Source organism: Pipistrellus hanaki (genome assembly GCF_964339955.1).
Source record: "Pipistrellus hanaki genome assembly, chromosome: 19".
NCBI classification, from domain to species: domain Eukaryota; kingdom Metazoa; phylum Chordata; class Mammalia; order Chiroptera; family Vespertilionidae; genus Pipistrellus; species Pipistrellus hanaki.
The window spans coordinates 8,164,144-8,436,490 of record NC_140521.1 but is presented as its reverse complement, the minus strand read 5'-3'; the positions used below and the strand labels follow the sequence as shown (position 1 = coordinate 8,436,490).

Here is a 272,347-nt window from a genome sequence, read left to right as displayed (position 1 = left end):
TGGGCACATGGGTGCCTCGTTATTTTCATGGCTTGCCCAGAGCCTGACTTAGAAGCTTATTAACAGAAATCTTACACATAATTCATGCTTTCCTCTGCTTAGATGTCACATTTTGGCATTAAAGTTACTCTTGTTTTATTAGCTGACTATTCATGAGTGTCATGCAAAAACCAAAACTGTATGGCCAAGTGCAAAAGATGTACAGGAGACTCAAAATCTAAAGATAATTTGTAATTCCATAAAATTATTCTAAACCAAATTTGTCTATTAAAAGGTTGAAAAATCTACTATTAAATGACAGAAAATGAAAAATCAGAAAAAGGTTCTCAAGATAGCTGTAAAATCAATGATCTCAAATGCAGACATTAAAAGAATTTTAAAAGAACTTACCTCTGTTGGTAATGAACACACTGGGGAAATGGAAAGAAAAAGATTTAAAAATGTAAATACATACACACATAGCACTCATCATAACTTTTATTTTAAATTTGGCAAAATGCCTCATTTGTATTTTCCCCTGTATTTTTTCTGTATACTTTTCAAATGCTACCATCAAGCCTTGCTTTTTTGAGGCAAAGACACATGATTAATATCACACTTATAAACTTCAGGGGCACTTTGCTACCATTTCTTTGCAATATACTTTTTCCTTTTCCTATTACTAAAAATAATAAAATAAAATCAATTTCCCTCTACAAATCACTCACTCTTTGTAAACTAGCTTTTCAAGGCAAAAATCTCACGGTCACCTTCAAATGTCACATCACTAAGTGGAACAACCTGACATTATATAGGGATGATCTTATAATTATGCTATGTCAATCTGACCATGATTTTTTTCTTAGTGGAACCTAAAATAATGGCACATCTTATAAAATATAGAACCTCAGATTTGATGAAACAAGATACAAAGAATAGCTTTTAACAGTATACTTTTCCAATAATAATAATAAGCTAGTAGTTATTGTAATGCATTCTTGTCTTAGCTGCTGTACCAGAAGCTTGATTTGAATCATCTGACTTATTTTACAGGCCTCAAGAAAGAAGCCTCTGGCCCTCAGTGAAGTCTGGTAACTTGCCCAAGGTCAGGTAGCTGGAGTCAGGATGCAAACTCTGGGCCATGACTCTAAAGTCAAACAACATAACCCCATAAAATGAGTATATAACAAAACTCAACCAACACTACAAAAAGTTCCCCTGCCTACTCTCTTTGATACTAACGTTAAATTACTATCAAAGGTATTTTTAAGATGTTTTTATTGACGTCAGAGAGAGGAAAGGAGAGGGAGACAGAGAAACATCAATGATGAGAGAGAATCACTGACTGGTTGCCTCATGCACGCCCCCCATCAGGGATCGAGCCCAAAACCCTGACTGGGAATCGAACCATGATCTCCTGGTTCATAGGTTGACGCTCAACCAGTGAGCCACACCGGCCAGGCCAGGCACTATCAACGATATTCAATCAAGGATGAGTTGATACAATGTTTTAACTCAGTAACATCGCCTCTCCTAACTCCAGGTGAGGAGGTCTCTATTCCACTCACATAAGGTAGGTCCGTGAAAACAAGGATCTTTTCCCTACGGAGTCCCAGCACCTAAAACATTGCTAGGCACATAATAGCTGGTCAAAAATACTTGGAAAAAATTAGTATTTACTTGGCCTTTTACTGTCTTGTACCTTTAAAGTTTCCTGAAACTTTCCAAGATGCTAATAAAATTAGAGCATTTCCAATTCACAAATATTTCAATATTGAAAATGAGGAAAAATATTCAAAGGGGGGGGGGGGAGATCCTGATTCAAGCGAAAGCTGATCCTCACCTGAGTCTATTTTTCTATTGATTTTTAGGGAAAGTGGGAGACAGAAAGGCAGAGAGAAACACTGATATGAGTGAAACACATCACTAGATTGCCTCCAGCTCGAGCCCCGACTGCTACCACGGTACATACCCTTAACCGGAATCGAACCCCGGGACCCTTTGTTCTGCAGGCCTACATGTTCTATCCACTGAGCCAAACTGGCCAGGTCTATTTTTTTAATCAAACCAAGAACACTGTCCCAAGACTGTCCTTCCATACACATCACTGAAACCTCACCATCTTCGGCCCCTGACACCCTCCCTCTACTACACACTATACTAGCACAAAGCGGTCCATGCCTCCAGGCGTGCACCACGCTTTTTCTTCCCCACTTCCTTGTCATTCCAAGAAGCCCCCTTTCACGGCTAGATTAGCCAGTAACATGAGATAGTCTATCTGCATGTCTCTATTCCAAAGGGACGGTTAGCTTCGCCCAAGACACGAGTCCCACAGACCCCCCTTCAAATGAAGGGTTCACCCAATGACGAAGACCAATTGAAAAAGGGTGTCTGGCCAAAACCGGTTGGGCTCAGTGGATAGAGTGTCAGCCTGTGGACTGAAGAGTTCCAGGTTCGATTCTGGTCAAGGGCATGTACCTTGCTTGTGAGCACATCTCCAGTGGGGGGTGTGCAAGAGGCAGCTGATCAATGTTTCTAACTCTCTATATCTCTCTCCCTTCCTCTCTGTAAAAAAAAAAAAAAAAAAAAAAAATCAATAAAATATATATTTTTTATGAATATATTTTTTTTAAAAGAAAGAAAAAATGGTGTCTGAAACCAAACGAGTGAAACGATGATCACAAGGCATACAAACACAGTTATCAAAAAACAAGCAAACAAAAAACAAACCCTGCCACACACTTGCCTCCACAGTAAAGGACCCGGAGTGGGTAATCTGCATCTAACTTGATATTGCTCCTGGAGTCTCCTTTGCAATCATGCCCCCCGGATTCAGAAATGTCAGCAGCCATCTCACAAACCTGTAAGCGAGGGGAAAAGAACACATCTGGACCAAGACCCCGTAGCAGCAGAGCTCGGGTGTCGTCCGGCCTCCATCTCTCCTGGGGTCCAGGGAATGAGTCAAGCAGCCATTAGGATTCACAAAATAGGAGCAATTCCGGGCACACCCTCTTTATCAGGTCTACAGGGAAGCAAGAGACTGGGAGGGGCAGAGGGCACTAATTAAAAAAGAGGAAATACTGGGCAGGATAACTTCGGTAGAGACAGGGCAAAAGGTCTGAGATCACTAGGAAGATATGCAACCCGCAGCCCTACAGGCCACACAGAGCAGGTGGAAGAAAAGAACCTACACAGAAGGGGGGGAGGTCCCCCCCAGAGGTGCCCAGAGGGCAGGGCGTGGGGGCAGCGACCCGCCGAGGGAATCCAGAGCCGGGATGGGAGTGGGAGGGGACGGGGAGACCAGAGTCCCGGGAGAGAGCATAAGGCAAGAGAACCGAGAAGAGGCAGGAAGTAAGGAAAGTGGGGTGACCAAGGCGGCCCAGGTGCGGAGCGGTGAGACCTGGAGCCGAGGGGCTCCTCCCGGGGACACCTGAGGGGCCCATGTGGGCGGGGATGCGGAGACAGGCGCCCGGCCCGGCCCCTTCCGCCGGGCAGCAGCACCTTAGCCTCTCCCCCCCACGCTCTCTCTAGACGCGGCTCTCCGAAGCGGGAACAATCGCGAGGGGTCGCTTACCCGGGCGGTCGTACCGCCGCAGACGCCTCCGCTCCCGCCACTACCGCCTGCTGAACCGACACATGCGACTCCTCTTCCCCGGCCCGGGCCACCCGAGAGCCCGTCAGCCGGCGCGGTCCCGCGAGACAATGAGCCTTTCTCGCGAGACTCAGGCCGCCGCCGCTGGGTGGCTGTCGCGAGAAGCCGGAGAGGCGTGGTTGAGGAAGTGCGGAGCATGCGCGTTGCGTTCGGGCTGGCGGGGGGCGGGGCCAAGCCGCGGAGGGCCAGATCGCCAGTAGGGGGTGCTCGCGACCCGTGAGAGAGGGCGGCCGGGCGGCCGGGCGGCCGGAGGGCGGAGGGGAGGCCGATTGGAAACGCGCGTGGACATCCGCGGTGACTCCCGGGGAAGGAGCCCGGAGGCTTTGCCCCGCAGCCTGGGATGCACCCTGGAGTCCTAGCCTCGCGCCTGGTGGATAAGTCAGCCCTCCGCCGGGAGATGGCAGCTGGGAAAAGCGTTTTTTGTTCCATTTCAACCCCGTTCCCTACAATTGGCAGAATTATTATTATTAATTTTTAAAGATGTTGTCGGCGCTGTTTTAAGTTTTTTTCTCATCGGCCACATTCTCCTTACCCTCACGATGGTTTTCATCGCCGCCTTCCTGTTTACCGGTCCTTGCTTGGGTTGTAAAACTAGAATCAACCTCATCTCGGGCGTTCTCTGGGAAGAACACTGCATCCTGGGCAAGGCTGTGAAGATAAGGGAAAGATTGGGACCAAAATGTGCTCTGTAGCCGAAACCGGTTTGGCTCAGTGGATAGGGCATCAGCCTGCGGACTGAAGGGTCCCGGGTTCGATTCCGATCAAGGGCATGTACCTTGGTTGTGGGCATATCCCCAGTGGAGGGTGTGCAAGAGGCAGCTAGTCAGTGATTCTCTCTCATCCCTGATGTTTCTCTCTCTCTTTTAATATACTGATTTCAGAGAAAAAGGAAGAGGGAGAAAGAGATAGAAACATCAGGGATGAGAGAGAATCATTAATTGGCTGCCTCCTGCATGTCCCCTCCTGAGGATTGAGCCTGCAACCTGGGCATGTGCCCTTGACTGGAATCAAACCCAGGATTCTTCAGTCCACAGGCCGATACTATCTACTGAGCCAAACCAGCTAGTGCGATGTTTCTATCTCTTGATCCCTCTCTGAAATCAATAAAAAAATATATCTATTTAAAAACAAAACAACTTAGTGTGTCCATGAAGCCACCTGGTATAATAGTTCACACCGGGGACCGTGGCCTCCACGCTGACATCTTTCTTCAATCAAAGAGGAGTTTCCCCCTCATAAAAAGAGTCTGTCCTACATGACATCAGTGAAAGAAGATCTTGTTCCCAAGCATGTTTGGTTCCGACAATAATAGCTTCCAACAATAATAACAGCTTCCATTTACTGACACCCACTTCCCACTGTGTGCCCAGAGCCTGCTCTTGGGGGCAGACAGAGTCCGGGGGGACTCATTCCACAAAACGTTCTCAGATCCCCACCGGGCCCCAGGCACCGTGCTAGGCACTGGGGATACAGGGAGCAAGGGGCCAAGTCTCTGCTCTCACCAAATGGTCTCAGGCATTTGTTGGTTGATTGAATCCTTACAAAACCCCCTTGATGCCCTGGCCTGTGTGGCGCAGTCGGTTGGAGCATCATCCCCGCGACATACTCCAAAAGATTGTGGGTTCGATTCCCGGTCAGGGTATGTACAGAAGGCAACGGATGGATGATTCTTTCACATCGATGTTTCTTTCTCTCCCTCTCCCTTTCCCCTCTTTCTAAAGTCAATAAACACATTCTTGGGTGAGGGTTACAAAAATAAATAAACAAAGCCTTGGCCTGTGTCCCTTCTTTCTTTTCTTTTCTTTCTTTTTTTTTTTTTTTTAATATATGTTATTGAATTTTTACAGAGAGGAAGAGAGAGGGATAGAAAGCTAGAAACATCGATGAGAAAGGAACATCGATCAGCTGCCTCCTGCACATTCCCCACTGGGAATGTGCCCACAACCAAGGTACATGCCCTTGAACGGAATGGAACCCGGGACCCTTGAGTCCGCAGGCTGACGCTCTATCCACTGAGCCAAACCGGTTTCGGCTGTCTCCCTTCTTTCTGACTGGGTCATGAACATAGCCAGGAGGAAGTACCACAGCCCTCCTGCAACACGAGAGGCTAGCCTGAGAACAAAGGTACATGTGCCAAGGATTAGGGACTGGGGCATATAAATAGCCTGTGTCCCCGACAAATCCTAACTGTCTGGCTTCTGGGGCTTCCTGTTGTGAAACACACACACACACACACACACACACACACACACGCCCGCTATCTGGTTAGATTAACCGCAGGAGCGTTCTCGATGATACGGCAGAATCCATCTCTAAATGACACTTCCAGAAAGTCTGCTTGTTTCCTTTAAGACAAGAGTGAACCGGGCACTCAAGCAACGTGTGCCTGAAGGAAGGAGGCCACGCGGAGGCCGGGCTGCAGGATGACGGGGAAGTCATGTTGCAAGACCAGCCCGCCATTCAGAGGAAGCGGGGAAGAAGCGGCAACTCCGACGCTTTCTGAGAAGTCCCGTCTCAGAGAAAACCAGTTTCCATGGCTCCTTGGATTAGAAGTGACTCATTACCACACGTGGCACCTTGTTATAATGTCATCTATTTTCTCAAGAATCATAGGGCGGTTTTCGCCCCCGATTTTGGGGATGGGTTGGCCCTTAGCCAGACATTTCAATCCTCTGGTTCTTTCTGGGCACCTGCAGGATGGTCACTTGAAGGCTGTGGAGTGGATAGCTGTGGACTGGCTTTGTAGTATCCACTCTCTGTAACAGGTCCATTTGGGTTTGGAAGGGTTCATCTCTCCCCCAGACTTTACCCATGTTTCCAATTGGGCCTTCCCATTGGGCCTGAACCGTGGGGCCCAGGTCTAAGGCCATCGGCACGTGGTAATAGTGATTGATTGATTGGTTGATTGATTCAAGTGTAGACCAATCAGAGTACACCCCGCACACGTTGAAGGAGCTTCCAGAGAAGAGGCTCTTTCCCATTGGATTTGAGCCTCAGGGATGCTGCCCGCCACCTGGCCACCATGCGGCCTGAGACCCAGTCCACACGGAGAGAAGAGCCGGGAGAGACTCTTGATTCCGGCACATGTGAGCTCAGCTCCACCTCTGGATCTGTCAGATATCAAAGCTGACAAATTCCACTTTTGTTTACGCCAGTTTTCATTGGAACGTCACTTTCTAATTAGTCCTGATGGACACAGGGGCAGCCCTACAGAGGTGTGTTAAGACCTGTTCTAGCCCTATTCTGGTTAACTCTCTCACTGATGTTTCTCCCTCTGTTCTCCCTTCCCTCCCCACTGCCCCTCTCAGTCTCTCTCTCTCTCTCAAAAAAAAATCAATGGGGAAAAAATGTCTCCGGGTGAGGAATAACAAAAAAAAGGACCCATTCTAGCCCAATGTTTCCCATTTTCTCCATTATGACACCCACAGCGGACATTATGCCCGCACAGAGCACAAAATCAGAAACAAATCTACAGTTTGATAAAAAAAACAAACAAACCACCAAATGACTGCAAAGATGTAAAATAACAATAATGTATCATTTCCACATTTCCACAACTAATTGCAATACATCTGTAAGTAGGTTGCTATGGACTGTGGCAGATTAAATGGGCTGTCATTTTGCCCTGGCTGGTGTGGCTCAGTTGGTGGAGCACCAGCCCATGCACTAAGAGGTCACCGGCTCAATTCCCAGCAGGGGAGTGCAGGAGGCCGGCAATGGATGTTTCCCTCTCTCTCTCTTCTTCCCTCTATAAAAAAAAAATCAATAAAAACATTTTTTTTTTTTTTTAAAGGCTGTCATTTCATTCCTCTCCCACCCAAGATCTTGGAGTTCTTAGAACAAGGCCTGGCCTGGAGAGAAACGCCAAAGGGCCAACCTTCAATCTGTCTCATTTATTTGCATAAATAACATTTTAAACTCTGGTACTTTCATATTAGCAATAAAGTACCAGACACATACCATACATAAAACGGAAATCAACATACCGTGGACGGAGACACCCATGAATGAAGATGCTAAGTAAATTGGGTTCAGTTATCCCAAGCTGTCTGAGCTACCTGCAAAACGAATACAGCCATGGGCTAGCTCTGATCTAAATTAAAACCTGTTCTTTTTCTGAGACGAGAGCTGTATCACTTTTCTCTCTGGAAGGAATAGATACACTTCAAGAATATCTTTCTCAAGAGCCAGATGACACCTTTCTCTTGGGTCTTGGATGTTCAAACTTGGTTTACAAAAAAATGTTAATGAAATTTTCACAATTCAGCAAATGTGAGAAGTACTTATACTTGGAGATTCCAGGTCCATGTACGGGTCTAACTTTTTCTTTTTTAATATATATATTTTATTGATTTTTTACAGAGAGGAAGGGAGAGAGATAGAGAGCTAGGAACATCGATGAGAGAGAAACATCGACCAGCTGCCTCTTGCACACCCCCTACCAGGGATGTGCCCGCAACCAAGGTACAGGCCCTTGCCCGGAATCGAACCTGGGACCTTTCAGTCTGCAGACCGACGCTCTACCACTGAGCCAAACCGGCTTCGGCCGGGTCTAACTTTGTACTATGCTCACAGCTTTTCTGTATGTTTGAAATTACCTCAAATTTTAAATTTGAAAGGAAACTATCTTTTTTTCAACTCGTGGCTTCTTCCCTGTGGTTTCATCATATTACAGAATATTGAGGTTATTTCCTACTTGGTTAGCCAACCCAGGAGAAAGATGAGCTTTCCAATGGTTCCAGGAAACAACTCGGGTTAGTATCTGCCATAGACTGTGTTTGTGCCCCCTCCCCCATCCCCAAAGTCTTAGGTTGAAACCCTAACCTCCAGGTGGTAGTATTAGGAGATGGGGCCTTGGGCGGTGATTAGAGGGATTACTGCCCTTAAAAAAGAGACTCCAGAAACTCCCTTCCCCTCTGTCTTGTGAGGACACATTCTCACCGGAAAATGAATTGGTTCCCACCTTGATCTTGGATTTCCCAGCCTCCAGGGCTGTGAGAAATAAATTCTGGTTGTTTAGAAGCCACACAGTCTACGGTATATTGTTAGAACAGCCAAGATGGACTAAGACAGTGAATCATTAGCCTTTCAGTCCTGTGCCCAACCCTGACCCAACCACAGTGGCCATTGGGATGGGAGACTCTGATTTGCCAGGCCAGGTCACGTGCCCATCCCTGAGCCAGTCACAGTGGCCATTGGGATGGGAGGCTCTGATTTGCCAGGCCAGGTCACATGCCCATTCCTGAGCCAGGGGATGAATCTAAAGTCTCCCAAACCTCAGACATGGTGAAAACTCAGGGATGGACGAGTCACCAGAGGAAATCAGGGTGTTGATGCCAAAAGGAGGGCACATGGATGCTGGGAAGACAAAAACAGCCTAACACCACCCCTTCATCTGAGCTCTTGCCCTCAGGGGCCCTGCTCAAAGGGAGAAGGATCAGGAACGGAGATGACAGGGAAGAGCAGGCGTGGCCCAGGCTCAAGAAGACGAACCTGTTCTGCTTCCCCAACAAGCCGATGCCTAGTAATGTCATCCCTCTTCTTGCGACGCAGGACTGGCAAGGGCCATAACCAGTTCTGCCACAAGAGGCCCATACATATGCAGTATAAAAGGGAGATTGATTCACAAAGATGATACAATTGTCTCACGAAGGGGCAGGCATTTTGTCACTTCTGCAGTGAAACCAGTCCCTGCTCAGTCACACTCCCCCAGGCACCCTTTCCCCAGTGCCTGGCGATCCCTGATCTCCTTTCTGTCTCTAGGATTTTATTCTGGGACGAGAGGCCCGGTGCACGGATTCGTGCACCTGTGGGGTCCCTCGGCCTGGCTGGCTCTCTGACATCCCCCGAGGGGTCCCGGATTGTGAGAGGGTGCAGGCCAGGCCGAGGGACCCCACCGGTGCACAATCAGGGCTGGGGAGAGACTGTGGGATGGTTCCAGGGTGTGTCCAGCCCATCTCACTCAGTCCTGATCGCTGGACCTCAGCCACAAGCTAACCTACCAGGTGGAGCGTCTGCCCCCTGGTGGTCAGCGCTTATCATAGCAACTGATGTAACCGTGGGACACTTAGCATATTAGGCTTTTATTATTTCATTCTGGGATGTTTCGTGTCAATGGAATCATACGATAGGTTACCTTGCGTGGCTGGCTTCTTTCTCTTAGAATGTTTCCGAGGCTCACAGAAGTTGTAGCATGAATCAGTACCTCATCCCTTTTCACGGCCGCATGATGGTGCCTTGCAGCTTGCTTCCCTCGTCACCTGTTGATAAAAACAGAGAAACAGATCCAAAAGAGGACTCCAGGGTTTGGCGTATGTGATCGTGAAGACTGGCATGTCCCGCATCCTCAGGGGAGGCTGGCCGCTGGAGACCCCGGGAAGAACCAGTCAAACCCCCAGGCCCGGCGCTGGCAGAATCCTCTCTCACTAGGGAGAGGGCAGCCTCCGCTCAGGCCTTCAGCAGATTGGATGAGGCTCTCTCTCCAGCATGTCGAGGGCAATCCACTCTCCCCAACGCCCACCGATTTAAATATTAACCTCACCCAGCCGAAACCGGTTTGGCTCAGTGGATAGAGCGTCGGCCTGCGGACTGAAAGGTCCCGGGTTTGATTCCGGTCAAGGGCATGTGCCTTGGTTGTGAGCACATCCCCAGTAGGGGGTATGCAAGAGGCTGCTGATCCATGATTCTCTCTCATCGATGTTTCTAACTCTCTATCCCTCTCTCTTTCTTTCTGTAAAAAAATCAATAAAGTATATTAAAAAATCTATATTAACCTCACCCAGGAGACACCCTCACAGAAATAGCCAGAATAACAGAATAACATTGGACTAAATATCTGGGCGCAGTGGCCCAGCCACGCTGACACATACAACAAACCACCACACAGCCTACCTCTCTGCTAATGTAAACAGTGCTGCAATGAGCATCCATGTACAAGTACTGTTTTGAGTCCTATGGTCGATTCTTTGGGGCCTATCCCTGCGCGTGGCATTGCTGGGTCATGTGGCAATTCCCTATAGAACTGCCACCCTGTTTTCCATGGCAGCTGAGCCAGTTTACATCCCCACCTGCACTGCAGGAGGACACGTATACTATTTTTTTTATTGATTTTTTTACAGAGAGGAAGGGAGAGAGATAGAGAGCTAGAAACTTCGATGAGAGAGAAACATCGACCAGCTGCCTCTTGCACATCCCCTACCGGGGATGTGCCCGCAACCAATGTACATGCCCTTGACCGGAATCGAACCTGGGACCTTTCAGTCCGCAGACCGATGCTCTACCACTGAGCCAAACCGGCTTCGGCACATATACTATTTTTTAACTTCCAAAAAAAGGGATTCTACAAACTTCAGCCAGCAAGCACGTGTGTGTGTGTGTGTGTGTGTGTGTGTGTGTGTTCCCTTAACAAGATATCTTAGACATCTTTCTGGGTCAGCACTGGGAACTCAGCCTCGTTCGGTGTAGATAGATGAGATGCTTAGAACAGGGCCCGGCCCACAGGAAGGATTATATAAGTGAATGCTATTATTCTTTATAATAAGCAGATAGTAATTGATTTATCTCATTCTCCACTGGTAAAGGTTTAAGTGACTTTCATAATTTTTTATTATGGGCAATTTATACAAGTAAGGAGGGTAGAGCAATGAATACCCTTGTTCCCATAATCCAGCATAACAATAATAAACAAAAAAACAATTCATCACCTCTCGCCTGGGGGGGCTTCTTCCCCCCGTACCAGGAAGTTGCTGGTTCCATTCCAGGTCGGGGCACCTGCCCATGTTGCCACCTCCATCCCCAGTAGGGGTGTGCAGGAGGCAGCGATTCTGTTATCATGGATGTTTCCAGCTCTCTCTACTGCTTTCTTCCTCTCTCTGAAATCAATAAAAACATATTTAAAAAAAAAAAAAACTCATAACCTCTCTTTTTGTATTTCTGCCCTTCTTTCCTGTTGGACTCCTTCGAATCACATACCAAATATCACTTACACATATTTCAGCACTTATTTCTGAAACATAAGGACCCTTTCTGTAAGCACAGGCGACATGTCATGATCACACTTACGATCATTAGCGACAATTCCTTAATATCCCTCCTTAGCGACCAGCGCTGGGCTTTCCCCAAATGTCAAGCGGAGTTGCTTGAGTCAGAGTACAAACAATTGGTTAATATCACTCTTCAGCCTCTTTGAATCTATAGTTCCCCCTCTCCTCTTTTTCTTTTTTTAAAATATATTTTATTGATTTTTCACAGAGAGGAAGGGAGAGAGATAGAGAGCTAGAAACATTGATGAGAGAGAGTCATCGATCAGCTGCCTCTTGCACACCGCCTACTGGGGATGTGCCCGCAACCAAGGTACATGCCCTTGACAGGAATGGAACCCGGGACCTTTCAGTCCGCAGGCCGACGCTCTATCCGTTGAGCCAAACCGGTTTCGGCTCCCTGAGATCTATGAGCTGTTCTAACGTACGGTGGGATCTGCGGAGGGAGGTCACGGGGACCTCGAACGGTAGCCCAGTGGGACCGAAGTTGTGGGTGACCTGGGGACCGCTTGGCCTCAGAAGTGGGGGGCAGTGTCCTGGGACTGCGCCCTTCCCCTGCGGGGCCTGGGCTGACACCCGTTCGTGCCAGAACCGAACTGGGGGACACCCACATGGTGTCGCAGGGAATCGCTTGGAGTGGGGAAACACCCTCCAGCTGGCATCGGAAGAGCTGTGCGTGGGCAGCGGGCGATAAGAACGGAGAAACCCACAGGAGGGTGTGTCTTTCCAACGCGCCACCGCACACAGCCGCTCCTCCTCCTCCTGCACCTGCCGGGCCCCCGCAGGAATGCCCGCTTCCTGCCCCCGCCCGGCTCATGGAAAGTGATGTTATCTGACCGGGCATCATCGGAGCAGGTGGCACGGCCAGAGCAGCCTGGCAGGCGTGGCTACGCCCATCCTGCTCGCGGTGTCTCCTCTGGGCCAGAGGTCGCTGCTGAGGCCTGCAGCCATCTGCTCACGCCTTCGCCCATGTATGCGGGGCTGTGCTCTGGGCACTAAAGCTAACTCAGGCCCCACGCTGGTCTCCCAGAGCCGGGCTGGGGCGGGGCGGGGGCTGGAGGAGGACGAGGAAGCAAGCCATGCCAGCCCTGGGCGGCGGGAATGTGCAGAGAGGAGGGTCTAACCCAGACCAGAGAGGGCGGTTCCAGAAGGCTTCCTTTACGTTGGCCACAAACCACGAGTGGCTTTTAAATTTAAAAAAAAAATTTTTTTTTAAATATATTTTATTGATTTTTTAAAGAGAGGAAGGGAGAGGGATAAAATGTTAGAAACATGGATGAGAGAGAAACATTGATCAGCTGCCTCCTGCACACCCCCTCCTGGGGATGTGCCCGCAACCAAGGTACATGCCCTTGCCCGGAATAGAACCTGGGACCCTTCAGTCCGCAGACTGATGCTCTACCACTGAGCCAAAGCGGCTTCGGCAGAAAACCCAGATATTTTCATTACAATTCATAACAGTAGCAAAAGTGCAGTTATGAAGTAGCCACAAAAATAATGTTATTGTTGGGGTCACCACAGCATGAGGAGCTGTATTAAAGGGCCGCAGCATTAGGAAGGTTGAGCACCATGGACTAAGGCATGGTATACATTTTTAAAAACTGTTTTTTGAAGAGCAGTTTCAGGCTCCCAGAAAAAAAAAAAAATTTTTGTCTAGACTTTCAGAGAAACAGAAACCAGCCTTTCCTTCCTTCGTTCTCTGCCTTCCAGCTAATTCTACTCAAAGAGAAAGGGAAGATGGCTGAGGCGGCAGGAAAGGAGGAGGGAAAGGAAGGGGGGCCTTACGCAGGAAAGGGGAAGAGCTGGTGTTTCTGAGAAGCTCGGCAGCTTTTGCTATCAGAGGATCAGGAGGGGTTTCCGCCTGCTGACCCTCTGGAGGCATTCCGGGCTACCCACCTGGCCTCCTCCGGGGCTGTGACAGCCGCCCCCTCAGTCCCCACCTTCTCCCAGGATCCCAGCCCCGGAGTGACAGTGGCTGCTGGGAGCTCCCCTGAAAAGCAGATCCTCAGCCTATGCCCTTCCTGCCGATGTCATGGATGGACTTTATCGCCAAGACCGCGTGGGTTAGCGGGGGAGCTACATGTCCATGTTTGACGGGCACACTGATTTACTACCGTGTTTCCCCGAAAATAAGACATCCTCCGAAAATAAGACCTACTTACAGGTTTCCTTCTGAGTGGAATATAAGGCATCCCCCCGAAAATAAGCCCCCCCCCCCCCCCCCACTAAGCTAAACATGAGAGATTTGGTCCACTGATTCTGAAAGAAATGGAGTCACAAGAAATTCACCAGGAAATTCAGGAATTGGCTTGTTATGATGATGTTCCAGAAGATGATGACATGACTGTCATGGAATAAATGAGTAAATTCTTGATACTGTAGGATTCACAGTTTGTCTGGTTTATGTTGACAACTGCCGTACTACCGTACCGTATACAGGTAATAAATTTCCTTTATTTTCATTTAACAATAAATGTGTGCCGTATTCTTCTTCATGGAAAGATAAGACATCCCCTGAAAATAAGACCTAGCGTATCTTTGGGAGCAAAAATTAATATAAGACACTGTCTTATTTTTGGGAAACAGGGTAGATGTGACAAGACTACCAAAGCAGGCAGGAAGGGGGCAGGAGGATGATGCTGGAAATGTACCATCGGGGAAGGGCCTGGGGTGACCTTTTATCAAGGACAAAATCCCACAGAGGCCCGGCCTGCGAGTGAATGAGGTTGACCAGGTCCTAGGGAGTGGTGGGGATTGTGGCAAAAGGGCCTGTTTATTTTTTTTTATTTTTTAATGTATTTTTTTTTTTTATTGATTTCAGAGAGGAAGGGAGAGGGAGAGAGAGATAGAAACATCAATAATGACAGAGAATCATTGATCGGCTGCCTCCTGCAGGCCCCCTATGGGGCAACCAATATTTTTATATTTAAAATATAGTTTATTGATTTTTTACAGAGAGGAAGGGAGAGGGATAGAGAGTTAGAAACATCGATGAGAGAGAAACATCAACCAGCCGCCTCCTGCACACCCCCTACTGGGGATGTGCCCACAACCAAGGCACATGCCCTTGACTGGAATCGAACCCGGGACCTTTCAGTCTGCAGGCCGATGCTCTATCCACTGAGCCAAACCGGTCAGGGCGAAAGAGCCTGGTTAAAGGGGGAAGCTCTCTCCGCTGCAGCTCCTTGTTACTCTGTGGGCTTGGTGGCCCACGGTAGCCAGATCTCACCGTTTCCAGAGAGAGGCTGGAAATACAGGCTCCGATGGGACAGCCCCGGTTTTCAGAGCACGTGGGCCACATCAAACTGGTTTCGGGACCAGCTCTGGCTCACAGGGCCGTGTAGCTGACGCCTAAGCAGATGGAAGGAACTCACACTGGCTTTTAGGTGGTGGTGGTGCTGTGTGCGTGGCGGATATGATAACATCTGCACTTCAGAAAAATCCCATTGCTGCGTGGGAGAGGAATTACAGGGGCCGGACCAGAGGAGAGGAAACCAGTTGGGAAATGCAACCCTTTCAACAGCTGGGCGGTGGCAGGGGTCCAGGCGAGGGGAGGCGAGGCAGGGGGGCGTGGAGAAGGCGCTGTGCTGCTGGGGCGTCGGGGTTCAGGGGGAAGGATTCTCTCTGCCTCTGGCACCCCGCAGGCATCCCCTCACCGGCTCCTTCTCCTTCCCCCTTCCCTACGCTGGCAGTCCAGGCTCAGGGCAGAGAGATTATCTAAAGAAACCAAAGGGACGGAAATCTCAGCAGAGACTAATTTTATCCGCGATTGTTTTAGAGATAGGCCTCTCTTGACCAACTGCCCCAGGTCTCATTCGCCCCCCACCAATGGGCTCAGCACGAAATTAAAATTAAAAAAACATATATAGAGGAAACCGGTTTGGCTCAGTGGATAGAGCGTCGGCCTGCGGACTGAAGGGTCCCAGGTTCAATTCCGGCCAAGGCCATGTACCTTGGTTGCAGGCACATCCCCAGTGGGGGGTGTGCAGGAGGCAACTGGTCGATGTTTCTCTCTCATTGATGTTTCTAACTCTCTATTCCTCTCCCTTCCTCTCTGTAAAAAGGCAATAACATATATTTAAAAAAAAAAACAAAACATCCAAAACCGGTTTGGCTCAGTGGTAGAGCGTCGGCCTGCAGACCGAAAGGTCCCAGGTTCGATTCCGGTCAAGGGCATGTGCATTGGTTGCGGGCACATCCTCGGTGTGGGGTGTGCAGGAGGCAGCTGGTCGATGTTTCTCTCTCATAGACGTTTCTAGCTCTCTATCTCTTTCCCTTCCTCTCTGTGAAAAATCAATAAAGTATATTTAAATATATATAAAAACAAACAAAGAAAGAAATACATATATATCCCGGAGTTTGGTTCTGTGGAGCAGCCAGCGGGAAGCTCGGAGCCAAATCCTCTTTTGCAAACAGCAGAGGGGCCTCCGGGGCTGGGCGCAGGCTGCGCCATGGAGACAGACCTATGAGCAGCGGCCCGGGCTCAGGTCACGGCCGGCCTCGCTGCTTGTGTAACGGGTCACTGGAGTCCAGGGAGGGAGGCCAAGGGTAGGAGGTGGCGGACGGAGGGGAGGAAGGCCCTCGCGCTTCAAAGCAAAGCGGTGGAGCGCAGCCCACAAGGGTGGCTTTGACAGCTCCTTCCCTCCGCAGAGCAGACCCTTCTGGGCGGAGAGGGCTGGCTGTGTTTTGGGTGTGGGCACAGGAAATGGCTCGGGGCCTCTCTCTGCTCTCGGGCGGGCGGGCAGCGCCCCGGCGGAGGGCCCCCTGGGACGGGGGAGCGGCCGGGGGCAGTCAGGCAAAGGTTAGGGAGGGAAGCAGCGGAGGCCCCTGCGGCCAGCCGGGCCGGGCCGGGAGGGCTCCCTCCGGGAAATGTTTGTATTCCTGCTCTGGAGGGAGGGAGAGAGGGAGGACAAACAAGCTCTTTCGGTGCCTCCGGGGCAGCCGGCGAGCTGGAGCTGTGCGCTCTGCAGCAGGAGCCCGGCTGGAGGGCAGACCGTCTCCCGTCTCCCGTCTCCCCGCTCCTCCAGCATGAGCCGCGCCGGACCTGCCGGCCGCTCCCCACGAATGGCTACGTCTCTGAGCCTCGCTCTTGGGGTTCTCGGGAACACAGGCAGCTGGTGACCCCGGCTCCCGAGCCAGCCCACCCCCCGAGGCTCTCATCTCCCCGTCTCCCCGGCTGGAGCTGCGTGCTGTTCTCCTTCCGTCCGTCCGGGCGTGCGCGGTGGCTGCGCCCACCACCTGTGCGGGCCGTGGGCACCCGTGGGCACCCGCATCCGGGGGCCAGGAAGTTAGAAAAACAGCCGCAGGGGAGCTGCGGCTTTCAGATCAGCCTCTGCGTCTCCGCGGGAACCCCCGGGGCCTCCTCCGGCGCACTCGCCAGCTCGTCCGCCCCGTCCGTCCGTCCGTCCGCCCACCGGCCTGGCCGGCAGGTCGCCATGGACAACGGGTCGTGCTGCCTCCTGCAGGGGGACCCCATGGCGCAGGTGATGCCGCCGCTGCTGATCCTGTTCTTCGTGCTGGGCGCGCTGGGCAACGGGCTGGCCCTGTGCGGCTTCTGCTTCTCCCTGAAGACCTGGAAGCCCAGCACCATCTACCTGTTCAACCTGGCGGTGGCCGACTTCCTGCTCATGGTGTGCCTGCCCTTCCGCACCGACTACTACCGGCGGGACCGGCGCTGGGCCTTCGGGGACGCGCCGTGCCGCCTGGTGCTGTTCATGCTGGCCCTGAACCGCGCGGGCAGCATCGTCTTCCTCACCGTGGTGGCCGCGGACCGCTACTTCAAGGTGGTGCACCCGCACCACGCGGCCAACGCCCTGTCCAAGCGCGGGGCGGCCGGCCTGGCCCTGGGGCTCTGGGCGGCCGTGCTGCTGGGCACGCTGCACCTGCTCACCGAGGACCACCGGTGCGCGGCGCCCGGCGGGCCGCCCGCGCCCTCCTGCGAGAGCTTCATCATGGAGGCGGCCAACGGCTGGCACGACATCATGTTCCAGCTGGAGTTCTTCCTGCCGCTGGGCGCCATCCTCTTCTGCTCGGGCCGCGTGGTGTGGAGCCTGCGGCGGCGGCGGCGGCTGGCCCGGCAGGCCCGGCTGCGCAGGGCCACGCGCCTCATCGCCGTGGTGGCCGCCGTCTTCGTCACCTGCTACCTGCCCAGCGTGGCGGCCCGGCTCTACTTCCTGTGCACCGTGCCCGCCAGCGCCTGCCACCCCGGCGTGCACGCCGCCCTGCACGTGACGCTCAGCCTCACCTACATGAACAGCGTGCTGGACCCGCTGGTCTACTACTTCTCCAGCCCGGCCTTCCCCCGCCTCTGGGCGCGGCTCAAGGGGCCCGGCCTGCGGGCGCCCCGGCGCGAGGAGGTGCCCATCGCGCGCCTCTGCCGCCAGGGCGGCGCCGCCGCGGCCAGCAACGGGCAGAGCCGGCCCTGCGGGCCCTGAGCCGGCGCCCGGGCGGACGGACGGATGGACGGGCGGACGGAAGGGCGGACGGACGAACAAAAAAAGGGTGAATTCCAGCCAAGGGGGTAAGGGGCTTTGGAAGGGCCGCATGCCCCTCGCTCCGCCGGAGACGCGGTGCACAGGCTGCTGGGTGTGTGTGTGTGTGTGTGTGTGTGTGCGCGCGCACGTGTGTGTATATGTGTGTGTGTGGGTGTTAGGTGGAGGGGTGTGTGTGTGTGTGTGTGTGTGCTAGGTGGAGGGTGTGTGTGTGTGTATGTGTGTGTGTGGGTGTTAGGTGGAGGGGTGTGTGTGTGTGTGTGTGTGCTAGGTGGAGGGTGTGTGTGTGTGTATGTGTGTGTGTGGGTGTTAGGTGGAGGGGTGTGTGTGTGTGTGTGCGCGCGCACGTGTGTGTATATGTGTGTGTGTGTGTGTTAGGTGGAGGGGTGTGTGTGTGTGTGTGTGTGTGTGTGTGCTAGGTGGAGGGGGTGTGTGTGTGCACGTGTGTGTATATGTGTGTGTGGGTGTTAGGTGGAGGGTGTGTGTGTGTGTGTGTGTGCTAGGTGGAGGGGGTGTGTGTGCTAGGTGGAGGGGGTGTGTGTGTGCACGTGTGTGTATATGTGTGTGTGGGTGTTAGGTGGAGGGGTGTGTGTGTGTGTGTGTGTGCTAGGTGGAGGGGTGTGTGTGTGTGTGTGTGTTCTAGGTGGAGGGTGTGTGTGTGTGTGTGTGTGCTAGGTGGAGGATGTGTGTCTGTATGTGCTAGGTGTGTGTGTGTGTGTGTGTGCTAGGTGGAGGGGGTGTGTGTGTATGTGCTAGGTGTGTGTGTGTGTGTGTGTGTGTGTGTGTTAGGTGGAGGGGGTGTGTGTGCTAGGTGGAGGATGTGTGTGTGTATGTGCTAGGTGTGTGTGTGTGTGTGTGTGCTAGGTGGAGGGGGTGTGTGTGCTAGGTGGAGGGTGTGTGTGTGTGTGTGTGTGTGCTAGGTGTGTGTGTATGTGTGTGTGTGTGTGCTAGGTGGAGGGGGGTGTGTGTATGTGCTAGGTGTGTGTGTGTGTGTGTGTGTGTGTGCTAGGTGTGTGTGTGTGTGTGTGTGTGTGTGCTAGGTGGAGGGGGGGTGTGTGCTAGGTGGAGGGGTGTGTGTGTGTGTGTGTGTGGTTGGGGGAGGTTAGGAAGAGCTTGGCTCCCATTCATTTTAATCGGCCAGGAAACAGGCACAGTGTTTGAACCTGCCCCGCTCTCTCTCCCCCGGGAGGTGGTGAACTTGGTGACTCGTCAGTATTTCCTCTCCTTTGCCCTGAAACCCTCCCTCGCCTTGGAGAGGGAAGCTGGGCTGAGGCAGTGCCTCTCCGTGGGGCTGGGCGGGCTCTGCAGCCTAAATGTCTGTTTGGGGCAGTTCATCTTCCCCGGGGGAGGGGAGGGGAGGGGGAGGGGAGGAGGAGGGGAGAGGGGAGGGGAGGGAGGAGGGGAGAGGGGAGGGGAGAGGGGAGGGGAGAGGGGGAGCAGGGACCCTCGTTCATTTCTCAGAAGCCCGAGAGGAACTGCCAGCCACCCGCTCGGGCCTCCTGGGAGCCCCCATGTTTTCTGCAGCCTTTGCCTTTCCAAGGACAGGCTGTGGGGTCCGTCTCCCCGCCCTGGATTTTCGGGGGGCAGGGCTGGGGGGAGCTCGGTGCCTGAAGGAAAGCCCATTGGGTGTGCAGGAGGCAGCGGATGGATGTTTCTCTCTCATCGGTGTTTCTAACGCTCTCTCCCTCTCCCTTCCTCTCTGTAAAAAAACAATAAAAATATATTTTAAAAAAGGAGAAAAGCCCATTGGCTTTCGGGGTGCCAGGTGCCGTGTGAGTGAGAGTTGAAGTTATTCGTTCGCTCTCCGGGATTTGCTGAATTCACACTCTGTGCCAGGCGCCCAGCCGTGTCCCTTTTCCCTGGAGGGCCGTTAGTCCCCTCCAACGGGACAGCAAGGGTTTGGGGGGCGGTCGGGGGAGGCGGGGCGGTTAACGGCCCTCAGCCTGCCGGTGCCGTCTGCAGCGGTGCTGTGAGCAGCAGGGCTCTCCCCTCAGGGGGGCCTGCACAGACACCGGGCGGGGCGGGGTTCAGGGTCCCCCATACACACTGACCCCCACATCCAGGCGATTCTACGACACGACGGCTGCTCCGCCCGGGACCGACCCCCAGCCAACCTCAGCGCCTCCTCACACTCCGGCATCTTCGCCTCCGGTCCTCACACTCCCGGCTCCTCCCCGCCCGGAGGGACCTTCCCCACCAGCGTTCTGTTCTCCGGCCTCCAGCCAGCCCTGCGAGGAGGCGGCGGAATGAATCAAAGCATGAATCCCAACTCAACCACTTGCGAGAGGTGTGACGTGGGGGCAGATTTTACTTAACCACTTTCTGCTTTCATTTACCCCCCACCCCCGCCCCCCGGGGGTGACGATGGTATGATACTGGGTTCAAAGGTCGTTGGGCAGATTCAACAAACCTAAGACCCAGAGCCGGTCTCAGCCCGATCCCCCTGGGGCCTTAGCTCTCCGTTAGAGTCCGGGCGCTTAGCTCCGTGGCCGCACATAGTAGCTGGTCAGTAAATATCTGGGTGAATAAGGTGCTTGGAAAACAGGAAGCCCAGTGGGGGGCAGTCAGGATTCAATACTACGGCTTTTTATGTTAACGCTGGAGGCCCTCGGCCTGGCCTGCGCGCTCTCGCAATCCGGGGCCCCTGGGAGGACATTGGAGAGCCGGTGTCAGCCTGATCCCCGCAGGCCAGGCCGAGGGGCCCCACAGGGACACGGGGAGGAGGGGCTGCTGTGCAACAGGCCTCTCGTGTGCATGTAAGGTCTTTGGTTAACCTCTTCCTGCCCTCCCCTCTCCCCGCTGCCCTCTGAGATCCATCAGACTGTTCCATGTTTCCATGCCTGTGCGTGGAGCATCCGCCCCCTGGTGGTCACTGTGTGTCATAGCTACCGGTCAAACTGTTGAACTGTCGGCTGGTTGCTTAGGCTTTTATATACATAGATACTTTACACGTAAAGAGAGGGAGGCATGTAAGTCATTTCCTTCGGGGTTCAGAGCCCCCCTAAGTAGCTGCTGCACAGCCACCTGGGGAGGAGTGAAGGCCAGGGGTCCTATCAGCATCAAAGAACCATACACCCCGCCTGATAGGGATTTGTGAAAACCCACACTTCTGCTTTTTTTTTTTTTTTTTAATACATTTTATTGATTTTGAACAGAGAGGAAGAGAAAGGGGTAGAGAGCTAGAAACATCAATGAGAGAGAATCATCGATCAGCTGCCTCCTGCACACCCCCCACTGGGGATATGCCCGCAACCAAGGTACATGCTCTTGACCGGAATCGAACCTGGGACCTTTCAGTCCCCAGGCCGACGCTCTATCCACTGAGCCAGACCGGTTTCGGCCACACTTCTGCTTTTAAGTCTATTCTTAGTTCCCATCCTCTCCCGGGCTGCTCCATGATTGCTTCGCGTCAATAAAAATAGGTTCCTGGAGCACGCTCCATGTGCCTGACGCTATGTTCAATGGCTCATGCGATTTTACCCTCCGCAGGGAAAAAAGTCTAAACAATTCAACAGCTCACCGCGGGCAGGGGTTCTCACTGCACCACAGCGAGAGCAAATAGAAGGACAATCAAACAAAAGCCCAAAGGCAGACTCGACCCCAACTTTGCTCTCCTTTTTAAGTCGAGAGAATGTGACAAAAACCAAATCTCATCAGGAGACGTTCTTCAGCCCTCCATGGTTTGGCTCAGCGGATAGAGCGTCGGCCTGTGATTCAAGGGTCCCCAGTTCGATTCCCGTCAAGGGCATGTACCTTGGTTGCGGGCACATCCCCAGTAGGGGGTGTGCAGGAGGCAGCTTGATTGATGTTTCTCTCTCATCAATGTTTCTAACTATCCCTCTCCCTTCCTCTCTGTACTAGTAAAAAAATCAATAAAATGTATTTTTATTTTTTTTTAAAAAAGCAGCCAGGTAAAAAGCAGGGGAAAGAGTGTTCAAAAGAGAGCCGGCCTAAATAGCATCGTCCTGATATATTAAAGTTGTGGTTTCAATCTTTAGTTGGGACACACACAAGAATCAACCAATGAGCCGAAAGGGCATGTACCTTGGTTGCAGGCACATCCCCAATGGGGGGTGTGCAGGAGGCAGCTGATCGATGATTCTCTCTCATCGATGTTTCTAGCTCTCTATCCCTCTCCCTTCCTCTCTGTAAAAAATCAATAAAATATATATTTAAAAAAAAGAAAAAAAAGAAAAGAAACCTTCTTCAGGCCCTGGCTCAGCTGGTTAGAGTGTTGTCCTGATTCCCCAAGGTTGTGGGTTCGATACCAGGTCAGGGTACATACATGAATCAACCAATGAATGCAGAGGTATGTCTATCAATCTCTTCTCTTTTCTTCTCTCTCTCTCTCTCTCTCTCTCTCTCTCTCTCTCTCTCTCTCTCTCATAAAAAATAAAAAAGGTCTTCAGAAATCGAAAGGAAGCAGAGGAAACTTTACTGACAGACGGTTTACACTACCTGGAATAGGGAAATGTGATCGACTTAGAAGAAACTCTGTTCCTCTTTCTTGGGGTCTTTCAGGAAGTCCCACAAACGCTAGAATGAATGTTGGATCATATGTTCTACGGAAATTGTGTGGAAACAATAAAAGGTGCCTTTTACTGGTGCCGACAGTGCAAAAAACAGCCACTTCTGGTCTGTTCTCAGAACGGCCTTCCTTACCCTTCAGTAAAAGCGAAAGGATTAAAAATAGACTTTAACACAGAGGTTATCACAAGAGACAAAGGACACAGCCATTCCACTTTCTGGGCTTTTATCAAAGAAACCTAAAACCTTGAAAAGACAGATGCATCCCAGCGTGATTGACAATAGCCAAGTTAGGGAAGCAGCCTAAGTATCCGTCAGCAGATGAACGGATGGGTAGAGAAGTGGGCACACAGACCGTGGACTAGGAAGAACAGCCATAACAAAGAATGAAACCCCGCCATCTGCAGCCACATGGGTGGACCGGGAGGCCATTGTGCCCAGCGAACTAAGTCAGACAGAGACAGATGCCCGACGATCTCACGTACGTGTGGAATCTAAAAACCCAAACAAACACGCAGGACAGAAACAGACTCGTAGATACAGAGGACATTTTAACGGTTGCCAAGTGGGAGGGGGGATGGAGGAATGGGTGGAAAAGGTGAAAGAATTGAGAAGTACAAATTGGAGCCCTGGCTGGTGGCTCAGTGGTTAGGGCATCAGCCTGAGGACTGAAGGGTCTCGGGTTTGATTCCCAGCTCAGGGCACGTACCTCGGTTGTAGGCTCGATCCCTGGCCCGGATCAGGGCGCATGCAGGAGGCAACCGTTAATCAATGTGTCTCTCTCACATCCACGTCTCTCTCTCTCACCCTCCTCCCTCCCCCCTTCCACTCTTTCTAAAAATCAGTGGAAAATGGCTTCAGGTGCAGATTTATTCATTTATTTTTAAAAGCACAAATTGGTGGTTACAGAATAGTCATGGGGATGTGAAGTACAGCACAGGAATATCGTCAGTAATACAAGAACGGGTACTGCATTCATCGGGTGGTTACTTCATTAAGTTACCTATATAAATGTCTAATCACAAGGTTGTACTAATATAATATTGTATGTCAACTGTAATTTTAAAATAAAAAAATAAAAAATATATTTAAAGGGTTAATGAGGTCTAAAGTCATGAGAGGGCAGGGGCTGCTGGGAGAGGATTAGAACGAGGGGTCAAAGCCGACTGGTAACGGTTCTAGACCAGCGGTTCTCTGCCTTCCTAATGCCACGGCCCGTTAATACAGCTCCTCGTGTGGTGGTGACCCCCAGCCATAACATCATTTTCATTGCTACTTCATCACTGTGATTTTGCTATCGTAATGTAAATATCTGTGTGTCGTGGCCCACAGGTTGAGAACAACTAGCAGGGTCTCCTAAGACCATTGGAAAACACAGATATTTACATTACGATTCATAACAGAAGCAACATCACAGTGATTAAGCAGCAGTGAATATAATCTTATGGCTGGGGTCCCCACCACACGAGGAGCTGTATTAAAGGGCCGAGGCGTTAGGAAGGCGGAGAGCCACCGGTCTAGAACAGGGTGGGCACGTGGCCACGCCTGGACTCGGCCTGCCTGCCTCCCAGGCCTTCTGCTCCACGGAGGTTCCCGACCAATCAGGACCCCTTCAGGCGGTGACGGTGGCAATGGCTGTGGGACCAGCTCCAGGATGCACCGGGCGGGCCCCAGGCAAAACGAAAACGCGAGGCCCCTTGTTCAAAGCACTACTAAGAATTTTTGCCAAAACCGGTTTGGCTCAGTGGATAGAGCGTCGGCCTGTGGACAGAAAGGTCCCGGGTTCGATTCCGGTCAAGGGCATGTACCTTGGTTGCGGGCACATCTCCAGTGGGGGGTGTGCAGGAGGCAGCTGGTGGATGATTCTCTCTCATCGACGTTTCTAACTCTCTATTCCTCTTCCTTCCTCTCTGTAAAAACTCAATAAAATATGTGTGTGTTCTTTTTTAATAATAATTTTAAGGTGGTGACAGCAGAGCATTAAACTAAACAAGGGACCCTTCTGAGCTCATCCATGAAACTGGGGCCCTAAATTTCAGATGGATGGATAAGTGGGTAGAAAGATAGAAGATAGATAGATGATAGATGATAGATAGATGATAGATGATAGATGATAGATGATAGATGGTAGATAGATGATAGATGATAGATAGATGATAGATGATAGATAGATGATAGATAGATGATAAATGATAGATGATAGGTAGATGATAGATGATAGGTAGATGATAGATGATAGATGGTAGATGGTACATGATAGATGATAGATGTTGAGGTGGAATAAACAGATGGCCTCACCTATGGGCCTAATCCATATTGAGCATCCAGTGAAGAGACAGTAGGCGTGGGAAGGGGTCAATGCTTTACTTCTTGTGAAGATTCCTTCCTTCCTTCCTTCCTTCTTTCCTTCCTTCCTTCCTTCCTTCCTTCCTTCCTTCCTTCCTTCCTTCCTTCCCTCTTTCAGGGAACACGTTAGGCACAGCTCAGCACCAGGCACGGCAGAAGCACAATGGAAAACGTGGCTCCGGACCCCATGGGTTCTGCCGCAGAATCCAAGGGGGGAGTAAGGTTCCCTCTGGGGTAACTGAGATGGGGGGGGGGGGGGGCCTGGGCTCCACGGGAGAACCCGGCCCTTCATCCTGGTTTAGGGGTGGGGGGGACTCCTCGGAGGAAGTGACTCAGGAGCTGGGGGGGGGGTGGGGATGGGAGGAGGGGGCCGGCGATGACTCGAGGGAAAGGTGAGGCAGCGAGAGCGAGAGGCAGGGAGGTGGGAAGCAGAGCGGGAACGGCAGGAAATCCGCAGGCCCCGGGGCAGAAGGCCCGGGCTGGACCGCAGCAACGCGAGTGCCATGGAGGAGAGGAGGGACAGGAGATTCGTGAAGAGCCTTTCAGATTTCATTCTTTTTAAAAAATATATCTTTTTTTTTTTTTTTTTTTTTTTTTTGATTTCAGAGAGGAAGGGAGAGGGAGGGAGAGAAGCATCAGCGATGAGAGTCATTCATCGGCTGACTCCTGCACGCCCCCTACTGGGGATGGAGCTCACACCTGGGCGTGTGCCCTGTCTGGAAATCGGATTCCGACCTCCTGGTTCATAGGTCGGTGCTCAACGACTGAGCCACACTGGTCGGGCCAGATTTCATTCTTTAAAAAAATAATATTAATAATAATTCAATGTATTTGATTACAGAAGGCATATATATATGCTTTTGGTTCAAAAGTCTCACCCTGGCCAGTGTGGCTTGGTTAACAGAGTGTCGGCCTGCGCGCCACAGGGACTTGGTGCATTTTGTGTTGATTTCGGGGTACAGGGCAGGGAAGGGGCCCCACTTCGCTCTTTTTGCATGTGGCTATCCGACGGTCCCAGCATCAGTCATTCATCTGAGAGAGAGAGAGAGAGAGAGAAAGAAAGAGAGAGAGAGAGAGAGAGAGAGAGAGAGAGAGAGAGAGAGAGAGAGAGAGAGAGGGAAACCCAGGTATGTGCCCTTGGCCAGGAATCAAACCCTCAGGCTGTCGCTCTAACCATTGAGCACACCAGCCAGGGCCCTATTATTTTCAATTAAAAAAAAAATTAGTTCCACCGGCTCGTTGGCACACATTCAAGCTGGACTACGAGCAGTAGGCATGGAGACTCGAGTTCATGGAGCGAGTCACGGGCGGTAAGTGAACTTGCCTCAAACCCCGGCGGCGTCCCTGCCGGGGCTGTCGACGTGACTCATCGGCACCAGTTTCCGTACAGCTCACCGCCGGCGAGGAGAGGGATAGACACACGGAGGAGGACGCACACAAGACAAAGCACGCCCACGGCCAGGGGAGGCGGCCCTGCCGCAGGTCCCCGATCCGGACCCGGGGGCGGGCTGGCGTTCTGCCCACGGCCCGGAGCATCAAACAGCGATTTCCAACCCTTTTCCTCTCCCGCCCACATCAACGGACGACCGAGACTCTGCAGCACACCAGAAAGCGTGCTTTCTGCTGATCTGACAAAAATTAGAAAAAGAAAAAAGAAAAGAAAAAAAGGTGTAATTTTGTCTCGTTCACACCAGTCAGCTATGGCTGTGTTGGCTGCTGCCATGTTTAATCAGACCACCTAAGGCCGTGGTCGGCAAACTGCGGCTCGCGAGCCACGTGCGGCTCTCAGGCCCCTTGAGGGTGGCTCTTCCACAGAACACCACGGCCTGGGCGAGCCTAGGTTGAAGAAGTGGCGTTAGGAGAAGTTTACGTTTAAAAAATGTGGCTCTCCACAGAAATGCCAATCGCTGACCCGTTGATGTTTGGCTCTGTGGACTAAGGAGTTTGCCTACCACAGACTGAAGGGTGACAAACCCCGGGCTCGGAACCCCAGGCCAGGAGATCTTGGGGGGAAGCTTGGGGCGGTCCCGTCACTCACTCGCCGGGAAGCAGAGGGGCTCCGAGCTGGTTCAGGACGAGGCCAGAGCCGCCAGCCTCTCCAGCCTTCTCTTTTCCCCACGCCTAACAATATCTGTTATTCTTGTCTAACTTTGTCCACGACCACGAATTGATGGTGTGTTTCCCCCCACCCCCCACCCCTCTCTTTCCCTTCCTCTCTTTCCGTCTCTCAAATCAATCCGTCAAAAGCAAAAACCTGCACACACATGATAAAACTGTAACATGTAGAAAGGGAGGGTCCCTTGCGAACTTTTGCTCCCAGAGATAACTTCCTTGCGGGCTTTTCTGATCTGTGCTTAGTCAAGATCCTGAGGATGACTGTGCGAGCAGCACTGACCAGCCCACGTCTGTCCGAGGAGAACCGGGATGGCCACAGGCAGCGAGGCCGGGACACAAACACCACACATCACGGGGGAGACCGAGCTGCCCTCGACCTCAATCCAGGCAGCGTGTGCTACGGTCAGCGATATATATATATATATATATATATTGATTTCAGAGAGGAAGGGAGAGGGAGAGAGAGGTGGAAACATCAATGATGAGAGAGAATCATGGATCTGCTGCCTCATGCACGCCCCCCCCCCCCCTACTGGGGATCGAGCCCACAACCTGGGCATGTGCCCTTGACTGGAATAGAACCCAGGACCCCTCAGTCCGACCCTGTATCCACTGAGCCAAACCAGCCAGGGCCCACGCTTATTGGCTGGGCATACTTGAATATACCAACCTCTCTGAGCCTCGCTTCCCTCATGTTGAAGCCTGAATCAGTAATAGTCCCTACCTTACGGCCCGCAGGCGAGGTAAGACACGAGAGTGTGTCTCAGGCCCCGAGCTCGGGGTCTGACACGTGGGAAGCTCCCAGGAATGTGGGTGCAAACATCACCTTTGTCATCCTCTTCCTCACCAAGTGCGTCTGGTTCCTGAGAGTCTAGTATTAGATCGCTCTGACTAATCTATTGGGTCGGCAGCTAAGTAATTGCGGGTTTCACACATATATGGTTTCAGTTGAATTTTTAGTTTGCAGACGTAGTACAAATGTAAAACACATTTTGTTATTTGATAGTTGGCTATTCAGCTGTTAATCAGTAAAAAAAGTTTTTTGATCTGTTTTGTAGTTTTCGTTTGGCGTTCGTTGAAAAATGGAAAATCAAAAGGAACATTTTCGTCATATTTTGCTTTTTTATTTCCGCAAAGGGAAAACGCATCGCAAGCTCATAAAAAGTTATGTGCTGTTTATGGTGACGAAGCCTTAAAAGAACGGCAGTGTCAAAATTGGTTTGCCAAATTTCGTTCTGGTGATTTTTCACTCAAAGATGAAAAACGCTCTGGTCGTCCAGTTGAAGTTGATGACGCCCTAATCAAAGCAATAATCAATTCAGACTGTCACAGTACAACACGTGAGATTGCAGAGAAGCTTCATGTATCACATACATGCATTGAAAATCACTTAAAACAACTTAGCTATGTTCAAAAACTCGATACATGGGTTCCTCACGAACTGAAAGAATCACAGTTAACGCAACGCATTAGCAGCTGCAATTTGCTAAAGAAACGTAATGAAAATGATCCATTTTTAAAACGACTGATAACTGGCGATGAAAAATGGGTTGTTTACAACAATATCAAGCGGAAAAGATCGTGGAGCAGGCCAGGTGAACCAACTCAAACAACATCAAAAGCTGATATTCATCAAAAGAAGGTTTTGTTATCAGTTTGGTGGGATTACAAAGGAATTGTCTACTTTGAACTCTTACCACCCAACCAAACGATCAATTCTGATGTCTACATTGAACAACTAACGAAATTAAACAATGCAGTTGAAGAAAAGCGGCCCGAATTGACAAATCGAAAAGGTGTTGTATTCCATCATGACAATGCAAGGCCACACACATCTTTGGTCACTCGGCAAAAATTAATGGAGCTTGGTTGGGATGTTTTGCCACATCCACCATATAGTCCTGACCTTGCACCATCTGATTACTTTTTGTTTCGATCTTTACAAAACTCCTTGAATGGTAAAAATTTCAAAAATGATGATGATGTCAAATCGTACCTGATTCAGTTTTTTGCTAATAAAAACCAGAAGTTTTTTGAACGTGGGATTATGATGCTGCCTGAAAGATGGCAAAAGGTCATTGATCAAAATAGGCAATACATTACAGAATAAAGTTATTTAGTTCCATGAAAAAATTGTCTTTGATTTTCTTTAAAAAATCCGCAATTACTTAGTTGCCGACCCAATACCACTGAGAGTCTACCAACCTCTACTGCTGAACGTGGGCATACAACTGAAGGAACAACTCTCCTATTTTTTTTTTAATTTCAGAGAGAGAGAGAGAATCATTGATCGGCCGCCTCCTGCACGCCCCACACCGGGGATCGAGCCTGCACCCCGGGCTTGTGTTCTGACTGGAAATCGAACCGTGACCTCCTGGTTCACAGGTCAAGGCTTAACCCCTGAGCCACCGCCAGCTGGGCAACTTTCCTATTTCCAACTCCAAGGAGAAGCAACTTAGAAACTTGGCGCCAAGCGAGACGCGGACAGACCCAAACGTCACGGGGCAGGAGTGTTCCGTGGCCTTACACCCAGTTATGCCGAAGAGCAAAGAGACGGTGCGTGAAACGGAGACCGGCTTCGGACCAAGAGTGCAAAGTCCCCTTAGGTCCTGTCACTCCGAGTGCAATTATCAAAAATAAAAGGCGGGGGCTTTTAAAATATCACGCGCTAAGCGGGGGAGGCCGGGTGGGGACGGGGGTACACAGGAACCCTCTGCACCTTCTGCTCGATTTGGCTGAGACGCTCAGCCTGCTCTCGCCCGCAAAGCTCGGGCATGTTTTTCAAAAGATCACGTACCCAGACATAAATCACCGGGGCAGGGAAGCGTATCAAAATCTGACAGGAGCCAAAGCCTCGCCTGGTTGGTCCACACGCCTGGCGCGGCTCCCGCCGTCTTAGAAAACTCTGTGCTGCTCCCAAGTTGCTTCTTCTTCTTCTTCTTCCTTTTTTTTTTTTTTTCTTTCTTTTGCAAAAGTAGAAATTCACCGCGGCGTTCTGGAGAAGCCAGCCCACGCCTGGACCGAGAAGACAGCACAGGGACCCAACGCCCACTCCTGTGTCCTCATACACAGGTGATGCCCCCTCACTCAGGTGCACATCGCAACCTGCTGCCCCTCCCTCAGGGGCAGGCGGGGGTTTCGTCCCCTGCTGACAGCGTCTGGCAAACCAGGCTGCTGGGCACCGTCGGTCAATCCCTGGGCGCTGTGAGCCAACGCCACGGTTGGTGTTAGGGTTGGGGTTGGGGTTGGGGTTGGGGTTGGGGTTGGGGTTAGGGTTGGGGTTGGGGTTGCGGTGAGTCACCCTCCCGCCGGCAGCAGGCGGCCGCCGGGCTTGCAAAGGGATGCCCGTCCGCAGCCCCGTCACTGCCCACACGACAGGTGGCCTGCCCAAACCTATCCTGTACGTGGAGAACCTTTTGTGGGTTCCTGTCTGCCCGGGGGATTTTCATTGCTTATTTATTTATGCAAACGGCGGCGGGTTGCCTAACAGCCTTGCCGGCTTTTTTTTTTTTTTTTTTTTTTTTAGCGTTTGCGATTTCGTAGTTTCCTGGTAACCATTCAGTCATCTATTTCAACATCCCGACGTGACATAAAGGCGGCCGGCGAGGCGCCGTCCTGCACACACGGCACACACCTCCGTCCCCAGCCAGGTGAGCGCTCCCCGCGGCCGCCGCCCGCCCGCCCGCCCGCCCGCCGCCCCGCATGCATCCGCACCCCCACTCGGAGGCGAACTTTCTGCCGATCCACGGCAAGAACTGCTGTGTGTTCCGGGATGACTTCATCGCCAACGTCCTGCCGCCCGTGCTGGGGCTGGAGTTCGTGTTCGGGCTCCTGGGCAACGGGCTGGCCCTGTGGATCTTCTGCTTCCACCTCAAGCCCTGGAAGTCCAGCCGGGTGTTCCTCTTCAACCTGGCCGTGGCCGACTTCCTGCTCATCATCTGCCTGCCCTTCCTCATGGACAACTACATGCGCAAGTGGGACTGGAAGTTCGGGGACGTGCCCTGCCGGCTGATGCTCTTCATGCTGGCCATGAACCGCCAGGGCAGCATCATCTTCCTCACCGTGGTGGCCGTGGACCGCTACTTCCGGGTGGTCCACCCGCACCACGCCCTCAACAAGATCTCCAACCGCACCGCGGCCGTGGTCTCCTGCCTCCTGTGGGCCCTCACCATCGGCCTCACGGTGCACCTGCTCTACCGGGACATGCTGGTCAAGAACGACGAGGCCTACCTGTGCAGCAGCTTCAGCATCTGCTACACCTTCCGCTGGCACGACGCCATGTTCCTGCTGGAGTTCCTCGTGCCCCTGGGCATCATCCTCTTCTGCACGGCCCGCATCGTGTGGAGCCTGCGGCGGCGGCAGATGGACCGGCACGCCAAGATCAAGCGGGCCATCACCTTCATCCTGGTGGTGGCCGTGGTCTTCGTGCTCTGCTTCCTGCCCAGCGTGGCCGTGCGCGTCCGCATCTTCTGGCTGCTGTACACCACGGGCCTCGCGGGCGAGGGCGACTGCGGGGCCTACGCCTCCGTGGACCTGGCCTTCTTCATCACCCTCAGCTTCACCTACATGAACAGCATGCTGGACCCGCTCGTGTACTACTTCTCCAGCCCGTCCTTCCCCGGCTTCTTCTCCGCCCTCCTCCGCCGCTGCCTCCGCGGGAAGAAGCCGGAGGGGCCGCCGCTGCCGGACACCAACCGGAGCACCAGCGTGGAGCTCACGGGGGACCTGGGCGCGTCCAGGAGCGTGCCCGGCGCCCTGATGGCCGAGGCCGGGGAGCCCTGGAGCCCCCCCTCGTATCCGACGGCCGCGGCCTCTCGCTAAGGAGCTGAGAGGAGAGAGAACCCAGCTCCCCGGAGGAGCCCGGGCGTGGCCGGTGCCCGGAGGAACGGCAGGAGGCCCGGCGGGCTGGCTGGCGGCCTCCTGGCCCGGCCCGGCCGGGAGAACTGGCTGAGAGGAACCGTGTAGGCGCAGGGGCGGCAGCGATCTCGGAGGAATGGAGAGTGACAGGTCCGCTGCCTCCCGGACACCTGCAGGACTGAGGACGCCAAAACCGCCCGGGGTTCCTGCCCAGAGAAGTGGGGGCCACAGAGACGCCCACCTACCGGCACCTGGGATTCCTGAGCGTCTGCCCTTCGCCTGCCCGGGACGCGGATGGTTCTGAGCCCCCGGGGCCCGGCCTGTTCCCGGGACGCGGATGGTTCTGAGCCCCCGGGGCCCGGCCTGTTCCCGGGACGGGGATGGTTCCCAGCCCCCGGGGCCCGGCCTGCTCCCGGCTCTGGCTGGGAGAAGGAGAAGGAAGGGACCGGAGAGGAGCTGCGTTCCGGCGGGAGCCGGGCACCGTTTCTCAAGGCCTCGGGCACCTGGGGTCCCGGCACCGATGCCTCCTCCGGCCGAGCTCCGGGACACGGCAGAGAGACGGGAACTTTGGTCACCACCGAGCTCCCGCGGCGGTAAGAGGGGGCCGGCCCCGGAGAGCCGGCGTGACCGAGGGGAAGGAAATGGCACGTGGTCCCCGCCCGCAAGGACTCCTTCCCCTCCTGTTTGCACTCGTTAAACCGGCATCAGGGAAGAGCGGCTTCCCGCCTGTTTGCTTCTGTCATTAGAAGGCAGAGGCCGGCCGCGGGGGCCCATTTGCTCGTGTCTCCGTCCTGGTGAGAGAGCCGCCTCGCCAGGAAGCTTGGACACGGGACGCGGTCCGGGCTGCATGTGTCTGGGTGACAGTTCACAGAGACCGGGCCGCCCGCTTGCTCAAGCGGGGACCTTTGTGGGCCGTGAACTGTGTCCCGGTAGAAAAAAAAAATACCGAATCCTGTAACGGGAGAGGGCCCAGGACGCTGAGACAGAATTCCATGGGCATCGGGGCCGGGCGGGCGGGCGGGCCAGGGCACAAGTGACAAACACTCCGTCCGGGAGGACGGTTACAGACGGGAGTGGTCAGAGCAGTCCGCCCTTGCGTTAAGATTTGGGTGAATGTCGCTCTTGGTATGTGTGTGTTTCAAAAAGGGATCGGCACCCCAAACCTATATAATTGTATTAACCAATGTCTCCCCCCTCCCTCTTTCCCAACAAAGTCAATAAAAAACTCAATAAAATTTAAAAAAAAGGCGCCGGCCAGCCTGGGGTTTGTGCAGAAGCGGGCAGACAGGGCTTCCCGTGGGCTGGTTTCGGTTCCACCGCGGCCACGGAAGGTAGCCGTCCGGTCTGAGCCTGCGATCCGGCCAAGTTTCACTTCCAGCTTCGGTCCCTCCTCGGTTCTGTAGCAAGACAGACGGGTTCCCTCTCACGCCCTGACCTGGATGCAGATAAGAAACGTAGACGTGCCGGCTCCCAGCCGAACGGCCTCCCTCTCCCGCGGTCTGCGTGCTTTCAGAGCGCTTTGCCGATCTGGTTCTCCCACCCGCTCCCGGGGGGAAAGTCTCAGGCAGAGGCGCCTGCAGAGGAAGCCGCAGAGAGGAGAGGAGAGGAGCCGGGAGAGAGGAGCCAGGGAGAGGAGGGCTCCCTCTCCTCCCGCGGGTGAGTCAGCGGGGAGAGCCGTTCCAACCTGCTCCCAGCAGCTCACATCGGTGCATTTGCTCATTCATTCTGCTCACTTAAAAAAATAAATATATATATATATATATATATTTCTTACAACGAGGAAGGGAGAGGGATAGAGAGTTTGAAACATCAATGAGAGAGAAACATGGATCAGCTGCCTGCTGCACACCCCCTATTGGGGACGTGCCCGCAACCAAGGTACATGCCCTTGACCGGAATTGAACCTGGGATTTTTCAGTTCGCAGGCGGACACTCTATCCACTGAGCCAAACCAATTAGGGCCATTCCATTCACTTTTTAAAAAACATTTGTTCTGCCGAAACTTGTTCGGCCTGCAGACTGAAAGGTCCCGAGTTCGATTCCGGTCAAGGGCATGTACGTTGGTTGTGGGCATGTCCCCAGTGGGGTGTGTGCAAGAGACAGTTTATCGATGATTCTCTCTCATCAATGTTTCTAGCTTGCTATCCCTCTCTCTTCCTCTCTGTAAAAGTCAATAAAATATATTAAAAACAAAACATTTGTTCTCATATATTTTCAGAGAGGGAGGGAGAGACAGACACGTCAGTGATGACAGAGAATCACGGATGGGCTGCCTCTGGCAGGACCCCCATCGGGGATGGAGCCCGTGATCCAGGCATGTGCCCTTGACCGGAACGGAACGGGGACCTCCTGGTTCACGGGTTGACGTTCAACCACTGAGCAACCCTGGCCTGGCGGAAGATGCCTTTTTATCATTGTTTAACTCGAGGCCCATAAGGATGCAAATAACGGAAACCAAGTTCGCGCAGGGGAGAGATGGTGGCGCTCCTCACAGAGCAGAGGGAGAGGGAAGCCAGGCCGGGCGGCTGCAGGAGACCAGCTCCCGGCCCTCCTACCCGGCTCTTCCCGGGGACGGGACTCCGCCCTCCGTCCCGGTTCTCCCAGGCCAGATTCCCAGAGGAGAGAATCTGAGGGAACTCAAACCACTCTCCAGGAAAAAGGTCAAGCCGAGACCGGCTTGGCTCAGTGGATAGAGCATCGGCCTGCGGACAGAAAGGTCCTGGGTTCGGTTCCGGTCAAGGGCATGTACCTTGGTTGCGGGCATATCCCCAGTAGGGGGTGTGCAAGAGGCAGCTGATCGATGAGTCTCTCTCATCCATGTGTCTAACTCTCTATCCCTCTCCCTTCCTCTCTGTAAAAATCAATTATATATATATATATATATATATATATATATATATATATATATATTTTTTTTTTTTTTTTTTTTTTTTAAGAAGCCACAGTCTCTCAAGGGGTTTTCATTGCAACGTTTTTGCAGCAGTGAAAACCAGAAAACAACCTGCGTGCCCGCCAGCAGGGGATTAGGCACACAGTAATACCGGCACTCAGTGCAATCCTGAAGCCATGGGGAACGTCAGCTTGTGTCGATAGGACTGAGTCTGGAGCCTAACACCCAGAGCAAAGAGCAAGGTGCGGAAAGACACATGCAACATGGCAGCCTTTATGTGAGTGACTCAGACGTGCTCATCCAGATGCCATGGTGATTTTGGAGGCATCAATACGCAATAGAACAGAAGTCATGGCTGAGAAGGAGGCACAGCAACTACAGGATACAGATCATTTCTGGAGGAGGGAGGGGAAGGGGATGGAAGGCGGGGCTTCAGCTCTGTCTGCAACACTTTAAAAAATATATGCACTGAGAGGCCAGATTATTGTGATCTCTGAACGCATAATAATCTGCCCACTCAGTATTTATGTGTGTGTGTGTGTGTGTGTGTGTGTGTGTGTATTAGAGGCCCGGTGCATGAATTCATGCATGGGTGGGATTCGGCCAGCCTAGCCAGGGGGAGGGGACATGGGCTGTTGGCCGGCCTGCCTGCTGGTCGAACTCCTGGTTGAGGGGACAATTTGCATATTAGCCTTTTATTATATAGGATATACACTGAGTGGGCAGATTATTTTGCATTCAGAGATCACAATAATCTGGCCACTCAGTGTGTGTGTTTATATATATATATTTTTTAAATCTTTTTTATTTTTTGCCGAAACCGGTTTGGCTCAATGGATAGAGCATCGGCTTGGGGGCTGAAAGGTCCCAGGTTCGATTCCGGTCAAGGGCATGTACCTTAGTTGCGGGCATATCCCCAGTTGGGGGTATACAAGAGGCGGCTGATCGATGACTCTCTCTCATCGATGTTTCTAACTCTCTATCTCTCTCCCTTCCTCTCTGTAAAAAATCAATAAAATATATATATTTAAAAAAAATCTTTTTTATTTTTTATTATTGATCTCTCTCTAAAGATCAATGGAAAAAATATCATTGGGTGAGGATTACTTACAAGTAAAAAAAAAAGTTTTGTTTTTTTAAAAAGAAGACTAATAGTATCTGATCATCTTCCTTATAAAGGGTGGGACAAAAGTAAGTTTCCTGCCCTGGCCAGTTTGGCTCAGTGGAGCGTCTGCCTGTGGCCTGAAGGGTCCTGGGTTCGATTCTGGCCAAGGGCACGTACCTCGGTGGCAGGCTCCTCCCCAGCCCGGGCCCTGGTCAGGGTTTGTGCAGGAGGCGACCCATCGATGTGTTTGTTTCTCTCACGTCGAAGTTTCTCTCTGTCTTTCCCTCTCCCTTCCACTCTCTCTAAAAATCAGTGGGAAAATGTCGTTGGGTGAGGATTTTTTAAAAAGTACGTTTACCATTGTTCCTATGGGAAACAATCCAATCACTAATTAATAATAGCCCAACAACGCACCGCTGTGACCCTGCCTGCGCCCCGCCCTGCCCACCTCGGCCAGCCAGCGGCCGGAGAGCTCGGCGGAGAGCTGTGTGTGTTTAGTTACAGCCACGTTTCGCCTGTAAATCCGGACGGGATTGCGCAGGCGGCCCGCGGTGCTGCACAGCAGAGAAATGCGGCTTCAGGGCGAGGAGGAGAGCGGCAAGCGGGGCGGGCTGGCTTTCCATCGGCAAACATTGCCCAACTGCTCCCTCTCTGCCCGTCTCCCCGGGCTCGGGGTGAAGCCAGCTAACGTGCCTTTAAAAAAATGTATGTGTGTATGTGTGTATGTAAACTGTGATTAAAGGGTAAAATTAAATAAATAGCATTCTGAGTGGGGATGGAAATGGCGGTGTCTGGGAAGCAGGAAACGAGAGGCGTGCGGGTGTCTCGCTGGTGGGACTGAGTTCGTCGGGGCAGGGCCTGTGGGGCTTGAGGAGCCGTTACCGAGGGAGGTCAGCCATCTCCCCCGAACCCACTGCCTATCGATAGGCTGGAGGAGGAGTTCAAAGCAGAGGTGAGGCAAACGCTTCCTCTAACATGTCGTCCTCTCGATAAAGCCGCCCTTGCTCTAATAAGAAACCACGTGAGAAAGTAAGGACCAATATTAAACTGAATTTTTTTTTAACTCCTCACCCGAGGATATCTTTCCATTGATTTTTAGAGAGAGGGGAAGGGATGGGGAGAGACAGAGAGAGAGAGAGAGAAACATTGCACTAATGTGCCTATTTTTTTAAAAATGGAATGAGCCGAAACCGGTTTGGCTCAGCGGTAGAGCGTCTGTCTGCGGACTGAAAGGTCCAGGGTTCGATTCCGGTCAAGGGCATGTACATTGGTTGCGGCACATACCCAGTAGGGGGTGTGCGGGAGGCAGCTGGTTGATGTTTCTCTCTCATCGACGTTTCTAGCTCTCTATCTCTCTCCCTGCCTCTCTGTAAAAAATCAATAAAATATATTTTTAAAAAATGGAATGACATTCAGTCATCACATATGTATATATGTATATACATGTGTGTGTGTGTGTGTGTGTGTGTGTATTTAAATTTGTTTTTAGAAAGAGAAGAAGGGAGAGGGGGAGAGAGAGAAACATCAAAGTGAGAGTGCAGCATAGATCGGCTGCCTCCTGCACGCCCCCTCCTGGGGAAAACGCCTGCCACCCGAGCACATGCCCTGATGGGGAATTGAACCGGCACCTTTCAGTGCATGGGACGGGGCCCAGCCAGCTGAGCCACACCAGCCAGGGCTCAAGAAAACAGTTTAACAAAACTACTAAAATTAGTATAGTCAACCCAGAAAAAAAACCAAAAAACTTCCTCAATATTTTCATCGGCTGTTACTACTTCTAACGGAGATTGTTCACGTAAAGCTCCTAAGAACTGTCTTCCTAAAACAAAAATTGAATTGTGTCTCCGTTCTCACCTCAAAAACCTTTAATTATCAACAGAATAAAGTCGCAGCCCGGCGACAGGAGACCAGAGTGGAGGCAGAGGTGGGAGCATGACCTTTGGAATCAGACATTCCGGGGGTGGAACATGAGCTCTGCCACACCTCCCGCCAGGCGCCAGGGACACAGAGCGGGAGAAAGAGGCTTAGGGACCTGGGACCCTGCTAGCTTTTAAAAATGTATATTTTTTTTATTGATTTCAGAGAGGAAGGGAGAGGGAGAGAGGGTTAGAAACGTCAATGGTGAGAGAGAAACATTGACCGGCTGCCTCCTGCACACCCTTCCCTGGGAACGAGCCCACAACCATGCCCTTGACCGGAATCGAACCCAGGACCCTTTAGTCCGCAGGCCGATGCTCTATCCACCAAGGCAAACCAGCTAGGGCCCGTCTAGCCTTTGAAGCTCCGGGAATATATTTGAGGTATAATTCACACACTCTAAAATTCACTTCTTTTTTTTTTGCCACTTATTTTATTGGCTATCTTGTGACAGACACATTGCAGCATTATTTATAAAGAGCTAAGATCTGAAAACAGCCCAACTGCCCATCAGTATCAGGGAGTGGATAAAAAAACAACAAAAACTATGGTATAGCCGAAACTGGTTTGGCTCGGTGGATAGAGTGTCGGCCTGCGGACTGAAGGGTCCCAGGTTCAGTTCCAGTCAAGGGCACGTACTTTGGTTGTGGGCACATCCCGGTAGGGGGTGTGCAGGAGGCAACTGGTCGATGTTTGTTTCTTTCTCATCGATGTTTCTGGCTCTCTGTCCCCCTCCTTTACTCTCTGTAAAAAATCAATAAAATATATATTTTTAAAAATTTTTTTAAATAAAAAAGTGTCCTAAAGTTCTCATCGTACTGGGTGGGGAGAAGAAGTGGACCGAGCAGTTGGGACTACCGAGCGCTTAGGGGCAGGACTGTGCCTCTGGCGATCGGAGGAAGGACATTCATCACGTAACCCAGCCTGGGAACCCGGGAGCTGGGGAGGAAAAGACGGACATATTTGACTCTGTCGACATTAAACGTTTAGGGTGACAAACGATGCCATAAATCAGGCCGGCTCCCATGGCGGAGCTGGGAAAAGATCTGCTGCATAAATAAGAGCCACAGCCGCTGCGGAGAGACGGGCCCCGCGGTCTGTGCTCTCCGGGCACCGAGTCAGGTGTGTCCCGAGCACACACTGCGCAGCAGGGGTGACAGGAGGAGGGTGACGGTGACGACCCACAGGGGAGCCCACGGAGGCAGAACCGGTGAACGGACCAGCCGAGGCCACACCGCGGGGCCGGGGCCGAGCTCTGAGCGACCCTTGGCCGCCGTCCCGGAGCCAGTGCTCTCCATCACTGTCCGAGCGGCTCCACCGACAACCAGCGGACTCCATATAAAGAGCTTTGGCGGACTGACCTGAGCAAGACAAACGAGCCCTGCGGAAACGGACTCGGCCTATAATTAGACCATCGATAGGCGGCCACGACCCAGCGGCCAGCAGACACACAACAGGACCCCCCTCTTCGGCAGAGGCCAGAGAGGCCGGGGGGGAGGCTGGGGGACCTCCCTCCCCCGCGGCCCTGAGACGGGCGCCCGCAGAGGCAGGTGCTGCCGGGTGTGGAGGAGAGAGCGCGCTCCGACACGTGAAGGCTGGCAGCCACTTCGGGAGGCGATCTGGCAGCATCTGTCCCCATTGAAACTAAACAAGCCCTTGGACTCTTTAATCCCACTTCTGGGATCTGTCCCAAAGAAATAAAAGGCCACTCGTTAAGGATAAGGATGTTTATGGGAGCCCGTGTGTGTGTGTGTGCAACAAAGCAAATGCCCATCTAGCGAAAACTGGTTTGGCTCAGTGGATAGAGCGTCGGCCTGCAGACTAAAGGGTCCCGGGTTCGATTCCGGTCAAGGGCATGTACCTTGGTTGCAGGCACATCCCCAGTAGGGGGTGTGCAGGAGGCAGCTGATCAATGTTTCTCTCTCATCGATGTTTCTAGCTCTCTATCTCTTTTCCTTCCTCTCTGTGAAAAATCAATAAAGTATATTTAAATATATATAAAAACAAACAAAGAAAATGCCATCTTTTCTTTTCTTTTTAAAAGCATATTTTATTGATTTTTTTACAGAGAGGAAGAGAGAGGTACAGAGAGTTAGAAACATCGATGAGAGAGAAACATCGATCAGCTGCCTCCTGCACACTCCCCACAGGGGATGTGCCCGCAACCAAGGTACATGCCCTTGACCGAACCGAACCTGGGACCCTTCAGTCTACAGACCGATGGCCTATCCACTGAGCCACACCGGTTAGGGCTGCCTTCTTTTCTCACAACCTCTGCCAGTGGGGGTTTCTGTTACTTGGATCCGTACTTCAAGGCTCTGGAAAAGGAAGGCAAGGCTTTTCGGTTCATAAACAGCTGAGAGTGAAGAAGTCTCCATCGCAGTTGGTTCTCAGGGTGAGGCCTGGAGTGTGAGTGAGAGGGAGAGGGAGGGAGATACCCCGAGGCAGCCGGCCGCAGCCGCCCTGCGGTGCCCCCGGTGGTAGCATTGCAAACGCAGGGAGGACCTGCTGCAGGCCAATGCTGACACAACCACGGGCTGAGAGCTCCAGGCAAGGGGCCCACTGGCCTCGCCATGAGGCGTGTGGCTCCTCGGGGGCTGCGAGAGCTTTCCGTGGCCCCTGAGAGGCCGCCACCTGTCCCTGTGCGGGTGTCTGTCCGTCCTCCGTGGCGGAGGCGAGCGCCTCCCTTTTCAAAGTCGGGGTGACCTCCCTGCGCCCCTGGCTGTGACGGGGAGGACGCAGAGAACGGGGCCTCCCTCTCCACCCCTCCCGTCCCTCCCTTCTTTGTGGCTCCAGCCCTGCCAGGCGGCCTCTGCGGCTCCTGCCGGGCCCACGCAGGAAGGCCCTGGGGGGGACGGGGCGCTGGCTGGGGGGGCTCTTAGGGACACGTAGAGGTTAACGTGGGGGTTCGCCCTCGAAGGGCTGGATTGGGTCTTGCCCTCCCTGTGTTTCTTGGCAGTTAAGTCGTAAGTCGTTGTGTCATGTGTCAACTATGAAAATAAACGGCTTCAGCCGCCTCGGTAAGAACCTGTTCCAGGGCGGGCGGAGGGAGGGAGATGGATCCTGTATCTCTGCTCGCGGAGGCAGGTGCTGGCAGGGAGCCTCCCGGTGACAGTGACCGGAGCCGGGTCCGCAGGGACTCCCCGGGGCCGGGGGAGGGGGCTCCTCTCTCTGGCCTCCGTCTGGCGGCGGTGTTTTTCCACTCCGCTGGGAACTGCTAACCGTCCCTGGTCCTGTCTAGAAAGAGGTGAGCTGTTGTTCCAGAAGACTTGACTCGCCTGGAATGTGAGGTATTTCCAAAACAAGGAGCAAATGGGCTGAAATAAAAGAAGAAACCAAAACACAGACTCCTGCTGACTTTCCGAGGGCCGCGGGGAGAGGACACGGAGCAGAGACTGAAGGACGCCTCCCTCCTGGCGGGGGGCGGGGGCTGCTGGGGGCCCACTGCCAGGAAAGGAGGAGGAAAGAGGAATAGAACCTTGTTCTCTGAGGTGTGTCCCTCCCGTTACTCTTATGCACTTTGAAATCTGTTACTGCGTTAGCTTTTCTATAGACTCAAGGGGATAATTAAAATGCACCAAAGATTGGGCCCTAGCTGGTTTGGCTCAGTGGATAGAGTGACGGCCTGTGGACTGAGGGTCCCAGGTTCGATTCCAGTCAAGGGCATGTACCCCAGCCTCCAATTGGGGCAGATTTGGCAACCAGTCAATATGTCTCTCTCACATAGATGTTTCTCTCTCACTCCCTCTCTCCCTCCCTTCAAAACAAAGGCAACCAATGAATGCAAAAATAAGTGGAGCAACAAACCGATGTTTCTCTCTTCACTCCCCTCTCTAAAGTCAATCGCCGAAACCGGTTTGGCTCAGTGGATAGAGCATCGGGTTGCGGACTGAAAGGTCCCGGGTTCAATTCCAGTCAAGTGCATGTACATTGGTTGTGGGCACATGGGGATGTGCAAGAGGCAGCTGATCGATGATTCTCTAATCATCGATAATTTCTAATTCTCTATCCCTCTCTCTTCCTCTCTCTGAAAAATCAATAAAATATATATTTTTAAAAAAGTCAATCAATCAATAAAAAAGGGAGAAGCACCAGTATATGCTTTTATATCATTTGATGAGAAACGTTTTCCTAGATATTCTGGCTCCATGTGACCAAAAACATCAACTCCAGGACTTGTGACATTACGAGCTGAGGAGGAGGAAAAGAAATTGTATAAACGTCTACTTCTCCTTTTGAGGTATGAAATATAGTATGGGTTATGAGTAATACATCCTTTTGAGACTTAAACAGAAACCAAGTCTATAAAAAACGTTGGGGGAAAATGAGTTGACAGCTGTGGTTTTGTGATAATGCAATTCCTGCTGGTTCATCGCATCTCTTTTGATACAAGGAATATCCTAATGCTTCATACGCATACGCACAGCCAGACAAAGGAGAGATTCTCTTAAGCAGTTTAAGGAATTTGGATACTGAGTAAATATTGTATAAAGAATGAATGGGCTGGAACCGGTTTGGCTCAGTGGTAGAGCGTCGGTCTGCGGACTGAAAGATCCCGGGTTCGATTCCGGTCAAGGGCATGTACATTGGTTGCGGGCACATCCTCAGTACGGGGTGTGCAGGAGGCAGCTGGCTGATGATTCTCTCTCATCGATGTTTCTAGCTCTCTATCCCTCTTCCTTCCTCTCTTTAAAAAAATCAAAATATATATATATTTTTAAAATGAACTGCTGCTACACAGAATAGCATAGATGAATCTTTTATTAAGTATTTATATTCAGATTTTTAATGTTATGTAATCTGACCACGTTTATGTTGTTTCCAAAATTTGTGTTTGATTTAAATGGAAAAAAAAATCTCATTATTCATTTAATCGCTTTTTAAATGATGACCAGTTGAGTAGTCATAGATGAACCTTTTAATGTCGAATAGTGAATTCAGACTCTAGATCGGCCCATTTATAGAACATTAAAACCGTGGAAATGTAATAATCTATGATGATAAAGGTCACAAAAGGGGTGACCTTTGGAGAGAGTAGGCTCCGGAGAAGGGGCACGAGCTAAGCCTTCTGGGGTCCTAGAAGGTTCTAGATTTTGAGAAGGATTATTATTATACCGCAGCATAAGCCTGTAAAGGTAACCACTGGCCTGTGGTCCCTATGACACCATCATTCACCAAAAAGGAACCTGTTGGTTACCCCAAGCTCCTCTGTAGGCTTAGTTGGCTTCTCCCAATAGACATGATCACCAAAATGAGTCTTTCTCTCTTCCTCAAAGATGTGTCAAGCCGAAACCGGTTTGGCTCAGTGGATAGAGCGTCGGCCTGCAGACTGAAGGGTCCCAGGTTCGATTCCGGTCAAGGGCATGTACCTTGGTTGCGGGCACAGCCCCAGTGTGGGGTGTGCAGGAGGCAGCTGATCGATGATTTTCTCTCATCCATGTTTCTAACTCTCTATCCCTCTCTCTTCCTCTCTGTAAAAAAATCAATAAAATATATATTTTTAAAAAGACGTGTCAAAACTGCCCGAAGGAGGGATCCAATGTGTTTACAAATAAACATAGCTTCCAAATCTCTGCCCCCCGCCCCCAATCCCCCCCGCCTCCCCCCCACACACACACACCAGAAGCCGTGCAAAAAAGACTGCATATGCTACTAACACAATTCTCTCCTCCAAGTAGTCAAAGGCATGGAACTCTAGCCACCTCATTCACAACAAGAGATGATGAAATGCGTATGAGTCATGAGAATTAAATATAGTGCCTTTCCTTATGTCGGTGTTGCTCACTTCCCCTTTTGTCTGTGTGTCAGGAGGTGCCGTCACTGGTTCATGGGATCGTGACACATTCAAGGAAAAAACTGTCACCCTGATAGCACATGGTCAAAATTCCCCTTGCTCCGTGGTCGGCAAACCGCGGCTCGCGAGCCACACGTGGCTCTTTGGCCCCTCGAGTGCGGCTCTTCCACAAAACACCACGGCCTGGGCGACTCTATGTTGAAGAAGTGGCGTTAGAAGAAGTTTAAGTTTTAAAAAAAATTGGTTCTCAAAAGAAATGTCAACCGCTGTCCTGTTGCTATTTGGCTCGGTTGACTAATGAGTTTGCTGACCACTGGCCTAGCTCATACATATTTGTTAAGAGCCCACTATGTGAGATGCTGATCCAGGAACTGGGGACAAAATGAGTAGTGAGGTAATCAACAAACAGGTCAACAAAGATAACTTTGGGTGGTATTGCAAAGGAAGTGAGTGTCAAAGTCATAGCAAGTCACGGGGATGGAGGGTGGCGGTGAAGGGGTGGGAGAGGCGATGGTGGTTGGGCTGGTTGGGAAGGCTGGGCAGGGGCAGGGGGAGCCGGTAGGCACTGAGGTCAGAGACGGGTGGGGCTGGCTCATGCAAAGAGTTGTAACAGATCCAGCTTTTAAACACAGTACTTTTTAAAAAACGGGACCCTCCATAGGGAATACCTTTATGGAGATCCACCGAGAGAAGGGCCTTTTTTAATAATTCATCTTCTTAGAATGCATCCTGTTTCTAATTTGAACAAAGGGGCCCGTGGGACTCAGCCGACAGCTTGGGTTTTTTTATGCCAAGTGAAACGGGGAGCCAGTGAAAAGTGTGAGGTCAGGCATTGAGGATATTTGGCTTATCTTTTTATATCTATAATAATAAAAGGGTAATATGCTAATTAGACTGGACATCCTTCTGGACAAAGCCCCGGTCCCAGGCGCTAGAGGGAAGCTGGTGCCAGCAGCCGGGGGAAGGAAGGCCACTCTTATATGAATTTTGTGCATCAGGCCTCTAGTATGTATATTGATTTCAGAGAGGAAGAAAGATGGAGAGAGAAACCTCAATGATGAGAGAGACACATTGATTGGTTGCCTCCTGACCAGGGCTGGGGTTGAGCCCGCAACCAAGGTACATGCCCTTGACCGGAATCAAACCTGGGACCCTTCAGTCCACAGGCCGATGCTCTATCCACTGAGCAAAAAAGCTAGGGCTGGCTTATGTCTTAAAAACGTTATTTTGGCAATAGCATGGAGACAAGAGTGGAATAATTTTGAAAAATGATCAAATCTAATAAAGAATGGTATAATAAATGTAACAACAATAGATCTGGCTAATTGTACATTTGAACTTCAAGTGACCTTATCTTAAAATAAATTCAAATATATTATTTTTCAAAAAATTACTTCCCGCCCGGCCAGTGTAGCTCAGTGGTTGAGTGTTGACCTAGAACCTGGAGATCATGGATTCCTGGTGAAGGCACATGCCCGGGTTGTGGGACCGATCCCCGGTGTGGGGGGCGGTGCAAGGAGGCAGCTGATTGACGATTCTCATCATTGATGTTTTTCTCTCTTCCTCTCCCTTTCTTTCTGAAATCAATTTTAAAATTTACCCTTTACCTCTGACGAGGGTGGGAAACATCGGCCCGCAGATCATATAAGGCCATGAAATCGTTTGGTCTGGTCCTGCCAAAGCCTTAGCTTGAGTTAAATGTTTGACCGAATATAGCCGGCTCATTTATTTATTTTTGTTAGCTGTAATTATTTTTTATTTTTTTAAATATATTTTATTGATTTTTTTAGAGAGAGAAAGGGTGAGGGATAGAGTTAGAAACATTGAAGAGAGAGAAACATCGACCAACTGCCTCCTGCATACTCCCCACCGGATGTGGCCACAACTAAGGTACATACCCTTCAGTCCGCAGGCCGACGCTCTATCCACTGAGCCAAACCAGTCAGGGCAAGTTATAATTATTTTTAAATAATTCTTTACTGTTGGAAGTATTACATGTCTCCTTTGTCCCCTCCATTGACCCCTTCCAGCCCACCCGCCCCCCACCCCAGGTCCTCACTGCCCCATTGTCTGTGCCCATGGGCCATGCATAGATGCATATGAGGCCTTGGTTGACGAGCAGGCTAATTTTTAAGCTGATAATTTTGTATGGCCCCCAAAGGATGTTATATCCAAGTGGCCCTTGGCAGAAGGCTCCCCACCCCTGACCTGAGCTCTGTGTTCTGAGCAAGCACGCGGCTGTGAGGACTGGGGAAGAGCCGTCTGAGCTGAGCCTGAGCCGGTTGGCAGGCCGGCTCATTTCCATCTGTGATGTCCTAGCGCCACCCCTTGGCCCTTCTATTCCTTGCACGTTGATGCCCAAGGATCCAATTATGAGCTCTGCTTGCCATGTCAGCCTTTTACTATTCTTAAGGTTCTATCACGTAAACATCAAAGAAACACAAGCCTAAATAGTGAGATGCCATTGACACCTAGCGAATCAACAAAAAGATTTAAAAAATTTTTTTTTAAAATTTAATTTCAGAGAGGAAGAGAAAGGAGAGAGAAGTAGAAACATCAATGATGAGAGAGAAGTCATTGATTTCCCTGTACAAGGAGGATTGAGACCACAGCCTGGGCATTGTGCCCTGACCAAGAATTGAACCGTGACCTTCTGGTTCATAGGTCAATACTCAATGAGTGAGCCAAACTGGCTGGGCAGCAAAAGTTTTTAAAAATAAGATTGCTGGCCAAAACTGGTTTGGATCAGTGGTAGAGCATCAGCCTGCGGACTGAAAGGTCCCGGGTTCGATTCCGGTCAAGGGCATGTACCTTGGTTGCGGGCACATTCCCAGTGGCTCAGTGGTTGAGTGTCTACCTATGAACCAGGCTTGCCCTGAGTAGGGGACCTACAGGAAGCAACTGATAGATGATTCTCCCTCATCATTGATGTTTTTCTCTCTCCTCCCTTCCTCTCTGGAAAACAAAAATATATTTAAAAAAAAAACAAAAAAGGACATTCTTATTTTTATATGTGGAAGAAATAGAGTATAAATGCTCGCTTTTCTTCTGCGGGGAGCAAAATATCTTTGCATTTTGTTTCCTTCATATATGGCATGAAAAATTAATTGTCTAAGTTATACAAGTAACTTTGCAAATAAAAGATTTATTAACTCAGGATATAACTTTTTTATGGGACAAACTACCAAGTGTCTTAGCATCACTTGTCAGATAACATTTGACAGCAGCTATAATACAGAGATTGCACAATTTTAAGAACCGTAATAAATATGGTCAGTTAATAGCGGGCTCCAAACTTCCTCTTGCTGTTCCCGAGAAAGGTTTGATGACTATGATCCATTAAGAAACATCTAAATGGGAAGAAACACAGAAGTATTTTTATGAGTGTCATTTAGGTATGTGTTTTTTTAAGTAGAAAACGCTCAGATAAACCAAAGAACTTAAGATTTAACTGTATTGCTAAAAATCTGCACATAATTCTTGAGCAGTTCAGAAGAATAGGACTGCGGAAAAAACTAATTTTAAGGGTCACAAATTCATCTCCTAAATCAATATTCTCCCTTTTTGAAAAAAGCAACTTTATGCCACTGAGCAAAACAGACTGGAAGTGAACATTGGAAGTTATTCATGAAAGTTAACAACACGTAGGCTTATTTTAATACGTCTATTTTGGACCAACGGAGAGAAAACCCCCCACAATATTTAGGTTTACTAAAACTACTAATCCATGATCAAAATAAAAATATTTACCTTATATTTAAATTCAAAATAGAAAAAGTAATTTATATGCATATTTTATATATAAAAACATTTGGGCAGAGAAACCAAGATGGCGGCATAGGTAAACACCTGAACTGCTGCCTCGCACAATCTCAAAACTACAACTAAAAGACAAAATGAACATTATCCAGAACCACAGGAAGGCTGTCTGAATAGAAATTCTATAACTAGAAGGGAAGAGAAAAGCACACTGAGACTCAGAGGAGCTGCGAAGTAAATACAGAGATCCAACAGCAGACGTAGGGGTGTCGAACTCAATCAGAGAAGGGGCCAAAATCTAAAATCCAGCCTAAATCGCGGGCCGAATGGTTTACTGAACAGTCATAAACTGACAATGTCATAAACTGACAGCGGAGTGCAGTGATGACAGCGCGGTGCGGGCCACATTGCAAGGCCTGGCGGGTTGGATTTGGCCCGCGGGCCTTGTGTTTGACACATGTGGTAGAGGATCGCAAGAATCAAGTCAAAGATATAAAATATGAAGAAGCAAAAAACACCCAACCAGAAAAGCAAAAAGGGAAAAAAAAAATCCAAAAATATGAAGACAGTATAAGGAGCCTCTGGGACAACTTCAAGCTTTTGAATTATGGGGGTGCCAGAAGAAAATACAGAGCAAGATACTGAAAACCTATTTGAAGAAATAATGACCAAAAACTTCCCCCACCTGGTGAAAAAAATAGACTTACAAGTACAGTAAGCACACAGAACCCCAAACAAAAGGAATCCAAAGAAGACCACACCAAGATACATCATAATTAAAATGCCAAGAGCAAAAGACAAAGAGAGAATATTAAAAGCAGCAAGAGAAAAACAGTTTATTACCTACAAGGGAGCACCCATATAATTGTCAGCTGATTTCTTAAAAGGAACTATGCAGGCCAGAAGGGATTGGCAAGAAATATTCAAAGTGATGAATAGAAAGAACCTACAACTGAGATTACTCTACCCAGCAAAGCTATCATTCAGAATTGAAGGTCAGATAAAGAGCTTCACAAATAAAAAAAAAGCTAAAGGAGTTCATCACCTCCAAACCAGTTATTATATGAAATGCTGAAAGGTATTCTTTAAGAAGAGGAAGAAGAAGAAAAAGGTAAAGATAAAAATTATGAACAACAACTACATATCTATCAACAAGTGAATCTAAAAATCAAGTGAATTAAAAATCTAATGAACAGAATAAACTGGTGAATATAATAGAATCAGGGGCATAGAATTGGAGTGGACTGCCAATTCTGGGGGGGGGGGGCGTGGGGGGTGCAGGAAGAGATTGGGCAAAAATCATACACCTATGGATGAGGACAGTGGGGGCGTGGGTAAGGGCAGAGGCTGGGGAGGGAACCGGGTGGAGGGGAGCTATGGGGGGAAAAAAGAGGAGCAACTGTAATAATCTGAACAATAAAGATTAAAATAATTTTTGGGAAGAATATATACCAAAATGTTAACAGTGATACTCTCTCTTAGTAGTGAGATTTCAAGAGATTAAGAACTTTTTTTTTTTTTTTACCCTTGCAAATTTCTCTTTTTCTCCTTAGTGAACATTTCTGTCTTAGGTAACTAAAAAAGAAGTAAGAGCAATTGATCCTCAAGCACCACATGAACCAAAGCCTTTGGAAATGCAGTGTTTCACTTGCTTCCGTTTGAAAAGCAAGACTTGAGGAGGAATCAGGAAGCTGGGAAGCAGGTGGCCCAGGTGTAAAAGCAGAGCTGGCCCAGGTCAGTGACTGGCCTGAGGCCACGCGGCTGCTTGGTGCAGAGCTGAGAGGGCACCCGTGGCCTCCTTACTGGTGGCCTGGGACTCATATAAAAAGTGGAATATAAAAAAACATATGCAGTCACATGTGAAAACACACCGCTCTCCGGAACAAGCCTGGCTCCACGTGAAGACCCTGGAGACAGAAATGGCGTCAGGCTGGCGAGGGTCCAGGGGACCGCAGACAGCTTTACCTTCAGGATCTCACAGGGCGCGGCGTCCGCGGGCACGGGGCTCCCCCGGTGCTTCGAGTACTCGGCTACCAAGACGGAAGCCTCCTCTACACTGCAGCACCAGGAAGAAAGAGGAGGGCGTGAGGGAGCTTTCGGGGGCGGTATAGACATGCCAAAACTCATCAGATTGCAAGTCTGAAATACGTGCGGCCGGTTTTACGTAGATTTTGCGTTAAAAAACAACAACACTCGTTCCCAAATGACAGCAAGGGATCATGGCTGGACCCAGTGAGGCCGCAGCAGAGAGACCTGGGCTGTGGTCAGAGGGAGGCACGCCTCCCCTCGGGTCCGCGCAGTGAGGTGACCGGAGGGACAGACCCAAGAGGCATTGGAGCCCCTTCCCTTTCCTCAGCGCCACCCCTTTTCTCCTTCCCCCGTTTCACTTTACAGATCTGTCCCCAACCCTATGCCGAGAGAAGCTTGTTGTTTCCGAACTTGTGGATGCTGGAAAATTAGGTAACCAAGCGTGGCCACCATTACGATTCAGGAAGCCATCGCTTCTCTGAGCCAACGCTAAGAACGGAAGCTGCCGTTTAGGGTTCCAGAGCGGAGCCGAGTAACACCTACTTTGGGGGCCCAGGCAGCTACTCTGTCTGATTCCCGGTGCATGTTCCACGGGACTGGCTACCCGACAACTAACTGGCCTCTGGGCACCGCTGGGAACGCTCCAAGGGAACCTGTGGTTACCTTGAGTTACAACCAAACAGCTCGGTAACTGTCTGATATTTTCCTCCAAAACAAAGATACAATTTAAGGACATCCTATGGTAGTTGTTTTGTTTTGTTTTTTAATTGACTTACCTTACTTCATTTGCCAAATAGTTTACCAGGCCAGTGATGCTATTGGTGTTTATCATGTGCAGTTTCAACACTTGAAAGTATTTTGTCTTTGCCAAAATCCCAAACTCCTTCTTGTCTCTGATATTATTCAGAACCAGATTTTGAATCTGAAGAATGACAGGTATCGTCACGTTAACAATGCGTTAAATGCCAAGTCCTAGTTCATTCCGAAACATTTCTGACAATCGGGAGTGAGATTGTCATTGTGATGTGATAACTCACTCTTCTGTGAGGGGGTGGGCAGGGGGGACGGGGACCGCGCTGGCCCATTGCAGTTCGGTGTACGGTAAGTAAGTAAACTGTGATTGTGGTTAAGCACTTTGGGACTTTTTATAAAGCACAGCAACAAACAAGACAGCCAGGGTCCCCGCCGTTACAAAAATGCATAGGTTTCAATAAAAGCTAATGAATTGTATGTATTAAACAAACAGACTGAGAGAGTAATTTTCCGCTTCATCCAGGTTTCGGGGAAAACAATTACCTTCTAATACCTAATTTTTCATAGCAAAAAGGCGGTGAAATTTTCTCTTACTTGATGTGAAAACCCTGCCAGCTGGCCGGTACTCATATGCTCCTCCAATTGCTGTAAAATGACCTGAGGGCTGCAGGAGTTCAGAAAGTTCTAGAGAAACAAATCAAAACATAGTTGACGGAAAAGCATTAATTACTACTCATGTCTGTCAAATCTGTAAAGTATTCATTTTCTAAATTGGAAATATCCTAAGGGATTTCTATTATAGGAAAAAAATGCCTCTGTCAACCAAAAATTACTGAAATAAGGTAAGAAGCACTTTACAAAAATGCCCATTCCAACATAAGAGCTGTTTAATAATAAGCATGCTTTCATTCTAAGTGCCAAAAGGAATCTATTTAAATACTCGCACTCTGAAGAGCAGCAACAGATGAGGTTATGAATAGTCAGAACAAATCAAAGATAAGCACAGGCGGCTTTGAAAAAAATAAAACCAACAGAACAAATGACAAATGAAACATTTCCAGGTGCTTTGTTCTACTTGTTCTGTGTTACAATAGGAATGAGAGCTTGTTTCATTTTGTTTGTCCTCGCCTGAGGATATTTTTCCACGGATTTTTAAAAAAACAGATTTTTATTGATTTCAGAGAGGAAGGGAGAAAGAGATAGAAGCATCAATGACGAGAGAGAATCATGGATCGGCTGCCTCCTACATGCCCCCACCGGGGATCGAGTCCACAACCAGGGCGTGTGCCCTGACTGGGAATCGAACCCGGGACCCCTCAGTCCACAGGCCGAGGCTCTGTCCACTGAACCACACCGGCTAGAGCTTTCCACTGATTTTTAGAGAGAGTGGAAGGGAAGGGGAGAGACAGAGAAACATTGATGTGAGAGAGACACACTGACTGGTTGTCTGCCGCCCACTCCCTGAATCGGGCCAGAGATCGAGTCTGCAACCGAAGTACATGCCCTTGAGTGGAATCGAACCTGGGACCCTTCAGTCTGAGGGTCGGTGCTCTAACCACTGAACCAAACGGCAACTTGTTGTTTTTTTAAGTTTTGTCCTTAGAACGCTTAAGGCTCCCGCTGTGGCACCCACACACAGACCTGACTCTCCGCTCTGCTCTCCTCTCACCTCCAACCAGAAGTCAGCTGCCCCCTCCCAGTCTTCTCTCTCCCTCTCGCTCACTTTCATTCATTGCTTCCACCTGCTCTGGGCACTGAGCCCTCAGCTTTCCTGGCCTCTCCACAGCTTGCTGCACATGGATTTAGTGAGATCAGAGCGTCCCCAGTTTCGTTTCTTCACACCTCTTTCCTCCGGTCCAGCTGACCTGGATTATTCCTTCTGAAATATTTCCGAATATTTCACTGGACTCTTCTGGGAAAACTGTTCCCTACTGACAAAGATGCACTCTTAAGGCATCCCTCAGACTAGCCTCCGTCTCTCTTCCAGTCTTACCTTCCACGTAAGTTTTACACCCCTGCCCCCCTCGCCCAATCCTGCCCTGTCCATACTGATGCACCCCTGCTTCGCTGGTTTGGTGAAAAGAAAAACGCCACTTCTCTCAGGGGACATGCAATTCTAAGACCTTCCATTTCTCTGGCAGCCCCAGCGGCATAATTCCCAAGATACCTTAATCTGCTGGTGTCTTTTTTCTGAGTGGGGCAGGAGCATGAGACAGGCTAATGCAAAAGCTGGCAGCTCCAGCTGGACGTACTGCCTGGCGACTCCGATCATGTCGAGATCGTCCGAAACGGGACACCTTTGGGAGAGCACACGGTTAGTCACAAGAGGACGCTGTCCGAACCCCTCGCGTCTAGGGTCCCACACTTGTCGCTTGCGCAAGCTTTCCGTAATCTTAGCCACTGAAGTGCTGGTGCATAACGCCTGCATAGCAGTGAGCAACCCAAGTCTGCTGTGGCGTTCTTCCCGCGGTGAAAGGATCCACCCCGGGAATGCGGGCCGCTGGCTGCTGCTATGATTGTGTCTGAAAGCCCCCACGTAAAGACAGAGTTTCTGTGAGACAACACTGTGGCCGTCGGGGCGGTCACCAACAGTCCTCTGTCCTCACAGCACACGTGGGGACCAATGGAATATCCGTTTACCGGTGGTGCCACACGCGGAAAGCCGCCATTATAAAACTAAGAGATATTTAATTTAAAAACAAGTGGTATGTTTACCTTCCCAAGAAAAAAGACACTACCCACACCAGATACCTACTAAGAAGGAATTTTACCAGTGGTCATGGAAGATAGGGGGGATGGGGGCATACGTGGGGAAGGGTTCGGGATGGGAATGGGGGATGAGGACAATTATGTGATACAGAAATTTAAAATAAAATAAAAAAAGGAATTTTACAAGCAAAAAATTGTGGGTTTTTTTGGTAGGAAAACAAATATTTCACTTACTCGAGGATAGCAATGAGACTCTCACAACAGTCTGATAACTGGCTGGGGCTTAAAGGACAAGAGGCTGAAAATGAAGCAAACAAAAAGAATGTGTACACATGCACAGCCACAGAACGCTACCCTCGCGGCCCAGGGGCGGGGACATACCTGAGAGCAGCGGGACCTGGACCACGCGCTGCCAGGCCTTGCTGAAGTAGGGCACCTGCGGGGACACGGCGGTCAGAACGCACGCCCGGGTCAGCAGAAGCGACCTCACGGGCACCGCACGCACGCCCGGGGCCGACGTGCTGGATGCTCCACCCAAGCCCTCCGCTGAGACTGTGTTTGAGGTTATTAGGCTGTAGGATAACTTTTCAGCAGCCCTGGCTGGGTAGCTCGGTTACCAAATGGACACTTCTCTCTCAATAAAAAAACAAACACCCAAACCCCACTTAATTGTATACATTAAAAGGGTGAGTTTTACATGTGAGTTATACATTGTTCTGATTGTGAATCCTCACTCGAAGATATTTTTCCATTGCTCTTTAGAGAGAGCAGGGAGGGAGGCGGAGAGACAGCGATGAGAGAGACACATGGATTGGGTGCCTCCCGCATGTGCCCTGACCAGGGCCAGGGATCAAGCCTGCAACCGAGGTACGTGCCCTTGACTGGAATCGAACCCCGCACCCTTCAGCCCGTGAATTGAGGCTCTATCCACTAAGCCAAACTGGCTAGGGTGTGTGTGTGTGTGTGTGTGTGTGTGTGTGTGTATACGTCTTAATTAAAAAAAAAATGAGACCTATGTGTGTTGATATGTAACAATCTGGACAACACCAATACATTATATATTTCTATGTAATAATGATGATGCGGGTGCACAACTTAGGAAATTTAAAAGCAGATGATGCTGTCTCTGAGTTTAAAAATCTTCCAAGACTGTGAGGGGCGGTCAAACATGCAATTAAGGTAAACTGAGCTCTGCCAAGCATCACGGATGAGCCAGCGCTCGGAGGGGTGAGGCACGGAGCCTGGGGAACCGGGGACAGTGAGGCCCGGGAGGAGGTGGCACCGGGGCTGAGTGTTCTGAATATGAGCACCGCTGTCAGGAACGTCACCCCACCGCAGGTCAGATCTGTTCTTTACTAAGAGACAATCACCAACTCAGATTGTCCCGCAGTCACAAGGCCAGAGCGTGTAGAGATTAAATGCTATAAAAACTACTTAAAAGAAAAAATTACATACCTGCCACAAAGGATGGATGCTAGAAATGGCTGTTAAAACTTTCCTCAGATATGGAATCTGTGGGAAAGTAAACAAACACTGAAATGTTTGGAAGATCGCCAAAACAGAAAACCTCCACATGACAGCCGGATCCTTTCACAGGGAGTATCAGATTTGTCTTCTGTGAGAACCCCCGGAGCGGCCGGCTTACACGTCCCCAAACACCAGCCGAGGCCAGGGAGCCCCCCCCCCTCTGTTTGCTGGGATCGGATTCGTTTCCTGCCCTTCCTCCGGCCTCACGCGAAGCCCGGAGCCGGGAGGGCGGCGCTGGCAGTGTCCACCTGCTCAGTGCCGAGCATCGCCGGCCGCGGGGCCAGAGCGGGACACGGCGCTGCGGGGCAGGGTACCACGTCTTACCATGTTGAAGCCGAGAAGCTTTTGCAAGAGTCCGTTCCACAGCGGCAGGTCATAGATTCTGTATTCTAAACAGAGCTCGGTCACCAGCCTCACGGCCTGGAGGAGGAAGGAAAACCGTCCTGCAATTCGGCACCAGACAGGCAAACCGCCCCCGCAGAGGGCACCCAGCCCAGCCGGCTCCCCCGGCCTCGGAGGCTAACGCCCCACCAACAAGCTCTGCCTCCTCCTGCCCGGGGACAGCTCTCCTCTCGCCCAGACGAGGAGAGGCAGGCCTCGGGAGGGATTATTTCTTCCTGACAGGGATGGCCTGGGCCTGCAGGAAGAGAGGAGGGGACTCCCAGGTGGCCCCGTCCCCCGCCAGGACAGGACGGAAGAAAGCTCTCCCGCAGCAGACTCGCCCGGGAAGTTTCTCTGGGTTTTGTCTCTCGGGAAGCCGAGGTGGCGGGCGACGCGAGGTACATACCATGGGTTCGTGGCTGTGGTTTTTCCATAGGCCCTTAATCATGCCTTCCTTAGGGCTGTTGCAGAACAATTCGTAGGTGATGGGGATATTCAGCATCTCGAAAGACGCCAGGAAAGTTATGCATTTCAAGTAAGATCTGGAAGACAGAGGCGTTCACGGTAAACACTCTCCTGGGCCACGTTTACACTGAAAATAAAAGCCACCATCTGGATAAAGTAGGCCTGTTTGTTTTTTAATGCCTATTTTTGGTTTCTGAGAAGATTCACTGAATCTCTTATTAGGAAGAAATCGATTGGAGCAAGAGGAAGGAAACACGCAGCGTCTAAAGGTCTCGCAGGAGCCGGAACCGGTGTGGCTCAGTGGATAGAGCGTCGGTCTGCGGACCGAGGGGTCCCGGGTTCGATTCCAGTCAAGGGCATGTGCCTTGGTTGCGGGCACACCCCCAGTGCGGGGTGTGCAGGAGGCAGCTGGTCGATGTCTCTCTCTCTCTCATCAATGTTTCTGGCTCTCTATCCCTCTCCCTTCCTCTTTGTAAAAAAAAATCAATAAAATCTATTTTTAAAAATAAATAAATAAAAATAAATAAATAAAGGTCTCGCAGGAGCGAGGGGAAGGAGAGCTTCTCACAGGCCTGTTTCCCCGCTGCCAACACGTCAAGGTCATCCAAGGCCCGTTTCCGGGCCTCGTTGATGCCCTCGTCCGAACTTTGTGTTCTCACCTGTTTCCTGACGCTGTTTTTAAAAGGCTACTTACTTGACTTCTTCGATGGGCTTTTTGAAGAGAGATTCTATGGTTTCCTTGTCAGCCAAGTGCAGGAGACACTGCAGGGCCCGCGCTCGGTGGGCGAAGGTTAACTGGGGCATGTCTAACGTCTGTAAAAGCAACACGGTTTGGGGAGCTGCACGTTTGCGTGCTGTGCTTGAGTCAAAACTCAGGTAATAGAAGCAACATCATTTAAAAAAAAAAAAAATGAAAGTCCATCTCTGCTCTGAGGGAGTCGGTAGTTGGCAAAGGGTGGTCCATGGAACCCCGAGGAGTGTTCCTCAAACTCATGCAAGAGGGGGACCTTCAAGACTGTTCTCCTGATAAACCTGCTGGCTCGAGCCAAGGAAGGGCCACCCCCGGGGCAGCGCTGCTGTGTTCACCCTTCCCGGCCCCGCCCTGGCAGCACTGAAAATGAGTGACGACCGCCACTCAAGAAGGCTCTCGATGCAGCAATCAACATTAATTGTGTTAAACCTCAACTCTTGAATGGATGAATAAGAGAGCAATGTTTGAATATTAATGAACTAAAACATATTCATGAATGTTCCGTCTCACAAAATGGGAAGTGTGCAGAGGCGTGGTGGGGAAGAGAGCTTGTACCTGGAGCTGACCGAGTCCCTTTTCCTGGAAAGCCATTTTTTTTTTTTAAATATATTTTATTAATTTTACACAGAGAGGAATTGAGAGGAACTGAGAGTTAGAAACGTCGATGAGAGAGAAACATCGACCAGCTGCCTCTTGCACACCCCCCACTGGGGATGTGCCCGCAACCAAGGTACATGCCCTTGACCAGAATCGAACCCGGGACCTTTCAGTCCGCAAGCCGACGCTCTATCCACTGAGCCAAACCGGTCCCAGCTGGAAAGCCATTTTTACCTGAAATAATAACTGGGGCGGAAAGGGGTATTTCCTTGCCCTAACTGGTTTGGCTCAGTGGATAGAATCCCAGATTCGATTCCAGTCAAGGGCATGTTCCTTGGTTGGAGGCACATCCCCAGCAGGAGGTGTGCAGGAGGCAGCTGATCGTTGTTTCTTTCTCATCATTGTTTCTGCCTCTCTATCCCTCTCCCTTCCTCTCTAAAAAAAATCAGTAAGATATTATTTTTAAAAAGGGGTTATTTCCCCCTTGCTGTCCAGGACACACCCTTAGCTTCTCACACTTTCCCCCTCTCCTTCCAGCTACACCTTTGTCTCCCTGGGTTCCAGTGGCCTCCACACATTTCTACAGGCACAAGCCTGGCAGCAGAGAGGCCGTGCTGCCTTTGGGGGAAGCGAGAGGGACAGTTGGTCCAGCTCAGAGTCAGGGCGTGGCTGGAGGGGACGCCGGGTTGCGCAGGGCCCCTCGGCCAGGGCGGAGTTTTCGCTGGCTGGGCCCTTGCTGTCAGGAATGCTGACCAACCAGGGAGTTAGCAACCGTGAGGGTAGATAAGCTGTGGGAACTGGCACACCGTTCGGTTTGCTAAGCAGTCTGTTACAGAAGCCAGCACTAAATGGAGTGTGGCAGATATTACAAAGTAAGGCATACTTTGAATAAGTACACAAGTGAGCATTATCTTAATCATCTGTTAATGATATTGAGAGTGGCAAATATACAGAGAAAAATACTAAGCTGAGTTTTGACTAAGTTCCTAGGACTTACAGTTGTAGCTGATGTTGCAAGTATAAACAGCATTCTTGAACTATAGTCAATCGGACGAGACTGGAGGAGATACAGGACTCTGGAAAAAGTTTTTAGAAGTTATATTTGGATACACAGAGAAAGTCATTAGGCATCCCAAACAGAGCTCTGAAGGGTTTTGGGTCAAGGACATTTTTGCTTTCCCTTTTACCTAGATGGTAACGCAATAAACAGTTTTCTCATCTATAAAATGGCTAGTTGATCTCTGGTTATTGAAATTCTATTTAAGAAATCTACACGAACCGTAGCTGCAAAACACACTGACTACTATGCACGGACGATTCTGTCTTCATTCACAGGGATGGGATCAGAGGGACTGGGCGTACTGGGCGGGGGTGGAGCTTTCCGTGGGAAAAGGCCGGAAGTTATGAAATTGGCACGAAGGAAAAAAAAATCCCTTTGGCGATTCCTTTCTTGGGATTCTCTCACTCTCTTGAGTTGTTTCCCCAACTTCCCTGCGGCTAATTTAGTCAGACAACCCAGGCCCTTCCTCGAGCTTAGCCAAAGGTGCCTCTGGCCCCAACACCACGCAAGCACGCGGTGAAGTCCAGAGGAAAGGGGGCCGTGGGCGGGGGGAGGCCAGCTCTGTCCAAACCAGGAGATTCTTTCCTTGGGTTTGTCCTTCCACGTCCCCGCTCAGATCTCCAGGGCTGATACACGGCTTCCGGGCTGACCTGACCTACTTCTGGCCTGGACCAGGACCGGCAGAGAGCTGGCGTGGGTGTCACCGCGCCCTCTCCCTCGCCTGGGCCAGGCATCACTGATGGATTACCACATTCTTTCTGATCCCGGCCCAGATAGCCTTCTCCGGAGAGCAAGTCGTGACCAATCAGACTGAGCACGCTGGACGACACCGATGGACGACACCTTTTCTGGTCTCCGTCTCAGGTTGGAAGGGGAAGAAATCCTGGTGGCCCACGTCTGAGCCAACCCAGCTCAGCAGAGGGACAAGACATAAAGGGGCCTTGGGCCACGGCCTCAGCTAATGGGAAGTTTTCCTTTGCCTGAGGTGCAGTCTCTGCCAAAGGTGTGCTAAGAGGCCTCGGATTAGTAGGAACTCGTTGAAGGCTCAGGAATTCTGAATCTTGGCTGCTGCTTATTTATGGTGCTGGAGATACTTAGACCTGCTCACAGCCGTCTATCAAAGAATCGATTCTTCTCAGACACTGACCCAAGCTCTATCAGGAAAGGACTTTCAAAACTGACCCCTGACAGATTTACTAGTAAGACTCCGATTGGGCAACAGGATTTAGATAAATATAAGCAAAGAAAGAATACCTTCGTAGTGCTTCATCTTCTTGAAGTTCAAATATTTCTGATGGGTTCTTTGAGAAAGTGAAAAAGAAGAGAAAAAAAAAGTCAAAACTTAATAAAGTTTATTGAGCTAGATAGAATTATGAAAAATCTATTAGATGAAAAACTCAATATAAAAATTATGTCTAGCCTTGGCCGGTTTGGCTCAGTGGATAGAGCGTCGGCCTGTGGACTGAAAGGTCCCAGGTTCGATTCCGGTCAAGGGCATGTACACTGGTTGCGGGCACATCCCCAGTAGGGCATGTGCAGGAGGCAACTGATCAATGATTCTCTCTCATCGATGTTTCTAACTCTCTGTCCCTCTCTCTTCCTCTTCCGCTCTGTAAAAAATCAATAAAATATATTTAAAAATAAAAACTTAAAAAAAAAAAAATCCGACATGGGCAAACCCACAATGAGACTTTTTACAAACCAAACTGGCCTGCACCCTTCCAAAACAGTGTCCATCAGAGTTAATACAGGTTCAAGTGAGAAGTCATGGACACAGACAACAGTGCGATAAAGACCTGGGGAAGGGATTGATGCTCAACTGAGCCAAACCAGCTAGGGCTAAGGTATCTAAATTAACCTCACCTATTAGGGCAAACAGAAACCTGGACCTCCAAATGTCAGACCCTGAGAAGGACATAATATCGTTTAGGTAGTACTCTGGCAAAAACGCATAATCAAATCTTATAATGAGAAAACATGATGCAAATCCAAATTGAGGGGCAGCTTAGAAATTAAGTGGATTCTACTCTTCAAAAATGTCAGTGTCACTAACGACAAGGAAAAGTCATGGAACTGTTCTAGATTAAAAGAGGTTACAAATGTAACAAATAAATGTTGCACATAACCATGAACTTGATCCTGGTCCCGGGGAGGGGTGGAAGGGGAGAATTGCTACAAAGAACATTATTGGGACAATTGGTTAAATTGTAACATTGACTATAGATTCAAGTCTGTTTGTATTTTATCAATATTATGTCAATATTAAGTTATCTGATTTTGATAATTATACTGTGGTTAAGTAAGAGAAAAGCCTTGTTCTTAGGAAATATGCTGGTAACTATTAAAGGGTAGAGAGGCATGACGTATGCAATTTACTCTCAAACGGTTCAGAAAAATATTATGAATATATATTATAGGGAGAGTAATGAAGCAAATATGGCAGAATGTTGAACTCGGGTGGAACTGGGTGAAGGATAGACAGGAATTGTGTTATACTACTGCAACTTTCCTGTGTGATTGAAATGACTTCAGAATCAAGTAAATCCCATGAATCTGAGTGTAAGAACAGGCCATTTCTTTTATACCTATATCCACCTGGAATCACCAACTGTAAGACAAAATAGTTACCAAACAATATTTAAGCTAAAAGAAAAAGTGACCCAGCCAGTGTGGTCTAGTGGTTGAGCATCCACCTATGAACCAGGATGCAGCTGATCAATGATTCTCATCAATGATTTTTTTATTTTATTGATTTTCTTACAGAGAGGAAGGGAGAGAGATAGAGAGCTAGAAATATCGATGAGAGAGAAACATCAACCAGCTGCCTCTTGCACACCCCCTACCGGGGATATGCCTGCAACCAATGTACATGCCCTTGACCGGAATCGAACCTGGGACCTTTCAGTCCGCAGACCAAAGCTCTACCGCTGAGCCAAACCAGTTTAGGCAATGATTTTTTTTTTTTTTTTTAAATCTCTCTCCCTTCCTCTCGGAAATCATTAAAAATACACACATTTTTTTTAAAAAAGTAAACAATGTCAAAACTCATCAGATAATAGGAGGTACTGAAGTGAACAAAAGTTTCCTCTTTTGAGATTCCGTGCTCCCAATGAGGAGGTTCTCCCAGGGCGAGACAACAGACGGGAAAGATGCTCCAGGACAAACTCACTTCGCCAGGCTTTGTGGTTTGGCACAGCCACTTTTTCAGCAGCATGTCCCACACTTTTTCTAAGTTGATTTCATTGACTTCGGCTATTTCTTTAGCTGCGGCGTGAATATCTGAAACATTCAAGGTGAAGAATTAAAAAAAAGGAAAAGCCCACATTCTCAAGGCAAGAGAACTGAGAATCAAAACGATAGCTCGGAGCTGTCCTCACCGGGATAGTCTTTGCCGGACGCGTTCTGAATTCTGAGGTTGATGCTGGGATGCTCGTACAGACTGACGATGAGATGCGCGGGCTTTCCGATCACTCTCAGGTGCTCTGCCGTGTTCAGCTTGTGGGCTATGAGCACGGCCTCCGTGCCTGACCGCCGGTGCTGGATGTGGAGCTTCTTCAACAAAGCCTCGGCCTTTTCCCGCGTTTCGTCCTTTAAAAAAAATGCCCACGCGCAGAGAAACGCTTAATTTCTAAACCTCAAGGGAGACACCGAATACCCTTTCTTTATCCATCATGGGAGGGAGGGCCCTGCCCGAGTCACGTCCTTAAGGCAGCATTTTTCAACCGCTGTTCCGCGGCAGAGATGTTGCCTGGTGTGCCGTAGATGCAGACAAGAATTTTATAATTTTTCACTATTTTGTTTACTTAATATTTCATAATAAAGTAATTATAAAATACTTTCTTTGTGTTTATTTGATTCCTATTCAAGAGAATTACTTTATATATAGTCAATATAGGCACAGAGTTAAATTTTTTAACATTTTCTAATGGTGGTGTGCCTCGTGATTTTTTTCATGAAACAAGTGTGCCTTTGCCCAAAAAAGGTTGAAAAACACTGCCTTAAGGATCCAATACAAGGGCCTCATTTCCTTTTTCCATTTTAGGCATCCAGCCCTGGAAAGCCCTGGAAAAAGTGCACCAGGGCGGGATGAGGAGGGACGCTAGGGGAGCACAACTTAGATAAAAAAGAAAGAGGAGCCTTCGCTTTTAGAGCGCAGACACACCTGCGGTGGGATATTCTGGAGCCATCTCTCCGTTAAATACAGGCAGAATTTCAGAGAGGACACCTTGAAGGAACCTGGAAAGATAAAGACGAGAGCAGGTCCAAATCTTTTCAAAACAATGTATTTTAGTCAAATTAGCAAGTTTTGTGGGGTTTTTTTTTAGTTATAAAAATGCATGTTCATGCCAAAACCGGTTTGGCTCAGTGGATAGAGTACATCCGTCTGTGGGACTGAAAGGTCCCAGGTTCGATTCCGGTCAAGGGCATGTACCTTGGTTGTGGGCACATCCCCAGTAGGGAGTGTGTAAGAGGCAGCTGATTGATAATTGTCTCTCATAGATGTTTCTAACTCTCTATTCCTCTCTTCCTCTCTGTAAAAAATCAATAAAATATATATATTTTAAAATGCATGCTCATAGTAAAGAACAACCTAAACGGGACAGAAAAACACAAACTAGGAAGTAAACCCAGAGGCCCCTTCCTTAGCTTCTATTTATTTCTGAGTCGTATATTCCTCCAAAGTTTTCCGTGTGTGCACACACACGTGTTAAGCCAAATGGTACCACTTGCTGATCTCACTTAATATACATCTTGGCCCTTTGGGACAACATGGATGGAGAGCACTATGCTAAGTGAAATAAGCCAGCCAGAGAAAGACAAGTGCCACATGATCTCACTCATTTCTGGAATCTAATGAACAAAAGAAACTAACATGCAAAATAAGAGACAGACTCACTGATAAGAGAACAGGCTGACAACTGCTGGGAAAGGAGTGGGGTGTGGGGTTGGGGGATGGAGGGATTGAGTAAAAAAAGTTTAAAAAAAGAGGAGGAGCCGAAACCGGTTTGGCTCAGTGGATAGAGCGTCAGCCTGCGGGCTGAAAGGTTTGTGTACCTGCTTGATTAGGTGAGACTGGCTAAGGACTCGTTATTGGAAGTATGACTGGATATTAAGCATCAATTTATATACCCCCCGTCGAGGGGGAGCCCACATCCACACGCCCTGAGCAAGCAGCAAGGAGCCTTCCTTACTTGACTGGGGCCATTTTATTTTTTATTTATTTAAATATACTTTATTGGTTTTTTACAGTGAGGAAGGGAAAGGGGTAGAGTCAGAAAGATCGATGAGAAACATCGATTAGCTGCCTCCTGCACACCTCCCACTGGGGATGTGCCTGCAACCAAGGTACATGCCCTTGACCGGAATCGAACCTGGGACCCCTCGGTCCGCAGGCCAATGCTCTGTCCACTGAGCCAAACTGGTTAGGGCTTGCCTGGGGCCATTTTAACATTCAGCAGTAAAACAAGCAAAGAGAGAGGGCACATACTTTTCTGAACCATCACACTGCTTCTCTTCAAACTATGAATGTAGGTGTGTTGTTGTTGTTGTTGTTTTTTAACTAACATTTCCCAAAGCCACACAGCTGCCCATCCTTAGGGCAGTGACAGGAAGAACCCCTACCTTCCGGGATATCCTGGGCAAGGCTGAAGGCAATAGCCACGGCCCACTCCGGGTTGACTATCGACAGCAAGTAGGACTCGATGGTCTGAGCGATCTTAGTTATTTCCTTGTTAATCAGTGTTGAGGACTTCGCTTGCGGTGACTTCACTAGTTTTGGCTTCAGTTTTTTTTCAAAGACATGCTTGGCGACAGACACGTACAGAGTGTCCAAAGAAAACTTCAGAAAAGAAAAAAAAAGGAAAGCTGAAGCTGATGGGTGGAAGAAAGCAGCCTACAACCCTCCCCCCAGGACCCGATGAGCGAAAGGAGAAGGAGGCGTCCTGCAGAGCTGGCGCCCGGTACCTTCATTAACTTGGAAATGAGCAGCAGCGTGGGGAAGGACTCTTCACTGAGCTCCAGGGCTGGAAGGGAAGCAAGGGCGGTGTGATTTGCTTACGAAGAAAACGTTGGCTACTCAGTAAAAGTCGTAAGAAGTGAAAGAACGTACAGAGAATTTTCCAGAAGTTCTGAGCCGTGCCAAAGAATATCAGGTGGAAAGGCAGTCTGGTTTGGGCGGCTGATGGCAGCGATATCACATGCTCCAACATATACTGGTACTCGAGGTCCACCGGCGGGGAGATCCTTCTGTAGGACTTGAGATGCTTTAGGAGACTCAATGCCTGTGTCACAGAAACATTTTCCTTCGAGATTAAAATAACCCCAAGTGTCTTAAAATCATCTACCTCCTGACTGGCCGGTGTAGCTCAGTGGTTGAGTGTCAACCTATGTATGAACTAGGACAGTGGTCGGCAAACTCGTTAGTCAACAGAGCGGCGAGCCGCATGTGGCTTGCGAGCCGCAGTTTGCCGACCCCTGAATTAGGAGGTTCTGGTTTCATTGTGGGCCTGATCCCAGTGAGGGGCATGCAGGAGGCAGCTGATCAATGATTATCTCTCATCATTGATGTTTCTATCTCTCTCTCTCCCTTTTTCTTACTCTTTTAAGTTTAAAAAAAAAAAAATCACCTAACTCTATATCATCATAGATTTGTTTCTTTTTTTCTTTTTCTTTTTTTAATATATTTTATTGATTTTGTACAGAGAGGAAGGGAGAGAGATAGAGAGCCAGAAACATCGATGAGAGAGAGTCATCGATCAGCCGCCTCTTGTACACCTCCCACTGGGGATATGCCCGCAACCAAGGTACATGCCCCCGACTGGAATCGAACCCAGGACCCTTCAGTCCCCAAGCTGACGCTCTATCCATTGAGCCAAACCGGTTTCGGCTTAGATTTCTGTTTCTGAGATGGTATTGTTTTCATCCAGATGATGGAAATCTTTTATAGTTTTACCTTTAATGTTTTTCTTCTAAACCATAATCAATATGGTCATGAAAGACATTACACCATGTAAATCCAATGGGACCCTGCTGCTGGTGGGATTTTGGTAAAGGAGAGTGTGGCGGTTCCCTATGCTCTCTTCAGATAGTTTGAGAGCTCTCTCCAAAGCACTTGATTTCATTTTAAGTATAGAGGCAGTAGGTCTAACATTAATCCTCCATATCCTTTACTTCTCTTTGGTTTATATCTCATGTTTCTCAGGCTTATATAAATTACCTTTTGAATCAACTCGTTTTAATTTTTTAAAACCCAATTTAAAAGGAAGATATAAAAGCTAATATGACCAAAATTCAGAAAAAATACTAAGAAGTTACTGAAAGTACAGAAATAGAATGAGAGAATGGAGTCCTAGACCTACCTACTACCAGAGAAAAGCTGACTCAAACATGGGCACCACCTGCCTGGCATACCCTTCGCCATAGCAAATAGTTTTGCCTTAATATTTCCAAATCAGTCTGTTACTGACCTCGTTCTTAGATTTAAATCGCCTCGCTGCAGCAATAACTGAATTAAGGTAAGTGATAAAAATATGGGAAGCACAAAAAAACTGTTTACTTCAGTAACCCTTTTAAAGAAAAGGAGCTAGAATGAAACGTGGACTTCTCAGGAATCTCAAAGGACCGTCCAGAAAGACATGGGATAACTAATTTGTTCAGGATCGAAACAAAAATAAAAAGATAATTAAAAAATATATTTGTTATACCTGGTTAATATTAATGTTGGTTATTTTTTCATCGGCTTTTTCAATAACCTTCAGGACAACCTCCACCATTTCATAGTCATAGGGATCCAGCTATAGAAAAACAAAAATATATCAAAGCCTGAGAAGATGGTACCTGGCTGGTAGGTTTTATTCAGTTATGTTCATTTAGTACAGAGACTACAAATACAAAAATCTCAGTGCACAGCAATGGTAAATTAGATTATTCTTCAAAAAACAAACATTTTCTCACTTCTAAAATTAGTTGTTAGTATAAACATACATGCTTTAAAATGTCTCAAAATGCTTTTTTTTAAAAAGCTGGATAAAGCAATGTTGTTTTAATAAAGAAAGAGGTTCTCACAGTCCTAAACCCTAAAAAGATAAACATATTAAAATTTTATAATTTTGGAAGATTGTAAAATTAAAATTCTATTTCTCCCATGTATGATGGGAAAATCAGAATAGGAGGAAACTGACCTTTTCTTGGAAATGACATAACTAAGAGTGTGGCCTCTAAGCAAAATTCTCCAAGGTTTTCATTCCAGCTCTAATCATACACAGACATGAATAATTATCTGGGTGGCATCTATATGTTTATAAAAAGGAAGTATTCTCTTTGTTCTCTGTTTCTACTTACACATCATTAGGTGTTTTTTTTTCTTCATTTTTAAAATGCCAACCCAAAGCACATGAATAACACTGAACAAAGTGGGAAGATGATCTCTATGGTACTTAAAAATTTTGAGCAAGTTATATATAATTTTTGGCCGAAGTGCAGGCAAAATATAAAACTGAAGTATTTCTTATAATCTTATTTCTCCTTCCATCTAACTTCATCCCACCACCAAACTACCTCTTGACTTAAAAATTCCAACTCTCAGATCTCCTAACAAAAAATAACAAAAAGAATTAAACAAGAAGGCAAACATGTATGCGTGAAGATATTCATTGTAACAATTTATAGTAAAAAAAAGAAAATTTACAAATAATTTAAACATTCATCTATAAAGGCCTGATAAAACACAGAGTTCATCCATATTGAGGAATAACAAATCTGTATTTGTCAAAAATGAGATACATGGATATTTTCTGACTTGTAATAACAATATAGTAAGTGAAAAAAGAGGAACGGGATAATATATTTAGTGCAAGATAGCCACCAAGCTATTAACATCTTTATCTATGGGAGTGGGGTTAAAATTTTTCACTTTTTAGGTTTAAACCTTTCTCTCTAGTTTTTCAAAGAATATGTGCTATTTACTAAAATCTGGAGGGGGGGGAGGCTGTATCTACTTTTTTAAAAAAAAGAAAAACTGCTGCATTAAGCTATATTAAAAAATCTAAAATTACTCCAAAAGTAAAAGTTTATAAAATAACGCAGGGCTTACATTTCCAATTTATTCCCATATAGCTAATTAATAAAGTGGAGAGGGACATTTAGAATGACCGATGTGCCCATCCCACCACCCCTGCACCTCCCAGAGGACGCACGAAGGCGGTGGTTCGCGTCGCCCTGCCCACCTTATGGAGAATCCCGCTGAGACTGATGACCAGGTCTTTGGTGCTCGTCAGTAAGGGCACCATCTCCAGGGCTTTGGCCAGGAGCCGGGCGTGCTGCTGCGTGGCGGAGGCCGAGCTCGCGTCCCCCTGGCTGTGGCTGGCGTTCGTGTTGTGGAGCAGCGTCTCGATGAACAGCTGAAGGGCCGCATCGCAGTTCAGCTGGAAGGTGCTAAGAGAAGCATTCGGTCACACACCCATCCCCGCAAATGCATGCGCTTCCGCACAAATTTCTCGGAAAACTCAAGTCCCTGCTCCTAGCGCTGAAATAATCAGCTAATCTGTCACCGGAGTTAACTACTGCCTTAAAAATAAATAAATAAATAAATAGATAGATAGATAGATAGATAGATATCAAAGGTTATTCTTGCTCTTTCGCCATCTTGGAGCCTGTGGCGGCCTGTTGGCACCAGGACCCCTAAAACGACCAATACGTCTGGAAGGCTGTGGTCCAAGGTCATCTCTGTGGCTATCAGCAGGGTCTCTGGAACCAGAGAGAGCACACAGCTCTTCTTAAAATTGAAGATACTTACGCTCCAGATGAGACTTAAGCCTATCTAGCCAAGAGATATGTAAGTTGACGACAATATGCAATAAAAACTGTAAAAATGAAATGAGATGTGTGTGAAACTAATGATGTGCCAGGAAATAGGTCATTCTATTAGAAACATCTACGATATAAATTACCAATCATCTATTCCTACTCATCACAGTAAATTGTATCTGTAAAGTAACATTTAACATTTAATTTTTTTTATTCACTTATTAAACTATTTTTTAAAAATTCTCCCTAAACCCTCCTTTTCACTGATTTAATTGCTCAAAAAAATACTCCCAAACTTCCCTGACTGTGGGAGTCATCTGCAGCTCCTATTGAGGATCAGACTCCTGGGCCTTTGCCCAGACCTGCCGGAGAAACACCGGGGGGGGCCTCGGGAATCTGTATTTTTATTTTATTTATTTTTAAAATATATTCTATTGATTTTTTTAGAGAGAGGAAGGGAGAGGGATAGAGAGCCAGAAACATCGATGAGAGAGAGACATCCATCAGCTGCCTCCTGAACACCCCACACCGGGGATGTGCCCGCAGCCAATGTACATGCCCTTGACCGGAATCGAACCTGGGACCTTTCAGTCCGCAGACCGACGCTCTATCCACTGAGCCAAACCGGTTTCGGCGGGAATCTGTATTTTTAATCATGAGTCCTAGGCGATGCTTATCGTGAGGGGAGTTTGGGAAAACACTTAAGAAGGTGCTATCTTAAGAGAATTTAATCCTGGATTTATTCAGTTTGAGGATGAGCAAAAAGAAAACACCTTGCCTAGCCGATGTGGCTCAGTGGTTGAGTGTTAACCTATGAACCAGGAAGTCACGGTTTGATTCCCTGTAAGGGTACATGCCCAGGTTTTGGGCTAGATCCCCAGTAGGGGAGCATGCAGGAGACAGCTGATTAATGATTCTCTCCTATCACTGATGTGTCTATCCATCTCTCCCTCTCCTTTCCTCTGTGAAATCAATTGGGGCGGGGGAGGGGGGGGGGGAAGAAACATCAGAGATCTAGGGACCACAGTAATAATCAGTAATAATCATCCCTACTACGGTGTTCTCAAGGGAAGGATTGCCACAGTTTGTATGGCTAACAGCCCAAATACCATTCAAGTTTTAAGAGTTACCTGCAATATTCCAGAATGAGGTTTGTGTCCACATCTGTATTCTCCACAAGAGCTTTAATGAGGTCTTTCTTGGTGAGAAAATGTTGCCTGAAAACCGGCTGAAAAGAAATCTAGAAATAAAAAGAGCAAAACAAAAAACTCATTAATTGAAATGCATTAGAATAAGGGCACCATCGTGTTGTGCCTTTTTACTATCCTTTTTTTTTTTTTTTAATATATATTTTATTGATTCTTTACAGGGAGGAAGGAAGAGGGATAGATAGCTAGAAACATCGATGAGAGAGAAACATCGACCAGCTGCCTCCTGCACACCCTCCACCAGGGATGTGCCCAATGTACATGGCCTTGACCAGAATCGAACCCGGGACCCTTCAGTCTGCAGACCAACGCTCTATCCACTGAGCCAAACCGGCTTCAGCTATCCTTTTTATTTTTTTTATTTATTTTTTATTTTTATAGAAAAGCATTTTTCTGAGACTCCCCCAACTTGTTTTTTTTAGCACACTGCCCAACTTGACCACCATTCGGAGACTTCAAGTATATTTTGCGGTGGGTCCAAAATCCCTCTCAGTCACACTAACCCTCGCCTCTTCATCGCTAAGTTTGGTTGTTAATATACTACAATCTGTCTTATGACTGCATAGGAATTATACCCCAAAACACATACCATTTCTGTAGTGGTTACATTCTTGGTAGGTCAACTATTTGCAAATAAAATAAAACATTTTACATTTATAGTCCAGAAGACAGGATTTTGTTTGTGTTTGCAAAGTAAAAATAAGGACCACTTGCTTTTCCCTAGTTGGAGTTCTTAAAGCTTAGTGCACCTGTACATACATTTTAATATTATCTTAAACCAAGAAAGAGCAGCACAAAAGTATGAGGCTAATGGCTAGGCCTGAAATAGTATAAATGTCAATTAATGCTAGACCTATTCCTATAAATGAGAAAGGTGAACAGATGAAAATGGTGTCAAGTCTCTTTTCATTTCCTTAAAGATATAAAGAAAATGAGACAAAAGGCCTCTGTTTCTTTGAAAGCACCAATGAGTGTACTTAATACATACATACACACACATATAAAACATCCATATACATATATATATTACTCTCCCCAAAGTAAAGACTGAGATCTTTGAAGTTTTCTAAGTGGGTAGACATTAGAATGGATGGAATTTTCGGTGCCACAGAGAACACTTACACCAAGTTTGCCAAGGCGAATACCCCACTGGGCATCAGTACTGAGTTCACGGAATCTGAGCTCCATTTCTCTTTTGTGATAGAGACTGGCCAGCTGAGAGCCGACCAGAGATATTGCCTAAGAAATGAAAACAATTAAAATTCAACTGCACACAGAGTATGTTCCAACACCGTTTAGATGAAAACCAACAATAAAAAAATCAAAACCTTTCTTTGAGCTAATAATGTGACATGCTATATATTGCTCTGTACACAGTCATTGCTTATACAACATTCAGGTCATTCAGCGTTTGGCAGGATGCCATAAATTTAGCCTGGCTTTCCTTCATAAGAAAAGACCAAATTTTAGTTATCCTGCAAAAGCAACTTCCCCTCCCCCAAGGGCAAAATTTAAAACACAAACATCAGAAAGGAATTTTGCATCAATTAAACTTTGTCCTACAAAAAAGAACAAGGTCATAGCTCAAAGGATTCAAATACACTCTAGAGCAAGCATAAGAAATGAGGTCCGTGGCTGAGTACAGATTTTAAGAAATAAAACATTGTAATTATTTTGGTTGAGCAATGTTTAGGACCTGTATACATTCACCAAAGTGCCACTAGTCATGCAAAAGCTGGCAGAAACCAAGTGAGTTAGTGTGACATTCCTTCTGTGAAATCTGAAGATCTGAAAAACTTCCTTTTCCCCGCTAAATCTTCAAAATTTTTTTAAAGTATATTTTTATTGATTTCAGAGAGGAAGAGAGAGGGAGAGAGAGAAGCATCAGTGAAGAGAGAGAATCGATTGGCTGCCTCCTGCATGCCCACACTGGGGATTGAGCCCACAAACCAGGCATGTGCCCTAATTGGGAATCGAATCATGACCTTCTGGTTCATAGACTGATGCCCAACCACTGAGCTATGTCGGCTGGGCTAAATCTTCAATATTTTAAGTATTAATGCTGTGCGCTCCCAGGTCATACCAAAATTTTGTCGTAATTCTGCCATGCTTTATCGATGAGCTTCCAGAGGTTTTCAAACACTTCTTTTTGGGGTAAGAGAGTGCAGTAACTCAATGCCAAGTCAAGATCCACCAGGCGACAATTGAATACCTATGGGAAGAAAGCACCCAGAGACACAAATTCTTTACAATCAAAACAGAAAATGGGCTCTAAAAGCTTGTCACTAAATTTAATCACAGACCCTATTAAACAAGTGTTTCACACAAGGTTAGTTATTGTAACACAGTTCCAACTTGTTTGTTTAGTTGTAATGTCCTTTATCAATATTATAAGTTTAAGGAAAGTAACTAAAAGAATTGTGGTCCAGCACTGGCCAGTTTTGGCTCAGGGGATAGAGCATTGGCCTGCGGACTGAAGGGTTCAGGGTTTGATTCTGGTCAAGGGCATGAACCTCTGTTGCAGGCTCAATCCCTGGCCCTGATCACATGAGGCAACCAAATTGATGTGTCTCTCTCCCATCGATGTTTCTCTGTCTCTCTCCCTCCCTTCCACTCTTTTTAAAAATCAATAGAAAAATATCCTTGGGTGAGGATTAACAAACAAAAGACAAAGAAGATTGTGTTCTTTATGGCACAATAACCTTATCTTTTCTATTGAATTACGATCTCATCACTTTCTTCAAATCCCTTTCCCCTATTCACTCTTTTTAAAAAACATACATTTTCATTGATTTCAGAGGAGGAGAATGGGAGAGAGAGAGAAAAACATCAATGATGAGAGAGAATCATTGATCAGCTGCCTGCTGCACGCCCCACATTGGCATTGAGCTTGCAACATGGGCATGTGCCCTGACCGGGAATCAAACTGTGACCTCAACTACTGAGCCATGTGGGCTGGCTTCCCTCTTCACTCCTTTTTTTTTTCTTTTTTTAAAATATATTTTTATTGATTTTACACAGAGAGGAAGAGAGAGGGATAGAGAGTTAGAAACATCGATGAGAGAGAAACATCGACCAGCTGCCTCTTGCACACCCCCCACTGGGGATGTGCCCACAACCAAGGTACATGCCCCTGACCGGAATCGAACCTGGGACCCTTCAGTCCACAGTCCGACGCTCTATCCACTGAGCCAAACCGGTTTCGGCTCCCTCTTCACTCTTAACCTGAGACATCAGAAGCAATCAGAAGAGAGGGGGGACAAAACAAAACAAAACACATCCAATACCAAACAGCTCACCAAGAACAGATACTCACTTTGTGCAGCAGCGTTGTCGCATTCCCCCTGACAAACGTAACGGCCTTCTCCTTCAGTGCCACCATAACCTTCCTCGAGTTAACTAACATGGCCTCTCCAAACAGCTTTTAGAAAAGAACAAGAAACTTGTTAGGTTCACTTCTATGCATCATTGTGAAAACTTTCATCAATATATGCATAAAAGCATGGGCAATTAATCTATAACAGGGGTCTTCAAACTTTTTAAAGTGGGGGCCAGATCACGGTCCCTCAGAGAGCTGGACTATATGAACTACTAATTCCTACTGTAACACCTCGGCTGCGCTCACTGCTCAAAAAACCTGGCAGGCCGGATCAGACTCCTCTGCGGGCCACATGTGGCCCACGGGCCGTAGTTTGAAGACCCCTGATCTATAATGACAGAAAGCTGGGGCCGGGGAGAACTGACTGGGGAAGAGCAAAAAGGAACCTTTTCAAATATCTAGATTTTCATCATTTGTTTGTTTATTTAAAATATATTTTATTGATTTCAGAGCAGAAGGGAGTGGGGAGAAAGAAATATCAGTGATGAGAGAGGATCATTCATGGGCTGCCTCCTACACCACCCCCACAGGGGAAAGTTGGGCATGTGCCCTGACAGAGAATTGAACTGTGACCTCCTGGTTCATAGGTCAACACTCCACCACTGACCCACACAGGCTGACCTCAAATACCTAGATTTTTAAATCAGCCTATACCTTTGAGTCTATATCTTGATTGTGGTGTTGTTGACAAGGTGAATAAATTGATTGACAAACTTCAAACATGTGCATTTTCATTTTGAAAGCTAGACTTCATTGAAGTTCATTTTTTAAAAATTGTTACTTAATAAATAGTAACAGGGAAGTGTTGATCTCGTGGGGCAGCAATGATCCCAATCCTGAGATGAAAGGCAAGTTACGAACAGGCAGTTTGTCTTCCAGAATCTGCTCACGGATGCTGCAGGGTAGTAAGTATAATTTGGGCCACAGCAGAACAAGCAGCTGACAGAGAGTTTTGGCCTCATGTGACCCCTGGCCTCAGAGGTTCCTCATTTGGAAAAACGGAGAGTCTTGGGTTGTTGCAAAGATTGAATATGAAATACGTGGGAGGAAATGAACACCACCTGAATCTTAGGGACACTCAACAGATGTTTCTTAAATAGGACGAACTATTGATTTCCTTGTTATAGAGCCAAATAGGAAAATGTGGAGCCCACACGCCTCTGTTTGGCAGGGTTTCTGTGTCAGTATTCACCCAGTGTTTGTTCTCGAACTGTACCTTTTCGCTCAAACTGGCATCCATGAAGTTTGACACAGAGTACTGAAGACAGGTGCCAAATGAAAGCACGACGAATCTCAGGGCCAGCTCCCACTGGCTCGACTCCTGCAGGCTCTGAAGCAGGGCGGAGATGGAGTTTATGCAAGGTAGAAAAGTCAGGCTGAATCCTGTGAAATGACAAACGCATTTTAATATTTAGGTATTTCTGAACAAACTAGACCATATTATTAGCAATTGTTTTGAGGGACAGAATTACTTCTTCATTGCAGATAATGGTCTTCAAGTTAGTAAATGAGTCAACAATGCGGGTTGATTTAAGCCAGAAAATCCTGATGTCGGCTAGATAATGAGGTATGGTGATTGTGACCTGCCTATTTTGAGATGCTTAAATCATTCCCTGAGGAAACCATTTCTCCACTTGGAAGACCAAATTTTATGAACAGCCTCAAAAGTCAAGGCTATAAAACCTAGTCACATAGTTTCCTGACCCTTTCAAAGAATAACAACGTAACAATAATCCTATATAACAAAAAGGAAATATGCAAATTGACCCTGATGGCGGAACTGTTCGACCAATCATTGAGATGCACTGACCGCCTCTTGGGCCCTTTCCCCGGCCAGCAGGCTCCCGTCACCCGATGGCAAACAAGGAACCAGGAGTGGGTGGCAGAGGAAGCAGGCGGTGCCATGCCAAGGCCCCAGCCCCGCCAGTCGCCCCACACACAGAGGGCGACCCACTACAGAGTCCAGAGTCGGGGCCAGCGAGCAGGTGGGAACGACCAACCTCTGGGTCTCTCCCCTGGCCAGCAGGCTCCAATCGCCCAATGGCGGACCGGGAACTAGGGGTGGGTGGCAGCAGGGGGCAGGGCCAGCTGCTGGGCAAGGTGGCCCTGAGTCAGGCCAGGCCTAGGAACTGTACCCTTGCATGCATTTCGTGCGCTGGGCCTCTAGTAAATAAATAACTATATCAAGAACATTAAGTCAGAGTCATATTCAGGATTTTAAGGAATTTCTACATTGGCATAGTTACAAAACCACCATACGAAGGCCGTGCATTTCTGATGTCAAATACCTTCACTAACGGAGCAGTATGGTAAACTCGTGGAATCCAGGGGATGTCTCTTGCTTTCTACAAAAGAGAATAAATTACACTCAATAACTCTCTCGTGGGGCACATATGCGCATCACAGAGACATCCTTTTGTGTCTGGCTTCTTTTGCTCTGCATGATGCCAATGAGGTTCGTCTACGTTCCTATGTTGTAGTTCTGATTCCAAACCTCTATAGTTTACACTCCTGTCAATAAAGCAGAGACACACTGACGATAAGGCCACAAGGAGGATTTACCAGCTGGAGGGACCAGTGATGAAATCAGCTCGTAAATCACAGGGAGCACCATCTGCGACTCCAGAACGATTCCATCCTCACTGAAGAAGTCGCCGTAGGACCACTCTTCGTAGGGGTCTTTGTGTGTTCCAAAGGAAGTCTGAAGACCAAATCGCAGAGAAAGACTCTCGTAAGGAAACTCTAAAACACACAACACTATCCTCACCGAGCAGAATCCAGAATCAGGGGTATTAAGAGTCAAATGCAGTTTGATGGTCAAATACAACTCCATAGTCTGTGCTTTCTGGTCGATGGCTTATAACAGTGCCATTTTATTTTACTATCTATTTAAAACATATTTTTTTTTACTGATTTCAGAGAGAAAGGGAGGAGAGAAATGGGAACATCAATGATGAGAATCACTGATCAGCTGCTTCCTGCATGCCCCACACTGGGGATCTGACCTGCAACCCGAGCACATGCCCTGACTGGGAATTGAACGGTGACCTCCTGGTTCATAGGTTGATGCTCAACCACTAAGCCACACTGGTCAGGCTAACAATGCCATTTTATGTTATGTTATTTATTTTATTTTAAAATCCTCACCTGAGGATATTTTCCCATTGATTTTCAGAGAGAGTAGAAAAGAGAAGGAAAGACAGAGAGAAATATCGGTGTGAGAGAAACACATCGATCGGTTAGTACTTTCTGCACATGCCTGACCAGGGCCCAGGCCAGAGAGAAGCCTGCAACTGAGGTATGTGCCCTTGACCTGGTATTGAACCGAGGACCTTTTGGTCTGCAGGCTGACGCGCTATCCACTGAGCCAAACCGGCTAGGGCAACAATGCCATTTTAAATTAAACTGTTAGCCTAGGATAAGGACAATGCTCAGAGGTGCCTTGCTCGAGGCCCAATATTTCCTAAGACTGTGCAAATTAGAGGCAATAAATGTGACTGGAAAAGAAGTGGCTTCATGCCCACTGGTGCAGAATAAGAAAGTACAGGAGGTAAGTCGGTATTTGTGTAGACTCTGCATGTGACTTAAAAGTGGTGCGTATGGAGTGGCAGAGCTTTTGCTTAAGGAAAAAAATTCAAAAGCAATTCACTTTCATTAGGACTCCCCCGTCGTCCATCTGGCACTGTCTGGAAAGCTCTACTGCCATGAGAGTATATTTACATAGTTCCAGAGCATCCAGGAGGAAATCTGAAAGACAATCAATAAGCATCATTCAGCTAACAGTTAACTTATTTAGAATCCTGACCACCTTTCAATAATCACGATTCAACATTCTGAGGAGGGCCACAAGGCAGAGATGTTTCCACACAGTAACCCTGAGCAATGCAAGTCCAAGGCTTTGTTGAGCTTGGCTGGAAGGAAAGACCAGGTATGGGGGTGGGGCCAGGAATCTCACAGTCCTACAAAAGTGAACATCATCATGGTCCGAAATGACATCGTTGCTATTTGATAACGTTTTAATATATTTTTGTTGATTTTTCACAGAGAGGAAGAGAGAGGGATAGAGAGTTAGAAACATCGATGCGGGAGAATCATCGATCAGCTGCCTCTTGCACACCCCCTACTGGGGATGTACCCGCAACCAAGGTACATGCCCTTGACCGGAATCGAACCCGAGACCTTTCAGTCTACAGGCCGACGCTCTATCCACTGAGCCAAACCGGTCCCGGCCTACTTGGTAACGTTTTAATAATCCCCGCAGAGAGTGGGTCATGCTCATCCCTTTGTAAAATGGAGATACGACCGACCTCCTCTCTCGTGATGACAATGTCCCCTGGTAAAGGGGCGGCATCCGGGAGCTAAGTGTGACGGGAACCACAGAGGACCAAACTCTGTGCAGGACAAATCTTGTCACCTGGGCTGCAGGTGGTGGCAGCTTGGCACGCGAGGTCATGGATTTCGGAAGGAAGGCTCAGCCCCGCGGGTGCCGTCATCGGAACGTCGTTCGCCAACATCTGGCAGAGCCTCTGGCACGTCAGGAACAGCAGTGTCCCGGTGTCCGCGTTGCAGTGATACCGAAACAAGTCCCTTCGGAAGGAAGGAAAGAGTTGGAAGTTAGAACGCTCTCATGAAAGGTAGATGCCCTTGCCTTTCTTGGATCAATATACAACCACCCCCAACTTTTAAAATGACTTCATGGTCTCTAGTTCGTTTTGTTTTTCAACTTGTTTAGGATGCTGTGAACGGTCGGGTGCAAGGTGATCTACACACAATGGTTAGGTTACCTAACTATGCAGTACTAGTCAGTTGTCTTCTGTGTTACCACCTTCGGACCCAGAAGCCCAGAATAGGCCCGCAGGGTGAGAAACCGGTTTGGCTCAGGGGATAGAGCTTCCGCCTGCGGACTGAAAGGTCCCGGGTTCGATTCCGGTCAGGGGCATGTACCTTGGTTGTGAGCACATCCCCAGCGAGGGGAGTGCAGGAGGCAGCTGGTTGACGATTCTCTCTCATCGATGTTTCTAACTCTCTATCCCTCTCTCTTCCTCTCTGTAAAAAATCAATAAGATTTTTTTTTTTTTTTAAGGAATCACGGTGGTGGAAACGGGAAGTATCACTGGCCCTACCCTGACCGCCAAAGCAGTAAACAAAGCAAATGCTCCCCCGGAGGGGCTGTGGGGAGCAGAGAGCCGGACGTACCTGCACTTGTCCAGCGCCGTTCCCACCTTCCCATCGCTCAGGGCCCGCAGGACCAGCTCCGCCTCCAGCTCTGGTTCGGACACCCGCAGGGCCAGCGCCTGTCGGTGCAGCTTGGACTCGGTGCTCAGGCTCCTCTTGGCGGCCGCCGGCTCCGCGGCGCCCCTGGGTTTGTGCTGCGCCTGCGCCACTTCCTGAGCTCTGATGTACTGGTCACGGAGCTCGGCTACCAGGGCATGATTGCTGTAATCTTCAAAAGCAAGAAAGACCTCAAAGTTCTCCTGCCGCAAGGAAAGCAAGACAGAGCCCCGAGGCTGTTTAGTTCGTCCGCTGTGACAAGCACCGAGATGTCTCCAACCTCCCTTTCTTCCCTCTCCCTCAGAGACTACTCTGCAAACGCAGGATTTAAGACCGCATAGACTGTCTAAGCGCTAGTAGGCTGTACACCTGAAACGAGTACAATACTGAATGTCAACTGCAATAAAAACCTTTTAAAGGTAAAACAAAACACACTCATAGTTCAAGTTATGAAAGTAACAACGTCATGACAAGTTCAGAAAATAGGGGAACATCACTTGATCCCAGGTGTTCTCCTCTCGTCCTCAGCACTACGGATAGACATTTGGGCCAGAACCGCGGGGAGCCCTGAGAGAGGAGGGAGGGAGAGGTACTGGATTTGGGTGATTCTAGTCTGGAGGCTGGAAGAACCCAGCTTTGCTCTTTTCTATCGTGACTCCTGGCTGGCTGCTGGCTTCAGACCAAGAACGGGTTTTTCTGACCCAGTACATCTATCCTGCGGAAGACACCACCGGTTTGGCTCAGCACATGGAGCGTCGGCCTGCGGACTGAAAGGTCCCAGGTTCGATTCTGGTCAAGGGCATGTACCTTGGTTGCAGGCACATCCCCAGTGGGAGGTGTGCAGGAGGCAGCTGATCAATGTTTCTAACTCTCTATCCTTCTCCCTTCCTCTGTAAAAAGTCAATAAAATACATTTTTTTTTTTTTTTAAGTTTAAGAACACAAAGAAGTTAATTTCTGCTGATTCCCAGGTGCTTTTCACGGAGACACCTGTTGTCTAATACAGTAGGTCTCAAACTTCCTGGTGCAGTACCCCTGGACACTCTGAGGACCCCCAAGAAGTTTGCTTATGGGATATCTATCAATATTTACCATATTAGAAGTTAAACAGAAATTTTTAAAACAAAAGGGGCTATAAAAGCGCCTTCAGAGTGATGACGTTATCACTTCATAAAGTCTGTGAGCAAAAAAACCCTAAACAATTCCTTATTATCGCTGTCAATGCAGTTTTTATCTCATGGCCCCCCCCGGAGAGGGCTTTAGGGTCCCTAGGGTTTCATGGGCTGTACCTTTGAGAGTTAAATCTGCCAGCATTAGTTTAAAGTTTTCACAAAGAGATCCCCTTTTGATAAAACTTTTTTTCTATTTGGTAAAACTTATCCCTTAACTTTGAAGGTCCTTTTATTTATACAATCTTTTATATTAGGAAGGCCCTGGAGCCAAAATAACATTAATTATTTTCAAATCTCAAGACAGTTAATTAATTCAAAGATAACAAATATTAATTTTTAAGAAAAGTTGTCTAAAATAAAAATATATAGAAAAAATATTTAAGGCCGAAGCCGGTTTGGCTCAGTGGATAGAGCATCGGCCTGCGGACTAAAAGGTCCCAGGTTCGATTCTGGTCAAGGGCATGTACCTTGGTTGCGGGCGCAACCCCAGTAGGGGGTGTGCAAGAGGCAGCTGATGGATGATTCTCTATCATCAATGTTTCTAACTCTCTATCTCTCCTCCTGTCTGTAAAAAATCAATAAAATATATTTTAAAAATATTTAAGACACTATGAAAGAGTAAATAGTATTCCAGTCTCTGAAGGCCTGTGCAGAAAACCTTAAGGACAGTTTCAAAGGCATTGATTAGTCCAGTAATAATGTTCAATACAGCTTAATACCTTTACCTGTAAGCTGGCAACAGTTTTAAATAGATTCAACATGTCTTCACACTCATCCTTCTTCTGCGGATTGTCTGTAATTAAAATTTTTAGTTATAGCAGACATCCAAATTCCCACATTATCAGAACTTATAAAAGCCCAAATTTTAATTAGCTAGGTCGATTGAGATGCTGATTTAAGACAACTGAAGTTCAAAAAGAAATCTAATTCTTCTTTCGGAAGGTACAAAAGAGAAATTTATAGGTTACAAGAGAACTGGCAATTTTTCTGAAATAAATTGTAGCTCTTTTTTCTGCCCAAGAGAGTTACTTTGTTAATCATTTTATTTAAGTTCAAAGTTAAATAGGTCCCCCCCCCATCATAACCAAATTATAAGAAATATGAATAAAAAGTGCAAGGCACCGAAGAAATCTAATCTAGCGTGAAATAGCTAACTGAAGTATAAACAAATGAAAAGTTGACTTTAGATGCATCTATTCTTACGCTACAAGTCAATAGAATAAGGCGAGGAAGACTTTTCACGAAGAAAAGTGGTCAGCGAAAACCATTGGAGCCAGGATAAGATCGACGCTGAGGCTCCCTTCTGAAAAGGATAAACTTTAGAACAAGGCCAAGGTGAGGGGACAGAGGTAGATGTTACCTTTCTGAATGTCACACAGTATTTTAAGAATGTCTACTGATGTCTTCACTACAGACATTCTCCAGGCCTTGTCCTGAAAAGAAAGATGCAAAATGAAATCTACTTCCTTATTTGCCACTTTGGTGGTACACACATAACATACACATGGAAACTATGGGATCAGAAAAAACAGTAGCCAAGACCGGTTTGGCTCAATGGTAGAGCGTCGGCTTGGGGACTGAAAGGTCCCGGGTTCGATTCCGGTCAAGGGCATGTACCTTGGTTGCGGGCACATCCCCAGTAGGGGGTGTGCAAGAGGCAGCTGATCGATGTCTATCTCTCATCAATGTTTCTAACTCTCTATCTCTCTCCCTTCCTCTCTGTACAAAACCAATAAAATATATTTAAAAAAAAAAAAAAAAAAGAAAGAAAAAACAGTAAAAAACTTGCTGGAAAGTCCTCTCGGGAGCACTCCCAGTGCATTTCCAAATTTCAGGTCTCGCTCCCCTACCCTCTGTCTCCCCCCCCCCAGCCACACACCCGCTCCGTGAATTACCTCTGCCGATCCCTCTCCTAAACTCCAAAGGCTTCTCTGATGTGTTTCCTGAGCCTACGCAGTCCAACTGGCTTATTTCTACTACCTTTGTAACTTTCTAAATAAACTTTCTCTTATAATTTGGGGGGAAAAAACACATTTTGCTGAAAAACTGAGAGTTCTGTTACTGGGAGCTGGGGAACCAAGAAATATCACCCCCCCCTCCCCCAAAAAACCCACACCTCATTTCCCTAAAAGTAAAAAAATTACGTGAACTGCTGAGACAGGTTAGGAGGTTCAATCTCTAAAGGTTTAAAAAACGCAGCTACCCTGGGTAAATTAGGAATTTGGTTCCTTATCTCTATAAAGAAGTGAACTGGCTCTCTTGAAACGGTTTCTAAGTTTCAATCTTCTAAGGTAATTTATATTTATGCTGTTTCTGTGGCTGACATTTGATAGTACTGACTATGTCCCACACAATGAGGAAAATTGTTTATACTGCAAGGCACGATGGGAAACTCCCATGTACAACAAAGACTTCAATTAATCCTAATTCATCTAGTGTGGGCTCAAGCCAAAGCTCCAAAGCAGCCCTATGTGGCTTTCCTCTTTGTTTTTTTTTTAATTTTTAATGTTTTTGAATTTATACCAACTTAACTTTTTATTATTGAAATGGCTTATTTTTTAAATTTTTATTTATTTTGAGAGAGAAACATCGATCGCTGCCTCCTGCACGCCCTCTACTGGGGATTGAGCCCACAACCTGGGAATATGCCCTGATCTGGAATCCAACTGGTGACCTCTGGGTTCATGGGTTGATGCTCACCCACTGAGCAACGCCGGCCAGCTGGCTTTTTTTCTATATAGTGCATTGACACAGGAATTTTTATATTAGGCCATTCTAGCAGCGGGAAGAGCAGATACTCACATGTGTACTTATACCCTATTGCTTCCTCTCCATAAATATTGGATTTATCTACATTTTATTCAGTGAAAACCTCACCTCTTTAGAACCATCTGGTTCTTCTTGCATTGCCAGTCGTGCCCATATAATGACTCTTTCTGCAGTCTTCTTAGCTTCCTCTGGAGGCAGAGACCTCAGCAACAGGACACAGTCCTCACCCTGTAAGAAGTGTTTGAAGGAAGAAAAAACAGCTGACACCTTTGTGCAAAAAAAAAAACACAGTTGGGAGTTCTCATTTTCTATTTAAAGATAAAAAGATATTTTGAATACTAGATTATAAGATAAAAATATGAACATTCTGTTGATGATAGCAAATGAAGAAATTAAATTAAAACACCACTCTTTGTACTTTGTAATTCTATGCTTATTATAGAAAAATAACGACACTTCTGAATAAAAATAAAAAGCCCATATCCTATTCTGGCATCAAAGGGTACCACAGAAAATGTTAAGACATGAATCTGAGTTTTGTTAATTAGTAAAAAGTGTGAAAACCCATTAGCTATTCACACACTTTACAGGACCTACAGATATGAAAAACCTGGTCAACCTAACAGTCAATGTTTTTTTAATCTTGGTATAACTTTATCTTGTGCTAATCTATGTAGATAATTCGGTTGTTCTGACTTTTTCATGGTTTCGCTCACAAAGTAACCATAGGAAAGAAAGGACACTGTAAGCCTTCCGCACCTGGTCCCTATCGATCAGGTCTATCGTCCTCAGGCTGTAGATCTCGTCAGGAGGCAGCATGTATGCCTGGGCCACCTTCAGAGCATCTTCTAAGGAGGTCGGGACATCTTGTTTGAGAATGTATCTGACCACCCTCTGAAATAGACACAATGTGTACATTCATTTCTTTGTTATAAAATCTCCCAGAGAACCCAAAACTCATCCGTTCAAAAGGTAAAGTATTCATTAAAATAAGGCCGCGCCCTAACCGGTTTGGTTCAGTGGACAGAACATCCACCCGCGGACTAAAGGGTCCCGGGTTTGATTCTGGACAAGGGCATGGTTGAGGGCTCATCCCCACTGGGGGGACGTGCGGGAGGCAGCTGATCGGTTTCTCTTTCATTAATGTTTCTAGCTCTCTATCCCTCTCCCTTCTTCTCTGTAAAATCAATATATTTAAATAATAAAAATTCAGAAAATAAATTAAAATAAGGCAGCAAGCCGAAACTGGTTTGGCTCTGTGGATAGAGCGTCGGTCTGCAGACTGAAAGGTGCCAGGTTCGATTCCGGTCAAGGGCATGTACCTTGGTTGCGGGCACATCCCCAGTAGGGGGTGTGCAAGAGGCAGCTGATCGATGATTCTCTCTCATGGATGTTTCTAACTCTCTCTGGCTCTCTCTTCCTCTCTATAAAAAAATCAATAAATATATTAAAAAAAATAAAATAAGGCAGGAAAAAACTAAGCTGTATGAAACATTAAAAAATAATTTACATTCTGACTTTTATGACAGTCCTGCCCAACACCCTCTCCCCTAGCTTTATTGGGCTATAAATGAAAAATCAAACATAGTATATATTTAAGGTGTACAATGTGATGATTTGATATATTAGTGTTTTTTTAAAATATATCTCGAACCTGGGACCTTTCAGTTTGCAGTCCGACGCTCTATCCACTGAGCCAAACAGGTTTTGGCCATTTAGTTTCTTAATTTACCATCCATTGTCCTTTCTACTCTAATAAACAATTAAGTGCCCTATCAACGTTCTGACAAAAGGAAGTTAGTGGAGAACTTAACTCTATTACCTTGAAGAACCTGAAATTCTCATTCAATTTCCCAGATTGCCCAAGAAATGGGGCCCAAAGACTCTTCGTTGCACTTACCATTATTTCCTTGTTTAAGAGGTTCACCTCCCTTATTCCGTAGCCTCGCAGAAGCTTTTTCATTTCCATTAGTTTGTAACTCTCCTGTAACAACTTGACCCTAAATGTAAATGTATCGGTGTTAACGTGGATTATCTTCTTTTATGAAATGCCGGGGGACACGGGAAGGGGCAGAACACCAGAAACGACTGTCAGCTCAACACACGAGGCTTATCCAACACCAACGAAGCGGTCGGGGCTCTGGTCTTACTTGGGGTGGTCCATCTCCAAGTGCCTCTTCACCAGCTGCTCCACCGCCGCATTCCAGGGAACCACGGCCGCGTACATCATCTTCAGCACCGCATCGAATATGAGCTACAGAGATGCACACGGGCCAGTGAGCAGCCTGGGAGGTCATGCAAATGCATGACATTGCCTAACATACCACAGAGGTCCCACGTCTACTGCGCGACCGCAACAGTAAACCTCTCTTCTGATTTACACACCTATTTTTAAAAAATATTCTCTCTGCTGGAAACTAAGTCATATAACTCTATTACTTTCTACAGACTGTGTTCAAGACTTTTTTTTCATAAGTTTTTTTTAATTCACATTTTATAATGATGCTTAATAACAGTGAAGTAGAAATAAAGGCATGTTGTCATGTTATTTTTCAAATGTCTCTATGTTTGAGAAACCGAATGCATCCAATGGCCTATGGTGGTTCTTCTTGGGTGGGGAAAAAGAAAATGTTCACTTCTTATTTTCAGAATTAAAGAAAATAGAACTATGGGTGGTTTATTAAATTATTTCTATTCCTTTTCCGTGCTACACAAATTCTTTTGTGACGAGAAAGTAAGTGTGAAGAAAAGGCGCAACGCTGAGAAGGGAACTGCATGGTGGCCAGTACTCACGTCCTTGTCAGATAAGCATCCTATGACTGCCATGGCTTTGGCTTCCCATGCTGTCTCAAAGAGGGACATGGACTTGGAGCTACATCTCTTCAATAAATCCTAACGAGGGATAAGCACATACAGTTTTAGTTTTATTTTTAAATATATTTTATTGATTTTTTTACAGAGAAGAAGGGAGTGGGATAGAGTTAGAAACATCGATGAGAGAGAAACATCCATCAGCTGCCTCCTGCACGCCCACTACTGGGGATGTGCCCACAACCAAGGTACATGCCCTTGACCGGAATCGAATCTGGGACCTTTCAGTCCTCAGGCCGATGCTCTATCCACTGAGCCAAACAGGTTAGGGCAGCACATATATTTTTAAATTTAAAACTCTGACGGAAACAACAACAAAAAAGTAAAACACACATATAGATACAAATAACTTTTATGGATGTGTGAAAAACACAAAAACTTCTACTTAGCAATGGCAAAACAATACAACAGTATTGCTAAAACCTGGGCCTTCAGTTTTACATGGTACAGAAAACTTACGAAGGAAACATTCTTGAAGCATCTATAAATAAGATTACTGCACCTTACTAATGGCTACAAAAAGTAATATATAGAGAGCTCATGCTCCTATTATCTCACAATAACCATTTGTAGCAAGCCCTAATATTATCCTGTTTTGTTCAAGATTACCAGTCAATCCATAACAGAGTTAAAAAACACATTCTTAATCAATAATCTGCACAAGCCGAAATCGGTTTGGGCTCAGTGGATAGAGCGTCGGCCTGCAGACTGAAAGGTCCCGGGTTCGATTCCGGTCAAGGGCATGTACATTGGTTGCGGGCACATCCCCGGTGTAGGGAGCGTGCAGGATGCAGCTGGTCGATGATTCTCTCTCATCGATGTTTCTAACTCTCTATCCCTCTCTCTTCCTCTCTGTAAAAATTCAATAAAAAATATTTTTTAAAAATAAATAAATAATCTGCACACATCCTAACGGTACAGCATTCAATGTTTAACTCAAAGGACTTAATACATCGTATTAAAACTCAATGCGGTCACACAGTGCGCAGAGGCAGGAACGCAGACGAGGCGGAAGGGAACCTACCTCTATGTACAGGAGAAGGAGCTCCTCCTCCTGCAGGTCATGCTCCCGCATGTACACGCTTATGAACTTCTCCAAGGCGGAAGGGACAAGCTCTGGCGCCAGCACCTTGTCGAACATCCGGAACACAATGGTGGTGGTGGTCTCCTGGAGGCCAAAGGGGACGGTGCTAAATGCAGGCTGCGCTCACCTGGCTGCAGAGCCACGCTGGCAAACCCAGACCTTCACCTTCTCAAACTCGGAGAGGGCCAAGCTGCAGCTGTATTTCCTGTGCAACGTGATCAGCTCCCGCAGGTTGTTCACCAGGGTCCTCAGCTGACACACCTCCTCCGTGTTCTCATAATCCTTCTGCGATAAAGCGGGAGGGGAGCATGCAGAAAGGTCAGAATTATTTTGTGCAAAATGTGAAATGGCCATGATGATGTACATAAGAGGAAATTATGCCTTTATTGTAGGATTTTAACTAATTAACTAGTACAAATTAACAGATGGGAATCTGACAGGAATCTGAAATTTCCTTTCTTAAAAAATACAGAAAATCATTATTAGTGTAATACATTTAGGTACATAAACATCATTTAGATGGCACTCAGTGGCCTCTCTGTATTGATCATGACCAAACTTTTTTTTTTTTTTAATATACATTTTTTATTGATTTCAGAGAAGGAAGGGAGAGGGAGAGAAAGATAGAAACATCAATAATGAGAGCCATTGATCGGCTGCCTCCTGCACCACCCCTACTGGGGATTGAGCCCACAACCGAGATGTGTCCCAGACCAGAATCGGACCCAGGATCTTTTAGTCTGCACTATCCATTATTCACTATCCATTGAGCCAAACCAACAGGGAAAAGATAAAATAAGCCAAAACCGGTTTGGCTCAGTGGATAGAGCATCGGCCTGCGGACTGAAGGATCCCAGGTTCGATTCCGGTCAAGGGCGTGTACCTTGGTTGCGGGCACATCCCCAGTCGGGGGTGTGCAGGAGGCAGCTGATCGGTGATTCTCTCTCATCGATGTTTTTAACTCTCTATCCCTCTCTCTTCCTCTCTGTAAAAAAATCAATAAAATTTTTTTTTTTTAAAGAAAAGATAAACTGGTGTTTTATAGCAAAACAAAAATGCTCTTCTGCAGAAAAATATATTATAATGACAACTATATATATACTAGTAATATATACTGATTATATACATTAATACACTGCTTGAAACTTATATAAAAAATTCCCATTTTATTTTTAACAGTATATAATCAATAAGTACAATTAATAAGAACTTATTAGAAAGTAGGACATTTACTATTTTTTGGCCTCCAGAAATTTAAAGAATAAATTCAATTTCATAACTTACATTTTAACCTCAATTAAGGTCATACCTCTGATACTTAAGTACTTAATACTTCGGAGTTGAAATTAAGCTGAGATGTCGCATATGTTTATAAACCAAATTATGGCATACCAACACATTTTTAAAAGATAAGAATGTACCCCGCCTCCCAATATAATGTATGCTTTCTAGATTTTAGACCTGAAGGGGAAAAGAAATGAACTTAAGAAATTTAGAAGCCAAACAATAAATTCATTCATTAACTTCAAATTAACATCAGATTTCCTGATACTAGCTCCCTTTCAGCATTGCTTTATTTTTAGACAGCTGGAAAGTCCCAGGTTTTTTTCAATTTTGATTTTAAAAATTCATTGGTACTTAAGCCATATGGCTGCTGAAATGTCTAAGAGAAGCATCCAGAACTGGGAGTAGCTCAGTTAAGAAGTCTGACTGACACAGCCTTTGAAAACAAATCCTAGTGCATTAGTGAGGTTTGTTTTATAGAGCAATGTGAAATGCTTCCAACGAAGGAAATCCCCAGGATACTACTTAGGAGTGTGTTTATATATTGTTTCCGGCCCTGGCCAGGTAGTTCAATTGGTTAGAGCAATGGTTGGCAAACTCAATAGTCAACAGAGCAGCCAGCCGAGGCTGATTTGCTGACCACTGGGCTGATACACTAAGGTTGTGGGTTCGATTCTCCTATCAGGGTACATACAGGAATCAACCAATGAGTGCATTAGTAAGTGGAACAACAAATCCATGTTTTTCTCTCTCTCTCCCTTCCTCTCCTCTCTAAAATAAATTAAGAAGTAAAATATATATTGTTTCCCTGTGGGTTAGTTCAATAGGAAAAAAGAGTGCATTAAGATAAGTTGAAGTTATAACAGAAAAAGCAGGAAGAAAAAGAAAAATTTTCCTTTGTATGGATTTTAAAAGTACCCATCCAAAGAAAAGAAAACAGCCGAAACCGGTTTGGCTCAGTGGTAGAGCATCGGTCTGCGGACTGAAAGGTCCCAGGTTCGATTCCGGTCAAGGGCATGTACATTGGTTGCGGGCACATCCCCGGTAGGGGGTGTGCAAGAGGCAGCTGGTCGATGTTTCTCTCTCATCGACGTTTCTAGCTCTCTATCCCTCTCTCCTCCTTTCTGTAAAAAAAAAAAAAAAAAAAAAAAAAAAAAAAAAAAAAAAAAGAAAGAAAAGAAAACAGAAAATTGCAGAAATGGGTGTATTTCTAGTACAGATAGATAAACCCTTTAACATGAATGAATGTTTTATCGCCAAGTCTGTTTTCCATGTCATACCAAGGAAATCCAATGCCAGGAGGACACCAATCCCATCTCATCCGGTTTTTCTGCTGTAAAAAATACCTCTGCCAGTTGAAGTCCATTTTCTGGCCAGTTTGCCTTTAAAAAATGATACAAACCATTAAAAATAATGAGTTATGCCATTGGAAGAGTCTTAAATGTATTTTTAATGCTAATTGTACAAATTACCTTGTCAGTTAATTCAAGGTTCCTGGCTGCTTGCTCCAACCATTTTGCAAGGATTTTCTGGAATAGATATATCATTTGTAAATATAATACTCAATTACTTATCCACCGAAATAACTTAAAACATCCATGATAATCTTTCAAAAGAGACAGTAAAATGAACCAACTGGTGTTATGTGAAGTAATGTTCAATAATATGATGTAAAAAATAAAACTGAGTCACCAAAAGTGGAAATACTAAAGGCAACTCACCTGTCCATCCGGTACAATCCTTCTTACAAACGGGATCACGTCATTCTTAAGCCAGGGACAGAGCTTTTGCAAAGAGACTGGTGTAGAAATGGAGTTGAGCAAGCTCTCAAGCATTTTCACGTCAAACCTGCTTTCGAAGTTTGCCTAAATCATACGGAGTGTGAGAAATTAAGGTTTATCTTCCAAATTGAAACTGACATCATCCCAAAAAGGAAAGACCTCTTAGGAAGTCATTTCAAGAATTATTTTTACTATTTTGGTGAGCATCAAAGGTGATTTACTATAGACAAATGATTTGAGCCGGGAGCCACAAATCCACAAATCTCATGACAGAAAACTCCAAAGAACAAATTAAGTGGCAGAGGAATTGGTATGGGTGACCTTCCAATGGAAACATAATTGGACGCGACAATACAGATCCTAGCAAATGTGTCCACACCAGATAACTCCTTTTTGGACCTAACGTTATATGCCAACATTTTCGTTTACCACAATCTGGACTGCAATAGGAATACCTTCTCCACCAGTGCCACATAAGGAAGCCCATCATCGGGGGACAGTGGAGGAAAAAGGGGAAATCTGTAATACCTTCAACAATAAAGATAAATTTTTTTTAAAGCCCATCAATAAATCACTTAATAAAATGTTGCTTTTGAGCTAAGTTTAGGAGTTCATTAGACTTTGACCGATGAGATAAAGTAAGCTCCAATCATCTATCTATATATATAAAAGCCTATGCGACCATTACGACCGGTTGACCAGTCACTATGATGTGCCCTGACCACCAGCGGCAGACACTCAATGCAGGAGCTGCCCCCTCACAGTCATGGCGCTCCCACAGCCAATCTCCTGTGGCCAGCCAACTACTCGCAATCTCTCCCCACAGCTGGCCGGCCCTGATGGGCAGCAATCGCCGGCCAGACCGAGGGATCCCACCTGTGCATGAATTCATGTACTGGGCCTCTAGGTATCTTTATAATATTTCCTCTGAGTTAATATCATCACAGGATAGTTACTCTGGGACAGGTCATAATTTATCATTGTGAAAACACCCCACTGCCAAGTCTCATTTGCCAGCACTGATTTAATCCCCCATCTTAGAGGTTATGAAGCCATTAAGGGGGGAAAAAAAATGTATTACTCGATGTCTAAGCCAAAGGTACTGTGCACAAACAAGGTTTCCTTCTCTTAGCTGCAAAAAAATGTCCTTGAGGTCATCTTCATTATTCAGAAATTCGATCCAAGAACTACCACTGCAAAGTCAGAGAGGAAAAAAGTTACTAGTTAAAAATATATATTAAGGTTACTCGTACAAGTGGATATCACTATGCATTTTAACTAGTTCCCCCAAAAAAAGTTATTAAAAAGTTCCAAAGACTACACAGTGAAAAGTAAATTTCCTTCCTATCTCTGACCTATGAGCCTCCTGTATCGTCCCTGGAAGTCATGCCTCTCCTTGCAGGTCCTTCCTGAGAAAATGACTAAATACACAAGCCACCATTTTTAATTTTTAAATGAATGAGAGGGTTCTTTATGTACTATCTATACTTAAAAAAAATTCATAATGTCAGGAACAAGAGCAGGATACCTATTAACCACCATTATTCATTACTTTATAAGTACCAGTCAATCAATTTAGGCAAGGAGGAAAAATGAGGCAAAATTATCATTATTCAAATATATAATTATATACTTGGAAAGAACAGAGCAATTGGAATATTGCCATGAATAATAAATTCAATAAGGCAGTTGGGTAAAAATTAATTTTAATGCTTTTACATGTTCTTTTTAAAATATGTGGGGGAAAAGTCCCATTTGTAACAGTAGAGAAAAAAAGATAAAATAAAATTTAAACAAAAAATGTACAAAACTTATATAAAGATGAGTGAATTGATACCACTAAGGATCATAAAAAAACAACACAGAAGACAATGAGTAGAAAGACACATACTGTCCGTAACTAGGAAGATTAAATATCGTAAAGATGCCAGTTCTCTGTAAATTGATGTTACGTTCAGCACATTCCCAATTAAAACAAAAATAAAATTTCTGTAAACTGCATAAGCTGATTCTGATTTCAAATGTCATACTGAAGAAAAAATAAAACACAGCCATGAGAAAATAGCCTTCCAAATCCTGAAAAATAAAAACTGCCTACATTAAAACTATTGAATACTGGTGAGTGAATAGCGAGATGAGATAAACTGAATCCAAATAAAGTCCAGAGATAGACTTTAATACATGTGAGATTCTTAGCACAGGATTAAGGGAGTGAAAAGGTACATCATTTAATGAGTACTGGAATAAATGACTAGCCACAAGTAAAAAAATAAATCTTCCCTCATCTTCATTTATCCTGATAAACAAACTTGTGTGATCTTTAAGGTAGTTATATTTGTAAATAACAGTATTCTTGGTGCATATGTTAGTATATCTAATAAAATCTATTTCCAGATGTAAAATTGCTAAGGCAAAAGCTATATGCATTTAAATTTGCCTTTCTGATATAACAATTCCCATACACGATTAGGAAGTGCCTAAAGCTTAGCAGGGACACATATTTTCCATCCTCAGAAACATAATTCATTCATGGCAATATTCTATCTCTTAGGACATTCCAAATTTAAATCTAATTCACAATCTAAACATTAAAAAGGAGGAATGCACACACCTGAATTTCTCTGGTCCAAATGCTCCATAAAAAGTAGTCAACTTTTCATGCGCCCTGAGAACCTAAAAAGGAATAACCCGATCAGCTGCGTGTTGTGTGCAGTAATATTAAAATTAGACCTTCTGTGGGAGAAGGCTTACGCAAAGTCTCATCTTGTCAATTCCCATAAACATGACTGCCTTATTTAACACAAAACAAAAAAGAGTTGGAATAAAGGAAACATTTCCAATCACATTCAATACAATAAAACTGCAAAATCGGAAGCCATTTGCACATTAATTGTGGGGGCCTTCAAAATCAACTAGTTTTCTACTAATTTATAAATGCCCTCAGAATAAAACCTAGATTAAACCAAAAATTTACTTTGAGAGTTAAAAAAATATATATGCAACATGTACACAGACACATATACTTTTTGTACCATAACACTCATCATCACTTACTGACTCATCCAGAACAACCTCCAATCCTGCAAGCTCCACCCACGGAAAGTGCCCTTTAGAGGTACTGGTTTTTATCTTTTATACAGTTACAGTTTGTCACTGCACATTCTGTGTTTATATACGCAGACACTCACTGCTGCTGTTAAAATGGCCTCCAGTATTCAGAACAGTAACATGCTGCACAGGTGGTACTACGGGATACAGTAGACAGTACCGCATGTGGGGTTTTGTGGTGAGTGTTTAATTTTTTAAGAATTCATTTGAGCCAAACTGATGACATATGCCAGGGAGCAAGATTTCAAATGCTCCTGTGGAAGTGCACTCTGTGGGGTTTGCACAATGACCACATCGCCTAAGGACACATTGCTCAGGACCGTTAAGTGGTGCCTGACTGTACTGTAAAGGCATATTCACTCGAAAATTAATCCATGAATATAAGGTAATTACCTCTTTTAAGCCATAAGAATAGACAAGAACAGTTCTGTCTTCTTTTTTCAAAAGCTAAGATGAACAAGAAACACAGTTAGAACATCCACTGTTAGGTTTTTCATGAAAGATGAATATTTTTGTGAATTAAAGGAAAAATCCTCTCTGAAAATAAAATTGCATTAAACTTGGAAATAAACAGTGAACAATGAAGAAATGACATATCTTAAAAAACAATGCATTCTATGAAAAAAGCTCACAACACTTTGTCCATCTCTTACTCCTGGATTTTAAGGAATATAGCTAGCAGTGACATTCAAAGGTCACCGAGCGGAACAATCAACAGCAAAAATACACTTTTTAAAAAGGCCTATGATAGAAAAAAAAATTCATTATTTTTGAAATTATTTGTTTTGCATAAGACAATTGAATGTGTTGTAAATGTTATGAAAACTTACCCTGGTTTTGGCATAATTTAGCATTTCCTGGGTCATTTCATAGGTTATCCACTGAGCCTCCAAGCAGTAATTCACCACAAATTCGTCGTCCTGATGCATAAATAGGAAGGTGACGGAACATTGACCAATCTGTCAACCCAAACCCCCTGGCGCATGGCAGGGAAAACACACCTGGATTTTATGTAGCGTCTCCTTAGCCTCCTCTACAAGTTTCTGCCATTCCGTCTGCTCACTGGTGTCCACAGAACTCACCGCCAGTTTCTCCAATATATCATTTGATTTCACCTTGTAAACAAGCTGCAATAGAAATTCGCCACATCAAGTACCTGGAAGCCAAAAATGCTGTCTCTCTAGCATCTGGTATGTGAAAAAAAATGTGTTTCAATGAACAAATTCATGCGTGATTACCTCAACATCCAGCCCAAACTGAATGGCAAAGCTCTCGGCTTCAGCAAATTTGTGTTTGTGAAGTAACCGGCTCAATCTGTTAAGTGGGGAGAAAAATGTTGGTAAAATGTTTATCAGTCATGAGATTTACGTTTTTCATTAAGGGATAAGGCTTAAGAGAAAATGAGAAGTTACCTGTTTTCTGGTAAAGCTTCCGTAAGACATCTGAGTACTAAAACAGAGGCTGAGCCTTCAGAGAGCCTGGAAAAAAGTTTTCACTCTGAGTGCATTTGTCATTTCATATTAATAAGTAAAATTTAGCTAAGCTGCCATTTAACAACTTAAAAGATGAGACAAAGCATGACCTACTCTGGATCATCTTTGCAAATTCCCTCCAGAAGGTATATGGTATCCTACAACAATAACAAAAACATATTTAAAATTAATGTACAGAATTAATTCCTTTTTTAAAATAGTAACGAGAGTCTTCGCATTCTCTTTTTCTTTTTTAACTTTTATTACTATATATTTTTTTAGTTCACACCCGAGGATACTTTTCCATTGATTTTTAGAGAGAGTAGAAAAGAGAGGGAAAGACAGAAATATCGATGTGAGAGAACACATCGATAGGTGGCCTCTTGCACTGCTCTAACCAAGGCTGGGAAAGATCCTGCAACCGAGGTAAGTGCCCTTGACTAGACTCGAACCCAGGACCATTCGGTCCACAGGCCTATGCTCTACCCACTTAGCCAAACCCGGTAGGGTCAGAATTAATTCATTTTATAGTTACTAGAGTAACAACTAGTTTAGGCAAAAGTTATCGATGAAATTCTAAAATCACTGGGAAAACTGTTGGAGAAAAGAATATTCCCATAGTCTCAAAAGAACACCACAGAAACAACTTACTGCATACAAAGGGCGAAAGGTACCTTTTCAATGAAGTCTGGCATAGCTGTCTTAACTACGTCATCAAATGTAACATCATCAAAGCAGGACATGAGCCCCTTAATGTAATGCAGCTAGAACACAATGTTATCTATGCAGTGTTCTTGCCAAAAAAGATTAGCATGAACCTAATCATGATGGAACGAACAAATCCAAATAGAGCGATATTCTATAACCCAGCAACCTAGGACTCAAAAAATGTCAATGTCATAGGAGACAAAAAAAGACCAGGGAAGGGATCAGATTTAAGTAGGCTGGCATGTGACCATGACAACGAAATTCGATACGTGATGCTTGGTTGGATCCCGGCTCAGAAAAAAATATATAGCTTAAAAAATAATAGCTTTGCCACAATTGGTAAAAATTTGAATGTGGATGGTATAATTCATAATAGTTAAATTTTGTAAGTGTGATAACTGTGTTGAAGAAGAATGTCCTTATTGTTAGGAGATACCTGCTGAAGTTCTTTGGGGTGATAGGTCATGGTGTGGGCAATTAAAAATGTTTGTAAAGATCACAGTTAAAAATTAAGTAAATAAAAACAACATCTCCCTGCCTCCAGTTATCATCTACATTTCTTGTGAAGACACAAGAAAATGAAATGTGCAGCTGACTGATATTTTATTTGATTTTCTTTCTTTTTTTTTTTTAAATGAAGACTGACCTTGGGCAAGTGTATTTGAGGATATTGGATAACAATAGTTATAAACCTGTGATCTATTCAGGTATTCCATTAATTCCACTCAGGCTTAGCTTAGTGTTCCTTAATTTTTAAAATATAAAGTAGTTCAAAATGTACATCAACGTACTGTGCTAATTCCTGTTTGGACCAGAGAAGAAACACCGGATACTTCCAAAGAGTACAGTATTTCCATCATAGGTAATGAATAGACCATGAAATTTTTCATCTGGGGAAAAAAAAAAAAGTAGAGCAATTAATTTAGTAGGTCAATATAACCTCCGAGCACAAGTCAGCACTTCACAATCAAGGACACAGATTAAAGCACTTGGTACAGAGCAACTTTCGAAAACTAATTTTATAAGTAAGTCTGTTACTGTATTACGTAAATGTTACATATAAAATTATGTTCTATCCCACCTTCCAAATCTGAAGAATGAAGATCCACATAGCTCAAGTCCATTCTACAATTTGTATTTAAGGTGAATGTAATTCTTCGTTGTCAGAAATATGTAAGAGTCACCTTATTTATTTTTAAATATATTTTTATTGATTTCAGAGAGGAAGAGAAAGATAGAAACACCAATGATGAGAAAATCATGGATTGGTTGCCTCCTGCAGGCTCCCTACTGGGGATCGAGTCTGTAACCACAGAATGTGCCTTGACCAGCAGAAATTGAACTGTGACCTCCTGGCTCACAGGTCGATGCTCAACCACAGAGCTACATTGGCTGGGCAGGAGTCACTTTATTCATTTATTTATTTAAAATATATTTTTATTGATTTTTTTTTACAGAGAGGAATGGAGAGGGATAGAGAGTTAGAAACATTGATGAGAGCGAGACATCGACCAGCTGCCTCCTGCACACCCCCTACTGGGGATGTGCCCGCAACCAAGGTACATGCCCTTGACCGGAATCGAACTCGGGACCCTTCAGTCTGCAGGCTGATGCTCTATCCACTGAGCCAAACTGGCTTTGGCAGGAGTCACTTTAATAAACATTCTCTTGTGGACATTTTATTCCTAAAATGCCCCAACTAAAATGTAGAACCGGAGGGAGGGATGGAAATCTGGTGGAGGGGAGCAATGGAGGGGGGGGAAAAAATGAGGAACTTTTGTAATAATATGAACAATAAAGATTTGTTTAAAAAAATAAAATGTAGAACCAGGATTTATATTCATATTTTTTAAATAGGAGAAAAAAACTCTTTCAGGGTTACTTCTGATTTTTGAGGGGTCTGCATGAACTAAGAGCTAATGCGTTGTGAGCATTACCTAACAACTTTGTATTAATGCTATTTCTAACACATAATATGGAAACACAATGTGAAACAAATTTTCTAGTACCTTCTTATTAGTAGATGTCAGAGCTATTAATTTGAGATTTGTAATCCCTTGCCTAAAAGAGAAAAGAAGGGTTAAGTGAATCATATAAGATTTGTAAGCTAAGTCGAAGTGACATACTTGCATAAAATTCATACACAGATGACATTGAACTTGATTTCTGCACAATTATGGTTCAGAAGACTGACACTTGATACTCTTTCTTTGTTATGACTCATTTTTAATCTGATGCATAATTCAGGCAAGATGCGGACTTCCTTTGCTTGCCTGTTGGCTTATTTCTTTTGGACAGACACTGTAACACAATCACTTGAAGGTTCGTTATTTCCTGTTCTGAATACGTTAGGCCAACAATGACATGGTCTTTACCCTGTTGGTCTGTTCAGTGGTACTTAGAATGCGATATATAATGAACAATGAGCTCGGAACTGGGTAAGAAACCTGGTCCTAGCAGAAGGGCAAGCACTAGCCGCATCACACCGTACCGCGTGACTGAAGAAGGCGAGTCTGCTTCGGTGGTAAGAAGGAAGTCTTCCACGTGAAGGGAGGGCCAGTTCCATACGGGAATTAGAGTGTGAATGTCCCATAAGCTCAGCACATGCTGCAAGAGAGACATTTCATTGGCATGTCTTCTTAATGACTTCCATCTCAGGGGCTTTCTTTTGAGATATATACATGTACGTACGTGTGTGTGTGTGCGTGTGTGTGTGTGTGTGTGTGTGTATCTCGAAATAAAGCATAATACACAAGACAGTATTTCATCCACCCGGGTTAAGGTCAGGGTCTTTGTAAGTTTGACAACATTTTTGGTGTTAAACACAATACCAAGGGGAAACATGAAAGGAGAAATGTCAAAAAAAACATACATCGGCATCAAGAACAAAAAGCAGATTATCTATCAGCTGGAACTTCTTTGCACCTACAACAGAGAAAGCAAGGTGTATAACGATTACATTTCTGCATTACATATAGCCATAATTAAAGAGTAAACTAATATTATGGACAAAAAGTTCCCATTCTCATTTATTCCTGTTTCTATATTTTTTAAATGATCACCAAAATGTAAAACCTCCAAAAAAAAAGAAGTTGCATTGGTGGTATACTGGTGAGCATAGCTGCCTTCCGAAAAAAAAAAAAAAAAAAAAAAAAGAGTGACAAAGGCAACATATCAAGAAAAAGTCATGTACTGTATGTGGAAAATTATCAATTTAATCTGCCTTGTTTCACTGAGAGGTCTGGTCAATGACTCCAATGCCAGACTCAGAATATTGACATGAACATTAGAACTCGCTAATAATTACCAAAAGTAGTTTAATTAGCTTACTTTACCTTTAATAATCTCTGCATCAATAACATTCTTAATTGCCATTTCTTTCTTGAGAGGATCTGGCTCCCATATCGAGATTGCACAGTTCCCGGTTCCCTGCGGAAGTGACAACGGTGCATCAGTTGCAAATTTCATTCTCAGAGCTGCATTCTCAAGGTGGAAACACCTAAGTGGTACACATTACTAACTTCAAAATATATACTTAATATAGTCAAACCCAACTTGCTTTCATCTTGTAGTTCCCCTCTTTGTTTTCAACAGAACAGAACGAAAAGGACAGTGAGCTATGGATACCTGTTGTGGTCGCATGAATATTTATTAAGGAGGTGTATGCTCCGGCAACTCTCTCTAAAGACATGGGCTAAACTTTATTTTATGTTTTTAATATATTTTTATTGGTTTCAGAGAGGAAGGAAGGGGGAGAGAGAGAGAGAGCAATATCAATGATGAGAGAGAATCGTTGATCGGCTGCCTCCTGCATGCCCCCCACTGGGGATGGAGTCTGCAACTCATCCCCTGACCAGGAATCGACCTGTGAACTTCTTTTTTTTTTTTTTTTTAAATCAATCTTTATTGTTCATATTATTACAAAGGTTCCTCATTTCTTCCCCCCTCCACCAGGTTCCCACCCCACCCTCTGCCCCCTCCCCATCCCCCATTGTCCTCATCCATAGGTGCACAGTTTATGTTCAGTCTCTTCCTCCCTCCCTTTCCCCGATAGTAAATCCCTTTTCAGATAGTAAATCTGTTACTTAGCATTTTCTCATATCAATAATACCTCCACATGCCCAATGATACACTTCACACAAAAGACATTTTCAAATAGTCGACCTGTGAACTTCTAATTCCTAGGTGGATGCTTAACCACTGAGCCACACTGGTTGGCCATGGGGTAAACTTTAACTTCACATGTAAATTTGGCAAGTAAAAGTGTTGTTAAATGCTGTAATTACTCTGAATCTTTGCCTACTCCTTCAATCTAACAGTAGAGGTTTTATTTGTTGTTTTTGCCTACACTCCTAATTGAAAGAAATCATATTTTTCAGGTACAGATTTATGAAAATAAAGATGCAGTATTTTTCCAATATAGAAACTTAGGTTTACTTAGTCATTTTGTGAGCTTAATTTTATAGTTCCTATTTCTGTTACACATCACAAATTAATCTGTAACTTAACCAAAACAATGTTTTAATGAAAAAATATTTTGGACACAAAAAACAGACATTTTATAAAAAGAAATTATTACCCCAACGATGGCAGGGATTTTGCTCGCTAAATCTCCAGCCACAAGACTCAGACAACCAAGGGTATGATACTTTTCGGTAGAAATGAAGCTGGACTTGATCTGTCCTTGTAACTGCAAAATTTAAAAAATAACAATGTTATACATATACTCCGCAGTCCAAATGCCTTGAAAAGAAACCAATGACTTATATTTTTATAAAAATGAAAATGTTATTAATGTTACATCATGCTAATTCCCAAAAGTTTAACCAGTAAGACAATTATATCCAGAAACCCTCTCCTCCATTTTCATGAAATGTAAGTTTTAAGAAGATAAAGCAATTTTATTTTCTTACCTTTTTTGCTTTATTGAAGTCTACATTTTCAATCGCTGTATGAAGAAGAGAAAGCACGCTAAACTTACAGTATTAACCTATACAGCACAGACAAGTTGCCCCTCCGGGGTCAAAGTGAAGTTACACGCAGTCTAGTGAGAAAAACTCTGGTCAGAAATTCATACGACAGTGGTGGCTTTTCAGCTTTGCCCTTGGCCGATGATATAAACTGTGACCTGTTCTCAGAGCACCCACCAGACTGCCTTACGGTTCCTACACATTCCCTTCCTTTCCGTTCCTATTAAAAGGGTCTTCTATTAAAATAGGCTCCAGCCGAAACCGGTTTGGCTCAGTGGATAGAGCGTCGGCCTGCGGACTGAAAGGTCGCAGGTTCGATTCCGGTCAAGGGCATGTACCTTGGTTGCGGGCACATCCTCAATAGGATGTGCAGGAGGCAGCTGATCAATGATTCTCTCTCATCGATGTTTCTAACTCTCTATCCCTCTCTCTTCCTCTCTGTAAAAAAATCAATAGAGTATATTTAAAATAGGCTCCAAAATAAGTAAATAAAATGAAATAAAATAGGCTCCAACTCTCCTATTCAAGCTCCGAAGTCCTACCTGTGAAGTCATCACTTTGCATGCCTTTCTGGAAGAACTCCTTTGACTCCTCTTTCGTGGAACTGGAGAGCTATGTATCTTAAACCTTACTATATTCCCAGACCTTACATGCTTTTGGCACAAAGTAGATTTAAAAATATATATTTGTTGAATACATGCCCCAAAACAGTTCTTCAATCTCTCTTAGCTCAGAGGGATGTATGGTCCACGCCACTCGATCAGCATATACTAAGTTACTATTAAGTTAGTTTGTTAACTATATTGTTAATATTTATTTAGTCATTTCTGTTTCTGGATTCATTCATTCCATCAAAAAAAAGCATTTATCGCTGAAACCGGTTTGGCTCAGTGGTAGAGCATTGGTCTGCGGACTGAAGGGTCCTGGGTTCGATTCCTGTCAAGGGCATGTTCATTGGTTGCGGACACATCCCCAGTGGGGGGTGTGCAGGAGGCAGCTGGTCGATGTTTCTCTCTCATCGACGTTTCTAGCTCTCTATCTCTCTCCCTTCCTCTCTGTAAAAAATCAATAAAATATATATTTTTTTTAATTATTAAAAAAAAAAAAAAGGCATTTATCGCTCCCTCCTGCATCTCAGCCACCAACGTGCTGTCCAGACTGAGGAAGACCTGGAAACCTCGGGGCCACGTGAGCCACAGCGAAGGCCCCTTCGGCAAGCACCAGGAGCCCCCGGGAGGTCGAGCTTATGCTGCTGGCTTGCATCATCATCACAGGATCAACTTCAACAAATATCACCCAAGTCACTCTGGGAAATTGGCATGAGGCATTGTGACTTAGAGAGGACCCCGAGCTTGGTAAACTGTGGACCTGGGTCAGTGAGCACCATTAGATGCTGCCAAAAACGAGGCCGGACTGCTCCTATCGGTGAAGTGATGCGATCAGCTACCACAGAGCCGGCGGCGGGAAGGCTCCCACAGCAGCCTGTCACGGTCAAGGCCACGTTCCTCCGCAGATGAGCTGAGGAAGTTTTTAAGTTGGTGGGGCCCATGTCCTGGCAGTTTGAAGCCACATGGAGGGAAGTTCATTTAAATGCTTATAAGTAATAAAAAAATTAAAAAAGCATTTATCACGATGCTAATGTATGTCTTGTCTAACTAAGCTGTGCATTCCTTCGATCTACAAACAAATTATATTTCTTCAGATTCTGTTGCAGCCCTAACACTGCAGCGTAAGTGTATTACAAATACTTTATAGGTATATTCAGTATCATAGAATGTAATTGAACTAAAATAATATTCTTAAAGAGAATATTTAAAAATTTACCTGGAGGACTAGTTAAGAAATATTGCCGCAAATCAATAATAAGAAAATAAGACATTACTTACCTTGCTGAATTTTTACAAGCTGAATGTTTGTAATATAAAAAAATCCATTGTTTGTAAGCAACAGCATACAATAGGTACCTATTAAAATAAAACCAATCCAGTTTCTCTATAAGCACGGTGACAAAGTTTAAGCCAGGATCTGAACCTAGCTTAAAAATATGTCAATTTGCTCATTTAAATTCTAATCATCAAATAATAATAATACAGATAAAACTTAATTACAAAGAACTGCAAAAACAATGTTACCTCCTGTGAAACTTTTATAAACCAAAATTCACTTCCCAGAAAGAAAAAACAAAAAACCTCAGATATATAAAAATAAATTAAGGTTCAGTTAACATTTGTTGAAATGGAAATAAGACAAATATGCTGGGACCCACCAAAAAAAATTTCTTTTTAAATATAATGCTTCTTAGTGATCTATAGAACTCTTAAAATAGTAAAAATTAGTTTAGATTATATTTAGGAAAAGTACATTTAAGTTTCTGAAAAGTACAGTAAAAACTTGTTTCTTACAATATTGATCACATCACTAGAAAATTTAACACTGAGTAGGTAGAATAATGAATTTACATAATTCATTTACTATAAATCTGATTTTTTGATTGGGTATTAGTCAGAAGACATAAAAAAATTTCAAGAAAACTTACCTTCACTTGAACCATCTTTCTCAATAACAAGAGTTTGGTAGGTACGCTGACCATCATTAGCTTTCTGAACAAAAGCCTATTTGCAAATAAATTTCATATAAGATTAAGCCCAAATATAATCAAGAATTCTTTAAAATAACAGAGCTATCAATTATCATTAGCAATAACTCTGCCAAACATTTTAGTTTTAAAATGAAAAACCATTTTGAACAAGTATACTATAAATATTTGCAAAGCTTAGTTTTACAATTTGGCATTTACTTCATGTTTCTAAGGTACAATTTTTAAATTTAATATAGAGCAACATTATTCTTTTAATTTAAAACACAAATTAAGTCGTGCTTTGCTCAAGTTTTTAGTTGTCTAAGAGATCATTTAGAATTTAGATAAAAGAAATTAAAAACATACTAGGGTCTTACGTTAGTGAGCAATGTCTGCTTGGATGTCACGTGGATAAAATGTAAGTTGCCACTCCTCTCCCCAACCAATAGGAACTGTCCTTCTTGACATAAGCCAACTACATCCACTTCCGTATCTGAAAATTTGAAATTGAAGTTACTAGCTTCCTTTGAAAATGTTTACTTTAAAAACAAAAAATTATACATGCTGTCATTACAAGTCAACTATTCAAGCTTTGTTTAAATACTTTTTTTAAAATTTGTGATTAAAGTAAAAAAAGAATGCTACTGACTTCATCAGTCAACAAATATTTACTGAACTGCTTCTGTGCTAAGCACAGTTCTAGGCCTTCTGCACATAGCTGAGAATGTGAGTCTCATCTTTATGGAGCTCAAATTTTAAGGCAATAATAAGATCATAAACAATGAGCATAATAAAATTATGTGACATGTAAGATGGTAATAAATTCTCTGGGGATGGAGTAGGGCAGTAAAGAGCTCAGAGGAGTCATGCACAGCGCGGTATTAATTAGTGTTCAGGTGAGATATGAACAAAGACTTGAAGGAGGTGAAGTTATTGTTTGTGCAACAGCAAGAGGCCTAGGAGATACATATTTTTAATGATTTCAGAGAGGAAGGGAGAGATATAAAAACATCAATGAATCATTGATAGGCTGCCTCCTGCTCGTCCTCCCTCCCCCTTCCCCACCCCACCAGGGGATCAAGCCCAACAGCCCAGCCTAGGAATTGAACCATGACCTCCTGGTTTATAGATCGACCCTCAGCCACTGAGGGACACCAGCCAGGCTCAGTAGCAGTACCTTCTACAAATGTATCAGACATTAACACAGCCCATGACTTCATTGGTAAAACTGTGAATTCTGTGGACACATCAGGGTAGAAATGGTGAGATCCCACAAAATAGGAGCGTCATGCCTCCATAGTGTGATTAAGATTGCGTTCTCACAAGTGTACCTGGATTTTTTTCAGTCGTCTCAGTTCTCATGCAAAGACTTCAACAATCATCTTCCTCTAATAATTTCAGAAAAAGCTTTCACAATATTTTCACCTGTTTTCCAGCACAATCACTTGTCTCTTAATTTACTCTTAAGTCCATATTTGCATACATTTTTTAAAATATATTTTATTGATTTTTTACAGAGAGGAAGGGAGAGAGATAGAGAGCTAGAAACGTCGATGAGAGAGAAACATGGACCAGATGCCTCCTGCACACCCCGCACTGGGGATGTGCCCGCAACCAACGCACATGCCCCTGACCGGAATCGAACCCGGTACCCCCCAGTCCGCAGACCGATGCTCTACCCCTGAGCCAAACCGGTTTCGGCCATAATTGCATACATTTAAAACTCTTCAACTCAAAAAGCTTTTTGTAGTGCTACACATTCTAAAAATATTCAAATATCTGTTGATGATAGTGAAATTATGTCCAAGATTCAGGGACCTGAACACACTGGGCTCAACGGTTTCCTACTGTATTCTAATACAAAAGCCATGCCAGTAAAGCAAACTGTAGCTTTACCTCTGTTTCCCCTCAGACCTACAGAGAAGGGCACAGCCCAATATCTTTTGAGTCTAATAAAGGCGCAAAAAAGGCACTCAAGATTAATTTCTTGAAATTATTCCAATGTCGAGTCTTGGGGTAATAAAGAAAAGCCAGTGCAGTAGAAATCGGTAGCAAATACGTGACTTCCAATTTATCTGACTGCTTTACGGTGCGTTAAACTTACCAAATATAAGGTGCAACTGAAGCGATCTACAAATGCTGTCCAGCAGGATCACCGACTGGTCGGCCACAATGACAAACCCGTCACTTAAGCTGCACGCTTGTATCTTTGGATTTAATGAGGCCTGTGGGAGGGAAAGACGTGAGTAAATTAAGATATTTTTATACCCGTTTAACAGCACTGACCAGCAGTAGCATCATAGTCCCAAGTACCTGAGTTTAAAACCTGACAGGCTGATTTCTTTTAGCCCATGTGTCTAATTGGCCAAGTGTTTTCTTTGCACAGTGTATCTGGAACCCACTCAGATTACAAAATAGGGAAACAGTCCAGGATTGCTAGGAAAGGGCAAAGGTTTCCGAAATACAAGTGCTGGTTCCCTACGAATTGACCTCGTGCCCACAGGAGCCAGCAGGCATCAACACAAACAAACCAGAATTAGCATAAAGTGTCACTGTCTGGGAAATGACAATATCTGTGACGCATTGTGAACCGGAGAGTACATGCCCACATAAACTTAGAAAGAGCAAAGTCAGTGCTTGCTTTGGCAGCACACATACTAAAACTGGAACGATACAGGGATGAACATGGCCCCTGCGCAAGGATGACAAGCAAATTTGTGAAGCGTTCCATTAATAAAAAAAATCTTTTAATATGTTTTATTGATTTTTTACAGAGAGAAAGGGAGAGAGATAGAAAGCTAGAAATGTCGATGAGAGAGAAACATCGACCAGCTGTCTCTTGCACACCCCCTACCGGGGATGTGCCCGCCAACAACGTACATGCCCTTGCCCGGAATCGAACCCGGGACCTTTCAGTCCGCAGACCGACGCTTTACCACTGAGCCAAAGCGGCTTCGGCAATAAAAATAAAAAAATTTTTAAAAGAGCAAAATCAACCAGATTAAAGCCCCTTGGGATGCCTGGCATGGCCACATCCTCCAATTTATGAAGAAAAGCTGCATCGTTGTGTGAAATGTTCTGATTTTTAAACACGGGCGGCTAAGTCAACATTTTAAAAAGCACCATTATGCAAGCCAAATACGAGTCTCCTGTTTTCAGCTTCTGTTGATTAAAGCTTCCCACACATAGCTACCCGGAAGCAGTCGGACAGTTTGGTGACTGAAAAAGCTGAGTACTCTGGACAAATGTCTCAACTGACTCTCCTGTGAAATAGGGATAATAATAATAATAATAATAATATCTACAACACTGGCTTGTTTGGAGATGAAATGAACTCATGTAAAGGGCTTAGAAGACAGCCTTGCATAGAGCATATGCTTCATAAACATTAACGATGGTCTTCTTCCACAGCTAAAGTTTTAGGCTAATCGGTTCATTTTATGCCCACTTCATTGGTCACCTTCTCCAGTTGTCATTCTTGAAAATTACAGTAATTCTGACCACCTTATGCTCTTTTACTTGCTTCTTCGACTAGTGAAAAGTTACATCAAGGCATTGCAAACATGAACTGTGCTTTTTCCTTCTAGGGATGAATCCACGCTGTTCTCTCTGCTTGAACTGTTGAACTCTTTTTTAAGACTATTTTTTCCGGAGCAATTTTAGGTTCACTGCAAAATTGAGGATTCCCCATATACCCCCAGCTGCCACACATCCGTACATAGTCGGCATTTCTCACCAGAATGGTACATGTGTTACAAAGGATGAACCTACTACACTGACACATCGTAATCACCCACAAGTACAGGGTTTACCTTATACGTAGTTCACTCTTGGTGTTGTACATTCTGTGTGTCTGGACAAATGACAGGCAGCGATCCTTATGGCACCATACAGAGTATTTTCACTGCCCTAAAAATCTTGTTCTTTGCCTACTCATCCCTCCTTCCCAACCCCCATACCTGGCAAACCACTGATCTTTTTCCTGTCTTCTCCTTACTCAGTATGTCACAGTCTAGATAGAATCATGTAGTATGTAGCCTTTTCAGATTGGCTTCTTTCATTTAATAATATACATTTACCTCTTTTTCCATTGCTTGTGCTTATAACATCTAAAATGGCTTTGCCTAATCCAAGATCACAGATTTCATTTAACTGTATTTTTAAAAATATATATTTTATTGATTTTTCTCAGAGAGGAAGAGAGAGGGACAGAGAGCTAGAAACATCGATGAGAGAGAATCATCGATCAGCTGCCTCTTGCACACCCCCTACTGGGGATGTGCCCGCAATCAATGTAGATGCCCTTGACCGGAATCGAACCTGGGACCCTTCGGTCGGAAGGCCGACACTCTACCCACTGAGCCAAAACGGTTTCGGCTGACTGTATTTTTAATGTCAAATTCCACTTGTTCATTGCTGGTATCTAGGAGAGCTGCTGACTTTTGCATATTAACCTTATATCCTGCAACCATGATATATTCCCTTATTATTACAGTTTTCTTTGTCAATTCTTTCAGATTTTCAACATGGACAATCATGTCATGTGAGAACAAAGACAATCTTATTTCTTCCTTCCTGACCTAGGAAAAGTTCTGTTTGAAAATACAAATCTTAAAATATAAGGGGAATTCAGATGGAAATTTCCAATAATTTGAAAGTGAACCTTGATTACCTGAGAGGGTGCTATATTCATTCACAAAATATTTACCAGGTAGCTACTGGCCTATCAAACACTCAGTAAAAATTCCGTGAATAATAACAGCATCAGAATCATTACCTTTTCAGAGGAGATCTTGGCTAGCAAATCTACTTGATATAAAGCAGTTCCATGTTCTTTTCTTGATCCAACACCTAGGTACCCGCTTCCTGTATCATCACTTGTTAGCAGCTCAATCTCACTCCACATGTTTCAGAGACTGTTTTTGATTGAGATCCACTGCCTGCCCTATGACAATAGGCAAAATTAGACACCCATTTATATTGTTTAACAGATTCAGTTTGCTGGGGAATGAAAAGGCTATGATTATCACCAGATAAGCACATATTGGTTTAGGAACCATAACAATTCTAATCTTATCAATGTCAACCTAGAGTTTCTGGCATTTTGTGTGCCTGGCTTGAAATTACAACAAGGTTTCATTTAAAATAAACCTTTAAGCAGTATAGCAAAAGAACAACAAGAGCTCTGAATTCAGATTGAATGGGATAGCTTAGGATGGTAAGGTTCCAGATGAACTTTTAAAAAATGTCCATTATCCCAGCCAGTGTGGCACAATGATTGAGCGTCAACTTATGAATCAGGTCAGGGTTCAATTCCCGGTCAGGGCACATGCCTGGATTGCCAGCTCGATCCCCAGTGGGGGGCATGCAGGAGGCAGCTGATCAATGATTCTGTCCCATCATTGCCATTTCTATCTCTTTCTCTCCCTTCCTCTCTGAAATCAATAAAAATGTATTTTTAAAAATAGGGCAACCTATATCATAGAAGACAGATGAGATTTAAAAATAGTAATAAATAAACATCCATTTGTTTCCAGAATTGTACAAAAATGAACAATACTGGGAAAGAAGAAAAACCTGGATTAGGTTTCTGGCTGGATCAAAGAATATACCTGTAACCTTAGTCACTTAACTATCTCAACAAAGATTTATCTAACTCATTTTATGTGGGGTCTGAGTCAGAGCAGAATACTAAAATGAAAAATGAAAAACAATCCCTGGATTAAGACTTTAAGACTGCTGGGGAACAATAACCAAATAACAATTGTTGTTTAAATATATATATATATATATATATATTATTGATTTCAGAGAGGGAGAGGGAGAAACATCAATGATAAAAGATAATCATTGTTTGGCTGTCTCCTGCACACCCCCTACTGGGGATCAAGCTGGCAACCTGGGCATGTGCTCTGACAGAGAACCAAACCGTGACCTCCTGGTTCATGGGCTGATGCTTACCCACTGAGCCATGCCAGTGAGGCTAATTACATTAGTTTTGCTACACATTAACAGAATATGTTTTAAAATCTATGTGAAGTACAGCACAGGGAAGAAAACTTTTTATTTAAACTATGTGCTCTTTCACATTTACCTGTCCTTTAGCAAGCAACTTAATCTTTGTTTCTCAATTTGCTAACCTATAGAATAAGTACCTACCTGAAAGATTGCTATGAGTTTTAAATGTTCACACAATTTTTGGTTCATGGCAAGCACTTCATTTTAAGGGTTAGGAAATTTATTAATGCTATTGGTAGAAGCAGTAATATTTGGCCTGGTAATTTAAAGACATAGTTTTTATTTTTATTTTTTTTAATATATTTTTATTGATTTCAGAGAAGAAGGAAAAGGGATAGATAGAAACATCAATGATGAAAGAGAATTGATTGGCTGTCTCCTGCATGCCCCAGGAGATCAAGCCAGCAACCCCGGCATGCGCTCCTGACCAGAATTGAACCCAGGACCCTTCAGTCTGCAGGCTGACCCTCTATCCACTGAGCAAAACCAGCTAGGGCTATTTTTCAGATAGAGTTAACAAACAAAGTCATATTAGTTTCAGGTGGACAACAGGGAGCTTTTGTTAGAGAAGCTTTTCTCCTTGTGTGTTCTTACAAAGTGTTCTTACTAAGAGAGTGAGCAAGGGCACAGAAAGAAAGCTTGTCAGAACAGACCATAGTTTTAGTGGCTGGGGTTCTGGTGGGAAATTAATAAAACGGGAATGGTGGGATGGAGTGAATACTTTTATGGCTCTCAGTGTCCCACATCTGTAAAAACAGTGATGGCAGAAAAGGGTTTATCACTATGAAGTGTATATTCTTTTATTTTTAATATGTTCTTATTGATTATAGAGAGGAAGGGAGGTGGAGGGAGAGAGAGGGAAAGATACATCATTGATGAGAATCATTGATCAGCTGTCTCCTGCACGCTCCCTACTGGGGACCGAGCCCACAACCTGGGCATGGGCCCTGACCAGGAATCCAAGGGTGACCTGGTTGATGCTCAACCACTGAGCCACGCCGGCCAGGCATGAAGTGTATATTCATGTAGGAAGGTCATAAATAAAATAGTTAACACGTATTGAGTATTCAAGATAGTTTAGAATGCTTTATTCATTTAGTCAACACAACAGCCCATTTTACAGATGAGATTAAATAAAGCGAGTAAGTGATGTAGCGAGACAAAAAAAACACGCCAATCTCTGCCTGCTATGACCTGTTATACTCCCTCTCTACGAAAAAAATAAACGCACAAACAGGAGAAGTGTATCAAGTAAACAAAACGGTGCTAAGAGATGGGGAGGGTCTCTTAAGGAGGACCTGTTTGGAAAGGGAAGGACATGATATCTAAGCTGAGACCAGAACAGCAAGAAGCCCATTATGCAAAGTCTCAAAGGCTGGAACGAGTTTTGGGCGAGAATGTAGTAACAGATGCGGGAGCTAAATGAATCCTCCACTTGGAGGTTGGGTTTATTTATCCTCAGGACATGGGAGAAGACGCTAAGCAGAGTGATACGATTTAACTAATGTAATGACTTGGGAGCACTTCGGCTGCTGGCTGAAGAACAGACTGGCGAATTAAGCGAAATGAAACTATCAATTAGACCACCGTGCATCGACATCAGCTGGACGGTGGGTCCAGCAAGAACCGACTCCAACCTCTCCCACCAGAGTCTGGAAGGGAATACACCCCAACCTGTGCTGAGGGCGCTGCTACTGCGATCTGGATCCACTCCCAGTCCCCTGCAGCAGCGCGACAATCTCCCACCCCCCTCACCTGCAATTGGAGAAACTAAAGCGGAACACTCAGGTTCTCAGGCTCAGCTCCGCTCTTTCGGACACCAACCGGCCTGAAAGTCTTCTGGTTCTAGCCCGACTTTGAATTGGCGGGAGAAGACCAAGCCCAACCCCTCTTACGGCGGCCGGACAAGGCCAAAATTGCTGTAGAATCGAAATAGGAAGTCGCCCCACCCTAAACCCCGCCCCTTCCGGTAGCCAGGCTGAGCGTCCTCGCCTAGTGTAATCCTGGCTCCGCCCTCCTCCCAGGCTTTCCACGCCCCCTTTCAAAGAGCAACCAATCACTGCCCCGATCACCGCGTTGCTATAGAGAAGTCTTATCATCACCCTCTTTCCTCCCAGCAAGCAGTGCGGAACGCCGGGCCTCTTCCCCCTTTGTGCCATCCGGGTCTTCTTGCCCAAGTTGTTCAGTCTGTGGCGAAGCGTCAGGGCGACTATTACTGTTGAGAGCGGCCAGTAGAGGAGCCGCTCTAGCGGCCAGGACTCTGACTATGGAGGTAGGTGCCGAATCTGAGTTGGAAGCCGGGGGTATTTTTCGGCTCCTCTCGAAGAGTGCGCGAACGGCCGCCGGGGCTGTTGTCCGCGCGTGTGTGGACAAAATGGCGCCGCGGCCTTCTTCTGCGCCCGCCATCATGGCTGCTGGCCTCAGGGAGGGGGACCAACGCGGTGTCTGGGGGTGGGGAGCTGCTAGGAGTGTCTTTTTTTTCCCAGAACTTTCCGTTTTCTTTTTTCGACCCGCAGGACTGCTTTCAGTTAAGCTTAATTTCTCAGGTCATTTACATGGAGTTTCATTAAGGTCTTGGGAATACGTTCGCGATGGGGCAGAGAGCAAAGTGATCGGGGTCGTCTGAAAAATACTGGGTCAAGTAACGGTCTGAAAGGGATAGAAAGGTGAAAAGAGCAGTTTGTAGCGATTTTTCTTTTTTTCTTTTTTTTTGCTAAACGTTCAATAACATGATTCTAGTTGCATAATTTCAATGAGCCTTTCGTCTGTGTAAACCTTCGTTTATTCCTCTCTAGAGAAGGTGTTGGTGGAAGGGAGTAAAAATTCTCCTTCAATAGAAAATGCTTTGGAACGACCAATTCTGATTGATGCTCCGTTTCCGGAGCGCCTCGCTATAGCATCAGTTTGAAGTCTTGTTGAAGTGTTATAATCAAGCCCTATTTTTTGGATCGTTTCTTTAAATTGAACACTTTTAGGTGCCCTGTTTAACTTTAAATTTTAAAAAATAAAGCTCTTAAGTGATCTCTTTTGAACATTATTAAGCCTGCTTTGGGCTTAAGATGCCCGAACCAGATGGATCTCGTTACAGTAATGCGTAATTACTTCATTTTTTACTTAATCCCATTAAAAGAAAAATTCAGGCATTTTGCATTCCTTTCCAGTGACTAAGAAGATTTTCTCATTTTCGGAAATAGTACTGGTAAGCGTAATGAAAAATACATGGGATATCAGTAGTTAGTAAGGATGCTTACACACACACACACACACACACACACACACACTGAATTGGTTGAATTTTCAAATTTTTTTTAAATAAAATAAGGTTTCATACAGATGGCAGGCTATTCCGTATTGATGCAAGTAATCAATTTAATGTTTTCCTTTATTTTGTGTTTTGAGCCTCTATTGATGGCCTCAAATGTTTTTAAAAATGAAATAACTCAAACGTGTTTCTGCAATTCCTTCTTCAATAAAAGGCTTAATCCTGGAGAAGTGGCCCCCTATTAAATCCAACTATCTTCTTTGCACTGGAAAAATATGTGTGTGCTAGGTCTTGAGTGTTACTAGGGTTTTAAACCAAATGTAAATTTTTTAAACAATGGTCTTCCACTAGAGCAAATGCTGGAGTACAGGGCAGTTTTGCAGTTACGAGTTTTAAGGTGTTGATGTAGAAGTCCCTACAAAATTAAAAGCTCAGAAATTTAAAGTTTTATTTTTTATTTTTATTTCTTTCCATTCTCTTCGAGGAGACTTTTCCCTTGAACATTAGAGATAGTGGAAGGGAGGGTTAGAGACCGAGAGAAACGTCGATGTGAGAGAGAGACATCAATTGCCTCCCTAGGCACCCCACCCAAGGCCAGGGATTGAGCCTGCATGGAATGAGGTATGTGCTCTTGGTTGGAATCAAACGTGGGTCCCAGTCCGCAGGCTGAAGCTCCATCCACTGAACCAAACTGAGTAGGACAAAAGCTTAGACATTTTTAGAGAAATTTTAATATTCAATTGGTTTGGGGGGTTATAGTTTCATTATGATCGTTTAAAATATGCTTGTGTAAACAAAAGTTTTGCATGAGCTAACCCGATGCCTATCGTTCCTGTCTGTTTAGTGATGGGGTGGATTTGTTGACCTATGGTGTGTTTACAGATGAAAATGGCTATTGAGTGTAATTAGGCAGCCTGCAAGGCCAGGTGCCTTTCCTTAAGCTAAAGGCATTGGACTTCCTTTCGGCCAGTCTTTTGTGATGTTAAGCATGTGTTGCTAAATAAACCAAGAAAACTTGCATTGCCTGACCAGATGTTGACTTTTCGGTAGGAAGGTGGTTTTCAGTTCTAGTCACTGTAAAAGTGAGCTGTGCCAGTGGTTCTGGAATGTGCTGTTGATGTGTCAGCACAGTGAGAAGTGACAGCGATGCTCCTAACAGAGTCCTTGAGGATGATAACCAGGAGAACAAGAATTTTTTTTAAAAGGGTCAATGTTGTGAAAATCATAATCCTTAATTGTTTGATACAGCGCCATTTATTAATAGTAGACAGTGAAGAGTATCATCTTTAGATGAGTCAGCTAATGCTGCTGGATCTCATTTTTCAAATGAGAGAGTTGAACTCGATTCTAAGGGATGGAAGCCTTTCAGCACAAAATTTTCTAATTTTATCGATTGATTTTTAGAGAGAAACATCGATTTATTGTTCCACTTACTTATTTACGCATTCATTGGTTGTGCCCTGACCAGCGCTGGAACCTGCACCCTTGGCATATCACAATGACGCTCTTAACCAACCAAGCTACCTGATCAGGGTCCTGTTTCTTGCTGGGGTTTTTTGGGTACCATTGTTAGAGGCTTCACACATAATTTATGTGTTCAATCCCAACTAGCCTGTAAATCCTTCCCTTTTAACTTATAATTTTATTCCTGGAGTCTATCTAGCATGGAGTTTGGTGCATTTTTACACTCAGTAAACAATTGTTGAAATTAACGCAACCTCTCACACCTCATTTATTAAAATATCCCTTTAGATTTACTTCGAGTTTGTTTTCTGAACTAATCTTTCTAAGGGGAGAATTTTATTATGTGATTATTCTTACTGAAAATTTATAATGATTCTCCATTTATCCAATTCGTTTTCTTCTGTAAAGGGCAAGATCATAAATATTTTAGGCATTGTGGACCACATTGAATCCCTGTCATATTCTTTGCTGGCTGACTTGCTTGTTCACTCCTTTTGACAACACTTTTAAAAATGTGAAAACCGCACTAGCAGGTTTGGCTCAGTGGATAGAGCGTCTGCCTGCAGACTGAAGGATCCTGGGTTCAATTCCCGTCAAGGGCATTCGGCGGCCGGATTGTGGCTTGATCCCCAGTAGGGACTTGTGAGAGGCAGCCGATCAATGATTCTCTTTCATTATTGATGTTTCTAGCATTCTCTCTGAAATCAATAAAAACATTTTTTTAAAATATACAAATCATTCTTAGCTCAAGTCCTATTTTGCCAGCCCCTGTCCAAAGTAATCAACTCCCCAGGCATATTAATCTGAATCATTTATATCAATTTCTTCCTTTGTGGTACTCAGGTTATTGTAATTTGGACCACACTATTCAGCAGAGCCCCTGAAATGTTTTGTAACGGAAAACTAATAACTAGAATTCATTTCTTCCCCAAACATTTAATTTCTTTCTTTGCTGAGTACTATGTAGTTATGTGCAAAGCAGGTGATAGTGCCTTCTGTAAGCTGGAAAGCAAAGTGAAAACAAAACCGAAATCTAGTTTGGGGCATATGGGGTCTCTAGGAAAGAGTAAGTACAATTAGCTTTACTACTGTTGTAAATTTTTTTATATTGTGGTAACTTAAAAACTGCTTTAAAGCAGAAAAAAATTTAATGTTTCCATAGCGTATGTGAGGAGAGGCAGACCATATTTTGCAGCAGCACTGTGCCAAGCGGCTGTTTTCATTAAAGAGGGTTAATGAAATTAAGATTGGGTTCTCAGATAGGTAAGTTAATTTTCTGTTACTCTTTTTGGGAGTATTCTCTCTGCTATTTTAAGATTTTACAGTATGGGTATGGAGTCTCTTGAACAGCTCATTTAAAGCTATTGTTAAAGTTGGCTAATTGAGTTCACAAATTTTAAATGACTAAGTTTTCTCTATTTGAATGTTCGTTGGAAATAGTTGGAGCCCTTCCCTTCCCCCTTAGTTTGAAAGTTATAAAAATAATGGTTAAAAATACATCAGTCTAATTGCATATGTCTTTGGTATTGGGTTAGTCATTTCGATTTATTCATGCCTATTTATCTTCCCTTCCCTCCCCACCCCTCTTTTTTTTTTTTTTCTTTTTCTTTTTTTTCTTTTTATCTCAGAATAAGGGAGAGGGAAAGAGATAGAAACATCAATAATAGAATTGTTGATTGGCTGCCTCCTGCATGTCCCACAATGGGGATTGAGCCTGCAACCTGGGCCTGTGCCCTGACCAGGAATCAAACTATGACCTCTTGGTCATAGGTCAACGCTCAACCACTGAGACATGCCAACTGGGCTTCTCACCCTCTTTTAAGAAATTGGTAATATTTTAAATGTGATTAAGAACTTACAATCATTTTCCTTTTAGGCTAGTGATGCAGAGCGAGATGGACTAGCCCCAGAAAAGACGACATCCCCAGATAGCGATAAGAAAAAAGAGCAGTCAGATGTATCTGTTTCTCCTAGAGCCTCAAAGCATCATTATTCAAGATCACGATCAAGGTCAAGAGACAGAAAACGAAAGTCAGGTACGAATTGTTGAAAATGGTAATAAACACTACTGGGATTTTATTATAATATGTAAACATGTATAAGACAAACTGTTGATATAATTAATACGTTCTCCCAGTTTAGAGATGGAGAATGAAAACCCATTGGTAATTTTCTGGAGACCTTTTCAGTTATGAACAATACAAATGTTCTAATGTAGAAATTTTCTTACTTGGTCAAGGGCTACAGTGTATGTTTAAATTTGTGTCATAGTGACTACTTGTTAACTATGATGTTTAAGTTTCATTCTTTCAACAATGACAAAATATGTTGAAAGACATAGTGTAGACAGAGGTATATTTTTCTAAATTTTCTTTAATATCCTTTGTTGTAAGTTACAAGAACATTTTTAGCCTTGGGCTTTGTTTTTTGGTGTGTGTTTATTTTCTTTAATTGATTTTTTTTGAGAGAGAAACATCAGTTTGTTGTTCCACCCATTTGTGCATTCATTGGCTTGATTCTTCTATGTGCCCTGACTGGGGATTGAACCCACAACCTTGGCAAATCAGGATGCTTTAACCAACTGAGCTACCTGGCCAGGACTTCACCTTTTTTTTCTTTTTTTTCTTTTTTTATTTTAGTAGAGTTTCTGAAGCAAGAAGTTTCACGTTTAGAAATGCACCTTATTCATTTATTTTAAAAAACTAGACTGATGCATTATACATAGCATGATGTTTGGCTATTTTTAAAAAGTACTATTATATTTAATAAAGACGTTAAGTGAGAAGTAGAATAATTATGAGTTACAAGTTTTAAGACTTGGACTCTAGTTCTTTATTCTTTGTGTCCATATTATAAATGATTTTGATTGGAAGTTTTTCTAACCTATAATATCTGTTTGACCACTTATACCAAACATAAAATATAATTTTACCAGTTTTCCTCTTGCTTTATTTGTTTTTGTTCTTAATTGTTTGCCTCTAACTTTGCTATGGACCAGGAAACATCACGGGTAGGCTAGTAAGATTGTTTTGTAAAACATTAAAAGTATAAAAGACAATGTCTTTTTGACTTGTCATGGGACTTTTTCTTTTTTTCTTTTTTTTAATATATTGATTTTTTATAGAGAGGAAGACAGAGGGATAGAGAATTAAAAACATCGATGAGAGAGAATAATCGATCAGCTGCCTCTTGCACACCTCCTACTGGGGATGTGCTCGCAACCAAGGTACATGCCCTTGACTGGAATCGAACCCGGGACCTTTCAGTCCGCAGGCCGACGCTCTATCCACTGAGCCAAACCGGTTTCGGCTGGCTTCTGTCTCTTGATTATATTTTGATTTGTTCATATTGCTTGATATGTCCTAAATATGTATAGTATTAATGTAGTAGCATAATCCTACTCTGCTATAAAAAATACTTTCTGGAAGAGACTAGTTAAATGGTCTGGAAATTGTTCTTTATATGAGTATTGAAATTTGTGTTTGAGATGTTTATGTTGAATATTTGTGTGTCTTCACAGATAATGAAGGAAGAAAACACAGGAGCCGGAGCAGAAGCAAAGAGGTAATTAACACTTTGTAGTGAATAGGCAGTTAAAAGTACTTGTAAAGTATCTGGTAGAAATGTTTGTGTGTGAATATGTGATATTGTCAAGGTAAGTACCAAAACTTGACATTTGAAAGGTTTAATTGAATTATAAAATAAGCATGATTTGGATTCATCGTTTTTCAAGAAGATACTTGTTTATATGAAAAGTTCATTCAAAAACTATTAATTTTATTATGTTGTGAAAGTATTCACAATAAAAATTTCATATGAAGAATATAATTGGATTTTTAGGCCTGTCACACAGAGCTTCCATTAATCTGAGGTCCCGAGTCTCCTTATGCCTGATAACCATTCAGGATTTTTAAAAGCAATACACTTGATATCTGTGGGCTACTTTTTCTTTATGGAAGATAACAAGAGTCCTCTTTTCATTAGTTGACTATAGTTCTATTTCTCTAATAGTGGTATTGAATTTTGAAATAAAAGTATCAGTGAGGGACAGCTAGAAAAGTGGCAGTGACAGCAAAACTTGAGGAAAAAGAAAGGAGTTCACCCACCTGAGAAGACAGAGCGAGCCAACAGGGTTAGCAGCCAAAAAGTGCAGAGTCTTATGGGGGCTGGGCAAGGGTCCTAAAACAAACCTGGGCAGGGACTTCACCTCTTCCCCTAATGGAAGCTCTGTTACATTCTTAATTTAGGAGAGTTTTTGTGAAAATGACTATTTTGTTTAGCTCACATGATAACATTTCTATAATAAATCATACTCAGCGTGCTAATGCGCGAAGAGACTGAACTGAAGACGCTGCAGACTCAGATAGCAAAATAATAAGCCTACTTCATGATAAGGTAACTATTAGTCATTCAAACTCCTATTTCCCTTAAGTATATCTTAAATCAGTTAAGGGTTTTAATGGTTTTTTTTTAAAAAAAAAAATTAATAGTATTGTTACAAGTGAAAAACTGGTTTGAAATAAACTCTAAAACCTTTGGAAGTTTAACTACTTAACACCTTTACACTTTGCTGTTGTATGGTAAAAATCAAGGGAATATTTTTTATAAGCTCATTATAGAGAACTGGCAATGAAAATAAAATTTAGCTGTGTCTCCAGGTCTCTTATTTTTCTGCAAAATAATAAATACTGTCATCATTTTCAGATATATCATCATGCATGTTCTAAAATGTTTGGCCAAGTTTTTGTTTTCAAATTAATCTTGAGTGTAAGGAAATAACTCATATCCTATTTTGGGAGACATGGAATAAGTATCCTATTGTAGAAAAGCAGTGGGCTGAGCATCTGAACATGGGCCTGGCTTCAGCTTTGCTGCTGTGTAGCTTTGTGACTAGCCTTTAGTTTTGTTACACACAAAATAAAAGGAATTAGAGGGTCTGAGTTTCCTTCCAGCTTTAAAATTGTGATTCTGAGATGTCCAGGATTTTAAACTTGAGCCACAAGGTGGATTTGACAAATATTAATGTGGGGAAATTTAATGTTTTACACTTCTGATTAAGTATGTGAGTGTAGGATGGAGACTTGATCATACTATTTTAGCTCAGTCTCTGAATGCATATGTTGTGAAAACAAAAGCCTTGGTTTTTAATCTTTCAGAATATGGGAGAAGTATATATTGTGTTATGGTATGGGGATTGTTATACCTAGTTTGATTGCATAAAAATTAAAATAGATATGGTTGCCATTTTCTATCCTAGGTACATGAAATGTAATAGAACTCCAAGCCTGTTGGGATATTGCAAGATGAAAAGTGATTGCCTCACAGTTTAGACATTGGGAGAAACATCAAGAGACATCTTTTTAGAAAGAATGTTGCAGTGTAGCTATAAAAAGGACACTTCCGCTCTGCGTCAAGTAATTTGAAATTGCAGGAAATATTAATACTTAGTAAGATTAATTTTACTTAGCTACCTAATTTGAAATGCACTTTCTGGTGCATTTCTTTGTGTCCTTATTATCTTTATTATTAATATTTAAATGTCAAATGATATTACGTATTCTGGATTTAGAACTTGATGTATATATTTGGTCTGTTCATTTAAAAGGTTTGTTGGAAATTTTTCAAAAATTTTTATGCACATGTACTTCCCTTATTTTAGGGGGGGAAAAAATTAGGGGTTCATATTTTCAGCTTTGAAAATTGTTTTAATTGTGGTATTGAAAATATTTGGGGGAGGAAACTGCCTTTGGGGGGTTTATAAAGAAAGGGTAAAATTAATATACATCTGCAACATGTGACTGATTTGAAACTAGATTGTTTTTAAAATTTGCCACATACTCCTAAGGTTACTAATGTTGCATCACAACATTTTTGTCTACTGATACCCATACTAACTTTCTTTGTTGCACTATTTTCCTGAAAGAACCAACTTCTTCTTAAACAGGCAAGAAGACATGAATCCAAAGATAAATCCTCTAAGAAACACAAGTCTGACGAACATAATGACAAAGAACACTCTTCTGATAAAGGAAGAGAGCGACTAAATTCATCTGAAAATGGTGAGGACAGACACAAACGCAAAGAAAGAAAGTCATCAAGAGGCAGAAGTCACTCAAGATCCAGGTCTCGTGAAAGGTGACTGGTGTTTTAAGTACCTTCTAAAAGCTCCCGAAATTGGGTAAAGCTGCTCATTACCCAGTACTACCCCAAAAAATCTTAATTAGAACATGGATTTTCCCCCCCTAACTTGAATATTCCTGTGCTCACTAGTATCCACTAAAAAATCTTTTGCAGTAAAAAAAATTCTATTGCTAAACTGTTTATATAATTTAAACAATATAACAATCTTTTTACATTGATGATAAGGAGTTAATTGCTCCTAAATTCTAATCTAGATGTTTCTCTCATGGTATAGATGAAAATGCAAAGATTTTTGAGATACTAAGTCATGGCTCCAATTTGTGGAATTTTTATTTTTTGCTTTAAGAAGCGAGTATTTAACCTGTTTGGAGATTTCTGTGGGGAATATGTCGAATATGTAGTCAAAATTTTTCAGTAGTAGATTTAACATGATTATGTTCTTAAATTTTATAAATACTTTAGTAAGGCAATAGGTTTTAAACTTTTTAAATCTTAAATTGGGGTAGGATGCTTTGCTTTTTTTGACATGTTATAGTTTTACTGTGTTGGCTAAGAGATATGAAGAACAAAGGTTAATTTTATATTATAGCTCCTTTCTTTGAAAACCTCAAACTATCTTTTCTGTACAGTGTAGTTTATTGTATCTTGACTGTATACACTACAGATAACTAATTTGTAACATCTATAAATTGAAAAGACACTTCTAACTACAAGTTTCTGTGCTTTAATTTCAGGCGTCATCGCAGTAGAAGCAGGGAGCGGAAGAAGTCTCGATCCCGGAGCAGGGAGCGGAAGAAGTCAAGATCCAGAAGCAGAGAGAGGAAGAAATCACGATCCAGAAGCAGGGAAAGAAAACGCCGAATCCGATCTCGTTCCCGCTCAAGATCAAGACACAGGCATAGGACTAGAAGCAGGAGTAGGACAAGGAGTAGAAGTCGGTGGGTATTCACCATCTTGTGAATTCAAATAGGCCCCTCGCAGGCTGTTTGTCTTCCTGCAACCTGAGAATATTTAAGTTGTGGATCAAAATTTATTTACAGAATTATCACATCCTAACTGAGAAAGAACAGACCTAAATATTTATGAGGCCTTCTTTCATAGTCTAATTTGATCAGGTTTCTGTGAAGTGCAGGTGTGAATAAAATTATTTTAGTTGTTTGATACACTGAATTCGTTGTGCTTGTGTTATAATCACAATAGCTTATTGCATCCCTACTTTGTGGTATATATTATGGCATAGTTCTTTCTGTGTATTAGCTCATCTGATTCTCAAAACAACTGTTTTGTGGGCGGGGGTCATCAGACTTAAAGAGGTTGAATAACTTGCCCAGAAGCCCAAAATCAAACAGTTATTAAATGATAAAGCCCAGACCCATTCCCCAATATGTCTGAATGCAAAGTCGGTGTATTTGCTTAACCCACCGTACTATATATACTATCTCAGATACCCAAAAAGATGAGTGTAGATTATGCTTTATAGACTTATAAACCTAAAATTATGAAACGCTATTAACCAGTGTAACCCCAATAAATTAATTTTTTTTTTTTTTTTTAAGTTTCACTTAATTCAAACCTGTCTTGATTGATAGGAGGCTTTAATTTGCTGAGATAGGACAATAAGGAGCATGGGGGGAATACTTAACCTACATAAGAATATTAAGTGTACTATATATGCACAGGTGCTGCTACTAAAATGAAAAGGCTTTGTTAATTTTTTATTGTCTAAATCCATCTAATAGGTGGAAATATAGATAAAAGTGGACTTGAGCTTATTATAATAACTTGGTTTATTGTTTGATCAGTTTATCCATTTATAAACAGTAGTTTTAGTTTATAGTAGGTTATTCATTTGAGCTTTAACAATTGTAAGATTTAGTGAATGTAAGGTACGTGGTAATTTGGTCATGAATTTTTTAAATTGCCACATGGGGAATTCAGATCACTACTTATGGTATTTCTAGTTTTGACTATTTATACTTTTTATTCTGATCAGTGCCTGTCTTTTAAATGTCTAATTCTTTGTTTTAGTGATTCATGCTTTGTATTTTTTTTAATATATTTTATTGATTTTTACAGAGAGGAAGGGAGAGAGAGAGTTAGAAACATCGATGAGAGAGAGTCATCGATCAGCTGCCTCTTGCACACCCCCTACTGGGGATATGCCCGCAACCAAGGTACATGCCCTTGACCGGAATCTAACCCGGGACCTTTCAGTCCCCAAGCCGACGCTCTATCCATTGAGCCAAACCGGTTTCAGCCATGCTTTGTATTTTTTAAAACATCTGTAAATTCATTCATTTGTAGGTTAAAAGGCTAGGAACATTTAACCTATCCATCTTACTATTACGCATTCTATATAGTGACCTACTCTAGTATAAGATGACTACTGTACATGGCTAGTCTTTACAACAGCAGCAAGATTGGAATTAAGCTAAATGTCCATCTATAACAAGGCTGGTTAAGTGAACCTAAAAAACTAACCATACACACAAGGAACTTAGGATATCTGTGGAAGATATAGGACGGGCAGCAAGGAAAGGTTAAAAGTATATTTCCTGTGCAGTTTTATTTTTGTTAAACCATGTAAATATAATTGATTTTAATTCAAAATTCTTACTGGGCCATACTGAGACATGTAAAATATGATTTATTATAGAGATAGAAAGAAGAGAATTGAAAAACCAAGAAGATTTAGCAGAAGTTTAAGTGGAACTCCTAGTCCACCTCCCTTCAGAGGCAGAAACACAGCCATGGACGCACAGGAAGCTTTAGCTCGGAGGTGTGTATATGATCCTTTTATTTGATCCATTTTCCCCCTTTTCAACTTGAAGTAGATGCTCAGTTGTGTGGACAAAATGAATGCTTTTCGTCAGAGAATAATGGAAATTGTTAAATATAGCCATGAATGCTGTTGCACCTCTGTGACCTAGAACTAAGTAAGTAGGTTACTTCTTACTCTAAACATTTACTTACTGCTCAACTGTGGAAAGAGTCTACAAGGCTCCGCTTTCTCCCTTCATGTTAACTAATTTTTCTCAACTCTAGACTCCTAAATATTTTTAGTTTGGAATTGAAATTTTAAAAAAAATCTTAGATAGGATTTCAGAACTTGGTTGAGTTTGCCTCAAACTGTTTCATAGGGGTTTGTTTGTTTGTTTGTTTGTTTGTTTTTCTTCTTCAAGAAAAGAATCTCTGAAACAATACGTAGAATTTTGTCAATGGTTTCCTTACTTTAAACCAATTAACTTGACATAAATTTTACTCCAGAGAGCATAGGGAGACCACTGTATTTTTCCATTTTGTAATGGTTCAAAGGTGTGATTGGGACCACACACAGCAGGACTGTCTGACTGAAATCTGCAAAACCATCTATAGAGACACCACCTAAAGTAAAATCCAAGTCCTTGTTTGCAGGTTTTCCTATATTCTGAAAACTATACTCTTTTGATTTTGACTTTTTTTCTTTATGAAATTGAGTTTGTATTTTTTTTCCATTACAAAAATACAGTTATCAAATGTAACCTGATGGGCTGCTGCCCTGTGAACCCAGCCTGGCAGAAACTCCAGCTGAGCAGCAGCAGCAGCAAAGGTGTGAGCTCACCCCTTCTTCACTCCATTCACCTTAGTGAATGGTCTTCATTCCAGACTTGCAGTGGCCATTTTAAATGTGCAACCAATAGTCAAGCATATTTTCATTCAAAACTAAGATCAACAGAATTAGGAACTAATTTACAACAATATTTGTACTAATTTATAAAGAATGGTCCATGAACTCTGACCGGTTTTTGGTGTTTTTATTTTTATTTTTTTAAGTCATAAAATTTATTTACTACACGTTTATTTAATTTTTGTATTTTATTAAAATTGAAACTTAATACCTTCTAAAAGGTGGGGGTATTTGGTTTTTACTTTAAAAATAATCTGCAACTTAACAAACACTGTTTTTACTACTTGGTAATACCGCATTCCTTGCCCATTAATAATAACGCATTCAAAGGGAAAGGGGGTGGCATTTAACTTGTAATTGTTAAATCAAGGAATTCTTCAAAGAAAAGGGTTTCTTTTTCAGGAACTCATTATGAAGATAATATTACTTAGGATTTTTCATAAAGGGCATAGATACTGACTTGGCAACACATTTAGTGTGTGTTGTATTCATTAGGGAATTTAATGTGAGCTAGAAATAATGTTTTTATTTGGGGGGATGAATTTGCATTTCATGTTTCCAGTTCCTTTGCTAATGATAAATTCTTTTAGTTGCTAAAAGTCATTTCCTAATACTGAGGTTTCCCCCGCCCCCTTTATTAGATTATAGAGAATAGCAGTTTGGATTTATTGCCTGTATTGGGAGGAGGTTGGGTTGTTTTGTTATTAATTTGAAGGCTATATAATAAAGTCTATTTAAGTGCAAAAATCATTGTCTGCATGTAGATTGTCCTTATTTTATCAGCCTCCCCCAAGAAGCATTTGGTAAATCTGTAAGCCTTATTTACTTACTACTTAATAGAGTCTAAGACTTCTCAGCTCTCAACGTTATTTGTAAGATATCATTTTGTCCTTATTTCTGAAACCAGCACTGAAAAAAATTGAATATTTTTTATTTTTAAACCATACTCTGTGGGAACTGTGTGTAAAAATTAATTCCAGTTTTGGGGCTATTTAATGAAATTAAAAATGTTTAAAACCAGTTCTAAAATATTAAGCTGTGACTGATAGCATCTTAACAGTGATTGCCTGGTTGTCCTTTTTTCCCATGTGCAGATATCAATTTGGTAAAGTGTTAGAGTTAAAATTCTAGAAGTGTTTTGTGTCTACTTGTGCACATTCAGGGAAGTACAAAGATAAACATTGGTTTTATATCATTATTTTAAATTTCTTTACATGGTCTTTGACAGGTTGGAAAGGGCAAAGAAGTTACAAGAACAACGAGAAAAGGAAATGGTTGAGAAACAGAAACAACAAGAAATAGCTGCAGGTAATTTTTTAACTGCCATTGTGGGAATAATGCTAGTAATTTAGAGAACATTTTAAACTTGTATTCTGGACTGACTGAAAAAAGTAATTAGAAGTCTTTCTATTTAGTATCTGTTAAGTGTGCATAATAGTTTTAATATTTTTTAAATGTCTGGAATGATTTTGTAAACTAAAGAACCATACAAATAAAGGTTTTTATAGTGTATAAGTTTGGATACAAGCATTGAAGTTCATTTCCTTGAAACGAACTTCTTACTACTTGCAGAATTCTCTTCATTTTCAAAAACTAAATGAAGTTATAGTATATATAGAAGATTATATAGAAATATATGTATACAGCAATAAATACACTTCATGAATGTTTCCGCTTTGTAACCTAATGCCCAGTCATACTACTTTCATCTCCCAGCAGCTGCAGCTACGGGGGGTTCTGTTCTCAACGTGGCTGCCCTGTTGGCCTCGGGAACACAGGTAACTCCTCAGATAGCAATGGCAGCTCAGATGGCAGCCCTGCAGGCTAAAGCTTTGGCAGAAACCGGAATAGCGGTGCCTAGCTATTACAACCCAGCAGCTGTGAACCCAATGAAATTTGCTGAACAAGAGAAAAAAAGGAAAATGCTTTGGCAAGGCAAGAAAGAAGGGGTAAGTTCTTCTGTTCCCCTCTTTTGTCATTTATTCCTAATTAGCAATTGCTTAGGAAAACAAGTTTTCTTCTGAGAACCTGATTAGAATAGTTTAATTTGCCACATTTATTATTGGGGGGGAAATGCATGATTTAGGTCAGGCTTTCAAAGCAAGCCAATAATATATATATTTCCTAGAGGCCCAGTACACAAAATTTATGCATGGGAGGGGGGTCCTTCATCTCAGTCTGTACCGTTTCCATTCCAGGACATCCCTCTCGTAACATGGGACCACTGGCTCCTAACTGCTCACCTGTCTGCCCACCTGGTTGCCCCTAACTGCCCTCCCCTGCCAGCCTGGTCGTCCCTAACCATCTCTGCCTCAGGCCCCCGCCACTGTGACTTTTTCTGGAAGGATATCTGGAAGATGTCCAGTCTAATTAGCATATTACCCTTTTATTAGTATAGATAAGTATTTGTCATATTATTCTCTACTTTTCTATATGTATTTAAAATACTCTAGAATATTTTAAGCGAATAAAAAATGATCAAGTTGCAGAAAAGTAAAAGTTTTGAAATACAACCTGGTAGGCTTGAAAGCAACAACATTTGTGAAAAGGGGCATAAGCTACAGTTGGCAATAAAACTTGTTAGGATTGCTTGGTTAATATTCTTTTGTTGGAAAGATGTGGTTTGGGCAAAGGAGAAAAGGAAACCAGCCCTATAAAGGAATGTCTGATTGGGCCGTTGACAGAGCAGAGAGGGGCAGGTCTGGCTGTCCCTCAGGCAAGGAGTCTGTGGGAGTGGGACACCAAAGGACACCTGTCACATCTGAGACACAGTTTGCTAACACAATTGCAGAGCTCAGGAAGAATCACTATTTAAAACTATTATTTCCCTGGCATATAAAATATACATACCCTCTTCTGAGCTGCCTCTGCCCTCCACTTAATATTTGGCTATGGCTTTCTTTTCGTGTCAATGAATTGGACGAACAGATATAATTTTTAATGGCTATAGTGTTATTCCTGACTGTTTGACATTACTGTGGTTTACTTCACTGGCCCTTTTCCGGTTTCCCCTGGTATCAACAACTACAGTAAACATAATTGCTTATTTGACTGTTTACTTAGGACACAAAGACATGGAATTCCTGGCCCAAAGCTAATTCACTTGAATTTGCTCCACATTTCCAAATTGACTTTCTAGAAAGTGCTTCTGTTTGTAGTCCATTGTTTTAAATCAGATTACAAATGGAGTAAGAGAACTGTTCAATACGCCTTTGGCAAATCGCAAACTCTTGCTGAACTTGAGTGACCCCTTCCCAGCATAGCTGTCTGCATTCTTTTCGGGCCACTTTTGAAGGAAGGAAAGGGATCAGGCGCCCCTACGGTTCCCCCAGGGGACAGAGCTGGAAAAGTGGTTTCCCAAGGAGTTGGAAGCGCAGCGGGGGGAGGGGTGCGCCCAAACACTCCCTGTGCTCCAGGGCTGGGGTGGGGTGGAGCAGCTGGCCCATGCCCCCTCTGGCCGCATCCCTGCCAGCCCTGAGCAGTAAGAGCCCTGCGACCTTCCCTGTCCCCTTCCCCGAGGAGGCGGGGACAGCTCCCAGTCCTGACTCCTGAATCCCACATGCTGTGTTACTGAGAAACCTCAGGTGGGGACAGGCTACTGGGACAGGGCCAGGAGGATCCAGGCTGGAGGTGAAGTCCAGGGAGGCACGGTGGCACAGCCAAGGGTCCGGTGTTGGGTATATCGCTCAGGTCCATGCTCATGCACACACCCACATGCCCGCAATCTGCCTCTGCACCCTTGGCCACCAGGAACCTCTGTGGAGCCTGCTATGAATTCGGATGCATCCAGTCTCAACACCAAGCAAGTCTGAGAAAGTTTACCCAGACTGACACCCCACCTCCCTCCTCCAGCTTCCTGACTCCTGCCTCCCACCACATGCATGAGGCGCCCCAACTCCATGCACCTCCTGGTGACCATTTCATCATTTTGGATGTGAACCCGCAGCCCCCTCCTGCTGCCAGTCTGGTTGTTTAGGTCGTGATGGCCCCTAGCTTTTTATATATGAGGATTCAGGAAAAAAGCTCCATAGCTTAGGTGTGTGTTTGTTTGTTTTTTCTATAAGATATTAGTACGTTATGGTGTACTTTTTTTTCTTTGCTTCATTCTGTAATAAAAATCTTAATCCTATACAATAAAAGCCTAATATGCTAAGTGGTCAACCAATCAAAGCTTAATATGCTAATGATATGCTAAGGCCCTCAACTGCTCGCTATGATCCAGCTGATCTGGACTGAGCAAAACTGGCCAGACACACCGAGGAGCCTTCCCACGGTCCTTCCCCAGCCCCAGTCGTGGACTGGTGGGGTCCCTCAGCCTGGCCTGTACCCTCACACAATCCGGGACCCCTCAGGAGATTTCGGAGAGCCAGTTTGACCAAATCTCACAGGCCAGGCCAAGGGGCCCCACTGGTACACAAATTTGTGCACCGCGCCTCTAGTATAATTATAAACTCCATTGATAGAATGTCATAAATGTTATTGTTTCTTTTCATACTATATTATGGAAAGATTTAATACCCTAGTAAAAGTTACTTAAATTATGCATATTCTAAAAGTTCACTGTTTCTTAATAGGACAAATCCCAGTCTGCTGAAATATGGGAAAAGTTGAATTTTGGAAACAAGGACCAAAATGTCAAATTTAGGAAACTAATGGGTATTAAGGTGAGTATATATACTTTCTGTTAAAATCATACATATTTTTAGGGTAACATTGATTCTCAACTTCAAAGTTATTTTTGTGATGTATCAACTCTGGGTACATTTTTATTTATGTTCTCCACAATAATTTCACAGAATTAACTAAAATATTGTTATCACTGGTTGGCAACATGAATTATTTTACTTAAATTACTGGTTTATTGATTATTACTGTGTACCTTAGGTAAACATTGAGATTATAAACTTCTGTTTGTGGAAAGGAATTAATGGATTTGCTTAAAAGAAAAAAACAGGCCCTAACCAGTTTGGCTCAGTGGATAGAGCGTCAGCCTGCGGACTGAAGGGTCCCAGGTTCGATTCTGGTCAAGGGCATATATCTTGGTTGCGAGCACATCCCCAGCGGGGAGTGTGCAAGAGGCAGCTGATTGATGTTTCTACAGTGTTACACTTCATGGAAAGTTTCCCAATGTTCAGACATTGGTCATTATTAAGGAAATTCGTTTTTTCATTAAAGGGATATTAAGCTGCACTGAGCTGGCTGTTTACATACTGTCTGGCATGTGCTGCACGTTCTTCATCATGCCCATCCACTAAAAGTTGATTTTGTTACATCCCAGTACCTAGAAGGAATACATGTGCCAAATGCATGAATGGAACTAAGTAATTGAAGTCAAATTATATCCCAAAAATGTAATTCTCCTGTGAAAGAAGCACTTTCATTCCTATCGAATTCATTTTTAATAATACTTTTCTTTCTGTTTAGAGTGAAGATGAAGCTGGATGTAGCTCAGTTGATGAAGAAAGTTACAAGACTTTGAAGCAACAGGAAGAAGTATTTAGAAATCTAGATGCTCAGTATGAAATGGCAAGGTCACAGACCCATACACAAAGAGGAATGGGATTGGGTTTTACATCATCAATGCGAGGAATGGATGCAGTTTGAAAAAGATCACTTAATGTTTGGAACTTTCTAAACTTCTGGTTCTGATGTCAGGTCCTTGTTCACCAAACAGCTAGCATTCTAGCTTGCATGGGTGTTGCATTGACTTTAATTTATTGAAAAATAACGATTTTTTGTAAATATCAGATCAGTGATACTGGTGTTAGTGTTGTAATTAGGTTAAACCGACTTCCATTAAACTTGACAGGACTATAGGAGGACAATATTTTTTAGTTCATGAATTCTACTTTCAAAATATATATAAAAACTGCAGGTGGGATAAAAATCTCATACATGGATTTTTTCGTGTCCGCTGTCTTGTGTACTTTTGTACTTAACCTTGTACAGTTATTTTCATCTCTTGAAACATGGAAGAAATGTTATGTAGATGTTCTTTAGAAGATCTGGCCATTTGGAACATACCAGCACAAATAAGCTGGGTGGTGATGAAAATAAAAATGGTTTTCTCAAAACTGGTGGTAATTTAAGTTACCTGGCATTATTTGAATTTATTTTATGGTTTCTGTAACATTTTGCAATTGCTATTACAAAACACTGGCTAAAAAAATTTTTTTTATTTTAATGCTTTTGGAAGTACCATAGTGAGCAAAAATGTAAAAGGAAGTTGGGAGTAAGTAAACTTATTAAAATACTGTTTTCCTACTATTATAAGGAACAGAATTGGTGTACAGTATTTGTTAAATATTCCATATGTTATTCAGGAAATAGATTAATACTTTAAAGGGATGTAAGCACTTTTATTTTAATAAAGTGCCTTATAACAAGTTCTTTGTATTCCCTTTGCTCATTATCCATTAGAAAGTAAAGTACTAAATATTTGGTGATGGGAGGGGACTACAGAACTTGTAATTCATTAGCTTTCCCTAGAAGAATCCTCTGAGGAGGATTGCCACAATGTAGTAGCACAATACTGGGTAGTGATAAAATTTAAACCTTTATTATTTTCTAAAATATATTTTTATTGATTTCGGGGGGGAGAAGTATGTATCAATAAGAATCATTGATTGCCTGCCTCCTGCATGTCCTCTACTGGGGATTAAGCTGCTATCTAGGCATGTGCCCTTGATGAGAATTGAACCCGGGACTCTTCAGACTACACGTTGGCACTATCCACTGAGCAAAACCAGCCTTTTTTAAAAAAACTTTTTTCAGGGGCGGGGGCGGGGGAGTAACATCAATGATGAGAGAGAATCATTGATTGGCTGCCTCCTGCATGCCCCCTTACTGGGGATCAAACTGACAACCCAGGTATGTGCCCTTGACGGTAATTGAACCTAGGACTCTTCAGTCTGCAGGCCGACACTATCCATTAAGCCAAACTGGCTAGGGCTAGGGACAACTTTTATGTTTAAAATCTAGAGTTACTAAGTGATCAACTTGCTTGTTAGGCATGTTTTTGTGATACAGGAAAATCAGGTGGTTATAAGATTTTTAATGGATTTTGGTAAATGTTTAAATTAGTGTTCCCAGGGTATAACAATTCTGGAGAAATGGTTCTATGTTTCAGTGACAATGATTTTTCATTTTGGCATCACAGATAAACATTTTTCAGTTTTATGTATACCTTCTCTAATCAATTTTCACTTAAAATTGCCATGTGCCCAGACCGATTTGGCTCAGTTAATGGAGCATTGGCCTGCAGACTGTACAGTCCCAAGTTCGATTCCATTCAAGGGAATGGACCTTGGTTGCAGACACATCCCCAGAAGAGAGTGTGCAGGAAGCAGCTGATCCATGTTTCTAACTATCCCTCTCCCTCTCTCCAAAAAGTAAGATTAAAAAACATATATAAAGTATATGTGTGTGTTTGTGTGTTTTAATTCCATGAGCTTGTAAGGCATAATGGATATACACTGAGTGGCCAGATTATGATCTCTGAACATATAATAATCTGGCCACTCATTGTATAACCTATATAAAGTCCTATATAGTAAAAGGCTAATATACAAACTGTCTCCTTGACCAGTTGTTTGACCAGCAGGCAGGCCAGCCAACTGGCCATGTCCCCTCCCCCTGGCCAGTTGGCTGCCCAGACCTCACCCATACACACATTCATGCACTGGACCTTATGTGTGTGTGTGTGTGTGTGTGTGTGTGTGTGTGTGTGTATACACTGAGTGGCCACATTATTATGCGTTCAGAGATGATAATCTGGCCACACAGTAACTGCTTCCTGTATCTCTACAGCACCTGTTGCCAACTGGTGGTCCATGGATCACTGGTGGTCTGAGGTCTGAAAGGTTAGTGACCCCCTGCTCTACAGTATTTTAGGAGCTTGCCCTTTAATGAATGACATGGTCCGTCTTGCACTCACCTAGTGCAGTGTTTTAAAAATTGGTAGCCAAGTTTAAACAAATGAAACTATTATATCTAAAATAGCCAATAGATAATATTTTTTAATTAAGATTTTACATATTTATTTTCATACTTAAGTGTTTTAAATCCAGTGGATATTTTCTTAACATCCTAATTGAGACCACCCATATGTAGCCATGGGCAACCATATTCAACTGCAGATCTAGAGGGAGGTAGATTGGTAATTGTAACTTGTATAATTAAATTTTAAGAAGCAATTATTGAAACCGGTTTGGCTCAGTGGTAGAGCGTCAGTCTGCGGACTGAAAGGTCCCAGGTTCGATTCCGGTCAAGGGCATGTACATTGGTTGCGGGCACATCCCCGGTAGGGGGTGTGCAAGAGGCAGCTGGTCGAAGTTTCTCTCATCAACATTTCTAGCTCTCTGTCCCTCTCTCCTCTCTCTCTAAAAAATCAATAAATTTTTTTAAAATATATTTTTATTGATTTTGTACAGAGAGGAAGGGAGAGAGTGAGTTAGAAACATCGATGAGAGAGTCATCGATCAGCTGCCTCTTGCACATCCCCTACTGGGGATATGCCCACAACCAAGGTACATGCCCTTGACCGGAATCGAACCTAGGACCTTTCACTCCCCAAGCTGACGCTCTATCCATTGAGCCAAACCGATTTTGGCTAAAATATATATATATTTTTAAAGCAATTATTGAAGTCCAGGGTTGGGAGACCAGATAACTGCTTCACACAGTTGGAAATATTTATATGGGAGGCATACTCCATAGATTTGATTTTATTAAACCTTTTGCTACCCCTTTTTTTCTGTATGTTACTGAGCTTTAACATCTCAAGGCCTGTGCTCCATGATGGCTTTACCCTTGTAAGCAACAGGATATTGTTGCTGTCCAAGAGATACTTGATAGGAAACCAGAGCAGTAAAACAGCCACACTGAGGCACAATATATGATGAGCAGTGTGAGAGCAGTTGGGTATGAGGCTAACTTGGAAAGTAGGGTTGGATTTCATAGCTGTGCATAGGTGTTGAAGAAAACAGCAAATTCAAATTAGGTTTTATTGGGTGGGTTTTAAGTTTAGAAAAATACCATTAAGAAGTAATTAGTGGCCGAAACCGGTTTGGCTCAGTGGATAGAGCATCGGCCTGCAGACTGAAAGAACCCAGGTTCGATTCCAGTCAAGGGTATGTATCTTGGTTGCGGAACCCCAGTAGGGGATGTGCAGGAGGCCTGATTGGTGTTTCTCTCTCATCAAAGTTTCCAACTCTCTATATCTATCCCTCTCCCTTCCTCTCTGTAAAAAATCAATAAAATATATATTTTTTAAAAGTGGTAGTTAATGGGAGGAAATGAAAATAAGTTGTTTTCTGTATCATCCCTGGTTAATCAAGAGTTTCATAGGCCAAAAGATTTAATTATATATTTTTAATTATAATTTTTAAAGTTATTTTAGAGGAAGAAGAGGGATAGAGAGAGAGAGAGATGGATGGGAGGAACAGTGATTGGCTGCCCCATACTGAGATGGAGCCAGAAACCCAGTATGTGCCCTCACCCATGTTCTAATTGGGAATCCAACCTACAATTTCTTGGTTCATGGCTTGATGCTCAACTGCTGAGCCACACCTGCTAGGACAAAACTTATTACTGAATTTTAGAGAGCAAAAAGAGAAACATTGATTTCCACTTATTTATGCATTCATTGATTGCAGCTAATATATACCTTGACTATAGGTCTTAAATGAGACATTTTTTGCTTTAAGTGTGTGTAATTAACAACAATAACAATGAGGACTCTGTGGTCTCCTGGGAGATGTTGCTGTGAGGGATTTGGAAAAAATAAGTTATCCTGACATTCCAAAGGCACATTATCCAAAAAGACTAGACAGGCTCTGTAAAAGATTAATCTTTGTCAAGATATGATACCAGCCCAGGACATGACTACTTGCCATGAATTCCCTTTGGGAAGTTTTCATTTCAGCCGCGGCTGGTTTGCTTCAGGAGACCACTGAGCCCCTGGCAAGGGCACATACCTCAGTTATACAATAGATTCAATCCCAGCCCTGGATCAATGGATGTCTAATACATTGATGTTTCTCTCTTCCTACCCCTCACTCCCAACCCCAATTCTGCATCCATTCCACTCTAAAAATCAATGGGAAAAATATCCTCACTCCCTGGATGAGTCTTTTTAGTTTTATTTTTTTTATTTTTAAATTTTTAATTTCAGCCGAAGCCGTTTTAGCTCAGTAGATGGAGCGTCGGCCTGCGGACTGAGAGGTCCCAGGTTCAATTCCGGTCAGGGGCATGTACCTTGGTTGTGGGCACATCCCCAATAGGGGATGTGCAGGAGGCAGCTGATCGATGTTTCTAGCTCTCTCTCTCTCTCTCTCTCTCTCTCTCTCTCTCTCTCTCTCTCTCTCTCTCTGCCTTCCTCTGTAAAAAAAATATATTTTTTTTTAATTTTTTTTTTTTTAATTTCAGATCATCCTATGTAGTTTAGTCTGTCTCACAAGCCTCCCCTGAGCTTATCAGGTTTAGTATGTGATCTCCTTTTGAGCACAAGACATCTAAAATATTTAGCTAGTTTATCCTCACCAGAGGGTATGTTTGATTTTAGAGAGGAAGGTAGACAGAAAGACAGTTGTGAGAAATACCGATCAGTTGCTTCCCATCCACACCCTGACCAGAGATAGACCCACAATTTAGCTATGTGCCCTGAACCAGGCTCCAACCAACTTAACCAACTGGCCAGGACTACCTAGCTAGTTTTTCATGAAAAAGTAAAACCCAATAAGCTGAAGTAAACTAAGATTAAAAGGTACTCCGTGACAAAAAGTTCCATACTTGTCTGGCATGCACCGCAGAATGTGTTCCGACTTTTCAGCCTTAGACGCATAACAAGGACAACCCATATAGTTTCAACACATTCCGATTGAGTACTCTAGCTTTGTTAACGTTTATTAGGGCGTAATCCCAGTATGCAATGCAAACAGTGCGTCAACAGTTAGAAACTACATGTCCCAGCATGCCATGCTCTCCAGCAACCTCGGAAGTGGGTATGAGGGACGCCATTGCATTGTGGTAGTTGTAGTCTCTCGGGACTGGCCCGCCTCTTGTGCAGCTTCCGGGGCCTAGGTTTAAAGAAAACGCTGCTGGGTGGCTTAGCGCCCTTAGAGAGAGGTGCCGCCCTACGACCTTTGCCCCCGGCCCGGGTGACCAGCTCCTCGAATCTTTCCCACAGCCCAACATGGCGGCAGAGGTGGATTTTGGGGATTTAGAGCTATTCGAGGCGTTTGACCACCCAGAGGAATCGCTCCCAAAGCCCGTCCACACGCGCTTCAAGGACGGCGACGGCGACGAGGAGGACGAGGACGGGGTTGGCGACGCGGGGCCGCGGGAGAGGCTCCGGCAGTGCGAGGAGACCATCGAGCGGCTCCGCGCCGAGAATATCCTTCCTTCCCGCCGCCGGGCCGCGGCGCCCGGGCGTGCGGTGCCCTGGACGCGGGCAGCAACCCCGCGGGGCCGGAACTCGGGGTACATTTGTCTCGCCCCCGACGGCGGGCTGCGGAGCGGGGGGTCGGGCTGCAGAAGCCGCCCCGGGGCCTCGGCGCCCACCTCTCGGCGACCCGCTTCCGGACTCGTTTCCCCGTCACCACCCGGCCCGGGGCCGGCGTTTAGGATCGTTTCAGACTCTTGCGACTGTTCGTTTGTGGGCTTTTTGGAGTGATCCGCTTTCGGGTTTTTTGTGGGGGTTTTTTTGCAGCCCAGTTAAAGTTACTGCGGTCCTGTTACAGTTGTGTATTGGGAGATACCGGGGAATTAGACTTTGGCGTAGACTTGATTTATTTATTTTTTACGTGTGTGTGTGTGTGTGTGTGTGTGTGTGTGTGTGTTGTGTGTGTACGCGCGCGCGCGCGCCCGTGCGGAGCTAGTGGTCCCAAGATGTAGAGTTTGGGGGCCTTGCGGAGTCGAGAGGTGCAAAGCGACATGGTTAATGGCTTGAGTAAGATTGGGGCTTCATTGCCAAGTTCTTCCACTTTGAAATAGCTTCCGAAGGGAAGGTGCCTTGCAAACCTTTAGGGAAAACGCGCCAAATGTTTTCATTTTGGCTTTATTTACCATGATGACAGCCTTTCTAGCAAGATTTATTAGTGTTTATTTACGATCTTAGGGTTTTTGTGTTTTGTGTTTTTTTTTTAAGAAACTATATATATATATATACACACACACTGTAAATAGATAATTTTGGTTTGCTTGCTTTTTTTTTTTTTTTTTTTTTTTTTTTTTTTTTTGCTTTTTTCCTTTTAGAATTTAAAGATCCCTAAAAGCGGTTGGTAAATTACCTGCTACGGCTTCGAAGTCTGATTTTTTTCCTTCATGATGTCTTTTCCGTAAATATGTTACTATGGAAAATTTCAAAATACAGAAGTCGTTAACAGTTTGTTATGCCGCATCTCAGGATGCTTTTGCCTTGGAACATTTTAAATGAGTGAGTGTTCAGCTTTGGAGGGGACACTCGTTTGAAGAACGTTTTTGGTCCAGCCAGCCAGTCTCTCCTGAGCTACAGGGCCTGCTGTCTTTGAAATGTCTCTGTTGGAAGGAATGAAAACTGTGTGTGAATGTTTAGGTACAAATGCCTAACCCTGCTCAGAAAGTGTGTCATCTTCAAAATAGTTGCGTGTCTTTTAACCGTATAACGTTCTGTCACCAAAAGTGAGAGTTAGTAGTTGGATTTTATGACCCTTATAAATGTTTAATGAGGGCTTATACTCCTTAACACGTAATAACATCAAGAACTTAAAAGAAAATTGAACATTCTGACTCGACCAAGGTATGAGATTTTGAAATTACACCATAGTAGTTTTGTTTTTTTTTTATCCTGATGTTAATATCGAATTATAGTTTCTTTATAAAAAGAGTATTTAGGATTTTTGTATCATTTTTTACTTGTTCAGCCTACTCAAAAGAAATCAGAGTAATAGTAATTATCCTTTTTTTTTTTAACTTACGGGGATAACACTTGCAATTCTCATAATTGCATTAAACTGACTTACTGGATGAAAATATTTGTGAAACAATTCAGAAAATTTTGACTTAATGTTCAGAACAGGCTCATTGTCAATCCAGCTGTCTATTCAACAAATATTTCTGGGAAAATAGAATTAAAATTCAGTGTTAATCTAAAATATTAGTTAAAATACAAATATTTTTCAAGCTTTCAGAATTTGGGGCTGGCTGATGGGTGGTACCTGATGGAGTAACTAACTGGCTTCCCTGGTGACTAGAAGTTTAAAATTTTAGAATTTAGATCCCTTTCAGAATTTTAGAATTTAGGTGCCCTACCTTTATTCATCTATGCGAGCGCACTTTATGGATTTAAACTAATTTTGGTTAGTTATTAACTATTGACTATAACTACGATTCCTTAAAAATCATACATTTTTATATATTGAAATATACTTTAGATAAGCACGTTTCCCAATAGAGTTGATTATTTAAACATTAAGCATTTTGAAGTGGATTATAATCACCCGTGTTCAAATAACTATGGTGTCATGAGTTTTGCCAATTTATAAAAAGTAAGCATTAGAATAATGGAAAAGGAATTTATTTTTAGAATTGGTGCCCTTCATAGTGTCTGATAAAGCATTCTACAGAAAACCAAGGAAGAAAAAGAAATAAAATGATTTAGGGAAAATTTGTACCCCAAATCTCTTGATTTGGAACCATTGTGATCAGAAGTTTCTCTATTTATCCAATTAACATTGCATTTGTTTATTTTTTACTTCATATTATGAGAAATTTAAAGAACGTGAAAAGAATAATATCCATTTTTGATCACTTACATTCCCAGTGACTATTTTGCCATAATTTTTCTAATCCTATGCACACATTTCACCCCAAATATTATAGCATGTATCTTTTTTTTTTTTTTTTAATGTATTTTATTGATATTTTACAGAGAGGAAGGGAAAGAGATAGAAAGCTAGAAACATCGACTAGCTGCCTCCTGCACACCCTCTACTGGGGATGTGTCCGCAACCAAGGTACATGCCCTTGACTGGAATCGAACCTGCGACCTTCCAATCCACTGAACCAAACTGGTTTCGGCTAACATGTATCTTTTTAAAAAAAAAAATACTTTTTCGAGCATTACCACACCACCATTATCATACCTCATAATTGTCATGACTTCCTTGATAACGTTCTCATCCCAGTACTTACTCACATTTCCCCAACTGAATGTCTTTATAGCTGATTGTTCAAGCTGGGCTCCCACCGAAGACCATGCAGTAACATGGGGTTTTGTATCTTTTATAAACTGAAGTTTGCTCATGTTGCAACAACTTTATATTATCAATTTATTTCTCTACTTGATGAGAACAATTCCAAATACAGATGATGTATTTCATATGCCGTCCAGGTAGAGAAATATGAGGCAAGTGAGGAATCGGAGATTCAGCTGGTCCCAGGTTCACGATGGGATATACTGCAGTTTTCCAGGTTGCTTTTTTTGTTTTGTTTTGTTTTGTTTTCCAGTATTTGAGAGTGAAATCCAGAACCGTATGCTTTTTACATCTCGACTTTAGAATCTTGGATTTGAGATGTTTAGTGCAATGTGCTCTCCCCTCCGAAAATAACCTATCTATTTATTTATAAAGTGTGTATTTTTCCTATATATATAGTTCTAAGGCAAATTCACTCTGATTCTTTTAGAAATATATTCTGTAACCTCCTGGTTTACCCATACCTTCCCTCCTCTCCTCCCCTCCCCAATTTACAAAGAAACAGCCATCAGGTAAAGAAACTTTTTCGCTGAAAACTGAAAGGTTAACTATGGTTTTAATTTTTTGTGACATGTTATGTAAGGGATACCTCCATGTAAAATCGTTAAAGTAGGTAAAGTGGTGAAACAGATTTTTCCTGAGAAAACTGTGTTCCTGGTCTTACACGCATTATCTTTGGTACTTTGAGAATTATATAGATCATGTGTTTATATGTACATATAAAACATATATGAATGTTTTGCTTTAACTCCTCTAAGAATATGTTTTAACTTCTGTTTTAGTGGAATATTGGTGAACAACACTAAATTAGATGGACCTTTATTACAGATTCTATTTATGAACAATGTTATTTCAAAGTAAGTCATTTTTCCCTTTTCTAAATATAATGAATTCATGTGCTTATGAAACAATGTCTTCTGTAAGAATGCTGCTTTCATTTGTACTTCCTTATTCTTTTACTTAAATTTATGAAATCCTGATGAAGAGCAAGGACATTAGAGTCACGTAAACATGAATTTGAATCTGGTTTCTTTCTTTCTACATATCTGAACCTGGGCAGATCACTGGCCCTCTCTGCATGCCAGTTTCCTCACTGGAAAAGAGGAGATCAATAGTGACCACCCCTAGGTAGCTAAGTGAGTTCCTGTAAGAATCCAGTAGCCTCTAATTAAAAAAAACAACTACCACCGCAACAATAATGTTAGCCATTTATCTTTCCATGTCAGGTAACAGTCTTCCCTGTTGGCTATCTTCAAAGCTTCCCCACATTATATACATATTTATAATATATTTTTGTTGATTTCAGAAGGGAAGGGGGAGAGAGAAGAGACATCAATGATGAGAGAGAATCACTGACCGGCTGGTTCATAGATCGATGCTCAGCTACTGAACCACACCGACCAGGCATGATATATTTTTTAATATCAAAACTAGCTTTGGGCAGGAGGTCTAAAGCATGCTTGAGTCTGGATGACTGCATTCCTGCAGTGCGTGCTGGCGCTCCGAGATGGTTTGAGGCCCTTCCTCACAGATTGGTTCTAGTCTTTTCAGACAGAAGCTTAATCACATGGTCACTTAACCACATTCTCGTGTGTGCTGGGGAAAGTGAAGAAGGTAAAGGGAACCGTCCATGCAGTCGTCCTCTGGGGCAGGTCTGTTACCTTCTCTGTCTCCGCAGAAGAGGAGCCTGAGGGTCTGAGGGGAGGGGAAGCTGGATGGTGAGCGTAGCAGCAGCCAGGTGCCGGGCACAGCTGGGCTCTGTCACCTTCAGATTATTCAGATTAGAGTCAGCATCTGCTCTAGCTTGCGGCAGTCTGACTTCCGCAGCGCCCACCTGCACAAATCTTAGGATGTCAGAGCTGAAGAGACTTGGCAGATCCTGGAATCTGAAGAGGAAGTTGGCTCCTTCAGGACCTCCCGCAGGAGACTGAGAAGTTTGATGAATGTGGTTCTTGAGCTGGAGAAAGTAGACCTCAGGAGTTTTTCTAACATTGCATTTTGGTTTTGTTTTTCACGTTTAATATTTATGCATTGTTGTTGTTTTTTAAATATATTTTATTGGTTTTTTACAGAGAGGAAGGGAGAGGGATAGAAAGTTAGAAGCATCGATGAGAGAGGAACATTGATCAGCTGCCTCCTGCACACCCCCTACTGGGGAAGTGCCCACAACCAAGGTACATGCCCTTGACCGGAATTGAACCCGGGACTCTTGAGTCCCTCTATCCACTGAGCCAAACCAGTTTTGGCGATATATTTATGCATTGTATTTCCTTATTTGTGCCTAGAGAATCTCTGGGAGGAGGATGTGGAAGAACCGAATGCACAGGTTGCCTTTGTGAGGCAGGAACAGGTGGCTAACAGACAGGGTGGGAAGGAGGCTTTTCATTGTGAAACCCTTTTACTTGTGGATATGGAACTACTTGCATGTTTTATGTATGTAGAAGTTAAATACATGAAACTTATTTAAAAGTCCATTTATTCTTAGCGCAGATATGCCAAGCACTGTGTTGGGTTATCATAATTGTTTTGTTAACTTGGCACCAAATAGATCCTGAGTGTTAGCAAGTCAGTGGTTTGATAAACCTGAAACACAAAGTTATAAAAATGACACATGGCATAATCTTTGACTTAGTCTGTTCCTGTTTTATTCTGTCTGAGTTCTGACCATTTTGTGCTCTTATGCAGGCAATATCATCAAGAAATAGAGGAATTTGTATCAAATTTAGTAAAAAGATTTGAGGAACAGCAGAAAAATGATGTGGAAAAGACTTCCTTTAATCTTTTGCCCCAGGTATTTCAAACTTAAGAGACTTTAAGATGAGTAGGTTATGCTTTTCCCTGCTATTTATTCTGCCACCAGGATGCTCTTAAATCAAAGCCAAAATGGTTAAGATTGTCTGTTCCCCTCCGTTCTTCCACCTGGCTGCTTTCTCTGTGGTCTGCCCAGCAGCCATGGGCTTTCTTTTGGATCCTGGCTCCTTTTCTTCCCTTTTCTAACTTAGACATGGGGATTTGTGTGGAAAACTAAGCTCCAAAGTCTGTATTTCTTAGGTTTATAAAATACAGATTCTTTTTCCCTCAAGCCAATATGTGTTGTCTTTCTCTTCCCCCCCGCCCACACACACCCCTGTTAAGAAAATAAATAGCATGCCCAAATAAAATTGAGACATTTTACTATGTGTGAATATTAGAGCATGAATTTATGTTTAAAAGATCAGAATTATGTTTACTAGGCCTTTTTAAAATTAGAAATTAAGGTAAGTAGTCTTTCAAATAAGGATCTTTAGCTGTCTATCCTGTGAAGTTAAAGAACAGAGTATTCTGATTAATTAAATTTTAAAATCACCTTTAGTTTTCACCTATATACAATTTTAAAAATATACATTTTTATTGTTTCAGAGAAAGGAGAGTGAGATAGAAACATCAGTGATAAGAGAATCATTGACCAGCTGCCTCCTTCACCCCTGCTACTGGGGATCGAGCCCACAGTCTAGGCATGTGCCCTGACCGGGAATTGAACCGTGACCTCCTGGTTCACTCAACCACTGAGCCACACCAGCCGGACTATAATAGTTTTTGAAGATTCAAGAAATGGGAAATACAGTTAACAATAAGAATACGCTAAATAAAATTAATGTTTTGATTCAAGATACACTTTAGAATTTTTTGGTGGCTTGAGGTCAGTGAAGGTGACAGTAGTATTGACTAGTAATATAAAATATTTTAATCTTTCTGGTTATCTGCTTTCAAGATAAACGAAAGTCTGCCTTATCAGTTCAAATGTTGAAAGTTCCATAATATTTATTAACATGAGAGTCATAGTGTATGCTAATGCTTCCGAAGACAGTTTGTATAACTTTTTAAACTTTCCTACTTGTGAAATTTCTTTCATGAGCATTCCTACCTAGCTTCACTTAAGTCACCCTAATTATGACAACAGTGAATTTAAATTTTTATATACCTAATGGTATGTATTAGAAAATAAAGTGGGTGTGTCCAAATTGCTAATATTTGAGTTTTGAAGTTGAAACTTGGTTACCGTTTGTAATGTAATGTGTGTTTTTCTTTGTATCAGCCATCCAGTGTTACGCTAGAAGAGGACCATAAAGTAGAAGAATCCTGTTCCATTAAAAACAACACAGAAGCTTTTAGTGTAAGTTTGGACATTTTAGCTTTATAATTCTGCAGATACATGTTTTCTGTCCTGTGTCATTATTATCGTTTAATAATGTGGATAGTTACATGTCATCACATGATCATGAATTCTTTCTTTAAATTTGTTATAAACAACCATGTGGACTTCAACCTTTTAAACACTATAGTTTGCTTTTTAATGGCTATTTTATTGTGACCTGGGGGCACAGTAAACGTTGCCTGGGACCTTTCAGTCCACAGGCCGATGCTCTATCCACTGAGCCAAACCGATTAGAACTAACTTGAATTTGTAAAAGAACTGGCTCTCCGTGGAAAGTCTGTAGCTGGTTGCATATGGAAGCTGGAAACCAGTTAGGGTGTTAATGCACTCATCGTGGGTGAGATGAAATGACAGCTCAGACCAAGTGATGGTGGTGGCGATGAGAAGGGGTTTCTAACCTGGAGATGCTTTGAAAGCAGAACTGATCAAATACTTTGATGAACTGGATGTAGAATATGAGAATGAGGGGAGTCCTAATGACTCCAGCTTTTGTCCTCAGCAACCGGAAGAACATTGCTGCCTTTTCTGTGATGGGAAAGGCTGGAGGGAGGAGCAGGGTTCTAGTGCGGTTTTAAATAGGTGAGTTTGAGAAGCCTCTCACAGTAAGAGCTGTCAGGTTGGCACTGGCACATACAAGGTTGGAGCCTGGGAGCAGTCGGACGACATTGGGGGTTGCCAGCATTTAAATTATATTTCATACCACGGGTCTGGAGTCACATAGAGGGGGACTAAGGGCTGAGCCTTACAGAATGTGGAGAGAAGGTTTATAGGACAATGTTCTTATTCTTAGAAGGCCCGTACTGAATTATGTAGGGTGAAGTCTGAATGTTGGAAACTAGGAAGTAACTGTACTCATCTCAGGCGAGATAAAATAATGGCTTACACTGTGATGGTAGAGGCGGTGACTTTGTTTAAACGGCTCAGTAAAAATTAAATCTGGGGGGGAAAAGTGTGTGTGTGTGAGTGTGAGTGTGTGTGTGTGAGAGAGAGAGAGAGAGAGAGAGAGAGAGAGAGAGGGTGTGCGTACTAAAATGTCAATTAGCAATTGCTAAATCTAGATGGAGGGGACATAGGTGTCCATTATACTGTTTCTTCAGCTTTTCTGTCTGAGATTTTTCCCAGAAAATGGAGGGAAAAGAAAAGACTGGGAGGAAAGGAAATGGAACTTTTCTGAGGGTCTTGTTGTAAAGGAAACAGGAATGGGGAATTGGGAGGAAAAGTGAGAGTTGTGGGCAAGTTTTTATTTTTTTAAGTCTGGAGAGGGTACAGCTGATAGTAGTGAGGAAATGCTCCATAATCATGGAGGCATAGGGAAATGTAAACACGTAGCTTTTACTCACACATCCAAAGCTGGCTCCTTTAGTTATTTCTAAAACTTCACCCAAGATAAATTCTTAGAACAATTCATCATAGTTTTACATTATTCATTGTCTTCTTTTTCCTGCTTCAACGGCAGTATTTTTTGACTTGTTTTCTGCAGGTTGTAGGAAGTGTCCTGTATTTTACTAATTTTTGCCTCGATAAGTTGGGGCAGCCGCTCCTAAATGAGAACCCTCAGCTCACCGAAGGATGGGAAATACCCAAGTATCCTACACAGTGAATGGAGACCTTTTCCTCGGCTTGCCATTAAGTTCACCTTTTAAAAGTTTGACCCAATTTTGCAGACAATGCTAACCATTCCTTAATAAAACCCACCCAAGGTACCAGCAAGTCTTCAGCCACATTGTCTCTCTGGAAGGGCAAGAGATACAAGTGAAGGCCAAAAGGTTCGTGTGGGGAGTGGTTTATATTTTGCTTACTGCTTTTTATAAAACAAAAATCCTAAGCTCCTTTAGCTTGAAACGTTAATATTCTTTATTGCTGGCTTTCTGAAAATAAATTACACATTAAACTATAATTTTAATATAGAGACCTGTATTAAATGTTTAAATTGATCTTTTATTGATTGGAATGCATTGGTTTGTGCCTAGAGTGTCTGGGTGGGTGGGAAGGTTTACATTGTTGCTGTCGCTGTCTTTGCTGCCTTAAAACCCTCTGCCCCTTTCCATGCGGCCTAAAGGAATACGATGTTTGCCTCGGTGTTTTTGGTACAAACCACTGGCAAAACTCTGAGGTAGCAGGTCAGTCGGGAGCATCCGGTTCCTGGTTAAAGTGCTGCTGTTTAAATCACCAAGGACGGGAGCCGAAAGAGTTCCCATTGCAGATTTTAGTGATCTGTGACCAGTGCACTTTAATCTTTGGCACACTTCGCTGTCATCTAGGATTTTATTGATTTGCTTTTATAGTTTCACTTACACTGTGAAAATCTTTGTTTTTTGACCAAATAGGCCAAGGCCTCACTGTTTCAATTGTGGTTCCGAAGAACATCAAATGAAAGATTGCTCAATGGTAAAGTTTTCTTTCAATGAAAAAAATATCTTTGAACCAGCACTTTCTAGTGTTTTCAACCTATTTATGGCATTGTGTGATATGAGGGAACTTCCTGTTAATTTCCTGGGGTCTTTGAATTTGAAAAATTTACGTACTTAAATTGTAAGGCATTGGATTGTTTTAAAACTTGATTACAGTGTTCTGTATTGAAACGAATGGAAGACTATGAGTTAATTTTTAGACAATATATTTTTAAAACTTGATTTTATGTTTTGGTAATACTGAGGTAAATAAAACATTAAAGTGATGCTTTCTTTCTGGCTTATTTTTCTAAAATATCCAGCCTCTCTCATACTTATTCCTTATACATTAAAAAAACTGAAATAATTTGCTTGACCTTAGCAAAGTGCTCATATTTATTTAATTTCTGAAATATTTCTAACGTGCTTGATACCGTTCTTTTCAAATGCATTGTGATTCAGCCCCGGAATGCTGCGCGGATAAGCGAGAAGAGGAAAGAGTACCTGGACGCCTGTGGTGAAGCCAACAGCCAGAGCTTCCAGCAGCGGTACCACGCCGACGAGGTCGAAGAACGGTTTGGGAGATTCAAACCAGGAGTTATTAGGTACCTGTTGTCAGTTTCCCACAGAATGCCATTCTGTTCTCCCGGTATTTGAGACATTGTATATTTAGGATAACGATCATGATGTAAGTCTTCTCTAGCAAGGCTCTAGATAACGTACATCAGGTCATTTGAAAATGTTCATTGAAATCTTAACTACAGGTGTCTCCCCAAAATGTATACCTACACTTTGAATAATTAGAAAGGTGGTGTTTATTAAAATACATTTCATTTTCAAAATGTAATTGAATCTATAGACGTTATGTGTATACATATTTTGGGGACACCTTGTATATATTTGATAGGCACCATGCCACATGCTGTATAATATAAGAATTATCTTTAAAACGTTGGAATAGTGTGTGTATTTCGTCTTCCTTTGTTTCTCAGTGAGGAGCTTCAGGATGCACTTGGTGTGTCGGATAAGAGCCTGCCGCCTTTTATATACCGAATGCGCCAGCTCGGATACCCCCCCGGGTGGCTCAAAGAGGCGGAGCTGGAGAATTCAGGGCTTGCGCTCTATGACGGAAAAGGTAATGTCAGCTTAGATAAGTCAACTTCAGTGTCAGCTTTTTTTTTTAATTAAGGAATCGATAAAATGTGATGGGAATTGCTCTTTCCTCACATACATACACACAATTTATCACAATAAAATGTGATAGGAATTGTGTGCTGAGTTAACAACAAAAAATAACATGATGGCATTTTCTTTGTTTTGCAAAGAAGGAACGAAAACCTCACTGAGAATTATCAGATGGTTATCTAGACCTGGTCAATGACTGCCTAGGCCAGAGTACCAACTCTCCAGCTATTGCCCCTAAGTTCTTGCCTTTCTCAGTAATGGTAACAGATCTACCCACCAATGCCAGGGGATCTATAAAAGTTAGTCTATATAAGGCCTCTTATAACCTAGAATTCCTCTCTTAGGATATCTACTCTAAAAATATTCACACTTGTGCATAGAGGACATGGGAGTCTATATATTTTTGCATTTATCATGATAGTAAAAAATTAAAAACAACATGAAGGTCCTACAGGAGAATAGCTAAATTAACTCGGGTAGATTGGGCAGTGGAATCCCTACACTGTTTAGAGTGGAATAAACCTGTGTGAGCTGACACGGCAAACTCTGTGCAATGCCAAGTGGAAAGCAAGTTTCTAGATTACTTACACACTGTGACAGCATTGATCTCATGTTGCGAAAAGAAAGAAACCCACGTGGAAGAAACAGCCCTGTTTTCTCTAAGGACTTGCTTATATAAAATATTTTAAAAGATCTAGACCAAGAACCTTCTAGATTTTAGGGTTTAGCCCCATAGATGCCTTCTCTGACCACCTCATTCACCACTGTCTTCCATGCCCTGTGTGTGTTCTTCAGACCCTGTCACTGTTTATATTTATTTCTGTCTTACTTGAGTGGTACATATTTTCCCAACTAGATGGTAAGGTTTACAATTGCTAAAACCATATCTATTGTGTTCAGTATATCCCCAACATGTGGCACAGTGCCTGCCTGGCACATGGTAGCTGGTAAATAAATCTTTTTTTATAAAATCCAAATGTTTGTCTATACAGCAAACATAACAGTGCTTATCCATAACTGAGACAGGAAAAAGGATGGGATACAGATTTTAGTTTTATCTCTAATGCTCTAAATATTTTTAAATGAAAATGTTTCTATATATTACTTAGGCAATTCAAAATAAAAATATTTTTAGAAAATTTACCATGCCTCCCTCTTCTCAAATAATACCAAAGAGGTATTTAGCACAGACCTTTTAATAAATCTTCAGGTCGTGCTAATATTTAAACTCTCTTCTTTTTTAGTTTATTTGTTTGGGTAGGGATTCTTTGGACAAACGGTTGTGGATAATTCAATCTCTTAAATCTCTTTATTTTTAAAATATATATATTATTGCCAAAACCAGTTTGGCTCAGTGGATAGAGCGTTGGCCTGTGGACTGAAAGGTCCCAGGTTCGATTCCGGTCACGGGCATGTACCTTGGTTGCGGGCACATCCCCAGTAGGGGGTGTGCAGGAGGTAGCTGATGGATGTTTCTCTCTCATTGATGTTTCTAACTCTCTTTCCCTCTCCCTTCCTCTCTGTAAAAAGTCAATAAAATATATTTTAAAATATATATTTATATATTATTGACTTTTAGAGAGAGGGGAAGGGAGAGAGATAGAGAAATAGAAACATCGATGACTGAGAACATCATCGATCAGCTGCCTCCTGCATGCCCCACACAAGGGATCAAGCCCACAACCTGGGCATGTGCCTGCACCAGGAATCGAACCAGTGGCCTCTTGGTTCCACGCTCAGCCGCTGAGCTACACTAGCCAGGCTACTTTCTATTTTTTTTAAAATCCTTACCCGAGGATATTTTTTTATTGATATTAGAGAGAGGGGAAAGGAAATGGAAGGGAAAATAGAGAGAAATATCAAGAGGCCAGACCAGACCAGGAATCAACCCTGAAACCCAAGCGTGTGCCCTGACGAGGAGAATTGAACCAGCAACCTCTTGGTACCCAGGACGACACTTCAGCCAGGTGCAAAATAGCCAGGTGCCAGACTTTTAAGCAACCCATAGAAGAACCTGATTTGCCAAGATATTAACTATTTTATCAAAGTAACGTGCACATGGTTGAATAGTTCTGACCGAGTTGTTCGGACAAAACAGTGATTGAAGTCCTTCTCAGAATAATGCTCTTGCCATGAAGGTAAGCGCCCTCCAGGTCTGCTTTTGGTCTGGAGAGAGTTTTTTATTGGCATCTAGCAACATTAACCCTTCCGATGGCCTCTGATAGATGCTGCTGATGGGGAAACAGAATCTGGAGAAGTACAACACAATCAAAATGTCACTTACGATCTCTCGAAATTGGTAACCTACCCAGGTTTTAATATATCTACTCCCAAAGGAATTCCAGATGTAAGTATGTTGTTTCTTTATTCTTGTGAGCTATGTGATTGTTCAAAACGTTAGCTTTGTTTAGCAGTTACTGCTACTTAAAGAAGTAAATGTGTTTAACTTTTTAATTTTCTTTTTGTTGACTAGAATCTTGAGTGAAATCTTATATACCTTAAAAAACAGACGAGTGATTGTTTCTCAAAGTAAAATTTTTATTTTATATGAGAATAATTTCTTCACTTACTCTTTTCCAACTCTTACGTTTCACAATTCAACAATGCACTCTTGTGATGGTGATGGTAGCAGCAGTATTTTAATTTTTAAAAAATGCTATTTTAATTTAAAACGGCATGGGCTAACTTAAGGGCTGAATTGCCTGGCACAAGCCATCAGAGCCTCTGAAAGTGGATCTAAGACCCAGCCCACATGGGAATCCCCTGGGGATCTCATAGGAAATGCACATTCTGAGTCCCTCAGACTTAAGGACTCAGTCCCTGGAATCTACAGGTTTGACAAGAGCCCTGAATGATTCTTAGTAACAGTCACTGTTGAATGTGCTATTGGTGATGAGAGAGAAACATGGGACCATAAAGATGAGTAATCAGTTTTGAAAGGGAAAGAACCGAAGACAGAAAACAACACAAGTAGCCGAAACCGGTTTGGCTCAGTGGGTAGAGCGTCTGCCTGCAGTCTGGAAGGTCCCAGGTTCGATTCCGGTCAAGGGCATGTACCTTGGTTGCAGGCACATCCCCGGTGGGGGGGTGTGCAGGAGGCAGCTGGTCGATGTTTCTCTCTCATTGACATTTCTTTTCTTTTTTTTTTTTAATATATTTTATTGATTTTTCACAGAGAGGAGGAGAGAGGGATAGAGAGTTAGAAACATCAATGAGAGAGAATCATCGATCAGCTGCCTCTTGCACACCCCGTACTGGGGATGTGCCCGCAACCACGGTACATGCCCTTGACCGGAATCGAACCCGGGACCTTTCAGTCCGCAGGCCGACGCTCTACCACTGAGCCAAACCGGTCCCGGCTCATTGACATTTCTAACTCTCTCTCCCTCTCCCTTCCTCTCTGTAAAAAATCAATAAAATATATATTGGTTGCGGGGATGTGCCCGCAACCAATGTACATGCCCTTGACCGGAATCGAACCTGGGACCTTTCAGTCCCCAAGCCGACGCTCTACCACTGAGCAAAACCGATTTCTGCAATAAAATATATTTTTTTAAAAAAGAACTAAAAAAGAAGACAGCACAAGTAAATGTGTCAGGAGGAATGAGCCATGAGCAGTCGGGAGAGGGTGCAGCCAGCCAGGCGGATATGAGCCCTGGTTGATACTGCTTATAACTTCTGCCTGCAGGAAGCAGGACATTCGGGGGCCAAGTGATTTTTGTCAAGTAGCTCTTAGTAGTCAGTCCTGACTGTTCTGTAGGCTGAGTTGAGGTTGTTTTTCCTTCAATGCCATTATTTTAATTAATTCCCAAAAAAAGGAAAAGTCACCTGTGAAGCAGAACTGTAATTGGGTACCTCCACTTTGCCTCCTTGAACAGAAATCTCAAAGCATGGCGTTTTCTGAGTGCACGCTTGTTTCTTCCTTCTCTTCGTCCTTAGGAATGGAGGATGTTTGGTTCCATCCCAATGCAGGCCTGCCAGCAGAAGGACGTGTTTGCCAATTTCCTTACTTCCAACTTCCAGGCGGTAAAGAGACTTTCGGATTCTTCTGTAAAAACGTATTGCATGTGTCTGTGGAATTCTATAATGCATTAGCATCTTGCTGCCTTGCTTGCTTTGATTAAAAGCTCTCGCTGTCTTCTGGTGAACCCGAAGGAAAAGGTTTACACGGACGTGGTTCAGATTGGTTTCTGCGCCATGTTTGAGTGGGGGTGGGTGAGGTTTCCTCTTTGTCTGCCGCTGTAACTGTGGTTCGGTTCCTCCGACAGCCGAGTGTGCGGCCCGGCTCCAAGAGGGCTTCGTCCCGGTCCAGCCCTTGTAGTCCGAAGAGGCAGAAGGGGAGCAGCTCGGCCTCCCCCGCGGACATGGAGCTCGATTCGGGTAGGTCTCCCCTCACCTTGTGATTTCATTGAGAAGGTAGAACAAGTTCGTATACTCCTGAGTTCCGAAAGAAAGAAGAAGCTCTTTATGAGCACCAACTAAATAGTAAATCTTCTATTCTGTTCTTGGAGATCCGAGCATCACCACTGTCAGTGGTAAAAGCTGGGTTGGAACACATTCTTGGTCTGAGGGATGCATGGGCCAGCGTGCGAAGTGACCAGCAGGAATGGCCTGAAATAACATAGTGACTGGGACCGTCTGCGGGAGAGGGCGGCCCCGGGAGCCACGGGCCTGGGTGTGGCAGAAGGAAAGGAGGACTCTCAGATGACCGGCAGGGTTCCGTTTTGGAGTCTTCAACTTGTGCTGCCATTAGCGAGAGTAGCAAATAGGAGAAGAGTCCAGATTTTAGAAAAATGTCCTTTGTTGTGCTCAGGTTGGATCTGCTGTGGGGGGGGACAGCCAGCTGGTGATGCCCAGCGACCAATTAGCTATACGAACCCACCCACCAGGCAGATAGAGACACAGAATTAGGAATAAGCTCAACCTGCCTTGTCTGCCCACCTTTGTCTCCTCCTGCCTTCCACACGCTCAGCAGTCCAGTCCGCTTATATTTCCAGCCAAGCATTCCGCGAATTCCATCTTCAGCTACAGGAGACAACCTAGAAATTCTTCTGTATCTCCATGCTGTTCACAGTGTCTGGCTCTAAGAGATGGAACAGCATGAAAACATTTGCCGAGGGGTCGGTTCATGTTCCTGCACTGGAAGGTCCCGTAGCTTCCCCTGCAGGGGGCCCTGTTTTCGGGCAGCTTGAGGATGTATGAAGGGGTATCCACAGGGTCATGTATGGGTATCCACAGGGTTTTCCCCTCAAGCCCATTATTTTTGGCCATTGAACCTCTGACTACCCCCGAGTGTAAGTACAGCCCAGTGCTCTGACAGCTGGACGTTTCTCACCTTTCTCATTGCAGATGCGGAGGCCCGGCCTGGACCTCCGAGCGGGAATGCTGCCCAGTTTCAGCCCCCGTTGCCCCCTGGCACTCCTCCACCCCCGCGGGGAACTTCGCCCGCCTTCATCCCTCCGCTCCCCAAGGGCGCCCAGCCGCTGACGCCCAGTGACTCGCCACAGACCAGGACAGCACCCACGCCCACGGAGGAGGACACGCTGACCCTGGAAGAACTCGAAGAGCAGCAGAGGCAGATCTGGGCGGCCCTGGAGCAGGCGGAGAGCCTCAACAGCGATTCTGACATTCCTGCGGACACGCCTTTAACTGGAAACTCAGTTGCCTCTTCCCCTTGTCCAAACGAGCTAGAGCTTCCTGTCCCAGAGGGAAAACCATCTGCAAAGCAGGTGCCAGACGAGCCTGAGCTCGAGGCACAGGACGCTTGTGCAAAGAAATCGGAAGTTGAGCATCCAGAGAGTCCAGGGTCCGAGGCGACATTGCTCTGTGGGCAGGACAAGGAAGAGTCTGCCCAGGGAGGCTCCGGAGGCGCCCCTCTCGATGGCGGCAGTGTGGTCTCGAACTGTGACATCAGCAACGGAGGCAGCCAGAAGCTCCTGGCCCCGGACACCAATCCTTCCACAGCCACCAAAACGCACAGTCCTATCCCTGACATGAGCAAGTTCGCGACTGGAATAACGCCATTCGAATTTGAGAATATGGCCGAATCGACTGGAATGTACCTCAGGATAAGAAGCTTGTTAAAGAACTCACCCCGAAACCAGCAGAAAAACAAGAAGACTTCCGAGTAACTGCTTGACACAGCACCAAGGCCTAGTCAGTGATCCACACTTCGTGTCCTGTCACCAGTACCAAGTGGACAGATGAACCGTCTTCCTATTTGTCCCTCCCACGTTTAAAAATATGTCCGAGGCTTATTTGTGGCTTAAAGTCAGGCCTGTTTTAATGAATGGAAAGATCAGGTTCATTGGTTTACTGTATTTTATTCTCGCTACTGAAAACGCAGGGGGAAATGGAAGGATAGGGTTTAGAGGTAGTTTGTTAAGGTTTATACTATTTTTGGGTTGTGAGTGTCTGTCCAGAGTGATGGTTTTTATCGTCTTTTGTACATTGTTTTCCCTTTCTACATTTTGCTAATTATCTTGTATATAAGTTTAATAGGTCACTTTTTTAAAGAAAAAATTCTAACCATTTTAAATTCACATTTCAACTTCGAGAACCAAATGAGAAAAATCAGGGATGAGCAGCTTGGGGTATTTTTGTAAGTGATTTACATACGTCAATTTTAATGACCCTTTTAATTTTTTGTACCTTCATTCTTCATATTAGCTTGCGATACAGGTCTGATCGATTGTCTTTGAGTACAAAGGTTTAATAAATATACATAACCTAAGACTTTGAATACAAAAAAAAAAGTGATTCACAGTTAAAATAGTAAATAAAACCCTGTAAATTTGTAAGTAAATTATGTGGTTGTAAAAATTAGTGGAACTATAAGTGGAAGAAAAAGCAAAGGAAATATAAGAAATTGGCAAATTTGGGTGTTTTCAGTGGATTTTAGCCTTAAATATAGAGGCAGCAGAATCTTAATCATTTTGAAAATAATGTATCAAAAAATTAAAAAAAGAAAATCCTGGACTTAAACCCCAGGAAAATTAATAGTTAAAAATAGAAAGTAGACATAAAAAATTGCTGTTAATTATCAGCTGAAACAATGGGTTCCCCCCCTTTTTTTAATTTATTGATTTTAGAGATTATATCAAAGTAAAGCAAATATCAAATTGTTTCACTTACTTACACAGTCATTGGTTGTGTCTTGTATGTCCCCTAACCGGGAACCAAACTTGCGACCTTAGCATATGGAGACGATACTCTAATCAACTGCGCCAGGGTCTGAATCTGGTTCTTGTGGGGTGTTTTCTGTCTTTATGTGCAATGCTATTACATCTTTATAGTCAAGTTCATGAAAATAAACATTTAAGTAATCTTGAACGATTAGTCTCAGGTAGTACAGGCTAGGGCAAAAGTAGATTTACAGTTTGTATGAAAAATAGCCCAATAATTAATAAATAATAATACAAGAATAAATTCATATAACGTAAACCTACTTTTGCCTCACCTGGTGTTATCCTGCTCTTAGGCCAGCAGAGGGCGCAAAATAGAACCATTCTGGATTTAGTTTTCATTTTGAGAACTTCAGTCATCCAATTGTTCTATAAATAGTTAAAGGAAGGAAAATTATATATGAAAGGGGAAAATGTATTTTCAAGGCCCTCACAGAATGTGCTAGAAATTGAATAAAATGTTAAATATTTTGGGCTTTTTTCTCTGAGTTGAAGTACATAAAAGTAACCTCTTTTATGATCTTTCTTACTCAGTATTTCCATCTGGTAAGTATATTGTCACCACATTATGCACATCATGTATGTAACATACAGGAACTTCAGGGGCACAGAGGTTAAAGGACTCATTAACACCCAAGCAGCAGTGACTGAGAGGGAAAAAAAAGAAAAAAGTTTTACCTAGCCATCATGGCTCTGCTTGAGTGTCAACCTGTGAACCAGGAGGTCATGGTTCGATTCCCAGTCAGGATGTATACCCAGGTTATGGGTTCTGTCCCCACTAGGGGGCATGCAGGAGGCAGCCGATCAATGATTCTCATCATTGATGTTTCTAGCTCGCTTTCCTGCTCTCTTTCTCTGTGAAATTAATAAAAATATTTTTAAAGTTTTGACTTTAGAAGGGAGAGAGAAACATCAATCAGCTGCCTCCCACACCCCTCCACCAAGGATCAAACCAGGGTATGTGTCCTGACTGGCAACTGAGCTACACCAACCAGGGCTAAATATCCCTTTAAGTATTGCATTAGCAGAATCTTTTTTTTTTTTAACCCCCTCCCCCCAGCAGAATCTTCTTTGAACACCAGAGATGTCTGTTATCTTCTTAGCATACGCCACAGATGAAATATTAAGGTACACTTATGATTTACCCAATCACTGTATTAGGTGTGTTTTGTTAACTTCGTTTTTTTAGAGGAAATGCCTAAGGCACGCAGCAGGTAAATAACTAAATATCTAAGTCTAGATCGCTCTGGTCCCCATGCTCTTACAACCATTGCCCTGCCTCCTTGTCAAAAGCCCTGGTTTCTCAAAATTCTTGATTTACTCAATTACGTATTGAGACAGTGATAGAATCTGCTTTTTTCCCAAAATATTCCTCTTGATTTTAAGGAAGAAGGGGGAGAGAGAGAGAAACATCAATGATGAGAATCACTGATCAGCTGCCTCCTGTACGCCCTCTACTGGGGATCACGCCCGAAACCCGGGCATGTGCCCTCGGCTGGAATCGAACCTTCAGTCCACAGGCCGACACTCTATCCACTGAGCCAAACGAGCCAGGGCTAGAATCTGCTTTAAGGAGCTTATACACTAGTGGGAGAAAGTGATGAATGGTTCCTTCTTAGTTCTGAGGTTCACTAAGGGGCCATGTGAGGAGGGAAGGTACTGGGTTATTTTGTGGTGGGAGAAGCACTGGCTTCAAATTCTCCCGGCCAGGGGTTTAAGTTCCTGTGGGAGGTATTGGAAGACTCCTGGAGAGAGCCTTTGAGCTAATCCTTAAAGGGTAGGTAGGAGGATTTCCATGGATAATGAGCATCAAAATGAACGGGAAATCACCTGATTTAAACAAGCAGATACTTGCTGGGCCTGGAGTGGCTTGGTTGAGTGTCATACTGTGCACGGAAAGGTTGCCGGTCGACTCCTGATCAGGCCATATACCTGGGTTTCGAGTTTAGTCCCATATGGAAATGTTTCTCTCACATAGATGGTTCTTTCACTCTCCCTCCCTCTCTGTAAAATCAATTTTTAAAAATCATTAAAAACAAAAATAAGCAGACACTCAAGAATTGTAGGATGGTAGAAAGAAAGAAAAAAGACTTTGCCAAAACCGGTTTGGCTCAGTGGATAGAGCACCAGCCTGTGGACTGAGGGGTCCCAGGTTCGATTCCGGTCAAGGGCAAGTACCTTGGTTGCGGGCACATCCCCAGTAGGGGTTGTGCAGGAGGCAGCTGATCCGATGATTCTCTCTCCTTGATGTTTCTAATTCTAGCCCTCTCTCTTCCTCTCTGTAAAAAAATCAATAAAATATATATATTTTAAAAAAGTTTATTCACTGATGTAAGAACTCTTGATGCTTTACTATGGGGTTTGCATTTTATTAGGGAAAATGGTCTAAAGATTTATCAGTGCAGTGACCTAATTGAAAGCATCCAAGGGGCGTTTTCGGAAGAGAAATCCTGAAGCAGAATTCCGAATAAATGGGAGAGAGGAGACATTGTATAGAAGGGGACCCAGGAAAATGGGAAGCAGGTGCCTTCCGAAGGTGCCCCATTTTCAAATCGCATTCTCTTGGCCGTGTCTGAGCATATGAAGAATGTCGGATGGAGGCACAAGGCCTTGCTGGGACTTGTCCATGCTGTGACAGGGCCCCGGGTGCGGTAGGTGAGGTCATAGCCAAACACTTGTACTTCAGGATGGACTTGGCTGAGGGGTGGGGACCGGTTCCTAATCTTTGCCTGAAAGGAATGTGAGCTGTAATACACAGGTTGCTAAAACAAAGCCAACTCTTTGTCACCTCCTTCCGTGCACAGGTAAAATACCAAATGACGGATTTCTCTTTTCGGAAGATTGCATTTCTTTAAGTGGTCAAAGGTTCAGTCTACCTTCTACCAACAAGAAGTTTCCTCCCAGTTGGTTCTGTTCTTCAAGTTCTCTGCCGGGATCCTTGTTCCCTTCTGTGTGGATTATCACTAGAAGGTGAAACAAACAAGGGTGTGGTAACAATGGTGGACACCCACGTAGCTTGTAAGGATGACTCTTCCCAAGAACCCATGTCCACACAAGCTGTGTTTAGAATTCCTTTTTCCTTCAGTATTTGTTTGAAATAGTGGTATAAGTTCACTTTTAAATGTTTAGGATTAAATTATTTTGTTAAAGTATTTGTAGTTTTCAATTACAGAACCATGACTATATTCTTAATAAATCAGAAGTCTATGAACAAGCATGCTTTGTAAGTCTTCAGCAATCTAGCTGGATATATTGGGATATCAAAAGTGACAGCTGTCCGAAATATATAATCACAAATTTCAGTTCCATTGCTCGTTGTTCACAGTTTGGTATATCTCTTTCTGAGCAAATACTAAGAATTTTTTTTTAATATTTTGTATAAGTCTTTTGTGTTTTAATAAAAGTGAGATCATGCTACACTTTCCTTGTCAGTATTTGAAACCTATTATTCTTTTTTAAAATATATTTTGTATTGATTTTAGAGAGGAAGAGACAGAAACAGTAATGATAAGAGAGAATCATTTGGTCAGCTACCTCCTGCAGGCCCCCGACTGGGGACTGAGCATGCAACCTGGACATGTGCCCTGACTGGGAATCGAACCATAACCTGCTGGTTCATAGGTTGATGTTCAACCACAGCCAGACTAGGTGGGCTGAAATCTTTTTATTTTTATTTTTATATTTTTATTTGATTTCAGAGAGGAAGGGAGAGAGATAGAAATATCAATGATGAGAGAGAATCATTGATCGGCCCCCACCCCTACTGGGGATGAAGCCCACAACCTGAGCATGTGCCCTGACCAGGAATCAAACCATAACCTCCTAGTTCATAGATGCTCAACCCTGAGCCATGTTGGCTGGACAAATCTATTGTATTATTTTTTTTAAATATATTTTTATTGATTTTTTACAGAGAAGAAGAGAGAGGGATAGAGACTTGAAAACATTGATGAGAGAGAAACATTGATCAGCTGCCTTCTGCACACACACACACACACACACACACACCCACTGAGGATGTGCCTGCAACCAAGGTACATGCCCTTGACCAGAATTGAACCTGGGACCCTTCAGTCTGCAGGCTGACGCTCTATCCACTGAGCCAAACCAGCCAGGGCATAGAAGTGCATTTTCTAAACAAAATTAACTATTAACAATCTGACTCCATGTGGCGTGTTTGTAATACAAGGATTCACTGAAAATGCAACTGGCAGATCCTGACTCGGCTTTCTATGGTTCTAGACAGGCAAGATTGTTTTCTGGAGGGGTGCCATCATACCAGGGTGAGCTGTCCATGTTTTCACTCGTGGCGGCCAGTTTGTTAGTCATAATTGGGGAATGACATGTGAAACTGGACTAGGATAGGTTGTGGGATTGGACCCAGGGCAAATTTCTCATGGGCTTCAAACAAATGTCCTTGTGTTCTCACCACACTCTCTCCATGCCTGTCCTGACTTTGACTCTCTGAACCAATCCCAGTTCTGCTTTTCGTATTGGTCCAATTTAAAGGTTTTATAGACTAGTATACAGAAGAATATAGAGGCCCTTCTCTATGAAGGTTGTTCAGAGCTAATACGGTTGCATGATTCAGGGAATCAAAGATCAGGACAGGACCTGTCAGCGTAGTTCAGTGGTTGAGCATACACCTATGAACCAGAAGGTTCAGGGCACATGCCCGGGTTGTGGGCTCAATCCCCAGTGTGGGGTGTGCAGGAGGCAGCCAATCAATGACTCTCATCACTGATGTTTCTCTCTCTCTCTCTCTCTCTCTCTCTCTTCATCTCTAAAATGAATAAAAATGTATATATTTTTTTAAAAGATCAGGACAGAGATAGCAGGCCAATGCTCTAGAACCACTGAGCCAAACCGGTTTCGGCTCTCATCGATGTTTCTAACTCTCTGTTCCTCTCTTTTCCTCTCTGTAAAAAAAAAAAAAAAAAAAAAAAAAAAAAAAATCAATAAAATCAATAAAATATATATTAAAAAAAAGAATCTTATATTACAAAAACAAGACAAAACACACACACACAAAAACAAAACAAAACAAAACAAAAAAAACCAGAAAATGAAAACACACACACAAACACAAAAAGAATCTCACATTACAGGTTCCTCTGATGGTCCTCTGATTAGAGCAGCCAGAGCAGAGATAGCTCAGGCCGGCCTTGGGGCATTTGCTCTGTCTGTTTTCTTGCTTGAACCACTTTCCCCTTGAACTCCATTTACCCTCACCTCCCTCAGATCTGTGCTTAAATTTCAGCTTCTCAGAGACACTACCCTGACCACATGATTTAAAAGTCTACACACACACACACACACACACACACACACACACACACACACGCCATCCAATCACTCCCAGTCTCCCTTGATCTGCACTTTTCCATAGTACTTTCTACTATTACAGGTAATTACTTTATTGTTTATTGTCTGCCTTCCCCCACTAGAATTTAAGTTCCACAAGAGCAGCGATCACTATCCATTGATAATATTACAAGTCAGGAAGACAGCTCAGATTCAACAGCGGGAAAAGGAACTCCTCCTCTTTGGATGAGCGACAACATATGGTGGCTTTTTGTCTTTTAAGTCTGTTATGCATGTTTCCATGTATTGTTAAGTCTCCGGTTCTTTAACTGAGCATATTCATGCACCAATCACTTACTGCAATCTGTGTAGCTAGCAAGTATGATTTAAAATTGGTTTGGCTCTTTCCGCCATCGGTCTGTGCCGCCATCAGTCTGTGCCGCCACAATGGTGAGCATGAATGTCCTGGCTGATGCTCTGAAGAGCATCAACAACGCCGAAAAGTGAGGCCACCACCAGGTTCTCATCAGGCCGTGCTCCAAAGCCGCCGGCCGGTGTCTGACTGTGATGGTGAAGCACAGTTACGTTGGCGAATTTGAAACGATAGATGACCACAGAGCTGGGAAAATAGTTGTGACCCTCTCAGGCAGGTTGAACGAGTGCGGCGTAACCTGCCCCAGGTGTGATGTGCCACTCAAAGGTCTGGAAAAAGGCCAGAACCACTTGCTTCCGTCCCTCAGCTTGGTTTCATTGTGCTGACAACCTCAGCGGGCATCATGGATCCTGAGAAAGCAAGACGAACACACACACAGGAGGGGAAATCCTGGGATTCTTTTTCTTGGGATGTAATACATATGTGGAAATAAAATGCCTCACAGGAAAAAAAAAATTAAATTAAAATAAAATTGGTTTGAAACTCACCTATTTTGGAAATATTTGAGATAAAACATAGGTAACTTCCAGAATAGGAAAAAAAAAAAAAAGTGGAATAAACGAGTGTTTAGAATCAGAAACTGCTGGGATAACTATGTCAAACAGTAATGTTAACAAACCAACCTAATTTTAGTGCACTAAATTTTTAAAACACTCTACGCTTATCCATCTGGCCTATAATAACAGATTGCTCTCCCAAGAAATTGTTTGTCTTATGATTGGCCCAAAGTACAACATTCAAGTTCAAAGTTTTTGTCTCACATGATTGTTGATACCTATTAGACATCAATTTGATAAAATTCAAAGTTGAGCCCTGGCCAGTTTTGCTCAGTGGATAGAGTGTCGGCCCTCAGACTGAAGGGTCCAGGGTTCGATTCCAGTCAAGGGCATGTACCTCAGTTGCAGGCTCAATCCCCGGCCCTAGTCAGGGTACCTTTGGGAGGCAATCAATGATGTGTTTCTCTCACATTGATGCTTCTCTCTGTGTTTCCCCCTCCAGCCCATTCTCTCTCTTTAAAAAAAAAAAAAAAAAATCAATGGAAAAATAGCCCTAGGTGAGGATTAACACACACAAAAATTAAACGTTGACACAAATTGAATCTTATTCATATGAATACAGCGATAGACACAGCCGACCTCGTCTACCTTGGAGCAGGACTCAGAACAATGTGGTATCTCCCAAAAGCAAATTCAAGTTCACAAAGAGCATTACCAGTAAGGTTCATTTTCTGAGGAATCGGGAGTAAACCAGGCAATCTATAGTAAAACATACGAATGCTCAGTAGCCGTTTCTATTTTATTTTTAAAATATATTTTTATTGATTTCATAGAGGAAGGGAAGAAGGAGAGAGAGATGGAAACATCAATGATGAGAAAGATCAAGCCCGCAACCCTGGCATGTGCCCTTGACCGGAATGGAACCTGGCTGACATTATCCACTGAGCCAAACCAGCTAGGGCCGTTTCTATTATCTTCATAGGGTTCCTTTTTTAACCAGTCTGTTAGCCCTCGAATATTTATTTTATTGTTCTAAGTAGTTCTGTTTTGCTTCTTATCAAATATTTGCCCCCAGAAAAATAGCTCTCTTCCCAGGAGAGGAATCCTGTTCTTCCAATTGTCCCGTTCTGCCACCTTGGCCGGCTGTCTTCTGTCTTTATGCTCATGGCCTCCGGTTAACAACATGGCTGCTTCCCTCCAGCTCCTATTATCCGTGTCTGTGTCTGTTCAGCAGGGAGTACCTCTAAGCCAGCCTTCCCGGGGAAGGTCTGAGTACGTGAGCAGAAGTGATTGGCACGTTGCTGTGTCAGGTATAATTCTGTTTAAGTAAAAAGGGGGTCAAGGATCTTGAGCAGACAATGAGCAGTGTCAGGCACAGCTGAGCTCTCTGTGGGCGGATGTCCTGGTTCTGGGGCCCAGCGATTGTTCGCTTGGCGTCTGCTCCTAACATGTGCTCTGTCTTGGTTCAGTCAGGGCTCAGTGCTTCCTCCTGCTGACTCAGCCTTTCCTCCGCTCACTGACACAGCAGGCACCCCTGAGCCTCTGCCACGTGCTGCTACTGTGGGGCCCAGAGCAGCCACACCAAGCTCCCAACTGCCTTTCGTGACTCCCAGTGTCCAAGGCCTAGAAACGCAAACTGGATCTTCCTTGTGATAACCTGCCCCACCCCTCACCCCTGTTCACCCCTGTTGTCTTCTCAGCACTGTTGGCATGGAGCCCTCATCCTGCCTAAGGGTTGTCTTCCAGACTCTTGAATGTGGAAAGGTTCTTGTTCTGGGAACCACCCTCTTTCCTGCCCCAGATCCCAACCTGTGGCTCTGCCTTTCTTATTTGTCTCTCTCCCTTTTATCCCATCAAGTCCCAGGCCTGGAAGCATAACTCTTATAACTCTTATTTCTGCTATGCCATATCCTCTTTTTCCCCATCTCCAATCTCCTGGTTAAGTTCTTTATATTTTTATCTATCTATCTATCTATCTATCTATCTATCTATCTTACTGATTTCAGAGAAAGGAAAGGAGAGGGAGAGAGAGATAGAAACATTAGTGATGAGAGAGAATCATCAATAGGCTGCCTCCTGCATGCCCTACACTGGAGATCAAGCCCACAACCCAGGCATGTGCCTTGACCAGGAATTGAACCATGACCTCCCGGTTCATAGGTCAACCCTCAACCACTGAGCCACACCAGTTGGGTGAGTCTTAATGTTAGACAGGAGGCTCTTCTGTACATCATAGCAAAAACTATGGGAACTAAAGGAACTTTCTTCTTTTATTTTATTTTATTTTTTTTAAATGTATTTTATTGATTTTTTACAGAGAGGGAGAGAGACAGAGAGTTAGAAACATTGATGAGAGAGAGTCATCGATCAGCTGCCTCTTGCACACCCCCTACTGGGGATATGCCCGCAACCAAGGTACATGCCCTTGACTGGAATCGAACCCGGGACCTTTCAGTCTGCAGACCAACGCTCTATCCACTGAGCCAAACCGGCTTCAGTAATGATGAGAGAATCTTTGATTGGCTGCCTCCTGCACACCCGCACACCCCCACACTGGAGATCAAGCCTGCCTGCAACCTGGGCATGTGCCCTGGTGGGGATTGAACTGTGACCTCCTGGTTCATAAGTCAACGTTCAACCACTGAGCCATGCTGGCTGGGCCCATCCTGCCTCTCTTACCCTCAGAACCCCCCTTCCCCTGGCCTGGCCTGGGCTGCCTCTGGAAGATGGTTATTCCGGGGGGTAAGGGGTTGTCTGGGGGGATGTATGTGGGTCTGGGGGTGCGGTCCAGGGGGTAGTCACCCACTCCTTCTTCAGGTTCTGAGGCTCAGATTTCATCTGCCCAGCTCTGCAGGCACCTGTTCCGCAGAATGAGCAGAGCAGCCGAAACCGGTTTGGCTCAGTGGATAGAGCATCGGCCTGCGGACTGAAGGGTCCTGGGTTCGAGTCAGGACATGGGCATGTACCTTGGTTGCGGGCATATCCCCAGTGGGGGTGGGGGTGTGCAAGAGGCAGTGATCGATGACTCCCTCTCATCGATGTTTCTACCGGTAGCTCTCTATCTCTCTCCCTTCCTCTCTGTACAAAATCAATAAAATATATTAAAAAAAAAATGAGCAGAGCAGAAGAGAAATAAACAGAAGTGGTTATAGCTGCACTCACTGCCATAGGTAGCAGTGGTCCTTGCCTTACTCTGTGGCATCTTCGGTTATTACACGGGTTGCCTGTTAGAGCTGGAAAGTGTTTAGATGGGGGGAGGTGTGCCTTTCAGATGAGGACTGTGGATGCTGGATTTCAGGGGTTGCCATCACCACTTGGACCTCGGAGCTTTGCCAACCAGGGTGGTGTTGAATCAGGAAACAGCGGGGTTTTTTTGGGGGGGATTTACAAGGTGAATGGCGAGGAGGGGCCCCCGGTCGCGCCTTTGCCCTGTAGTTCCCTCCCCCTGCTCCGTGCAGCAGCACCGCGCTTTGAATAAAGATCAGCAGAAGGGTCACCCTCCCGATTCTTCTCTCCCACGCGGCAGGAGAAGGAAGCCGGGCTCCCTCATCCGCTGCTGAGCCGCTGCACAATCCTGACAGCTGCCATTCCCTCCCGGGGGCTGCAAAGCTTCTGGGGTTGCCATGGTCCATGGGAGTGAAATGCCGGCCGCCCTCTGCTGCACCAGCCCGGAGCGGGCTGTCGCTGTCACCCCTCCGATCTCTCTCCAAAGCTTTTCAAAAGAGATCCCTGGGAGGAGGAGAAGGGTTGGGGGGAGGAGGAGGGGACAGAACATGAACCAGGGCTCCAGGCCAAGCGGCAGGGGCGAATCAAAGAGGCCTTTCTCAGACGCGCGGAGGAAGTGCTGGGCTCCTTTCAGCCCTCGGTCTTTTCGGGGCGCTTCGCAGGCTTCCCTTTCAGCCTTTCCCCCGGGGAGTCCTCACCCCGATCTTCCCCGGAGGGACATAGGATGCTCCCCACTCGGAGCAAGCGGAGCCTCCACACCTCCTCCTCGATTCTTTCAAAGAATCTCTCGCCCGGGGAGGCTGGGGGATGGGGTGGCGGGGGGAGAATAAGGAGGGGGAGGCCGAGCCGCGCTGGAACCGATTAACGGGCCGGGGTCCAGGCTGGACGGGGCGTGGGGTGTGACTCGCACATTCTGGGGCTGAAATGCGGAACTGCAATGCCGAGCAGCCGGGACGCAGGCCCCTCGGGGTCCTTCGCGCCTTCCTCCTGACCCAGGGCCGCGGGCGCGGGGTCCCGGGGTCCGGGCTCGGGTCCGCGGGTGGCGGCGGGTGCAGACAAAGCCGCGGGGTACGCGGGGCCGGAGCGCGGGGCGGCCGAGGGCGGGGCGCGCGCGGGAGGAGCCGCCCCGGCGTCTGGTGCCCGCGGCGCGCGCCCGGCCTCGCCCGGCGGCGTTGCGTCACGCTGGCCCCGCCCTCAACCAGTCAGGTCCCGCCCAGCGGCGTTGCGTCACGCTGATCCCGCCCCGCCAGGCCCCGCCCTGCGGCGACGCGTCATGCCTGCCCCGCCCCGGCCCGCCCCGCCCGCCCCGCCCCGCGCCTACAAGCCGGGAGGCGGGAGGCGGCGGCGGCTGCTGCTGCTGCGGCTGCGGCGGCTGCTGAGGTGCAGGTGGCGGCGACTGGCGGTGAGTGGGGCCCTGTCCGTTCCCCGCCCTCCTCCCCGCGCCCCGCCGGCCGTGCGGGGCCCACGCCGGGCCGGCCGGAGTCTGCGAGGGGCCCGGTCCGCGCGCCGGGCCGCCCCCAAGGGGGCCCGGGAGCTCCGAGGGTGGGGACGGCCCTGGAGGCCCGCGGTCCCCGGGGTGCTTCCCCGGGTGAGCCGGGACCGAGGCCGGCCCTGCGGCGGCGCCTCGCCCGCCCTCCTTCCTCCGCCGCCGCCTCAAGATGGAGCTGGGACTCCGTGCCCTGCGCCGCCCCGGACGACCCTCTCCCCCCTGCGCTCGGCCCCGGGGGGTCAGGGCCGGGGCCGGACCTGTTGCCCCCACCCCACCCCAGGGCGCCGCCGCCGGGTCCCCGAGCCTTCCTCAGCCCTTGGCCCGGGTGCCCGCGAGCCGGGACGGCGGGCGCCGTGGCCCCGGCCTCCGGGGCGGGCGCCGGCCGGCGGGAGAGCCCGGCCTGGCTGGCGGCGGCCTTTGCCCCCGTCACCCCGCCACCCCCGCCACCCCGCCACCCCCGCCACCCCGCCACCCCCGCCACCCCGCCACCCCCGCCACCCCGTCCCCCCGCCCCCAAGGGGGACTGTGATTCCGGGGGAAGGTGGAGGGGCAGAGGGGACAAGGGCTTCTGGAATCGCACCCGGACCTTCTGCCTGGGCAGCGGATTGGCCCGGAAGACAGATGACACTTGTTTAGAGGTTATTTCAAAAGCGGAGCCTTCCATTCCCCCTCCCGGGCTGCTGGCCTCGGATTTGGATTTGGGGGTCAATCCTGACCTCGGCTGTTTTCTCCACTTGGTGTGGCTTTTCCATCTGGCAGGGGGTGGGGGGCCGAGCGCCACCCCCTCATCCCTTCCCGGCGGCCCCACCTCTGGGGCATGGAGAAATTACACGTTAAATCTGCAGTCCTTGGAGATGTCTGTTTTTAGCAAAACTTGGGCACCAATGATGGTATTTAAAAAAAAAAGGAGGGTGGAAAACATTCTGCAGTTTTATTTTTATTTTTTTGGGTTCAGCAGCCTTGCCTTCCTGTTTTAGGTTAGGACAGCGTCTGGGCAATGAGAGGTCAGTAAGGGGTCCTGTGACAGGTTATGATTCTGGTTGGTGTTATTATTATTATTATTTATTTATTTATTTATTTATAGTGTCCACAAATCCAGACACCAAAGTCTTTGACTTTGGCTTTTTAAGAAAAAATTTTTTTTTCAATTACAATTGACATTCAGGATCATAGTGTTTGACTTTGGTTTTAATGATAACCTATTGCAGGAATCCTCAGGTATAGTGCTCCCAGCCTTGGGGCAGTCTTACCCTCTGAAAATAATAATTACGTTTATTGAGGGCTTCTTGGGGTTAGGCTCTGGGCAAGTCTTTTGTATGTTTTATCTCAATCAATCTAACCCAATGAGGGTTCTCTGTATCACTATCTCCATTTTAAAGAGGAGGCTTTGACAGGTTAATTACCTTGACCTGGTGCACACAGCTAATAAGTAGCTAATAAGTGGTGGTGTTGGGATTGGAGCTCAGGTGTTCCGACTCCAGGTGCTTAATAATTAAATTAGTATAGTGAATCTCGAGCAAGGTGCCAATCTTTTAAGTAACTCAAAGAAGTGGGTGATTGCTTGGCTAAGGGCTGGTGCTGAAGTTTTAAGGTTCAGAGAAAAAAGTGCATCTTAGGTTTCCCACTAGACCTGGTTCAAAGGCGTAAAAACAAACAAACAAACAAACAAAAAAACTTACACAAAACAAACAAACAAACAAAAAAACCACCCACAAGACTAAAACTGGGTGGAAACCTGCAGGTATTCTGTCTGACGATAAAGATCACAACCTCCTCTGCTTTTTTTAAAATATACTTTTATTGATTTTTTACAGACAGGAAGGGGGAGAGAGAGAGAGAGAGAGAGAGAGAGAGTTAGAAACATCTGTGAGAGAGAGTCATCGATCAGCTGCCTCTTGCACACCCCCCACTGGAGATGTGCCCGCAACCAAGGTACATGCCCTTGACCGGAATCGAACCTGGGACCCTTCAGTCCGCAGGTCAATGCTCTATCCACTGAGCCAAACCGGTTTCGGCCTTCTCTGCTTTTTTTTTTTTTTTTTTTTTTCTTCTCTGCTTTTTTAACAATTGCTTAAGCTCCTACCTGTGCCTAAGCACAACATAAGCCGATCTGGTTTCTGTTCTTCATAAGTTTAAAATTTGGTGCCTTATTTATAGTTAAATTTTTTTTTTTTTTTTTTTTTTTTACACAGTGTCTGATGCTGAGTGACCCATAATTGCATGTGAACTTAACTTGTCATGTTTAACTCTTGCTTTTTAAGTGTTGTCTCTGTCGGTATTCTAAGCTTAATGGGTGGAGTGTAAGAGATGAATTGGTCTCTTATACTCCATACAAAGATAAAAGATAGACATCTTTGAATTCATCACATGTTGGCTGCCTGAAGTTCTTCATTTGCAGATATAGTTCTGGTCTGTGTGTGTTTGTGTGTGTGTGTGTGTGTGTGTGTGTGTGTTCTTTGCCCTGTATAAAGTCCTTGCCTCCATATATATTTCACTTCATAGTATCCTCTGCAGGATTCTGAAGAGTCACAAGTGTTCAGTAAATCCCATGTGTTCAGTAAATAGTTGTTATTTAGTTAATTGAAAATATGAAATCCATAAGTTTCAAGACTGGTTTTATAGAAGTCAAAGCTAAAGGAAAGAAAACATACCCAGAAGGTGGTGGTGTAAAAGCATAGAAAAATGGTTCAATATCTATTCACATTCAAAGATAATCTTACCTGTGCAGTGTTAGCTCAAGTTAACTTTATAACTTCACTGCATATAGCATCCCATTTTATCCAAGTTACCAGCTTCTTTAATCCCTTCCTTGTACAAGAGAGATGGGAGGTAGAGTATCTTTTTCTCTATGAAAAAAGAATGGACAGTATTATTCCTTGAAACCTGTTGTTCTCCTTTACAGTATTTTTTAAAAAAATGTTTTGTTTTTAAATATATTTTTTTACAGAGAGGAAGGGAGATGGATAGAGAATTAGAAACATCTATGAGAGAGAAACATATGTGCCGGCAACCAAGGTACATGCCCTTGACCGGAATCGAACCTGAGACCCTTGAGTCCGCAGGCCAATGCTCTCTCCACTGAGCCAAACCGGTTAGGGCACCTTTACCTTATTTTTGAAGTGTGATATTCTCCCCAAAGGCAGCTTGAGGGGCTAAGGTTTACCTGTCGGTGTGCTGTAATTCTCTTCCTCAACATATTTTTATTGAGCACCTACTGTGTGCCAGATGCTGGGGACTGGTGAAACCACAGTGAATAAAACAGACAGAAATCCCTATTCTCTCTGAACTCCCCCTTCAAATAGGGGAGACAGACAATACCCATATTAGTATTGTAAAATTTACAGTGGTGACACATGGTAAGAAAAAAACAGGGAGGGGGAATATTAAGTTTTGGGGAGAAAAATTAGGGTAATAGAAGTTTTAGATAGGGTGGTCAGAGGAGACTTGTGGAGAATGTGACTTGTGAGTGGAAATCTGTGGGAAGAGAGGAATGTAGATCCAAGAGGGAAGAGCATCCTAAGAAGAGGGAACAGCAAGTGCAGAGGTCCTGAGGTGGAGGCTTGGAGGGGGCAGATAACTTAACATCATATTGGTTATAGGTCTAAGTATGCATTTATTAATATAGTGAAAGGTACAGAATCATGCCTTGATTGTGATGAAGAAAGAGTTAAAGATAGGAAAACTGAGGCTCAAAGAATTTTACTAACTTACTAAAAGGCCATATAGCCAGTGGATTCAGAGCTAGAAGTCAAACTCGAGTATATGTTATGCTAAGCAATGCACCGAATATGTTGGCAGTGGAATCTTCAGATCTTCAGTACTCGATGTTCAGACTTGTTTTGGGTGTATACTTTCTCTAATTTTGTGCAGGATCTTTGCTCAATCCTGGGAGAGGCCTTGTGACTGATATTTGCACATATAGCTTTTTTTCTGGAATTGTGCTCCTGGCTACCAAGTCTTCCCTTTTCAGTCTCAAAAGTTTCTTGGTTCAAAATTTATGTTTAATGTAAACCTTCATGTTGGTCTCCTAAATATTTTTTTAAAACATATTTTTATTGATTTCAGAGAGGAAGAAGAAGGAGAGATAGAAACAACAATGATGAGAGAGAACCATTGATTGGCTGTCTCCTGCATGCCCTACTCTGGGGATCAAGTCTGCAACCCGGGCCTGTACCCTTGACCAGAAATGAACCCAGGACCCTTCAGTCCACAGGCCAACACTGTCCACTGAGCCAGACTGGCTAGGGAGGTCTCCTAAATCTTAATTGGAAAGCAGTGGCAGGATCACCACAGATATGAATCTTTTAAAAATATTTTTATTTAGGGAGGCTTTAAGTTATTATAGCATCTTATATATTTTTAATATGTGTGTGTTTCCCATGTAGATAGAACTCAAAGAATCCATATGCTTTAAATCAGCATTTGAGCTACAATGCACTTTTAAGGGAAACCATATTGACTGATGGTACTATACAAGAATTTCAAGGGTGACCTCTTCAGATTCCAATCAGGGCAACAGAAGAGGCCCTTCTTTTCTTTTGATAGGTTTGGCAGACTTAACCAACCTTGAATTTGGCTAGGACATCTGGGTTAATATCCTGGCCCTGGCACTAAGTACCAAGGAATCTTGGCCATAATTAGTAAAGAACTTTTTTTTTTTTTCCAATCTCCATCTGGCAGTTCCAGAAGGACAGATTCCACTCACACTAACTAAATGGGTGGGTCCGTCTTTTGACTCTGTTATTGTGGTTCAGCAACAAAATCTTGCAAGTATTCTCTGCAGAATATTAGGAAAGAGGAAGTGGTCCTGTTACAGGATCCATGCTGAGCGCCTTCTCCGGTATGTCTTTCCCTTGGGAAACAAGCGCATTCTCACTCACCTCTTCTCAGGAATTCGAATGAGATTACAGAGAGACATTTTTTTGGCCCCAGTGTTTTATGGAAGCAGAAGGTCTCATCTACTTTCGACTTGAATTAAGGAGTTTTGGTATTTGTATTCTCCTTCGCTTACTTACGTCTAAGTATAGCTTGGATTTGATCCCGGTTTTAACTCTGCCCATTTTTCACACTTAAAATTGCCAAGCCCTTGATTTACTGTGTCTCCTCAGAAGTTAAGGGCCCAAGAACCAGATGTTCAGGGTGCATACACCCAGAATCCGGGGTTTGGTGTATAAAGGACATATAAAAGGAAGGCAACTTTAATGTTTGTTTTCTGATTCTACAAATCCCTAATCAAGTAGTGCACTGAAATATTTGGCATATCTTTTTTCTCTTTCAGAAATGATAAGAGGTATTAGGGATCTTTTCCAAAATATCTTGTAATCAAATCTTTTGACCTCCTGCATTCTCTCTTTAACTGATTTCCTCTATAGAATGAGTGATTTCTTGTTTTGTTGTTGTTAATTGTTCTCCAAAGTTATTTTCCCCCATTGATTTCTATGAGAAAGAGGGTAAGGGAGGGAGGGAGGGGGGTTGCTCGCGGAAGGGGAGGAGAGAGAGACAGAGAGACTTTAGGGCTGGGACCTGAACCTGCAACTTACATATGTGCCCTTGACTGAGAATCAAACTCTCAACCTTTTGATGCTTGGGCTGACACTCTAACCACTTAGCAACACTGTCCAGGGCACCTCTTCAGAATAATTTCTTATTAGAGCTATTATGTCCTAATACCTGAGGCAGTAAGGAACCTATTTTGATTTTTAAAAAATATATTTTATTGATTTTTTTTTTTTTAATACAGAGAGGAAGAGAGAGGGACAGAGAGTTAGAAACATCGATGAGAGAGAATCATCGATCAGCTGCCTCTTGCACACCTCCTATTGAGGATGTGCCCGCGACCAAGGTACATGCCCTTGACCGGAATTGAACCCGGGAACCCTCAGTCCACAGGCCGATGCTCTATCCACTGAGCCAAACTGGTTTCAGCCCTATTTTGATTTTTTTCCAGACTATAAAATTAATAAATTTTGCAGGCAAGGTAATTTTTTTAAGTCTCATACCTGGGTGTATCACATGAAACCATATTGATAATTTTTGTTGTAAAGCACATGTGGCTTGCTTAGGTTATTCCATTGAGACTCTAGTATTAGAATCAAATTTAGATTTTAGTTTTCTAGTGAAGTTATTATTTTTCTTTGAGGTTCTCAGGTTTATTTTTTTCCTTATGTTTTATAATTCAAGTGACCCTTACATTTTCATAACATATATAAGTTATATTATGTGGGTTCAATGCATAAGGCATAAAACACACCACAAAAAACACCCACAGAAAAAAGCAAATTATAATTCTACTATCTAGAGAAAATAATTTTATTTTTTATTTTAAAATATGTTTTATTGATTTTTTTTACAGAGAGTAAGAGGGATAGAGAGTTAGAAACATCAACGAGAGAGAAACATCGATCAGCTGCCTCCTGCACACCTCCCACTGGGGATGTGCCCACAACCACAGTACAAGCCCTTGACCAGAATTGAACCTGGGTCCCTACAGTCTGCAGGCCGATGCTCTATCCACTGAGCCAAACCGGTTAGGGCAAGAAAATCATTTTAATATTTTAGAATATATATAAATGTAAGATTTTGTTATTTTTTATTAACTAGTAGTATTCCATTGCAGAATTTCTTTCCTTTTTAAGGCTGAATAATAATACTCCATTGTGTGCATATACCATATTTTGCTAATCCATTCATCCATCAGTGCTTCCATGTTTTAGCTACTATTGTGAATAATGTTATTATGAACATGGGTGTACAAATATCACTTTGAGAGACTGCTTTCAGTTCTTTTGGGCATATACCCAGAAGTGGAATTGTTGGATTGTATGGTAATTCTTTTTAATTTTTTGAGAAACTGCCATGCAGTTTTCCACAGTGACTATCATTTTATATTTCCACCAACAGTGTACAAGGGTTCTACTTTCTCAGTATCTCCTGCCAACACTTATTTTCTTTCTTCTTTTTTATTTTATTTTTTAATTTCAGTTATCCTAATGGTTGTGAACTAGTATTCTTAGTGTAGTTTTTACTTACATTAAAAAAAAAAGATTAATGATGTTGAGCATCTTTTCATGTGCTTATTGGGCATTTATATAGCTTTGGAAAAAATGCCCATTTAAGTCTTTTGTCCAATTTTAATCTGGTTGTTTGTTTTGTTGTTGAGTTTATCCATTCTCTTTTATTTTGTAAAATATATTTTTATTGATTTCATAGTGAAAGGGAGAGGTGAGAGGGATAGAAACAATCAATAATGAGTGAGAATCATTGATTGGCTGCCTCCTGCATGCCCCCTGCTGGGGATTGAGCCCTGCAACCTGGGCCATATGCCCTTGACCAGAGTTGAAACCAGGACCCTTCAGTCCACAGGCTGACTCTCTATCCACTGAGCCAAACCGGCTAGGGCTAGGGCATATTTTAAATGAACAGTTGTCACTGAAGAACTTGTAATTTATGAGAAGTTAAATAATCAGCATGGAAAAACAACTCATGCTCCTCATGTCAGAACTTGTGCCTTGCCAGATTTCAGGCCCTTTAGTATGTTTGTCAATTTTATTTTCCACAGCTTAATGACAGAGGTGTGGGTGTGGGGTGTCTTTCTAAGGTAGAACCTGCTGTGTGTCTGTGCAGATTACCAAACAGCTAAAAAAATAAAAAATAACCAACAATGAAGTTGGGTGTTAAGATCCAAATGAAAACAATTTTTCTTTTCTTTTTTCTTTCTTTTTTTTTGTTTGTTAATCCTTACCTGAGGATATTTTTTCCATCGATTTTTAGAGAGAGTGGAAGGAAGGGGGAGAGACAGAGAAAAAAACATCGATGTGCGAGAGACACATTGCCTTCTGCATGTGCCCAACTGGGGTCTGGGATCAGGCCTGCAACCAAGGGACCTGCCCTTGGCTGGGATCGAGCCCAGGATCCTTCAGTTCCAGGGCTGACACTCTATCCACTGAGCCAAACTGGCCGGGGCCAAACGAAACCAATTTCTAGTTTCCATTTACAGTGTGTAGGGTGGTTGTGTAGAAAACTATCGTAGGGACTTGTGAGTAAATTTAGTAGAGTGTTATCTTCTCTTGAAATAGCCACGTATCCTTCAGTAGGTGTTGTGAAAGTAGAGATGTGGATATTTTTTTCTGTTGGCTCTAAAGACCAGTAATCCTCGGTGCAGGGGCCTCAATAAATGTACATCACTCAGCGGGGGTGGGGCCGGGGCCTGTAGCAACTCTTAAGTTTGCTCATTTGCAAAGTGAAAATAAGGATGCTTTTATAAAGAGAAAAGAACCAACACGGAAGTAATTGATTCTTGTGTGAGTTTTCTTTGTGCCCTTTCTTGCTCAGAACGAACAGTTGGTATGTGTTTACTTTTAGTGTGGGTAGATCAGAAACTTTTACTCATCAGCATACTTTATGTAGCTCAGGAGTCTTTCATTTGGAGGTTGGAGTTTAAGTCCTAGGCTGTTTTGAGTAACTGCAATCCTAACAAGTGATGTCACTGTACATCTCTATTTAACCGAACCTCCGACCCTTCAGCACGTGGACTGACTAGGGAATGATTTCACTTGTTTGTTCCTCAGTGGCAAAATGAGGAAGTTGAACTAGATTGCCAAGGTCTCTTCTGAGTCTAAAATTCCATGATGCTATATTAAGCACATTTGCTCCTTTTTATATATTAGTATAGTTGACTGCTATTGACCTATTAAGTTCTTCTGGGAGATACTAACCAGGCTTAGTCACTTCAGTCCCTTGTAAGATCCATCTTAAGCTGGTGGTAGTAGAGTTACAAAGCCAACTAGGTTTTTTAGAAACTTGTGTAAAAGAGCAAAATAGCTCCAATTATTCAGCTTTTCATGGCTCCTCCCTATCCCTTTTTCAGTTCTTTTGCAGATGGAAGAACTTTAGGAGGATGCTTATATAATTAAAAATATATATTTTTTATTAATTTCAGAGAGGAAGGGAGAGGGAAAGAGAGATAGAAATATAAATAATGAGAATCACTGATTGGCCACCTCCTGCATGCCCCTCACTGGGGATCGAGCCTGCAACTCACGCACGTGCCCCTGACCAGGAATCGAACCTGGGACCCTATCCACTGAGCCAAACCAGTTTGCTTGTTTGTTTGTTTGTTTGTTTGTTTGTTTTTGCATAGATCTAAGTAGCAGGAATAGAAAATAACTCTCCACTCAGGTGGGCTGTGTGAAGATGCTCTGGTTGCAGGCAGTTTGCACCATGGCACAGAGTTCCAAACACTTGTCTAATGCACCAGCTTGCTTTGCCTCGATTGGGTTTCTGCCCCCTCCTCCTCCTTTTTAAAAGTGCTGTGGACTTTGAAACTCGGGGTACAGCTTGCATTCTATATCATGTCATACACACTCTAAATTTTAAAAATGTAATTTTCAAGCACCAAAGTAATTTTTCAAAGAGTTAGGTCTCATCTATTTATACCCTGTTCTGACCTCATTCAACAAACACCCTAAACTTGAGTCTTTATTTACTTACAATTTTTATTACCGAGCCTGGGCAGCATGGCTCAGTGGTTGAATGTCAATCTGTGAACCAGGAGGTCATAGTTCAATTCCTGGTCAGGGCACATGCCCAGGTTGTGGGCTCAATCCCCAGTGTGGAGTGTGCAGGAGGCAGCCAATCAATGATTCTCTCTTATCATTGATATCTCCCTCCCTCCCTCCCTCCCTCCCTCCCTCCCTCCCTCCCTCCCTTTCCTTTCTCTCTTATCATTGATCTCCCTCCCTCCCTCCCTCTCTCCCTTTCCTTTCTCTCTTATCATTGATCTCCCTCCCTCCCTCCCTCTCTCCCTTTCCTTTTCTCTCGGAAATAAAAAATACATACACTTAAAAATTTTTAACTTCTGACTTTGATAGATGTGATAAAGCTTTCTCAGTATCTTATTGTATGTTATTCTCAAATCAGCCCTTAAGGTTGGTAGGTCGATTTCATAAATTGCTTTGTAAGTTAGAAGTTGGAAATACCACTTCTTGTAAGCACCATTTGAATTTAAGGAGCCAATTAATTTTCTGCCCTTACTGGCTTGTGTCAGTCCTTTAGTGTCTAAAATGGGCTTTTATAGCTTTAGCTGGTTTGGCTCAGTGGATAGAACGTTGGGCTGGGGCCTGAAGGGTCCCAGGTTCGGTTCTGGTCAAGGGCATGTACCTTGGTTGCGGGCACATCCCCAGTGGGGGGGTGGGGGGGAGTGGTGGTGGTGCAGGAGGCGGCTGACCAGTGTTTCTCTCTCATCGATGTTTCTGGCTTTCTATCCCTCTCCCTTCCTGTCTGTAAAAATCAATAAAATATATTTTAAAAAAATAATAAAATAAAATGGGCTTTTACATTGTTCTTTGTAAACAATGACTGCACTCTGCTTATCTTTCATCTTTTGTACTTTATCCTTGCTGGAGAATACAGTTTATGTTTTTTAATTGTTCAGTTGATTTTAAAGCTGTTTGAATCTGGCCTACTTAAGAACTTGCATCCTCTATTGTGGATGCAATAAATACTTACATATGTAGATAAATATCGGTGGAAATAGATCTTAGTGGTGCTTTAGAACAATGAGGTGACAGAAGGCTACGGAAGAGCCAGGGTTCTGCTTCCTGGAGTCTCCCTGACATTTTTTGGAGGGCGTTTCGGTGAGTGCTTTTCTTATGAGGCCAGAGTGATGACAGCCAGGGCCTGGATAGATGTAAGCGAACGCTTGGCAGGCTCCCAGGGGTGGATACCTTTGAGGAAATATCGGTGTTTATGAATATTCTTGACAGTGGAGTTAAAAAAGGATAGTTTGCACGGCTTTAATATTCAATAAACCCTGGTCCAGTAATGCTCCATTTGAAAGGCACACAGATCTGAAATTAATAAGGGATGGCCCCTTGTAAGAGAGGACGGTGAGGGCCATGTTTTTAAAGAATAGACACATGGCTTTTTGGAGTTCGTGTAAGTAAATCCTGTAAAACAAGGGAATAAACTTGATGGAGAGATGTGGAACTGAATGGAAGTACTGACGAGTGGTGCCATAGTTCAGTTGGTCTGGTGTCTTTTTACATTTTACCTGCTTCTCTCAGGTCTTCTTTTCCCTTCCTTCAACTGATTTTATTATTTTGTGTCATGCTTTATAATGGCTGGTGAAATGTGTCCATTTAGCAGTACAACAATATAAATTATTACCAAGCTTGTGGATTACCTGAAGTTTATCAAAGGCCGTGCTGGATAACTTGAAAGAACAGTGAGAAAGGCCTCAGGCAACTTTCACTCCTTGGAGGTTCTGTTTCTTTAGCCAGGTTGTCCTTGGAGAATGCTGGTGCTTTTCAAGCTGCACTCAAGATGCTGCCTTGCCCGAGCCGGTTTAGCCCAGTGGATAGAGCGTTGGCCTGAGAACTGAAGGGTCCGGATTTGATTCCTTGTCAAAGGCACATGCCTGGGTTGTGGGATTGGTCAGACGTGCAGGAGGCAGCCAATCAATGATTCCCTCTCCTCACTGATGTTTCTATCTCTCACTTTCCTTTTCCTTTCTTCTCTGAAATTTAAAACAAAACAAAACAAAACACCGTGAACAACAAAAGCCTCCCACTATTTCCAGATGCTCTGGCCTCCTGAACATATTTGCTCCACCCTTTTAGGCATACCCCTTGGAAGGACAGTCAGCCCTCTGGAAGACGGACTCTCTGTCTGTCTCTCTGCACTTGGAAAATTGCTCTCTTTCACTTTCTATGTACTAGTATGTTTATTTCTGATAGGACCAGACCTTTATCCCTGGCTCATCTTTTCAGTATTCCGCAGTCTTGGAATGCAGAATTGGAGATGGTGGGATAAAGACATTTGGAATTTGTCCTTCTATCATCATAATCACCAGCCTTAGTAGACTCACCTCCCCTGTGTATGTTGATTGATTTCAGAGAGGAAGGGAGAGGGAGAGAGAAACATCAATGATGAGTGAGAATCATTGATCAGTTGCCTCCTGCATGCTCTCCACTGGGGATGGAGCCCACAACCAGGGCAGTGCCCTGAACCTTCTGGTTCATAGGTCAATGCTCAGCAACCACAGAGCCATGCCGGCCAAGCCCATGTGTAAGATTTTAATGTTACCCTCTAAACCAGGGATAGGGAATGTCTAGCCCATCTGGCATATAAGGCCTTCAAAATTATTTGGCCTGGCCCTGCCAAGGCATTAGGGGTGAGTTAACTATATGTTTGGGCAAATATAGCAGGCTAATTTAAAAATATATATTTTATTGATTTTTTACAGAGAGGAAGGGAGAGGGATAGAGAGCTAGAAACATCGACGAAAGAGAAACATCAATCAGCTGCCTCCTGCAATCTAGGTACATGCCCTTGATCTGAATCGAACCCGGGACCTTTCAGTCCGCAGGCAGATACTCTATCCACTGAGCCAAACCGGTTTTGGCAGCACGCTAATTTTTAAGTTGATAATTTTATATGCCCTTCGAATGATGTTATAAATACCCAAATGGCCCTTGGCAGAAAAAAGGTTCCCCACCCGCTTTAAACCAGCCACTTAACTTGCTGCTGAAAACAAATGGCTCCAGTCCCCGTACTCTCCCCCTCCTCCATCTTGCTCTTCTCTCTACTTTATCTCACTCGTTACAACACTCATTTGGAGCAATGGTCCTTCTGTGGCCCATGCCCTAAACTGTGCTTGGTGACATCACACACATTTTGCCTATGTTCAGGGGCAAGCTTCTGAGGGCAGAACGATGATGAATGATGACCTTAGGTGGCTGCATGTCGCTCTTGTCACCACTCATGTGCTTGACAGATACTCTGTCCCTCTCTGTCCCCCATGGAGTATTCTGTGTCTTTATTCAGACTAACTGGTTTCCCAGATGTTAAAATGTTGGGACAGTGTTCTTTCTTCCCTGGTCTTACATTTTATAGTCAAAGGCAATTCACCAAAGGTTTGGGTGGTGGTGGTGGTGGTGGTGGTATCTGATTAGTAAGAAATGAATAACTTAAAAAAAATCTAAACAAAAACACACAAACAGCTGATACCAACGTCATATCCTTCCCCTCTCTCTCCTGCAGTTTTCCCTTCAGTCCCCAAGCCTGTCTTTCCACATGCTCTTATCACATGGGATTGGTTTCCTGCGATTGGAAAGACAGCAAAAGCTCCGCTGCTTCAGTAGAACTGAGCTCGCCCTCCCTTCTTCGTGCTTGAAGTGCTGCCGCCTGCCCTATTGGCCTCCCGTCTGCCAGTCTCTCTCAAGTTCCTTTCTTGTATCTTGAGACACACTTATTAAATTTTCATCTGTAACTCAATCTCCGCACTTTGCTTTGAGTTTTGTGTGGGCGTATTTTCAAACTCCTGGCGGTGAGCTGTCAGTTTGCCTGGGCCTTGTGCTGTATAAGCAGGCTTCTTCAGACGGATCCCGTCACATAGCCCTCTGGCTGTAAATGCTGTCTTTCCCTTTCTCCTCTTTCGAGCAGTGAGATTATCCACAGCTTTATATGCAAGGGTTCTTGTGCTCTTTTCCTCACTTATGTGTTGTAACGGTGTAGGGAAGACAAATGTTGCTACCCAGGGGGGCTTTGGGGTATCTCATTGGTAAGTTTATCATCAAATGCCAGCCCGAGAGCTACTTTCTACGCTGCCTTAAACATGTATTCTAGACCTGCATTGCCCATTGCAGTAGCCGCCAGCCAGCCACATGTGGCTGTGGAGCATGTGAAATGTGGCAGGTCCATGTTGAGATGTGCTCCAAGTATAAAGCATACAAGGGATTTCAGTGACCTGGTATGAGGAAAGAATGTGAAGTAGCTCATTAATAATTTTCATATTGATTACATTTTGAAGTGATATTTTGGATATATTGGATTAAATAAAATGTTATTCACCTCAGCTGTTTCTAATGTTTTAAAGCATGGTTAGTTGCAAATTCAAAATTACACATTTGCCTTGCATTATATTTCCGTTGGACCACGCTCTTCTATGAGTATAAGTAGTGTCAGGAAAGGTAATGATGTATTTGCGACGTACAGCTCTTGGAGGTAGTAATTGAGCAGTTTGCCTATAGCTGCACTGGCCTACTTTCAAAAGGAGACTCCAGGGTCTGGAAACCCTCTAATGCTGTCACGTTCATCACATGCTTAGAGGGTGAATTCCAGTTACTTGATGCTCTCATTTGAAATAGCAGCGGTGCGTCATTTGACAGGTTCTCATTCTGATACTGAGTCAGTTCAGAACTTTTTAGAACTCTTGGTGTGTACCAGATACTCTTCTAGCTCCTTTGGATGCAAAGAGAAATCTCATCCCTGACCACGAGGGACTTAGTCACAGCGTGGTATGCAAACAGGACGGGAGTGAGTATGATTCATTGTTCAATAATAGAAGGCTGCACAGTGGCTCAGGGAGTCCAGAGGAGGAGGCGATGGGGCAGGAAGTGTAGTCAGGAAAGACCCTGTGAGGAGCTGCCGCTACTTGTGTTCCTTTAGAGTCCGTTCCTGAGAAAATAAATAAAGTTTTGGGTATAGAAATAGTCCATTTGCCGAACTGGCATAATGGTGCACTTCCCATCTCTGCACAGTAAAGTCAGTTCAGCTAGGATATGAGATGTGTTCAAATTGGTCCCCCTGCAGGCCTATCAGCTATCAATTAGGTTTTGATAGTCTTCTGTGAAGTTAAAACCTTTCGTGTTGTACTGTACAATTGAAGAAAGCATGTAAATGCCCTTCAGGTTTGTTTCCTCCAGTCTTCTCTGTGTATGCAGAAATGTGCATGTGAATGAAACTGAAAGGAGGGGAAAATCGAATCACTTTGCCTTTTTCTGGTGGAAACGCAAGTCAGCTTGGAAAGCTACCAGAATGTTGTGTAATGTTTTCAGTGGCTGAAGCAGCCGTGCTCAGGTTTCATTGCTGCGTCTCCGTCTGTTGGGGGTGGGGGACAGCAAGTGACACAGCATACAACAGACACTTACATAACTGTGACTTCAGGGGAAGGAGCAGGCTGTGAATGAGCCTCCCAAACTCAGGAATATGATATCAGAACACCGCCTTTGAATTTCTCTCTCGCTTGGCTTGAAAATCAGCTTCAGAAACCTCTTTCTCTCAAACTAGACTTCCGCTACTCTCAGAACTTCTTTCCCTTTCCCCGCGGCTATCGAGCTCGTGGACATATAGCACGTTAGCGTTAGAAGGGGGTGCAGAGCCTCAGAGTGCGGTTGTTTACAGGTAAGTCTCAGCCTGCCTGCTGCTGGAGTTCCTCAGGTCCCTCCCCTGTAGCAGCAGCCTGTTCCTGGAGGCCAGTGTGAAGCTCCTTCCTGGCGGGACAAGTGCATTGCCCATTCTCCCGCTCCCTGCCTCCCAGCAGAATTTCCGGATGTGGTCAATAAAGGAGTGTTTGTTGTGCTGACGGGACAGCGGACTCGGAGGGGACTGAGGGAGTGTGGGATGTGATTTGCCTCGGATCCTGCAGTGGAGAGTGCCAGGCGATGTGGAAGCTGATCTTATCAGATTCTGTTCGTTCTGCACGGATGGCAGGGGATTCTGCTTACCGGCTGCCGCCTCTATCGCCTCCCTTTCACTTTTGAATCCTTGCCCTTCCACTTGAGTTTTGATTTGAAATCCAAAACAGTGGAACCACAAAAGGATGGAGTTAGAAATGGATCTTATCTGATCGATATCCTCAGGTTGTAGATGAGAATATGGAGGTCCGGGAAGGGGTTGTGCATTTGTTTGAGGTCATCCAGCTGGTATAGAATCCTTGTGTTCATTTCCTAGTCTAACTTGCTCTCTTTTTACATTTGTGTGTTTTAAGCCACACATTTTAAAATGGTTAGAGTAAAAAACAAAACCTTAATAATTATGGGGAATACTATTTTTTTTTTTACCATAATTTACATGATGCTTGTTTTGGGGAACTGCTTGTTTTGAGGAACCTCTTATTTCTGTAAATTGCTTAAGTGTTTTTTAGGTTATGAGAGGTTCAGAAGGTAGCATGGTTTGGATTTTACCTAATTACCTTTTACAATAAAATTTTTGTGTGAAAGATGTTAACATAGACAAAAGTAGAGGGAACAGTGCCATCACCTAATTTGAATAGTGATCTCTCATCATTAGTCTTCTTATGTAAGTTTAATTGGCTGTGGTACTTTTACTTATTGCTCATGTAATTATGTTTTTGTTTTTTTTTTGCTGTGAAGCATTTCTAGCTCAGGTGCTTATCCCAATAGTTTCTTTGAGCACTTTACTTAGCCAAGATGATTGCAAAACTCTGAGCAAAGTTTTTCTTATCTTTAAAAATATATATATATAAGTACATATATTTACATACATATATATACATACACATATATTTATTACATATATACACACATATGTATATAAAATTGACTTTTTACGGAGAGGAAGGGAGAGGGATAGAGAGTTAGAAACATCGATGAGAGAGAAACATTAGCTGCCTTCTGCACATCCCCCACTGGGGATGTGCCCACAACCAACTACATGCCCTTGACCGGAATCCAACCTGGGACCCTTTCAGTCCGCAGGCTGACGCTCTATCCACTGAGCCAAACCAGTCAGGTATTTTTTTTTTAATTTTAATTTTTTATATTTTATTGATTTTTTTTTTTTTACAGAGAGGAAGAGAGAGGGATAAGAGTCAGAAACGTCGATGAGAGAGAAACACCGACCAGCCGCCTCTTGCCCATCCCCTACTGGGGATGTGCCCGCAACCAACGTACATGCCCCTGACCGGAATCAAACCTGGGACCTTTCAGTCCGCAGACCGACGCTCTACACTGAGCCAAACTGGTTTCGGCAAATTTCACTAATTCTTATTTTATGCTGGCTTGCAAACGCCACAACTAGGGAGGAGGGAAAAACAACAATAATAACATCTGGCGATTTTGCCTTTTCTCAGTAAAGATGGATTATTGCAGATCCATGGTGAGGTTTTCACTTTTGGCATTTTTGAATTGAACTTCTTGCTTACACATCATAATCCTCACCCTTAGCAAACAGTAAACACTGAGGCTGGTAAAATTTGTGGTATATTAGAATGGCAAGGCAGGGATAATCTTTTAACGTTCTGACTACTTCCTACTCAGTTTTCAGACCTCTTAAATATAGCTTAATTTTCAAGGAGAGAATGCTAAGAAAGGTGTTTAAAACTGAATCCAAATGAAAACTTGCAAACGTGGAAAATATGAAAACACATTCCTGGCAGCGAGCTGAGTTCTTAGGTGGATGTGCTTTTCTCTGCTTACCTGCATTGCTTTCCAGGCCAGCAGCGAGAAAAATGCTGCTGATCTGAGATGGGAGGATCATTTTTTTGGGAGAGAAAGTACATTTCTTGAGATATCAGCTCTCGATTCAGGGATACAGGGCCTTCTTGATTTTCCTTAAAGTGCTGTGATTGCAGCCTAGACCAGCATCAGAATTCCTGTTTGTGAGGTCAGCACCATGACCTCACAGCCAGGGTTGCTCAAAATGTTTGCCCTGCTTCTGGCAGGATATGAGCTGAGGCCTGGCCTGATTCTCCAGACACCATGAGGTACCGCTTTGTCCCATATGCCAGACTTGTGTTGACTTTTCTGTGACTTCCTATAGATAAAAAGCAAAGACATTGATGTTAGGCCCTCCATAGTTTACTGAAAAAGATTATATAATGAAAATCACTGTTTTAAAACGTCCTCTGAGAGGACATTTAAAAACAGAAAACTCACCAGTAGCGCTGAGGTATTTTACTGTGTGAATGAGTATGTGGTTAACCATTTGCTGTGGCAGTGGCATTGCTATTGCCAATGACCATGGCTCTATTTGCTATGAAACTTGCTGTCAGTTTTCCTGTACCCTGCAAATAAACATAACATTTTTTGTTCAGTGCAAACACATCTATAGCACCAGGCAAGTAAACATGTGAAATGATGAGACTTGGCTATCAGTGGTACCAATTATTTGTGACTCAGATACCTAAATTCACAAGCATCACAATTGAGAGTTACACCCTTTTGCTTTTAATATATATTGCTTTGCTCTTTGTACCAGTTTTAGTTGGAGTTTGAAGAAAAGGTGTTGGTTTATACAAATAACCAGAAACCTAGTCTCTGAGGGTTAATAAATATAATTTTCTTAAGGATTGTACAAGAACTTGATCAATTATCTACTCCTACCCTTTAAGTAGATCTTGGACCCCAGGGTGCTTGGATACTTCCAAATTGATTCTGTGAGTTTAAGTTGGGAGATTATGTGCCCCCACCCCCAATTTTTTTTGTTTTATTACATCTTTTTCTCCCTGCATATAGCATGTCAATATTAGACTCAACTTCCCACTTTAAAAAAATATATATATATTTTATTGATTTTTCACAGAGAAGAAGAGAGAGGAATAGAGAGTTAGAAACATTGATGAGAGAAAAACATCGATCAGCTGCCTCTTGTACACCCCCTACTGGGGACGTGCCTGCAACCAAGGTACATGTCCTTGACCGGAATCGAACCCGGGACCTTTTAGTCCGCAGGCCGACGCTCTATCCACTGAGCCAAACCTGTTTCAGCAGCATTCCACTTTTTTTTTTTAAAAAAATATATTTTATTGATTTTGTACAGAGAAGAAGAGAGAGGGATAGAGAGTTAGAAACATCGATGAGAGAGAGTCATCAATCAGCTGCCTCTTGCACACCCCCTACTGAGATATGCCCGCAACCAAGGTACATGCCCTTGACTGGAATCGAACCCGGGACCTTTCAGTCCCCAAGCCGACGCTCTGTCCGTTGAGCCAAACCGGTTTTGGCAGCATTCCACTTTTTGAGCATCGTCCTCTTTGTTCCTATCCCGCTCCCCCGCTGTAACAGTCACATGTCCCAGTTTTCTTAAACCTATAAGACCTATAGTCTTAAAATATTTACTCTCTTTGAGACGAGAAGCCCTTTATGGATTCACTAGGTGTGTTCCCTTTCCAATGCATCTGAAACTAAGCTCTTTCGAAATGAGCCATCCTGTCTACAGAGGCTGTAGAAACGAAATTGCTGCTTTAATAGTCACGCCTAGTTACAAGGACAGTATGTGACTGCTTTAGATCAGTTTTCATTATCAAAAACAATTCTGTGCTTTTAGCATTTATTCTTTTACAGGAAGAATGGAGCTGAAACTTTAACTTTTGAATTTCTATTCCCTTTGCAAGATCTCTTTCATGGAAATTTCATAAGCAGGAAAAAAATTTAATGATTTTTTAAGCCACAATAAAATGGCTTATTGATGGTGTGTGAACGGTAGTGAGTGGTGCAAAGGGGGCTGATCCCAGAGGCATCTTGAACGGACACCGTTTGTCTCCTGGGTCAGCTGGAACGGAACCTCTGTGTGCCTTGCCTCAAGTGCTAGGTCGCCCCAGCCTCACCTCCAAACTTGGGATTCATTCCTCAAATCATGGGATTTTCCCCTCCCCTTCCTTCAGGGTCTTGGTAACTAACCCATTGTGTTTTTGTTCTGTTTTCTTTCACTACAAGTGAATTTATTCTTTATTTGGATATTATTAGTATTCTTACCTTTATGAGGCATATTTGAAGTGGTTGCTTATTAAAAGGAGTAAGTGCAGTAAGCATATGTATCATGTCTTGAGAAGGCTGTGGTCTTGAACTATATCCCCAACCTCTGAAAATTTGTTTAGAACAGAAGACAGACTTTATGTGCTTTCCTGTTCAAATGTGTAGTGAGAGAGGCTGTATCTGAGAGGAAAGCGGGGTGCTTGGATTCTTGGAAACAATAATAGCTAACATTCGTGTTGTTTACTATGTTCTAGCGTTGTTATGATCACTTGAAATCTCCCCAGATACTAGTATTTTCTTTTAAAAAAAATATTTCATTGCTTTTTTACAGAGAGGAAGAGAGAGGGATAGAGAGTTAGAAACATCGATGTGAGAGAAACATCAATCAGCTGCCTCCTGTATACCTCCTATCGGGAATGTACCTGCAACCAAGGTACATTCCCTTGACAGGGATAGAACCTGGGACCTTTCAGTCCTCAGGCCGATGCTCTATCCACTGAGCCAAACTGGTTTCAGCCAGATGCTAGTGTTTTCTAACCTCTAACATGCTAGACACACGTGTACCAAACTTTGACTTCCTAGAGGGTAGGACACTTTTTTTTGGGTGGGGGTGGGGGAGCATGGGAGGAGAACAGTCCTGCTCTCTGGAATCTTAAGTTTGAGTAAAGTACATTCTCAAGACATATAAAAATTATTATTATTATTTTATTTTATTTTTTTTGGAACTACCAAAGAGGATAGGTCTTCTGAGGTTATTTGGTTCCCTGAAATAAATTATCTTGCCCTTTTAAATTTGTTATTTAGATCAGATCTCAGAGTTAAATCACAAACCAGGATATTATATCTAGTTCAAGATTTTTGCTTATTGCAGGCCTGGCTTTTTTTTGTATCTTAAAATAAACCTGTACATTACACAGAAAAAAACAACACCGTTCGCCTAGTGTTGATGTTTAGCAACAAAGCTTCCCTGTTTTTAGATGGAACTGGAAACCTTTTCACAGGCTAAGCCACCTGTGTCCTGAATCCCTTTCCAGTGCTTGGAAGTAGATTGCTCTTCCTGCTTCTCCCTTTTGAGAATAGCAAGCAAAATAGTAGCTGTTTTTGACTGTTTAAAAGTGAGTCAAGTTCTAGAGATAAGCATTTTTTTTTATAAGTGGTTCTTAGCTTGAAAGAAATATTAGAACTGTGGCATCAGAGGTGTAAATGCAGGATTCTGGGGTGGTGTGTGTATTATACTAGAGGCCCGGTGCACAGTTTTGTGCACCAGTGGAATCCCTTGGCCTCGCCTGTGGGGATCGGGCCGAAACTGGTCTCTGGGTCCAGGGTACGGGTGAAGCAGATTTGGGGCCAACAGTGCCCCAGCAACAGCCTAACCCACTGCCGATTCTGCAAGGAATTGGATTCCCTCCTCTACTGGTCGGAGCATCTGACCCCTGGTGGTCATTGGGTGTCATAGTTACCAGGCAAATGGACAGTTGGATGGTTGCTTAGGTTTTTATATATATAGACTAGAGGCCCCGTGTATGAATTTGTGCACTGGTGGGGTCCCTCGGCCTGGCCTGTGCCCTCTTGCAATTCAGGACCCCTCAAAGGATGTCAGACTGCTGGTTTCAGCCCAATTCCCCCAGGCCATGCCAATGGACCTCCGTACATTAGACCTCTAGTATGCATATAAGATTTTTGGTTAATCTTTTTTTTTTAAAATTTTATATTTTATTGATTTTTTTACAGAGAGAGAGAGAGAGAGAGAGAGAGAGAGAGAGAGAGATAGTCAGAAACATTGATGAGAGAGAATCATCGATCAGCTGAAACTTGCACATCTCCAACTGGGGATGTGCCTGCAACCAAGGTACATGCCCTTGACCGGAATCGAACCTGGGACCTTTCAGTCCACAGGCTGACTCTCTATCCACTGAGCCAAACCGGTTTTGGCTTTGGTTAATCTTTCCCCGCCCTCTCCCTTCCGCCCTTCCCTCTGAGATTCATTAGCTGTTCCATGTTTCAATGCCTGTGCATTGAATGTCTGCCCCCTGGTGGTCAGTGCACATCATAGTTACCGGTTGAATGGTCGTTTAGGCCTTTATATATAGATATTACCATCTTATAGTTTGGAAAGCAAGATTATAATATAATGTAACTGACTTACATGTGTGCTTTGTGAATTCTTGGTGCTTTACACATGTAGATGGTTTTAATAATGCTGGTACTTGTATTTTTAATTGTGTATGGTCTCTTGTAAGGACTAAAAATCACACTCAAGTTCACATCTGTTTTTTAGCCAAATGAAAGAAAAATAGCATGTGTTAATCTGAGGTGCTCCTACATTTAAGAAAGGATTAGAATAGTAGTCAATCCACAATGTCATAAGGCTCAAATGGGATAATACATGTAAAAAATATTTCTAAATTATATTCTATGTGTTATGGAATAATAATACACGTAAAAATTATTTCTAAATTATAATGTTCTGTGTGTTACGGTCCTTACATGTTTAGAAAGGTAGGGAAGAGGATATTTGTCTTATTTTAGGTCCAAAACTCTTGATTCAGTGAGCATAGGTATCAAATATTAAATTATGTTCAGTTTGTTAGTGGGGCAGGAACACCTTTTTTTAAAAAATCCTCACCTGAGGATATTTTTTATTGATTTTTTTTTTAGAGATAGTGGAAACAAGAGGATAAGATAGAGAGAAATATTGATGTGAGAGAAACACATCAATTGGTTGCCTCCTGCATGAGCCCTGACCAGTGCTTAGGCCAAGGAGAAGCCCACAACCAAGGTACGTGCCCTTCAGTCTGCAGGCTGATACTCTATCCACTGAGCCAAACGACCACCTTTTTTCTTTTCCCTTTTGCATGTGTAATATATTGCTACCATTAGCTACTTACCTTCAGTATAGTAAATTGCTTTAAATTCATCTCATTAGCATTTGTGTTTTTAGTATCTAGAATTTTCTAGCTTCCTAGGTTCAGTGAAGCGATGGTTTATTATCATAGATAAGAAAAAGTTGAGGCTGCGAAAGCTGCTTTAATAATAACTGTTGTACAGAGGCCAGGCCCGGAGCAGCCAGGCCCGAAACAGCTCGCTCCTCGCCTGTACCTGCCCACGGCTGCCTCTCAGACATGGCTGGAAACTTTTGCGGGAACTTGAGGGTCTGCTGAATCAAGTGATGAAGGCTTAGATCTGGATGTGTTGAGTTAGTATAGCACTGGGGTGTTGATCTGTGAGTGCCTTGGGTGGGGCCTGGATGAGGCTGGTTGACCTATTTGAAAATGTCTTTTGTGTGAAGTGTATCATTGGGCATGTGGAGGTATTATTGATATGAGAAAATGCTAAGTAACAGATTTACTATCTGAAAAGGGATTTACTATCGGGGAAAGGGAGGGAGGAAGAGACTGAATATAAACTGTGCACCTATGGATGAGGACAATGGGGGATGGGGAGGGGGCAGAGGGTGGGGTGGGAACCTGGTGGAGGGGGGAAGAAATGAGGAACCTTTGTAATAATATGAACAATAAAGATTGATTTAAAAAAAAAAAATAATAACTGTTGTATCTACCTTTTTTTCTCCTATCGATTCTAAGTTCTTTTTGTGTTTTTCTCTTTGCAGATTTAACACAGAAACTGACTTCCCTCTAGAAGCACCCGCAGCTATTTCCATGGTCGGGGAAAGGTAGTGCAGCAGGCACGGGACGCACAGCTCTGCTGTACTGGGGACAATGAGTGCGCTCAAACCAAGCGGGCTCAAGGTCCCCACCAAGATCCTTAAGCCTGGCAGCACAGCCTTGAAGACACGCACTGCTGGTAATGCCTTATGTTTTCCTCCAGAGCAAACAAATTATAGCCCCGCATAAAGGCTTTGGTGTGAAGATTTTAAAAAGACAATCTTATAAAACTTCACATTCTTCTTTTTTTTTTTTTTTTTTAAATATATTTTATTGATATTTTACAGAGAGGAGGGGGAGAGAGAGAGAGAGAGAGAGAGAGAGAGAGCGCGAGAGCGCGCGCGTGGATGAGAGAGAAACATCGACCAGCTGCCTCTTGCACGACCCCTATTGGGGATGTGCCCGCAACTAATGTACATGCCCTTGACCGGAATCGAACCTTGGACCTTTCAGTCCGCAGACCGACGCTCTATCCACTGAGCTAAACCGGTTTCGGCAAAACTTCACATTCTTAAAAAAATATTTGAAAATGTTTTGATGAACAGAATAGCATCTTATGGCTAAGAGTCCGGATCAGTGAAGAGTTTCCCTTGTTGTAGGTTATCTTTACTTGATTTAGTGTCAGGTGATAAAAGAGTGGTCAAATTAAGTACCTTGAGTGTTTGATCCTTACAAATCGAAATTCTGTGGACTCCCTTAGTACAGTGTAAAGAGGTGTTTGGCATCTGCTCTAGGCCGGCCAGGCCCCTCTCGTCCCCAGTCTTTGCACAATTGACTCCTATTCATCAAGTCTTGGGCCAGATGTCACCTTCTCCAGGAGGCGTTTCCTGACTGCTCTGCCCCAGGTTGCTGTCTCCTCCACAGCCCCTATTACCTGAAACGAGCTGTTGTGTCCTTTATTTACTGCCTGTCCCCTCATCTCCAGACTGAGCCCTAGGAGGCATAGATTGTGTTGTCTTGCTCTGTCCCCCCGTGAAGAACCTTGCCTAGGACTTTGGAAAAGGACTACTTAAAAATTTTTTTTTTCCCCTAGCTGGTTTGGCTCAATGGATAGAGCATTGGCCTGCAGACTGACGGGTCCCGGGTTTGGTTCCAGTCAAGGAAACATGCCCAGGTTGCGGGCTGGATCCCCAGTGGTAGACGTGCAAGAGGCAGCCAATCAATGATTCCCTATCGTCATTGATGTTTCTATTTCTGTCTCCCTCTCCCTTCCTCTCTGAAATAAATAAAAATATATATTAAAAAATTTTTAAAAAATATGTTATTGATTTTACATAGAGAGGAATTGAGAGGGACAGAGAGTTAGAAACACTGATGAGAGAGAAACATTGACCAGCTGCCTCTTGCACACCCCGCACTGGGGATGTGCCCGCAACCAAAGTATATACCCTTGACCGGAATCGAACCCGGGACCTTTCAGTCCGCAGGCCGACGCTCTATCCACTGAGCCAAACGGGTCCCGGCTAAAAAAAATTTTTTTTAAATTGACTTCAGAGAGGAAGGAAGAGGGAGAGAGAGAAGACATCAATGATGACAGAGTACTATTGATCAGTTGCCTCTTGCACTCGCCCTACTGGGGATCGAGCCCAAAACCCAGGCATGCGCCTTGACCGGAAATCAAACCATGGCCTCCTTTTCATAGGTCGATGCTCAACTATTATGCCACACCGGCTGGGCAAGGATTACATTTTTTTTTCTTTCTGGTTTTAACATCATCCGATCTTAATTGCAAGTAAGGATTAAATCTCATCAGCTCACTGAGTTTCAACAGCATTGAACATGGTAGTGATGGAGCCAGTAATTATTGCCTCCTTGCTAAAAAAGAAAGAAGGAAAGGAAGAAAAACAGGGCACTTTGACTTTCGCTAGTGTATTTCTCTTTAGGTCTGCTTGAGTGTGGAACCGAATCTCTTCTGATCCTTTCATGTGTTTTCAGTTGCAGCTCCAGCAGAAAAAGCAACATCCAGTGAAAAAGCGTCAGGCGCCTCTTCCCCTGAGGCACAAGAGGAATTTGTGGACGACTTCCGAGTCGGGGAGCGAGTTTGGGTGAATGGAAATAAGCCTGGATTTATACAGTTTCTGGGTGAAACTCAGTTCGCACCAGGCCAGTGGGCCGGAATTGTTCTAGATGAACCCATAGGCAAGAATGATGGCTCCGTGGCAGGAGTCCGGTATTTCCAGTGCGAACCTTTAAAGGGCATATTCACCCGGCCTTCCAAGTTGACGAGGACGGTACAGGCTGAAGATGAAGCCAGTGGCCCGCAGACGACTCAGGCTTCCAGAACAACCTCGCCTCTGTCCACTTCTGCAGCCAGCATGACAGCCTCCTCCCCAGCCACCCCCTCACATATTCCTCAGAAGTCGTCCCAGCCAACAGCAAAGGAACCTTCTGCTACGATCAGCAACCTCACAAGAACTGCCAGTGAATCCATCTCCAACCTTTCCGAGGCTGGCTCGGTCAAGAAAGGAGAGAGAGAACTCAAAATTGGAGACAGAGTACTGGTGAGTCCAGAACCTTCCAAAGTGGTCGTGTTGAACTAAGATGTAATCACTGATGAGTGGTTAGAAATACAGGCTCAGTGTGTGTTCTGGAGGAATGACTACTCACTAACAGTTAAATGAATCAACTTTTCTAGTGGTTCAGTTTATGTGTAAACATGCTGCAAATTAGAACCTTGCCATGTAGTTTGAAAAGAGTTGTGAATATAAGTTTGCAGTAATTAATTCTAGTTTATCTCCCAATTTAGCCAAAAGAATGAGTTTATAACTTATAAATAACTAGAGGCCCAATGCATGAAATTTGTGCCTAGGAAGGGGGGGGTCCCTCAGCCTGGCCTGCACACTCTCCAATCTGGGACCCCTCAGGGATGTCTGACTGCCGGTTTAGGCTAACTGTCTCTGCCTGCCAGCCTGATGGCCCCTAACTTGCCCCCCTGCCGGCCTGATTGACCCTAACTTGCTCCCCTGCCAGTCTGATCAACCCCTAACTGCCTGTGCCCCGGCCTAAGCTGCAGTCTGGCCTCCCTCTGAGGGAAGCGACCTGGCAGATCAGGGGAAGGTGCTGCCCCCATTACTCTGCTGCTGTTGCCACTACTGGCCTGAGCGTGGGCCCTTCGCAGCTGTTGCGGCTTTGTCTGGAAGGTCATCCAGAAAACATCTGCTCTAATTAGCATATTCCCTTTTATCAGTATAGATAAGGTAATTTTATTTGACAAAATAGGCTCAGAAGTGGACTTAGATGTCTTTATAAGTTTTAAAAACATTTTTTCTTGCTTTAATGATGCATAAGAAGCTCTTATTTCTCCACCAACTAAAGTAAAAAAAAGAAAAATAATTCAAGTACTAGTCAAATAGAGTTCTTAAGCGAATATCTGCTGTACATCATCGGCTCTCGTCACATTACTTTTTTAAGGGGGCTTACTTAACATCAGATGTTATAGATGGGAGGCTCAAAAAGATGTCATCAAGATGCCACCTTACAAACTCTTGTTGCTCACAAAATTCCTGTGAAACAAGCCCTATTGCCACTCATTGGACCCGGAACCACCGCCTCTAGGGATGGACGGTCAGACTCTGCGAAAGGCTGAGAGAAGCCGGTCCTGCTCTTGGGAGAACAAGGAGGAGAGAGAGATCTACATAACCACTCATTGGACTTTTTTTTATAGCTTTATAAACCCAGGCCAGTGAGATTAAATGGCTTGTTTGGGACTTGATAATGAATAGATTGGAGAGTTCAAAAAGAATTCACTGTTTCCTATTTCCTGTTTGCAGACCCACTCATTAGCCATGCAGAATTGATCTCTGCTCTTCTCACAAGATTTTATGAGAAGGGTGTTTGCTTCCTGGTCAAGGCACACGCCTGGGTTATGGATTTGATCCCCAGTAAGGGGTGTGCATGAGACAGCTGGTCAATGATTATCTCATCAGTGATATTTCTCTCTCTCTCCCTTCTCTCTGAAATCAATAATAATAATAATAATAATAAAACCACCACACACATATAAAAAAAGGAATTTTAGGATTGGTGGGGGAAAAAGTATAAGAAAACTGCCAATTCTAGGAAGTTATCAAACATATTGGCATGGCATTTCCGCCCCCAGGGTAAGTGTATATGATACTACTGCATCTAGAGAAGTGTTGCCAGTCTGTTTTGGGGTGATTTTTATAGAGCTTCAGATTTGAATGAAGCCCATGGTTTGCTTGGAGATTTTATTGCCCACAAGCCTGTTAGATGCCTCTTGGAAAAACAGTCGTCACGACAGTGATTTAGACTCACCCCCAAAGAATTCAGCAGATTAGCTGGGGAGATGCATCATCTTTAGCTAATGTGCTGAGTTTATGATGTTGGTTCGACCTGCTCTGGATGCTGTGGTGTAGGAGTGGGAAAGAAACTGAGGTCAGTTTTACAGAGGTGATTGCTTGTAGACTCCACGAATGCCTTAAGAGTGTTAGAAGGTCAGATGTGCCAAATCTAGTGCTGGAGTCTTATTGGCAAGAGAAGCTAGCTGCTAACATATAGTAGACTCCTACGCTATCTGTTAAAACAGTTTTTTAAATACATGTTTGTATTGATTTTTAAATATATAGAATTGATTTTTTTACAGAGAGGAAGAGAGAGGGATAGAGAGTTAGAAACATCAATGAGAGAGAAACATTAATCAGCTGCCTCCTGCACACCCCCTACAGGGGATGTGCCTGCAACCAAGGTACATGCCCTTGATTGGAATTAAACCTGGGACCCTTGAGTCTGCAGGCCAACGCTCTATCCACTGAGCCAAATTGGCCAGGGCTGATTATTTTTTTTTTTAAGAGAGAATGAGAGAGGGATAGAGAGAAATGTCGATGAGAGAAAAACATCCAGCAGCTGTCTCCTGCATACCCCCTACTGGGGATCAGGTCTGCAACCCAGGCATGTGACTTTACCGGGAATTAAACTGATCTCTTGGTGGTTCATATGTTAATGCTCAACCACTGAGCCACACCAGCCGGCAAAATGTTTCTAAACTTTTATTAAAAAAGGATTAAACAGAGTTGGGAGAAAATATGTGTCATCCCAAACTCATAAAAAAGTTATATTCACAGAAAAAAGTAGAAATAAATGCCTTTAGTATTAAAAAGCAAGACAAAAAATAAACAGTATATGTCTTAAAAAATTAGGAAGGAGCCCTGTCCATTGTTTCTCAGTGGTTAAGAGCATCGGCCCGTGCACTGAAGGGTCAAGGATTTGATTCCTGGGTAAGGGCACATGCCTGGGGTGTGTGTGGGAGGCATCCAATTGATGTGTCTCTCTCACATCCATGTTTCTCTCTCTCTCCTTCCCTTTTACTCTCTTTAAAATCAATGGGAAAATATCCTTGGGTAAGAATTAACAAAAAAAGAAGAAGAAATTAGGAAGAAAAGAACAATAAACCAAAGGAAGTAGAGAAGGGAAGGAAGCCTGCTGATAGAAATAAGGGTGCGCAGTGCGCCGTGATTGGTGGGAACTGCAGAAGATGAATGAAGTCTTGGTATGATGCTCATCTCCTCATTTTAACTCTCTCTACTTCCAGGTCGGTGGCACCAAAGCTGGTGTCGTCCGGTTTCTCGGGGAGACGGACTTTGCCAAGGGCGAGTGGTGTGGTGTGGAGTTAGATGAGCCTCTCGGGAAGAATGACGGGGCTGTTGCTGGCACAAGGTTTGTTTGGAATTGGGCACCATCTTGCCCGAAAAGGTGCCCGAGCAGATCTCACCCATTGAGTATAATAACATGGAAATGGATGTCTTGAAGAGCTGCCAGCGTTAGACACTTGTTGGGTTTCCTTCTCCCTTCGTCTGGCAAGGTTTTATGAATCGGATTACTATATGCTGAACTCCTCTCTGTATGTTTACCTGATGGTAGAAATATTCATTCCCTTTATTACTTTAGTACCAATGAGCAATTCTGCCTCTTGCATCACATTATTATTTAGGAGTGTGTTTTCTGAAACATGGCTGAGGTTATTGAGCAGCTTTCATCCATGTGAACGCTGCCTGCTGTGCACGCCCCTGTCCATCCACCTCTCCCCCAGCTGATGGGTAGAATTGACAGCAAACCAGTTACGACTTAGGAGTTAGGAGCGCTTTCTCCTTACAGTTTCTCTTAATGAAGTTTTTTGTTTACTGTCCTTGTTATTGTTCTCTCAAGGTATTTTCAGTGCCAACCCAAATATGGCCTGTTTGCTCCCGTCCACAAAGTGACCAAGATCGGCTTCCCGTCCACCACGCCAGCCAAAGCCAAGGCCGCCGCCGTGAGGCGAGTGTTGACCTCCACGCCCGCCAGCCTGAAGCGCAGCCCATCCGCGTCCTCTCTCAGCTCCCTGAGCTCGGTGGCCTCCTCCGTGAGCAGCAAGCCCAGTCGCACAGGATTAGTAAGCCTCCCTCTCCTCACCGCATGTGTCTGCCTCCCAGCGCTCGCAGCCAGTGCATCCGCTCTGCTTCTAGAAATACTAAGTTGCCCCTCACCCTGTGCTAAACATTAGCTATAGCTCATGAATGTCCTTGCCAGAGTCACAGAATAAAACTCTAGCAAGAATACACGTTTTAAAATCATTTTTAACAACCCCTTTCCGATTCCTAAGGCTTCATGATGGAGCAGTTCTGGGTGAATCTAGCCACTACCGATGAGATGACTGCTTTTCTCAGAAATTATTTTGGGCACAAGAAAGACTGGAAAACTGGGGTAGGAGGGTATCCTTTTCCTTAAGGACGTAGCTTTCTTTCTTATTTCAAATAGTTTTAGGAACTAAAGTATTTTGAGCAAAGCCATGTTCTTGGAATTTTGACATGAATACAGTCTAACCCTCTGAGAGCAGATAATGTGTGGAGTGTTGCCGACCTGGGCCAGAGGACACAGAAGGGAACTTGTAGAACTTGAAAGGATGCTCGGAAGAGCTATATTTCGTTTTGTCTACTCTCTCTCTCTGTCCTCCTCTCACCTCCTCCCCTCTCCCTCCTTTCCCCATTTAGATCACTAAACATAGAGTCATCAGAATTAAAATAAAACAACGGCGTCTCATTCTGGTCGATAACGCGCGCGCTTCATCAGGGTCAAAACAATGCCTTTTTGGCGTCAACCCTGCCATTACACTTATCTACTTGAAGAGAGGCAAATACCGTTGAAGTTTGCGACGGCAGTGTTGTCCTCCATGATGAGTTGGGATCTCTGCATAATGATGGTGAACTACGGACAGGAGTTAGGATGCTGAGCAGTGTGATTTCGGTTTGCCTTCTTTCAGGCGATGTCAGGCAGGGAAAGGCAAGGCAGAGGCATTTGCCCTTAAGAGGGGGGCTGTGCTGCTCTGCCCGCCAGCCCAGGTGCACTTCTTCCTCATCAGTTCAGGAAAAACCTGCTTGGACTATTTCGTTTTGCATTTGAAGGGTTACAAATGGACTTTATGAAAAAAGTTGCCAGGAGCAATGAAGTGGAGGTTAAAAACCTCAGTGCCCACAACACCTTGTTCCAGAGATCCGAAAACTCCAACGTGGATGTCTCGTCTGCTTTGTCAATCCTGGACGATTCCACAGAGGTGTCAGGTCTGGGTTAGGAATTCTTTCTTGACGTTGTACTCATGAGTCCATTTCCTTGGAAAATAGCCAACCTCTCCTCGCCCCCCCTCCCACCAGCCTCCCCTCTCAGACCAATTCTGACAACTCATTCAGGGAAGGATTCCAACAGAAGAAAAAGGAGTCTTCTCGCCTTGCAAAACAGCTTATTTAAAAAAAATTTTTATATAGGGTAGCTATGGTTTCTAAGTCAAAAATCACGATAGGAGAATATTTCCAAGAATATAGAAAATTTGAAATGTGACTTCCTAGAAATGTATCTCAGCAACATAATCCTACTCACGTATATAAAAAAGCCTAAAGACTTTCCTGCAAAATGATCTGGAAGCGTTGGGCACAGAGATTCCCAGGCTTCCTGGGGTCTCAGCCCCTTTAGTGTCTCAATTATTTTTTCATGGTGGACCTAGGTCAAGAGAAGTAGCTGACAGTTCTGTTTATTAAGTAATTAGGTTTAAATAACTTAATATTTATGTCTCAGGAGTTGGTGGCTGTTTAAAAAAAAAAGATACCTACTAATTAAAAGGACAACCATTTTAAATTCATTCTTAAATAACCATAAGTCATCACTACCAGGTTGTATGCTGCTGTTGGGCACCTGTCAAATCTTGGAATCACCCTCAGCACCATTGCCCTCATTTTCGGTGCCACAGGTTTTTGTTGGCATAGTCCTTGCTTTCTGTCATGGCAGGAGCCCAAACCCAGCTTCGGAAAGACATCATCTAAAGGAATATGTATGACCCCCTGAGGCATGAAGAAATAAAATGGAGTCACCGTGGTCAAGCAGCTAAACTACTAAGATCGCATCGGCCGAGGCACGAGTAAACAATTCATTAATTAGCCTAGGAACTTAAACTTCTTAGGAAAGAACATGCACGTGTCCAGACCACCTGATGCCCATTAGCCAGACCGCGGAACGTCCGGAAGATGACCACCTCAGACCCATCCAGAGGCTAAGGATGCAAAACGGATCCTTCTCAAGAATGGGCACTATGAGAACTCTTAGATTTTTATTTCGTCTTCAGAGGCACACCCTGGGTATTTTCTACCTGTGTTTCCAGTTTGTAAACCTTAAAACCCTTGGATAAATCTTTAGTGTTTATTTCTAGCCACAGCCTATTGAAACGCAATTGCCTCAAGCTATCGTTTGCATGGTGTCCAACAGGTGTCGCTGTTGTCCTTGAAATTCACTGCCCTTTGCTGCAGTCCCCTGGGTATCTCTGTGCAGGAACCTCAGATTTAGTGTCTCCAGGAAGAAATGTTGGTATGGGAACGTATAATTTAGCCACATATGCAATGAAACTAGAAAGTCAAGGTCAAATGGTAAAAAAAGAGAACAGGGAACCCCCCTTCCCCAGTATGTGTAATTCAAGCAATTTCACTAAATAGAAGCCACAAAGGACTACTCGGGTTTGATTGGATCCTTGCCTCTCCCCTACCAGGAGGGGATGGCAGATCCCCGTCCTCAGACTAAGACAAGAGCATTCAAGCCTCAGGTGAGGCCCCAACTGCAGAAGGTGAAGTCAGGGCTGTGGTGGCCTGCAACCCAGCGGTCGCTGAAGGAACAGCCCTGCACACAATTGCCAAGCGCCAGGCAGTGAGGCCCTTTCTCGACCACCGGCCTCTAAAACTGGGTTTGGAAGAATAGTACTCGACTTGCCCAGTTATCTGTTAACATCTAGTAGGAGGTTCTTTGCTCTGTGCTTTTATGTGACGTTAGCCTCAAGATGGAGGATTTGGGCATGTGAAACAGGTGACCGAGCTGATCCATTCCTTTCCTAGTCACTCTCCCCACTTCTCATTGTCCCCCTGTTCCCTCTCCATGCCCCCTTTTTTCTCACCCACCTTCCCTCCCCTACTTTTCTTTGCCCATAAATCTCTTTCTCCTCCTTTTCGTCTCGTGTTTTTTTTCTTTCTACCTCTTATGTGTGTCCTTGCCCAGACATATGCATGCACGCTCACCCACTCCCATGCGCCTGAAGGCAGATAGTGGTCCTCTTCACCTTGTCCTTGTAAATCTCTCTGGGGTTGGGCATTCAGCTCCTCAAGGGCTACGTTGCTGGGTGAGATCGCCTCTGCCTTTCACTCGGAAACAAAGACAAAGTCCTGGCAACGGTCCAACTATTAAACCCATTGAAGGAAGGTTCGTGATGCAGAGGGGGATCTATTGGTCTCAACTTCAAGTCTAAAGATCAAAAGATCGCCCAAAATGTCGTAACAAGAAGACAGCTATATGTGAAGCTTAGGTCGGAATAGAGCGGAGAGAAACGTGTTAAATGGGTTCTGTGCAATTTTTCTAGATTCCTGTAAGGTCCTGCCGGCTGAGCTCAGAGTACCTTTGACTTGAGCCACTCATTCTTCTAGACACCTTCCTGATTGGTCCACAGCCTCTTCGCATGAATGTGTCCTTTGTGGGATTTACAGACAGGAGGCCTCGCATGCTGTCTTGTTTTCTTGATGAAGAGCCTTTCCGAGTCATTGGCAAGCCTGAGAGCTGGGGCAGCGCTTTTGCTTTGCTGAGGAGGCGCCCGCCTGCATGCATCGCTCCCTGCCCGCGTCCCTCGTAGCGTCATCACCCTTCACTTCTTTCACTTTCCTTTGCAGTTGACCGAAACCTCCTCCCGGTACGCCAGGAAGATCTCCGGCACCACCGCCCTCCAGGAGGCCCTGAAAGAGAAGCAGCAGCACATTGAGCAGCTGCTGGCCGAACGGGATCTAGAGAGGGCGGAGGTGGCCAAGGCCACGAGCCACGTGGGGGAAATAGAGCAGGAGCTAGCCCTGGCCCGGGATGGACACGACCAGGTGAAGTCTGGTGCTGGCTTGTGGTGATGGTGACAGGTCCTAAGCTGATTGCGTGGCAGAGATGGTGCCTGGAGCTAGTTTTGGGTGTAGTCCTGGGAGCACTAGGAATGTCTCTGATGGGCTTGTTTGAAAGCTATGAACCGGAGTCCCAGTTTGCATCATCATAAAAATGGAGTTTTGTTCTTCTTGAGTGCACCTTAGCCTCTTGGTCTGTACGTCCAGGTCTTTTGGCCTCTCTGTGCTAGTTGAGCTGGCTTAATTGGACTTCACCTGTGATTGCAACTTCTGTTTTGTAGATGATCCTCTGCATGAGTTTTAGTTTCCATAGGTGGGAATTGTTGTAACGTTGCCCTCTGCTGCCATCATGGTGTGGTTTCCATCCTCGTCCTCCGGGAATGAGGCTGACAATAACCTATTAAAAATTATAGAATGCATTCTAACGTTAAAGGTTTTGGAGGAACGCCAGCCCACAGTGGTGCCACTTAGCCGTAGCTCTTTGGAGGTGTCCCTGGGCCTGTCTGGGTCAGAGAGAGGCCCCTCACTGACACCCTTGCCTCCCCAGCATGTCCTGGAGCTGGAGGCCAAGATGGACCAGCTGCGAGCCATGGTGGAAGCTGCCGACAGGGAGAAAGTGGAACTGCTCAACCAACTGGAAGAGGAAAAAAGGTGATCCTAAACTGCCCCCTGGGGCACGTGTGTCCTTTTCCTTTTAAACTTCCTTCCCATTGGCAACCATGTTGGTGTCCACCCGTAGAACCAAAGGAATGGTCCTGTTCAGCGGAAATAGAAGTCCTCATTCTATTGGAGGACTTCTGGGGGTCGTTTGTAGTCACCTTTGACTTCCTGGGGGTCGTTTGTAGTCACCCGGACATGGCCTGATTAAATGAACAATCATTCGAGGAGCATGCACTGTGTGCCGAGCATCCTCTTGAGGGCAGCCTTAGTTGTGTGGTGGCGTTCACTCAGACCCAGCCCCCTGTGGAGTCATTCCTGGGGAGGGGTGCTGGACCCAGGTAGCTGATGAAATCCTATTATGTCTGACTGGCCATACAAGGTCCCTGTCCTCGAGAAACTCAGTACCTAATTAGGAAAACAAGGCTCTCACGTGAGGCATTTAGGGAATTTTCCAGTTCGGGACAAAATCAGGTGCTAAACTGAGAGAAAACAAGCTTGGGTGTGATAGAAGGGTTTTGAGGCCGTTAAAAAAAATATCTCTACAAAAAACATCTTCATGGAAACCATGTGAACATCTCTGGTTATGGGGTGGTAGTCCTCAGCTGTTGTACTTAATGCCACCTTCTGCCGTTTCTGACAGCGACTTCCTAGTCGCTAGTGATCAGGATGGTCATAGGCACTGTGGTGAGGGGACAACCAGTGGAGGTGGACTGCAGCCTCTGACCAGGGAAACTGCTTTCTCATTGGACAGAGAAGCACTGTACAGAGGACATTCTCCTCGCCTCCTGAGTGCTGGTGCGTGAGGCAGACCTCGTCTTGATCACATCCATTCTGGTGCTTGTGACCAAGGGAACTGGTTGATTTTTCTCAGCTCTTACTCCTGCCTCTGGAACGCGTGCCTGGATAAAACTCGGGAGCTTCCCAAAGAAGAGGAGAGCTCTCTGGTGCATACACCAGAGGCCTAAAGATGCATTGATTTCCTATGTTTCTGAGGCATTTCTTCCCACGGCCATGTGCTAAGTTCACCAGGATGTGATTGGAGAGACACAGGCGCACATTTGTTCCTTAGTTATTTTCTAAGTGCTTTGTTTCCATCTCGTTCGCAGGAAGGTGGAGGATCTTCAGTTCCGGGTGGAGGAAGAATCAATTACTAAAGGCGACCTTGAGGTAAAACCCCTCCAGCTGTCTAAAGCGTTTATGGGTCCCCATGTTCAGAAATGTGGACAAAATCATTCTGCCAGCTGATGTGGCCAGAACAGGCAGCAGAGGGATGGCAGGAGCCCAGCCTCTGGCCAGCTGGGCTGTGGGTGTGGCTCCCGGAGGTGATGAGGTGGCCTCTGAGCCTGGAACTGAGCCATCCCACCTCCTGTGGCCCAGTCAAGTTTTACTACTCTTTCCTTGTGATTTGAAATTAAAAACCTCGAATTGGAGTTAATCGAGTCATACACCTGGCAGTGTGTCCCGAGTGAGACTCTCCATGTCTCTCTGATGACCAGAAATGGCATTCCTTGGGAGGAGCATTTTTTGCTTCCTCATAATAGTCCAAAACAGAGCCTTGCTTCTTCAACTGAGCAGGACGAATCTTTTATAACCCCGTAAAAGGGATAAATATATGTTTTAGTAGTTGAACTTTTTACAAAAGTAATTACTAGAAAAAAACAAGAGCAATTTATATTTTAGTTTCTTTTACTTCCATGGCATAATTTAAATTAATAGGAATTTTCCTTTACAATTAAGTTTCTAATCTTGTGACAATTATTCACATTATTTTTTTTCAAATGTGGACATCAGAGATCAATGGTCTTGTTGCTTTTCAAACCACTGCTAGATATATGACAGGTATAAATTAAAATTTTCAAATTCTGCAGATTTTTGGTACTTTAATCTGTAATATTTTAGTAAAAACTGCACATTTTTGTGCAGCTCTCAAAATATACATGTATGCTACCATTACAGTGTTAGGGTCTGTTGACTGCCCACACCATGCTTACATTTCAAGGGACTTCCAAATAGGAATTCTGATTTCTTTGGAAATAAATGTATCCTTATAGTTAACAAAAGGAAAGGGAAACATTTTCTGAGTTTTAGTTTTATAAAGCCCAGGATTTAATGGATTATTAGTAATAAGTCTTCATTCATTTCATATATTGTACAATTACATTTCTTTAGTTTACGTCTGTGTTATTAACATCCACTTAAAAACACCCTAAAGTTTCATTAGAAGTTTCATATCATCATCCAATTCATTTGAAATGTAGCCTATGGTGTTTGGGAAAAGGACAAATGAAAATATTTACATCAGCACTAGGCTAGTATATAGTCTGTCTGATAAACTTACTTGAAATTAATCAAAGTTATTTTGAAACCCTAACATTGAAACTTTAGTCGAATCTCTCTTTTGTTGTTGTTTAATTTTTTATTTTTTTACTGATAGCAAAAGAGCCAGATTTCTGAAGATCCTGAGAATGTAAGAGGGCCCTTAACTGTGTGGATATTTTCCATGTTAACACAGATTGATTACAGATTAAAATGCTTATTGATATACTCAAATACTAACTGCATAATCTGACCTTGAGACATTGACCTTAATATTTCTGTGCATGTGGCTTTCAAAGCAGTTACATTTGTATGTAATGACTGAAGAAATTGTATGTAATGACTAAGTTTTATAAACCCATTTTTTTTAGTGCAGAGGCATGCGTTTATAAGAAATTTTGTCAAAAATGAGCAAAATTAATTTTGTCTGGGGGCCTGGCCTTCACTTAATTCATAATGGCTTCTAATTTTAATAGAATTATTCCAAAAGAGAAGAAGCATAAGACATATTAGGTGAAGGAGTTATAGAAATTCTGGGGGAAGTTTTCCCAAATGGTCTAATTTTATTCCCAGGAGAGGTAAAAGGGAATTGTGAATCCCAGACTGATTGCCTTGTGTGTGTTCACCCCCTGCTGGCCAGTGCCTGTCATTGCAGCTGACTAGAAATATTATATAAACTTGGTATTTGCCACTTTATTTTCCCTAGTGTTTGAGCCTAGAGGCTAGAATTCTTCAGAGAAGAGACTGAGTGTTTTAAAGTTATTATTTTTGAAGCAAGGTTTTTAGGGTAGCAGTGCTTCTAGGCATGTAGGTGTTTTTCTTTTCCTTCCTTCTTCTGCTTAAGATTAAACACCCAATTCAAATCTTACCAAAGTGACCTCGAAAGCCTGGCTTCCTGGTGCCCCTTGCCAGCTCTAATGCCAACTGCAAGAAACCTAAAAACTTCTCACGGTGATTTACCGCCACAAGAGAACAAAATGAAGGCAAAGACTGTTCCCACCGCCTCCTGGCAGGTAGAATATACAAGTCAAGACTGAACTTTTCCGACAGCCTCCGTTCTGAAGGTTCTCTTTTTGTGAAGCTACTTCAGTGATCTGGGTCTCCTCTCTCCTTCCCACACGGGCTCCCGCTGCGCCCAGTGTCCGTCTGCATGGGGTCTCCCTCCCGCCTCTCTGTGCGCTTCTTGCAGAGCCGCTGCTTGCCCTCTCCGCCTGCCCCAGGACTGCCCTCTGGGACACGTGTCTTCTTCTGAGAAAGGAGTCAGTTAACAAGGACGGTTGTCCTGTTGGGTGTAGCGTTTTGACTGCATACCATGGCGTGGGCGTGGATCACTAGTCCCCATGCTGATGGCTGGTCAGAGACTGGGGTGCAGTTCCGGTCATTGGTGTGCACCCCGCCAGCAGGGAAGTCTGGCTGCAGTCACCCGGAAGGGGGAGAGGAGCACACTCAGTGGATAGGGGCTTTTTATCTTGAGGTGGTGACCTTTCAACCCCAGGACACTGAACTCGGTGTCCAGAGGAGAAAAAAGGTTTTGTTGCCTTTTGCTATTTGGATTTCAGTGCTTGAGGCTGCGAACACAGTTATATAGTCCTGGATCAGATTCTTTTCTTGTGGAAGCAGTAAGTAGAACAACTTCTGACTGAGGCACTCCGGAGGAAGGGGACTATCCAGACAATTATCCAGTGTTGTTATTTTTATTGAGTGTAAGAGCTGAAGGAGGTGAAGAAGACTTTGTTTTGTTTTTAATTTTTGTGTTCACGGTTTAAGCATTCCATGGTGATTTATACCTGGTTTGCAAGCGAAGGGAGCTCTTGAATGCATTGGCCTCCCCAGAGTTCTGCTGGAGGTAGTAAAGACTTGTACAGTGTAAAACATCCCTCCCTCTATTAAGCTCTGCACTACTTTTTGTTTCTTTATTTACAGTTGTCATTTTTTCATTTCCCGTAATGGTTCACACTGATAGATCTGATTGGTTGGAACCACAAAATAGTTAAGTTACTACAGTAACTATAACCAGAAGCTTCTGGGAACAGCTCTGTCAGTGGGTTATGCTGGACCTAGCAGGTAGAGATGTGAGCGGGATAGAGAAGCATTCAGACTGACATTTGATGAAGATTCTGTTGTACTTAAATCTGCTAGAAAGAGGTCACCTCTGGCTTCTTCATGAGTGAGGGAGGATGGAGAAGCTCAAAGATTTTGAAACTTGGTAGGATCTCACCAGCTCTTTCATGGAGTTCAAACTCACACTTTTGTGTTGAGTCACCATTTCTTTTTTTCTTTTTTCTTCTTTTTTTTATATATATATATTATTGATTTTGTATAGAGAGGAAGGGAGAGAGATAGTTAGAAACATCGATGAGAGAGAGTCATCGATCAGCTGCCTCTTGCACACCCCCTACTGGGGATGTGCCCGCAACCAAGGTACATGCCCTTGACCGGAATCGAACCCAGGACCTTTCAGTCTCCAAGCCGACTCTCTATTGAGCCAAACCGGTTTCAGCGAGTCACCATTTCTTACCTCTGAGATAAGAACTACATCTAGGGATCAAAATAAAGAGTCCAATTTTTGCCAAACTTTTCAACTTTTCTCCTGCTCTGAGCTTCAGGGATGGAAGCTATGGAGCATAACTGCTATTGGAATTTTCTTTTTGTAAATCTGATTTCCGCCCCCCCTGGTGACAGCCCTGGTGACAGCCCTCAGAAAAGCCAGTGCTGGAGAGAAATTAGAGCTTTAATGGCTCTTTCCTGTCAGATGTGAGAATGTTGGCCGAGAATCTCACCAGAGGCCACTGGTGTGATTTCCTTAGCTTTCGTTTCTAGATTTCCTCTGTGAGGTGTCATGCTTGACCCTTGTTCACATCAAATTTGTGCCAAAGTGCAAGGTTCTACTCTATGGGTTTACTGACCGTAAGGCCCACTACATTACCTTCTCCGTATTTAGTCATAGTGGTCATCGTGAGGGTCAGTCTGCTTTTTAAGGTCACCAAGTCAGTTACATATTCGTTAATGCCAAATAGCCGTCGTGGGGAGGCGGGAAGAATGGTAGTTTAGAGGAATATTAACTGTTCTAATTTGTGCTGATAAACCTCACTTATCAATATAACTTGTATTTGGCTGCATGCATCTGACATTTTTCATCCTGCCTCATATGTTTTCCATTTTTCCTTTCTCAGTAGCCTCGCCCATGTCCCCACCCACCTCATCCTTCTGTTGGTAGTTTTCATCCTCACCCCCAGCCTCCTCATCTCACTTCCACCCTCTTCCCGCCTCCATCTCCCGTCTTGTTCATCCTCTGGCGGAGGTACTAGTGGCTCAGCCTGCATGCCGCTGTCGCCTCTTGTGCTGGCATGTCATGGTGGCACTGTTGTGTTCTCTTCCTCTTCCTTTTTACTAACAGACGCAGACCAAACTGGAGCATGCCCGCATTAAGGAGCTTGAACAGAGCCTGCTCTTTGAAAAGACCAAAGCTGACAAACTTCAGAGGGAGTTAGAAGACACTAGGGTAATGGTTTTCACTATTTAATGAAGCAGACCCGTGTATGTGAATGCTGGACACCTCGGGTGACACACCTTGCACATGGCCTAAGCCTTGACCCAGTGGTTCAACCTGAGTTTGGTCTTGATACTGTTCATGAGCTCAGATGGATGGGTAGGCACAGGAGTCTTATGTCAAATCTTTGGTCAGAGGTAAAAAGACTCATTCCTTTGTTTCACTCAAGCCAAAACCAAGATCAGAAACTCGACAACTGTATACATTTGTATACATGGCTGCATTTGCGGTTCTATGTATTCCCACCTCGAAATTCATTTCTCCAGTTCGCTATAAGCAGTCAATTATCCTCTTATTGTCCTATTTCTAGTCACTGGGTTTTCTAGATACTTTTTGTTATTATTATTATTATTTTTTTTACTTTAGCTCTCTTTTTCTACCTCCTTCCCTGGCCTCTTGGGGGAAGGGAACAGAAGCATTGATTCTTTTAAGTGAGATTAAGGACTTTTACCCCACTTATCTTCTAGGTTTTTTCCCCTTCCTATTTCTCTTTGCATTTCCCTCCTTTCTGTCACCTCGGTGGTTAAAAATTCCAGCTGCCAGGAAGAAAAGGTGTGTTGGGAAACAGAATGGCTTCTTACCACTCAGAGCCCCCTTGGAGCCATTGCGCTTGTCATATGTTTGCTTATATATTTATTAACGCACCTATACGGTGCTTACTTCACGCCAGGCACTGTGCTGAGTACTTTACAAGTACTAACTCAGTTTCACCACAACCCCAGGTAATATTGTCCCCATTTTACAGATGAGACACTGAGGCACAGAGAGATTAAGCAATTTGCCTAAGGTCACACAGCTAGTAATAGTAAGGCCGAGCCAAGATTTGTATCTAAGCCATTTGGCCCCAGAGTCTGTGCCCTTAACCACAGAGTCTTGACTATTATGGAAATAGTTTTGTGATGTAACATTTAAGAAATAATATGAGTTATTTATATAGAAGAAAATGTGTGTGTGTGTGTGCACGAGTATCATGAATTTGTCAATAGCTAAATTGCCCAAATCTTTAATTTTAAAATTTCAAAAATTACTCTATCTCTGATCAAACCTGATTTTTTTTCTTTTGAATCATTAGTATTTTTAGAAATGTCTCTTGTTGACAAATCATTGACTGATCTAAAAAATCTACATAATTGAGTGATTTTTCTCCTCTAAGTCATGTTTTTACTATTTTAAGAAGAAAGAAAATGTTCTCAGTCAGCCTCAACACTAAAGCCACCTCCTGTGTATGAGGTGAGAGAAATACCCTGGTAGTTCTCCATTGCTCACAAGCCAAAGACTTGGCCTGGGAAGTAGAAGAGACTAATGATAAGGCTGAGCTCCTTGGTGGGGCTGGCTGTCAAAGGAAGGATAGTTTTTTACTCCCAACTCCTCTCCCAAACTGCTTTGTCAGCAAACACCGGCACACACCTTTGATGCTTTGGCTGTGGATAAGAAGACTTTCATTCACCGCATGGATATTCACACATTTCCGATTCAAGCTATCATTTCTCTTTTTATCTAAGTTTAAAAAAAAAATTTTTTTTAATTGACTTGAGTGAAAGAGTCAGAGTCAGAGACGGAGAGAGAAAGGAAGAAGAATGAGAAACATCAATTTGTTGTTTCACTTATTAATGCATTCATTGGTTGATTCTTTTATGTGCCCTGACCCGGGGATCGAACCCGCAACTTGATGTATCGGGATGTTGCTCTAATCAACTGAGCTACTTGGTCAGGACTTAAGCTGTCATTTTTCTGTAACAAGTCGTGTCTTCTGTTGACCCTCACTTTTGGTTTGTCAAGTGTGAAATCAACCAGTGCCCCGTATATATGTTTCATGTCACCTCAACTCCTTTTAGGAAGCGCTTTGTAATTCCTAAAAGCCAATAAGCCCAGCTCATAACCAGCGTGCTTGGAGCTGTAGAGATCTTAGCAAGAGTAAGAAATGACACCTGACTTTTCTGGCCTCAATTTAACAGGCGAGGCAGACCCATAGGTAGTTTTGCCTGAGGGCAGACTTTGGAATATTAACAAGAAAAAAAATAGACGTGCTATGAAAATACTATGTAAAGTGCAACCACACTATTTATTATTGTCACTTATTTTCTTCACTTGGCATTTCCTCAGTGTGACTGTTTTGTTCTGCCTAATGAAGAACTATTGCCCCGTTGGATTTATTTGTCATAGACCTTGTAGCAGTGGGCCTGTCAATACTTTGTACCTTACTTTGTGAAAGCAAACTCTGGAACCACCCTACTGCACACCCCAGAAAAGATGTTATTGAATTAACATCTTGAATCTGAATGGGCTATGGCCCCGAAACACAACAAGTATAGATAGCTCTGAAGTATTTAATGACTCAATTATGCAGTTTTGGACACCCGAGTACTTTCTTTTCCTGTCTTTCCATGGGCATCTTAGCCTTTATTGACATCACAGCCTGTATATGGGCAGAGGAGAGAGAGAGTCAGCACAGCCATTCCTTTCTGTCCCTGTCCACGCAGTGAGGGGGAGGAGTTTGACCCGGGAAGCTTGGGACTCGCTGGTGTGTTTAATCATTCGCTCCCTCCTATCTCTCAGGTTAGCCAAATACCTTTTATTCGTGAGGCTACCACTTCCCACACATTTTGTAGACTAATCTGACTGCCTAACAGGTGGCAGAGGGAAATAATTTCCTAAGAAAGAAAGGCCACAGGTGTTGGAAGTGTTTTTCTTAGTCCTGGGGTGTGTATTTAAAAGAAGCAGGTACCTGGGTCTCTCCCAGAGCCAAAATAGAATCAAAATATGTGGGAGTGACTGGGCACCTGCACTGTAGACACGTGTCCAGGTGGCTGACGTGCACACTGGAGTCCGAGAACCACTGGGTTAAGGGAACGAGGTATGCGCCTCAGAGTGCGACAGAATTAAACAGTCCAGGAGGGGTTCTATCTAGGATTCTTTTATGTGATTGCAGGTAAGTTGTCATTCTTTATCATTTTTTAAAAAAAAGGTTAGTAAATTAATTTATCATCCAGTTGAGGCTTTTATTCTACAGTTTCTGTGCTATTAGTTGAAACATTAGATAGGTAATTTTACACCTATGATACTGTGCTGTTCAATAGGAGTATATATGAGCCACATATGTGTGTATGTGTATGTTGGTTTGTGTGTGTGTGTGTATACGCACACACACACGTATAATTTAATTTTTTTGGTACTCACATTATCATACTTTTAAAAAAAGATAACAGGCGAAATTAATATATTTTATTTAAACGAATATATCCAAAATATCATTTTATCATGCAGTCAATATAAAATCATTAATAAGATACTTTATGTTCTTTTTTCTCCAAGTCTTCAAAATCTGATGCATATTTTATGCTGACAGCCATGTCACCTCAGACGAGCCATTTCAAATGCTCTGTAGCCATAGGTGGCTCATGGCTGCTCTACTGGACAGCAATATCCTTTAAAATCATTTCCTTCAGATCAATAAGCATTGATATATCCTGAGTGAAACGGAGAGAAAAAACAGGCAAAATAAGGAGGATTCTGTCTACCAGCCTGCAGATATATTCGAGAACTTTGAAAGTTACTATTTCTGTTAACTTCTTATTAATTTCATGCTTGTCATCATGTACTTCCTTACTTTAAGCTTCTTTGGAGGAAAAGGAAGTATTTTTGGAGTTAAACTCAATATAAATTTTAGATTCCTTTAGCGTGTCAGGATGGTGGAAGTTTGACAAAGATGATAGTTTTGAATTAGAGCTACCAGAACTGGGCTTAAACCACAATCATAGTTCGAGACAGACTATCATGTAGGCATTGGGGGGGCGGTAGTTTGCTGCCTTGAGATGGGATAGGTTTATTTAAGATCTTCCAACTTAAAGAAAATCGTCAATGATTTGCTATTTAAATGATCTCTTTTTCTTTGGACTGCTGTTACTAGGTGGCTACAGTGTCAGAAAAGTCTCGTATAATGGAGCTAGAGAAAGACCTAGCGTTGAGAGTACAGGAAGTAGCTGAGCTGCGAAGAAGGCTCGAGTCCAATAAACCTGCCGGGGATGTTGACTCGTCACTCTCCCTTTTGCAAGAGATAAGCTCTTTGCAGGAGAAGCTAGAAGCTGCCCGTACTGACCACCAAAAAGAAATCGCCTCCCTGAAGGAGCGTTTTGGAGCCCAGGAGGAAACCCACCAGAAGGAGGTGAAGGCTCTGCAGGCTGCCGCAGAGAAGCTCTCCAAGGAGAACGAGTCGCTGAAAAGCAAGCTTGACCACGCCAACAAGGAGAACTCGGACGTGATCGCCCTGTGGAAGTCCAAGCTGGAGACCGCCATCGCGTCCCACCAGCAGGCCATGGAGGAGCTGAAGGCTTCCTTCAGCAAGGGGGTGGGGACAGAGACGGCGGAGGTGGCCACATTGAAAACGCAGATAGAGAAAATGAGACTAGATTACCAGCACGAAATAGAAAGCTTGCAGAATCAACAAGACTCCGATCGGTCTGCTCATACTCAAGAGATAGAAGCCGTCAGGGCAAAGCTGATGGAGGTCATTAAGGAGAAAGAGAACAGCCTGGAAGCCATCCAGTCAAAACTGGACAAGGCCGAAGACCAGCATCTGGTAGAAATGGAAGATGCCCTGAGAAAGCTGCAGGAAGCCGAGATAAAGGTAAAGGAGCTAGAGGTGCTGAAGGCCCAATGCAGTGAGCAAACCAAGGTTATCGATAGTTTTACATCACAGCTCAAGGCTGCCGAGGAAAAGCTTCTGGATCTGGACACCCTTCGGAAAGCCAGTTCCGAAGGTAAATTGGAGATTGAGAAACTTAGACAGCAGTTTGAGGCAGCTGAACAACAGATTAAGCACTTAGAGATTGAAAGGAATGCTGCAAGTGACAAGGTTTGCATTGATATCCTTCATCTTTTTCTTTTCCATTTGCTTTACTTTTTCATTGTATGGTTTTGTTGGCTTTATGTGTTGAAGTTAACTCATCTTCCAAATTCTTGATTTAAGTAAGACAAATTGCTTGGTGCTAACCAATTTCCCGGTTTGAATGTAGACTGTTTTGATAGTCTTGAGTATGGTTTCATCTGAGGAAATTGGGGAAAATAATGGCTCCCTTATGTGAACTTGTTCTGGTTTCCAGGGTGATCCTTTACCTCCATGCTTTTCTGTGACCTACAAGTTTAGTTTCAATCTAGAATCTCTTCAAAATAGAGAACTCCCTAATTTGATGGCACTAAAGTAAATGAATGAATAAATTCGATAGAAACTCACATGATCACCTCCTTTCCTAGCGCCATAGTTGCCTTGTCTGTGAGGTCATATATGAAAACAAAATGTGAGCTCCGAGTGGATACTTGGCTGTCATACATGGACATGCCGTGATGAGTAACGCTCACGGCAGAATTCGGGTTGAGAGCCTGGAGCCCTTCGCGATGCCTCTTAGGTCTCATTGGAGAGTTTCTGTGCCACAAGCAGAGCACTGCCTATTCCTCCTTTGGGGGGAGAGACTGGATGAGGGTGCTTTTGGTCAAAGCACAGGAAGTTAGGTTAAACATCTGCCAGCTTCCTTTCCTACAGCCAGCCTTGTTCAACAATGTCGTCTTCATTTCATGGCTTGTTCCAGGAGCTAATGCTCTTCCCAGTCCTCCTGCCACTCAGTGAGGCGCCGGCATTGATGCTGAATGTCCTGAGCTTTTCGCAGGAGAAGCAGCTCTATCGGCAAAGAAGGAAGGGCTGTGAGGGTTAAGTGGAGAGTGGAGGACAAAAGGCAAAAATTGCTAAGCAACCTTTGTTGAAGACTATTTATAGAAAATTTTTCTCAAATCTCACTCAACCCCAAAATTCCAGTCAAAATACAAACGTCAGTTAGTGGGGAATATTCAGCTAATGGTTGGTGCACTTTAAAAAAAAAAAAAAAAAATCAGGATTTAATGAAAACCCATTTCTGATGACTGTGGTCTAGTGCATTTAAAAAATATATATATATTTTATTGATTTTTTTACAGAGAGGAAGGGAGAGGGACAGAGAGTTAGAAACATCGATGAGAGAGAAACATCAATCAGCTGCCTCCTGCACACCCCCGACTGGGGATGTGCCCACAACCAAGGTACATGCCCTTGACCAGAATCGAACCTGGGACCCTTCAGTCCACAGGCTGACGCTCTATCCACTGAGCCAAACTGGTTTTGGCTAGTGCATTTTTATAACTTCATTTTTAAAAACATATATATTTTATTGATTTTTTACAAAGAGGAGGAGAGAGGGATAGAGAGCTAGAAACGTCGATGAGAGAGAAACATTGACCAGCTGCCTCTTGCACACCCCCTTCCGGGGATGTGCCCGCAACCAGTGTACATGCCCTTGACTGGAATCGAACCTGGGACCTTTCAGTCCGCAGACTAATGCTCTACCACTGAGCCAAACCGGTTTCGGCTATAATTTCATTTTTTATGTTAGATATTGGAATACTTAAGCATATTAAAAAATATAGAAAATGATAACCCAGACCACATGTACCCATCTTTTCTATCTTAAGGCTTTTAAGAAATGAAATTGCTCAACTAACTCAGAAAATAAGCATCCGTACTTTCTGCTTTAAATTATGTTGATATTCCAAATATACGCATAAAAAACCCCACTCTATTTTGATTACCTTAAAATAGACATTAGATATTCATATCTAGGACTGATTGTGAAAAATCATTTGTTTTTTTATAGTAAAAACAAAACAAAACAAAAGGGTTTCTTACCCCCACCCTTATCCCTTTCAGTTGTGTTTGGCTGTGTTTGTTTCTCATAAATTTTTTGTGTTTGTTTTATTTACTTTTTTGTTTCTCATTATTATTTCGTTTTTGTTCATTTGCTTCTGCACCACATAACTGTGTCTGGTAGGCTAGTAGCATTTCCAAAGAGCTGCAGGGGAAAGAGCTCACACTCAGCAAACTTGAGGAGCGAGTGAGTGAAGTCAGTCACGTGAAAGAGGCTTTGGAGAAAGAGCTTCAGATGTTGGTAAGTACCTGCCAGGAGTCTGAGTCTCTGACCAGTCAAATTGTTCCTGTTTACAAACAAAACTCTCCACAAAGAGAAAGCATTGTACCTAGTTCTTTCTCTTTCAAAGTATTGACTTAAGTTGAGTGTATTAGTGATTGGCTGCTAAATACCTTGCGGGGAATCTGATCACACCCAAGCTAGCAATAAAGGTAGGTATTGCAGTTGGTCGTCTGCCCTTATCCTGGAGAGATACATTCCAAGACCGCTGTGGATGCCTGAAATTGCGAGGGTACCGAACCTTGTATGTACTATGCTTTCTCCTATGCCGTTCAGATCTTTGATAAAGTTTAATTTATCAGTTAGGCACAGTAAGGGATTAACAACAATAACTACTAATAAAACAGAACAGTGATAACAATATACTGTAATAAACGTCATGTGGTCACTCGTTTCAAGGGGCCCCTTGCTGATGTCCTTGTACAGGCTCAGTGCTTTCTGGCTCAAAACGTTGCCATTAATTGAGACATGTTTTCTGCTTGTCCACCCACAAATTAAAAAATATATATTTTTATTGATTTCAGAGAGGAAGGGAGAGGGAGAGAGAGAGAGAGAGAGAGATAGGAACATCAGTGATGAGAATCATTGATCAGCTGCCTTTTGCATGCCCCCTACTGGGAATCAAGCCCACAACCTGGGCATCTGCCCTGACCAAGAATTGAACTGTGACTTCCTGGTTCATAAGTTTACATTCCAGCACTGAGCCAAGTCAGCTGGGCCACCCACAAATTTAATGCCTTTTCCATCAAGCCCTTACCACGCACCGTGGCCCTCACTTTTGGAATTTGAGGTGCAACAGCAAGACTAACAGGAATTTCTTTTCCTTCACAACTTCACAGATAGAAGATTCTCACCTCAGCATCCATGTTTTTCTGTTTTCCTTAATAAGTTGAGGACTTTCCCCTTTTCACTTGCAGGGGTGGGGAATGTCCATATATGGCCTGAGAAACCATTTGGTCTGGCCCTGCCAGGACATCAGGGATGAGTTAATTAAAGGTTTGACCAAATACCACAAGCTAGTTTTTAAGGTGATGATTTTGTATGGCGCATGAATAATGTTATAAATAACCCTATGGGCCTGGGCAGAAATAAGGTTCCCCACCATGAAAAGGAAGCACTTGATGCTGATCTTTGCCTGTCTGAGTTGCCAGGACCACTGCTCAAAAGGCTGCTATCCAGTAAAATATGGTGACTGGCAACAAACATTGCAATAACTCGACATTTGATTCAATAACCAGGATGGCTACCCAGGGACTAAGGGGCAGCTGGAGTATCCAGCATGGAGATGCCAGACAAAGCGATGAGGCACATCTGGACAGGATAGGGTGGGATGGCACAAGACTTCATCACGCTACTCAGAACAGCACAGGATTTAAAACGTTTGAACTATTTATCAAATAGTTTATTTCTGGATTCCACATTTAATATGTTCAGACCTTGGTTGGCGGTGGAACTGAAACCACAGAAAGTGAAATCTTGAATAAGGGAACCTTCTGTTCCTTCAAAATTAATCTGTCCTTTGCTCTGGTGATGTGTTGCTTTGGCGTGCAATTGAGTGCGTAGTTTTATTAGATACAGGGACGTTCCTAGCTATGCACCGAGCACGTTTGGTTTCATGTATGATGAGGCCATGCACTGTGCCTTCTCCATTTCCCTGGTGACAGCCAGCCAAACTGGAAACCTCTGTTAGCAAGGCAGGTCCTAATTCCGCAGATTCATATAACTCTCTCTCACAACTCAGCTTATTCACATCAGGAAATTCCTTTTTCTTTCCTATATCCCCCTTGGTCCCTAATCCCAAGTGGTATGATGTTTTTTTTCTTAGCTTTTCTCAACTGTTCTTCCTACTTTGCCTCTTGCATAAAAAACATGAGCTTAACCAAGGTTGGTCACCATATAAGCAGTGCCAGTGATACCCACACGGTGGGAAAGGAGAGTCATAGACTTATGGAAGGACTAGGTAAGGGAAGCATGTACCACAATGTGCACACACATGCATATACTTAAATATGTGTGCACACTCACACATATATCCAGATGCATGTGTATGCCCAAGCATGCACACATGCACATGAAAACCTCATTCACTCGTGCTTATACATGCATAGTATGCATACTATAGTAATTGATTCCTCCATGTTTTAAGTGTAAGTTTTAATGAAACAAAACTAGCCACAAAAATTAGGTAGCGTAGTTATAACTGAAACATTTAGTCTTCATAACTTGAAATCTCTATTCTGAATACGCTTTTTTTTTTTTTAATTTAGAAAGAAAAGTTTGCTGGTGCTTCAGAGGAGGCAGTCTCTGTCCAGAGGAGTATGCAAGGTATGTGTTTCTTTTTTCTTTATTAAATATATATATATATTATTGATTTTTTACAGAGAGGAAGAGAGAGGGATAGAGAGTTAGAAACATTGATAAGAGATAATCATCCATCAGTTGCCTCCTGCACACTCCCTACTGGGGATGTGCCCGCAACCAAGGTACATGCCCTTGACTGGAATCGAACCCGGGACCTTTCAGTCTGCAGGCCAACGCTCTATCCACTGAGCCAAACTGGTTTTGGCTATTAAATATATTTTTGTTGCTTTCGGAGAGGAAGGAAGAGGGAGAGAAAGATAGAGACATCAATAATGAAAGAGAATCATTGATTGGTTGCCTCCTGTACACCCCACACTGGGAATCGAGCCCACAACCTGGAATTGAATCATGACCTGGTTCATTGGTCAATACTCAACCACTGAGCCATGCTGGCTGGGCTACAAAGTCTGTGTTTCTAGCGTATGAGGAGATTGGGTTAGAGAGTAGTTGCATTAGAGAATGTCCTGTTCTTACAGTGGAGCTGGTTCCTACAGTGCACAAAGCCCATGCTGCCCATAGTCCGACTGTACCATCCTCTAGGCCCCTGCAGTGCCCAGTAATACTGTTTCCATTGGCTCCCAAAAGCCTCAAATGCCCAGTAATTTTCTTCTTTTATTTTTATTGATTTTAGAGAGAGGAAGGAAAGAAGGGAGGGAGGGAGGAAGAGAGAGAGAGAGAAAAAGAGAGAGAGAGAGAAACTCCTATGGGTTGCCTCCCGCACACCCCCGGCCGGGGTTCATAAAACCCACAGCCTGAGCTTGTGCCCTGACCAAGAATTAAACCCTCCACCTTTTGGTGTACGGGATGATGTTCCAACCAATTGAGCCACACCAGCGAGGGCATTATTTTCTTTTGACTTAAAGTTTGTTTCATATTAAAATGTAAGTGTACTTATAGAAAGTATTATTTTGCCTAAGCTTTAGTCCACGATAGCTCTGTTGAGTTTTAAGTAGAAGGATGCCTTGTGCCTGCCTAATCTACAGCTTATATTCTTGAGGTCATTATACAGTGTTTGATTTGCAATGGGACTTTTTAGTATTCCTGTGACTTCAAATCTCACACATAAGATTTGCCAAGCTCTCGATGGCTTGTTAAATATGAAACATATTAAATTTTTCATTTTATCCTAAATAGAAACTGTAAATAAGTTACATCAAAAAGAGGAGCAGTTTAATGCGCTATCTTCTGAATTGGAGAAGTTGAGAGAAAATCTAACAGGTAAGAAGATGTCTCTGTTACTAAACATTTAGTATGCTTCCTAGGATTTGAGATAATTGCAGTATGTTAGAATAACATATCTATTGAGGTTTAATGTCTTCACTCATTTTGGCGATATAATGGGACAAAATACTTTGAGATCCGTAACCTTCAGCAAACTCTCTCGGCCCTGTTTTCAAACAAGCCAGTGTCCAACCACATCGCTCCGCTCCCACTGCCGCCCTTGACCCAGGCCAGCCACCTTGCATCTGAGCTACTCGCCTGCTTCTGCCCTTGTTCCTTCTGTCTGTCCTCAGCACAGCAGCCAGAGCGACCCTTCAGCATCAAGTCAGGCCCCAGGTCCTGCCACTCTTCTGCTCAGGATCGCCCATTGGCTCCCATCTCACTCAGCACCAAAGGCTGTGGTCCTTACCACCACAGGCTCCGCTTTCTCTCTGCTTCACCTTGTACTAGTTTTCTCTTTGTCCTTTCCACTCCAGCCACAGTGGTGACACCTGCATGTCAAGCATGTTCTTGCCTCAGGGCCTTTGCACTCACCCTCCCCTCTGCCTGCAGCCCCTTGCTTCACTTCCTTCCTTGACTGAACTGTCACCGTCTCAGAGAGGCCCTATCAGAGATTTAACCCCCCCCACCCCAAATTCTTTCTTACTCCTTTCTCTGTTTGCATTTTCTTCTTCTTAGCACTTAGCACTATCTATTATAGTATTTCCTTTCTTTATTGGTCTTGTTTATTGCTTGTCTTCTTTGCTAGAATATAATTTTTACAGGGATTGCTACATGCAAATATCCTTAGAGCCAGACTTGGTGTACAGGATACAGGCAGTCAATTTTTGTCCATTATAACAGCAGTGCTATTTTTTTCTATGTCTATTCAGGCATGGAGGCAAAATTTAGAGAGAGAGATGAAAGAGAAGGGCAGTTGATAAAGGCAAAAGAAAAACTGGAAAACGACATTGCAGAAATAATGAAAATGTCAGGAGATAATTCTTCCCAGTTGACAAAAATGAATGACGAGTTACGTCAGAAAGAAAGGTATGTATGAATGCTAATAAGAGTGCCTGCTTAGGTTAGGCTCTGAGGCAGGGCCTCGGTGGGAGGTAGCCCAGATCTTCAGGGTTGTTATGTTTTCTTTCCATCTCTTTGTTCTCTTATCACCTCAGTGTATACTTGAGTCTACTGCTTAACCTTTAAGGAATACAGTATTGTAGACCTTCCGTTGACTTGTTAGGAAAAGGTAGTAGTTTATCAACATCAGTAACATTTTTTTTAAATATACATTTTTATATATATTTTATTGAATTTTTGCAGAGAGGAAGGGAGAGGGATAGAGAGGTAGGAACATCAATGAGAGAGAAACATCGACCAGGTGCCTCCTGCATACCCCCTACCAGGATGTGCCCGCAACCACGGTACATGCCCTTGACCAGAATCGAACCTGGGACCTTTCAGTCCGCAGACCAACACTTTATCCACTGAGCCTAACCAGTTTTGGTGGCAGTAACATCTTTTTTCCCCCCTCATATTTAAAAAAAATTTTTTTTTATAAACAAAAATTAGTTAAAAAAGAAAAAAAGAAAAAAAAAGAATATAAATACCCCCTTTCTCCCCCCCAAAAAAACAAAAACCTGGTTATGAGAAACTCTACACTTCATGCTGGCAAAACAACGTGCAAACAAATTAAAGTATAAACTGTTACTTACACAGCTCTTCCACCAAAGACATCAAGTTCAAGGGCAGCAAAAGGGCTACAAAGTGAGTAGTTTGCGCCTTTTTTGACACCACATTCACTAGTTTCCAAAAAGTAACATCTTTTATAGTCAGTTAAAAAATATGTTTTAGATATGTTTTTATTGATTTGAGAGACAGAGAGCTAGGAAGAGGGAGAGAGAGACAGACACATCAATATGAGAGAGAATCATTAATTGGCAGCCTCCTACACCCACCCCTCCTCCCCCCGTGGATGGAATCTGCAATCTGGGCCTGTGCCCTGACCAGGAATCGAACTATGACCTCCTGGTTCAAGGTCAATGCTCAACCACTGAGTCACACCAGCTGGTTATTTATTGTCATTTTTATGTTTTAAGTTCTCAAGCATCACTAGAATGAGTTTCTAAAAATCTAGTTTGCTAAAATTTTGACACTTTGTAAATGCTCAATATGTTTACTTTTCACTCATTTTTCCCTGTAGGTATATGGACATAAAATAATCCTAACAATTATAGTAGATGCTACTCTAAATAATGTATTTATAGCTATGAGAGTTGTTAAAATTAGCCTTCAGGACAAATCAAGTTTTTTGGTTGTTGCTTATTTCAGATGTTATTAATTACTCATATTTATATTCGTTGATACAATTATGATTAATAGTATCTTTCTAGTGAACTCTAAATCTGAAAGCATTCTTTTGAAAAATCTGACATGATGATGTATTGAAACTTCTAGAAATGTGGAAGAATTACAGCTAAAACTTACAAAGGCCAATGAAAATGTGAGCTGTCTGCAGAAAAGTATTGGGGATGTGACTCTCAAAGCTGAACAGAGCCAGAAAGAAGCAACTCAAAAGCATGAGGAAGAAAAGAAAGACTTGCTGAAAAAACTGCTGGACCTGGTAAGGAGGGCGCACATGGGACTGTTTGCTGGCGAGGAAGGTGAGGGCAGCTCAGTTGTGGTGAGGTGACTCGTCCCTTCTCTCGGGGCTCCCGCAGGAAAAGAAGATGGAAGCAAGCCACAACCAGTGTCAAGATCTGAAAGCCAGGTATGAGGAAGCCAGTTCTGAGACCAAGGCGAAGCATGAGGAGGCCCTGCAGAAGCTGCAGTCGCTGCTGCGGGGCACAGAGGAGAGGCTGGCGGCCACCCAGGAGCAGAACAAGGACTTGATGCAGGAAGTGGTGGAACTGAAAAAACAAGCCGAGGATGCTAGAGTAAGTGGCAGAGGGAATTTTGTTGCATTTGTTTGTTTGGAAGGGCACTTAGCAAGTGGCAGCTAAGGAACTGAGCTTGACAAATGTTTGCCTTGCCAGTGCATGGCCTGATGATGAATCACATTTCCTGCTAGCCACTGTCCTTGTCCGGGGTAGGCCATAGCTGCAGGTCCCTCCCTGAACATACCATGTGGCCATTGCTCCTTCTGCTGTCACAAAGCGTTCGATGTGGCCTGGGATCGGTCTGCCTTCTTGGAATAGGCTCTTTGTTGTGAGAAAGCTTTTTCCTTTAACCTCGGCCATCTTGCAGCCACCTTGTGCTCGGGGCTAGGAGAGACCTGTTGCAGAAAAGCCAGAGGTAGAGGCCAGGTGCGGAGGTGAGCAGGGAATGGAGCCTGGTTGGAGGAACAGCTCCCAGAGGAGAACTTAGAACTTTTGCCTGCTTCCCAGGAAGGCACAATGGGCTTATTAACAAGGAAGCTGGATTCAGGGCCCACAAGGAAACGTCTGTTATGAAATAGAGTAGAATTTGATGTATTGCATTTCGTTTTGTGGTCAGGATTATATCTGTGCCCTAGTAGACTTTTTGACTCTAGTAACTTAATGCTCAACCTTTCTACTAGTTTTTTTAAAAATATTATTTTTATTGATTTTAGAGAAGGGAGAGGAAGAGAGTGATAGAAACATCAGTGATGAGAGAGGATCATTGATCAGCTGCTTCCTGCATGCCCCCTTCTGGGGATCAAGCCTGCAATCCAGGCATATGTCCTTGACCAAAATCGAACCTGGGACCCTCCAGTCCACAGGCTGATGCTCAATCCACTGAGCCAAACCAGCTAGGGCTTTCTACTAGTTTTTAACCTTTTTCCTACTGCTATTTAACTTACCGAAGAAAAAAAAGTAAATACTTGTCTTTATTTTTAATGTTCCAGAGAAATGTTTATAGAGGAGGAGTTTGCTAGAAAGAAAATCTACAAAGAACATCTGTAGGTCTTAAAATGGATCCCATTTAAAACTTGTAAATTAAGTGGATCGTGACACAATATATGCCGTGTATAAGATGTCTACGTTTTCTCCCTCCTGCATGCTGGCCACCAGGGCTTTTTCTTCTCCCTGTAAAATACCTAAAGTTTTATGAGCTGTTCACTTAACACTGGGTGTAAGTTCTGTCTTTGTGATTCCTTGATCTGAACAAATTCCAGTTTTTTCGTGGTTCCCTTAAAAATGTTGCAGCCTGACCTGGCCACAGCATTCTAATAGTTTGTGTGAAAGTCTCATTAATCTTGTTTGCTGGCTGGGTGTTTGTTTGTTTGTTTGTTTACAATGGTCATTTGGTTCACATGCCCGGATTGCTCCCCCTCCAAAGTGTCTGGATATTTGGTGTCTGTGGCTTTCGGTGTTTGTCAACAACACTGGCTCACAGGCTCTTTTTGAGAATCTGATGGAATCTTAAGATGTTTTTCCTGGGAAAAAATATATACACCCAGCAAGTTTTGTGTGACCTTCCAGGAGGTTCATGGAGCCCAAGAGACCTCTGCTTCCCAAATTGTAAGAGCCCTGGATCTATAGCTGTGCTGTCCAGGACAGTAGCCACTAGCCACATGTGGCCATTCAAATGTAAATTAGTCATATATGTCAACCCAATACATTATAAAATTGCATTTATTGGGTTGACATTCGTTCATAAGATTATATAGGTTTCAAATGCACATTCTATGATAATTGATCTGTACATTGCACTGTGTGCCCTCCACCCGAAATCTCATCATCTTCTGCCACCATACATTTGGCCCCTTTACCCTTTCCTATTCCTTGCCCCTCTTCCTTCCGAGGCCACCGTACTGTTGTTTGTGTCAGTTTATATCCCACATACCACTGACATCACATGGTTCATAGCTTTTTCTTTCTGACTCATTTTGCTTTGCATGGTAAGTCAGATTTTAATAAGATCGCCTTGCTCAAGGGTTCACACATGTGGCCAGTGGCTAGCGTACAGGACAGTGCAGGTTGCAGGTGGAGAACATTTACACCATTGCTGAAAGTTCTGGACAGCACTGATAGAATACTGTGGTCAATTTATGTGTTCTGTAAACCGATGCATTTGTTTAAAAACCCACTTATTTTCATTGCCGGAGCTTAGCGAATTATTCTGTATTTTTAATGTTGTATGTAATATTGGGACTAGATCCGTGTCAGGCCAGTGACTCTCCTTAGTAAGTGAGGGCCTCACATGAGTTTGAAAGCAACAGATTTTTTCCCCCTTGCCCTCACCCCCCCACTGTTAGTTTTTGAAAACATGCTCACTTTTTATAGTTTGTTGGATTGTATTTTTAAAGATTCTTTTGTGCATCTTTTCTACATAGACATTGTTGGATAATTAGAATGGCAGGGAAGAAATCTTATGCCCCAATGTCAAAAACCACACTACGGTTTTTTCTTTTTAATTTATATATTTTTATTTATTTCAGAGAGGAAGGGAGAGGGAGAGAGAGAAACATCAATGATGAGAGAGAGTCATTGATTGGCTGCCTCCTGCATGCTTCACACTGGGGACTGAGCCCGCAACCTGGGCTTGACCCCTGACCGGGAATCAAACTGTGACCTCCTGGTTCATAGATTGACATCCAGCCACGGAGCCATGCCGGCTGTGCCACACTACTGTTTTTACCCTTAAGAAGCTGTCAAGAATAATCTCAAAAATTCTCTGAAAGATAAAAGAAACTAATAGCTGTCTCAGCCCTTTGTGGAGCTAATCCCACTCTGCGGTATCTTATTATGGGCTCTGTTCTTTGGGACTCTTTCCCTCATTATTCAGATAGTTTTTGTGACATTTATTTAAAATTTTTTTAATGTTTATGATTTAGGCTACATTAACCTGTTAACCGGGGAGTTTCCTTTTTAATTACGCAACGTACAACGGGCGCGTACTCTTTCACTAGGACGTGTCAGTACGTCATGCCCGGTGGACGTAAGTTTATATTATTATTTTATTTATTTATACTTAATTAAAATAAATGAAATATATATTTTTTATTTATATATAAAGCACAAAGGAAAATACAAAATTACAAACAAATAGAAAAGAATACCAACAAAAAAATGGAAACATCGAATTAAAAAATTATAAATTTTACAAACAATTATAAAGATTACAAAAAACATATACCGTCCCTCTCAGGGCGCAACATATATCTCAAGGACGTATTCATATGTCCTGCCCGTTCCCGATAGTGTTTATGTTTGACGTATTTATAGGTCCCGCTCGGTTAACAGGTTAAGTTATCTGGGCTTGCATGTGTCTGCTTGATTTCACCTTATTTCCATTCTTCCCACCTTTTGTTTCTGTAGTCGCTAACTTGTTTGTTAACATCATCCCAAAGAGAAACTGAGCTAATGTCAGAAGAGCTGAGGGGTCTGAGGTCAGAGAAGCAGCTTCTGGCGCAGGAGGGCAATGCTTTAAAGTCAGAGAAAGGTGCGCTCTTGTCCACGCTTTTAGAGGCAGAGGCCAGAGTGACGTTCCTCCAGGAAGACCAGTGGAAGCTATGGTCGATAAACGAAGCCCTTACTTTAGAAAAGGAGAAACTCTTGGAAGAAAAGCTGCATCAGCAGGAGCTGCTCCAGAGTGACGCTCTGGCTGTCGAGAGAGAGAAGCTGCTTCGAGAAGTCAGTGCCGCCCAGGAAGAGCTCTCGAAGCTGCGCACGGAAAACGACTCTCTGCAGGCTTCCCGAGCCACCTTGCAGGCTCTCGTGGAGGAGCTCCAGTTCAGCAAAGAGAGTCTGGCGGCCGAGTGCCAGAAGGATCGGGAAGAAAAAGACCACCTGGAGAACCGCGTCAAGAAGCTCGTGAGCGAGAACCTTGCTGTGGCCAAAGATAAAGATGAGATCATTCAGAAGCTGCAGAGCTCTTACGAGGAGCTGGTCAGAGACCACAAGGCCTTGGTGCAGGAGATGGAAGACCTCACGGCAGAGAAGCAGGCGGAGAAGCAGTCAGCGTTAGAGAAGCAGTCCGGCCTTGAAAACATATGCGTCGCCCTGAAGGTGGAAATGGACGAGCTCCTGCAGAGCAGCAGGGCCCTGCAGCTGGAGAAGAGCGCGCTGCTGCAGGACCAGGACGAGCTGAGCTCCAGCCTGGCCGCCGCGCTCCAGGTCAAGCAGCTGCTCAGCGCCGAGGCCAGCGGGCTCCGGGCGCAGCTGGACGCCGCCGGCAAAGGGCTGAGGAAGGCCGAGCTGGAGACCATGCAGCTTCAGGCCACAAACGCCAGCCTCACAAAGCTCCTGGAGGAGATCAAGACCAGCCGGGAGATCACCGACTCCGAGTGCATCCAGCTCCTGCACGAGAAGGAGATCCTGGCTATGTCCGAGAGGAGGCTCCTGGCCGAGAACGAAGAGCTCCTGCACGAAAACAGGCTCGTCGCTGAGAAACTCAGCCAGTGCTCAGGGGAGGCCGTCCGCGTTGAGGCGAGCCTGAACGAGAAGATCGCGTACCTGACTTCAGAGAAGGAGATGGTTTGTCAGAAAGCATCTAAGATCAAAAAGCAGCTGGACAGCCTCCTGAAGGAAAAGTCCGTGCTGGAAACGCAGAATGGAGATTTACTTGCAGAAAGAGAGAATTCCCTCAACAGCATAGGAGAGCTTAAAAGGAAGTACGAGCAAGAGTCTGCAAACAGGAGGCTCGTCACGCAAGAGAAGATGAAGCTCCTGGGTAACCTCGATGCTCTGAAGAAAGAGCTCCAGGAGAGAAAAAAGGAAAACCAAGAACTGGCCGCCGCCAAGTGCGAGCTCTTGGTGATGCTGAAAGAGGCCCAGAGCGCCAAAGAGCACCTGGACAAAGAGCTCACCCGCATCCAGCAGGCCAAGGAGAGCCTGAATGCCGAGCTGGAAACGCGCTGCTCCGAGAAGGACCTCCTGCTGAGGGACAGGCTGAGCCTGCAGGAGGAGTGCCAGAAGCTGAAGGAGGAGGCGTGCGCGGGGCAGCAGTCCTTGCTCCTGGAGCAGGAGGCCCGGGCCAAGGAGAGCGAGTCGGCCTCCTACGAGAACAGCAAGCTCCTTGGGAGGGCAGCGCTCCTGGAGCAGGAGCTGGAAGAGCTGAGAGCATCCACCAAGGAGCTCCTTGCCGAAAACGAGGGGCTCGTCCAAGAGAAGAGCACCTCCGAGCAGAAAGTGGCGGAGATCCTCAAGGAAAAGGAGCTCCTGACGGCAGAGACGGCGCGGCTCGCCGCCAACATCGAGACACTGCGGAGCGACTTCGCCTCCTTGTCCAAGTCCAAGCTGGAGCTGCAGGAGCTGCACAGCTGCCTCACCAAGATCCTGGACGACCTGCGGCTGAGCCACGATGCGGCCCTGGCCGATCGGGCCCAGGCGCTGCAGGACAACAGCAGCCTGCTGGCCGAGAAGAGGGAAGAGGCGCTGAAGCGGGACGAGCTCCTGAAGGAGAAGGAGACGCTGGCCGAAAGCTACTTCATCCTCCAGAAGGAGATCAGCCAGCTGGCCAAAACCAACAGCCACATTTCCGCCAACCTCCTAGAATCTCAGAACGAAAATCGTATCTTGAGGAAGGACAAGAGCAAGCTCACCCTTAAAATTAGAGAGCTCGAGACTCTTCACTCGTTCACGGTAACATGGGAGGTCCCAGCTGAGAGCCTGGACTACTAACCCCGCACTAACTCCTTAGAGGCCGGGCGTTTGTGTCCGCTTCCCTGCAGGGCAGTCCACCCCATTTCCCCCAGTGTTTGTATGTCTCCATCTATTTGCTGCCACCAAAAGGGCCCGTTTTTACTAAATGTCTAATTGCAGTAGTCTCTCTCCGTTTAGAAATAATTGTAAACTGTGAATATCAAGGATATATTTTTAAACTTGAGGGGAAAATTTTTATGAAAAAGTCAAATGGGTTTTTTTTTTTTAAAAAAAAATAAGTTTTTATTGATTTCAGAGAAGGGAAAGGAGGGATAGAAATATCAATGAGAGAGAATCATTGATTTGCTGCCTCCTGCGTACCTCACACTGGGGATCGAGCCCACAACCCAGGCATGTGCCCTGACAGGGAGTCCAACCATGAACAACTGGTTCATAGGTCAATGCTCACCCACTGAGCCACATCAGTTGGGCTCAAATATGGTGAAGCGGGACGAGCTCCTGAAGGAGAAGGAGACGCTGGCCGAAAGCTACTTCATCCTCCAGAAAGAGATCAGCCAGCTGGCCAAAACCAACAGATCACATATTGAAATAAATAATATCTTCTATTTGGCTTTTTACTGTTTCATTGTGACCATCCATTTGGAGTTGGAAGGCCCCAGTGGAACCTCCATGGCTGGTAACACTGAATTCCCCTCCGTGTCATTGGACCACTTATAGTTGCAAGCAACTGCCTAAGAAAGTTTTCATTTATTTTATGATTTTTTAAAAACAGATTGCCACCTAAGGGTTTATTTCCCTATTCATCTTATCTTTTTTATTCACAGCCATGTTTATATTATTTACCCACCACTTCTTCTAGACGTTCCCATTCAGTGCTACTTCTTAAGCACTTGACCCTTACATTCTTTTTTAATATATTTTATTGATTTTACACAGAAATTGAGAGGGATAGAGAGTTAGAAACATCGATGAGAGAGAAACATCGACCAGCTGCCTCTTGCACCCTCCCCACTGGGGATGTGCCCGCAACCAAGGTACGTGCCCTTGACCAGAATCGAACCCGGGACCTTTCAGTCCACAGGCCAACGCTGAGCCAAACTGTTTCGGCGAATCTTACATTCTAATTACGCAAATAATTTTTATTTTTACTTGAAAAATTCCCCACCTCAATTCTGAGTGGTTTCCAAAGCCCCCCAATTTGAACTAGCAAGGATAGTATTTTAAGCTTTGAACGGGTACATGTGATTAAGAGAAAAATGCAGCCACGTAAGGGTATCTGTCGCTCTTGATCGTCACTGCACGTTTCTCTCAAGCCTAAGCCAGGATGGCGAGTGTGACTGTCAGTGTCGCTCGGAAGGCGCAGGCTCAGAGGGACCTGGGAAGGGAGCAAAGCCTCTCATGTCTGGGTCAGCGTGTGCTGACCTCAGGCTGGCAGTCCCTGTGTGGCCCCGTACTCACAGTGCTTTCTTGTATTTAGGCTGCTCAAACAGCAGAGGACGCCATGCAGATCATGGAACAGATGACCAAAGAGAAGACGGAAACTCTGGCCTCCTTGGAGGATACCAAGCAAACCAATGAAAAACTGCAGAATGAAGTAATCAGATTTAAATGGCTTTTTGTACAAAGGACAGCTTATCGACTTCATGGGATGTTTGATCACTAACTCAGGATTTTTTTTTTTTTTTTTTTTTGAATTGTGGCTTCATGCAGGTTTGATCTTCGTTAGAGGAGTCGAATGTACACCAGAACCATGATAATATTAAATAAAGTGTATTACTTCATTGCTTACCTAGTAGGATCCACCTTTTAAAAACAAGGGGGAAACTCTAACAGCGTGGCTTTCTTTTTTTTTTTTTTTATAATATATTTTATTGATTTTGTACAAAGAGGAAGGGAGAGAGATAGAGAGCCAGAAACATCGATGAGAGAGAGTCATCGATCAGCTGCCTCTTGCACACCCCCTACTGGGGACATGCCCACAACCAAGGTACATGCCCTTGACCGAAATCGTACCCGGGACCCTTCAGTCCCCAAGCCGACGCTCTATCCATTGAGCCAAACCGGTCTCGGCAGCGTGGCTTCTGTGGTAATTGTTTGGTAGAACCACTGAGAGGAGGCACTGATAACATGCTCTAGTTTTTGTATCTTTTCTCTTAGATCACATACACTTTTTTTTTTTCCCAACTTTCTCCCAACTTTGAGCCACTAAATTTCATTCCTCAGCTTTGAGTTTGACATAGGCCTTTTCTTGGCATAATTCAGTACTGGTTCCCAATTGTGTCATCTCGAATTAGTCACTTCTGGGTCTTGGATGCATTTGTGGTGTCGAGATCATTTTGATTCTGTCCAAAAGTAGCATTCTCATTCTTATACCCTCCTCTGATTTCCTTCCTCCACCCTCCCAACTCATATCAATTCTTTCTGTCTTTGGAAAGATGTTACCTAAATCCTAAACAGGGTGATTCGCCGGCATAGTTTACATAAAGTTCTATAGAATTTTGGGTGCTTTTATTTTTTTATTATATTTTAAAATATATTTTTATTGATTTCAGAGAGGAAGAGAGAGTTAGAAACATCAATGGTAAGAGAGAAGCATTGACTGGCTGCCTCCTTCATATCCCCTACTGGGGATCGAGCCTGCAACCCAGACATGTGCCCTTGACTGGAATCGAACCCAGGACTCTCCAGTCCACAGGCTGACGCTCTATGCACTGAGCCAAACCAGCTAGAGCCTTTGGGTGGTTTTAAATGTAACAAGCAGATAAGGCATTAAGTAAAGCACAATAAAGACTAAACCTTCTCATTATGGAAGATCCAGGATGTGAATCTGAAAGACATGAGCATTTTGAGGTAATTATAGGGTCAATAAAACTCAACACGGTAGGGAGTATATAGAATTGACAGTCTTCAGAGAAGACTTTAAGCTAAAAATATAATATTTAAAATATCATAGATGATCATCAACATTAAAAGCTAAAGTAAATGAGTTTAGTTACTGGCCCTCACCTCTGAGGCTGGAATCAGGTGCCTCAATAGCCTACGCCCAGGTGTCTTGGTTGCAACCAGAATACAAAGCTGTACAACTCATTTTCTGACATTTGGTTTTTCTTGTTCTGTGAGGGCATGAACAGGAAGGTGGTGTGTAAAAATTAGCAAGACCCTTTCTAGGACTCCTGACCGGTGTGACATGTGGCATAGCAAAAGTCTCTCTGGCCACGGGAGATAAGTGTACAAATCCCAGAAAGCAGCCGGCGCCCGGAGCACACCCTATGTGATGGGTGATCCCCTAGAGGGCTCCCCACCTAGAGCTGCAGCCCCTGCCAGAGCCTGTGGCCGGTCACATCTCCCCTCATCCCTGTCCCACGTCTGGGTTCCCGCCAGGGGCCAGGCAGCCCCTACTCATTCCCCAGCGGGCAGGTGGCGGGCTGAGGGTGTGTGAGGGCCTTTCAGTATCACTACATGGCTTTGTTCCAGTGGATAACTCTTTCATCCCCCGTCTACACATGTTTTGTTTTAAGTAACTTTCAAATTAGGACTATGTAAAATTGGTGTTGAAAAATATCATAGCCTACATCACTAATCTTAAGGAGAGAGGTTTGTTTTCATTACAAAGAAGAACACTTACTGAGGTCAAGCCTTTCGATTCCTTCCTTCCTTCCTTCCTTCCTTCCTTCCTTCCTTCCTTCCTTTCTAAGGATGGTTCATACTTGAATAGCAAGTCCAATGATAAATGTCAGGAATTGTACACAAGGTGTTATGAAACTTTGGTTTTACTTTTGAAGCAGTTTAGTCTGACATTTTGGCCAGGTGTATAGGAATCAAACTAGGTATAAAGAGGGGGTTTTACAGTTTACAACACTTGGTCATATGCAATCTCTTCACCAGAGTGATTTTTTTTTTTATAAGTGACTGAGTTCGCTATTTTTTTAATGCCCATTTTTGTGAATAATTTGTCATTATTCAGTCATGTCGTTGGAAAAGGAGATAATTTCACCGAGCTTTTTTTCTCTTGGTATTTAAGTTGGATACACTTAAAGAAAACAACTTGAAAAATGTGGAAGAGCTGAACAAGTCGAAAGAACTTCTGACTGTTGAGAATCAGAAAATGGAAGAATTCAGGAAAGAAATGTAAGTTTATCTCCTGGGAGAGATGTTGTGGAACTCACTAAAATCACAAACGTGAAGAAACAATGCTAATTATTTAAAAAAAAACAACAACTTGACAAGTACATGTAGTAAAAATAGTCAACCTCCTGCCCTCTAGGTGTTATTGCACCTGAGAAGTAGCCCCTCTTACACACTGTCGTAAGTCAGAAACACAGGTGTGGTAAAGATCAAAATGAAATGTGTGCTGGCTGGTGGCCCGAACCCCAACCCAGCCCCCCATGTTCAGCATCCACCTCTGAGCTCTCTGGGCCATCCTAGGAAACGGAGGGGCAGGGCCAGAGTTTGGCCTCGCCAAGAGATCCAATATGATCCCTCCTCCCAGCTAGACGACTTCGAGTCTCTGGTCACGGCCACTCTGCTGGTTGGGATCAAGGTCCTCGCTCCATCATTCTGTCCTGCCCCCTCCCCCGCAGTGTGGGGTGGTTTCACCTCTCGTAAGAGGCAAATTGTTTTTGCGCCCCCTTCCTTGAATGAGCCCCTCAAGCACTGCCAGCTTAGCCTCATGCCTGTGGAAGCAAGGACCAGGAGCAGAAGATGGTGCTGCTGCCCCTCTAACCTCGGCCCGTCTTCCTTCCTGGAGCCACACTCCCCTGATCCCTGATGGCCGTGGGCCAGGCAAGGGGCCAGGCCACAAGGCGGACAGAGCCTAGGTTGCCTTTTTTTTTTTTTTTTTTTAATCTTCAACCAACAGTAAGTTTTCATTGATCTTTTTAAAGAGGAAGGGAGAGAGAGAGACAAAACATTGATTTTTTGCCTCCTACAATTGCCCCAGCGGGGGCTGGAACCTGCAATGCAGGAATCAAACCCGAAACCTTTTGGTATTGCTCTAACCAACTGAGCCATTAGGCCAGGGCTAGGCTGCTTTGATTCTTAACTTTTTCCTGGCCAACCTCTATGAAGTGCATGTACCCACTGCACTCAAAAGAAGAAAGGTGTTTCTATTTTCAAATCAGGTCATGTCACCAGTTTTTAATATATATATATATATATATATATATATATATATATATATATATATTATATATATATTATTGATTTCAGAGAGGAAGGGAGAAGGAGAGAGAGAGAGAAGCATAAGTGATGAGAGAGAATCATTGATCGGCTGCCTCCTGCACATCCCCAACTGGGGATTGAATCTGCAACCCAGGAATGTGCCCTGACCAGGGATCGAACCATGTCTTCCTGGTTCATAGGTTGATGCTCAACCACTGATCTATGCTGGCCGAGCCACCAGTTTTAAGTCCAGTTTTCTCAATTCTACAACTTACTGCTGCCTTTACGATTTGGGGCAAATCTTTTCAGTTTTCTGAGCCTCTGCTTTCTCATCTTTAAAATACAAAGAATACCATGAGTCTCCTTAAGGGTTTGAGGATTCAATGAGAAAATGTGTGAAAAAAGCATTTTTGTTGATTTTAAAACATTGAACAAAGACTTTTGATATTTCTTAGACCCTTATTTATTTATTTATTTATTTATTTTTTAAAATATATTTTATTGATATTTTACAGAGAGGAAAGAGAGGAATAGAGGGTTAGAAACATCGATGAGAGAGAACCATCGATCAGCTGCCTCTTGCACAACCCCTACCAGGGATGCGCCCGCAACCAAGGTACATGCCCTTGACCGGAATCGAACCTGGGACCCTTCAGCCCGCAGGCCGACGCTCTATCCACTGAGCCAAACCGGTCTTGGCTTAGACCCTTTTTTAAATTTTCCTTCCTCTGGGCTCCTAAAAGACACCAAGGATTGAAAAACCTTTAAAAGATGGAGATCTTTCCTAGGGAAAGAGTAGGATCACAAATATCTCTCCCAGGCCAAACATCCCCTGAGGAGGGCATTGCTCACCTAGAAGTGAAAGGCTGGCTTATGATGATTTCATCATGAGTAAAACCTTCTATTTGGTCAGGGATTCCTTAGAAGATGGACTTCAGCTATCCTATGTGCGCGTATGTTTTAATCCATGGCTAACATCAAGCCTCCCAGGTTTTGATGTATCTTCGTTTCTTAATATATTTTTATAAATTTTGGAGAGTAAGGGAGAGAGAGAGATAGAAACATCAACGATGAGAAAGAATCATTGATTGGCTGCCTCTTACACGCCCCCTACTGAGGATTGAGCCCTCAACCCAAGGCATGTGCCCTCCTTGACTAGAATCGAACCCAGGACTCCTTCAGTCCACAGGCTGACACTATCCACTGAGCCAAATCGGCTAGGGCAAGCCTCCCAGGTTTTGAATGACTAATTATCTGAGGCTAAAATTTCCTCTGTCTCAGTTTTTTTTCACTTGCTAAATAAATATCTCCATAAAAACACCAAATTTAATGTGCTAATAAGAGAATTGCTTTGCAGATTTATTACCTTAAGTCTTCACAAGGCTAGCCCAGCATGCATGTTATAGGTGGATGGAGAACTAAAAATCTAGAAAACGGAGATGCCAAGCACCGCCGCCCATTAGACAATTGAAGTTAAAAATAGATGTGTTCATGCGTCAGCAGATGGATTCATACCCAGATGACTAGACTCAGAATTCAGCCGTGTATGGCAGCTTGCTAAAGGGAGGGTAGCCAAGTACAGACTCAAGATGCATAATTGTATCAAAACCTGTGATGGCATAAAACTACAACGTAGTGAGCAAATAAAATATTTGGAATGTCCATGTATGGAGGTTAACAACTTGCGAGATATTTTGGATTAATTTTAATCTTGGAAAGATGCTTAGTAAATAGACTAAGCCAGCTCAAGTTTTTTTTTGTGTGTTGTTTTTTTTAAATAGATTTTTACTGATTTTAGAGAGGAAGGGAAAGGGAAAGAGAGACAGAAACATTAATGATGAGAGAGAATCATTGATCAACTGCCTCCTGCAAGCCCCCTATTGGGGGTTGAGCTTGCAACTGGCCATGTGCCCTGACCGGGAATTGAACCCTGACTTCCTGGTTCATAGGTCGATGCTCAACCAATGAGTCAGGCCCTACTCATGTTTTATATGCTGATATTCACAAGATAGGTTAGCAGGCTATTTTTAAAAATTTATTTCCTTTGATTACAGATTAGCATTAGGGAAAGAATATAGTCCAAATAAAAACACCTGCTATGTAACTAGAAAACTACATTTCCTTTGGGGTTACACCTCTAGTTGGCCAAAAGAATATACTGAGATTCAGGCCAGCACTTGATTCTGACAGAAACGGACAAATGAGACCATTAGATTTTTATTTCTGCCAGCAAAAAAAAACACACAAAAAAACCAACAATAAAAAAAAATGATTACAGACTTAATGTAGTTAGGACAGAGTACCTTGGCGGTAGAATAAATCCTTGTCAACATAAGTAGGCTTTAGTGTGATTTTCTAATGGATATACCTAGTCCTGAAGACAAGAGGGGAACTGACCACTTGTCATTTATTTGATAGTGACATTGTGTTTTGTGTGGGGAGTGTTTAGAAGTAAGGTGAATGTGGGTGGTGAAAGGCTGGATGTAGATTTTATTAGGTTTTATAAAAAAATATAATGCCCGTGGGTGGCAATCCTCCCCTGAGAGGTCAGAGCCATTTAGCCCCTCCTGTGTGGAGATAACACTGCCTCCTGTTATTATAGATCCTATCGGGCACGTGACCCAGATACATTTTCCTCCGTGCTGTGAAGCTGGTCGGCTCCCACAGTTTCCGTGCCTGTCTTGTTTCTATGGTAACCCTGCACCCACTGTCCTTGCAGAGAAGCCCTGAAGCAGGCAGCCGCTCAGAAGTCACAGCAGCTTTCAGCACTGGAAGCGGAGAACGTGAAACTTGCCGAGGAGCTGGGGAGAAGCAGGAACGAAGTCACGAGTCACCAGAAGGTCAGTGGGCCTCGGGTGGGCGTCCCTGCCTCGGCCACGCCGACGCCTGCTGCTGCCGACGCCTGCTGCTGCCGGCAGCGCGCTGCTTAGCGGCAACCCCAGAGGCGGTCCATGTGGCTGGGTCCTTCCCGCCGGGATGTCACGCTGCCTGTGTTCGTGTCTCCTCGTTTCCAAGTGTGCTGTGCTGTGGGGCTTAGGGTCGGAGTCACTGACAGGTCCTTAAACAAACACACCACCACTGGGAACTCGCCAGCAACTATAAATTAAGATCATTATTAGCTGATCTTACTGCCGTGCATTTACACGGACAGGATGGCATCTTCTTCCTACTGCACTTTTAAAATGGTTTTCTCTAAGATTTTTTTTTTCTTTGATCAAAATTGGTTTTAAGGGAACAGATTCCAAGAATACAGTTTTGCTGTGAGGCTTGGCAGATGTTTCTAAATAGAACTCTGCTTCACTTTAAATTCTAAGACATTGAACAGACATTTCCTACTGGAACCACGTGTACGTGTGCACTCCCGTGCATGGTGTGCAGGGTGTGCGTTACACCCAGAATGAACTCTAGCCACAGCCCGTTTGCTCCTGTGTTTAAAGCCCACAGTTTCTGGCAAGTTTATTAGACACTGAAACCAACCCGGCTTTAAAGAACATCATCTTCTGCTCTTTATTCTCTAGCAGCCAGATCCAAGTGCTTGGTGGTTAGCCACACCTCATGTCAGAGCCAAAGCTCAAAGTGGCATCGTGGAGGGAACGTCACTGTGTAGTAATTCTGGCTCTGCCCGCCAAGGGGGACATTTTTCCCAGCATGCTTTTCAAACATTCATTCTCACGGGGTGGAGTAGTTTGGGGTAAGTGTGTAGTGCATCCGGAGACATGGTGCAGTCTGTCGAAAGCACTTTTTGGAGAGAGGAGCTCAGACTTTTAAAGACTCCATGATAGCTTTCCACAAAAGGGATGCCACATCTCTCATCTGCACAGTGATTCTAGGAGGCATTGTCATGAACCCATTCGTAAAAGGAGAAACAGGAACCCAGGGAAGATGGTAACTTGCTCAGCCTTGTCCAGCTAATGGTATCAGGCCAACTGTCGTCTTCTGTTTTGGGCCAGGCCAGGATCGGAGTGGGCTGCCTTCATAGAGTGGTGCATGCTCCTTCGATCAGTGCACGAGCAGCTGGAGTTCATAGAAGTAGAAACCCAGGAGAGGTTTTCTTCCCTCTGCAGCCCCAGCGTCAGAAGCTCGGGGCAGCTCAGAGGTCTGTGTGTCTGTGCAGATTGGCCAGGGAAGGCCCTCAGCTCAGTGCTGCGTCTGTTCCCATCTCCTTCATCTTGTTCTGTTGAACTTGTCTGGGGGTGGGGGTGGGCGTGGGGGTGATAAACGGCTTCCGTAAGTGGAAGGAACACCCAGAGGTCATCCTCTCATCTCCTGTCCTGACCTTACCTGGACCATTGATTACATTTCTGTTTCTGTCACCCAGACGCAGAGAGGGCTCTGTAGGGGCTGCCATGGTGCCTGGGGAGGTTTTCAGGGCTCCTCTCCACCTCCCAGCTCTTCCTCTTCCGCATGTTGGGGCCTGAACTACCTTCCTTTTGAAAAGGATTTGGTTCAGTGGATAGAGCATCAGCCTGCGGACTGAAGGGTCCCAGGTTCGATTCCGGTCAAGGGCATGTACTTTGGTTGCGGGCACATCCCCAGTGGGGGGTGTGCAGGAGGCAGCTGATCGATGTTTCTCTCTCATCGACGTTTCTAACTCTCTATTCCTCTCCCTTCCTCTCTGTAAAAAATCAATAAAATATATTTTTTTAAAAAAGAAAAGAAAAGGTATTATGACTAAACATTTGAAAGTAAGTGACGTTAAAGGGTGTTAGAAAATAGTACCTGCAAAGGAATAGCTAAGAAAATGACTTCCCTGTGAGGACTGAGGTTGCTATGTGCTTTGCCGTTTTCTAGGTTTTCCTAAGCAGAGACCAGGGGTGTGAATAAAGCGTCATAGGTTTCCATGCTCAAGGTTGTTAACAACATTGATTACCAAGAAGGAGTACAGATATTCTTCCCTTGATAGAGATCTACAGTTTTACATAGAGACGTGTGTGTGTGTGTGTGTGTGTGTGTGTGTGTGTATACATATTTCAGAAGAGTGGCCAAATACCTATTTTTAAAATACCTTCAAAGAAAACTTAGTCTAAAGAAGGCTGGTGCATTGGCGGGCTTATTGCTCTGATTGTATGACTTCTGGGAACCCAGAGCACTTTTACATATGTGAAGTTACAAATTTTCACTCTTACATTTCCAAACTATTGACCAACTATGTTCAGAAATATACTACAAAGCCAGTGTTTGGCAGAAACCCTATTTAAAAGAAAAGAAAAAAACTTTTCATTGTAGCACTAATAACAATATTTAGTGTTTCCTTTTAAAAATTAATACAGTGAAGACTAGACTGACACGGGGTAGGATCTGAATTGTCCTGGCTCCCTTACTTAGCGGCCCCAAAACTCCCTGCACATCACGTGAGCGGACTTCTGTGCACGTTTCACAGAATCGTCACAGCACACCTCTGCAACAGTGGGTTACTTTGTAGTCGAGGAAGCGGAGGCTCAAAAGTGAGGTCTCTTGCAAAGGAGGTAAATTTACTGCTGTAACCGTTCTGTAGTGTGCACTGCAGGGGCATGTAGCCCATTCACAGTGTGGTGCTGGCCCAGGAGGACACCCTGCCCCCATTTAAGCAGTCCCTCCCCATTCCTCTTCCAGCCCCTGGCAACACCAATCTCTTCTCCCGCCCCACTTGGTGACTTTTTTTCTCTATAGATTTAATGATGCCGGTAATGATGATGATTTTTAATCCTCAAGCAAGGATATTTTTTCCATTGATTTCCAGATCTAATGGAAGGGGGAGAGAAGGGGAGAGAGAGAGAAACATCAATTGGTTGCCTGCCACTTATGCCCTGACCGGGCCCGGGGAACCTGCAACCAAGTTCTGTGCCCTTGACCAGCCCTTCCGTCTGAGGGCCGGCGCCCTAACTACTGAGCAAACTCGGCCAGGGCTTATTGTTCTTGTTGTTTCCTATAAATGGCATCATACAGCATGTGTCTGTCTGTGTCTGGCTTCTCAGCATCGTGCTTTTCAAGGTTCATGCAGGGTGTAGCAGGTGTCAGTGCTTTGTCCCTTTTCATGGCTCAATAGTCTTATTGGGTGGACGTACCTCATTTTGTCTGTCCATTTGCTTCAGGTGTTTTATGTCTTCTTTCTCCATTCAGCTTGTCATCTGTCCTCCCGATGTCTGCATTCTCCCTATAGTTGGCTACCACTAGTTTTCCATTAAGATCCCCCGTGGATTGAGAAATCTCTTTTTTCCTTAAAAGCAGTTCTAAATCTTGCTGTGCGTTTTCACACTTACAACTCCAATTCTTCCTTCTTTTCAAACTTTAAAAAAGAGTGTTCTGTTTTCTGCCTCTGTCTCCCACCTCCCACCTCCCTCCCAGCCTGATCTTTAACTGAGTGGGGCGCTTGCTATGTGTGGACAGTGAAGGCACATGTTGTGGATTCCGGCGGCTAACGTGGTCTCAGGAGGAATGGAGAGATTTCAAAGCATTCTTTCTTTTCATGGGGAATACTAAAAATAACCATCTTACTGTGAGTTCTGTTCCAATAGTCATCTTAGGCAGTCACTTCTGAAATGTCTGCTTTATCATTCCCAACCCTCATACACCTTCTCCTTTGTAAGGATTGCAGATGCACTCGGCTGTCACCATGGGAACCGTGCTGATCTCCTCAGTTATTTGCAGAATGAGGTTACAGTTTGCCTGTGACTATTTGATAGGATTAGAGACTCAATACCAGTATTTCATCCACAGTTCTTGATTATAGAGCGTGGTACATACAAAAAACATTACACAGGGTTATCATCTAAACTTGAGTCATGAATGGGCTCTAGCCAGGCAGCTCAGTTGGTTAGAGCGTCATCCCAATATGCCGAGGTTGCAGTTCAAACCCCAGTCAGGGCACATACAAGAATCAACCAATGAATGCATCAATAAGATTGATGTTTCTATCTCCCTCTTCCCTTTCCTTCCTCCCCCCCCCCTCTGAAATTAATAAGTAAGAATTTAAAAATAAGTAAATAAGTTGATGCATTAGTGATTGCCTGCCTCTTAAATAAACCTGAATTACCAAACATGAGTGCTTGGGAAGGGATGCTATTTTTAGCTTGCCATGTTTTATTTTGGAGAAATGGGGCTCATCAACCATCACAATTTTCATTTGGGTTCAGGGACTTCCGGGCAAGTGGGGCTGAGTGAAGCTGGACCACAGAATCTCTGTCTCTCTTTTTTTGTAAAATATAATTTTTAAATGAATTTTTATTGATTTCAGAGAGGAAGGGAGAAGGAGAGCTAGAAATATCAATGATGAGAGAGAATCATTGACTGGCTGCTTCCTGCATACCTCCTACTGGGGATTGAACTTGAAACCCACTGAGCTCGAAAACCATTCCCTGACCAGGAATGGAACCCTGACCTGGTTCATGGGTCAACCACTGAGCTCAACCACTGAGCAACACTGGCCGGATCTTCACTCTTCTTTACACCAAAGGGTTCCCCCTGTCTTTCTTCCTCTTTTATGACTTGACTCTTTGGAAACCTTTGTATTTTATAGGTGAGATACGAAGGCTTGAGATAGAGCAAGCATAAAACTAGGCCCACATAATAAATGACCTGTTCCTAGCCCTCCCTGAGTTGGTGATATTCAAACTCTGTTGTTTCAGGAAAGGAACCAGAATGTTCATAATGACGTTTTCTCTCATCTGTTAACATTTATTGAATGTCTAAGGTTTATGCCCCTTTACTGTTCAGATGTTGTTTAATACTTTTGTTTTGTTAATCCTCACCCGAGGATATTTTTTTTTCCCATCAATTTTCTTTGAGTGAGTGGAAGGGAAAGAGGGAGGGAGGGAAGGAGAGAGAAACATTGATGAGAGAGAGACACTCAATCTTTGCCTGTCGCATGCACTCCAACCCAGGCAGGGATCCTGTAACCCACGTTTGTGCCCTTGACCAGGAATCGAACCCTCGAACCCTTGGTCTGTGGGCGGCCGACATTCTAACCACCGAGCAAAACCAGCTGTTGATTAATAGTTTCAATTCTCAAGTCTGTGAGGAAAGGGGGTCAGTCATGTCAGACATGGTTTGTAAACAAATAGCTGTACATCCTGTGATGTGGTGCCAACTGCTCTCACTGCCCTGGGCCTGGGAATGTAACCCGGGGCTTGAGAACTCGGCCTCTCTGCGGGCTCGCTGGGAACTGACCTTCCATGTACGTGCTTTTTTCTAGGTGGAAGAGGAGAGATCTGTGCTCAATAATCAGTTGTTAGAAATGAAAAAGAGGTAAGTCTTCTTTTTCTGTCTATCGTTGGCATGTGTGTCAGTGTGCGAGTTTAATAAGGAAAATGTTAGAAGTTGATGTGTACGGTGACCTACAGAAAGTGTGCGACCTTTTCATTCAGAAAATTGCATCGTGATAGCTCAGTACTCACCATTGACAAATGATGAAAACTCACTGGCCGAAGTCTCGGTCTTCATTGCTAAAACAAAGAACAGCTGCATTTTAAGTCACATTCAGTTGCATTTATTTGGAAGTGCTCTAAAAGCAGATTGTCTCGCGTGATACTGCTGTTCCCTCCTAGTTTCAGTAACTAAAAATGCTATCATTTTACAAGGAGTGATTGATCTGCCTATAAACACTGATTTCCATGATATAAAATTTTTAATTTTTCACTGATAACTGGTAACACAATTGTAAATGTTTATTTTCAGAAAAAAAGAGCTTTGTCATTTTTTTCATGATAATTAAATAGTATTAAGTGAAAGCCTTCCAGTCCTTTTGAATAAGGATACACAGGCCCACAAACACAGTCATTTAGAAGCTTAGTGCCTTTATACATCCTGACAGTCTGTCTGCTCTTTTAAAATGTGCAGTTTGTGTCTAGAGAAATTTAGAAATACAGTAGAAAAACAAGAATTACCCACGCTCTTGCACAGTATTCTCCCACTTGTCAGGGCCGAGGGGCTCTCCTGCCGGGCAGCTCACACGTGTGTTACTTACACCGCAGTGCCCCTCCTGCCCGCCGAGGAACTGAGGGCTGCACTTCACCCACAAGACATCGGGGTTCCAAAAGCTACAGCCCAAAGGATAGTAGGCCTTGGTCCAGGGGTGCCGCCCCTCCTTTCCCTCTCTAATTAGATTCATTCTTTGTTAAAGTCTCACACCAGAATGCATGTGTTTCGGCACTGCCATGCCCCTGGCCCAGCGTTCTCCAGGTGACCATGCGTGAGCGTGGTGACCAGGCTGTCCTCCCTTAACCCAGAAATCTGAAAGCAAGTATATGTTTGAGCTAATAATTTGGGCCCCTAAACACCTTCTAAAGTCAGTTTGATAAAGAATTTGTATATGGGTCTATGTGTAACATACTAGTTAAATAAATTTAGCATGGAATACTAAAAAGAATTTGATCTGTTCTTATCTGCTCTTACTTTAAAAGTCTGGAAAGTACTTAAATCGTAAAGTTATTTGAGATGTAGTTGTTGAAATAAGAATTGAGATCTTAGTTGACAGTTTAATTTGGAAGTGACCGTTGAATAGACGTAATAAGAAAGCATAGACTTGCCTTCATTACACTGAAGTCATTGTATTGAAGTGCAGTTACTTACTCCTGACTGTGGGATGACGCTCCTCTTCATGAAGAAATTAGTAACAAACATCCGTAATACTTTCAATAATAAAGATAAATTAAAAAAGAAAGAAAGTAGTAACATCCTTCTCTATTGCTACAGTTTATTAGTATCTAAACATTGAATTGCAAGCAATATGTAGTCAAGATTTTCCTCTTAAGAATGTAATTGCCGAAACCGGTTTGGCTCAGTGGATAGAGCGTTGGCCTGTGGACTGAAAGATCCCAGGTTCGATTCTGATCAAGGGCATGTACCTTGGTTGCGGGCACATCCCTAGTGGGGGGTGTGCAGGAGGCAGCTGATCAATGTTTCTAACTCTCTATCCCTCTCCCTTCCTCTCTGTAAAAAATCAGTAAAATATATTTTAAAAAAAAAGAAAACAAAGAATGTAATCATTGCCCAGCCAGCATGGCTCACTGGATGAGTGTCAAGCTATAAACCAGGAGGTCATGGTTCAATTCTCAGTCAGGGAACATGCCCAGGCTGTGGGCTTGATCCCTAGTCAGGGGTGGGAGGTGTAGGAGGAAGCTGATCAATGATTCTCATCATTGATGTTTCTTTCTCTCTGAAATTAATAAAAAATATATATAAATATTTTTTAAATGTAATCATTTCTTTGGAAAACTGGTTTCCATGTTAGGCAGACCTCCTTCAAAACAGGTTCCAAGATGTCTGAGAGAGAACGGCAGAGCCGACCTTGACTTGTTAAAACTGACCAAGGGGAGAGGTGGGTCTTCTGGCCCTGAGGTCTGCAAGCAGATTAGAGAACCTGTTTGGCTTCCCTCCCTCCCTCTGGGCTTTTCCATGTCAAAGGAGGACTTGAGAGCCAAAATCCTAGACATGGATTTGTTGGAGTCAGAATCAGTTCTGTCAGTGTAAATGCCAGATTGCCGTCAGGGCTGGAAACTGGTAGATAGTTCCTTCGACAAATTCTGCAGAGTCCCGTGCTGCTCACTGTGGGTGGCTGACTGTCTGACTGTCTCCGAGCTTTCGCTGCTTACCAATGCTCACTTCACTCCTCTCTTTTCCCTTCCTACTCTTGCTTCCTTTGCTATATCTGTGTGTCTTTCATGGTAAGACTAAAGAAAGTCTATCCACATTATAATAAATAAATTTCATATATTTTTAGTAAACCAAATTGTTGTATATATATATTTTTGGCTGCCTTTGTTCCTCTGTGTCTTGCTTTTGTTTTGTAAGATATTCTCAGCAGTATACGCACACACTCACACACACACACACATTATCTTTTTTTTTTTTTTTTAAAGCAAAGAATTGCAGTGCAAACTTCTCCCGACTGATTTGCATTTCTCTTCATGTTTCTAATATTTGGTTCTTGTTATCTTGCATTTTTAAAGCTTGCCCAGTTACACTTTAAGGTATTCGCTTTACTGCTAGAACTTATTTCTTGTGCAAGTAGTAAGGAAAGAATCTAGCTAGTATGTTCCCTTGGAGGAAGGATTTCCGGCCCCTCTGGCCCTTCCTTCCTATTCTGCTTATCTTCCCTATTTGACATTTTGAGTAACACCAAGTCAGGCCAGTCAGCATGGCTTCGGGGAACACGGGCCCGCCTGCCCCGTCTGCCGGTGTGATTTGTGACGCAGAGGTCCGTGATGTTGGCTAAATGGTTTAACTCAGCCTCTCTCGTCTACACAGTGGGATTGGGGCTTAGAAATAGTGAAGGAAGCCAGCAGTGAGGACCTGCCCCAAAGGGGAGCTGCTAACAGCTGTTTGTCCTGCCATTTGTCACGAGTTAGGTCCCTTCCTCAACCATGCATCTTTTGATAACTGTACAAGGAAGGAGCGTTCTGCTTGCCCTCTCCTTCTGAAGCGGCCTTGCTCAGAGGCTGTGTGATGTGAGGATGAGCAGATAAAGATGCTGTGCCTTCCTCCTCCCGCCGGCTGGTGGTCCCCAAGACCAAGAATCGGTGACATCTTTGCCAACGAGAGTTCCTATGATGGAAGAATCCAAATCTGTTCAGTAACCCCAAATCCTCACTTTTCTCCCCAGTAAAATATTTCAAATAATGTTCAGATTTGAGTTGGTTTTCTAACAAGTGATGCTCTAGAAATAGATGTTACTATAGAGCAAACCACCAAGTCATTTTGCTAGAGGCTTAAGGAGCTTGAGCTTTATTGAATCTTTGAATTGCATCAGATACTTTTCAGCAGGAAGAAGGATCCGTACGTTCCTTCCGTTAAAATCGCTGTTTTGTTTTAACCCGAGCAAGATCCTATTTCCTAGCAAGGTACCACTCAGTATTTCAGCGTCACTGCTGCTCACCCCATTTCAGTGTACAGATAGTGCTCGGATATTGAATTCCAGGAATGTTTGTAAGTCTCAAATTCTTTTCTTACTACTTACCATTCCGGAGTATGAGTGTCAGCCACACAATGAGATAAATCCACAGTATTTTTATCTTTGTGTAGAATCTACCATAAATCATGAGAATTCTGTAATTCGTGTGCCGGATATCTTGGGTCTCACTAACCAGACATGTACATTCTTCCATTGCTAACCTGGGCCTCAGTTTTCGATCCTTCCTGTTGGCTCTGCAACAGACCGAACCATGACATGCTCCATGCTCACCCCAGCCAGGACTAACTTGGCTTGTTGCCTAAGTTACTATGAGTTCTCACTGAGGATTAGCTCCATGAGTGACATGTCCAGGTTGTATGGCCTGAGGGCTAGCTAGGAAAAATTCTCTTCAGTTTTGTCTTTTTTCCAAACTATTATTGTGATACAAGGTCTTTTTCCTCTTGTTTCACACTGCATACAATTATTTTATTTTTTTACTTTTTAAAATTAGAGATTCACAGAAGAGTTGTCAGGGTAGTTCCGAGTGCTCCCACGTGTGTCTCCAATCCCCCTCCCCGGTTCCATCATCCATCCCCTGGTACATTGACCAAAACCTGGAACGTGACACTGCACACACTCTCAGCTAGACTGCTGACCTTACTCAGATCCCCCCAGATTTCCACACACGTCCTTTTTCTCCTCCCGGGTCCAGCCTACAAATCACACTGCATTCACTTGTCACTGAGGAGTTAGTTTCTCCCAGTCTGTGACCGTGCTCAGTGTGACCTCCTCCCTCATGACTATGACCGTGGCACTCTCAAAAATCTAAACGTGCACACACACAAACACCTAGTAGCCGGCCCTTCCGGGCTGTGTCTATTGTGTCTCGCCCCCTCCTTCCTGGTCTTCCCTTCATCTTTCCCTTTCCTTTCCCACACCCTCCACGACAGGTGTTTCCCTTTCATCCCGGGCCTGACCCCCCCTCCGCTGACCACAGCCATGCTGGGCTGAGGACAGAAACCTTCCTCCCAACGTCTCCACGCGTGCATTCCATCCCCGTAGCTCCGTTTTAACATGTCTGTTCTGGCCTTTATGTAATTGCCTGTCATTTCCACGAGCAATTTAATGTCCTCCTCAGGTTTCATGGAGGAAGAGTGAGACTCCTTCAGCCTGAATAGCAGTGGTACTATTTGCTACTATTTGGCCCATTAGATCCCAAAAACTCATTCCTGGAACTTGCTAAAAGTTACTGAAATTAGTGAGAACCAATTGATACTTCCAGCATAAAACTGCTCTGCATGACATTGTATAATCGCTTTGCATGTGTGTATTTTAGTTGTTGGTATTGCTTGGTAGTAGTTTATTCAAGAAGTAATAGAATTCAGCTGGGGTTCAATATTTAGAAGAATTTTTTTTGGGTGCAACAGTCTTATTATTATTATTATTATTATTATTATTTATAATCATAAGTCTTCCAAAGTTACTGTTTCTTTAAATTCAAATGGCTACAATGATAGGCAGATTCAAGCATGTCTGTGCATAGTGAACTTTTGCTCCCCTCACAGTAAGTAAAATTGGGAAGCATAAAAGCCTTCTCCCTCTAAAAGCCCCCTGTGATGCACTTTTTTCTTTACATTAACTCGGGTTAATTGTGTGCTGCTTGCAGGACAGTCATACACTGATCACTCGGTTGATTTCTGGAATTTTTAACTCTTTGGTCTTTTAGAGAATCCCAGCTAATAAAAGACGCAGATGAAGAAAAAGCCTCCTTACAGAAGTCCATCAGCATTACCAGTGCCTTACTCACAGAAAAGGATGCCGAGCTGGAGAAGCTGAGGAACGAGGTAGAGTGCCTGCCAGGGCGAACGTTCTCGCCGCCCCGTCCTGTTCCCACGCCTAAGCTGCGCCGCTGTGTTGCAGGTCACGGTGCTCAGGGGAGAAAACGCCTCTGCCAAGTCCCTGCATTCAGTTGTCCAGTCTCTTGAGTCTGATAAGGTGAAGCTTGAGCTCAAGGTGAAGAACTTGGAGCTTCAACTCAAAGAAAACAAGAGGCAGCTCAGCAGCTCCTCAGGTGACATGATGACTGTGTCCTCCCCTCCCCCCTCCCACTCCCGCAAAGGAGCCGTTTCTGGTCAAGATGCGCTGCCCCCTACATTCCCTCTCATCCTTGGCTCTCCCACCCTTTAATCAGACGAGGGCTCGGCACCACCCAGATCCCACGGGAGGAGCGTGCCTGGTACCCCCACTGCCGGGCCTTCCCCCTGGACTTGAGTGTGGGTTTGGCAGATGCTGGCTGCCGTCCAGGACAGCCGTGGGTTCTGAAGGTACACGGTGAGGGTGCAGAGGTGGCCCCTCGCTCCTCTGAATTCAGGTGGACGTGACGGCCATTCTTGCCAGCAGTGAGCCAGCCCAAGAGAGAACACCGGAGGGGTGGGGCCAGCGCCGGGGCAGGTCCCTCAGGGGCCCGGCCGTGGGACAGGAACTCGTGAGCGTGTACTGAGAGGCACATCTGGGAATTCCACAGAGAATGATTTTCAATGCAATCACAAGGAAAAAAGATTGTGGCTTTTTAAACATCCCCTCCATTTTTCTTCCCCATATAAGGTCACACTGATACTCAGGCAGAAGAGGACGAAAGGGCCCAGGAGAGTCAGGTAATACTCCTTCCTTTGGTTTGCTTACTGGTGATTTTAAAAAGTCATTTAATCTCTTGAACAGGTAGTGCATTCATATGATCTAAACATTAAGCAATATTAAAAATATGTTCAGCAACTCATTTCCCTCCAATCCTTTCTCTTTGGTCAGTTCCCAGCTCTCCAGTCAGGTAACCACACTTATTGGCATCTTTTTAAAAAGTCTTTTTCAGAGATTTAAAAAAAGTAACTATGAGCCAAGACTAATACAGTCTTTTTCCTTTCCCTTTTAACGTACATGGTGGCATATTACATAAACTGATCTGTACTTCCATTTTTGGCAGAACCTTGCCCCAAAAAGCCAAGCCTAGCCCCTAAGCAATACCTGTTCTTCCAGCTGGCCAGCCTCAGTGTGTCACAGTGATTTTCACAGGCACCTCCCCCTGGAGAGTCAGCAGCCCTTTCCACCTCTGTACTTCCCTTTTATAGCTGGATAGTGTTCCGTTATTGGATATAACTTAATGGAATTGGTTCTCTGCCCATTGACATGCCTTTTGGGAGGTTTCTGATCTTCTAAGTGTATTGTAAACAATGCTGAAATTGTCTTGGACATCTGTCATTTTGTAGACATACTAGCATTTCTTTGGGGTACACTTCTAGAAGTAGAATTGCTCTGCCAAAAAGTTCCTTGCTTATCTCTACCTTACAAAGACAGGGTTCTCGGAAAATGTCTCCTAAATCCAAAATTAACAAAACAGCCATAATTTTAAATGTGGGATTATATGGAAACAACGTATCCTCTATTTGGAAATATAATGGGACAGACAATAAGCATCCATCTTCAGTTTTAATAATATATCTTGTGGTATATTTATCCTGCTCACAAATCACAGGTACACAGCCATCTGTCATTTTTAAATAAAAGCTCTGGAAGTTTTGATTTGTCTGACATCTCCTTTTTAAGAGACGTGAAAGGATTCAGCAAACTACTAACTTACCCAGTTAGCACTGTCTGCTTAGTGTCTATGCGTAAAAAGCATCCACTTAATTAACAGTGTTTTCTCTTTCTCTCCCTTTCCTTTCTGCTTCCGTTTGTTTCACCTGCTGCTGCCAACACTTTCTTCCAACCAGCAAATGGTTTGTTCTATGTTTCCTAATTTGCGAGCACGTGTGTGTGTGTGTGTGTGTGTGTGTGTGTATGTGTGTTTTCCCACTGTACTAAATCCATGTTGTGCTGTTTTCTTCTTCACAAAACTGAGCTCCTAATATGATAAAGTCTTAGGAAATGCAGTTTCAGAAGTGAGAATAGATTCAGGGGTTCTGCCTCCAGTGTTGGCAGGGATGTTCTGCAGAGAACCACAAAGCTACTGATTGCTAGCTTCTTTCATATCATGCCCCAGAAAGAGAAAGAGGACAACTGCTTCTTTAAAGATTGAATTGCTTGTGTATGTGTATACACTCATACACATTTTTTAAATTATAAAGTGAGATTTTTTTCATCAGCTATTTAGAAATATGAGATCTTTTTATTATTTGTAAGAGAGGAAAGAAACTTTTTGTTTTTCAAGAAAAGTGCCCTTGGTTTGAAAGCAAATGTTAGGACAAGGGTGTTTCCTCCTGCTGGTCATCTCGTTATTCCACTGCCCAGTGAATCCTGGCACAGTTGCTCTTCCCAGTTGGGGTACCTGAGCTCCACTCTGTACCTGAGCATATGCCTGAGGGTCTCCTCGGTGGACATGGAGCTTGAGCCTTCTCATTAAAACTGCTCCATTTTCCTCTGAAGCCTCGTTTACCATCCCATCACAACCCCTCAGTGAGTGTGTGAGGAGAATGTCCCTGTACGTTTTCAAAAGACGATAAGTTGTGGATTGGTTCTGCAGTGTCATGAGACAACTCTCTTGTTGTGCTTTTGTAAAGTGTTGTATGTGTATGTTTGTGTATCAGTATACAAGGTTTAGGTTCAGTAACAGCACCACTGGCCCCCCCTGTGACGTCCAGCACACTCGCAGCCATAGCATGAGTCTATGTCTGTGACTTCTTGATGGACACATTTCAGACACTTTATACATGTTTCTTCTTTTAGATTGACTTCCTAAATTCAGTCATAGTGGACCTTCAGAGGAAGAACCAAGACCTCAAACTGAAGGTGGAAATGATGTCAGAAGCGGCCCTTAATGGGAATGGTGACGACCTAAACAATTACGACAGGTATTTCATATGAGACAATACTGTTCAGTTCCATCTAAATAAACTGTGCTTTTAGAGTTGGGTTCTTCAGTGGGTTGGAGAGACAGCTACCTTTGGCTGATTGGCAGACAGTGATACATACACACTATAAATGGCTTTGATGTAAACATTTTATTTATTTGCTTTAAATTTTTAAAAAAAATATTTTTATTGATTTTTAGAGAGAGAGGAAGGGAGAGAGATAGAAACATAGAGAAAAAATAACATGGGAGATTAAATATGGCGGTGAAGTAAGTAGATGCTGCAAGGACACGCTCCCAGCACCAAACTGGAATTACAACTAAAATACAGAAAGACTTCCTGAGTAATCAATGGAAGACTCGCTTGAGAGAACCTTGATAACTGAGGACGGAAAGTGGAGATAGCATAGAGACTGGTAGGAGGGGTTAAAGTTATACAGGATCAGGAGACACGGAGAACCCCAAGCAAGAAGAACCTAAACGGGCCCACACCCAGATAGATCATAATTAAAATGCCAAAAATTGGAGGAGGAGGAGGAGGGGGAGGGGGAGGGGGAGGGGGAGGGGGGAGGGGGGAGGGGGAGGGGGAGGAGGAGGAGGAGGAGGAGGAGGAGGAGGAGGAGGAGGAGGAGGAACTTTAAAAAATATATGTTTTTATTGATTTCAGAGAGGGAGAGAGAAATAGAAACATCCATGATGAGAGAAATGAATCGGTTGCCTCCTGTAAGTCTCCCACTGGGGATCAAGCCCACAACCCAGGCATGTGCTCTTGACTGGAATCAAATCTGGGACCTTTCAGTTTGCAGGCAACCTCTATCCACTGAGCCAAACTGGCTAGGGCCAAAAGAGAGACTCCTAAAAGGCAGCAAGAGAAAAGCAAACTGTTACCTACAAAGGAGCTCCCATAAGACTAACATCTGATTAATCATCAGACATTCTACTAGATAGAAGGGAACGGCATGAAGTACTCAAGGTAATGGAAAGCAACAATCTGAAACCAAGATTACGATATCCAGCAAGGCTACCATTCAAAATAGACGGTCAACTAAAGAGCTTCCCAGACAAAAATATTAAAAAAGAGGCTAAAGGGAGTACATTCCCACCAAGTCAGCAGTTGTGAAAGGGACTGCTGTAATGGTAAGAAGAAATAGAGAAACCTAGGCATACAGAATTAAAATGGCAACGAATAAGTACCTATCAATAATAATATTAAATATAAATGGATTAAATGCTCCAATCAAAAGGAATAGGGTAGCTGAATGGAAACAAAAATATGACCCGACTTTATGCTGTCTACAAGAGGCCCACTTCAGAGCAGAAGACACACACACACAGGATGAGAGGGAAGGGGTGGAAAAATTTTTTCCATGCAAATGAAAAAGAAAAAAAGCTGACAAAATAGACTTACATGAAGACCATCACAAGAGACAACAAAGATTATTACATAATACTAAAGGAATTGATCCAACAAGAAAATATAAACCTGGTAAACATATACATAAGCACCCAATATAGGAACATCTAAAATATATTTTTAAAAACTTCTAGAGGTCTTTAAGGAGAGATCAATAACAATACAATCAGAGTAGGGGACTTTAACACCCTGCTGACTTCACTGGACAGATCTTACAAACAAAAAATTAGTAAGTAAACAGTGACGCTGAAGGACACACTGAGCCCTAACCGGTTTGGCTCAGTGGATAAGCATCAGCCTGCGGACTGAAAGGTTCCGGGTTCGATTCCGGTCAAGGGCACGTACCTTGGTTGCAGGCACATCCCTGACAGGAGGTGTACAGGAGGCAGCTGATCGATGTTTCTCATTATTAAGTCTATCGGGGCGGCATTGGTGAATAAGAGTTTCTAATCATGCCCATGAACCTTTGCAGCGACGACCAGGAGAAACAGTCCAAGAAGAAACCTCGCCTCTTCTGTGACATATGTGACTGCTTCGATCTCCACGACACAGAGGACTGTCCCACCCAGGCGCAAATGTCCGAGGACCCACCGCACTCCACGCACCACGGCAGCCGGAGCGAGGAGCGCCCGTACTGTGAGATCTGCGAGATGTTCGGGCACTGGGCCACCAACTGCAACGACGACGAGACCTTCTGACGAAGCCTCACCTCCGGGCCTGTGCCCTCGCGGACGCACCAGCATCTGGGCAGCCGAACACCAGCATTGTGTGTGCAGACTTCCGGACAGCTCACGATATTTTTGACCCCCACCAACAAACCTAAGGAAATATTTTGATCTTCCAACAAATCGCCCTTTTAGTTTCCCCGTATACATTAGAATAATAAATGCTTAGGAGGTGAGTTTTCACCTCTTATTTTTGTCGTCTTGATTTTTAAGCTTCAGCAGGATGTTGCACCAGAGGCTGTTACATCTATTGTCCCGAGGGAAACCTCCAAGAACAATCCCCACCCCATCCAGTACCTTATTTAAGTAACTTTAAATTATGCCATTCTCATATTTGCACTAAAATCTTCCCAGGCTGCATTTTTGTATAGTGAGATGTTTTGGTTAAGCTTTGACACTGGAATGAGTTGAAAAAAAATGTGCCATTTTGCATTTTCATCTACTCATATAGAGCATTTTATTTTTAGTCAAAGAAATACCTGAGACCTTTGCACTACCTGATGTCAGTAGTGCCTCTGCTTCAGGCTTGGTAACACTTAGGTGTGATGATAAATCATGAAACAGGTGAGGGGGGAGCCCCCAGACTGCTGTGGGACATTCGATCGTCGATATGCTGCACCCACTTATTCTACTGTGGCGTTTTGTTGGTTTTGCATAATTTCAGCTATAATATGTATATATTTTTTAAAAAATCTTTATTTTGGGAAAAAGAATACACAATTATGTCCTTCTTTTCAGATTTTTACCTTTATAAAAAAGAACAAAACTTAGAATGTTTATCAGGATATAATGGGTTAGGCCAGAAATAGCATCACACAGCTTTGGAGCTATTTTTTATTTTTGTTTTCATTTTGCTTATCAGATATAAATAAATACAATATTTTTCCTTCTCTAGCAGATATCCCCAGCAGTCAATTAATTAGATAATAAGCTGCTATACAACACTTTTATTAACCAACCCACAATCTTTACAAGTTGTATTTACTGTCTTTTTAGATGAATGTATGATGAGAAGTTCAATATTAATAATTTTGGATTTTCTTATCACAAAAAATTAAATGAAGGACCTCAGCCACCAGAAGTTTATCAACCAGTTTTATTAAACTATTTATCTTGATTTGAATTGAATGTCTTTTAGAAGATGTAAAAAGTAATAAATGTATCTCCATGCTACATGTATAATAAGAACTTCTATAATTGTATATATGCCTTTGATGTATTTTCCCCTCAAGATTATTAACTGTGTTTGACAAGTGAAAAATCTGTAATCAATTGAATTTCTGGTTATAAACATAATGGGAATTGTTTCACAAACAATATGTAAAGCAGTATTAAAATTTGAGCAAAAAATGTTCTGTATCTACTTTTTTTTTTTAGTTAAAGAATACCATTTTTAAAAAATAATTCTTTATTGTTGAAAGTATTACATAAGTCCCCCTTCTTCCCCCATTGACCTCCTCCAATTCACCCCACCTCCACCCTCATCTCCCCTGTGACCAAGGGCCATGTATATAAAGTCCTTAATTTATTACCTCCCACTCACTCATCCTCCTTCTCCCTCCTTGCTCTCCCCCTTGCCTTCCCTCCGAAGTTCTGCAATCTGTTCCATGCTTCCATGTCTCTGGATCCACTGTGTTCATCAGTTTATTTTGTAAGTTAGAGTCCACATATGAGTGAGATCATGTGATTCTTGTCTCTCTCTGAATGACTTATTTCACTTAGCATGATGCTCTCCAGATCCCTCCAGGCTGTCTCAAAGGGTAAGAGGGAGAAACTTCAATGATGAATGAGAATCATTGACTGGCTGTCTCCTCTATGCCCTCTACTGGTGATTGAGCCCACAACCTGGCATGTGCCCTTGATGGGAATTGAACCAAGGACTCTTTAGTCTACAGGCCAATGCTCTATATCTACTTTAATAAACGATTATTCTTTTTGCCCGGTGGTACTGATATTTTAAGTTTCTTTTATCATAATAGTTTTTCTTCAAATGAGCAAGCACTATAGATCCAAATATCAATTTCTACTGCAGTCTTGCTGATATACAGCTTTAAGAATTTGGTATATTCTTTTTTTAAATGTTTTTGTTGATTTGAGAGAAAAACATCTGAGGAAGAAACATTGATCCCATACATCCCATATGCACCCCAACGATGACTGAACCTGCTACCTGGGCATGTGCCCTTGACCAGACATTGAACAGCTGATCCTTGGGTGCGCAGGGCTGAGGTGAACCACTGGGCACACTGGCCAGGGCCTGATAGGCTTTTGTATGAATGAGGTGCTCCCGTGATTTCCACAACTGATAAGGTAATATGCGAATTTTACTGATGAAGCAAGTGCTGGGACCTGGATTCCACATCGGATAGAATTTCCTAAGAAAAGTCTAAGAAGAGCCAAACAGACAAGTCCCTCAGGTTCCTTCGCACCCCGGCCATTTTCCTAAATTTTAGCCCACAAACCAAAAGAGCAAAGAGAAGGACCTTTTAATCGCTCTAATTGAAAATATTCTCATTCACGTTTAGCTTTCAATTACCATTTTACAGCGAGTACGCTCGCTGCTAAGATGAAAGTGGCGATTTCTAAAACTTCAACGGAACGAACAGGATCCAGTCTCCGCCTTTAAAACTCAACTGTCAGCGCCGGGCGGCTTCAGCACGGAGACGGCGTCGGAGGAAGAAGCCGGCGGCGCTAGGGCCTGGAGGAGCCGCAGGCGCCGGCCAGGCCAGTTCGGGTTTCCGGGTTTGCGTGCAAACGCTAGCGTGGTCACGTGGACACGTCGCCACGTGACTCCGCCTATGGGACCTCTGGAGAGGCTGAGGGGGCGCGTTTGGATGAGGCGAGAAAGGGGGGTGGTGGGGCAAGATGGCGGCTCACCTGTCCTATGGGCGAGTGAACCTGAACGTGCTGCGCGAGGCGGTGCGTCGGGAGCTGCGCGAATTCCTGGACAAGTGCGCGGGAAGCAAGGTGAGGGGCGGGCGGTGGCCACGGCGCCCTGCAGCCCCGTCCGGCCTGGCTCTCATCCGGTCCGCCGCCCGGGCTCCCATCCGCTGAGGTAGCTGGAGCTCCCCGGAGGCGAGCAGGCGGTGGGCCCAGGGCGGACGGCCCGTACTCCTCGTGGCGTCGCGGTGTTGTGTGGTAGCAGAGGCAGCCACCGTGTTGTCTCAGTGCCTGTGGACCAGCTTATGCCCGGCGCTCTGCAGACGCCGGGGCGGGTGGGGTGATGACGCCTTGCATCACAAGGATCATAGGTGTGTCGAAGCAAATCCCAATTTGGAAAGTCTCTGAAGCACCGACACCGTGTCACCTGCTGCTCGTGCGGAGGAGAGAAGTTGTTAACTGAGGTTTTCCCTGGACCTTCCTGTTAGGCGTTTCCTGCTAGCACCCAGTTCGCAATGGAATCCGAAACTGTAGATCACGGACTTTTAAGTGATACTAGGACCTCTCCCCCTAGAATCTATCAGCTCGTCCCTCCCCCTAAATAGCTGGCAGTGAAACTGACCAGAAAAGGAGAACTGCGGAAACTCAGGAATCCGTCTTAGAAAGAAGAGAAAGCCAAGGAGTGGGTGCGAGCAGCCACTGAGAGGAGAAAACAGGCTAAGCCCTACATCCCCAGTTCAAGCTCCAGAAATGATGCTCAAATCTGAAGAAGCTCACAGATTGGATCACTGTCAATACCCTGGATGTAATATTGAATTATAGTTTTTGCAACATGTTACCATTGGGAACCTGGGTCAAGTATAGAAGGGAAACCTCTGGAGAACTTCTTACAACCGAAAGTTACCTACGTTATCTCAATAAGAGTGTCAGTTAAAAGGAAAAGAAATGATCCTGGAGGTTAGCAGTAGAAATGCCCCAGGGGCCCAGAGCAATGACCTGTGGGGTCAAGTTCCAAGTTCTGATTCCTTTTTATTATTCCTACAAGGGGCTTGACGACCCTCGGGTGGCCTGGCCCCTAACCCCTCGTTGGAGAAGGTCGCTCCACCATCCGGTCTAATTACCATATTAGCTCTTTATTATATAGGGTGCAAGGTCACTATGTGGCCTTGAACATGTTACTTAAATTTTCTGAGCCTTTTAAACTGGCGTCTTCTGTCAAAATAAGATTTGTAATACCTACATCAGAGGTTTTAATTTTTTTTTTTAATGTATTCTATTGCTTTTTTACAGAGAGGAAGGGAGAGGGATAGAGTTTGAATTATTGACGAAAGAGAAACATTGATCAGCTCCCTCCTGCACACCTCCTACTGGGGATGTGCCTGGAACCAAGGTACATGCCCTTGACTGGGATCGAACCTGGGGCCTTTCAGTCTGCAGGCCGACGCTCTATCCACTGAGCCAAGCCGGTTAGGGCCAGAGGTTTTAATTTTTATGTAATTGGATTATGATATTTATATGTAAAATACTATTGCCATTGGCAGTTTTCATATGGTTTTATGTACTACCATGACACAGGTACACAACACACTACAGTTCCTTTCTGTTGAGGGTAGTGATGAAGCCTTAATTTTCCTGTGACCACCACTACCATCCCTTGCCCTTGCTGTTTTTCTTTAGGCCTGCAGGTTATGAATGTGGTCAGAGTCTAATAAAATTTTTAATTCAGAGCCCTACCCGGTTTGGTTCAGTGGATAGAGCATTGGCCTGTGGATGGAAGGTTCCCGCATTTGGTCCCGGGTGGGTTTGATCCCAGTCAAGGGCATATGACTGGGTTGTGGGCTAGATCCCCAGTGGGGGGTGTGCAGGAGGCAGCCCATCAATGATTGTCTTCATTGATGTTTCTGTCTCTTCATCTCCCTTCCTCTCTCAAATCAATAAAAATACTTTAAAAAAATTTTTTTAATTCAAAGTTTGAAGCCGATCAATAGATAGAGCGTCGGCTTGGGGACTGAGGGGTCCCGGGTTCGATTCCGGTCAGGGGCATGTACCTTGGTTGCGGGCATATTCCCAGTAGGGGGTGTGCAAGAGGCAGCTGATCGATGACTCTCTCTCATCGATGTTTCTAGCTCTGTATCTCTCTCTCTTCTTCTCTGTACAAAATCAATAAAATATATTTAAAAAAAAAAAAGTTTGAAGCCGAGAGTCCTACCAAGTATGACTGCTATTTTCTGTTGATACTGTTGACATTCCTGATAGTAACCATAATAAGAGAATGTTTCTCCCCTCTTGTAGGCAATAGTTTGGGATGAATACCTCACAGGACCATTTGGCCTGATTGCACAGTATTCACTACTGAAGGTAAATGAGCTGTTCTGGTTTTGTTGAGGGATTAATAATTATGCCTTTTCACAGTAATAATGGTATTTTACATTTTCTCCCGAACAACTGGCCTATAAAGCTGTTTGGTCTTTGTAAACACGGATACTAAATTCTTGGCTAACATTTTGATCCTTTGGCCTGTGATGCTACACTGATTCTAATTCTGGGGAAATTACTAACATTGCATTATATGACCATTACCTGGTGTCTTTGATAGGCAATCATGCGAGAGTCGTTCGAATTCAGATACAACAACAGTGACTTCGCCCTGAAACTTGGTGCTTTATACATCTGGCTTTGGGGAATCTAAATTTGGGTAATTAAGAACTAAGAGCATTTGGCTAGGAGGATAGGATGTCTGAGTCTGGATATGACAGGTAAAGACAGGTGTTTTTTTTTTGTTAACCTTTTGTGTATGTTTCCCTAGGAACATGAAGTGGAAAAAATGTTCACCCTTAAAGGAAGTCGTTTGCCGGCAGCTGATGTCAAGAATATTATTTTTTTTGTCAGACCCAGGCTAGAATTGATGGATATAATTGCTGAAAATGTGCTCAGGTATTTCTCATAGCTTGTGTTTGATTCAAAAGAGGTGGGTCCTCCAGGTGGTCTTACTGTAATGAGCTCCTCCTTGCAACCCCACTCTCTTGCCAGTGCATTGGAGGGTGGTCTTTTGAAAACTGGGGCAGGCATGAAAGGATAAGGGGGATGGGGCACTTGTAAAGTTGTCCAAACAGTTTTGGGGGTGGGGTGTCATCGCATAACCCCATCCTTTTATAGGACAGCTAAATATGTGGGCCTGTGTTAGTATAAGGGTCTCTAATTAAAAAGAAAAAAGAAAAACCTCTAACGGTTGTTTTTCAGTATACTGAATATAGTGTACTTGAATCTCATAAGCAGAATAAGAAAGAGCTGATTAAAATTTAATACAGCCTCGCTATATAGAGGAAGTTGTCCCAGCCCAGTCTGCACTCTGTACAATTGATTGGTGTGGCCCCTAAAACCTTAAAAGCAAATGGGCTATTTTGGGAAGTTCACTGTGAAGGAGAGTGCAGAGGGGAGTCAAGAATGATCTTTCCTTTTAATGTAAGACTCCGTATCTGCATTGGTTTGGTTTAAAGAGCCATTTGTTTTCAGGAAGACACAAATATCCTGTTTCAATAAACCTGAAAGCTTTAGTGCCCTATAATTAGTTTAAGAGGATGCTAGCAAATGCATTACAAAGTTGTGGCAATAAATCAATGTTGCTTTTCTTTCGGGGAGGGGAAAAAAAAAAGAGAGCAACTGTAACAATATGGGTCTGAAAGTCAAATATTGGTATATTTATCAGGCCAACATTTATTTAGTGCCTGCTGTGTACCAGGCGTAGGACCAGACTCGGAGAATAATATAAATAAAATGGTTTGTGACCTTAAAGAGCTCATAAACTAACAGACGTTACTTCTCTTGCAGTGAAGACAGACGTGGCCCAGCAAGAGATTTCCACATTTTGTTTGTGCCACGTCGTAGCTTACTGTGTGAACAGCGGCTGAAGGACCTGGGTGTGTTGGGCTCCTTCATTCACAGGGAGGAGTATAGCTTGGATCTCATTCCCTTTGACGGGGATCTCTTATCCATGGAATCAGAGGGAGCCTTCAAAGTAAGTCTGGTATTTTCTTTCTTAAGTGTCAGACTTAAACTCTTGCCAAACTTATAAGTATGACAGTGTCCAGGCTATTGTTTTAACTTGCATTTCCTTGTTACTGGAACCTGAGCTTTTCCATAGGGATATTAATGTTTAAGATTTTTCTTTTTAGCCGAGACCAGTTTGGCTCAGTGGATAGAGCATCGGCCTGCGGACTGAAAGGTCCCGGGTTCAATTCCGGTCAAGGGCATGTATCTTGGTTGCGGGCACATCCCCAGCAGGGGGCGTGCAAGAGGCAGCTGATTGATGTTTCTAGCTTTCTATCCTTCTCTCTTCCTTTCTGTAAAAAATCAATAAAATATATAAAAAAAAAAAAAAGATTTTTCTTTTTAGCAAATTGCATGTTCGTTTTTCTTTACCCATTTTTTTCTTTTGAAGAATTCTTTATGTATTTTGGGTACTTATCATTGTGGGTTATAAAAGCTGCTAGTATCTTCTCCCAGTCTGTGGCTTGGCTTTTAACTTTAATTATAATAACTTTTTACTAGGTAGACATTTCCAATGATAAAGTAGTTACATTTTTAAAAAATGTTTTTATTTTAGAGAGAGGAAGAAAAGAGAGAGAAAGAAACATCGATGTGAGAGAGAGACATCAATGGATTGCTTCCTGTACACACCCTGACCTGGGATTGAACCCACAACCTGGGTACATGCCCTGACCGCAAATCGAAACCGCAACCTTACAGTGCATCTGATGATGCTCGAACTGGACTCTTCCCCCCCCCCCAAATTTCAAACATACCCATCACCTAGATTCTGGAATTAACATTTTGCTGTGTTTGCTTTGTCACGTATCTATAACGGTACCATCATAATGAATTCACATGTGTAATTAATGTGAATTGGCAGCAGCTAGGAAACGTGTCCTGGCATGACAAAACTTGTCCAGAGGCGTGAGCTCCTGTTTATGTAATCCGGGATTTGCAAAGCAGGGCAGAATTATTTACTGCTGAGAACGGTGAGCCCTGGGCTTTGTGTGTTCACTTAAAGATTCAGTTTAGAAAACAAGCAAGAGTTCTACCTAATATTAAATTCAACCCTGATTCCTGATGGAGTTGCATTTTACTTATTTATGTGATTTTTAAAAATATGCTTTTAGCCAAAACCGGTTTGGCTCAGTGGATAGAGCATCGGCCTTCGGACTGAAAGGTCCCAGGTTCGATTCCGATCAAGGGCATGTACCTTGGTTGCAAGCACATCCCCAGTAGAGGGTGTGCAAGAGGCAGCTGATCAATTCTCTCTCATCGATGTTTATAACTCTCTCTCTTCCTCTCTGTAAAAAATTAATAAAATATATTTAAAAAAAAATATATATATATGCTTTTATTGATTCTTAGAGAGAGAGGAAGGGAGGGGAATAGAGAGATAGAAACATCGATGAGAGAGAAACTTTATACATCAGCTACCTCCTGGATGCCCCCTATTGGGGATTGAGCCCACAAGCCAGGCATGTTCCCTGATGGGGAATCAAACTGGTGATCTCTTGGTTCATGAGTTAATGCTTAACCACTGGGCCACACTGGCTGGCCTATTTATGTAACTGTTAAACTGCGAGCATTTCTCAGCATAAGGAGGCACTCTAGAGCTTTCCATGCTTGCAGGATGTGATGATCATCTCCATCATTCTATTGTACAAAATGTGGGGATTCCAGTTCTGCCCAGTTTAATGCTCAGTAACACTGCTCAGTCTAGTGTGATCTTAAGTTGTTTGTATATGTAAAAATTAGTGTACGTAATATCTACTGTGTAAAAACTAACTTAAAAAATAGCTTTGCAAGGTCAAAAAATGTGCATTTAAATGTTAATGGGTGTTAGCATTTAGCTCTCCCAAAACATGCTCCTGGATTGAAATGCCACGGGGAATTTCGCACATGCAGAATAGAGTTGGGATGTCAATACAAACAATCTCCCCACTGCCAGTAATATTAGAGCAAAAAGTTCTATACCTGTTGTTAACTCATATCTTTTTTTAAAACATAGAATTATTTTTATTATTATTATTTTTAAAATATATTTTATTGATTTTTTACAGAGAGGAAGGGAGAGAGATAGAGAGCCAGAAACATCGATGAGAGAGAAACATCGACCAGCCGCCGCCTGCACACCCCCTCACCGGGGATGTGCGCGCGACCAACGTACATGCCCTTGATCGGAATCGAACCCGGGACCTTTCAGTCCGCAGACCGACGGTCTACCGCTGAGCCAAACCGGTTTCGGCCCTGATGTTTTTTTCTTGAATTTCACCTTAGCTCTGCTCCACTTGGGACTTTTTAATAATTTTTACAAAAAGTCTTATCTTCTCACATTCTTTTTTTTTTTAATATATATTTTTGTTGATTTCAGAGAGGAAGGGAGAGAGAAATAGAAATGTCGATGATGAGAGAGAATCATTGACCAGCTGTCTCCTGAACGCCCTCCCCTCCCCCACCAGGGACCAGCCCACAACCCGGGCATGTGCCCTTGGTTGGAATCGAACCCAGGACCCTTCAGTCTGCAGGCTGGTGCTCTATTGAGCCAAACCGGCTAGGGCTGTACACATTCTTGACTTTGGCCTGTCATGTTCAGTGAAATGGTGAGATGCACGAGATTTGGAAGAACCTTTCACTGTCTCTTCCTTAACCCCTCGTCATCCCTGTCCCCGCCCTCCTGGCTTTGGAGACTAGGGGTACCTTGGTGGCAGTGCAGCGAACCATTAAATGATGGTTGTAAAAAATCCAAATTTATAATAAAAGTTAACCTTAACTAAGCACATTTTAAAAATATATTTTATTGATTTTGTACAGAGAGGAAGGGAGAGGGATAGAGAGTTAGAAACATCGATGAGAGAGAGTCATCGATCAGCTGCCTCTTGCACACCCCCCACTGGGAATATGCCCGCAACCAAGGCACATGCCCTTGACCGGAATTGAACCCGGGACCCTTCAGTCCCCAAGCCGACGCTCTATCCATTGAGCCAAACCGGTCCCAGCATTAACTAAGCACATTTCAGCTGCTAAATATAAAGCTGTCTTTAGAAGCATTTTTCTCATTTAGTCCTTGTGCTATGTGGAATGCGCTCCATTCTACCAAGAATACATCGAGGCCCAGAGAGGTTGTCTAGTTGGTTGGGGACCAGCTGGACAGTGACAGCGGGGATCAGGTCAAGGCACCCCGAGTCCAAAGCCTGGGCGCTTCCTTCCAGGGTCAGGACTCATCACTTCCCTTTCTCACTTCTCAGCAAGCAAATATTAAAAATAAGTATATTTTAGTATATTCTACACAATGCACTTCGTATGTTTTATAAAGTAAAATGTGTTTTCTGAGAATTATATCATGCTTTAAAGATGGTTCGACCATTCCTTTTCCTCTCTCACGATGTTCACGGCCGTCATTTGTTGTCGGTACATGTGAAACCTGCCTCGTGTTTGTAAAAACTGCAAAGTATTCTGTTGTGTGGTCCTCTGGGGTTCAGAGAATGTGCACATTTGAGTATTAGCATGTGGCCCTCCAGAATATCCTACCAAAGCTTATATTCCCCATGGCGAATGGGAGAACCCGTGTAAGCCTTTATTAATCAGTAAGTTATTCAAGAGCTGATAAACTAAGAGTTGGCATGCCTGGTGAGCCCTTTCCTTCCAGAAGGTTCTGCCCCCGGAGAATTGCTTCCACAGCTGTACCCCGAGAGCTGAGCTGTTGGCCCTGTGGCCTGGAGTGCCAAACAGCAGCTTTGTAAAAGGGACTTGGGTCCCATCTCCTGCTTCCCCGGCAAAGTGGAATCCCGGTGCCAGACGGTGGGTACCCAACCGTGGCCTGACAGTGACCTTCCATTTCTCCCCGCAGGAGTGCTACCTGGAGAGCGACCAGACCTGCCTCTACCACGCAGCCAAGGGGCTGATGACACTGCAGGCTCTGTACGGGACCATCCCGCAGATCTTCGGGAAAGGAGAGTGCGCCCGGGTGAGAAACGCCGTGTTTCTGGTGGGGAAGGAGAGGGAAGGGAGCGGGAAGCCATTTATAAACGAATCCCGCTAATCCAGGGGTCTTCAAACTTTTTAAAGTGGGGGCCAGATCACGGTCCCTCAGAGAGCTGGAAGGCCGGACTATATGAACTACTAATTCCTACTGTAACACCTCGGCTGCACTCACTGCCCAAAAAACCTGGCGGGCCGGATCAGACTCCTCTGCGGGCCGCATGTGGCCCGCGGGCCGTAGTTTGAAGACCCCTGCCTAATCCTTTTTATTTGGGGACTCGCCTGCTTGCTAAAACTTACTCATAACCCCCAAAGTGATATTCAGTGGTTTGAGGACATGCCCGAAACAGCAAACCATTTGAGCTGTCCAGCGCGCATGTTGGCAGCTGAGGTTGAACAGAGTGCTGCTCTGCCCTCTTGTTTCAGCTCCTGCTGTAAAGTGTCCTTTCTGCCCCTAAATGGGCCCACACACTGCTTAATGCCACGTCTTTTGCATCTTTGTGCTTCTTATTGGTGGTTTGCTGTTAAAACGGTCCTCTCGCGGAGTGAAAGGGTGTCTCGTGTCCCTGAGCTCAGAAAGGCTGTGACAGGCCTCCTGAGAAAACACGTGAGGCTGGCTTCATTCAGGTGTGGGTGCCGCTGGGCTGATGGGCTCACAGTCAGTGAATCAACAATATATCTTTTTTTTTAATGTGTTTTTTTAATTGATTTTAGAGAGGAAGGGAGAGGGAGAGAGAGAAACATCCATGATGAGAGAGAATCATTAATCAGCTGCCTCCTGCAGGCCCCACACTGGGGATCGAGCCCACAACCCTGGCATATGCCCTGGCTGGGAATTGAACCATGACCTCTTGGTTCATAGTAGATGCTTAGCCACTGAGACATGCTGGTTGGGCTCAACAGTATATCTTAAAGAGACTTTAAACAGCAGCATATTAAAGGTTACGTGTTGACCAGTTATGGACATGTGACCAGAGCCCGCAGGAACCTCACCCCCCGTTTCCGCCAGGAGCTGTGGCTCAGTACTCGCTGATTCCTATTCACATGACTTTATAGAACACAGCCGCCAGGTATAACACAGATAGACCGTCCCTGATTTTGTGCCCCATTGAGAAATACCGGTCGCCATTGGCCACAGAGTGAGTGTTGGGATGGGTGGCCAGCAGCAAGCGCTGTCTATAGCTTCTAATTTCTTATCTATCTCACATTCCACAGTGTTTCTCTTTTTTTTACTTTTCTGATTGTCTTTCTGTTTTTAGCCAAATTTTAAAATCGGCTCATTCCCAGGAGGGTCCCACCTGATCCAATATTTTATTTCCAGCAAGTGGCCAACATGATGATCAGGATGAAGAGAGAGTTCACAGGAAGCCAGAATTCCGTATTTCCTGTTTTTGATAATCTCTTACTGCTTGATCGAAATGTGGACTTATTAACACCCCTGGCCACTCAGCTGACGTATGAAGGACTCATCGACGAAATTTACGGCATTCAGAACAGTAAGTAAAGTGCCATCTATTTTTACTAATAGAACGTTTGGCCAAGATAACAGTCATTTTTTTTTTTTTGAAGGTGCTTTCTTTGCATATAACTCAGAGAATAATTGAAAATACAAAAATACTGCTTTTGACTTTTAGACACTAGAGGTAAACAGGGTCCAAGCGAACGTGCTTGTGCCCGGTGCGCAGAGGCCTGGGGTTAATCCAGGCGGCACTGCAGCGTGTGGGAAGCTGGGAGAGGGGGCCTGGGTGGGTTTGGAAAGGGGAGAGTGTCCAGGGTGGTGCTGGGAGGGGCAGGCAGCAGCATCAAAGCGGGCAGTGACAGGCGACCAGCTTGCTAACACAGAGAACGTAGTGGGGAACGTCACTCTGGGGGGAAGGCTCATACGGGCGGTTGGGGACACGAGGGAAGATGGACGGACGGCCTGCAAGAGTTTAGGCTTGACAGAATCTCAGGTCAGAGGTCACCAACGTGTTTGTTTTTGGCCCACCCGCTGTCTGTTTCTATCAGCATTTAAAGCTGGATAGAATCTTTAATAATGCTGACTGATTTCCTTACGATCCGAGTCTACTTTGATCATGGAAAAGTCAGAGCCTCGGTGCTGTGCACCATTTTCAGTCCCTTTTGGGACGATTCTGCTCTGCGCCTGGTTTTCCCAGGAGGTGCACAGGCTTGTTCCCATCCCTGCTGCCAGGTTACGTGAAGTTGCCTCCAGAGAAATTCGCGCCCAAGAAGCAGGGCGACGGCAGTAAGGACCTTCCCACGGAAGCCAAGAAGCTGCAGCTGAACTCGGCGGAGGAGCTGTACGCCGAGATCCGCGACAAGAACTTCAACGCCGTGGGCTCCGTGCTCAGCAAGAAAGCCAAGGTGATCTCGGCTGCGTTCGAGGTGAGCTGGTGTCCCAGGCCAGACGCCCTTTCAACTTCTCCCCCGGAGGAAGGTATTCTGGTGACTTCCCCCTTTCTGGGAGGGGCAGGCAGTGTTTACAGTTTACAGGTTTTTGCCATAAACACTTGTTTTCCCTCCTTTGTCATTATTTCCTACCCCACTTAAGAGGAAGCCAGCTGTACTATAAATAAAAGATCCTCTGTAATAGAACTTGCAATTTGGGGTGAAAACTCCCAAGCTTGGCCAACACGCTGGTGGCAAAGGCCCCCAGAGACTCATGGGTGATAATGAGAGCGAACCCCCCAGCAGCGGGAGCTTTGAAATTGGCAGCTTCATTATCAGCTTCCCGCGGCTCCTGCCCGGTCCCTGTGGCACTCTGGGTTTGGTTGGTTTTGAACCTTGGGAATCAGTGTGATGTACACGGAGTACGTGGGCGTTAGAGACATGAATTTGGGGAGCTTTTGAAAGCTAACTTTCCACTGAGTATGTATTTCCAGATTTCATCTTTCTTAGGAATTACATCCATTTATTCGATTGTCATGTTTCTGAAGTTACTTTTGGTTTAAATGACTACTCAGTCAAAATTGGTTAAAAAAAACCAATATTTTCTCATCACTAAGCGAGGTTCACTTAGTTCAAGGACATTATTCAAAATTAAGGCTCAGTAAGAAGGCTGGCTCTTTCCTTCCTGTTATAGAAGGAACTTGCTTGTTTATGTTCCCCCTCTTAACATAGTGCTTTCCTTTAGTGTTTTACTGCAAAATGCCTGTGGTTTGCCCAACACTGTCCCCGCACATACACTCAGATCCCACAAAATACTGTTCCCAGCATGAGCTGGCAGCTGGGCAGAGACAACCACAGACATTTGCTCGGGACAGAAGCACCAGCGCAGTGAACAGGCACCGAGAACGGACCCTTTCTGGTTTTCCATGCGATGTTGGAGCTGGGTTTGGCCTGATTCATTTTCACCCCTTTCTTTTTGCCACGTTAAACTAAACTAAGCAAAACAAAGCACAGCTCTCTACGGCGAGTCTCTTCTTTTCTCGCGGTTCTGCCCCTCCAGGAGAGGCACAACGCCAAGACGGTGGGGGAGATCAAGCAGTTCGTCTCGCAGCTGCCCCACATGCAGGCCGCCCGCGGCTCGCTGGCGAACCACACCTCCATCGCCGAGCTCATCAAAGACGTCACTAGTGAGTACCCAGGGCTGCGGTTCGCCGGGCTGCCTCGCCGACCTGCCCGTGTCTGCCCCGTGGCCATGGCTCCTCTGTGACTCTGTGTTAATTAAGCGCATGTTCACAGTTAAAAGCGTGCCATTCGTGGAGAGCACATTTCTTCTGATTATTAAAATAATATCATGGGGTAAACTTTTGGGGATACCAATAAGAGGGAGCAAAAGTTTTCCATAAGTTTGCCACCATAATACAAGGCAGTTAATTTTTGCCTGTTGTTAAGGGTTACTTGATTAGAACAATGGGATGTTTCTGTTTCTGTTTTTCCCTTGAAAACTTTCCACAGAATTGGCATATAGCATACAGTGAGTGTTTTGAAAGAGTTCAGAGGGTGTATATTAAACCAAAGACAAGCTTATTCTTTAAAACCCAGGCTGTAAAAGCTGCCAGGAGACTGGTCAGTGCCCTGTACTGTGAAGTACACTTTGAGTCTTAGCTGTAGCACAGTGTTGGGTAGAAATCAGGTGGCCCTGGGTTGAGTCTGATGATGCAATATTCCGGGGAAACTAGCTTTCACTGAAACTGAGGCAGCATTTTCGAGTTTTGAGGATAGCAAAGGGGCTCGGGGCCGCTCTGTCTAGATGGGACTTAGGAATACAGGGTCATAGGGTTTCCATGCCTTTAGAAGGTTTTCGCCAGGAGGCTGTTTCAGCCTGTGGCCTGCCTGCTTTTGCATGTCTTGCTTCTTAATCATGCTCTATTCATAAAAAAAACATCACTCAGATAAATGGACATTTTTTTGATTTCTAAGTTGCAAATCTCCTAATTACTTTTTAGCTTCTGAAGACTTCTTTGATAAGTTGACAGTGGAGCAGGAGTTTATGTCTGGAATAGACACTGATAAGGTTCGTGAACAATTAAACTGTCTAACAAATAGTAAATACTGTATCAAACATAAGGCCATAGCTAGAAAAGCAATGGCTTTGACTCCAATGTCTCGCTTAAGTATTTTTAAGAGCAAATGCAGAATGAAAATACAGCTTTTATCAGTAACAGGTATTTAACGCTGCTCTGTGGAGAGCACTTCCTGTGATGCAGGGAAGGTGAGATCCAGCCCCGAATTCGGAGCTTCAGGGGCTGTACTGGGCAAATTGAGATACTTGCTTTCAGAGAGAATTGGCCATATATTTCCTTACATAGTCACCTCTATTAGTAAATTAAAATGGTTCATTTTATGAAAACTTCCACCTTCTAAAAACATTCATGTTGCTGATAAATTGCTACTTCACTGGGATAGACTAGGCCACCCATCCCTCTCAGGACATTGACGGGCATCTGGACTGTTGAACATGTCCTCACCGGCCTCCTGCTCCTGGTGACGGGGGGAGGGGGAGGGGGGAGACTTGGGGGGGTGCCAGGGGCTGGAGGGGGCTTAGGGGATGGGAAGTGGAGGGGGACATTCTCCCACAAATCTCCTTTGTTTGATTTTTAAAAATATATATATATATTATTGATTTTGTACAGAGAGGAAAGGAGAGAGATACAGAGTTAGAAACATCAATGAGAGAGAGTCATCGATCAGCTGCCTCTTGCACACCCCCTACTAGGGATGTGCCTGCAACCAAGGTACATGCCCTTGATCGGAATCGAACCTGGGACCCTTCAGTCCCCAAGCCGACACTCTATCCATTGAGCCAAACCAGTTTCGGCCTTTGTTTGATTTTTAAAAATAATAGTATGTATCAAGGTCTGAGGTCCCCACACCAGGTGATGGTAGAGGTCTGTCTGTACTTTGTTCCAGGTCAATGGTTACATTGAGGACTGTATTGCCCAGAAGCATTCGCTGATCAAGGTGTTAAGACTTGTTTGCCTCCAGTCGGTGTGCAATAGTGGACTCAAACAAAAGGTTCTGGATTATTACAAAAGAGAAATTCTCCAGGTCAGTGTGCATGTGTGCGTGCGTGCGTGCGTGTGTGTGTTTAATATATTCTTATTGATTTCAGAGAGGAAGGGAGAGAGAGAGAAACATCAGTGATGAGAGAATCATTTATCGGTTGCCTCATGCACTCCTCACAGTGGGGATAAAGCTCGCAACCCAGGCGTGTGCCCTGACTGGGAATCAAACCGTGACCTCTTGGTTCATACACTGAGTCAGGTGAGCCAGGCTAGGTCAGTATATTTTTAAATTACTAGTTTGCCAAGGGAGAAACAATTTAAAAAACATGCAAAAACAAAGACTTCCAAAATCTGCTCATTTCAGTTGGGCCCATACATTTTGACTCTGAATACATTAAATCCCTCCGAAACAAACGAGCCGGACTAATTGTGAGGGACCGGCCGTTTTGGGCAGTCCTTTCCCCGGGCCATGGTCCGTCATGGCCTGGACCTCAGTGGCGTGCCCCGGAGAGCAGAACAAGACTTCTCAGTGGTGCTCTTTTGTGAAAGTCCCAAAAGCCCTTTCCTGATCTGACCTCCAGGCCGAATGACTTGTCTTGCAGACGTATGGCTACGAGCACATTCTGACCTTACACAACCTGGAGAAGGCTGGCCTGCTGAAACCGCAGATCGGGGGCAGGAACAATTACCCGACCATCCGGAAAACCCTGCGCCTCTGGATGGATGACGTCAACGAACAAGTAAGGCACCTTCTCACGCCAGCTTAGTCAGCGACCGGGTAACAGCCCATGTGATAGCATGTTCTAATGTGAAAAAGGAATGCATTTGTGTGTGACAGCTGTCAGAATCCCAGCAGGAAACGGGCGCTCTCACACTGGGTAGAGGAGAGTGCCATAAAGATGGGGCGGGGCAGTGAGAGGCAGTGCAGTGGGCAGCGCTTACCAGGCGAGGCCTGAGGGCCAGGAGAGCGAGCCGTTCTGGAGACCTGTGCCAGTCGTGGACAGAGCTGGCTGGAGGGGCCGTCTGACAAGACGAGGGGTGACGGGCCTCTGGTGGAGGGCCACAGCCAGCCGCCAGCTGAGTCACAGAGCAGGGGTCCTCAAACTTTTTAAAGTGGGGGCCAGATCACGGTCCCTCAGAGAGCTGGAGGGCCGGACTATATGAACTACTAATCCCTACTGTAACACCTCGGCTGCGCTCACTGCCCAAAAAACCTGGCGGGCCGGATCAGACTCCTCTGCGGGCCGCATGTGGCCCGCGGGCCGTAGTTTGAAGACCCCTGTCACAGAGGAAGCCAGCGTGGAAAAACCCTGATCTCACTGCTGCCCACTCTACGTGCTTATCGGGTGCCTCCCATGGGCCCAGCCCAAACGGGGGACTGGGCGAGCGGTGGTGCAGAGCCTGCAGTCTGCCTCAGGCTCAGAGCCAAGGCGGGCAGAGAGGATCTGGGAGGAACCCAGTGTGTGCGGTGACACGTCGTCATAAAAGGATAAACGCCTAAAAGTAGAATTTCTGGGTTCAAAGGTTATGCACATGGTTACCCAGCTAGAGTGCCAGGTTGCCCTCCAAAAAGTTTCTTGCCAAACGAAGTAACAATTTTCATCTCCGGTCCCTAGAGATGCTCTGCATGGCTTTTCAAACTGTGAGTCAGAAGTCAGCTTCCGGCTGCGAAGATGTGGAGGGTGATTTGTGGCTTTGCCTTCAAAGACAAATCAAATAATTTGGGGTTATCCGAAAGGCCCGTTAGGTGGCTCTGAGTCTCTATACCCACAGGCTTTTCCCCCTTTACTTTTGCCACAGAATCCCACGGACATATCCTACGTGTACAGTGGCTACGCCCCTCTCAGCGTGCGGCTGGCCCAGCTGCTCTCCCGGCCCGGCTGGCGGAGCATTGAGGAGGTCCTGCGCATCCTCCCGGGGCCCCACTTCGAAGAGAGGCAGCCATTGCCCACGGGGCTGCAAAAGAAACGTGAGTCCGCGGCCCGGATCCACAGATCGTTCTGTGCCCTTAGTGTGGTTTTCATGTATTATGCAGTTGCTTTGTAGAACACATTTGTAAAGTCCTTGGGAGTCAGAGTCCAATATACCTCTTTTGTTAGTTGCTAATGTATACTGTAAGCAGGGGAACCCATTGTTCCCTCGGGGGTAGCAGCTTTCAGCTCCGGAGTTGAGGATCTCAGTAGTTAGAAAAAACATTTGAGAGCAAAATTGTGTGTCTGAGTTTCAAATGAACTGTCAGACCAAGACACATTTGACATTTTTTTTCTCTTATGAATGATGCAGTTTTGTTTTTTAAATGTTTTTATTGTTTTTTAGAGAGGGAGGAAGGGAGAGGGAGAGATGGAAAGACTAGTGAGAGAGAGACCTCAGCATTGAATGGCTGCCTCCTGCACGCCCCCTACTTCGGATTGAGCCCACAACCAATCAGGGCATGTGCTTTGACTGGGACTTGAACCAGCAGCCTCTTGGCGCATGGTCCGATGCTTAACCATTGAGCCACACCAGCTGGGCAATATGCAGTTTTTAAGAGGCGGGAAGAGAAGCTCCAGTAACATATAACTTAATTCTGAAACGTTTCAATTTTAGGCCAGCCGGGGGAAAACCGAGTCACCCTGATATTTTTCCTCGGGGGCGTTACCTTTGCCGAAGTCGCCGCCCTCCGCTTTCTCTCCCAGTTGGAAGATGGAGGCACAGAATATGTCATTGCCACCACGAAACTAATGAACGGGGCCACGTGGATGGAGTCTCTGATGGAAAAGCTTGTGTAGGGCGCGCAGAGCCGATGGAACAAGCAAACTGCAGAACGAACTGCCCCTTTGAGGAAGCTGCTGGAAGGAAGTCCAGCCCCACGGAGGCGTAACAAACCCAGGAATACAAAACTGGCTTTGGGGTCAGCCTCGTGAATGATGCTGTTTTCTCCCTCCCGCTGCTCTTTTGTGTTCCTCACTTTCTGAAGAAAGAAGACAACCCAGATAAAGACATCCCAGATTTTTGTGGTCTCAGCTCAGTATCTCCATCAGAGGCCTGTGGAAGGAGTGTATTAAGGAGGTGGGGATGGATAATCTGCACAGCCGCACAGATGGGACCAAGCAGGTAAAAATGGCAATAAAAGAGGAAAGTGTTGTTCAGTGGTTAGAGTGTCGGTCTGTGCACCAAAGGATTGAGGGTGCAATTCCCGGTCAAGGGCACATACCCGGGTTGCAGGTTCGATCTCCAGCCTCGGTTGGGGCTCATGTGATAAACAACCAATATGTCTTTCTTCTTCTCTTTTCCTCTCTCTCTTCCTCTCTCCTTCCCTTCCTCCCTCCCACTCTGAAAATCAATGGAAAAAACTATCCTCGGGTGAGGATTAACAACAACAAATTAAAAGATTTGCTTGTCCTGGGTTTAATTTAATTGGCATTCAGTCTGTGGAAATGGTCTTAATTTCATTAAGAAATGGATTCCCGGGTTAGAAATCCTTTCTCAGGTCCTGGTTATCCCAGGGAGATTAGTTTATACCTTCGAGCCCCAGCAGCCCGGACTGCCTCACAGTGAAACGCACCTTTGTCCCTCAGCGTTTTTGCCTCCTGGGATCCGAGTCCAGTCGAGTCTCCGTGGCTGCGGTCTTTGTCCCGTGAACAGATACTCGGTTGTGTCTCATGTGTCTGCATTCACTCGGAGCTCTCAACTTGCCCGCTCAGAGCATAGTTAGGTCAGCTCCTACAAATGCATTCCGCAGAAGACTTAAAAACATCAATTGCTTCATTTGTATGCAAATAGAAAGGGGTGGATAATTATATATTATATGCTTTTGTGTCAGTTCATTTAATACTTACAGCAGTCTTTGTCTCAGAGGAGTGTGGCCTTACTGAGAAAAGGGTATGTGAATGGTACACTCAGTCCTGGAGCGGGAAGATTGTTTACATCACGTCTGGAACTTTGTCTCCGTGGGCAGATAATTCTGCTACACCAGGAGTCTGCATAGACAAAGAAGTCTGCATAGGCACTGTTCTGGGTCTAACTATACACTTCTGAGTTTTTGCCAACAGAGAAATAAGTATTTGTATTGTAGTTAACTGTGGAGCAAGAGTGTAATGGTTAAAAGGATTAGTCTGTCTGGTGTGGTTCAGTGGTTGAGCATCGACCTATGAACCAGAGGTCACAGTTCAATTCCTGGTTGGGACAGATGCCTGGGTTACGGGCTCAATCCCCAGTGCGGGGAGTGCAGGAGGCAGCCAATTAATTGATGATTCTCATCGATGTTTCTACCTCCCTCTCCCTCTCCTCTGAAATCAATAAAAATGTTTAAAAGGGGGGTGGGAGGTGGATTAAAAACAGCATATTGAATTCTTGGAGAGAACTGGGAAGGGAAGATCCCATGTGAGTCCCGGTCCATTCTAGCTCTGCCCGCCCTGGAAATGAATTACAATTGATCATGATGTGCCTGTTTGTCTGTTGTTCTCGGTCGCATGTTCAAGACCTGCCTGTCACCAGGAGGAAGTGTTTGTAGTCAGCAGAGCTGAATTCAAGAAGAAATAGCAGAGTGAACTGTCTGCAGGGTTGTGCTAGAGATGGCAGGTGCAGAAACGTGGCATCTCAGACCATGAATCATGAACAGACCGTGGGTTAGACCCAGGCCTGATGTATTACATTGCCATGGGGTTTGATGATGGCATGTACGGAAAACAGAGGATGCCTGTTTGTCAGACAGTTGAAGAAAACAACAGTAATGTAAAACTCCTCAGATTCCCGTATTTCTAAATGAATGCATACGAACTTCAAGCCACGTCGTGTTTCTTAGTTTCAGTTCACCCGTGTGCCGAGCCGGCACGGCCAAGGGTGAACCTGAGGCGGGGCGGTGAAGGATTTAGAAAAGACAGACAAGAGAATGAAAGCTGGGTCTCGGTGGGATGCTGCTTCTCTGATGGAGAGACAGCCTGCAAGCCGTGTCTTTACTTTATAGCCAGATTCCACGAGGTGAAGTAAGGGTGTGGTCCAGTTGTTAACAATGTTCTAATCTCAATTACATGCACCTCCGCTCTATCAAGCCCACATTACTCAGCCATGTGGGACCGCAGCTATAATTCATTGTACTGGGCAGCTCTGCCCTCCAAGCTGGGACTTGCATGTGGCTTTGCCACGAGAGGACTGTGCCCTCTCATTAGTCCGAGGCTTGAACCAGTCCAAACACTGTAGCTGCTCTCCATACTCTGTTGCTATAAAACACCCAGAATTGGGTGGTGACTAGAGGCTAGAACATAGAGCTGCCTCAAGACATCATCGGAAGGGTGTGAGCTGTCGAGGACCGGAATCAGGTGTTCAACGGCCTCTCTTCTCTGTCACTTTGGTGTGGGATGAAGGTATGATTAGTTATACTTTCTCCCCTGAGACTACACAGGGCCCCGAGCCCTTCAGATGGCCAGTTCTCTCGGGGAGCAATTACTGCTTGCTGACTTCCTGAGCACTTGGTAATAGTCTGCTCTGGTTTTTAGCTGAGCTGCAGCCAGGGCAATGATTTGATAATAAGAGATCCTGATCAAATTAAAGAGCCATTTGCTTCTGGCTGATGATGTTGACAAAAGGGTTGGAGTGTGCACTGCCTGCTTTTTTTTTTTTTTTAAGGTCAAAGAAACGGTAACTACAAACTAGTACAAAAAGCAAAATAACCACCAGCAGCAAGAAGTTTATTTTCTTTCACTCTGAACACCAGGAGAATGGGCCGCTCTGCATTTGCTGCATTCGGAACTGGCTCTTGGAGCCTCTCGGTTGGAGGACTTGGAATTGGAAGTGGGCACCTTGGGAAGGTGACTGTACGATGAGTCTCTAACCTGCTCAGCTCTGTGACTTGGAGCCAAGCACTCAGCTCTTGGCTCTCAGTGCCCGGTTCTCTCACATAGGCATGCTCACAGGGGTAGGTTTCTTTAAGACGCTTTTGCTTAGTTGGCTGTCTCAGTGAATGTCGTCTGTACGGTGGTTCTTTGACGCTGAGAATAGGATGGGATCGCTCTCCATGTGAGAGTTAGAAAAGGGGTTGGAGTGTTCAGAAAAGCAGACAAGAAGGGGCATACAGTACTCCCTGGTGTGCCGCTGGCTTGGCCCATCTAAGTCAGGAGCTTTGCAGGCACCTGGGAGCTGTGGGCAGGGTGGTGACGGGCAGAGAGGGTGGGCAGGGTTACCATCCCCGCCTGGCCTGGGATCACGCATGTGCGCAGCTCCCTGGGAGCTCAGGGACCACATGGAGACTGTGATTGGTCTCTAGACCACACCTAGTTGGTGAGTGCAGCTGCTGCCTGAGAATCCCGCAGCTCTGCCGGGATCGCCGGAGTGCACACAGGCTACCATCGGACACCGGGTCGAGAGGAAGCTCTGAGCTGCCTAGGCGGAGTCCTGAAAACTTGGCTGAGTGAGTGAAATGAGGAGCGGGAAGCGAGTGGGGCGCTGAGGGGAGTTCCTGGCAGGGCAGCGGTGGGGGTAGAGAGCTGGTGGGTGATGGTCACCATGTGATTCCATCTGGGGTGGAAGAGCAGCGGGGCTGGAGCAGATGGGGAAGGAGATAAGCCCAGAATCAAACTGAGAGCCACCTCCTGGCACTCCTGCAATCCTGGCCGGCCAGAGGGCTAGCATGCCGGACCACAAAGCAAAGACCCTCAGATCTGCTACTGACCAGCGCTGGGGCCAGGGGATGGCAGAGGGGCTGCAGGGAGGCCTTTTCCACTCCAGGTGGTCTCTTCTCTTTCCCGCCGGAGCAGCAGACGGCTTGAGCTGCAGCAGAGCAGTGGGGGGGAAAAAAGCTTGACTCCATCAGCCCATTAGCAGCACTCGCAATATTAAAAATGCAGGAGGTGGATGGAGGAGCGGCTGGGGAGGGAGACGAATGCAGCAGCCGGAGCTGGGAGCAGCCAGGCTGCTCTGCCTGCCGTCCAAGCCCAGATCCAGCCAGGGAGCCCAAGAACCAGGGGTGACTTTTGGTTTAAAAGAGCGGCATCCGATGGTGGTGAGGGCCACAATCAGCGCTTTGGGCTTCCTTAGCCTGTGGGAGGCCTTTTCTCTTCGGAGAGTGGGACCTCCCCCAGCCACCCGCGTCCGAGGTGCCTAGAGCAGAGCCGGGCTCAGCAGCCGCCTTGTGTCCGATGGAGGCTGGCCGCGGGCGGAACCGTCGCTCCGCGTGCTCAGGCTGTCCCGGCTGCCCGTGCCCCGCAGGTCTTCGGCCACCCGCGCGGGGCGATGCCGGCCTCGTCCACCATCCACGTGCTGCAGCTGCTGCGGGAGCTGCTGGCCTTCGTGCTGCTCAGCTACACGGTACTCCTGGGCGCGCTGCTGCTGGCCGGCTGGACCACCTACTTCCTGGTGCTGAAGTGACAGCGCCTCCGCGCGGCGCCCGCCCCGCCCCTCCCGGCCTCCTCCCTCCCGGGCCGGGCTCCAGCTACCGGTCACCACGGCCCGCTCCGCCCCGCCCGGCCCGCGCCCTTAGGCCAGGGGCCCGCGCCGCGCGGAAGCGCCGGCGGTTGGGTACGGGTCGCGGCCGTTACAGCCGTTTCCCTAGTCCCCGCCCCCTTCGTCCCCGCCTGTCCAATCACGACTGCTCCCTCGGACTGGGGCGTGGTCATGGGGCCAGGCCCTCAGGCGTGGAGGCCGCGCCCCGCCCCCCGCTCACGAAGTTTCGTCACTTCCGGTGTGTGCGTCTGGCGTCCGCCGGCCGGGGGATGGCGGCTCTGAGGAGTTGGCTGTCGCGGAGCGTATCCGCCTTCTTCAGGTACCGCCGCGGAGCGGGTGTGGGGGCGGGCGGGGCGGGACGGGAGACGGAGAGGCGACGCGGGGAGCGCTCGGCGGGGCCGCTGCGCCGGCCTTGCGGGCTTGCCCTTCCCTTACCGGCCCGCCCCCCTCTCTGGTCCGAGGCGGGACGGGTTCTTCCCTCACCGGCGGCTTTTCCGTTATCCCTCCCGCGGAACGCGGGGCCCCGGCCTCCCGCCGTCTTCCGGGGCGGCTCGGACGCCCGTGAGTTCCCGCTGCTCTCGAAGCCCCGGCAGGCGGGGAGTGCTCCCTGCGGACCCGAGGGGCCGGGGGGTCGGGCAGCACCTGCCGCCCCGGGGTGGTGGTCGAGGGCTATCGGACACCGGCGGGAGGCCCGTGCCGCACTCCGCCCGTGGAAATTGGTTTAAAAAGTTTAAACGGCCACACCTGGCACCTGTTGGATCCAGCGCCGCCTTTGGGCTCGCATTGCCGCCCGGCGGGAGTTCGCGGGGCCGGGCAGCGGGGCCGGACGGGGCGGGGAGGGCTTGGGCCGGTCCCGGGCTTCCCCGCCGCCGCCGGGAGGGCCGACCCCGCACCTGCCCGCAGGTTCCTGCGAAGCCGCAGTTGGAGTTCCACCCCCAGTGAATGCGGGGACTTCTGCAGGTCGGTGGGTGTGACCTCTGGCCCAGCTGGTGTTCTTCAGTGGTTAACCTTGACCTATGAACCAGGAAGTCACAGATTCCCGGTCAGGGCTCAGGCCTGGCTTGCAGCTCAATCCCCAGCCGGGGATGTGCAGGAGGCAGCCCATCAATGATCCTCTCTCATCACTGATGCTTCTCTCCCTGTCTCCCTCTCCCTTCCTCTCTGAAATAAACAAAAACATTTAAAAAAATAAATGAGGCCTCTGTGTCTAGATACAGACGGAGTGTACCCGTCGCGGCCAGCTTCAGGAGGCGCTGTTTCTCGGAGCTGATAAGACCATGGCACAAGACGGTGGCCGTGGGGGTCGGTGTGACCCTGTGTGCCGTTCCCATCGCACAGGTAAGGCACGACATGCCATTCGGCAGCATGTCCTCACACGAAAGCTGTCATAGTTACACACACACACACACACACACACACACACACACACACACACACACACGACGGTGTACTCTCGACTGTGCCAGCATCTTTTCAGAGCTGACCAAACATTAATATTCCCATTTGGCTTGCCTCTTTTTGTAGGAACGGTATCTGAAGTTGTCAAATTGTATAAGGAGGGAAGAGAGAAATAAATTACAGTCTATCACCGAAATAGTCTTTCGTTTAACAAAAACGTGTTGAGCATTTTTTGTGTACCTATACCGAACAAAACAGTCCCTGCTCTCTTAGAGCTTACATACTAGAGAGAAGAAAGGGGAGAAAATGAACAGATATAAAATGTCAGGTGGCCCTGGATGGTGTGGCTCAATTGGTTGAGCGTCATAGGTTTGATTTCCTAGTCAGGGCACATTCTATTTTATTTTTCTCTCAACCCCTCTTTTTTTCTCCTCTCTCTCAAAGCAATAAAAAAAAAAAATTTTTTTTTTAAAGCCAGGTGATGAGTGCTGTGCAGAAAACAAATATGATGAATGATAGGAAGTGCTGGACAGAGTTGTTATGGGTTAGATAGGTGATCTAGGAAGTCCACTCTGATGACGTGGTGGTGAAGTGGAAACCAGAATGATTTGCGAGGGTGGCCATATAATATTTTGGGGAAAGACTTTCCAGGCAGAAGGAACTCAAGTGCAAAGTAGAAGCATAATACCTCAAGGTCCATTCTTGTTGTTGCAAATGGCAGGATTTTATTCTTTTATATTCCATTGTGTATGTGTCTGTACGGACACATGCATACCACATCTTTATCCATTCATCTATCGACACCTAGGTTGCTTCTGTATCTTGGCTATTGTAAATGAACATAGAATGCATACATTTTTTTTTTAATATATTTTTATTGCTTTCAGAGAGGAAGGCGGGGTGGAGAGAGAGAAACATCAATGATGAGAGAATCATTGATTGGCTGCCTCCACGCACCCCACTGGGGATCTAGCTTGCTATCTAGGCTCTATCCACTGAGCCAACCCCACCAGGGCTATATCTTCTAAGTAGTGATTTTGTTTTCACATAAGTACCCAGAAGTGGAATTGCTGGATTGTATGGCAGTTCTATTTTTATATATATATATATATATATATATATATATATATATATATATATATATATATATTTTATTATTGATTTTTTACAGAGAGGAAGAGAGAGGGACAGAGAGCTAGAACCATCGATGAGAAACATCGACCAGCTGCCTCCCCCATATCCCCCGCTGGGGATGTGCCTGTAACCAATGTACATGCCCTTGACCGGAATCGAACCTAGGACCCCTCAGTCCGCAGGCTGATGCTCTATCCACTGAGCCAAACCGGTTTCGGCGGCAGTTCTATTTTAATTTTTTAGGGAGACTCTGTATCATTTTCCATAGCAGCTCTACTAATGTACAATCCCACCAACAGCGCCCGAGGGTTGCCTTTTCTCCACATCCTGGTCAGCTCTTGTTGATTTGTTGATAATAGGTAACAGCCATTCTGACAGGTGTGAGGTGATCATTCATTGTGGTTTTAATTTGCATTTCTGTGATGATCAGTGATGTTAAACATCTTTTCCTGTGTGTTGGCCATCTTGGGGAAAATATCTGTTCAGGTCCTGACATGTTTAAAATTTTTTTTTTGGGTGGGGGGGATGTTGTATGAGTTTTTTTTATATATTTTAGATATTAACCCTTTATTAGATGTATCATTTGCAAATATCTTCTCCCATTCAGCAGGTTATCTTTTCACTTTGTTGATGGTTTCCTTTGCAAGACTTTTTGATATATTACCATTTATTTTCTCTCTTGTTACCCTGGCTTGAGGAGATATTTTTAAAAATATATTGCTAAGAGCAATAGTCAAAGAGTTTATTGCCTGTGTTTTTCCTTTTAGGAGTTTAATGGATTCAGGTCTAACATTTAAGTTTTTTATCTATTTGAGTTTTTGTATATGGTGTAAGAAAGGGTCTATTTTTATTTGTCTGGTTTTGCCAACATTACTCACTGAAGTGACTGTCTTTACCCCCACTGTGTATTCTTGCTGCCTTTGTCATAGATTGACCATATAAGT

General features: G+C 44.5%; 10 protein-coding genes, 2 long non-coding RNA genes and 1 pseudogene across 28 annotated transcripts in view; 10 read left to right on the top strand and 3 right to left on the bottom strand.

The window, feature by feature from the left end:
• The window catches only part of DENR (density regulated re-initiation and release factor), a 9,423-nt gene extending 5,742 nt beyond the window's left edge, over positions 1–3,681 (bottom strand). Inside the window, exons 1-3 of the mRNA XM_084867553.1 lie at positions 3,554–3,681; positions 2,726–2,840; positions 391–410 (exon numbers count right to left, since the gene is read on the bottom strand). Coding sequence (XP_084723679.1) covers positions 391–410; positions 2,726–2,831 — 126 coding nt within the window. The 5' untranslated portion in view covers positions 2,832–2,840; positions 3,554–3,681. The remainder of the gene's footprint in view (positions 1–390; positions 411–2,725; positions 2,841–3,553) is intronic.
• A 12,567-nt stretch (positions 3,682–16,248) lies between these two features.
• On the top strand, positions 16,249–18,292 carry HCAR1 (hydroxycarboxylic acid receptor 1). The gene has a single exon (XM_084867968.1). The coding sequence runs from the start codon at positions 17,106–17,108 to the stop codon at positions 18,102–18,104; it is 999 nt and encodes a 332-aa protein (XP_084724094.1). The 5' UTR covers positions 16,249–17,105; the 3' UTR covers positions 18,105–18,292.
• An 11,878-nt stretch (positions 18,293–30,170) lies between these two features.
• On the top strand, positions 30,171–33,230 carry LOC311613405 (hydroxycarboxylic acid receptor 2-like). Its single transcript, XM_084867303.1, has one exon. The coding sequence runs from the start codon at positions 30,852–30,854 to the stop codon at positions 31,968–31,970; it is 1,119 nt and encodes a 372-aa protein (XP_084723429.1). The 5' UTR covers positions 30,171–30,851; the 3' UTR covers positions 31,971–33,230.
• A 13,607-nt stretch (positions 33,231–46,837) lies between these two features.
• On the bottom strand, positions 46,838–109,425 carry KNTC1 (kinetochore associated 1). 4 transcript variants are annotated; one of them, XM_084867765.1, is made up of 64 exons: positions 109,321–109,425; positions 105,978–106,140; positions 103,305–103,425; positions 101,578–101,693; positions 101,159–101,234; positions 100,509–100,586; positions 98,566–98,600; positions 98,232–98,342; positions 96,988–97,081; positions 96,525–96,577; positions 96,144–96,259; positions 95,662–95,713; positions 94,444–94,542; positions 93,059–93,102; positions 92,885–92,950; positions 92,711–92,786; positions 92,474–92,599; positions 92,303–92,392; positions 91,866–91,919; positions 90,976–91,037; positions 89,446–89,557; positions 88,305–88,448; positions 88,056–88,112; positions 87,864–87,965; positions 85,465–85,584; positions 85,240–85,383; positions 84,138–84,236; positions 83,495–83,598; positions 83,245–83,344; positions 82,104–82,238; positions 81,453–81,572; positions 79,936–80,008; positions 79,301–79,368; positions 77,330–77,607; positions 76,548–76,720; positions 75,783–75,880; positions 74,696–74,834; positions 74,422–74,478; positions 73,350–73,516; positions 72,071–72,175; positions 70,838–70,966; positions 69,877–69,993; positions 68,677–68,786; positions 66,967–67,174; positions 65,446–65,535; positions 63,852–64,023; positions 63,707–63,765; positions 63,365–63,581; positions 61,905–61,978; positions 61,120–61,330; positions 60,912–61,021; positions 58,997–59,043; positions 57,680–57,758; positions 56,029–56,147; positions 55,276–55,411; positions 54,813–54,908; positions 54,417–54,473; positions 53,343–53,397; positions 53,196–53,259; positions 52,420–52,549; positions 50,847–50,936; positions 50,276–50,421; positions 49,437–49,527; positions 46,838–47,062 (listed from the first exon to the last, which is right to left on the bottom strand). In XM_084867765.1, the coding sequence occupies exons 2-64, from the start codon at positions 106,104–106,106 to the stop codon at positions 47,042–47,044; spliced, it is 6,621 nt and encodes a 2,206-aa protein (XP_084723891.1). In that variant the 5' UTR covers positions 106,107–106,140; positions 109,321–109,425; the 3' UTR covers positions 46,838–47,041. The 4 variants fall into 4 exon arrangements, with proteins under 4 accessions (XP_084723891.1, XP_084723889.1, XP_084723892.1 ...); XM_084867763.1 differs by lacking the exon at positions 109,321–109,425 and adding an exon at positions 108,974–109,095 and having other exon boundaries at positions 105,978–106,145; XM_084867766.1 differs by lacking the exon at positions 109,321–109,425 and adding an exon at positions 108,974–109,095 and having other exon boundaries at positions 85,465–85,581; positions 105,978–106,145.
• RSRC2 (arginine and serine rich coiled-coil 2) lies at positions 109,327–127,826 on the top strand. 4 transcript variants are annotated; one of them, XM_084867771.1, is made up of 10 exons: positions 109,327–109,490; positions 113,821–113,980; positions 115,465–115,508; positions 117,889–118,079; positions 118,820–119,023; positions 120,742–120,864; positions 122,981–123,060; positions 123,472–123,701; positions 126,327–126,416; positions 127,177–127,826. In XM_084867771.1, exons 1-10 carry the CDS (start codon positions 109,485–109,487, stop codon positions 127,354–127,356), a joined length of 1,308 nt encoding a protein of 435 aa, XP_084723897.1. In that variant the 5' UTR covers positions 109,327–109,484; the 3' UTR covers positions 127,357–127,826. The 4 variants fall into 4 exon arrangements, with proteins under 4 accessions (XP_084723897.1, XP_084723896.1, XP_084723895.1 ...); XM_084867770.1 differs by having other exon boundaries at positions 123,469–123,701; XM_084867769.1 differs by having other exon boundaries at positions 109,333–109,490; positions 117,868–118,079.
• On the bottom strand, positions 125,796–126,318 carry LOC311613647. The gene is made up of 2 exons (XR_014793495.1): positions 126,169–126,318; positions 125,796–125,878 (listed from the first exon to the last, which is right to left on the bottom strand). It is a non-coding gene; the product is annotated as an uncharacterized lncRNA (long non-coding RNA).
• A 5,020-nt stretch (positions 127,827–132,846) lies between the features above and the next one.
• ZCCHC8 (zinc finger CCHC-type containing 8) lies at positions 132,847–151,411 on the top strand. 2 transcript variants are annotated; one of them, XM_084867663.1, is made up of 14 exons: positions 132,847–133,147; positions 134,490–134,530; positions 136,769–136,843; positions 138,672–138,777; positions 140,062–140,139; positions 141,662–141,765; positions 141,882–141,947; positions 142,509–142,569; positions 143,034–143,176; positions 143,564–143,706; positions 145,982–146,103; positions 147,696–147,782; positions 148,025–148,136; positions 149,106–151,411. In XM_084867663.1, the coding sequence occupies exons 1-14, from the start codon at positions 132,947–132,949 to the stop codon at positions 149,885–149,887; spliced, it is 2,121 nt and encodes a 706-aa protein (XP_084723789.1). In that variant the 5' UTR covers positions 132,847–132,946; the 3' UTR covers positions 149,888–151,411. The 2 variants fall into 2 exon arrangements, with proteins under 2 accessions (XP_084723789.1, XP_084723790.1); XM_084867664.1 differs by having other exon boundaries at positions 133,089–133,145; positions 134,487–134,530.
• On the top strand, positions 133,155–134,346 carry LOC311613605. Its single transcript, XR_014793487.1, has 2 exons — positions 133,155–133,582; positions 133,628–134,346. It is a non-coding gene; the product is annotated as an uncharacterized lncRNA (long non-coding RNA).
• A 5,262-nt stretch (positions 151,412–156,673) lies between the features above and the next one.
• LOC311613984 (small ribosomal subunit protein uS8-like) lies at positions 156,674–185,023 on the top strand (annotated as a pseudogene). The gene is made up of 2 exons: positions 156,674–157,089; positions 184,995–185,023. The product of its transcript is annotated as a small ribosomal subunit protein uS8-like (transcript).
• CLIP1 (CAP-Gly domain containing linker protein 1) lies at positions 161,707–246,533 on the top strand. 9 transcript variants are annotated; one of them, XM_084867727.1, is made up of 26 exons: positions 161,707–161,801; positions 184,995–185,188; positions 186,985–187,550; positions 190,598–190,722; positions 191,212–191,434; positions 195,231–195,428; positions 195,991–196,094; positions 197,210–197,270; positions 198,538–198,570; positions 201,817–201,921; positions 205,877–206,821; positions 208,821–208,937; positions 211,244–211,301; positions 212,472–212,555; positions 213,431–213,587; positions 214,998–215,163; positions 215,261–215,476; positions 222,588–222,704; positions 225,132–225,238; positions 228,990–229,110; positions 234,441–234,493; positions 239,863–239,980; positions 240,057–240,207; positions 240,741–240,790; positions 242,853–242,977; positions 244,863–246,496. In XM_084867727.1, the coding sequence occupies exons 2-26, from the start codon at positions 185,104–185,106 to the stop codon at positions 245,086–245,088; spliced, it is 4,311 nt and encodes a 1,436-aa protein (XP_084723853.1). In that variant the 5' UTR covers positions 161,707–161,801; positions 184,995–185,103; the 3' UTR covers positions 245,089–246,496. The 9 variants fall into 9 exon arrangements, with proteins under 9 accessions (XP_084723853.1, XP_084723859.1, XP_084723857.1 ...); XM_084867728.1 differs by lacking the exon at positions 161,707–161,801 and adding an exon at positions 176,761–177,071; XM_084867729.1 differs by lacking the exon at positions 161,707–161,801 and adding an exon at positions 184,043–184,163.
• A 1,355-nt stretch (positions 246,534–247,888) lies between these two features.
• VPS33A (VPS33A core subunit of CORVET and HOPS complexes) lies at positions 247,889–268,193 on the top strand. The gene is made up of 13 exons (XM_084867756.1): positions 247,889–248,082; positions 250,288–250,353; positions 250,802–250,929; positions 251,824–252,010; positions 255,875–255,991; positions 257,327–257,501; positions 258,197–258,390; positions 259,454–259,580; positions 260,397–260,464; positions 261,361–261,498; positions 262,058–262,195; positions 263,256–263,424; positions 264,042–268,193. Exons 1-13 carry the CDS (start codon positions 247,981–247,983, stop codon positions 264,221–264,223), a joined length of 1,791 nt encoding a protein of 596 aa, XP_084723882.1. The 5' UTR covers positions 247,889–247,980; the 3' UTR covers positions 264,224–268,193.
• LOC311613641 (uncharacterized protein) lies at positions 267,799–268,915 on the top strand. Its single transcript, XM_084867762.1, has 2 exons — positions 267,799–267,840; positions 268,638–268,915. The coding sequence occupies exon 2, from the start codon at positions 268,662–268,664 to the stop codon at positions 268,794–268,796; it is 135 nt and encodes a 44-aa protein (XP_084723888.1). The 5' UTR covers positions 267,799–267,840; positions 268,638–268,661; the 3' UTR covers positions 268,797–268,915.
• A 140-nt stretch (positions 268,916–269,055) lies between these two features.
• Positions 269,056–272,347, top strand: part of DIABLO (diablo IAP-binding mitochondrial protein) — a 12,346-nt gene continuing 9,054 nt past the window's right edge. Inside the window, exons 1-2 of the mRNA XM_084867757.1 lie at positions 269,056–269,190; positions 270,083–270,209. Coding sequence (XP_084723883.1) covers positions 269,141–269,190; positions 270,083–270,209 — 177 coding nt within the window. The 5' untranslated portion in view covers positions 269,056–269,140. The remainder of the gene's footprint in view (positions 269,191–270,082; positions 270,210–272,347) is intronic.

Bases quoted from the DNA above. Each gene is read 5' to 3' on its own strand.
- HCAR1 (XM_084867968.1), top strand. From the start codon at position 17,106: ATGGACAACGGGTCGTGCTGCCTCCTGCAGGGGGACCCCATGGCGCAG.
- LOC311613405 (XM_084867303.1), top strand. From the start codon at position 30,852: ATGCATCCGCACCCCCACTCGGAGGCGAACTTTCTGCCGATCCACGGC.
- KNTC1 (XM_084867765.1), bottom strand. From the start codon at position 106,106: ATGTGGAGTGAGATTGAGCTGCTAACAAGTGATGATACAGGAAGCGGG. The intron at 74,835-75,782 runs GTGAATTGCTTT...TTTGGTCTTCAG, and splicing joins ACGGGGGAGTCCTAATGAAA to ACTTCCTTTGGAACACACAA. The intron at 67,175-68,676 runs GTAACTCTTAAA...TGCTTCTCTTAG, and splicing joins CTCATTCTGGAATATTGCAG to CACCTTCCAGCTGAACTGCG.
- RSRC2 (XM_084867768.1), top strand. The intron at 119,024-120,741 runs GTGGGTATTCAC...GATTTATTATAG, and splicing joins AGGACAAGGAGTAGAAGTCG to AGATAGAAAGAAGAGAATTG. The intron at 123,702-126,326 runs GTAAGTTCTTCT...GTTTCTTAATAG, and splicing joins GGCAAGGCAAGAAAGAAGGG to GACAAATCCCAGTCTGCTGA.
- ZCCHC8 (XM_084867663.1), top strand. From the start codon at position 132,947: ATGGCGGCAGAGGTGGATTTTGGGGATTTAGAGCTATTCGAGGCGTTT. The intron at 134,531-136,768 runs GTATGAGATTTT...CTTCTGTTTTAG, and splicing joins AACATTCTGACTCGACCAAG to TGGAATATTGGTGAACAACA. The intron at 147,783-148,024 runs GTAAAGAGACTT...TTCCTCCGACAG, and splicing joins TTACTTCCAACTTCCAGGCG to CCGAGTGTGCGGCCCGGCTC.
- CLIP1 (XM_084867735.1), top strand. From the start codon at position 185,104: ATGAGTGCGCTCAAACCAAGCGGGCTCAAGGTCCCCACCAAGATCCTT. The intron at 195,429-195,990 runs GTGAAGTCTGGT...TTGCCTCCCCAG, and splicing joins CCCGGGATGGACACGACCAG to CATGTCCTGGAGCTGGAGGC. The intron at 222,705-225,131 runs GTAATCAGATTT...TTGGTATTTAAG, and splicing joins ATGAAAAACTGCAGAATGAA to TTGGATACACTTAAAGAAAA.
- VPS33A (XM_084867756.1), top strand. From the start codon at position 247,981: ATGGCGGCTCACCTGTCCTATGGGCGAGTGAACCTGAACGTGCTGCGC. The intron at 261,499-262,057 runs GTCAGTGTGCAT...CTTGTCTTGCAG, and splicing joins ACAAAAGAGAAATTCTCCAG to ACGTATGGCTACGAGCACAT. The intron at 263,425-264,041 runs GTGAGTCCGCGG...TTTCAATTTTAG, and splicing joins CACGGGGCTGCAAAAGAAAC to GCCAGCCGGGGGAAAACCGA.
- LOC311613641 (XM_084867762.1), top strand. From the start codon at position 268,662: ATGCCGGCCTCGTCCACCATCCACGTGCTGCAGCTGCTGCGGGAGCTG.